Here is a 286,779-nt window from a genome sequence, read left to right as displayed (position 1 = left end):
ACGCTCCTCCTTTGGTTTCTTTTACCAGACAGAACAGAGACAGGCTGAGCGAGGGAGAGAGAGAGATGCCCTAGACACACTAGATCAATGGTGGTGATAGGAAGAGCCTCTCTGAGAGCCAGGAAAGGAAATTACACGGCTGCGCTCACCGCCAGCAGATTTCTTATATCCAAAAGCCTCTCATCTTGATTTTCAGAGCTCTGATAAGTTCCACTGATGCAGACTTAAAAGGACAATATGACGGCATCTCTCACTCTGCCATTCTCTCCTTTGGTTTGTGTGAACAATATCCACTTAATAAAGCTTTTACTCTTGCCCTCCGCTGATGAGAATGACGGATGAATGTAAGCCTATTGTTCTGTAAAGCAGCCATGATAATGCCACAGAACTATGGGACAGTAGTGGAAACCATACCGTCTACCATACTGTCTCCCCTGTGCTCTTGTGTGACCTCTGGACATATCCAGGGTGTGTGTGTCTGTGAGGGGGGCGGGTAGTGCTGGATGAGTGACAGAGGGGAGCATCTGTTAGAGAACACATGAGCAGACAACTCATACATTATTCACTAAATAGAGCATAATACAGGCACGAGGTGTGTGAGTACACGCTGGTGTGTGTCTGTCGGCTCATGCTTGTGTTCTTCGTGACTTGTGGTCAGGGGAAATGTGAGATAGCAACCAATAAAGTGACATACTTGACATAAAAAACAGTTGCAGACCTTAATAGCTACAAAATGAACAGAAAAAATGCTGATAATAAAGCAAATGCTATGTATATATACACAGCATTTGCATTTGTATATATTGCATTGTGTACACACATAGCATTAATTTCTGAGCACAATTTCTGTCTGCTGTTTAATAAGCTAGTCTCACTAACCACAAAAAGAACATTTTATGAAGCTGTTTTGATAATTGTGTAGATGATGTGTGATCTTCAGGTATACTCCCTCCAGCAGAAGCAATATGCTCCACTCTAGTGTGCTCTGATGCTAACAGGTATGGACGGCTAATGCAGCCATGCCATCCTGTGTGCTCCCTTTCTTCTTTTCCCTGGAGACAACGGACGGCCCCCTTTTCCTCAGCATTCCTCAGACATCATGCAGGGGGGTCGTGGTGACATTGTAACACTGACCTTTGACCCCTCTCTGTCACTGAACATATCTTCCCATCTTCCATCACACAGGATCTGCTGGCTTGCTCTCGCTTGATCTGACGCCATCCCCCACTTGTTCTTCCTCTCAACCTCCCTGGAACTGCCTTGGAAGTGTCACATTCTAAATTTGGATTTTTCATGACTGGAAGATTTCCCTCTCCAGGGAAATGAAAATGTTGTTATCCTGAAGGTAGGATTGTTCAAAGCAAAGTTATAGGACTACGGGCATCTTTTCCTCAGTAAACTACAGCTAGCTGCCCTGTTATTCATCACATTTATAGACACTGCATTCATTGTAAACACACCAGTGAAATTGGTATTACATGGCACTATTTCCCTCTACAGCTTATAAAACAGGCCCTGTGAATTATCTGCAGATGTATACTACTATTGATTTCTATTGACAGACAAAAGGGGAGAGGAACGTGTCCACGGCCTGCAGCTTGGAGGATGTATGTACTGTCAACAAAAAAAAACTGATTCATTTGCCTGTTTGATCATGCTGCAGCTCTGATGTACAGAGAGTTCTGCAGTTTTTCTTGAAAGATGTATATTCACACTGATGTCTGGCTTCTCTTGAATATATGTGGCTCATGTTTTTGATTTAAAATTTTAGATTTAGTTACCAATAAGAAGCTGTAAAATCTATAAATCAGTGACATTTCAGTTCTAGTGGAGATGGAAGATTAAAAAAGTAAGAAGGTGATTGGTCAGTGACTCACCATAGGGACACTCCATTGATTTCAGTTTGACTGATGGAATTAAAATCAAATTTTTCAGCTCTAATACAATTTCTAAGTTACTGATTATTAACTGATTGTCTTCATTAAGTTAGCAGGTTGGTGGGGTGCCTCCAATGTGTGAAACAATTGTGTTCTCTGCAGGAGCTCACCATTAGTAATCAAATGATCTGTTCAGACTGAGTTTCATAATCAATTCTTGCCAGTCCATTACAGCACTGATCTGTAAGAGGTGAGTGTCAGGGAGCGGAAGCCTGTGTCACTTTGGGATGAGTGAAAACATTACAGAGGGGAAAAAAAGCTTCCATATTCCCTGATGTCATTTTGGTCAGCCTAAGCCAGCAGTGTCTGTCGGAGGGGGCTAAGCTGTTAATTGAATTTGATGGTGCATCTGCTGCCTTATGAAATGACATAAGACTACAGCACATTGCCTCGTGCCCTCTTATGCTAACTGTGCCCCGTCTTGTTGGTGCTCTTCAACTGGTCCCTCCACATCCATCACTCTGTCAGGACATGCAAACATATGCTGTGATGGATTACAGAACAGGCCATCATACACTCCTATTTGACCCATGTATCCACTGGGTCATTTGCAGTTGGTTATAGAATAGATGTGATGCAAATCATGCACTGACAGCCATATTGGAGGTCCTTGGTTCTTGGCTAACAGTGACAATGAACAGCTGGTTGCATTTTCAGATTTACACAGACATGATCTGTGCCAGAATTCACCCACTCATTCACTATTCAGCACTGTACTCATTGTTTAGTGCACTGTGTAGTGTGTCAAACATGACACAAGCTCTCATTCTTCTGCTTTGACCATAAAAAGTCACTGTCTTCTGTGTGTACAGAGTTTTTTTTAATTTTCAGTAGTTGGTGCATATTGTATCATCACACTTTAAAACCTTTAAATCTTTCCTGGCTGCTCACACAGACAAAAATTAAATTTGCTATGGCTGCTTTGCAGAAATACAACAAAACACCACATACAGAGCTGTGACAGAGGCTATCAATGGCTGTCTATAGAGCTCTGTTGTTGTCACTTTGTACAGTAACTATTATTTGTGGTCACCTATCTTGAATAGAATAGAATAGAATAGAATAGAATAGAATAGAATAGAATAGAATATACTTTATTCATCCCAAGCTGGGGAATGTTGCTATTGCAGCAGCAATATACAGGCAATAAAACCTAAGAATAATCACTGAAGGGGAAATTGAGGTATTTCCTGAATGGTGTTATTGTAGCTACAAAGAAGCAGCTACCTGGAGCTTCAATTTGAATCCTGACTTTGGTATCAGCCTTCAAAAAAAGTACAGAGATGAGGGATAGGAGGCTTTCGGTGTGTTTGGAAGGAACTTTGTAAGGGAGGTCATAGGCACAGACACCGGGGAAAAGATGAAGATAGAGGTGAGAGAGAAGCTGAGATAGAGAGTACGAAGGGGACGAGAGGGAGAAAGAGAGAGATGCAGAGAGATGTGGGTGCTTTGCCCTGGTTCACAGAATATTGATCTGGTGTCAGGTGCCAGAAGATGGATCATGAACTCTCCCCCTGTCTTCTCCCCCTCCTCTTTCCCCTGATGTCTAGTCTTTCCCTTTACTCCTCCTTCATTCATTTTATTGCTCTTTATCTAGGTCCAGCTAAAAAAGCTAAAAAAAAAAAAAAAAAAAAAAAGAAGGTAAATATTTTCATTCTTAGCCATCTTTTGTCTTTTGTTCTCCTAAGTGTCTAAACATCTCTTCATGCCTGCAGGCCTTTTTACTCTCTCTTTTTGGTGAGAAACTAAAAACACATAAATATTATTTCTACCAGTTTAAAGACCGCAAACAAGCTCTGTCCCCTTTGTTGCGTGGGTGTGGTTCCAAGCAGAGCGAGAAACAGAAAGCAATTTATCACTTTACAGTTGTCACGGTAACCATAGGCAACCAGCAGGAGTCTGAAAGTATATTTGTTTCTATTTCTTCTTCTCAACACCGCCTCATCGTGGACGTTTTTCCATCTAACTCTCTCCCTCTTTCATTATCTGCGTCTCTCTCCCCTCCTCATGTTCATCACACTCTGACAGTTAACAGTAAAGGACTAATGACTCGATTATAGCGGCCCGTCGTTTTCCCGTCCCTCTCTCCCTCATCTCATTTTCTCAGGACACGGGCGCAGTGCCTGACCCTGGTCTCACGGCCAGGGCTTGTCCCAATTATCGAGTGTTCACAGGACTGGGAATCTCTTTGGGAGTTGCTGATTGGCTGCAGCTCTGCCAATCCCAGTCAAGGGGAAAGGCTTACTCAATTCATATGCATTCCCATATGCACACACTCATAGACACACATAATCTAGCTATTGTGAGATATGTTTTGTCTGCAAGTGTCCGTGTCCTAAAAGCCAGGGGGGAGTGTGAATAAAAAAAATGGGCTGTTCACAGCATACCTGTAACCTTCAGGACATCTGCAAAGTCAGAGTAAGAGAAAGACAGGGAGGGTGGTGTGTAGATGAAGCAGTCCACATGTGTATGCAGACATACACAAACAAGTAATCAGTGAAAGTGAAAAGTGCAGGCCCACATAAATGTTGTGTCCTGCAGTGGGCTGAGTGGACACCAGCTCCCCCATACACGGGAAGATGAATGGAGAGGACTAAAAAAGGAAAGGGAAAGGTGCGAGCCTCTGCAGTTCTGCCTATACAACAGACAGATCTGCATGGCTGCATGTATAACAGGAGAAACAGGAGGAAGGAGAGGAAAAACTGGAGGGAGGGTGAGGAGATAGAGGTGATGTGCACTGTAATGTTTTTGCAGTACTAGTGTCCTCTGGATGTTAGGACAGAAGGGCAGCAGCTTTGTGTTTGTATTCCTGTCAATAGTTGTCTATTATTATCAGAAATGGTGGCACAGAGATGCTTGGAGGTGACATCAGTGTTATGTATTGCATTTATTTCCTCTGCATCATTTATCAACATGTGTGAAGTTTGGGCTTCACTCCAACCCATGTGCTGAGTTTCCTTAGTTAAGGTTAAGTTGTGCATAAGTAAGGGCGTGACCAATTGGAGTGACAGGCAGTTGCCATCTTAGATTTCTTAAGTCTGATATACTTCATGTCTAAGGACATGGAAGAAGGCTCCTGGTTCGAATCAGGGGCCTCTCTGTGTGTTCTGTCTGCGTCTTTTCTCTGGGTACTCCGGCCCTCTTCCCACATACCACATGATTAACATGTATGTTAATTGTGGACTCAGCATTGGACGTAGCTGGACTGGCAACCTATCCAAAGTCTACACTGCCTGTAGTCCAAAGATCAATATACAGACATCACTGATGAATGATTTCAATGGATAGAATGGGAAATAATGTAAACACATAAACAATATTGTTTACTGACTTTTTGGAAATATACACAGGATTGCAGGACAAAATTAGGCTAATAAGATGAAAGTCAATAAGTCTAATTCACTGAAAGCATTGTTTTTTTTACTTAGTGTAAGCATGTGGAGAGAATTTATTTGAGGCAATTTGACGCACACAGACAATCAAGTGTGCTGTGAACACATGGTGTCACATTGCTCATGTGGTCATATGTGTCACATGTGCAATAATTCTGTTTCAGCTTTCAAATGACAGACCACATAGAAATGTGTATTTTAACTATAGGCTATGGGTTGATAATGCACTTTTGTTTTTGTTGTGCTTGCTATCTTTTCTGCTTATTGATGCGTTTAATGTAGAAAATGACTTTTTATCAGTTGAAGAAGACCAGAGTCCCCACAGTGATCCATCTACTGAAGGCAATTCCACAAAAGAAAACCAAATCCTCAGATATCTGCTTTGCTGCATTTGTCTCTGTAACACCTAATCATCATCATCCATCTTCTTGACGTTTAGACAGGAAATTAATTATGAGACCAACTTCCTGTTTAATGAATTCACAGACACACAAACACACATGCATTATAAACCAGAAAGGGAAAACATGACAGTAGCACACATGCTTCGATCCCAACTCCTCCCTAAGTCATTGTTGTGTGTCCTTGGGCAAGACACTTCACCCGCACTGCCTGTGTGGCACGCCTTGCTAGTCATATGACACTGCTTGGCAGCAGCCTTAAACAGCTTCCCTCTGGGATTACTAAAGTATCTAAAATAAAAAAAAATAAAATAAAATAAACACACAGCAGAATGGATACACATCGCCCTGATTTAAAGTATATTTTAACATATTGTGGCAACATGTGATAATGCTGATAATGATGAAGTTTTTGTGAGGATGTGTTGAATAGGATTTGTTTGTGTTTAGGACACGTGGGCTGTCACATGGAGACATAAGGCTTACCCAGGACAGCATAGACATTCACACAAACAGGAAGCCAGAGGAAAATAAATAGAGAGCCTTACATAACAATACATGAAACTATGAATAATGTAAAATCTCAGTTAAATGTTTTTATGAATAATGCACCGTTCTTTGACTGTCTGTTGTAAGAGAATGTGTGTAGCTGTGTGAGTCGTGTCCCTTTGAGTTGGCGGATATTTGGGCGTGTGTTTAAATGTGTCTGCGAGTGTGTGTCTGTGTGCGTGAATGAGAGAGAGAGAGATCAAACGGACCCAGACAAACATGGGTGAGGTGGGGTTCTTAGGGTTTGCTTTGAACTGGCAAAGTAAAGGAGGCAGAGGGAACACCGAGGAAGAGGAGGAGAGAAAGACAGCGAGACAGAGAAAGATGAATCACACAGCCGGTCTTCGTTTTACATGTTTCATTTTCCCACCCTGTGATCTCTCTCTTCGCTTCTTCAAACTCTTTCACGTCAAGGATGATGAAGGAGGGGCACGCTCCTTCCATCTTCAGGAATACATTGATTTTTTTTTCAATTAGAGCTACTCCTTTATGTTTCACTTAATATGTAATACTCAGTTATTTTGAAATATAGAGTAAGAAAACAACACAGATTTGTATCCAAATAAAATTAGTCTTAATGTTATCTTTGCAATGATATTTGGTAACTTTATGAAAGCTCATCTCATTAGCAAAGCAGAACAAAGCCTAATTGCAGCATCAAGGTCCCATTTAACCCTTTCATTTTCAGTGAATAGCTGTAGTCCAGCCATGCAGTCAAGTAACTGGGTATGCTTACACAGACAAACACACATACAGCATAGAAAATATGTCTTCTGACCTCCTAAGAGCAAGAAGATGAGATGCTTTGTTTGTACCCAAATACAAATCACTGTGAATAACTATGCAACATTTGTTTCATGAGGTAAGCATATTTATGACTGCAGTTTATAGCATGGGTAGACTTTGGTTTGCTTTTTGCATGAGATAAAAGACCTCTTCAGCTCCAAAAAATGAATTACCAGGTTTGATACAATCAGCCCATCCATCCTGGGCCTGGGCTGGCTGAAGCAGCATCCCCTATTAACTGCACAAAACACCTCTCAGTATAGAATAACAGCCTCCTCCAGACTCCAGATGTTAAATACTATTGCACAGAACACAGAATATAATAACATAACATTATTGGTTTCTGTATTCCTGGTACCCACAACTCTTCATGTCAATATTTCACAATTAAAGCATCACAGGAAGTGTCCATGCTGCACATGTAATATGATCAAATTTAAAGGTAAGAAATGAAATGTGAATGCTGTCTTTTTCAAATAAAAGTCTTCTTGTGTCTCCCAAGAGACATAAAAAAATCCAGAACAGCACTATGAATGAAATATGTAACACATCATCCCACTTACAGCTATTTAAATACACACATGTAAACACAAAAGCAGCTCAGTGCACACATGCTCCTCCACCCACACATGGGTGCAACAGACGCACAAACACACACGAGAGATGAGCGCTGCTCGTCCATCTGGCCCGTACACAGTTCCGTGTCATAATAATCACAGGAGGGCGACATGAACACAGAGAGACAAAACTACAGTGAAGAGACAGAGACAGAGGATGACGGAGATCAAGGTGTTTGAGCAGAAATTAGTCTTTGTATGAGCAATCTACTCTCTGTGTCCAGAGCCACATATTAATCCCGCTCTCAGCTAGCTCTGCACAGCAGGTGAATAACGACACTGGTAGTTTTTCCATTGTTTCCCTTACTTTGTTTTGTCTGTCCCTGTTCTATCATGTCTTTTTTCTTTTTTTTTGCTGCTGCCCGCCCTTGATTCCATGCTCTCAGAAGCTTTGACCACACTGAAAGAGGAGAAAATAGACACTTCCAAAGCTTTTTCCCCAGTCTCTCTCGCTCCACTGTGCTGAAAAATAGAAATAGACATCAGAATCACTGTGCGCTGTCATCGTTTGACTTTTACGCTTGCTGAAGGCGGCTTTTGAAGGTCTGGCACTGTGAGGCACTTTTATAGATCTGTAATGATGAGCAAGTGAGTGGTTTAGCTCTGCAACCTGCTCTGTCAGTAGGGGGACAAAGGCAAAGAGAAAATACATGTAACCTTTATTTGCCCCTACAATGTAAGTGTGGATTACAGATGGGGGCATTTTTCATGGTGGATGAGCACACACACACACTAACACACTCAGTTGGCTCTCAGCAGGAGAGCTGCTGGTCAAATACATCCAGCTGAGGAAGTCACCCCACCGCCATATGTCACCCCACACACCCAATCCCCATTAGTCACCCAACCCTTTCTCCTCCTGCCACCAGGCCCAGAACCAAACCTTCCTCTCCCCTCATTAGCCAACCCATCCCTCGCCTCCTCATGAAACTATTCCCAGTCACCACCGTGGTGACATCATCTGTGTGCAACCTGACACTGCACTCCAGCATGACTACTCCATGCATAAGTAACACGAGAGGCCGACTGTCTACAACACTGACACCCAAAATTACGGGCGACCTATGACTCAAATTCCTGTTTACTCATTTTGGGCAAAGAGAGAAAAATGACTCAAGTCTGATTTTTGCCAAATTTATGAAAACTGAAAACATCAAAAGGTCTTTATCCTAAAAAAATGTTTGTTGCTAAACAAGCTTATGTGTTCAATAGTAGCTTAAAGGTCAGTGTTACTGCTGACTTGAACCATTTTCACTGCTTTGCTTCTGATCCAGCTATGACTGTTGCTGTGCACACGAGTTATTACCTTAAAGGTAAACCGTGCAAGATGATGGGATTTTAACCCCTGCAACACTTGTTCACATAGAGTCAGACATTGTCAGTTTGTGAGTCTGAGGATGTTTCCTCCGCTCCCTGTGAAGTTTGTCATTTGACAGCATTTGAATTCAACAGCCGTGGCTCACACTACTGTCTCCATCGGTGAGTAGATAGATGTGGGTGCAGCTTAATGGAGGTAAAGTTAAGCTTCAGTGACAAACTGTTGTACAAGATGAATGGTAGGGATGGTACAGTGATGTCACATTTTTCAGCGGCTGGTTAGACAAAATCAGTGATGACACACAGACCGAACACTCTTCCTGAAAAAGAAGCTGACTAAGTGGACTATCACTGTGAATCATCATCAGGAAAAATCGTCGCATTCTTTGTCCTCACTGTGTTTACCTGTTTAGGTGCTGTTTCTGTCAGCCTGTAGGAGTACACGAGCCTCTGCAGGTGTGCTGTATGTGCTTAGTTGGCTGCTGTGTCAGGCTGTACTTTTGTACTTTCTGGAAGGGTTTTTTTTCCCCTGTGTTTTTTTGCTTGAGTGTGATTTAAGTTTAACAGCGCTACAGTTGCAGATGCAAAAGTGCATTGTTAAACTGTGCCACACTGTTCTTACCGTGCCCTCCATCTGTTGATTGTATTTTCACCTGATGGAGATGCAGATTGTATCTTTAACAGCCGTGTTTTCAGATTTTCTTTGTCTCCACCCACATTTTTTGGCACATCTCATAATACCCAAAACAGCAGGTGTACAATACAACAAGGCAACATAAAACAAGAATGATGGGATTGGTTTATAGTTGCAAATTGGGCCCATATTCTCCTTGAACCATCCAGCTGCTGCGGCAGACCTCCATGATGCGTATGGAAAAGGTTCAGTGGGTTAATACAGTGAAGGGCGGTGGAGTGTGGTGCTGATGGGGCTGGAGTGAGCATTTAGAAGAACAGGGCAGAGTGGGAATAGAGTGCCATAGTTGCTTTCTTCTCTCTTTTGTCCCATTTATGATCATAATTCATTTCAGCGTCACTATGGAAACTGAGAGACCATAATCAGCAAGCTGCGTCCTAAGTGGTGCCTGAACAAAAAGACAATAATGAAAGTAAAGGCTGGAAAAACACTGTTGACTTTAGTGGAAGATGGGGAATGAAGAAAAAACACAAGTGATGATTTTGTATTGTTCCAAGTGAATGATTGGTTAAATTAAGTATTGAGCTTAAGTGCAATTTAGGATCCTTGATAATTTGAGAGTTATTATCCTGAAGACAATAAATAAGAGGCAATCAGTCATCCCTAATGAGGGTGTGATTGGGAGCACTTTAGAAAATAAAGGCTAGAGCAGCTTTGTGACGACTCAAATGTCTTTTCATCGGCTTAGATAATTTCAACAGAGCTGGTGTTGCTTCATGTACAGCTTTTATAGCATGCTGAGTGTCACAAGACAAAAGACTATCAAAACCTATCAAAGACACATTTAAACACATCTTTCACACAGCTCAGCCTCTGTGCACTAACACGTCTCATAAAAGCAATGCTGACTGCACATTATGTGGTGTAAGAGGGTGTTTTAAGAGGTGTAACCCTTTAAATAAGGATAGTTTGAATCATTGAATGCTTGCAAATCTTTACAAAGCAGTTAATGTTCAGGTTTTGTGTGATATTCAGAGGTGTATTTTTTATATATTTGGGGATATGTCTCACCCCAAAACAAGGTCTCAGATCTGAGTGTACCCATTAGAAATAGTTTTACTTTATAAAACACCATGTTTAATAATATTATTTACACAGTAAAGATCACACCAACCCAGGTGCACAAAAGGTCACCAAATAACCACAACTTCACCCTCTCAGATGAGCAGGCAGAGAGATGAAATACGGACAGACGCCCCCTCCCCTTGGTTAGCAGATCGGTACCACAGCAGGACAGACTGATGTCCAACACACCCTGGAGAGGTGTGTGTGTGTGTGTTCAAGAATGTGCATGTGTGACAGACTGGCAGCCCCCCCCCCCCCCCCCCCCCCGATAGAGGAAGGAAGAGGAAGAAAGAGAGAAAAAGTAAGAGTGGGTGAAGGGCTGAAGCAGAGTGCAGTACAGAGAGAAGAAGAAAGGGTGGATGATAGAGGAGGGATAAACCCAGCGATGAAGCAGGAGCTGAGTTAGTAAAGAAGCAGAGGACAAGAGAATATTGAGGCACTGGGTGAGACAAAGAGGGAGACAGAAAGATGAAAGAGACTTTGTACTGTAGGGATAAGAGAATAAAGAAGAAAGCAGGGCAGGGGGAGGGGAGGTGGTGTGGATGGGGGGGGGGGTATAGGCAAGGCCGTGAAAAAAGAAGAAAGTCTGTTTTTGTCTGGGTTAGAACATCATTAGTAAAAATTCCTTGTTGAATTATGAATCCAGACCCCAGCCAGGCAGTGTTATTGCAGAGTGAAGACTGTTTTTTAAACGTTTAATGTGTAACATTTTCTTAAAAATCAATTTATATCACAACTAATTACTGATGACCCATCAGAACAGGCATTTTTTTGTCTGCAGAGCCACTTCTCTTTTCCTTTCCTGTGGCAAATATCTACGCTGCAACATGTGATGGCAGCCATGTGTAACCCCCAGACTATGGCAGCACTCAGGATGTAGGGGAGGGACTATACTAGCTGTAGTGCTGACTTATGATGATTAGAAAGCTGCAGGGCTGAGACACACACACAAAGACACAGGTAGTGCAGAGAATCCACAGTGGGCAGGTTTAAGAAGGGGGAGGAGTTTGAGTTGGAAGTCAAAGTAAGCATCTAATCATACACAGTATGACGTGAAAAAGCCTCGGAGCCTCTGAGAGACAGTGACCTTATGCTGATATCACACACCCCTTAGGTCTAGATAGCCTTTGTGGCCAAATGTCACTTTTCTTGCTTCATGTGTGTGTTTTTGTGCAGCTCTGACCTTCTGTGCCCATGTTTGCTTTATTATCCACATGTCAGTGTTGACTTTGTGATGTAGGATCACAGTAATATTCGTATCATGTCACAACAGTTCCACTCTCAGTGCTTTGCTATCATTGTCAAAGCATTCGTCTTTGATGTCTTTATAAACTCACTGCCTCACTACATCACATATTGTTTTACCCCTGATATGATTAATGAATAATTTGCATGCCCACCCTCTACAGACACCACAGCAGTGTGTATAAATCTGCCAGGACTGCTTACCATAGTAACCAGAGATTGTAGGTTTGCACTGAAAACTGTGCATGTGCTAGCAGCATGTTTGTGTGCTCATGTTTGTATGATTAAGTGAGAGTGTATGTGTGACTAATGTATTTTTGATTGGTGGTGATTAACAAGTAAAGTGAGCAGGGAGTCTGTGATTATATTGTTTTTGCAGCAGCCAGCCTCCTCCTACCACACTAGCAGGAGTCTCTCCAATGTAGCTTGTAATGAGGAAGCATTACAGCAATTAGAAACACACACACACACAGTGATGGTGAGTTCACACTGTGAGCTGTCTGGTTCATGCATTGCTGGACTCTGACCATTTCTGTATAGTGTGAAAGTCTGTGATTGCACGTATGTTATGGCTGCAAGTGCAAAAGTCAGACCAGCCAAATCATATATTTTATCATGCAGGTATCATTTAAGTCAAAGCAGGTAGAAGTAGGTAGTAAAAGTTGTTTGACCTTAGCACTTTTCTCAGCCTTGAGCAGGAGAATTTGGGCAGCTGTCACAGAGTGAGCACATCACCATAACCTGCCACACAGATATTCATTTATTTACTCGTTCTTTGAGATATTCGCCTTGAAATAGAAATTTCTGTCTCCATGTTTATAAACTGGGGGGGTGGAAAAAATATAGGCCTTGACACATTCCTCACAGAAATCTTCACATGATGTGCATACACTTAGAAACTTCTCATCTTGCCAAGTCAAACTGCTGACACAATCTGAAGACAATGATGACTGAAAACCAGGACAAGTTCATAGACAACAGCTGTCTAGTGAAGTTCTCTACTTGTGGTGACAACACTTTTTTCTAGCAGCTATTGGCTGGAAGATCCTTACACTCCAGAGTTAAATAATGCAGCACAGAAGCATCTGATATACAATGTTTATACTTGTTAAGTTCTAATCTAATGTTTTAGTGAAACTGCAGGATTTTCTGGCATTCTTGCAGTGGATTGCCAACTATTATTTAAGAATACATAATGCATGAGTGACCGTACCCAACACTGCGACAGTGAAGTGCTGCTCTCAGGTGCTCTGGAATAAAACACAGTTTCATTTCATTACAGCAAAGAAAAATCAAATAGATTTGAAGCAGACCTGGATGTAATATTGAATTGAATTGTAGTTTCCACGAAAGGCTGCATAATACACCTCTACACACTCACACAAAAAATGGCAGGGTGGTGTTACACTGTGTACAGAGAACCTTTTATATATCCCCCCTCTTTCTTGGCTCGGCTAATGGTCTTATCTAACAGAAATCAAGACTGGTAGGAGGAGACATGAACCCTTCTGTGTGTGTGTGTGTGTGTCTGTTACTGTCACAAGGGTGAGTCTGCTTCGTTTGCTCAGATCAATAATGCAGTGAGAGAGAGGTAGAGCGAGCATCCTCTCTGACTCGGATGACTCACCAAGATGCACGGGAACAACAAAACAAAAGGAGATAAAGAGAACGGGGACAGGAAAAGAAAAGAAACGAAAACAGAGATCAAAGATGAGAGGAGTGAGCACACAGGGGAGCAGAGTGTGATGGAGAATCACTCAAACACACATAACACAGAACATAATTAGTATTCAATTAGTCTAGTTTAAGCTGAATATTAATGACTCTATAATCACTGGGTGAAACTTTCTACAACACCAACACACACACACGCTTCCTAAACATTCTTTGAGTTGTTCTTCTCTAGCACACACAAGTCATAATAATACATTCTGTTGGGACATGTAAAATATAGACGGTCCTGCACAACGTTGAGTTACAAGCAGAATATTGCTCCATGCCCACAAGGAGTCATTAGACTGTAGATTCTGGATCAGAATGAAAGCCTTTATTCTCTTGCTCTGAAGGCTTTCTTGTTATATATATATATATAGGCTAGATAGTGATATAGATATTGGTATTGGATCAAAAATCTAATTTAGTATGTCTATCCTTAATGTTTTGCTTATTTATCTAGATTCAGCCTCCTCATCATCCTCTCTTCTTCCTACAGCTACAGTATCTGGGTCATGGTGATGGACAGAGAGAAGGAGGGTGGTGACTCACAAGTGCTTCGTGTGTTTAAACACTTGTGTTTAAGTTTGTGTATGTGTAGCTGTTGTCTTCTGGCCTGTCAGGCATGCTGGACAGAGCTCAGCACTCCAGTGACACACACTTCTTGTAGAACATCTCTCAGTGAGTGCCGGTCACATGTACAGAAACACATAATAATTCAAGTTTGCCTGGCTAATCCAATAGATTATTTTGCATGTTATTGTTAGATTATTGCTGTAGCAGTGATATAATGATGTGATAAAAACACTTCAGTGTCTAATCACTGTACAATTTAAATAAAGTTGGGCAGAAAATGTAAAATAGTACCAGGCAAGATCAAGAAACAAGAATAACCCCCTTTAGAGAAAAATACCACGCATTGTGCCTTTAAATCCCAAAACATAATCCCTCATACCTGCAGCTGTCAGCTCTTCATGTCCTGTGGAGAGTTCATCAAACAAGAAAAAAATGTCAAAACACAGAGGTGGGTGGCAACATGTTCCATCTCTTCCCATCCAGTTCTAGCTTCTCTGGCCTACCAACCTGCTGGCTCTGGTATTGTTCCCATATACAGTTAAGAAGAATTTAAACAGCCAGGCGTGAGATTAGCTTCAGAGGGATGATTACTGTGCACCCTTGTTTTCCTTGGCCCTAGTGTTCTCACTGGCCCTGGGGGTCAGGGGTCACAGGTAACCCACAGCAGTGTCCTGACACCTCATTACTCATCTCCACGCTGCCCTTGTTGCCACGTTGTGTTGTTATGGCAACAGCTAGACAGGAAGCTTATCTTGATGCAGAGAAAATTGCACCTAAGCACCAAACCCCAGGGTTTTAGCCTTGTGTGCAAATGTGTTTGTGTGTGTGTAAGTGGCATATGGTGTCCGCTGCATGGGGAGGTTGTGGGCTGAGATGAGAAGAGAGGTCCTCTCATGCTGTGTAATGTTCATGCCACCCCACAGTGATAGAGGTTTCCCACATAATGGGGATGGGGCAGAGGAACAAACGGCGACATCCAAGAGTCAACATAATTAATACAGGAGTGAAAAATTTGTAATTTGAAAGGATAATCATTATTTATTATCCAGTTTATCCAATTTATGCATTTATCATAGACAATTTCCCTAAATCAGGAAATCAGCATTTTTGTTGTTTTACAGAACCTGTGCCCAAATTGCAACTATTAAAAACTGAATAAATCAATAAATGACTCTTTGGTTTTAAAACAAAATGCTGTGTTGCTGGCAGTTGTGTGATTTAGAAAAAGAAACACACACATACAGAGATAAAGAAGCAGAGGTGGCCTTTTAATTTGGAGCCACAATGCTGTTTGTCTCTCCCTCTCCGTATTTACTTGACAGTTCCCTTTTTGTGGAAGCTGGTAACTGATTGTTGTGGTAGACAGTTTAAAAGATCAATGTTCATTTGCAAGTCTGTAAACACCTGCCACACACATACACATACTTGGTCTGACGTAGATCTAGATGTGAGTCAGACAGAATGGATTGCTATTCTATCAAGGACTCTTGACTGAGCTAAATGTTCTCTATTGTTAAGGCCTGCCCACCCAGAGTAGTTCAACCTGTGGACAAAATCAGCTGATAGAGCCAATGACCTGTCCATCAAACTGTAATACACAATAAGGCAGAGAGATTGAAACCGAGGTGGCACAAGGTGAGGCACTGAGTCAGCCTTCTACAATTTATTTCTATGATCTCTCCCTCCCCTCCTCCTCTGCCTGTTCATGTTCTTCATTTTCCATTATTCCATCAGATGGAGGCTGATTCAGACTTAGATTTTTTTTTGTCTCAGAGGAACATGAGCAAGAAGGAATCCATAAAAATGATAGTCAAAATAAACACAACAAAGCAGCATTCAAACAGCCAGGCTTGAGGTAATTTAACACAATGTAAAAACCACCACACAACATTGAGAAGTTCGGTGTATTTCTATCTAACTCACAGTGTGATCTGCCACCATAAATAATGGATTTCTGGAGACACAATGGAGGGAAGAGTTGAGCGTGGAGGATACTGTAAAACTGATGTACCGGTAATTCATCTCTCCCCTGGAACACCAACTTTCTGATGAGGGAAGAAAACACAATATCTTCATCCTGTCAAATTAGAATGTGTAATGAAAACGCAATTATATTTAAGTGAGGGGAACAGCAGAGGATTTTTTTTTAAAAAGCATTTAAAATGTTTGTCAGGTTTTAGTGTTGTAGAGGAAGAATAAAATAAAATCCATTTAACACGTTTCTGCTGTGCACAACCTTGATCGGCCTCTCCTAGAGCACACTAGCCATAGTTACCATGGAAGCCAGTACAGAGAGTCATATGTACACACAGAAACCTCATGGTGAGATGTAATTGCACTATGTCGTTGTTGGTAGAGACTTCAACAGTGCTGTGTACTGCAGTTGTGGTTCAGGCTTCATTTAGAATTTAAGTCATGCTCACAATTGGTGAATATTTTTCACCAGTTTGAGGAGCGGCAGTGAAGTCAGGCCTTTAGTGGTAAATAAATCTTTTATCGTCTCCTGTTCTGTCACATCATTTTTTACGCAGCCAGAAACATACCAGCACTGCCCTGGCATTCACAGCCAATATGCTGTATTGCTAAATTGAACCTTTTTCACTTTCATTTCGGCTTCGCCTAAATCACTGCAGACTTATCCCAAAGGTCATCAGGAATGTCAATAGCCTCAGCAGATAGAGATCTTTCATTAACCTTTCATTTCATCCCAACCTCAAAGAATATTCAACAGAATGCAAAACCAATGTGTTCAGTTTGTCCTTCAGCAAGAAGAGGGAATGGACACAAATAAAGTGATGGAACTGTATTACTCTGTGTTATCGTGGCTGTAATAGTGTATGAAAAAAACAATAGAGACAACATAATACACTATTTAAAAGCAGCACAGCCTTGAGAACTTGGGGGTCCTTGAAGTGGGCAAACAGACAATTATCATGCTACAGTTAAAATAACAAACTGGTGCTCTTTGTATATTTTTCTATAGTGATGGCTTTGCTGTACTGTACTGTAGTGTGTTTTAGTGTTTATTACCAGAGTGAGACAAGACACTGAAAAAGATTTTTTTAGCAACAAAATAAGCACAACATCATAAAATTCTAATATAACATATATTTTATTCACAAGCACAGTGAATCCAACACTTCACCCTGGGTACATGAGCTGCTACTCTGCTGTAAAGTTGAGGGCATGAGCGATGTTGTGATGTCATCCCCCAACACAACCACCCGGATAAGATTTACAGTAGCACATAAAAAACACACTGGCAGATGTGATTTGCTGGTTCAGACTCGGCTGATTTCCACTGAGTTTCAACCCAGACTGTGAAATAATCTTGGAGCAGTTTTCTCCACTCAGGTCATGAAATATTCACCTCATATCAGATGAATAATACATCCAGTTACTCACTTTTACTCAAATGCTTTGACTCCCTCTCAGCCTATTGTCACAACAAGACAAGAAATGAAATGCATCTAATAATATACACTGCTGGCATATGACTTATATAACCAATGATGTTGTTCAGGGACTGCTTTTCATGATCAGCGCAGCCTCTCGTAAACCATGTTGACATAGTCTGGTGTGTGCTCACATTTAAATATTTAAATTATTTGAACTCACAGTGCTTTAATATTATACCCTTGATGGAGGACACATGAAGTGTCCGCCCCAAGCCTCCCTATTGACTCCCCTCTGCTTTGCAATCCACCAACATCTGTCCAACAGTCTCTCTCTCTCTCTCTCTCTCTCTCTCTCTCATCTGTCAGTCACCACAGTGAGGACTCCATGCCTTCACTTGCTCATACCCTTACAGTGGTATCCATGCAGGTGCCATTGATTTCAAGGGAGCAGTGGTGGGAGACTTACGCAAGACGATTCAATCATCACCTCAACTGACATAAAGCATCACAACAGATGTGCTGATGAAGAGTACATTTGTTAGCTCCAGGAACAGGAAGCTGCATAATAAGGCATGCATGTTTCAATGCCATGTATTACCGTCAGTGGACTATTATAAAACAGAAAGCTCTAGTCATCATTTTAAGGAGCATTTCTACTGCTTGACATTTCCATGAAATAGGCTAAATCAACAGAAGGGAAGAAAAGCAAGTCATTTACAATGACCATATATTATTATTTCTTTGTTAAACAAATAATATTTTTTTAGGACATTCTGCACCAGTCATTACTATGGTACTGTCAATTAAATATGGAGAAGAACATAATGTGTATATACCCTTACATGATTTTTTTTTATTGTTGTCACATAACATGTTGGTTTTTATTTTTCAACATGCATCATAAGGGGGTTTCCTCTATTTTCTGTGATCATGTATTTCCATGTAAAATACAATTTAGACATACCAGTTTTTGTTTATGTGGGCATCATATCTAAAGGAATCAAACTTGAGTATCACCCCAATATCGAAATAAAAAACTGTTGTAAGCGTATAGCCTAACTGTAGTCCCTTGTCCCTCTTGTTACATCTCATCTCATGTCTCTTTCAGTCCTTTCTTGTCCTATCTCTTTATTGCAGAATTCCTTTCTATATCTTGCTGCTCTCTCCACAACAACCCAGTACAAGACTTGCATCATTTAGTGAAATCAGGGATAAGGACTGGCAGCTCTCCACATGGTCTACTAAGAGTTAAAAGACCTGACAGGTGTTTGCCAGAATGCTCTCTCTTCTAATTAACACTCTCCTCCTCACTCCTCCCCATTTTTTTCCCACTTCTTTGTTACTCTGCTTCTCTCATTTTTTTTTTATTTTTTCCATCATTCCAAAACAATGTCATGACAGCATGGCAGGAGTTAACTATATGACAGCCAATCAAATGTTAATCGCTGTCTCTAAGGAACCGGTCCATCATTTCCTGCCCCTGTCTGTCTTTTTATTAAACCGTTCTTTTCTTCTCCTCCAAGGGTGAGCTTTCAATCTCTCTTTGTTTGTTTGTTAAGGTAGTGCATCACAGAAGGAACCGATGCCACTGCCTTTTCCTGACAGGCTGAGTGCTTTTTGACAGTAAAGGATCATGCAAGCAGGGCCAGTTTAATTTTGGAGCAATTTACAACCAAAGCTGTATTAGCACTTTTAATTCACTATAATAAGATGCCATTTCATTCTCAGATGCAGCTCAATCACAGCTCCCCCAGTTTATTAAAGTTATATGATGCTTAGACTGGGCATCGTGGGTTTTTTTTCCCACATCAATCATCAATTGTTTTTGCACACTGGAGATTTTCCCATTCTTAACTTCTGTTTTTCATAGACCAAAAAGTTTTTTGGGTGCATTTTTCTATGAAAAACAGAAAGCTAAAAATATGACAGTGCAACATTTTACTTTTGTTTTACCCAAAGTGATCTATGCATGTGTTTGTCCTTCAGTTATGTAAGGGAGGGAATCCCCCAAGGTCAGAGTGGTGCACAGGGAAAAAACGGTTCAGAGTTTGTGACATCATGACAACATCACAGATAGCAGCATGTGTTTGTCTCTGCATTAAACAAGTGAGAGCAAAGTCTATAGATGGATGGTTGGAAGTGAGGGCCAGACAGTCTGTCTGGCTAAAACCACATCGACCTCTCCCCTGAGTGCGGTGTAGACTAAATTGACTACACAGCAGCCGAGGAGCAATGCTATGATAATGATATGATAATTGGCAGTTAAACAGGGTTGAGGCTGAACATGCGTCTGGATGCATAATCACTGAGGAGTCTCAGGGTGTTTGATCTGATGTATGCTAATTCAACACATGAGGTATGGTAATTTGATAGCATATATTTCACATTCGGCAGTGGTATACCTCCACCCCCCTCTCCCCATCACAGCCCCACCCCCAGCCCCAATATCATAACCTCTCCTTTCTGCATACCTCAGCACTGTCAAGATGTCAGGACCATTGTTCGCTCAGGACTTCACATAAAAACAAAGGCAATTACTTCAAGAATGGAAATAAATGTAACAGGAGGATTATCTCTTTTTTTATGTATAGTTTAAAGAATGTGGGTCAGCATTCACATGCTTAGCTAGTTTCTTGATCTTTTTGTTTTTGAAGATTTTTGTTACAACCATGTTGGAAATGGAAATGTTGTTTTCCCTGAATGAAGACTAATCATAGATTTTTGCCTGCAGAAAAATAGCTGCTCAACCCTTTATGGTGAAACATAAAATTTCTGTTTCTGATAATTGAAAATGGTCATCAGTCTGTTTGCAGACCTGCTACAACAGTCCCTGAGAGCTCCAGCATGACATGGTAGCAACCCTAGAGGAGAGACCACAACAACTCCAAATAGCTAAGGTGTCTAAGGTCCAAATAATTTCTATTATTAGGCTTGCTGGACTTGCATTGAAAGGTTTTTAAATCAATCATTGCAAAAAAACACTGCGTTGCCATGTCTATCACATCAATACAATGGCCCTGTTTCCTTTCAAGACTAGTGTTTCAAAAAGTAATCTCGCTGATTAACCACCATGAAGCATCCCTTTGTTTTTCTATTCCTTTGCACACTGCTGTGCACTGTTTACACCCTCATGCACTCTCACATACTGTGTTAAAATACACAAACAACACAAAGTCTTTTATTAAACCCTGCTTCAATTTTGAACCTGTTACTCTCTAGGGCCTTCAAGCTAAAACAATTTATTGAGCTGTAATCAGATGAGAAGGCAGACAGGCACTGTCACTGCAAGAAACTTACAGATGCCTCTCCAAGAGCCAAGTGGGAATATAATCTTAAAAATAGCCACACAATGACATGACATGGCAGCCTTTTCTTGCTGTGTCATCCTCTACCGTTTGCCAAATAAGGAGGAGAGTCACCGGCAACTCATCAGGCTGCATAAAATCCATTACATAAGAGCTGCCCTGCAGGACTGTACCAGAGCAGGGACAGGTCACTTTAACATTTCACCGGCTGGCCACAAGCTGCAAAATTATTCATGTGATTGAATTGTGCTTTTTCTATTATGTAAGGAGCAAACCTAATTAACCCTGTTAGAGGGTTTTACTGTTTCCATTTAGGGGAATAAAGTCACAGTACATTGTTGGATGACTACAGGAAAACGAGATTTCTCAGAAAGACTCCATTGATAAATCTCTCTTGGTAAAAAGAAGCTTAGACCCATTCAAAGATCTGGAAACATGTTTGTTTGTTTGTGTGTCTGCATTTAAGCCCCTTATACGGCTATTCTTGTCTGTGTCGACCGTAGCACACAGGTGCTTACACAAGCTTAGCTGCTCTGAGAGACCACAACATGGAGTGTGAGTTGGACTGACCTCACACCGACATTCAAACAGAGCAGAAGGCCAGATGACACTCACATTATGAACCCTTTCTGCGTCATTTATACATGCACTGCACACTCTGACTTCACTGCACTCAATCTGTGCCTCTCTCTCACATAAACAAGCCCATGCATCATCACACAAGCTTACGCACATGCTCATTAAGCTGTAAGGAAGGGTTGCATACATGTGTGTGTATATAGGCCCACTCTGCAGATGGAGTGTGACTGACAAACATGGATTAATTAACACATATAGAAGGCATGTGCACACAAGCCCATCAGTCAGCATGCAAATGATCCCACAAGCACTCTGGTAATGGTGATATAGCACTCAGTTCACATTCACATACACCTAATCATGCAAAAAACGATGGCCAATTAAAGGCTTCCTAATGGGTTTATGTACCATTATGTGTATATATGTATGATGGATGGATTGTAGCATTGTGTTGTTCTTCATCTCCACCCCAGTGGCATTTGTATGGCCTAACTCTGTTAACCTCTATTACAGGCCAAAGTCCCAGTGGTGCTTTCCTCAGGAAAGACTCACTGAAAATGAGATTTGAGCAAACACAATATGCAAATATTGTTAGCAAGATATAGCAAAATGATTCAGGAAGCCATTGTGTCCAATAGCTCACAAAGGTGCTATGTCATCATAATAATAATAACCATAATAATTAATAAATAAATATTTGTCAGAGCTATTCACTGAGGTTAGCATACTAACCAGCTATTGATCACACGCCTCACAAAAAAACACCACATATGGTCGATAATATACATCCTCCAAATACAACACATGATCACGTTTATGCTAAAGTAACATACGGACATGCTGCCCAACAAGTGTAACAAATTATATTACATATACATTAATGGAGCATAAGGTACTGCTCAATGTCATTCCATCATGGGACCAATAATCGGCAAAAGTTGGATTACAGAGGTCCCCCTGACGCTGCCTGCTGTTTTGTTTTCACTCACTAAAGTATATAATTGTAGTGGCTTCTTCTAGTTGCCAAGAGTTAGTGAAAAAGACACTCATCACCTGCTATCTTTGCTATCTTGCTACAGAATATGTGGGTTACAGCTCACAGATGTTATATAGTTTAACATAAAGGAGATTCTTGGAATCCACTCTGATATGATATCAGTTCTGCTCATCATGCATTTTTACATATTTTTTTCAGATTTATATTTCCATGTGATCACGGAGTAAGTGTGGAATTGGCATTGTCTTCTTTGTCCAAACCCTTTGCCAGGGCTGTTAAGAAGATGGCTGCTGTGACAGTAATATAGAGCTGCTAATGTGAGTAGGAATAGCTGTGAATATGAAGTAGGCAGTTAGAATATACAGGCTCATTATTCCTCTCTGACTCTGGAGAGTTGTCTAGCTATAGAAATCTCATTTTCACAACAACAACAAAAACAACACCGTTGAGCTGCTTGTTACTTTAATTAGCACAACTCCCCCACTAAATGCCAGTGCCAACAATGCTAGTAATACTAATGCTGAAATGAGTTAAGGAGGGTTTGGTTTAATTAATAAAGATTAGCCTACTTTTCTAAAGACCAGAGTGAAGCCAGTACACAGACGCACCACTATCCTGCTGGAGTACCTTCACTTTAGATTTGTTATTCTAGAAACCTCTGTAATGTACTTCCAACATGGGATGACATTTTCCTGGAGCATAAATTCATGACATCACCATCTAATCCATCTTGATCCCATCCTATTCCTGTCAGGTGAGGCAGTAAAGGAGCAGAAGTGACCTCTCTTTCTAAATAAAGACACAGAACCTTTGGCAGGTCTGTACAAAAACAGCGATGTCCATCCACGTCATCACGGCCACACATGTTGTTTGTTGGTATTTTAGGTGAGTAACTGACTCATGTCAAAGCTATTTCCATGTGTTGCTCTCAACACCTCGCAGTGTGAAGGTGGTTGCAAGTATAGACTTGCAGCGTATTCTGATATCAAAGTCAGACGTTATGTTAAATATTAAAATGTATTTGTGTGTGCGATGTGAGAAAGGATTTCAGTAGTCAAGAAGGCAGAAAGTCAGATATGAATGAAAATGTTCATGTAAAATCACCTGCATTTAACACAAGGGTTTTAATTCTATCAGAAGCATTAAAACTCTACAAACCAAGGAAGATTAATTGTCTTAAATGAGCTTACGGATATGGATAAGAAAAGCCAAAGATGTTCTTAGCATGGTACTGTTCTGGCTTTTCTTTGTGTGAAGACATGAGGAGGGAGGAAAGTGGGTTAGAGGGGGGAAAAAAGATGAAGGCAAAAGGGCTGAAAAATTAAATGCAAAGCTGTGAGGTCTTTGGGAAGGGATTAGCCCATAGTCCCTGCACACACACACAGATGAGCTGAGATGCACTTTAAGTCAAAGATATTGCATGGAAATGATGAGAAGGATGAATAGACTGAAGGCCTCAGTCTATTATAACTATTAGTGTTAGTTGTGTGAAGCATTTCCTAGATTGTGTTGCTGCTAAGCTCTTCAGAGGTTAATTTCTTATAATGTTTAAAAAATGTGAGGGAATCACAAGACAGACAGATTAAAACTACATTTCCTGCATTTCCATAATGTGAGCAATAGTGTTTGTTTATAGTGTTTGTTTTCTGTACATATTTCTGTAGATGTCCAGTCTCCATGCTGCCCAGTTCATAGATTCAGTGTATGAATCTATAGCTTATGATGCAATGTTGAGTATTTTTCAGACATTAATTTTTCAACATTTAATTTAATTTCAACAGACTGGGCCTTGTGTATAAAATCAGTGAACTGCCCCTTTCATTTTCTGCAGTAATGTGAGATATAGTGAGAGCTTGCTGTTTAATGGGATCAATTTGGTGAGGTTTCTCTTTAAAAACTGCTTTTCCCACATTGACTCTCCTTACTCCGCCTCTTAGTTTCTCTGCACATGTCCACACTGAGTACACAAAGCGCTGACATTGTAGGAAAGTCAGCACTTGGCTGCCAATCTAAATTTGGCCAGCTCACGACTGTGCACTTTAAAATAAACCCCACCTCTCCACCCCCATCATCCACCTACTGTACCTCTGAGAGTCTCTGTGACTGGAGACCAAGCAACAAGGCAATCATAATTTTCATCCCTTGTAATATTGTCACACAGGCAGAGCTGGAATTCACACAAGCATGAGTACAGTTGAATGAACAGACTCGCATATTCTCAGATTTTGTGCGTTGCGGTGTGCAGCTCCACTTTCAGCCACATGTGAAGGATTCTTTCAGGCATGCATCATGACCGTGGGCAGGTGCTGCTTCTCAGCTCCTTTGCTAATTCATAGTCATCGCTTTCTCTAGGCCTTGAGGACACACTTTCTGAGCTATACATTCAAAAACCAGAAAAAAGTAAGTCCATTTAACCCTTCAAAACTACAAACCTGTAAAATGTAAGTTATTTATAAAGCTGACAGAGTGCATTCTCTGTGAAAAGTGTTTGGTTTAAGGCTTGAAAGGCAAAAATACATGAAATATTTAAGAATATTTCATGACTCTGTCTTTGCAGCTTTTTCTCGGGTCTAATTGAGTCCAGCAGTGATTTACCATAAGCTCAGAGAGGTTCCTTGAGGACAACATCATTTTAAATTCCAGATTAACTTGTTCACGGGCTAAAAAACTGGCATAATATTAGAATTATGCCTCATAATGTCCAAGAACATTGGTCTGCCAGCTGTGAGTCAGAGAGAGAAAGTGTTATGCAAGTCTCACCCTGCACTGCCAGTCAGGACAAGCCATTAAGCTGCTCCCCCATGAGCACAAGTTAACTGGGTCTAAAGTCGACAGCTTAGGCTTTGCCAGGCTGCGATACATGACTGATTGAGAGCAGCGTCTCAGGGACTGTGTGCTGGACGTACGTCCCGTACTAGTATGGGGATGGCTTTGGTGAACAGCAGGTTTGAAGGGCAAAGCACACCAGCCGTGAAGGTAACACGCAGCAGGATTTGGATATCTGTTGGCACTGGGGTCCGCTGGACGTTGCCAGTGATAGTATTATGTGACATTCTGACAGCAGCAGTGTTTCCTCCCTAAGCTTCTGACTGGCTTGGTGCGGTTCCCGACTAAGCTCTCTTTGGTTGAGTCCTACCAACTCACAAGAGGCTATTCTTACATTCAACACAGACACTAACAACAACTCAGTCTTAATCTGCTCAAGACTTAAATAACAATTAATGCTCCTGATATTTAACCAGTGGAGGCATCTCCACAACTATTTCATTGATTTACTGTTACATGTTACAGCTGACCGTACAATTTCAAAAAATTCTGAAAAGACTGAACAGATCAGCAGCCTCCAGGGCCAAAAAGTGAAGCCAGAAAGAACATGCCAAGGTTTTTGTATTTGTGGACATTCACACTGGGAAAAAGCATTGTAAATTTAAAGTCTTGTTTCCACCAATACACTTCTCCTAACCCTGGCAATGGTCTATGCAGGGGAACTGGGAAAGAAAGTATAGGTCTTCATAAGCAGCCAACTGCAGAGGAGTTCTAGCACAGCAGTGTTTGCGCAAGTACAACATAAACAGTACTGCACAGCTATGGAAAACTGGACCAGCGCTTTAGCCTCATCAGGATCCTTGAGGGGGTTGGGAGTTCACCCAACCGGTCCACATGTGCTTTGTTGATTTGGAGAGTGCCCCTCTGTGTATCCTGTGCTTGGGGAATATAGGGTACTGGGTTCATTGATAAGGGCCATTCAGTCGGTTTACAGATGGAGCAGGAGCCTGATTTACATTATTGGCAGTAAGACTTTTTCTGGTGGAGGTTGGACTCTATCATGGTTGCCCTTTGCCCTGCCATATTCCTAAGCCAGAAAGGGGGTGGATTGACCTCTTAGGCCCCGTTCACACTGGGGAAAAAATGTGGCTTAAGCAGGATTTGGCCGCATCCAGATCAATCCAGATGGGTTTTTTTCCAAGTGTGAACACCTCCAATCCGGCTGAATCCAGTTTGATTTCAAGCTGGCTAGATCCACCCTCGAGAGGTGGATCTAGCAGGATTGGCTCAAATGTGGCTCAGGTGTGAACGCAAATGTGGCTAGCGAATCCGGCTAGCCACATTATTAGCCATATTACGAGGCGCCACCTAGTGGTTTGGAGAACAGCAAACACGCTGGATGAAGCCGGATTGAGTGCGGACACAACTGTGTGCTAGCCAGATTTGAAAATAGGTCTGAACGCATCCAGCTTAAAGGCTGTCTGGGCTCAATCCTACTCTAGCTGGAATGACTTTCTCCAGTGTGAACGGGGCCTTAGAACTGGAAACAAGCTTGCAGCCTCAAGGCGAAGGGTTCAAGTAAGAGAGCAGGAGATTGGCAGGCGGTGTGGGGCACTGTGTGCCGTAATGAGGGCTCTGCTCAGGTCCACTGTGGTGAAGGAAGAGCTTAGCCAAAAGGCATAGCTCTCAATTTACCAATTGATGAACATTCTTTCCCTCATCTGTGCTTCACTCCTTAGCTGTGATTGGTAAAAAAAACACCCTATACTGCGAAATATAAAGAAAATTGCCTGCCATGACTGCCTGCATGTAACATACATTTAATAGACTGTATGTGAAAGTGCTGCAGGTACACCACAGTAGAAACAAAGAGTGGGAAAGAGAGAAAGAGATGGAGGGGGAGGGTGATGTGCTGTTATCCATTCACCGGAGGAAGTCAACTGTAGGCTGCAGGTGGGTTTAGGCAGTGTGGGTTTGAATCATCCATCCAGAGGTGTGTGTAATATGAGTGTGTGTAGGCAATGAATTCTCTGTCCTGATCAAATAGCTCACATAATTGTAGAGAAAATATAAAGTGTTGATCAGATTACCACAGCCTCTTTTACCTTTCAGAAATGCTGTGTATGCATGTTTCAAAACTGTAGAGATAAATAGCACATCTAGCAGAGATCTAAGTGTGTCAAATACATGTGTGTGGGCAGAATCTTGGTGATAGCTGCTGTGTTATGATGTCAGTGTCACACGGTAGGCCCCCAGCTGGGCTTTGATTTAGACTCCTGTGAAAACCCCACCCAATCCCAAGACACAAGCATATACAGCAGGGAGTCCACACACTGTTTCGCACATATTCATATGCCCACTATGGAATCAAACTGTATGCACAGGAGGCTGTGATTGCACATATGTGCACGTATACACACACACAGAAGCAGCAGAAACATGCATACATGCAAAACAACCTTTAGAAAAAAGAATGCACACACACACACACACACGACATTGATTAATGAGCTTTAGTTGTTTGCTGGGTAACACCACATCTGCTACTGCTGAGACTTCAGCACGAGCCGAAAACAATATAGCCTACTTGGCCCATTACAAAGTGAATATACACACATGCACACACACTTCTGCCCTCATTATGTTGGTGGCAACCTCATTTTGCCCCAACCACCTCCCTTTCCACACACACACACGACCCCTGCCATCACACACATATGCCCATTATACATTTTGTATTCAGCATTCCCACCCCCCTCTATAAGACCAGGGCATCCTGCATCCCAAAGAACTCCCTGAATGCTTCATTCAAGGGTTCCACAGAGACATCCCTATGACCGTATCCTGCAGCCAGACAGCCCTAACACATATTACCACATTATAAAAGCCAAAATCATAACACGATTTACACATCAGTTTTCATTTATAGCACTCAAGAAGATTTTCTTTGAATCTGATTTTTTGCTTCCAGCTATTTTTGACATGTTGCCAGTCAAAACTTTTTTAAAAAATGAACACAAATCCACTCGGTGCAGGTTTCTGGATTTTTAGTACTAGCCTCATCTTCCTGCTTACTTGCACTTTTCTCTACATATAGGCCAGCATTCAAGTTTGTGACTGTGCATGTGGCTGGGTCACCTTGCATGTGCAGGGGTGTGTTTGTGTGTGTAGGAGAGGAGGGCAACCAGCTTGGCATTTATGTGATGACCTCTGCAGGGGTCACATCAGAAGACAGAAGTTGATGCCAAATGGTGAAACAAAGACAGGGCGTGGCTGTGAGTTTTATGGAGCCTGTCGTGTGTGTGTGTGTGTGTGTGTCCATGTGTGTGTGTCCATAGGGATGAAAGAGGAACCCTGAGGACAATAGAGGTTATGTGTAGCAGCTGAGTATAGAGGAAATTATTCAAGAAACAAATTAACATTTCACTCGACCACTTGGGACGTCGCCTATTAATCTCACATAGCCATCGTAAAACGGTCAGAATTTTCCTTTTATTGCATTTTTTTGCTCTCTCACAGGCAGAACCGATAAAATTGTGATTTAACTTTCTAATTCATCGGGGTGGGTACTCCATGGCACTCGATGGGAGCAATTTATCTTGTAAAATGTGTTAAATGTTATGAATTCATGTACCGGTATTTTGAGCTGATCTTTACCCAACCCCTTACCCTGTTTTCAATGCCTAACCTTATTAACCAGTCATTTTTTGCCATATCTAGCTGCGCTTAAAAAAATAAAATTAATCGCAGGAAAAAAACAAAACTTTAAGAATAAGAATGAAAACAAAACAGCTGGTAGAGTCAGGGTAATCGAACCTCGGACTCCACTGTGTTCATGGGCCATTTGCCACTCACCTCCCATATTCAGATGATGAGTCATGATGATGATCAGTTTTAAGCCTCCTGTAGTCTGAACCCAGCTTTGAAACATACAAGTATGTAAGTAGTCTTTGGCATTAGCTACATTAGCTCTAGTAGGTTTACAGCAACAACCACACCACAGCAATCATCTCTACAGTCCTCTTTTCAGCATCTTACGTCAAAGCAGGAACAACAATTATCAACCCTAACCATTAAGATCAGGCAGGCCAGTGATTCTAGCATTGTGCAGGCTGCCTAACTGGTATATTTCCTTTGACTGAGCCCTCAGTGATGTCATTGTAACAACAATTGCACACGTATTCCCAGAAAGACACAAAATTCCTACTGTTTGATAACAGCTCTTGGGTTAGATATATCTATCTGTTAGTTTATGACAAAGCTTGCCTCAACATCCTGAAAAACCATAGCCTCAGGCCAAAACAGCCTCTGGCAACCACCCACATCAAAAAACAAAAAATGTGAGAATCTCCACTGATTGTCTTCCCATGCATTGTTTGCAAAGGGAGGATCATTTCAAAGCTCTGTTCATACATGGAGGAAGTACTGCACAAGTGTACAGTAAATCACAACTATAAATATGATGGCTCGTTGACTTGTGCAATCACACAATGACAACGGATGATTAAAATGATTGATTTCTTCGTTTTCAGGGTGTAATGAGCAAGGTTTAAACACTACAGTGAGATAACACTATTCCCTGCTCAGCACTGCTTCTGTGACCAGCACACTCACATACACACATAACCACAGACAGCTCACATTTTCACCTTTAACATTAAGCAACAAGAGAAAAAGTAGTGTTGTCTACAGACTTAGATAATTAAACCAGGGGGGAATTATAACAACTCCCTCTCTAACCGCCTCCTCCCCCACCCCCTTTTCATTCTTACTATCTTCCTTCTTACTGCTTGTCTTTATCAACCTGACTAGAGATAAAAACATCACATCACAAAACATCTTTATCACACCATCATTGCCACACATTTGCAAATAAACGCCACGAATCCTGACGACATGATGGTCATCCTCCTCTAGCTTTTGTTTTGCGTGTCTCATTACTGTTTGCAACACAATCAGGCCCCTGCTCACCTCCGCAGCAGGGCTCTTTGACTTGACTCACGCTGTGTGCCTGTGAACGTGTGTGTACGTAGTTGTGTGTCTGTGTGGGAGTGTGTGGAGTTAATAGATGTTCAGAGAGCAGCACGTAGGAGTGTTGGTCCCGCTGTGATGCACTTTACAATTCATATCTGAGTACTGTAGAATCACAAACACAAATCAACTGTGATGAGACGGGGCCTGCTATTATCCCATAAACACTTTACACAGTTACCAGCACACACACACACACACAGCAAAGGCCATTGTCCAGAGAGGAGAGAGATGGGGAGGGTGATTGCGAGTAGGAGGAGTGTTTCCATGGTGACCAGGGTGACAGACGGAAGAGGGGGTCCGCCTCCTGACCCTCATTGAGAAGGTGAATGACTGTCACTAAGCAGAGGCAAGACAGGCAGCACTCACAATACTAGAAAGAAGAGCGATCAGCAGCCATGTAAACCCATCAGGGCTATGGGCTGTGCAAGCTTCAGTGGTCAGTCTGAGGCACTTAGCATTAGCATCAGAAAGACATTATGCTAATAGCATCAAAGGCAGCAGCCCCTGTCTTTGTGTTTCCTGCACCAACCCAAGGGCACGGGAGGATTTTACATTTCAACTGCCCTTCCAGTCCTAAACGCACAAAGCATTTGCATGAGGAAAGGGAAAAAATGTGAAGCATTACACAAACGATGCAGCACACCCTCTTAAGGGGCAACGGTTAAAAGGCACCAACAGAAAAAGCTTCAAGGCTAAAACAAGCTGAACTCAGTGGAGAAAGGAAAAACCAGAGGTGGAAAATGAAATTACCAAACAATTCAATGTGCGTTTACTAAACAGCTGTGGTAAAGCACTTTGTCTTTTTCTAAACTAAGATGTCTGTAAATGTTACTGGAAGAGGTTACTGTTTCTGCATAAGCCTTAAGGCGACCAGGCCACCAGACTTTGGCGTTGCCTGATGTCATTAGCCAGGCTTGTTTACTTTAGTGGTTCAGATGTGTTGGAATATATAAAGTCAAAAGTAAAAACTTTAACTTTTCACAGAAGAGAGCAGCTCAAATTAGACAGATACAATCAAGCTTAATGCTGACTTTAAGAACTAAAATTAATCAATTTCTTGATTATTCTGAGGGTGGCCATTTTGTGAGGACGCCTTTGACCTACATTCAGGTTTTCAGGGAATTGTATTAACTATTTAGAGACTGCAAAGGCAACAGATCACCTGATACCCAACTGAACGCTGCCTTACAATGCAATGCCTGCAGGACAAAGTCAGTGTCACGGTGCACTCATAGCCTCTGAAAGGCTGTGCGTCCCATTTGCACCGTGAAATTGGAGAACGAGGGCTCTTCCAGCAGGCAAAATGAAACACCACAGGAACTGACAATTACAGCATTTACTCCACCCAGCTTGCACCCTTGAAGGGTATGAGAATGGCTAGTTTGAAGAGGATCCACCTCCACATGAATCATTTCAATCAGCATTGCTCAATGTTGTCTCATTCTGACGCCACTGCTCCTCTGGGAATCCAGAGAAGAAGAAGGTGTGGGTCATTAGAAAAAAAGAAAAGAAAAGGAAGGCAACCTAGGTGACTGAGGGGGATGTTTCATTAGTGCTGCAGGCCTGGAAATAAAAAGAAGAGAAAGAAAGACTCAAGTAATCTCGATGAGTCATCCAACACACCTCAACCCTTCATACAGAGACATATTTACAATACTCTGCCTTCCCTTTCTGGTTAGTCAAGTATCACGACATGCAGACACACATCGAGTGTCACCCTTTAAAAGAAATGTCACAGCATGCAGAGACAAACACAAACTGGATAAAAACTGCATTTAATATTTTAACGTAATGCTCTCATCTTTTCAAATTTGCTTGTTATTGGATTTAAAGGGTGCCCTTGACTATCGCCATGTGAGAATGTTCGTCGTCTGCAGACACAGAAGGGTAAAAACAGCATAAAATAAAAATAATGAAGACCATTGAAATACAAGCAGCTGATGGATGGACAGTGACGCTCTTGAATAAACAACCTCTTTGCATCACTACTGAAGGACAGTAGACAACAGCGGTGGAGGAAGTACTGAAGCTTGGTCCATCCATCCATCCATCTTCCACCGCTTATCCGGGGCCGGGTCGCGGGGGCAGTAGTCTAAGCAGGGACACCCAGACTTCCCTCTCACCAGACACTTCCTCCAGCTCCTCTGGGGGAATCCCGAGGCGTTCCCAGGCCAGCCGAGAGACATAGTCTCTCCACCGCGTCCTGGGTCTTCCTCGGGGCCTCCTCCCAGTGGGACATGCCCGGAACACCTCCCCAGGGAGGCGTCCAGGAGGCATCCGAACCAGATGCCCGAGCCACCTCAGCTGGCTCCTCTCGATGTGGAGGAGCAGCGGCTCTACTCCGAGCTCCTCTCGGGTGACTGAGCTTCTCACCCTATCTCTAAGGGAGCGCCCAGCCACCCTTCGAAGAAAACTCATTTCGGCCGCCTGTATTCGCGATCTCATTCTTTCGGTCACTACCCAAAGCTCATGACCATAGGTGAGGGTAGGAACGTAGATTGACCGGTAAATCGAGAGTTTCGCCTTACGGCTCAGCTCCTTCTTCACCACAACAGACCGGTACAGCGACCGCATTACTGCAGAAGCTGCACCGATCCGTCTGTCAATCTCCCGCTCCATTTTTCCCTCACTCGTGAACGAGACCCCGAGATACACAAACTCCTCCACTTGGGGCAGGAGCTCTCCTCCCACCCAGAGAGGACAAACTACCTTTTTCCGGTCGAGAACCATGGCCTCAGACTTGGAGGTGCTGATTCTCATCCCAGCCGCTTCACACTTGGTTGCAAACCGTCCCAGTGCACACTGGAGGTCCCGGCTCGATGAAGCCAACAGGACAACATCATCCGCAAAAAGCAGAGACGAAATCCTATGGTTCCCGAACCAGATCCCCTTCGGTCCCTCGCTGCGCCTAGAAATTCTGTCCATAAAAATTATGAACAGAACCGGTGACAAAGGGCAGCCCTGCCGGAGTCCAACATGCACTGGGAACAGGTCTGACTCGGCAATGCGAACCAAACTCCTGCTCCGGTCATACAGGGACCTAACAGCCCTCAGCAGAGGGCCACGGACCCCATACTCCCAGAGCACCCCCCACAAGATGCCGCGAGGGACACGGTCGAACGCCTTCTCCAAGTCCACAAAACACATGTGGACTGGTTGGGCGAACTCCCATGAACCCTCCAGCACCCTGCGGAGGGTATAGAGCTGGTCCAGCGTTCCGCGGCCAGGACGAAAACCACATTGCTCCTCCTTAATCCGAGGTTCGACTATGGGTCTAATTCTCCTCTCCAGTACCCTGGCGTAGACTTTCCCAGGGAGGCTGAGGAGTGTGATCCCCCTGTAGTTGGAGCACACCCTCCGGTCCCCCTTTTTAAAAAGAGGGACCACCACCCCGGTCTGCCAGTCCAGCGGCACTGCCCCCGATTGCCACGCGATGTTGCAGAGGCGTGTCAACCAAGACAGCCCCACAACATCCAGAGACTTAAGGTACCCAGGGCGAATCTCATCCACCCCCGGTGCCTTGCCGCCGGGGAGCTTTTTGACTACCTCGGCAACTTCAGCACAGGTGATGAACGAATCCACCACTGAGTCATCAGCCTCCGCTTCCATAATAGGAGGCGTGTTGGTGGGATTGAGGAGACCCTCAAAGTACTCTTTCCACCGTCCAACCACCCCCTCAGTCGAGGTCAACAGCTCCCCGCCCCCACTGAATACAGTGTTGGTGGAGTACTGCTTCCCCCTCCTGAGGCGCCGGACGGTTTGCCAGAATCTCTTTGAGGCTGACTGATAGTCCTCCTCCATGGCCTCCCCGAACTCCTCCCAGGCCCGAGTTTTTGCCTCTACAACTGCCCTCGCTGCAGCACGCTTGGCCTGCCGATACCTATCAGCTGCTTCAGGAGTCCCACAAGCCAACCAGGCCCGATAGGACTCCTTCTTCAGCTTGACGGCATCCCTGACCTCCGGTGTCCACCACCGGGTCCGGGGATTGCCACCACGACAGGCACCAGAGGCCTTGCGGCCGCAGCTTCGGATGGCTGCATCGACAATGGAGGTGGAAAACATGGTCCACTCCGACTCAATGTCTCCAGCCTCCCTCGGAATCTGGGTGAAGCTCTCCCGGAGGTGGGAGTTGAAAATCTCCTTAGCGGCGGGTTCGGCCAAACGCTCCCAACAGACCCGCACAGTACGTTTGGGCCTGCCGGGCCTGTCCAGCCTCTTCCCCCGCCAACGGATCCAACTCACCACCAGGTAGTGATCAGTTGACAGCTCAGCCCCTCTCTTCACCCGAGTGTCCAAAACACAAGGTCGAAGGTCAGCTGACACGATTACAAAATCTATCATTGACCTCCGGCCTAGGGTGTCCTGGTGCCAGGTGCACCGATGGACAACCCTGTGCTCGAACATGGTGTTCGTTATGGACAAACCGGGTTCAGATCGGGGAGGCCGTTCCTCCCAATCACGCCTCTCCAGGTGTTACTGTCACTGCCCACGTGGGCGTTGAAGTCTCCCAGCAAGATGACAGAGTCCCCGGTTGGGGTGCCATCCAGCACCCCTCCCAGAGACTGTAAGAAGGTCAAGTACTCTACACTGCTGTTCAGCGCATACGCCGAAACCACAGTGAGAGACCTCTCCCCAACCCGAAGGCGCAGGGAGGCGACCCTCTCACATACTGGGGAAAACTCCAACACATGGCAGCTAAGCTGTGGGGCTATAAGCAAGCCCACACCAGCCCGCCGCCTCTCACCATGGGCAACTCCAGAATAGAAGAGAGTCCAACCCCTCTCAAGGAGTTGGGTTCCAGAACCCGAGCTGTGCGTGGAGGCGAGCCCGACTATATCTAGTCGGTACCGCTCAGCCTCCCGCACAAGCTCAGGCTCCTTCCCCCCCAGCGAGGTGACATTCCATGTCCCCAGAGCCGGTTTCTGTGTCCAGTGATCAGGTCGCTGAGGCCCCCGCCTTCGACTGCCACCCAATCCACTCTGCACCGGCCCCTTACGGTTCCTCCCACCGGTGGTGGGCCCATGGGAGGTCGGCCCCACGTCGCTCCTTCGGGCTAAGTCCGGCCGGGCCCCGTGGGGAAAGGCCCGGCCACCAGGCGCTCGCATTCGAGCCCCAACCCCGGGCCTGGCTCCAGGGTGGGGCCAGGGTGGGGCGACGTCACGGTCCTTGTTTTCTTTTTCATCATAAGGGGTATTTGGACCGCTCTTAGTCTGGCCCATCACCCAGGACCTGTTTGCCTTGGGAGACCCTGCTGGGGGCATTAAGCCCCCGACAACATAGCTCCTAGGATCATCTGGGCACTCAAACCCCTCCACCACAGTAAGGTGGCGGTCCACGGAGGGGCTGGTACTTAAGTAAAATTACAATTACCCAGCAATATATATATATACTCAAGTAAAAGTAGAAGTACTACATCAACAATCCTACTTAAGTAAAAGTCTTAGGTACTTACTTTTAAATGTACTTAAAGTATTAAAAGTAAAAGTACTCATTCACTGAATATATATATTTGATTTCCATTGCAAAGGATATATGATCAGGTTAAAATAATCATCTTATAATTAAAATTGACAATGTGTAGTTAATTTACATTTCCAGTACAGACATCTTTGAAATGTACCCAGAACCAGCTCTGGACAGGTCTGTGTGTCATGAGGCAGGCTGTGGGCATCAAGTGGACAGAGAGGCTGGTAATAAAAACAGGCATTCACCATATTTACTGTGTAAGTCTTCCTGCTGTAGATTAATGTTATGATCAAAGTTAATCAGACATTAATGGATGGATTTGTGTTAGCAGACAGGCGCTAACTAGTTACTAACTAACTAAGTTACTGCTAACTGAGCCAGAGCAGCGGCATCATGACTGAGGCTAATTATAGAAACACAGCTGGCAGCATGACACAAGCTCCATGTCTGACCTCACATCAGTCCAGCACTGTATTCATAAAATGTAACAAGTAACTACAAACATTGTATAAATGTAGTGGAGCATAAAGTACATATAATAGCTGCAAAATGTAATGGAGTAAAAGCATAAAGTATGCACTATTATTTTTACCTAAAGGTAGGGTAGGAGATTTTGAAAACTCGGTGAGTCAGCCAGATTTTGAAAGTAAACACACTCCCCGTTGTCTCCGAGTTCACCCCGAAGCCACTCCTCCCAACCAGTCTTCGGCCATCATGCACGTACCTCTCTGATGCGCGCAGAGCAGGAAGAGAGTGACAACCAGCCAACTATACACGCAGGGACACCTCGTAGGATTGGCTGATGTTTTTAGCATTTTATAGCTTCCACAGACGATTAATATTCTTCGTTTTAAAGCGAAACTGCCGAACTAATCGGTTGCTATCGGATTGTAAAGAGAAGTTACACTAATTTAACAAAAAGTGCATCAGAATGAAATCTCCTACCCTACCTTTAAGTAAAGTGTAAGTACATACAAATTTACTTAAATACAGTAACAAAGTACAAATGCTTAGTTACTTTCCACCACTGGTAGACAAGGGGGCATGTTTGGAAATCCTCTGGAAAGGCTGACAGTGAGAAGAGAGGGCTGTCCCTATTACCCTTCAACATACATCACAAACCAATAACAGGGCTCATTTCCCTCCCTCTGTCTCCAGAGAATCTGCCTCCAGTATCAGAGGGGCGTGATGCTGTGGTTAAGCCTTAGTAGGAGGTGGCGTGTTGGGCTCTGACCTCCCTTCCTTTTTCTAGAGCATGTCTCTGTGTTACAGATTGACAGACACGCTGTTTCAAGGTAAGGTATAGTTTCAATTCAAGGCACTCTGCAGGCCACACTTGAGACAAAAGACGTCAGTGAAACGTCATCAAATGTAGGTCACGTTTGCAGGCATCTCACGGACACACTGACTCACGCTTCAATCACTTAATGCATTATTGCAAGTGCACCTTGCATCACTTAACTCACACACTCGGAAAACTTGAAACATGTACTACCAAATAACATTAACATGCAGAAGATAAACAAATACTTATAATTTCCATATTAAGTCAAGATAGAAGAAGAATTTCAATCCAAAAGGATCATTTATTAACAAACATTATAATACAAATAAGTTACAAACAAAGAGTGGACTCATTTCTGACCATGTCAAGGGATCAGGCACAGAATTACTTTTAAATAACATTTGCATTCAGTCATCATGGCCATTAGAAACCTGAGCTTGATACAAAATGTTATTGAATTACTGAATGTGGTATAAATGCATGAGAACAATTTTTTTTATAAAAAAAAAAACATTAAAGAGTTGAAGTATAAACAGTCTGTATGTACACTTGTTGGAGTAAATTGTGGCTATTCCTCTGCTAACTCAGTGTCCATGTCTCAACAAGGACATTAAAGAGCAATGTGTATCCTTGCAACATAAGAACCAAGTGCATAAAATTGTCTTCTTACCTCAACGTCCTAATTCTTCACATGAAGTTTGAATGTAGAGCAAGGATAGAAGCAGGGAATTAACATCCTACCTGATCACACTGATCAGGAATAGCCTCACAACATTTAGGAATATAATAATCATGTTCTGCTGGCAACCACTGAGGATCCTAGTTGGTCAAACTCTATCCAGTCTTTCAATTCAAGAGTCACAATTTGAAGGTCAGGGGCGATGGTACACTCGTCACAAGGAGGGTGCATCTTCTCCATGTATAGCCTTATACTTGGCCATCTCCTCTGGAAAAACTTTGCCAAGTTCGGAAATTAAAAGGCTCTTGAATTTCTGTAAAGAAAAGAACACCTATAATAATAGCCGCTTTTACAGAGAGACTGTGGTCTAAGGGCGTACTGAAGACCCTCTCTTTAATCCACCGCTCCTTTTGCTTGTTCAGACACTTAAAACAAAGATGCACAAATTGAGGTGTGTCTGAAATCACTCGTGCTGGCTGACCTAGTCCTATAACAATCTCTCTGCCAGTCACTGCTGCCTGTGACAGCTCAGAGGAATAGATGAATAGGGCAAATGATTTATAGCTACTTTTATTTTATGCATAAAATAAGTTAATCTATTTTATCCACAGGACATAAGTTTCTACTGAAGCAGAAATAAGACTTTTAATGTTCGTGCCTAGAAAGGTCCTCCACAAGTTCAGTTAATTGTACACTAAAATGATCTATCTTCTTTATCTTCTACAGGAATCCTAAATATGGCTATGATGCATGAGTATTTAATCAGTAAAATATTTTGGCGGCTCTGTCAATTATTATCTCAGTGTCCCTGGTTATATCTCTTACCGTCATGGTGTCTATCTTTCCTTTGACCTGCTCGTTCCTTGCCAGGGCTCTCTCCAGGCATTCCTTTGTGTACAGCTGAGGATTTCGACCTTGGTCAATGTATCTACAAACAAAACAAAAAATGTCATCCTTAAGTTTGTAGTAGGCCTATAATCTTGGTATGCACACATAAGAAAACTACACAGTGAGATTTCTTAAGTCATTGACGGTCACTTTTTTGGTACGTATAATGATCTGACATATTTTATAATTGAATGCTTATTTATTACTCTATGTCTATACTCTTCTATGCAATAAAGTATCTCTACTTGCATGCCAAGTGTTTACATGCTTCTTAACAACAAAGAATAATTATGAAGAAATGTACTGCTGAGAATACTTTAAAAACTTAAGATTTTTGAACGGGAATTGGCGTTTGTAAAACAAAAGAAAACGTATGCTCTCGGTTCTGTGTATTCAGGGTCACATCAACGGTAGATAGCAGCGGAGATGTAAAGAAAACAAAAGCATTGTCACAAATCCGGACATGAAGTGTAATGCAGCCACTAAACTCACTCGAAAACCTCCAGGGGTACGTTGATCTCATGCAGCTGTTGACGGCACTTCTCAATGTCTTGTAAACCAGATATCATGAAATTACTGAAAGAAAATCAACGGAGCAGGTTAAAAACACATTTTAATGCATGTCTGTGTCGTATACACCAGCCTAATAAAACATGACTCACAGTTTTTGGTTGAGTCCTGCCTGGCTGCTAGGCTGGAAGTCACTGACGATGATTCCCAACTGTCGAATATTCTCGATAAATTTTTCCAAATGCTCTTCGAGGTTATCAAATCTTTCAGCCATTGTTTTAAACTGTTACCCAACTACGTATAGCATTAAGATAACTGACTTCGTTTGGAAGAATCTTTCAGTGAAATTATCGGTATTTATTATTAGCCTCCGACACCACCACGGCTACAATGCCGAAGCACTTTACGACCACATGATAGCCAATCGCTGAACTGCTACCTAGGTAACAACCAATGACGGAGTGCCGTTTGTTGACGCTTAATGCGTCGAAATGTCGTGCTGCTGGTTGGGAGAAAGCTTCTTTGTCAGAAGCTCAAAATCACATAGGGGCAAGATCCCAAAGTGGCATTTGGCATCTCGCACTGTATGTAATGCCCGTTTTGGACTTCATCAGTTTGACAGTCTGCTCTAGCGCGTTGTATCACTCAGTGTACGTAGTGTTGTGAGATGTGTCTAGTGTATCTGTAAGCCAGGCAGCTCAGGGTGAATGTGTGTGTGAGAGTGTGTAAGGACCGAGCCCGCGTGTGTTAGACAGGGCAGCGCCTATTGAAGTTAGCTGGCGACCGGAGGGAAGTTTAGTTTACCCCATGTTTTATGTGCAGCACTGGCAAAAATAAAGCTTTCCAGCAACCACGGTCCGTTATTTAGTACACCACCACCTTCATCATTCTTTGCTACCGAGTCAGGGTTAGGGAGTTTGCCCCTGGAGACCGCTCTCTCTCACTGTGTTGCCGACCACAGTCTGGATCAGGACAGGAACGGCTAACAGCAATACTGTAGGAGCCAGTGTTAGTGTAGTTGTTTTGTTATATAAAAAAGGCAGATTTATTTATATAATTTATTAGTTTTATTGCCGTTGCTAGGCAAATTCGGTGTCATTTTTAACATGGGGGTCTATGAGAGAGCCCTTCAACAAGGGTCATCTGCCAAATGTATCTCCTCCTACAAATTTCAAGCTACAGACTCCATTTTAGTCTTAAAACGCTCATTAGATGCTGCTCTATCAAACTTGTATTCAGAATTTTCTAATTCCAAATCGTTTCCGCACGCCAGGCTCTCAAAGTTGGAGTGGTTTTTGAGCTCTCCTCTGCCGTTACCATGGTGACAGGCTGATACACAGAGGCATACAAAGCTCTGAATTGATCTGATTCTCTAGCAATTCAGAGCAATCCTTCACATCAGCATTCAAAGCAATGCTTCAGCTGCAGCAATCAAACTTGCATTTTCTTCAGGAAATGCCCTTTTCTAGTTTAGAAACAGATACTCACTGCATACTATGACGTGGTTATTTAAGAATCCCAGCTGCTTAGCTAGAGCGTCATGTTACCATGGAGAATCTTATTGATATATAGGTGGGATCTGATGGTATTGTTTTGTGCTTGTGTTGATATTTTTTACATTTGATCGAGTAGTTCTTTGACTGTGATTGCCGTGCAGCGTGTGTAGTCCCAAATTTCCCCAAGGGACCTTCCCAAAGGGATTAATAAAGTATATTCTATTCTATTCTAGATACAGATTAGATGTAAATGTGCGAATGTAGAGTTGTTATAACATAACATAACATGTTATAATGATTATGTTATCATGTTATAACATAACATGTTATAACATGATATATTAGACTGTCCAAATGATAAATCCCAAAACGGGCATTAAATGGCACCAAAACAGAGACATGTGAGCCACAGATCGCCACATACCACTAAAACAGTCAGACATGGCACTTGCATGGCACTTTGAGATCAGCACATCTTCAGCAAGCGAAATTGAGATATTTGAGTAGTGTAAATGTGAATGCAATCCGCTATGAGCTAAATATCATCATGCTACTTTAATAAATGACATATCACTAAATCTAATCACCAGAGCTGCTTGTAGTGCCCGTAGTCCCCAAATATTTGCTAAAATATTGCGAACCATGCCTTTACAGTATTGAACAATATTGCTGTGTAAAAATAGATAGGTAACTGAGAAATGGAGACTAAAAGTGAAAGTAACTGACAATTACGTTCCTCTCATTCTCATTTTCAGCCTACACTTTCAGGTAAAGCTGCCAGGAGTTTACCGGAAGTAATAATTTCCCTTCAAAATAAAATCCATGGTATTGAAAACAAATCCGTGTTTGCTACGGCACCTTGTTGCAGTCGTAAATAAGGATTAGGTTGATTGAAACGTAGTTTATGTGGAATATAGCACGTACTTTTTGCGTGTTTTAAAGTAGTTTAGGTGAATTCATATGATTCATATTGTAATTGCCAAGTGGAGGACACAGCACTGTAAAATAATGGTGCGTAAACGGAACCTAACTCAGGCGCTTTTATTTTGACGCTCTTCCGTTGTGAAAGCAGGCGGGCCGGGAAGGATTACCTTCGGCTGTTTGGTCCTCGGCTGCATTAAAGCTGGAGCTGCCGCAGCTGCACATACTCCAAAGGCTGTGCTCCTCCTCCTCCACCTCCACCTCAGCTCTCACCGACGACAGGTCTACTGGATGGTGGAGGCTTTTCGCCTTTTTTTACGCACAGCAGGATCAACATAAACGGAACATTAAACGGATATACTCTGGATTTCAGCAGTCCACGGTAAGAACAGAATAATATCGGATCGCTGCTTGTAGCGATGGGGCTGTCTGTGTGGGCAGTAGAACACACATAAAGAAAAATCAATTATGTTGAAAGGCTTAAAATGTGGAGCACATATGGAAAGATTGAATTGGGTTGTTTGTCGTTTTTTTCTCAGTGATCGACATTTCTGCAATGTTTCTACATTGCAGTCATTTTTAACAGCAGATCGCATGTCCTTATAGCCAATATGATGACAGTAGCAACATTGATATTACACATTTCATCTTCAATGCCTTTTTACTATCCATATCACCTGTAGTGTCTTTAGGTATCCAAAGTGTTCTTATTCTATTTTAACATTTATGCATTATGGTGTTTTCACCCCGTGTATCCAAGGTGTCCGTCTTGTAGCCTGTCCCTCTATCCTGTAGTGCTATGTATTCACATAGCCTGCATTGCTCTGGCTTGGATAAAATAGTCCCACTAGGCTACATCCCTCTCCTAAAATGTAGCTAGTAAGATCACTAAAACGCTCCTGCGTAACGCATCGTCCTATCACAGAACAACTGCAGTCGTGATGTCCTTTGTACTGGTGTGCTAAGCGGCTGGATTCATTTGATGTTTGACAACAAAAATCTTTTATCGTGACATTGTCTTTAATATTCGCGTAAGCTCATATTTCACCCCTTTCTCTTTCAGTCGAGCCGCATCGAGATGATGCACTGAGGAGAAAACAGCACAGGCTCCCCGGTTGTGTTCATCCTGAGGCTGCAGTGAACGGAGGGGGGATTGCGGTATAACAAGGTTAATAATCAGCATCGATAAAGGTCGTCTCTGTGAACGGGAACCGACTTCTAAGGGTGAATTTCGCCCCTGTGTGGGGGGAACGGTGGAGAAGACATAAGTCTATTAAAATTATGGCCACTCTACTGCGGAAGATCGGTCTGATCCGTCTGCACGACCGAGATACCGAGGATCCAAAGCACCATCAGGGCTCGTTAAAAGGGACCAAAGGGAACCAGAAAAATAACGCCAACAAACACTGTCAGACCGCCAACGAAACTAACATCCTGAGCACTCCAGAGATTAAGGCGAGGAAGCTGGACCAGCACGGCAAGGACAAGCCGACCGGCAAGGATAAGCAGGGCAAGGATGCAAAGGAGAAGCAGCAGACTGGAGGAGGCGGGAGTAAAGCGACCAGTGCCTCCTCCATACCACCGCCTCACCGACAACACTGCACCCAGGTCCGGACGAGAAGGTTGATGAAGGAGCTACAGGAGATCAGGAGGTTAGGGGACAACTTCATCACGGTGGAGCTGGTGGAGGACAACCTGTTTGACTGGAACGTCAAACTGCACCAGGTAGACAAGGACTCTGCGCTGTGGCAGGACATGAAGGAGACCAGCACCGAGTTCATACTCCTCAACGTCACCTTTCCCGACAATTTCCCATTCTCTCCGCCATTCATGCGGGTCCTGACGCCCCGCCTGGAGAACGGCTACGTACTGGATGGTGGGGCCATATGCATGGAGCTGTTGACCCCCCGCGGATGGTCCAGCGCCTACACGGTGGAGGCGGTCATGAGGCAGTTCGCTGCCAGCCTCGTAAAAGGACAGGTGAGGGGTGGAAGGGGCTGGTGGGTGCTTGAAATATCATCCATCATCAGACCTGTTAATCATTTAGTTATTTTCAGTTATGACACATTGGACGTAACCAGTTCCACTAGAGATTACATGACTCGTGCGTAATTAACGCATAAAACCACTTTTACGCACACATGTCCTCTATGGCACGGAATTTATTCTTATGTGGAAGTTAAATCCAGTGTTTGCTCATATAAGTGTGTTTATAATAACTTCATCTAGTGCCATTTTGGACACATGGAAATATGTCATAAATACACATACTAAAGTCTAAATTTGGCCGCTTGGGGCATGTTCTGTTGCTCTGTGTTTTGAAAGGGCAACACCATAATATCACAGGTCGCAAGACTCCTCTCTCCCCCTTCTCTCTGCTAGGAGCAAAGCCATGATTGTGAACATTATTAATCTTTATGTGACATTACGGCAGCCATTTCATGCAGTGCAACCCTCAGTATCTCCTTCATGCCAGCTCTTCTCTGCGGTCTCATTTTATCACCTCCATAAATCAGCATCCATTGACAACAAAGACGTCTCTTTGCATGTTCTGATGCAGTGTCACAGTATCAGTTGTGCCGTCAGATTCATTCTCAAGGAGGAATAAAGCAATTATTCATCACATGATGATGGATAGAAAAACAGCAGGTAGCCCACCTAGTAGTCCTCAGTGACTTAGTATGTCTGGATTATGTAATCCTGTCAAATCTGTTTTTCACATCCTCAGTGCACTGCAGCAGCAGGAGCTCTACAATTCCATTGAAAATTGCTGCATCTCTAAATGCACTCCAAGCTATAATCGTTTAAACTCTTGAGCAGATTTTCTCTTCTCCACCCAGATAAGAATCATTGTTTCCTAATGTGTATTCAGATGCTTGCTTTTACATCATATTCCTGTCATTTCATCTCTCCGGTTCTGCCTTTCTCCTCGCTGACTCTTATCTTTTTACGTCAGCAGTATGACGGTGCTGTGCCATCAGACCTTATGTAAACTGTCACTGGATTCTCCCTCCCTACCCCCCACCCTTGGCAGGGTTTTTGAGTTTTTTGATGATATAACTGAACATTATTTCCAAGTCATCTGTGGTCATTAAGCATCTGTCACCAAGAGAGGTCATGCAAAAACAAAAGAGAGAGAGAGAGAGAGCAATGTGTGTGTGTTCATCTTGATTTGCTGCTCGAGGAGATGAGCTAGCAGCGCTGCAGTGTTCCCTAATTATGGTGCAGCGTCCTCCTTGTCCGGTTTGTTAATGGAAACAATATTGATTAATTATTCCTGTGTGTGCCTCTTTTTAGCTCTTTCTTTAGCTCTTTTGTGCACGGGCTTGCATGCGTTCTAATAATCAGGGTGATGTGTATATTTGTCCCTCACACACTATGACAAACAGAGTGCACAGGAATATATATAACTAGATGCACAGAGTGTATATATATTCATCCTTGACTACCGGTTCTCCATCACAATAGTGCTGTGGCTTGTTTAGAAGCCCCCTTCCTATTTTTAGTGTGAGAGGATACATGCAGTGACACAGTGCTGAGCTGAAAGTCAACAGAGCTACACGTGCCTTTGCCTGCAGATGTGAGGACGCAACAGGCGCACAGAGATCGCAAAGGCGATCATCAGTCTGGCCCTGTGATATTTTTTAGGATTAAGGCAATCTCTGTTGGAAAATGGAACTCCCATAGCGCTGTGCAGGTGACAGAAAACAGTGATCTAATATGGCACAATTGTCTTTGTAAAGAGATGCATAGAGTTATTGATCTGCTGTGTTCAGACAGTGCAGTAACTGTCAATTGGAATCATAGTAGATTTACAATCAGCCGTGTCCTGTTCAGCCTTGTCCTGTTCCTGATCACCTTGCAACCTTTGAAATAAATTGAAATAGATTTATAGGTATCAAATTGGCTTAATTTAGGAGGATTATTTACTATAAAGTAAACGATTGTTGAATATAAATTAACAATTTTCACATTCAAGTGTGTCATTTGTTAAGTAAAATAACACAATTTTGCCAATGTGAGCACGTGTTACGTTCCTGAATTGTATCAGTACCAGTATAAATTGCATCTTTGAATTAGTGTTTGGGGTTCAAGGAGCCTGCTGTTACTATGGTCTAACAAATATAGACTGAATACTGTATTAATTTAAAAAATGTAATGTAGCCTGATATGATCATAAAATATAACCTAATAACATAGTTTTGGTAAAATTGCCAGCCTTTTGGTTTGTAAAGTTAAGGCTATCACATTTTTAGACCTCCAACATGTCTGAAAAACTGTTTCATCATCAGCTTTCTGTTGAAAAGCTGATGACATCATAGGGTTATTTTTTCTGTAACAGAGCCACAGAAAACACGCTGTCTTGAGTGTGTAATTTTCCATGTGATGAGGAAACTGAAGTTCATGTGAAACGTCAGTGGAATTCCCCTTTAAGACATCCTTTTTTTTTCTCTTACGGATAAACAGTATTACAGTGTGCAGATTGAGGAACCTGTAGACCAATGAAAGTACACAAAAAAACAGACATTGTTGTTACCCTGTGATGACCCTGCCATCAGTCCCACGGGGCTCTTCTTACTGATCTGATGAGGAGGATGATGACATTGATCCCTGTTTGTTTATCCCAGCCCTTTAAGCATGTCTGCGTTATGCAATCCTCTCCTGGCCCCCAGAGCTGCATCCCAACATGCAATGGGGCCTTCCCTGCTCTGTCCATTGACTGATCTCCATTCACACAATTACCCAGCAGGCACTCTACATGAGTGTGTCCCTCTCAACGAGCGAGTGCTTAGCTGAAAAAGATAAACACTGACATGGCACTGAACAGGCCTGGGGCACTCGCTCAGCTAAACCATAACACATATACATACACACTTGTGTAGACACACTCGCTCTTTTGTTTGCCCATACTTTCTCTCACAAGCAGATATTTTTACCTTCTCCATCTTTAGATGTGTCATACAGAGCCATTCTTGTAGATGACTGCTAGCACAAAGGCGCTAATTAATGCTCAATTTCCTCTTTTCAAGCTGGAGTAAAAATCGGGAATGTGCATCAGCACACACAGCTCCCAGAGTCTTGCAGTTCATTACAGGTCTTTCTCCCTCTCTCTTGTCTCTCTGACACACAGCAACTGTTTCCAGTGGAGGCAAACAAAGTCCATCTATTTTGCACGCAATGTTATCCACATTAGCCACAACCCAATGAGAAATTGCCTGCCGTTGTGTGTAAAAACGCGCACAGAGATTGGTTTAATGACAGCATGATGTTCAGCCAAGGGTACGGCCCTCCCTGCCATTGATCACCGCAGTAATCGCACCTCTTTTACAATGGCCAATTGCCATAAAGATATCCATCCAATACAGCATGCCGCCATTTTGAGGTGGTGACAGCAACCATATGGTGGGATGTGAAGATATGCATGTGATTAGAAAAGGGAATGCAATATTCCAGCTTTTCTCTGTGACTTTTGTCTGTAGCCAACCGGTGCATTATCTGTGTTTGTCATCCAGGGTAATCTGTATTCAGGCCTCCAGCTGCACAGACAGGCAGAGCCAGTTTCAGAGAGGGCTGCTAAGGTGACACCACATCGGTTTGGATGTGTGTATTTGCTGTTTGAGACACAAGGAGGTTGTCGTTGAACAATAACTCCGCCCTCTGTTCTGTTGTGAACTAGTTGTGAAATGCTTAAAACGGCCACTGAGCTGGTGTTGATAATAGTAACTAGTACATAATGTCTTCAAGAACAGACAACCAGCCAACAGAAAAAAGAAATTCAGTGGCAGTGATCGGGTTTCCTTCCTATAGAGGACACTCATTGCACATGTCTATAACACTATACATAAAAATTAATACTTTGTACCGAAGTGCCTCAATTGGGACCTGAATCAGTCAACAACAATACCGATACATGTTAATTTTAAGCTGAACAAAGTGAGAGTTACTCTTTAAATCTGGCATTTTTTTAAAGAGGAACAGAAAGTCTCCGAGCAACACTGCATATAACATCTGAGTGAGTCACAATGTGAGTCATGCACTTCTCAAAACAAGTGAAAAAAATCCAATGGCGGAGGAAAGTTTTTTTTTTCTTACCAGTGCAAATTTGAAATCTTGTAATGTGATCTGACAGATTCTGCCTTGTTTGGTGTCAAACTCAATCTTAGATTAAATTACTTGCTATGATGGACATGGGATTGATTTCAAGACTGATCAAAGCGCAAGGGGAAATAAAAGGGCAAGCTCTTCAGAATTTGTCTGTGTGAGAGACAGGGAGACACACAGAGACATAGAGTGTCTGTGTATGTGTGTGTGAGTGTTGCTAAGCCCTGCAGTGAAATGAGGCCACTGATGCTACAGGAATGGAAACTGTAACCCTAATCTCCAGATCATTCAATGTTATCACCTCATCCCCTTTTTATCCCCTGCTTCACTTTTGACCCAAAATAGCTAAGCAAGAATGTAATGTGACATTCTGATCATCCATCAGATGTCATGTGGAGACGATGACGTCATGATTGATACATCCCAGATCTAAATGATGTGGTATGTTATTGAGCTGATGTAACTGTTATCCTGTTTAATCTCACTGCCTAAATGTTAGATTTAGGTTCATCTATCCTGGTGTTGAGACAAAAATAATAATAATAGACAATAATAATAAAAAAAAAATAATAATAAAAGGAGCTGTTATGTTTTGGACTCGTGATTAAGCTGGTGTTATACGGGGACACAGTGTCCAACGCTCCCTGCCAAAAAGGACTTTTTATGATACTGCTTCACCAGTGGCCACAAGCTCGAATCAAATAATCCACATCCATGGAATAAATAAGCAAGATATTTAAATATTGCAAGAGATGGACTATAACTGTAACATATTCTGTAAGAATGCAGTATTTATTGATAGTTTTATCGGTGCAATTTTTTTTGACAGCCACATTAAGATTCATTTCTGACATTCTGATATCTGATGTTGTCTACTAAGTGATTTGGATATGTTAGCTTTTGAGGTGTGCATGTGCGTCTTGTTTGAAGAAGCCCAGCTAGCTTGCTCCACCTGCTTTCATTGTTATGCTAAACTAAGATTACTAGCTGCTGGCTGCCATGTTGTGTATATTCTACAAACTACCGGTATTCCTATAATCACCAGATAATAGGGACAGAAATTGAGTCACAACATAACAATACAAGCCTCTTAAACAGGGAAATAATCACTCCATGTATTTATTTCTATCTGTAAGGGCAGGATTAAGTTGCAGACTGTGGAAGTGTAATGATATCCGGGGTATTTCTCAGGACTGCACTGCAGCATGCAGGGAACCAGACCATCTAAGGGAATTTCATTAGTATTGGTTTCAGTGGAAAGCCTCAGTGCCACTTTGTACTTGCCAAGAAAACACACTGGGTATAGAAGGAAGTGGTGCAGTGTTACCAAGCATGTACAAACAAATACACAAAAGTAGCAGCACTGTCTGGGGAGTCGGCCGCAGGAAAGTTTCCAGTATAACTGCAGTGTGTTCACTTATTGTACAGTCAGATGAGTGTGTCACGACCTCCCCTTTGTCATGTTCCCATGTTTAAAACATTGATTTGAATCACACCACTGTCACAGCTGTCATGGCCGTGTTGTCCTGGCCGCTGCATAAAGACAGTTGTTTCTTTTTCTAGTCATCCTCCCACACACTCTTCTTCATCTTCACAGAAGTCTTAGCGCTGCTGCCAATAATCCGCTCTCCATTCCCTCCCCTGACTCCCATGTTATTCCACGTATATTATTAAACCAGTGTGTGAAGCAAGGAGGTGCCTGGCTACGTCATAATACTTTTACACAATATGTGCTGCTGCTGCTGTTCTCAACTTACCTCCCCATTGCCCAGTGTACTGAAGGGTATATTCTCACCTCTGATTGACCCTGACATCTTAAAAGCTCTTTCCTTGCCTTTGCACATTGATCTAATGTTGGTCAACCTGCATTCAGACCACTTGTCCTGTCAACAAATCCCCCCCCGTGGCTGTGCATTAGCCATCAACTTCGTTAAAGTGCATGTAGTTCTGTCTTTTTCTTTACGTGGCCTGGGAAGACTTGTAGCAGTGTTACCTGAATGAGCAGGACAAGACTGCTGACAGCCGAGAGCAAGAGAGTCATCTTCCTTTTGATCTGACAAAGAACATCCAGATCAAACGACACCATTTTGACATGCTGGTTTTTGAAGTTTATAAAACGATGTTCTTCTTTTGAAGGGACTGAAAAAACGTAAAAAAAAAATCACATTTCAGCTACAGATTGGAAAATACATAACATTAATAAGGATAGTAGATCTCAGTAGAAAAAATACATATTGGAATCAGCTGCCCCATACATGGACAAAATATTAATCTGCAAAGTTTTGTTAAAGTAAATTATTTTCTGTGTTTTGTTTGGACAAAGTTAGACATCTGAATATGTGGTCCTGTGACAGTTGCCATGAATGGCGCAAAGATCGATAAATGACAATAATTGCTGGTTGCAGCTTTAAATTCTACACATAATGGCTTTAGATTTGCAGTTAAAATCGATTTCTGTGGTCCTGCTACAACAGCTGTAGGACTTGGAAGAAAGCCTCAGCGTCCATTAGTTTTATATGGCTAAACAAAAATACATAAGTCACCTAATGGCAGAGATCCAACAGCTGATCAATAGTTCTTTGGCCCAGGATCTGTTTGTCTATCCAATTTGGTGAAAATCCATGTATAATTTGGAGGTTTTCTTCTTACAGACACCCAGACAAACAAAAATACTGCATGAAAATAGCTTCTTTGGCTGATGTACCCAGGAGTGCTTTTTTAATCAGTATCTAAACTGCCAAATATAAGCAATAATCTCTACAGTCTCTTTTAATTCTGTGTCAGATATCATCATTCAGATCTTTAAAGGAATAAGTCAGCAATGCAAAAAACACACATGCAGCAATAGACTGTGGATAGAAAGCAATTCACAAAGACTTAATTCATGCAACATTTGTACCCTCAGGCTGATGAGAGCATATTGATGCATGTGTGTAGACTGCAGATTTTACAGATCCATCCTAAATATGCATTATTGGACAGATTGACAGCATTTGCACTGATCTAACCTCCCTTCTACTACCTTCTGTGTCTCTCGCAGGGCCGTATCTGTAGGAAACCAGGGAAGTCCAAGAAAGCTTTTAGTCGTAAAGAAGCCGAGGCCACCTTCAAGTCCCTGGTGAAGACCCACGAGAAGTATGGCTGGGTGTCCCCGCCCGTGTCCGACGGCTGAATGCCCAGCTGTGGCCCCTCCGACCCCTGCGCTAGCCGGAAAAACCCAGCTAGCTCTGACACGCAAAATGACACACCACGCTAACTCACCTTTTTTTTTGCTGTTTCACGCAAGATTTTTGTTTTTCTTTTTGGTTTAGTGTGTATTTTTGTTCTTTTGTCATCTCCTCCACCGAAACTGTCGGAGAGCTGACACCCCAGTTCATCATCGTCACTCCTTCACCGTGAAACCTCCCTCTCGTGCAGGGATTCTTTCCCACATTTTTGGAAAGGCCTGAGAGGGAGGTGTGTGTGTGTGTTTGTGTGTTTGTCACTCCATTGGACATCAAGTGGGAGTGTTTGCACGTGCATCAGGGGGTGCAGTGGATCCCTTTTTTCTTTCTTTTTCTTTTTTTTCTTTAAAGCACACCCACGCATGTGCAGTTGGACAAATGGGACAGTGTGGACCTCTCCACTGATGTGAAAGACTACTGAATGAGGGGGACTTGTCTCCCTGTCCATCCCATCCTATATATTTTCATCCCTCCTTCCTTTTCTGCTCTTCAGCACTGAACTGATATTACATCCCACCGTCTCTCTCTCTCTCTCTCTCTCTCTCTCTCTCAGTTTTTCTGTAGCTGTCAGGTCATTTACATATAAATGAAGCTGTTAATGTTTAATAGACGGGCAGCGCACTGGCGTTTATACTCACTCATTCAGTCCATTCCCCCTTTCTTTTTCGACTGTGCTGTTGCTCACAGTTCAATGCAACATGAAGATTGTAATTTACATGGAGCTGTGCTCTCTCTCTCTCTCTCTCTCTCTCTGTCCTCTTTCTTATCTCGCTTTGTTTCTGTCTCTCTCTGCGTCTCTTGTGTCTAAATTTAGAGCTCACTGTTGCTAGATGGATATTGATTTTTAATGGAGAAAAAAAACTCACGTTGCTTTATGCACAGACTATGTAAGATAAATAGAGTGACAGTCAATCATCTATCTTTCTTTATTTCTCTGTTTTTCTCTGCTCTCATGTTTGTGTGTGTGTGTGTGGGAGAAAAAGAAGACTCCTAATTCCCATGATTTAGATACCAGATGGTTCAGCTGAAGGCCAGGCCTCAATGCGTGTGTGTGTGTGTGTGTTTGTGTGAGCAAGGGAGACAGCCCTTTAAACAGAAAAAATATGATTTACTGTGACTAACACTATGGCCTAAAGGGAGTGCTGTTTTTTATTATTTGTTTGTTTTTTGTTTGCTAAGTATCTCACTGTTCGGCTCCATGTCTGTGTCAGCTCCTGATTATTATTACTGTAAACACCAATATCTACATGCACGTGGCCTCCAGAGCCCAGTTAGGAACTAAAACGTCAATAGAAAATACGCTTAACTTCACCCACATGCAGCACACACACACACACACACACTTCTTCGTACGTACACCTGCGGCCTTGACTGCAGCGGTAACACCAAGAAATGGAGACAGACAGGAGCTCGAGCGCCGCCGTGGATGGAGTGGCGCTTTAAATGAGGGTACGCTTCAGAGCGCATCTGATTGATGTCTGCTGAAAGAGAGAGACTGAAGGGAAGAGGAAGGGAGAGCGGGGAATCGTGCGAGCTTTGATCACTGCCGGCTGCTTCTCTGAAATGTCAGGTGGCTCGCAAAATGGCCGCAGACAGATAGTATTTGCTCTACCTGCTGTGATTACTTAATAGTGTAGAGTTCCTGAGTTCCAACCTTTTAAAGGACTTTATAAATATCAAATATTAACTGCAGCAGTGTCGGTCTCAATCAATCAAGAGTCTACGAGGCGTAGACTCTCTGTCCATCCAGTCCAGTCCAGTCCAGTCCAGTCGTGTGTTTGTTTTGCTATCTGCCAGTTAAATGTCAGAGGGAAAGCTGCTAATTGGTCTGACATTTCAGCAGAGCGTCATTAGAGAAGAGCAGGAAAGCAGAAGGATGGCGGATGTCAAACCTCCCGCTCGGTACTGACATTTTGTGTCTTCTATCCTCTCCTGCCCTCTTTTTTGTAGGGAGGGAGGGAGGGGGGTGGCTGGGTTGTAGATGGGTGGGAGTGGTGGAGCAGCTTCTCCACACACCACCCAGCCCAGTCATAATCCTTGAGCAGGAAGTTCAAACCTCTTGAGCCGAATCTACCAGCTCTCCACATTTGAAGCCTCAGAGCTCCCATTGTGCTGCGTTTGTGGGCGATAACAAACACCCGTCTGCATTTGAGTGCATGTGTAAGCAAATATGTGTGTAACACTCCCATTGTGATAACGAAAAAAAGTCAAAGACATAAAAACAACATCTTACCATCTGGTATGTGATCATGTATGACAGCGTGTTAGTCTTCTTTGAATTTGGCTAGTGATTTCAGGGTCGATCGTATAGTGGCTCTCAGCTCGTCAGCAGAGAAAACAGAATTATTATTATTAAGATAAAATATCTCAAAAGCTGAGTGTTTGCTGGTTTCAAGAGAATAATTTTGTGATATAGTTTAGATTGGTAGTTTGCAGACACTAACTGGGTGAACTGATTATGTTGTATTATATCTGCATGTGATATGTGATTGGTAGCTAGCTACTGTATATCTTTTTTTCAAGAAAAGCAAGAAAAAATATGGAGAAAAAAACAAAAATGCAAATGCTTCTCTTTTCTTGGTATTTTTTTTCTTTATTTTGGGTTCTGTACTGTATGTATTTTCTTTCTAAGCGTCCTAAAAATGTCACATTGTGTTATATGAATGTTTGTGTTTTAATTTATTTGTGGTTTGCCAAAATGAAGATTTGAAGCATGTTGCAGGTATCGTCACAAGAAAACGAGAAGAAAAAAAAAACTACAAAGAACGATAGCCTATGTATTTGTGTGATTCGGGAAGGTGTGTTTATATGGGGGGATTTCAGGGAGCAAAGAAGGGCAGAAGGTTGTAAAGCCTCAAGGTTATAAAGGGAGTATTTGGGGAGCACATCAAGCGGAGAAAAATTTCATGCTCCCACAAATACTTCCTTGTCCCCTCCATGATGTCACTGCTGTCCTTCCCCAGTGGTCCTGCTCTATGGTGATTTGGCCTGTGGGTAATGCAGTCAACACAAAGATCTGGACTAAAGTTCCCCTCAGTCACAGATCTGGGATCAGTATGACCCCCCCTTTGCTTCAAATCTTAACTCATTAAGGGATCTGACCTGTGATCGGTTACTCTGGGTAACTTCGTCTCACTCCTGACTTGTGTGTGTTTGGTCGAGACCGAGGTCTTAAAAGTTCAAAAGGTGAAAGGTCATTGCAAGACCAAACAGGAATGTGCAATAAAAGTTACAGCTTATTCAAACTCTGCTGATGGTTTGGTGGTTTTGTTTCATCTCTGAAATTGTAATCTAAAGTCACATCTGGGAGCACCTGAGCAGAACTCGCTACACTTGCATACATTACTTATACCACTTCAGGTGGCTGTGTCCTCTGCCCGGCCCCCTGCATTGTCCCACTTTCATTTACTGCACTCGATGGTTACTATCAACCTCCATAAGGACAGACTGCATTGATTCGCTTTCTTCTTTTCCTCTTTTATTAGCCAGGTTAATGGTAACACAACATTCCCTCTCTATGTGGCAGAGTGTGTGCTGCAGTCACAGTGACAGAGCTGTTTCTTTCCAACATGCCTGTTCTTGCCACAGGGTGCAGCAGGCATCAGGCAGCAGGATATCTGTCCAAAAGATCTGAGGCATACAGTACATTGTCCATCCACACACACACACACACATATATTTTAGCTGATTGCATCTCTTGTCAGGGCTGCTTGGGCACGTGCAAACTGCAGCTGATTTACATCTTCTTCACTCCTCTAGATGTGTTTTATAGGACAAACCTGTTAGCATCCATATTTATACACTGGCAGTGGTGACATAACATAATTTCATGGTCTATTACCTGCAGATTGCAGTAAGAAGTTGCCATTGTTAATGTGCACTCTTCCTCATAATCAAATTATAAAAATCAACCTGTTGCTTAAAGGAACATGGACACAGCTACAGTTACATCTAATTGATATAAAACAGGCTTTTTGCCTATTCTGCAAATTTGTTTTTACGACAGAATGATCTGAGAAATAATGATCAATCATAATGATACTGAATTGACTTCATTGAAGTCTGAGATGCTTTCAATCTGATAGCCATTCTGTGCACCATAGATCAGAGAACTGCAGAGAGAGGCTGGAAAAGAACAGCAAAAAAGTAAACACAAGATGACCTTTTCTGTTTTGCACAACACTGGAAAACATGCTGAACCCATGCAATTGGCTTGTTTACAACTGCTAGGGGGAGTTTATTTGTGTTTTTGAATGTCTCTCATTGACTGTTACATACACAAGGACAGTAGGAAGCTTTCCTCCAATCTCTTCAAAGTAGGAAATGGATGGAATTTATCAATAGTGGCCACAGGGATACACAGGGTCAAAAATGTCTTCCAGTTTATTGATAAAGTTGATCAAGAAATGCAAGCCAGAGCCAAACACTGCCTTCTCAGAGGATGTTGTATAGCTATGGATAGAGCAGAATAAGGCGTTGAAACATGTTGCTCAGTCAGAGATGCTTTTTTTAGCCACAGGTCATACCTCCTCCAAAAAATAACGATAACTTGACCAAAACGTGATCACGGGGAACCAAGAAATGGCAAAAGAAGAAAACACAGGCACCATTTTCGTCCAATACATGAAGGTGTATTCATTAGAATGGGACGTCACATCAAAAATCTTGAAGAAAGAAGTTGTGAAGAAGTGTGTGTGTGTGTGTGTAAAACATGTAACATGTGTTAGCTCATATCTGCTGACTCATTTAAATCTGCAAAAAAAAAAAAACAACTAAAAAAACTAAACGAGCACACAGGCTGTACACCCACCCCTGCTATCATCATTGCTGACATATCACAGTTAATTGATCCCTGAGCACTCTTGTTTTTGTCTAGTTGATATTTCCCCACTGCTCATTAGGTTGATAAAGACCAAGCGGTGTATGGATCAGAGAGAGCGAGCAAGATATTGATGACACCTCGCTGAATACTCAGAGGACATGAGTCAGGCAAAAAGAGTTTAATTATCTGATTAGTTAATGCCATAAGCATACACAAAAAAATCAGTGCGTATTCATGAGTGGAAGCAAGAGACACAAACATTCATTATTCAGTTGTGAGACAACAATCCCCTCAAGGTTACCTTGACACAGAAAACATCCGAAAACAACAGTGAGGCAAAAAGATAGAAGGAAAAAAAAAGCAGGAGGAGAGTGAGTAAGCTAAGAGGAAGGTGACCGTGACTGTGTTTATGTATTCAAGTTGGTTGTTGCCTTTATTCTAAAAAAAATGACAAGCATCCCCTCCTTCTATTGCCCAAATCCCAGGAGGAAACTGTTTATGTGATTTGTAAAAGCAACACACAGCATGATGAAACAGCACCATAACATTAAGAAGGATGCGAGCATATACAGCACCGGATTTCATGCAGTATGCTTTATCAGAATGAGATTTTAATAGTGGTGAGGAAACAGCGATAAGCTGTTTTATATGGGCCGTGTCGTATCCTTTCTCAGGCTTATGAATGTAGTGGAGTCTAAAACCTCCTAAACACAGTCTAGTCTCATTTGTATCTGTGGATTACTTTGCTTTTCAGCAGGAACATAAATCTTTACGATAAAGTCAGAGCATATATCACTGCAAGTAGTAACACAACATGAGGGTGATAAGAAGGCGTTTTTTTTTTTTCTCAACAGTCTGTTTGGATTGTGTATTATATGTGGCATGTTGGATGTGTGTGTGTGTGTGGGGGGGGGGTGATAAGCAAAAAGAGAAGTAAAACATCAGTAACATAAGGGCAAACATGCAGCAGCATAGGGGGCTACCTTCCCCTCTCCTTCTGAATTATATTAGCTTCATTAGAGAAGATGTGATTTGTGACTCTTCCATTTCCTCCTCTGCTCTGTCCTCGCTGACACATACAATGCTGTGGAGATTTCCCAGAATGTCTGTATGAGATGAGATGAGCTGGACAGAGGGCACTTGGACAACCCACAAATATGCCCTATTAGACACGCACACAGCAAATGTTCCCACACCAACATAAACACTTGCAGCTCAAGTGGCGGTGGAGACATCGTCAGGAGGATCAGTAGAAGCAGAAAGGGGGTTGAAAGGGTCAGAGAAGAAGAAAAAACAGAGGGGCAGAAATCTCCGGGGAGGAGCCATCAAAAAACTTGTGCTGAATTATAGATCCCTTCTCCTTCTCTGTGCATAAGATAAGCGGTGATGTGTGTAGCTGTCTCCATGAAATATTGGAGGTGGTTCTACATCAATGATGTATGGAACACACATATCTATATTATCTGTTGATCATGCTATGATGTTGGCTTGCACAATCCTATTTCGGAGTATAGGAGCTGAGCATCTTCCTCATGGCAAGATGAGAAACAAAATCAACTATTGTGTGCATAATGTGTTGCTGTAGCCTGAGCGTAGGATGAGATGAAGCTTCACTGTGCGGAGACACTGGAGATGTGATTTTTATTCTATATGGTATGGGTTGCATGCATTATGCACCCATGCCTGGTGTTTCTCTTGGAAATATGTTGTTAAATATTGAATTTTTCCCTGTTGACACATAGATGTATGGACAAGAGAGGCCGTGTGTGTGTGTGTGTAGGAGGAGGATTTGTGCATATATCACGCATGTATTGTTGTTTTGTGTGTATGTGTATGAATAACTGGGTCCATCAAAAATTGATTTTGTTCCATGAGAAAACATCTGCCACATAAATTGGAGGACACTTAAAGCAAATTGAAGAATGGCAGCTGTTTGCAGCAATTACAGTGAGTGTGGCTCTGTCTAAACTCAGTTAGTGTGAGTTAATTTGATGTGGAGGGAGGTTGGACCCAGACGCAGATGACAAAAAGGTATGTAATAAAAGGGAAGTTTAGATACCAATGATGAATGATGATGAATCCATAAAGTGGAAACAAAAAGGGGGCGGGCTCTGTGGTTTGTTAGCTGCAGGACTCAGACATGATAGTGAGGGATACAAACTGTGACATATTTTCAATAATAGAGACATTTTTTGGACCTCAGTATTTATACAGTCCTGGCTATGACCCCCTGACTGCAGTAAACCAAGACAGAGACAATAAAGAACGCTGGGAAACACAGGAGTGACACACGGCAGGGAGAGCAGATAAAGACAGTGAGAAGGCACATGGATTAAATTCACAAGGTGAGACACAAGAAGACACAATGAGGGCAAGGAAACCAATCACCATGGAGGGAACACACAAGGAAACTAGACTACCCAAAAAAAATTAAACACTAAACAGGAGGTTAACCAAACAAACCAAGAAGACAAGTGTGTCAAAATACAGAAACCATAATAATAATAATAAACAATTACTTACTAAAAACAGACAGCAAACTAAGAGTCATGACAGTTGCCACAACTGCTGCCACTTAGTGTCATTGTGTGTCATTTACCAAGCCAAACACATGGTTTTGAATGTGTGCAGTAAATCATATAAATCAACAATTTGTCTTTAAACACACTGGGATGTGTGTTTAAAGATCACACATTTCACAAGACAAACCTCTTCAATCTGCAACAATCTTCTCTGCCATTTGTTTTTAGTCTGTACAGGCATAATTTGTATATAAACAGTACATTAACTAGTCCTCTTTCAGAAGCCTCTTATCTCTGATTACTAAAAAATTATGATTTGTTTAATGCACCATGTGTGTGTGTGAGATGCACATCACTATCTCAGGTGCACTGATAATACAAGAAGTTAAATGCAATTACAGGTATGTTTTATATGTTATTTATTTTACAGTGAAAGAGAGAGGAAGTGCATTTCTGCACTGTTATGTCAAGTGAACCATGTAGCCTAAATGGATTTCTGATGAGTTCCAGTGATGAGTAATTCTTTTGTCCCCTGGTGGTCCCTATTGTCCAGAGAGTGAGCAGTGTCACATTTAGACGCTGTGCTGCTTATATTGCAGTACAGTAACACAGACTGGATTTGCTCTAGTAATACTGCAGCCCAAATTTTTGGTTCCCCACTTACATGTTTTTCCTCAGTGGCTCGTTTGGCCTCTGATGATGAATTCCACCCACCTAGTGGTGTAAGCGTGGTAAAATCAGGACATGAATAGTAGCGAGTTGTAGCCTATAACAACAAGGCTGATAAATATAGAGTCCTGTAGCGTGGACACACAGAGGGAAGCTGTCCTCTCTGTCTTCCTGTCTCTGTCCCTGTTGCTCTCCTAGTGCGTATGTGAATGTTAAATACAGATTTAAGCCTGTACTCCTCTCGTTCAAACTGCAGTTAGCTCTTATGTAAGCTCTGGCACAGAGATGGAGGCTACAGCAAGCTTTGGCAGCTACTTTCTCCCTTTCTCTCTCTCTCTCTCTCTCTCTCTCTCGTAGCATCTTTGCCATTCTTAGCAGACGAGGGCTATACACTATAAATATTTTATATGGCACAGTGCATGTGGGAAAAATGTATTTTTAGCATCTTTCAGGGCATTCACAAGAAGCAAGCTTTCTGTAAAGCCAGACAGCCTTTTGGTGCAGATTAATTTGAATGTGCATGCTCATCTGGGTCGGCCTTGATTAATTCGATCAATTCTGACTGCTGTTCGCTGGCAGCGAGCTGGAGCATTGATTTTCAGTGGGTTCTTTCAAGGTAGGGTACCCTCTGTGAACTTAGAAGTCGATAAAGTTTGAGCTTTAAGGACCTGCGTCTCAGTTTATTTTTGGATTTACCACAAGGTGATCTTTCTCTCTCCCAATGGACAATTAGAAAAATGGAGATAGAAACAAAAGGGGGGGATGGTGGGGGATAGAATAGGAAGAGAGAGAGAGTAGCAGACTTAAAATGCAGAGCACACCCTTTCCCCGGCCACCAAGACATGCATGCATGAACATGAGCAGCAGTCAGACACTCATAGTTGAAGCAGATGTAGCTGATGTACAGAATAAAGAAAACTCTTGTTTTCATTATTAGTCCAGGCATTAGACCCATAATCGGATCATTAGTCAGATTAGTGAGGCCACTGATGTGTGTGTGTGTTTTAATCATGACATCGTCATCACATTTTCTGTGGATATAAAAGATTTCTCACACTCTCCAGTGTGCTGCATTTGATCTGTTAGCTTCTGTATATTTCTACAAGGCTACAGGTACATTGGTCGATTAAACACACACACACTCCCACCTAGAGCATCTTCAATCTAACCCTGATCGATAACACAAACGGTCACTGGTGGATGAGAAACACAACAGAACATGGAGCCATTTACTGAGCTGCCTTTGTTCTCAAAGCTCATTCCCCTGTAAGAAGCAGGATGTAAATCAGACCCATTAAAAGCCATCTTTGGTTGGACTTGTTGTGACTGTGTCTGTCTGAACTGCAGAATACACACATCAACAGATGATAAGGAAAGTGTAACAAGGCAACAGATGCTATGGCAACAACCTTGGTGAATGTGTGTTTTTTAAGTGAAGGATTTCTCTGAATTTCTCTACTCTGCGTCTACTTTTCCTTCTTAATTCATCCCTCTCCTCCTGCCTCTCCTTGCCCTCCTTTCCTCCTCTTCTTCCTGACAGGAGGACGGCTGCCATCCTGACTGCTAATGAGGGACGGGGGGCCTTTGCTGTGTATGTGTCTGTGACAACGTCTGAGGGAAAAAAAACACACACACAGAGACAGAGAGTGTGTGTCTTTGTGTGCGTGCATGCCTGTGGTAGGTTTTTGGAAGAGGTGAAGGCCAGGAAGAGAAAGAAAAAGAGTGAACAAGATAAAGGGAGATGTGCTCTCCAGCTCTCTTCCCTCGATCTGTTTCCTCTCTGTTACTAGGCAACACCTGCAGGCATGCACTAAATAAAGCCCTGTACCCACTATTCACCCCCCATACCCACCTCCAACTCTCTTTCTGTCTCCCTCCTCATCTGCCTCATCCATCTCTCCTTCTTGTATTCATCCCTTAACTCTCCAGGACCCTTACCCTTCACCCTGTCATCCCAGCGCCCGTTACTTTCCCTTCACACATCCTCTACCTCCTCCATCATCCCCGCACAGAGGATTTGGTTGGCTTCTGGTCTGAGCAGAAATGAGTCCATGGATTGAAAACTAAAAAGGTTAGGTCTGAGTAAATTAGATTATAGATTTTAGTGTTGTGTTCGCGAACTTCATATTTAGCTGCACAATAATAAACAATCAATGATCAATCCTAACCCTAACCCTAAACCTCAAAGACACACTCTACCATTTCTTTAAGAATATGATCAATGATGCCACCTTGACCCAATAGCAGCTGGGATAAATGCAAGGTGAGCTAAGCTGTTTACCTTCATACACTTAGCTATGGGTGTGGCTCTCTCATACACAGCCTATGGGTGCTCCTCTCAGCCCATTCAGCAGTATTTTAGACCCTGTTTTCCATCCACCTCCTTGCATATCGTCCAAACAGCCTCTATGATTCTAATGCTCCTCCACCAAGCTTTTTTGATGCCTTGTGTTTTTGGGTTCATCCTGTTCCTCTTTATCTACGTTAGCTCCACTCAGTCCTGCCTCTTCTTTCTGTGGCAGAAAGAGGAGGAAGGCTAATCTCAAAAAACATCCTACAAGTTGATTTTTTGTATTTAGTGATGTAATGGAGGCTTTTTTGTTTTATTTTAAATGTGCACGTTTGCCTCCAAAGTGCCTCAGAGCACTAACAAACCGCCTCCACCGATATCAACAGAAACCCCCTCCATCCCTCTCTCTGTAGCTATGGAGCATTTCATGCATTCTTAAAGGGTTTAGTGACGGTAAAAGCCTCCAGATTTATTTTATGGTACTGTATATGTCAGAGGTTCTACACAGTTAAGTGCAGGAAGATAAACAGAGGAAGAGAGACTTTGCTGCCAATTTGAGTCATGCGCCTATGTGACCTGGCCTTCACCTGGATTCTGCCATGAACTTTTAATTCCTCTAACTTGAGGAAATTATTATATCTCTTTTGGTGATTCATCAGCAGCGACAGGATGAGGGCTTGAGGGAACAGAGATAGATAAGGTACAGTAGGAAAAAGTGGCACGTTTGGGGGCACTGGCAGGTAAAACTAACCCCAAACTGTCATTCTAACATACTGCCCCATCTTTTATCTCTGTGCTGCTGAGGAGGACAAATCTTTGCACCATATATGAGATCAGTCAACCTGACAGGCAGCAAGGAAGTACAGATTGTAAGGAATGACCCTGGTTTGACGATACAAAAACTCTGCAGATAATAATAAACATTTAAAGGGAAACTACAACAAATCTGACTGACAGCATTAAGGGCCATGTTTTGGCTACTGTTTTTTAGGAATGTGTGAGCACAGATTAATTGTAGTGCAGGTGCTGATTACACTAAGTGTGAAGAGGACTCAAGTGTGCCTCTCAGAGCCCATGCAGGTCTGCTAACCTGTGTGAGTGGATTTTATAACACATTAGCTGAATTCAGGGTTAAATCCCAGGCCCAGGAGACGATACATTCAGGACTAATGGTGCCATATGAGGAGCATGCACGGGCAAAAACACATGCACACACTCATTTTAGCACAAGTCATGGACAGAGGATGAGAGGCAGAAAAAAAAGGATTAAAGCCTGTGAAAGCTGCAGCGTCATAGAGAACAGTGTTTATCCTAGATAGAAATCGCACAGGACGAGCTCTGCCTCGTGTGCATGTGTGGAGTGGGAAGGAAGCTGCCATAAAAAAAATTGATATTTTGAGGGTGCACGTGTACGCATGGATGCAAACACACACCAGGCTTTGCACAATAGCACTATCAGACAGAGCCAACAGACATAACCACAGATTTACCAGCAGATTTTAAAAGGGAGAGCAGTTGTGTGTGTATGTTGCTGAGTGGGATTTGGTTTAATCCAAACATGAAACACTAGATTCCCTCAACACACACACACACAATCACCACCCCTCCTCCTTTCTGTCACTTTCTCTCTCCCTCTAAGTGTGTGTGTGTGTGAATTTGCTTCCCTCAGTCTCTTTTAGCGTTGCGTAACAGCTTGATTATATAATCCCAAACATTTATGCATGTCCACAAGGCTGAGCGCTAGAGGGCATGAAGCATTCAAGTGCATCAAATTGGGGTGGGGGACGATAGCGAGGAGGAGGAGGAGAAGGAGGGAAGGAAAGGAGGATTTAAAAGTAGGGGTTAGAAGAGGGACACCATGGGACTGTGGATCACAGATACTTTCACACCTATAAACTCATTCATGTTACTCAGTTTACAGGTGAGCAGAGGAGACGATTCTACATCATTAATGCCCTGAACTTCACAGCATAGAGAAGGAAGCATGCCAAGCAGAGAAATGTTTAATAAATGGTATCACCTTTACTAGAGATATGAGAATGTGGGGAAATAACCAGAGGAATTACAATTTTGGTTGTAAAAAGACTAATATCTCAGTGTATGATTAATCTTGGGGAGTAAAAAAAACAATGCACCAATAAAATTAGTGTATTGAGGGAGAACTAAAAGCACCAGCTTAAATTGAGATGACAGTTTGAGAACATTTTTAGTGCCTGAGCTTTTCCAGGACGTAAGATAATCAAAATGGAAAGAGAAAGTGAGTGGCATGAATACAGTTAGAGACAAGGACTCGGATGAAGATCCAACTGACTAGAGAATAAGGCTGGAGGAGGGGAGAGGGGAAGGGATGAGGGGCAGCAAAGGAGAAAGAAGACATAAAGTTAATGCATGTCTATCTGTGCAGTTAATGTTATTACTAGCATTAGTAGGATGGTAGTAAACGTTGAAGCTAAAAGGCTGAGGGTATCACTCACTGTCAAATCTACACACATCAACACAGGCTTAGCTGATGATTTTTTTATCCTGTTTACTGGTTTTCACTCTAACTTGGAAAAATAAAGATGAATGAAAAAGTCAATCTTTTGCAATAACTTAATGTTGAAGTAATCCAAAGTAAATAAATGACTGACTTTGATACTTGAACATTTAAGGACATATATTCCATTTAGTGAACCACATTTTAAAAGTTAGCCTCTAACATTTTTCACACACTCCCACACAGACAGCCCAGTGACTCAGTCACAACTTTTTGCCTTTCCCTATCTGTTCAATTTAATTTATTCATAGCCACCCTTTCTCCAAACCTCCTATCCAGTCCTCATCCTCGCAGTGCTTTATCATTTCCATTTCCATGCACTGTCCTCTACTGTGTTAGAAAAAGATGGAGCATTTTGCTCCACTTGTTCATCCTTGACTGACTCCATATACAGTGCTCCCACCCGCCTTGCCGACCTTGCCTTCACTATAAAGTATCTGTTACATGCTAGCCCTCCCTACGCCAAGGAGTTTCACGCCCCCACTGAATCATAGCATGTAACCCAACCACTGATTCTTCTAGTACCAGACTTGTCCCCGTCTACCTCTGCAAACAGCTCTGTCATTGAATACCCAAAGCTAAGGGAATTGACATGACAGCCGCTCTCCTGAATGCTTACATTCACTGCCTGTGCACTTCAGAGGTCTCAGATCAAATAAAACAGGGAAAGAGGAGGAATAATGGGAGACACAGGCAAAGAAAACAGGGGAGAAACAGGAGTTTAGGATGCTCTCTGTGGTCCCTCTGTCCTCTGTTCCCTCCGTCACCAGAGAGAGGTGAGGGGGCTGGTTGTCATGACGGTTGTTGTCATGGCAGCTAGACTGGGTAATAAACAGGAGGAAGACATTTCTGTCAATCCAGTGCAGTGATGCTGCCGTGCCAACAGCTGACAAGATGCTGCAAATATGTACAGTATACATCGTCATAAGAACTTTGATTAATAGTGAAGCATTTCCGTCTGATAACAAGATGGGCATTAAAACTGTGTGAGATGTAGCCCAATCCTGTGCAGTTAAGATCAAAATAAAGGTCTACACACCAAGCACTCATGTTGTGAGTTGAATATTTATAGTTTTACATTTGAAGACAAAAAAAATGTTCGAAGTGAAATCATCTGACTGCTGACACTGAACCTTTCACGACTCATATTTATGCTTTATTACATGGGTACAAAAATGAGACCATAATTATGTAAATGTAAACTTCTGAAAACACAAGCAACTGAAAAAAAACTGAAGCCACCTGGTAAAAGTGGAATATATTTGTTAAAACAGCCAAAAAAACACATCTCTATAAAATAGGATAAGCCATTTAACTAAAAATCTGACGCAAAACTGAAAGATCCCAACAGAGTCCATCATTCGGTGGGATGGAATCCCTCTGTACTGGCAGTGTGGTAAAAAGAAACTGGTAGAGGACCACAAAACAGCATTGTTTTGGACCTGGTTAACAGCTCTTAGAGCTCCACTAAGTCATCAGTCAATCCTTTACTCGACTGTCTCCTCTGCACTCTCAGTTACTCATGTCTTTAGTTCAGATGATCTGTCTTCGTTGCCGTTTTCCAAGTCCATCTCCGGCTCATTCTCTGCTGCTCCATTCTCCTCCTCTACATTCTTTCCTACCTCATCCTCTACCCCCTCTTTCTCTTCCTTTTCTCCATCTCTTCTATTCTGCCCCAGGCCCTGTTTGTCTCTGAAGACCTCCACGCCTAACATTCGGAGGTAATGAAACCTCTCGTTGCGGGGAACGAAGGCTCGGATGGACGTCTTTCCCCTCCAGCCACACAGCTGGATGGGACACTGTGGCTCTGCTGTGTTACTGAAAAACAAGAGGGAGATGGTGAGTGTCACAACAAACTACATACCAGGCCATCCCTTATCAAAAATTAATAAGAGACACAAACAATATTTTATCAGATTACCTTGGGTTCGGAATGTACTTCAGCACAATGCTACCCATTCCTGTGGAGAGAATAATATTACATGTGATGATTAATAAAGGGATTCTTCCAAAGCTCATTTCAAAAGCTTTGTGATACAAAATGAAATATACTGTGTACCTATTTTCTTAGCCTGAGCGTGAGCGTCGTCCTCTAGTTTACTGAGGAAGGGGTTCTCCTGAGTCAGCAGCACTTTGATGTCTTCCACACTCACAGTGATGATCCTGGAGCGAATGTATGGCTGAAGAGTATAGATACCCTAAGAAGAAATAGTGATTGAAAAAAAAAATAATAGAAGAATAAATTTGAATTATTTACAGTTACATTGTGTATTTAAAATGAATTAATTATCATCAGTGTGAATTCTGCCGTCTGGCTCCTGTTACTCAGTGCTCAGTGGTGGCTACAGTAATGATGCCAACTTGCATGTTTGATCATAAAATTAAATGTATTACACATTCAAAGAACATGGAGGGCATAGGATCCTAGAAATACAGCCTTTGTACTTTACTGCGCATCATTTTACATCATGAGGTTAATTTACATATAAAAAGAATATTCATGTGCAGCCAAGCATTTCAATCATTTAACTTCCAATTAATAAGTGGCTTTATGATTAAATACATTTAAAAAATGCATATCATGTGTGTGCGTGTTACCTCTTGAGCCAGCCTGAAGGCACAGCCAAACTCCTCTCCATCACTGTTGCGAGACCACACCTTCACCCCTGTGTTAATGACCTGAGGAAAAAAAATAATAGCATATGGCTCTGTGCAAAAACAAAATAAAAATGCCAGATAATAAAAAGCTCTCAAAGTATAATAACAGGGGGGAATGTAAATTAGACTCAGTGACTAATTGTGTAACTTGTACTCTTGTAGTATTGCTGTTAATGTTTTTGTAATTACATCAAACCCTCTTGCTCAAGGCAGCGACTGTGGAAGATACTGCAGCGGGTCTCTGGTGTCCCAGCAGGAACTGAAACAACCGTCAGTGATTTGCATAGTAAAACCCAAACACACATTGGGTATAAATATGCATGTATTGTTATACCTTACACAGTTTAGATTTACACTGTTAAAGCAAAGATACTCAAGCTTAAAGACTCTAAATAAGCCCAGCTGACTAGTTGATTTGGTGACACTATGTATAGACAGCTGAATAAAGGATACTTTCAAAGGGCCTAGGTTTTCTTTGTTGACTAGCCCTATATTAGTATCAGCAAAAAACACTGTTTCACTGTTTTTACTTTTTGTGATACCTGTTATTAAAACATAAGTAAACTACTTAAAAAGACCAGAAACAGCTTGTTTTCCATTCATTATGTCAAGAAGCTGCAATAATATGCAAACGTGCAATTCACTGTGCTTCAACCCAAGAGTGACTACAAACACCGAGGAGAACAAAGACGGTGAGCCACACACACACACAGTGCCACCTGTGCAGGTGTTCAGGGTGGAGGACCAGAGGGATCTGAGCTAGGAGAGGGTCCCATCTGTTTGCTGCTTCTCCCACAGATGCACACAGGCAAAAACACACACACACAAACTGATGTATCAATGAAAAGCCAATAAACCTGCGCTTGGATAAGCACTTTCACGCAGATCAATACAAATAGATCGTCTGTAGGAAAGAATTGATTATAGATTTCCTACGTCTATTTTTAACAGACGGAAATGCTTCATCAATAATCAGCCTAGCTTTTGGTGAGTACAATAATTTAAACTGCTGTCCCTAAAGAAACCCACACACCTTCATGCGCTCACTGTTATTGAGCAGCATATTGCGCAGCTCTTTGGACACCATGTACAAATGCCTCTTCTTGCCCTCGTGGGTCCTGGTCAGAACATTGAGCTTAGGAAAGTCGGGTGAAATATCGTAGAAAGATCTGGAGAAAGCATGGGAGAGAATAAAAACATGATTTTTACACATAAATATTTATAAAAAGCACACTGAATAAACAGGCATTTACTGTATAGTGGTGAAAACAGGATCATCCTCCGTTAGGAACACAAAGGGGTCTTCTTTATACCCAAACAGCTTCATCTTCTTAGTGGGGGGAGGCCTGGAAGAAGAAAGAGACATTTAAGACTCAAATGATATGTTTGTGTTTATTAAATGCTAAATTTCATCGGATTATCCAACACTTTATTCTGTATGAGTTTAAAATAATAATTTCTTATTCAAAGCTCTGTTATTCTTAAAGAGCCAACAGTTTTTTCCTTTGTTTATTATCTCACCAGACTGGCATGACTTACCCACACACCCTATCTTGTTTATCCCCGGTCTCCTGAGCCAAAGAAGGTCCTTTGGGTACCTGCTCCTCTACCTCCCTATTGACATTTCCCTCTGGGCCGTCCCCCTCCACCTCCTTCTTGGACTCCTCAGGGTGAAGGCAGGGAGTGTCAGCAGGGGTAGAGGCTGCTGGAGAGATTCCAGTCTGGGCCCCTGACCTGGACGAGACGTCCTTCCTCACCTGGAGATGTAGGTTAGAAGAACAAAAACAGAGAAGGTCCCAGCTGTTGTTAGTGAGACTGGGCAGATAAGTGATGTGTAAAAAGGTGGGGGTCAACAGAAACTCATACCCACGTAAAAGAATTCTGCTCTATTTCCCACATTTATTAAGCTGCATAAACATCTCTCATCCATTAAATGTGTTTATGAGGAAGTACCTTGGGATATCTTTTGTTCCAAGGCATCGGGGCTTTCTTCACCAGCACAGCCACAAAGAAACCTCCAGTGTTTTGGTGATGTGGCAGAATCCTCATACTGACATTAAAATAGAAACATAAATCATCGCTTGAACTGTATGCTGCCACCTGATGTGAAGACACACAACTCTTTCAAGCATTTAATAAAGAGTGCATCGAACACATGTGGCAATAGCTCCCTCTGCTGGCTAACACAAGAAGTCAAGGCGGAAGCTGAAGAAATGACATCATCCACCATTACATGAGAGTGCAGGTGTATTCATCCGTGCAGACTCGGTGCACATGTGTGAAAAGCTCTGCCAAAAAAGACATTACTCAACTAATGAATTTGGCACCAGTGAAAAGGGAAAGGCTACACCTGTGTGTGTGGCTTTAATTTTCTGCCGTCAAAACTCTTTGAGGAAAATAAAACAATGAGAAAAATTAAAGAAAAATAAATACAGAATACAGAGCAGCCCAAGGAGATAAACAAGTTTTCCATTCAATATTTTTGTGTATGTGTGTAAACATACCATCTCTCCAGATGCATGCCGGCCAGTTTCTCTGGGTCTTTTGGTGGGAACATGGTGGGGCGGATCTGTGTGTGACGACTGCTTGGAACCTCTGACCAGTCCGAGTACCACTGGCCCTCTTTGGTCATCAGCTACAGAAAGAATTGTGTGATCACATAATGAGGAGACAGACCTACAGATCTCACTACTAATATGTGTTAAAGCTTCTGTACCTTCCAGGATGTGACCCCAGGCATCCACTTCAACCCTGGCAGATCAGCTGAGCTTTCGGCCAGCTCCAATGCTCCTGGAAAGGTGGATGGAGGAATATGGAGACTTGGCGATTGTAAATGCCAACACCTTGAAAACTACATCCTTGTATACTGTGCACACAGTTATACTGATATGATTTTCCAGAGAATAGTTTTTACCCCAAATATTTAATCTATGGTTCCTTTCACTAAACACAGTAACTGCAGAGAAGAGGGGCCATTCAGGATCAATGCACTAAACAATTTAAGAAGCAGGCAACTAAGAAAAAAACTAAACTAAAAACGAAAAATGGTTAAAACCCATAATATATAACCCTGTGAACATTTGTTACCTTCACTTTTCTCCAGCAGTGCTGCGATGACAGCTTCGTCCTCTATAGGGTTGAGTGAACAGGTGGAGTACACCATTCTCCCTCCCACAGCCAGCTGTTCAACGCCACGCACAGCAATACGCAGCTGGAGCCTGGTGAACACACACACACAATTTAATTAGCACCAAAAGAACACACTCCATTCCCTTGTTGTTTAGTCAATTTGGTCTACCACTCAAGTGCCTGAATTCTTGTGTTGTTGCTCAAGTGTGAGCACATGCTCTCCCCCACTCACCCATGGAGGTGCAGGCTGTTGCTTGTTGTCCATTTCTTCCACACATCTATGTTCTTCCTCATGGTGCCGTCACCACTGCAGAAGACAGAAAACCAGCACCAGTCAGACACTTTTTGGATTTGGTCCAAACTACCAGAGATTCCCGATACTCAACACAGGGCAAAAAAAACGTCTGCAAAGCACTAACTGTCTAAACGCCGGGCTTTAGCTGACTGCTCACATCACTGCTGCCTCCCTCCCTCGGTCTTCATTACCGCTTCCCCTCCCCTCCCTCTCCCCATGTTATGTTTGGCAGGGCCCTCTTGGCTTCAGCACTTAAGCTGGCCAAACTCAGGCAGCATTTGCAAACTAATGCAGTTCTGTTTTGGCCACAACATGTTGCTAGATTTCAGGAGAAGGATGTGGATGTGGATGCATGTTTGCACTGAAACCAGGAGTAAACTAAGACACTTGACAGACAGCTGTAGACAGGCACTCTACATTTGACAGACAGGGTGAAGCCTCATCTCCATCTGTCACACAAAATCTCCAGCCCAACACCCACACAGAGCTTATCAACCACATTTTCACATTCCAAAACACAGTCCATCAGTGATAGACACAAGCCAGATAGTTCTGCTGACCTGCAGGGCACATCACACAAGATGCGATCATAGAAGAGGATGTCCTTCTTGCCATCTTTGTCGACCTGTAGCAGAGGGATGCAGGAGGCATCGTGGTTGACCACCATGATGCAGGGGCTGTTCAGGCGCTTGGCCTGATGCACAAGCAAATAGCAGCGCTTGTTGTCTACATCATTGGCAATGACAAATCCCTCTGATGTGGATTGAAAAGAATGATTTTTAAAAAAAGATGCATACAACCGTGAACTGGAAATGTGTATAAATGTGTTTTTTCTTACCTGGAAATGGCACATCCATATCAGCATGGAGCATCTCAATCAGCTGTGCTGTCTTTGATCCAGGGGCAGCACACATGTCCAGGATCTGGACAAAAAACACATGCATCATCATTTTCATCATGTTAACAAATGTTTCAAAAATCTATTTAAGTCTCAAGAACAGTGTTTCACAAAAGGGAAAAACACAGAATGCATTAAGCACTGACAGGTCTACTTTTTTTAACTATTATAAAGGTCAGTGTTTTTACCTTGTGATGGGGCTCAATCTTCAGGAGCAGAGGGGGGATCATGCTGACAGCCTCCTGGCGGCTGATGTTTCCCTGCAAGAACAAAAAAACAAAAATAATGCTAATCTCTTTACTTTTCTGAAGGCTTCTGACATCTTTTTCCAACTCTCTTTCATGGGTACATTTGGTAAACACAACTTATATTCAAACATGCAAAGCTCCTGTTACACGATCAGCTCTATAAACAGGCATGTATAGTGAATATTCAGTTTCTTTTTATTTGTGACTCACCGACTCTGTCTCGCTGACCAGAAATTGGTGGAACTTCTCCAGCAGGGGAGACTTCCTAATGATCTTCCTGCTCATGTTGGTGTGCCAGGCCTGCTCATCAGGATACCTGGAGAGAACAGGCACAAACTGTATTGAGATTCTAGTTTAAAACCATGAGTCCTTTTTATTTCAATAAAACCATGACACATAATACCAGCTGAGAGGCTGAGGGGCTTCGATCTTCTGGCCATCAATTTCCAGCTCCTGGATATCCTTAAAGTACTTTTCCTTCAGACAGTGGAGGATCTCCTTAGCATGGCTAAAAAAATAACATTTTATAATTTAATCATTCTAAATAACATTTTAGTATGTGTGAATACATAAAGTACACAGTCTATACTAATTTTTACAAGTTTTAGAAACAAAAAACCCAAGAAAAGCTATCAAATATTATGAGGAGGGACCATCCAGCTTGTTATCAGCATTATAATACCAAAGCACAACAGCCCAGTTCTTACTGTTAAGCAGCCGAAATAACAGAACTATCAAGGATGGGAAATTTTGATTTCAACCTAAACCAACAGATCTCCTGAGTAACAAATACAATGCCCAGAGTATAATGTATAGTGTTGCACTTGCCAGTGCCAGGAGAACATTAATTTGATGACCTCTAGCATCTGGTGTTGATCATGAACAAGACAACTTCACCTCTTGTATCCAGTGATGCGGATGGTTGCTGGCAGTGGTTCCCTCATTGCCTCCATAAACTGCTCAAACTCTCCCTCTGGTACCAGGCCCTGTTCCTTGTAGTAGTGTTCAAACAGTTTGTTCTCCTTAACAATGTCAGCATAGCCAGCTCCCCAGCCCTGGAATAAATGTGCAGTTGTAAGTAGGGGTCATATCTCTAAACCTTTTTATGGCTGCCTTTGTTTACAGTTAAAGCTGAAGACGCAAACACGCCTCATAGAATGTCATTCAAACAAGTGACAACAGCAACCTTTTTGGCATGTTATAAAGTATTAGAATTAGAGTTTTGTTTGTCATTTCAGCCTATAGTAATCCACAAGCAGCACTTTTACAGCCCTTTTTTTTGCAAAAGTGCCGGGTTCTTGGTTCCACAGTATTTTGGTAACACTGCTACAGACAGCATGACTTGAATCCTGCCAGTCTGCTAGGGCACATTGGACAATCTGAGTGAAAGGCAATCCAACAAAGAATACATCCTGCATCTAGATAATTGGTAAACATGGTTAAATGGGACAAATGGTGGTCACACATGGCTTTAAAATAGCCAGTAGCTAACAGCAAAGCTGTCCTAGCTATGTCCCAGCAGCATGACTGCATAGGTTTAGAGATGCTAAGCGACGTCACTATGGTCGACACTTTTCTAAACATCTAGGTAACATGTGACGTAGCGGAGTATAAAACATTAGCAAAACTTGCTAGTACAGCAGCAGAAGTATGAATCTTACAGCGTTGTCTCTGTCGTCCCGGCCAGCATTCTGGTTTTTCTGCCTCTGTCTGCTTCTTTTCCCCATTTTGGAAACGCAGACAACTCTTGTGAAAAGTCTGCGGAACAACGTGGTGGATATATATACCTAGAAAAGACACCTACAACCCGGATAAACTGTAAAATAATGTACTCAGCGTTTTAAGATGAAGTGCTGGGCTGCTGTGTATCCTCAGAACGTGCTGCTCTGACGCACGTGAATCAGGACCTTTCGGGGTGGCCGCAAAATACGCCTGAAATAAAGTGAAATGTTTTCGCACTTGATATTTTAAAAATAATATAATCGCTGTAGGTGTAATTTAAAATTATTGCACAATGAACGAAACAAAAACGTTAATTATTCTGTTTATCCGATCGTTTTGATAATATTTTTAATCTAACTGCGTTAGACTCCATTTGAAGCTTTAAAAATTAAACAAGCGCCCATTTTCTTTTTCCTTAAATGTTAGTGACATAATTATAGTCGACTTTGTTTACAGCTGGTAATTTGATGACAGTTTGTCAGCATTCATGAATATTCATTGGAGGTTGTCCGAGCCGGACAGAGCGATAGAGCCGGAGTAAAACCGAGCATTTTGATTCGTTGACAGGATACGTTGTGATATCTGTTCAAGAGATGTGATTGGTCAATTCTTAGCCTCGCGTGGCTACTGAAAATTGACATCGGGAAGTAGGAAAATTAGTTGTACACTATTTACATTTTTTGGTAATAATTATTCTTAATATTAAATCGTATGTCGTGATGGATGCTCTCCTGTCAAAGCTTTTTTCATCGGAGGAAGAGGAGCTGTACATTTTGAACTGCATGGCTTACTTCATGGTCTTCATGGCAGCTTGCACTTTTGTTACTTTGCTTTTTGAAAATGTCCCATACGGACGATATGCAACGAGTAAATATGGATTTCCAGTTAATGTGAGGTTTGCGTGGTTCGTGCAGGAGCTGCCGGCGTTCTTGTTGCCTTTGTGCCTGGTTATTTGGACATCCTGCGCTAAAACCTCACTGCTACCAAATCAGCTGCTTATTGCCATGTATTTCTGCCACTATGTCCAGAGGTAGGTCAGTAAAACTATGATACTGGAAGTGTGCAGTTAATGATCAACTAGTATTACAAGCAGATCTACGAAAAGAGTAAGCATAATGGTATCTGGTAATTATTTAATCAGCTGTTATATATATTTTATATAGAAAAAATGCATTACACGATGTACATCACATCACTGGTACTAACCATCAAATAATTAAAAACAAAGTTTCATTAATAACATTTTTCCTCTCTTGCAGGTCCCTTATATATCCATTTTTAATCCGAGGAGGGAAACCAACACCCTTCGCCTCATTCGCCCTGGCTTTTGTTTTCTGCATTTATAATGGCTACATGCAGATCAGATACCTGAGCCATTATGCTGATTATCCTGCAGACTGGGTTACACATCCATGCTTCATTATTGGTAGGTATTCTGTGTGTGCCTTTCCACATTTACAGTTTGTTGCAGTTTATTTAGTTAGTTCAGCATGTGCTGATCAGTATGAAATAATTTTGAGAAATTCTCTGTGGTTTTAATGAGAGGATCATCTCCCACTATGCCCCAGTTGCACCACTTTTATTCTCATACTCCTTTCATCCTCTTAAAGTAAAGGAAAAACATTTCTTGAGACAGAAAAGAAGAAAAGCCCCTGGAGAGTAACCACACATGACTGAATGAGTCTTCCAGTTGCTTTAAAGCCATGTATTTCCTGCCATTTGAGATCATTTAAGAAGCAAGCATAACAATTGTATTAAAAAAATGAAATTCCAGTTTACCAAACAGTAAATGAAAATCAGATGAAGGTCATTTATGTTTATATTTGGTTCATCAATTGAGTTATAAATTGCTGTTAAATCAAATTGTTATTTTTTATTCTCAGTCCTTATCATTTTGGCAATGATTTTCCTTTGGATTCCATTCTGACACCTCTTTGAGGATGCCAGCAATCCCTGCCAAATATGTGTCGTGTATGTGCATCAGTGATATTATGGATCACATCCATTGTTTGTATGTAAATTATACTGTGTAGTTAAAGCCTGATAATCAGACTAAACTGCCATTTAGTCTTAACTAATAGAAGAACAAGAGTAAACAAGAGTATTCATCAAAAATTTTAACCACAGCTTCGCAGTCTGACTTTTGTCAGTAAATTCTCTTGCTAAAGCATCTTTTGGTTTTGCCTCCAGGGTCTGTACTGTGGTTGGCTGGCTGGCTGGTGAATGTGCACTCTGACCACATCCTGAGGAACCTGAGGAAGCCTGGAGAGACTGGTTACAAGATTCCCACAGGTAAATGTTTTAGTCACTCCAGTACATTTACACTCCAAATTTTAAATATGTACATTTTGTAAATAGTTAACTGAAAGTGCAAAACTGTACCGGTAACTATATGCACATGCTTGTTTTAATGGACTTTAATCTACTTACTGGAAATTCAATTAAATGGTATACAATAACATATATAAAGTGTGTTTATTTATGGAGTCTACAAAGTATATTAGACTGTATTTACAGGCTTGTTTTGTTAACGGTGCATTTTTACAAGAGGGTGCTACTATTTTTTTTCCAGAGTCTAAATGTCTTTTTCCGCTGTTGGATGACATTGAAGTCGAAAAACTGTAATCACACCATGGCACTGAACACCACTGCCTCTATTCCCTAGATGCTAATTTTCCAGTGTGGTCGCATGATTATACAGGATCACACTGTACTGGATGTACAGGATATAATATTGTTCCTCTGTGTAGCTCTTCTCAAAGGGAGGAAGAAGTCGCCCAAGTTAGATGCATCTCTGTTCTCTTAGACTCTGAGGAGTTGAGGAGGTGGAGTCACAGACAGCAGCATTCCTTAGGCATGTCCCAATAATAATTGATCTAACACACAGTAGTTGTAGTGTGTATAATTTTGTTTTCACTGACACAGAAATGTTCTAAACTATGCAGTGTTTATAGAAATCATTAGGGAAAGTGCACCAAGCACTAAAACAACACATGCACAATATTTTGGTCTATTACAGATATATCAGTTGCGGCATATATGCTGAAAGTGCATAATTCATGACTCTTGAGTTATTTGGGAAATGGTGTTGTTGGGCAGATTCTGCTCAGACCCGATTATATGTAAGACCCTCAGCTCTGTCTGCAGCACATATAGCAGAGCATACATTACCCCTGGTGGTGGAATTGAGCATCATCTTCGTGGTTTAATACGTATATGAAATGCATTGCTGAAATCACTCAATTATTTTCACTCTTCAGTATAACTAAGTTCAAGTACTATTTGGTCTGAACTGTCGCTTCCTATTTTCGGTCTTTATATGCTAACTTGGCTGTTTGCAGCTTCATACTGATGAGAAATCCCAGGACTTTATTTCTCAAAGTCATAGTCGTTCCTGTAAAACAAAGAATGTCAAACCGCATTAGCACGTTTGACAAATAGGTAAAACTGTTGTGTGTTTTTTTAGCCAACACTGGATCCTGAAAGCATTAGTGTGATGTGAATGTGCTTAAGGGCTGATTTACAGCCACAGGCCCAATACGGCTAAAAACAGGCTAAACAGATGAGAGCAGTGTGGATGGGTTTTTTAGCGCGTGACCTTTACTGTGTGAAAATGAATGAACGGTCTATGAGATGTGACATGAAAGGGGTGGGGGGAGGTCTCATTTTGGAGTTCTTTTGACAAAAAAACCTCAAGGACAGTGGCGTGTATAGTTAAAACTATATATATATTGCGAATTCAAACCACAAGTTGGCTTTGTTTTATTTGTTAAATAATTCAGTCATTATAACAGGCACACAAAGAGAGCGGCTCCCCTGATACACATACAGACATACAGTCACAACAATAGCACCTTGCGCCTGAACTTGCAGTGAACCTGTTGAAACAATCCGTCCCGCACCCCTTAAAGAAAATAAAGTGGAGAAGGCGAGGCGGGAGGAAGCTGTGAGCTTAGTTGCTCCACATCAACTTCCCAGCACGTCTGGAATCCCCTCAGCCAAGAATCTGCCATTTTCACATAGAGGGTAGCAGAGTTGCTGAGCACATGGCCTGCAGCCATCTGTGGTCGGTGTAGACCTACGGTACATGTGTGAATGCCCTTGGGTTTTTTTACCAGCGTTTTGCCTCCAAATTACTACTCCAAAAAGTTAAGTGTCTTTCCCCCACAGGTGGAATGTTTCAGTATGTGTCCGGGGCCAACTTCCTAGGAGAGATAACAGAGTGGGCTGGTTTTGCTCTGGCTGGCCACTCTGTCCAAAGTGCATCTTTCGCCCTTTTTACCACAGTGGTCCTCACTAGCAGGGCTGTGGCTCACCACAAGTAAGAATAATAATGCACACACTCACTGTGAATGTATTGTACACTTAACAAAACATTCTTTAAGAAAATGCTTCTCCCCTTTGTCTTGCTCCGCAGATGGTATCTGGCTAAGTTTGATGACTACCCTAAAAGCAGGAAGGCACTGATTCCCTTGCTGTTCTAGAACATGCTTGAAATGGTTACAGGACCTCGTCGAGAAAATCATCTCATCATTTTTTGCTGTTTTAAAAACTCTGGTTTTAAAATTAGCCTTAATGAAATCAAACTGTTTTCAGTGAAAAGATACACAGGTTGCATACCCGTAAATGATCTCATCAAAGCCTGCTCGCAAGCAATACTTTAAGCCGTCCTCTTTAAACTAAAAGATTTTTATTGTTGCCATTACTTTGGTAATACTATTCATAAAGCACTGAGTAACTTCGACAAGTGTGGACTGAATGTGCTGATAGTGTTGCATTTGCGGAAGAAGGCACATTCCAGGAGGATATAAGATGGTGAATGAAGTGTACCTACGGTAATACATTGGATTTATCACACTCTGCACCAGCAGTAAACAGCTTTAAGACTCTCCTCGGATCTGCATGTTCTCCCAGACGGAACAGGAACTTTGAAATGCAAAGCAGGCATTAAAGTTTTCATCCATCTGTTGCAAAACTATCTTTTTAACATCCAAGCAAGTTAAATATGAGTGTTTTCAAATAAGTTCAGCCTGTCTTTCATTGTACATTTTTCTCTTGGGGTCAACAGATTTTTTTTTCTCCTGACCTCAGTATTGTTTGGAAGAGAAGTCACTATGGAACAAAAGGTAGCACCACCAGCAGAGGCTTATAGCAGGCTCATCCCCAGCTACTGAGCTGCAGGGAAATCAAACAGAGACGAAGATGCATGAGCATACCCTTTAACAACTTTTTAGGAAATTGGATTGTACACTCACTGCTAGGAACAGTGTACTGTTGCATACACTGAGGTTTTCCACAGTGTGCCTGTCCTGAAAGCTGCCAGCTGCAGCCTCAGCCTACAATACTTCACTTCTGTCTTTCTCAGTTGTGGCCATTTTCCAAGTCACAACCAAGGTCAATTTTAAAGACATGTTGCATTTAATGGGAATTTATATTGTCATCGTTTGTACAGCATTGTCAATAAATAGAAGACCTGCTGCTGTGTGAGTGTGGTGAAAAATGATGGTCACTGAAGGCTATGCAGAGTGACATCCTTCATGTTCCAGGGCCCCTCTCTCTCTCTCTCTCTCTCTCTCTTCCAGGCTATTTCCTCTGTGTATTCTCTTTAGCCATGCTCCTTGTAATTGCATCACTATATTACACAGCCTGTGTTTATTGAGCCTGCCATTTGAGATAGAACCAATTATCTTCAGGCCTGATGCCAATGGACATTCGTTTTATATACAAAGCATATGTATACATACATATGTAACACACCCTAACACCCAGAGTCAAATATTTAGTCTCAGAGGCCGCTGATAATCAACAAGGAACACTTTAGCAGTAGCAGTGAAAAGCAAGAGCAACAGCACAACATAGCAGTTTTTTAGAGTATTGTAAGGGGGTTTATTTTACTCCTGTTTAAAGATGTACAACACGTTAATTATTAAATAATTTAAACCTAATCCTTTACATGGTGGTTTTAAGACTTTAAAAATGCCCACAATCACAAAAAGACCAATGAATGCAGGTAATGCATCTCTTTATTACAGGTATTTTTGCATGCAGTTGCCACACAATGGCATGTCTAAACTGCAATTATTTAGCTTGAACTGCAAGGGCAGTTCATTGGCCTAGATCTGCATGTGCTGGAGCTGCTGCTCTGCAGTTAGATGCTACTCACTGTGTCCATTGCAATGGTGTCCTTGTTACAGTGCACCTAACCGCACAGCGGGGGCAACACTCCTCAGGCAAAATGTCCACGCAAAGAAAGAGCTGCTAACATTGTGAATGCAGCTTTCCGCTAATGTGGGTTAAATATCTGGAACATGCTGCAGCCTCATTACTATTCAAACCACATGCAGCCTCAGACAACTGCCTGCTTCCTTAATATTATCAGCTATTACTCTTATGCCTGTAAGCATATTGTTGACTTCTCCAGCCTTGTGTATGTGTGTGTGTGCAGGCTGTGGTCCACTTGTCACCAATGTGGTAATCCCATAAAAGCTGACAATGAAGCAAACCAGCCTTGAAATCAAACACACGCACACTGGCACACAGTCAGTGTGGGCTTTTGGCTTGAGCTGAGACTGACATTAAAAATGATAGAATAACCTATTCAATCCTGTGTGTCAGTCAAACCTCTGTGTCTCATACAGTGTTAGATAGAGGGAGATATAAAGAAGAGCCTGGATTTCTACAGGCGTACAGTGGGAGTGAGCAGCTGTGTATATGCCCAAGTGTGTTACACAGAGAGCTACATATCCTAGCCGACAGATAGATTGCTCTGGGGGGTTTTCCTTGACTCTGTCACATGCTGCACGTGAGAGTGAGAGGTTGGGGGCGGGCATTATGCAAGACTCCCTCACTCTGTCTTTTACATGCACACACCCCCCAGAAGGTGCTGCTCATGCCTTTATGCAGCCTGCCGCCCCTCCATCACACAGCTTAATGGGTTGGGAGACGGCTGCTACCGAGGCTGGGCAGCAAACAACAGTCTGAAATGATCAACACCACCTGCTGAGCATTACCTCTTGAAAATGAGTATTTGGATTTGTGGGCTGCAGCGTGCATTAGAAATGACAAACAGAAGAGAAGGAGCTCTATTAATGCTTAGTGGAAAAGAAAAAAAAACAGCATTTCAATGCCTCCATACCCCATTTATGTAATGCATTATTAAATGTTGGACAAATAAAGCTGTGTATGAGAAAAAGGAGAAACTGATACAAAAGGGGCACTGATTATTAAAAGCCCCACACTTAATAATGTAATTATATAACATCCTTCTAATTTCCATTTTAATATATGCCTACTCTTTACACCTTCTTTTTCACCCCCTGCTTTTAGTGGAGGGGTATCCCTTGTGAACCCACCCACCACTCCTCCCCCACTCTGTCGGTTGCCGGGAAGTTAAAATCGAGTGTACTGAACCTCTCGTTTGGATTACCTGGTCTCTTTTTTTATCACTGATGTTTTACCGTGTTGTTGTTGTTAGTCGATTAAACATTTACCAAATAAAAATCGTGTTATTTATTCTGTGCAATTTATCCACGAGTGATGGAGGAGTGGGTGGATGGGGGGCGCAGTCATATAAGAAATCCCTGGAACAGCGCATGCGCATAGATTTGAAGAGAATACGCCATATTGAATTCCCGTAGGGATCAGCTAGCATTTTTTGCAGCTAGCGGTGTAAAGGGCCACTTTATCAATGGTCCTAATTCGGTTTGATGTTTAAATACGTCTCTTTTCATAATCCCGGACGGTGAAGCGACCCTTGAAAGGTCCAGGGTGCGGCGCAGATTTAAGACGGGCTCGCTGGTGTTTGTTAGATACTTGTAGGGGGGTTACCAGAGAAAGAAGTTGAATGGATCCGAGGGTAGCCTGGATTCAGCCCGAACAGAAAGGACCTGCGAACGCCTTATGGATGCACGTCTGGGAGACCTCTCAGGGAGTACGGACGCTCTCCGCTCAGCAGCAGCAACTCCACAATCAAAACCACAACCAGTGTGTGAAATACGCTGCGCTGGATGTTTTAAAAAATGTGGCGACCGCGGTGGCATCGAGCAAGAGCATTTGCAGCAGCCATCACGGCATCATGAACGGCACTACACACAGTAGTAGTATCAACGGCACTGCGATTTCCTCGATGGGGATAACGCTTTCTAATGGGAACACACAGAACTCTTTCAGCACGGCGGAACCAGGTGAGGGAAAAATCCTGACCCAGAAGACGGGATCCGTCTCCTCCTCGTCTTCGCAGGAATCCGGAACGGACAGTCCCCCTTCCAGCTGCTCACTGGAGAGGACTATGGGTGGGAATGACACGGGCAACATTAACAAAAACGTCGGGGGTGCCAACCTGCTCTTCAACTTGAGCGACAGCATGGATAATAATGTCAACCTGTACCAACACCACCACCGTCACCTACAGGAACACCCGGCTTTCAATTTACAGCAGATCTGCGTGAAGCTTCACCAGGTTCACCCCTCTGTACCTGTAAATCACACACACAGTCACCACCCGGGCCGAAGGAAAAGTGACAACAAGGCGAGCACTTATGGGACGAATTACTTGCTTTCAAACTGCACTAATAGCAATTATGCGAGCACTTGGACGCCCTGGAAGACGAGGAAGTACAACCCAGGGGTCCTCGGGTGAGTGCCTGTCAACGCTTCAGGGTTACACACCTAACGTCTGACTACTACTGCCTCAGTTTTGCATAATTGATTGCTACCATAGTATGGTGGGACAACCAAGGGCGTATGTTTGGTTTGGTAGAGAGGTTGTACTGAAACTTTTTTTGGGGCTTATTTATGTAAATAAACAAATTTTAGTCAGCAAAATTATATCTATCTCTATATTTAATCTGGATAATTGAGTTCTGAGTATTGTGTTATTTAGTCATTCTATATGGAACTCTCCATGCAAAGTTGTATCTAAACTCACCTGAGCCATATTGATCAAACTGACCTCAAAACCCTCCAACAGATATCATTTTATACATTAACCACACTTTTCTGCTGTTTGGTGTATGGATGCTCTGTAGGCGTTGTGCCGCCTACACTGATGGTGCTATAAGAACTGTGAAACTGAATATTGAGCTTTCTGCTTATAACAGTGATCATTTTGGCTCTGACAGATGCCTTCTCACAAAACAAATGACCAAAGAAGTTCCAAATGTGTTGCAAGAACTTGTGATATTTGGAATGGGTGCCTGCACCCATCTGGGAATTTTCTGTAAGAAGGAATCAGTGTTTGTCATGAAAGCAGTTCCACATGCTTGATGCTTAGTTCCCCAACACCCATACCTCTGGAAAGGATACTCATTATTGTTTTTTTCCAACAAAGAGTTAATTCATAACATATTTAATTTTCTCTAAGTCTTTGTGGTTTCACAATGCAAGTTTTGCCTTGACTTGTCATGCATTAGTTTGCCTACAGGGATCCCCCTTTGAAGTAGGACATGTGCCTGGAGTTACTCTTCAAATTGAAAATATAATACAAATAACTGTGTAGTTACACGGAACTGATGGTGTGATGGTCGGAGAATGATTTTTGGATTAATGCAAAACTATGTCCATGGCTCTTATGGCAGACTCTGAGTACAATTGATTGCATTAATGCTGGCCCCTAAAGCTGTGGAAGAATGTTTTGATGTCGTAAGCGTGAAGAATGTATGACTTGAAGCTAGTTTTCCAGAGACAGCTGTGAAAGTAGTTCTTATTTTGACTCTGGAGTTCTCAACAATAACTATACCCCATGTACATGGGCACGGATACATCCTGGCCCGACTGGTTTTCTGGCCAAGGAGTGGGCACATGGGCCGACTGCATATCCTCTAGGGGTCTGGTAATTGATTTTGACAGTTCCCCTGTTCTGTATTTCACACTGACATCATGGCATGCATTCCTAGAAAATGAATGGCCATAGGGTTGAACAGGCTCCCACTGTTCGAAAGCATGTGACTGGTCAGAATTTTTTATATTATCTGTGCTGTCAAACAGCACCAGAGACACAACACAAAAATCATATCAACAGGAGGCCTTTTACTGAACCCTCTTTTCACATTCCACTGGAAACCTCAGTTTTGTGTTGTTGTGTTGTGTTGTGTTGTATTGGTCTCAGCATGGCCAAATGTTTTTACTGAAGATAATAAGAATTCTGCAAAATCTTCATTCTCACTATGACCGCTTGATTTCTGGCTTGCTTTTGTGGTAGTGGTTACATTAGGTGCTAGAAGTGCAGCTATGCATTGGGCTAAATCTAGATTAGGAAATGAGGTTTGGATTAAAATTAATTGTGTAATTGAGGGTTGCTTGTGTCATACTTTTATTGTCATTTTGTCATCATCTGAGATGATTTACAATCCTTGATTTTTTTTCCCCCCCTAGGTGTCTGTCTGTAGTTGAAGTATCATGGTGGTGAGAATAACCTTTGTTTATCATCCACCTTTCTGTGTAGACTCCACGAAGAGGTGATGGATTTTTACAACTTCATGTCTCCTCGGCCGGAAGAGGCAGCTATGAGGAAGGAGGTGGTGAACCGGATAGAGACGATCATCAAGGAGCAGTGGCCCACTGCAGATGTAAGAAACAAACATATTTGCCTATTTGAAACAGCCCTCTCCATATCTTAGAGTAGCCTCTTAAATCATGCAGTTCATTCTTGGACAAATTATTGGCTCAAACACAATCTGTGATGTCAGATTGCTCATAAATCTCACTGTTTCACTTTTGCATGAGTTCACATGAATTGGTGGTTTTGCTTTAAGTTACATTGGTTAATTAAGATTCACAGATATCCAAGCCTGGCAAAACTCATTGATTTGATCTTAGCACAAACCTAATTAAAACGTAAACACAACTTTTTTTAAAAATATTGGTATTCATTTGTATTTATAGTACTTGGACTATGTGTGGAATTAGCTTTGGAAGGCCTTGCATCTGGTTGAGAAAAGTGCACCGAGCTAGGGTTGATGTAATGCGCTCCTCATTACTTAATCATGTAAAACACAGTGCAGCGGTGATTTGTTGGCTGCCAGTCTTCCCCACTTCCACTGTTAGCCACATTGTCAGGTAAATGGATCAAGTCTCTGATTTGTACCAGCCTCTCTTTTCATTTCAACCTATTAATCCTGGCCTGTCCTTGTGCTATTGCCTCATCGTATTTACTAGAGGAAAAGAGGAAAGAACTCCACTCTGCTTCCTTTGGAGAGCTTTCACTTGCAGCCCCCCAAGCGCTGATTTTTTTCAAAACCATTGTATACTTAATTTGGCAGCTTAGTCAACTTGGCAGTGTTTAACGTCTCTGAAATGGAACCCGGAAATACCTCGGTCCTGGTAGTTTGCAAACATTTGAACTGGATATATACACAATCACTACGACACAGGATCTATAATTGGTCAAAAGCTTCTCGCCAAGCCCATTATGGTTAGCATGTGATATGACAAGCAATAAAATGCCAACACGCATGCTGTGATTATGGTTAAACTACTGTGATTTTTGCTCATCATTTCCCTGTTTCCTCAACGCTTTTTTTTCCAGGTCCAAATATTTGGCAGCTTCAGCACAGGGTTGTACCTTCCGACAAGGTAAAGTCTGGTATTTGTACCATTTTCCTTCCTGGTGTGTTTTTCTGGGCAGTAATTTAATGTTTACTATTTTTTCACCCCTCAGTGACATTGACTTGGTGGTGTTTGGGAAGTGGGAGCGTCCGCCGCTACAAGAGCTAGAACAAGCTCTTCGCAAACATAATGTGGCTGAACCATTCTCCATTAAAGTGCTGGACAAGGCTACAGTGAGTACAAGTAACCCACCTTTCTAACCATGTTGATGTACTGTGTCCTTAAGTAGAGTCAAAACCATTAAAATAAACCTCCAACATAATACAGATTGTAATGAAGTCATGGCTGATTAATGATTTCTGTGATATGCAATTTCCCCATTGCAGGATGAATAAAGTTTTTTTTTAATTCTTAATTGAATTCTTTATATCTTCAACATAGTTGATAGTAGCAGAACTTTTCACTCTGTTACGTCAGTGTGATGCGGAGGGAAAAAAATAGAGCCTCATTTACAGTCTGCCAGGTGCCACATTTGCCCATTTTCCTACAGCTTGCTGTTTGTTGGATACCAGTATAATGTGCACACAACTCAAACTCACCAAAAATGAGAACCTGTCATCATGTATTCAGCTGTGGTCAGTGATACTTCACTATTTGGCCCAGCTCCATGCCAACTTCCCTTCATTGTGTCAAAGCCATCATCCTACAGCTCAGCGTAATGTGTGCACCTACTTCTGCAGGAGTGTTTATAGCTGTAAACCCACAGTGGTAGTTTTGAAAATGGTACCCCGCACAATCATCCTGTGGGGTGTGCACACAGCCCGGGCAAACCACTGCAAGCTTCAGTCGCTCCTCGTCTGACATTATAATAAGCAGTTAAAGGCTGAGTTTTAATTTTGGGATTAGCTATTCCTACTAAAAGCTTGTCAGATGGGACTCATGCTCCCTTTTTTCCCTCTGATTACGGCACACATTGAGAAATATTGTAGATAATGACTTGTTTGCTAACATATTCTGCCTGAACTTCGTTAAGGTGCCAATCATCAAACTGACAGACCAGGAGACTGAGGTTAAGGTGGACATTAGTTTTAATGTAGAGACCGGAGTCAAGGCTGCAAGCTTCATTAAAGACTACGTAAAGGTAAGAAGTGCCCTCTGCAATGGAGATGTTTCTGGGTCATGTATTATTCTTTTAAAATCAGGGCAGGAGGTGACAAATAACACAAAGGTAAAGGAGTAACTAAGAGTACATGCAGATGGAGGAAGAGTACAGGAAGAGGTCATGTAGACATATTTAAATGAAAAAAGACACCAGAGGAGTCGCATAATTACCATTTTACAGAGGGGTCTAAATACAGAACTTTGGAAATTCCCTCTGTGAATGAGGCAAGCCAGCAGTTTAAAGCATTACACTTTACTTCACCCCATCTCATTTCCAAAGTGCAGCTGGAACAGACCCCACTTACTGTGCTCAGTATAAGCTCCACTTAACTCAACCTGAGTTTGTGTTAGTGAAGCTGCTGTTGCCAAATCTACTCAGCAGAGGTGAATTTCACCCTGTGAATCTTCTGCCTGCTTTAGTCACGGTTTTAGTAGCTAATGCAGGGAAGGAATTCCAGGTGCTGGTGTTCCAGCAAGCTGTCAGGTTTTGGCTTTTGTCTGTTGTTGTACTTGCATGTTTGTATTCTAATTCTCTGAGAGCGCATGTTGCAGCTTGAAAGCCTGGCGTTGACAACTGCACTCTACATCAATGCAGAGATAGTTGATGTTGTTAAAGCATGGGTGTGACAGACTTCAGTGCAGTCTTGTCATTGGGAGGTCACCTCAAAGTTAATGCTCATTTGTCAAATTCCCTTGCAGCCAGTTCAGAGCACTGTACATCTCAATATACTTACTCAGAAGTCCAAGTACTGCTGCTCCACTGTCACAGATACACACTGCCAGGAGGCTATTCTGCCTTTTCAATTGGAAAATGGAGATATTTGCAATTCCCACATTCAGGCCCCTCTGGAGTTACACGGAAAACCTTTTTTAGAAGGTTTGACCCAGTTGGCAGCTAGATAAGAGTATTCATGAATATGTGTAATTTGCATTGACTAAAAAAAATGACAAAAAACCACAATTACCTCGATCACAACTTTAACAGGAAACTTAACTCGTTATAGAAGCATTATAGCTTCCTAAAAGAAAAGCAAATCCGACAGGTTGATCAAGTAGATTGGCAAATGCAACACAGCTTTTCTACTGATTGGTCAACTGAGGCCACAGGTAATTCTGGTAAATCCTACATGAAAACAAGCCAGAAGAAATATCCACAATATGTGTTTAATTTTTACAGTCCTTTAAATGAGTCTGAGTTGACTTAAGGGAAAAACGGGTGCTCATTAATCAAATTAAGAACCAAGCTGTTATTTAGCCAAAGATTCACACCCATAATGATATTGTAATTATTGACATAGTCATTTGGATCCTTTCTTCAGACTTAACACAACCATTTCTGTCTTACTGAATTCAATAGCTTTTAGTCCTTTTTATGATTCCCTCCCTTTCATTTAACTTGCCGCCATTCTTATTTCACACCTGACTCTGCCGTCTACTTTCAGAAGTATCCGGTGCTGCCTTACCTGATCTTTGTACTGAAGCAATTTTTGCTGCAAAGAGACCTTAATGAAGTCTTTACTGGCGGCATCAGCTCTTACAGCCTCATCCTCATGGTCATCAGTTTCCTACAGGTATTACCACAGTAGTTTGAACTGTGTATTATGGACTTGTTTATTTATAAAATTCATGAGGGAAATTGTCATGAATAGTCATCAAGCCTCTCTGTCCTCAGCTCCATCCTCGTATCGACGCCAGAAACCCCAGTGAGAATTTGGGGGTGTTGCTGATCGAGTTCTTTGAGTTGTACGGCCGCTATTTCAACTACTTGAAAACAGGAATCCGCATCAAAAATGGAGGTGCATACATAGCTAAAGAGGAAATAATGAAGTCCATGACCAATGGATACAGGCCTTCCATGCTCTGCATAGAGGACCCACTGCTTCCAGGTCTGTGGTTTATGCATTTACATTTTGAATATTTATCTGTAACCTTGTCCTGTGTCTGTATTTTATTATGTTGCCGGCCCCTGAGCTGCGCATTTTCAATATTTTATTATCTGCAATCTCATCCACGTAACGTTTTAATGAAGATAATGTTAAATAATTGTTTGAAATGTTTTTGCTCTGGCACCATCTGGTGGTGGTCTCAAGTATAACAAGTTTAGAAACCTTTTTTTGTCTTTTTCCTGCAGGCAATGATGTGGGCAGGGGTTCCTATGGAGCCATGCACGTCAAGCAAGTGTTTGACTATGCCTACACTGTTCTGAGCCATGCAGTGTCACCACTTGCACGGTCGTATCCCAACAAAGACTGTGAAAGGTTTGACTGCAGTCCATTTCATTACAGATTCTATGAAGACAAGCGGTGCGCCTTTTTAAACATGTCTGTTCTCGTCCCTGCAGCACTTTGGGGAGGATAATCAGGTTGACGCAGGAAGTGATTGAGTACAGGGAATGGATCATTAAGAAGTGGGGGGGCAGAGACTCAGCACGGACAGACAACAGAGGTACTTGATTTTAATATACAGTTTAAGTTTCTGACGTAAACATAAGAAGTATAATGTGTGTAGCTATTGGTCCCACATGTCCCTACCGCGTGTCTCCAGGGTTGCCTCCCAAGGAGCCAGTGTCAGAGCAGGAGCCCTGTGTGCTGGGTGGGGGTGTTGGATCAGAGGAGCAGCAAAGGGACTCTGTGTCACCCCACAGTGCAGACTCTCCCATGTCCATCTCCAGCCCTCAGCAACACTCGTCGGCCTCATCTGTTTCCTCACTGTCCGGATCTGACAACGTAAGCAGGCAACGGCAGAATGGTTCTACGCAAAATATCTTATGTAGTCAGATGTGTTCATAATATGTAACTATGACATAAGTGGTTTAACTCCTGCTGCAGGACATTGCCAGTCTTGTGATCTCCCCATGCTTATTTCTTTTAGTCTATATGGTGGTTAACACAATCTGGTATTAAACATCCATGAAAAGCTAGTAAACATTTGCTGACTTAGGTGTTACCTATGTAAATTAGTATTTCATGCTATGTCATATTTTATATAACAGATTTTAGTGATACACCTAATTTACTATTTGCTATATAGACATTTCACTCTCTCTGCCTGGAAGGAGTGCAACCTGTTGTATCCAGGTGCATAACAATGGAATCGTACAGTAGCTACAGGTGACAACATCAGCATTGTTCACACATTCTTTGTCTCTGATTTGTCAGGACTCTGATTCAGCATTGCCGTGCCCCCTCCCACCACCACCCCTGCCAGCATACCCGTCTTTCCCGCACCTCCGCCTAGCTTTACCTCCAGGCCTCAACATGGGCACCGGTAAACCCCCCATAGGAGGACATCTGCTGTTGCCTCCAGGATCACAGGTAGGCATGCAGCAATGGCAACAGGTAAAGTGATTTCTATTAATGAGTTGAAAAATGGGTGCATGTGTCATATTTAGATATAATATATTACATTTCTAGCCAATGATTTGCTGCCTTTGATTGTAATGAATTGTCGCCGTTCTTTCTCCCAGGCTCGCGTCTCACTGCCCAGTGGTCTAGCAATGCACTCCATGCCTGGCAGACAGGTGTGTATAGACACTGGGCTCCCCCCCTTCTTCCACATGCACCCCCCAGCCCATGCTCATGCCCCTGCCCCTTCCAGCCCCCAGCCTCCGCCCAGCCCCCACTCCAGCCACACTCATAAGGTAGGCGCCGGATGTCAAAATCACACTCAAATTGCACTTTTTCAAGACAACCTTGTCTCAGACATGGATTTACACACATGATCCATGAGAGATTTATCCTATTTTAGCTCTTACTGCCTGCTGGTTTGTTAGAATTTAATGAGTGATTAAAGACTGCCAGCTTGTTGTTTTTGTACAGGATACAACATGTTAGCTTTTTCTCCATTTCAACAGAGCCAGACTGGCTTTGTCTCTTCTCCCTGCCTTTATGCTAAGCTACTTGTTGCCTAACTTTAGCATCATTTATTCAGGAGCCATGAGAGTGGTGTCAGTCTTTTCATCTTAGTCTCAGTTTAAAGGAAATGAGCTTGATGTTCTAGAATTTGTTGTCCAGCTGTAGCTGTGAGACACTGAAGAGATTTTCATGAGGATGCGCTGTGCTATAATCTACAAATATTTATTGGCTGATTATTAAAAAAAATGTAGAAGAGTAAGGAACATTTGCATGAGCCTTATGGCTGTGTCCAGAAGTCTGCCTGAGTCTGGTCTCAGTGAAAATAGCCTGCTGTTGTGTAGCCTAATTCATTCCATGGAAGAAACAGACAGGATGGGCAGAGTGTCTGGGGTTTGTTTTTAGCTGTAAGCCTAGCACAGTCATGCAGGTAACAATTCAATTCCATGCCAGCTTGCTCTCTCAGACATGCAGACGTGCATTCACTCAGTGGTTAAAAACATGTTAATATGTGATCCCCACACACTGTTGCTTGATAAAATTGCTTGTATGCTGGGGACATGGAGAAAACAGGCTCCACATGTGCTGCCTCTGTCATTATACTCCTCGGTGCCCTGGCCCTCACAGTGAGAACAGGTCATGTAGCTCATCCAGCACATCTTCAAACAGGTTGTTGTTGGATCATTAGGTTACATCACATGAACACCCGAACCTCTCATGCTACGTTTGTCACAAAGGTCTATCACACAAAGCTAGCGGCTAGCTGGTTAGATCACACATTTCAATGGAAATCACTGCAACACAATACATAGAGGTTTGATGCACAAGAGCACAGTGAGATTGATTACTAAATACACCTTTAGCAAAGTTATAGTTCAGTATAAATTTATCAGTATTTCTTAACCTCCTTACAGTACATGGTATTTACTTACGGATTCACATTGTCAGGTTTAGCCTACCTGATTACCTTGTCAGTTCAATGCCACAAAAAGTTAAATATGATATGATATGATTATGATATGATATGATATGGATATGATTATGATAATGTGACATCATCAGTGAAAGATCATTTATCAGTGTTCCTTTTTCTGTTTTATCTCTCTCTGTCATTTAGAATGGAGCCAAGTTCAATGTGAAGGGCTTCCACAACCCGCCGCTAGTCAACAACGCTGTCCTGGCTAACCGCGGACATACTCACACACACACACAGTATCACCGCAACACTTGGCGACGCAGAAAGAGGGACAGCCTTCCGGTTAGCCTCAGCAGATAGAAGCCACTCCTCTTCCCACCCTTAACTTTTCCTCCCTCTCCGCTCTGGCTGCAAACCCTGGCTCTTCGTTCGTCTTGAAGGAGGATGGACAGGCAGACAGAGGACCAGAGACCAGCAGTTTTCACACTGGGGCTGCCGTGACATGGAACAACAGCCCTCATCTCTGCATCTTCTTCCTACTATCTGTACCTTTCCATTTCTGCATGACTTTTGGTAAATTTTTTTGTTTCAGTATTATGTTACTTTCAGTATTGTTTCCTCACCCGTTTTTCAGGTCTCTTGCTGTTTTTGTTGGATTCGGCGGTGATGGCATTGCCAATTTCACTTGACCTCGTTTTGACCTGTGCAGCCAAGCTGCCTGTGGGTCAGTGTTACTATTTTCTTTCTTTTTTTTTTTTTTCTTTTTTTTTTACAGTTACTTAAGAACAAAAATTTTTTGTGCAATAATGTTGTTTTTTCTTTTTGAAACTAAAGTAAGAGCTTATTTAATATGTTGTGTGTATATGTAAAGGCATTTTATACTGTTATTTTATTTTTGTAGAGTTTTAATTTTTGTTTACGAAACCTTTCCCCAGGCAGCATCTCTGGAGTGTGCGAGTGTTTATCACTTGGCGTTTTGTGTGTGTTTGTGTGTGTGTGTTCGAGAGAGAGAGAGAGAGAGAGAGAGAGAGTGTAAGCCTGTGTATCATCAGGTTGAGCTGGACCCCAGTTGAAAGGCCCCCTCCTCATCCTCTCTACCCTCTTTAAAACAGCAGTTGCAAAAAGGGATTAGAATTTTCCCTCCATTTTTTTTTCTTAACTTGTCTTGGGAAAATGGACGAGATAAACAATAAATCCCCTGTGAGAGTTTTGTTCCTCAGTCCAGTTAGTCAAAGGCATGCTGGAGGGAAGTGGAGGGATGAAAATTGCACCCTGGGATGTCCTCTAAAAATGAGGGGAGAAGATGCACTCCTGTTTTGGCAGAGAAGGCATAGACTTTAGCAGTGCCCACCTGGTGATAGTGTGTGTATTTGGTTATCTCTGTATATGTGTGTTCTTACTGGGGCTGTGTTGTTGCCATGTTTTGCCAGTCAGGAGGAGGCTGGCAGTGGCCTGCTGCTTTTGTCTTGGCCTCCACTGGAGGTAATTTTAAAAGAAAGGCTTCCAGGTGGTGCATTAGTGGTTCATTTTTTGTGCTTGTCTCTTTTTATTACATGTTGTAGAAGGGTTGGATCCAAGTAGGCAGCAGCTTATCTGACTTGAATTTGAAGATCAAGATTAGGGTAAGAGGGCATAAAGCCACTGATAGCAGGTCAGAGAACTCCCTGTGTGCTAACTGTCTAGATGAGGGGCATGATTGTGGATATCTGATCTCAGAGCTGTGGTAAGCTCATGCCCACAGCTGGAAATCAGTGCAGACCAACACTATGATGCTCAGCGAAAAGGTTTTCTCCTTTTCTGGTCTTGGACAAAGGAGAAAGAGGAATGGGGTGGGAGGGGGGGGGGGTCTTCCTGAACCAAGGACCCTAGTGAAAGGGAATTATATTTTGATTCCATTCAGGAATCTTGTGTATATTTAATTGCCAGGTACTTCCGCTAATTGTTTGCAATGCCTTTCTTTGTGTTTACTTGGAGTGCGTGTGTGTGTGTGTGTACAACGTTCGCGAGCATACCGTGTCACACAAATACACACAGCAACATACAAGACTGTGGAAGGCTGTGACTCGCCCTTAACACTACACACACTGGTGTTATTACTATGCAAGTGGATTACTCTTAATTATTGTGGCAACTCTTGTATTTTCTGTTTGGGATTTATTTTTCTTCCAATGACGACACAGTGCTTGTTGGACTAGATTAATGTCACTGACCATCAGACTCTCAAGCCAACTCATGTGAACAACAGCCCTGTTCCCTCACTCCCTTGTATTTGTATGAAGGCCCTGATATGTTTTAAAGTCTAGTTTTCTACATCTTATCAGTCAAATGTAAGGAATGGGGGATATTATTGTCAGTGGTTTGGGTCTGTGTAATGTGTGACGTAGTGAAACGTGAGAGAGACTTGCTATCACAGGTTTTCAATCAAAACAGCCAACTGCTCATGAGCAAGTGCACACAGGGGAGCGACTTGCACCCTGCAGGTGCACCAAAGTGTCCACCAACAATTCTTGACTTTTTACTGATGATCGTTCAGTACTTTTAATACTTAATTGTTTTTGTTTCTTCACACAACGGCAACTCTGATCTGTCAGAACTGCAGCTGACTGCATCAGTCGCAGATGAAGGGTTTCTGTTTGGATGTTTTGAGGGTCACAGGAAAAGCAGATTATGAGCTAATCATCTCCTCCATCATAGAAGTTTTTTTCCACGTTTCATGATTTTTGACAAATGATAATAGTTATTGACACTACAGACTGATTGGACAGGAGCAGACTTTCAGAGATGTGTCTAGTGGCACCCTGTAATTCTGTCTGGATTATTTTCCAACAATCACATGCAATCCTAGCCCACTATAAATTGGATATCAAGATTGATCTATTTGGTGAAGCCTGTGTAACCTTTCTAAGCAGCAACCCCAGCAGCCATATCTGCTTTTAGAGATTAGAACCAGCATTGATGAGAGAATGAAATCAGAAATGGAAAGCCTTTGGATGGGTTACAGCAACATGCAGAATCTTAAGAAAGTCTGTATGGATTATAATGCCTGTGCATCTCATGATGGTGGAAACGGTTACAAAGAACGTTTTTGATAGTGTTCTGCCACATTGTCTTCAGATGGGTGTAACATGAGCCGTTAAAAACAAGGAAGGAGAGTGGCTGCGACAGCTGAGATCTCGGCGTGCACATGTACATGTAGATGCAATGTAATATTAACCCCATTGCAATACAATGATTGGATTTTAAACTGGTGGCTGTTGTTTTGAGAAAGATGGCAGCCCTTCTATGTCCTGGCTGATCCATGTGAGCAGTGGCCCTCAAAATGGACACCTAGTTACCAGTGGCCAGAGGGAACCACTGTCCAGCTTTTTCTTTTGTTTTGTTTTTTTTTTGGCATTTTTATGTAAATATATTTTTTTCTATTTTATTTTTTAATAAACATTTTAAAACTGCCAGTCAGTGTGTATGTGTGTGTGTGTTTGATCAGATTTTATACATACTTAAAGTTGCAAGCTGTAAACCTTTTCCAGAGTTACTAGGGTTCATATGTGCAGGTCATGAATTAGAAAACATGAGCAAGATGCTAAATAACACTTTAGAACCTCACAGATTTTCATCAGTATTATATGGTGCACCTTTATGCCTTTTTTGATGCCTGATGTTTGTGGTTGGTACCACTTCGGTTTCTGCATGCAACACCTCTCACCTACACTGGGTGGTGCACTGGTGCTGCTCTTTGTCGGTACTGAGTTAGGAGCTCTTCTTAAACACAATGCTTCCCCCCATTGCTGGGCTCCCCTGTGTTTTCAGTACGCTTAAACCCTGAAACCAAATATAGAGGCGTTAACTCCATGTTGCCAGACTTTGTCCACAAGCTTTACATTCAGTCTTACCAGGCTCTGAGAGGATGTCTGGTGTTTGTATGAGAGTTTTTTTTCTGTTCTGTCTGTGCCGGCTGGTGATGCTTCTACAGATAAAAAAAGAATCAGTGCAGCCTGCCTGGAAATCCTTATTACAACTCCTGTTCCATTTTTCTCCACCTAACTGATGTGACCTCTGAACAGTAATACCGAGGAGATGAGAATCCAAAGTAAATCCTTATACTCCAATGACAACAAACTAAAAACACAGACAAGCTAATTGCTCATCTTTGTAATTGGGTTGACATATTGAACTTCTCTTTAGCTTTGAAAGTGGAGTGTTTTCACAGTAAACAAACTTTTCATAATAACTAAGCTGGACAGGCAAACAAATTACCTGGCAGTGCCAATCGAACAACCCGAAGACCTGGGCCAGCGGGACTAAATAAAAAATGGAAAAGCTTCACTTTTGGTTTAACAGAGGAGTGTATGAAAATTGAATCCAGGCACAGACACACCAAACAGATATTAAACTGAACTGAGGGTTACTAACTGTCCTACAGTCGTTGCACTGTGCCACTATAGAATCAATAAAAGGGACCAATTTGATTCAGATGCATGCAAATTATTATGGTTTCCAAACTATAAAACAGTTCATTGCAGGAAGCTCACTGTGTGTGGTGTTTAGTGATGTGAGATGTGTATCCAGGGAGTCTTCAAACTCAATGATCACCCTCTTCTCAAGATTTTCTGCCTCAGGAATCGAAGCCAAGCAGCATTTTAACAAGCCTTTTTAAGAATCCCCCGAACAATAGCAATCAAACGCAATTAAAACCCTGATTAGTTAGCATTTTGTCAATTCCCAGATACTGTGTGTATCTGTAAAGATGGGCATTTTTGTCAAGGGATCTCACACAAATCAGGCTGACTGTGCAGTGTGCTTAAAATCACTACGTTTGATTGAGAAAAACATGGCACAGCGTACTTAATGAATCCCACAGTGTTCGTCATAATAAGGCCTGAGAAGTGTGGGCGGTCTCTCTCTCTCTCTCTCTCTCTCTCTCTCCCACCTTCCCACCTTGATTGCTACTTATCTAGGTCATCTGTGTATGTTTTAATCACCACTGGCTTTAGAGAGACCTAGTTAGGTGATGAAGCCCACTTTGCTCTCATCAAGGTGGGAAATTTGATCTATTTCTAGCACAGCATCAATCCTGCTGTAATTATCATTGTTGGTGCTCTGCTGCTGGTGCTCAGGGATTACATCCAAGTCTATCAATATTTAAATATTCACAAGATGCTGTTTAACCTGCTAGCACTCAGTACCATCAGTGCATCCTTTTTGACCTTTTTTCCACGCATGCATGCTTCGTGTGTAAATCCATAAGGGGGGATTGATCTCGATCACTGTTGATTTCCCATATGAGTGACATGTAGAACAAAGCCCACAGCAAGTGCAAATAACGTTGATCCTGGATTTCGCTGTGATTAAAACTGCAGTTCAGATACGTAATTCTGTTCTTCCTTGAGTCACGCTGGGATCTGTTTTTTAAAAAAGTGACAAGCTACATATTGCTCTCAGCAGGCCTCCCAGCTCCGTGTATACTTTTCATTTCATTACTCAAGATGAGTTAAATAGACAGAGGAAGTGTCTTGGAACCTCACATTAAAACCACACAATAACATGTGTAATATACTCCAACACACAAAGGCCCTTTATCTCCTCCACAGTCAGATGTCACTGTCACATTGCACCTCAGGCTGTAGCGTCTTTCTTCTTCCAGTTCACCATCTGTAAATACCCTATAACTTGTCACAGTAATCAACAGTTCAACCATGACCAGCAGGGTACATTAGTCAAAAATAGATCCTGTGACACTCATTGATTTTAGAGGTTTTTATTTAGCATTGAGCTGACAGAATATTATTCGTATCATCCATCAGCCACATGTTTTAAAGCTGCAGTGATATGAATCACATCTTGACTGAATATACTGTATCATAGCTGCACAAGCACAGTGCTGTGTACTGTTAGCATGTAGCTTGTAAACAAAATAGGAAAAAAACATGAATTCAACCTGAAGTTTCTATTTATGTTCTCTTATATTAACCCTTATAGACCTGGAGAATAAAGGCTCCTACATCAGGATGCTCTCTACAGATCAGCATTCAACACGGTCATCCCCCACAAGCTCACCCACAAACTGTTCTTCCTCGGACTACACCCCATGCTCTGGGACTGGCTCCTGACTCTTCTGGGGATTGGTAGCGGAGAGTGTGAGCACCCCCCACAATGTCTGTTCACTTTCCTCCCCATGGGCCCGAGGTACAGGAGTGTGAAGTGCAGACTCCTCAACAGCTGACAAGAGTCTGTAACAATGCACTAATATTCAATATTGCACATGTACCATGCTGTTTACCTCCTGACAGTTTTTGCACAATTATTCATTCCCTGCTGAGTTTGGACAACAGCTGATGTAGCACACATGCACATTGATGTATATAGCTCTATGTGACTTATTCATGGTTTATGTTTACTTTTTTACATGCTCTTCTTCATTTCTTATTTTGTTAACTTATTCTATTTTTATTATACCTTTCATTGTACAGGGAAACCTGTTTCCTTACTGTGTACGTGACAGTAAACGCTTTGAATCTTGAATCCTAAACAATTAGCCTTGACCTTCATGCACGTCTGTGTCATAGTGGCAATATCTCCCACAGCACATGAAAGCACCATGGCTCTCTGGTCCTCTCTCCATCTGCTCGTGTTGCCCGCTCTCCTATCCTGACACTGTGCCTCTGTCTGTATGTGGGAGGGTGTTGATGCAGAATTAGTGTGTTAAGGCCGCTCTTCCTCAGTGTGCTCTCATTCTGTCACCGCCTTTAGCGCTGGATTTGTATGTGTGTGTGGAGTGGGTAGCAGGTGGTCAGCGAAGCCACACCTGTTGTTAATGTGATGTAGAATACTCCATTTATAGCACAAATGGATTCAAAGACGGAGGATGAACGATGTTAAAAATAAGCATAATTGTATGGCTTGACATGTCAGATTCATTCACACACACACTTCGTCTTATCCCTAATGTCTGAGATTATTTCACCTATTCCACTGATCACTGTCTCTGCCACACTTCACACTTTGTGTGTGTCTCTGTGTGTGTGTCTGTTGTGGTGGTAAAGAACTGGAATCCCCTAATTTGAGGAATATTGCTCAAGAGCCACAAGAGACAAGAGACACAATAACATGCACGCACACATACCCGTGTGCTCCTACACTGACAACACACTGGTGTGTTTGCGTGCAAAACTCAGCTCAATTAATTAATCTTGTCTTTGTTGTGTCAAGGCAGATCTAATTAGATTACATTACACATGCTTATTTAAGGCATCCAAGCAGGAAGCATACAGTATGTTGCAATAGGGTATGAGTGCACACACACACACTCACTCACAGACTGGGCTAAAACACTGCACATTAAGACTTCATCACACTTTTGTCAAATGCCTCTGTTACCACCAGAAGGGAGATTTGATGTGACAATGAAACACACATTCACACCAATTTCTCCAGAGTCAAAAGGCCGTCGGGACAGGCTCACAGTCGCAAGGACGCAGAATGAGCAGCTCTGAGTGGCTGTAAATGCATCGCACGTCATGTCATACAGCTATCATCTTGTCAGGGAGGATCTGGGTTATTACGATGCGTGACTCCCCATGTCAGTCATCCCTTTTTTATCTCTCTGCCGTGCTTCCTGTTGCCAAAATAAATATTTGGTTTTCTGCTGCTGCAGAAGTCCTGATCTTTTACAACAGTGGCCTGTTTTATATTCAGGAGGTTACTGACACTGAGAGCTTGATCTGCTTCTGCAGCAGCTGGCCTTAATACACTCAACCTACTCAAATCTGTGCCGTTGTTATTGTTGAACTGGAGTTTACTTTGCTATTAAATGACACTATTGTTTTAGTATTTATGTAATTAAACTATTATGTGTTACACTTATGTAGTGTAATTATCATTTCTACCCACTGTCTTTGTGGTTGTAAGTGTAAGAAGGAGTGCGATGTTGATCCCAAGAGACAAAAGTAATGTGTGTTTTACTGTGGCACTGACTGGAGAATATCATCAACTATCATCAACAAAACCTAACATGCTCTAGCTACAGCTCAGAGTCATTATGATTCATGAACATCAATATTACAGCACTGTATTGATGTTTCTGCATATCTATGCTATCTATAATCCCTGCACATTGTAATAGGTGCTCATTTACAGTCATGTCTGCATTAAAATGAATGGGTTTATTTCCATTAATAAATGCAGATCTCCATATGCTCTTACATCTGACGTGGGGCTGAAACTGTTGGATGTTTTAGGGTTATGTGCAGCAGGCCATGGTAGAGTGGGTATCATTATCATTGTCACTGTCATTATGACCATTTAGCCAACTGGATAGAAATTCTCTATACATTTCTGCCAATGCTGCTTTCTCCACAGTGATTGATTTCCCTGCTCTGTGCTCAGCGCCTGAAAATTGCTGTAAACGTCTGTTTTTTTTTTCTCCCCCAGCTTCTTTTCTTTTCTTTCTGCAGTCACATGAACGCCGAACACGCCTGCATTGTCCCTAATGCTCCTGGCTTTGTTTGTGCTGATGTTGATCTAAGAAGCTCAATATACCCACAGAATAGGAAGCTATGGAGACTGAGTGAATCCATTCATGTGTTTGTTCGTCCGTCCCACACGTGTGACTTCACACATATTGCTAATCATGTTTTTTTTTTTTTTTTTACAACACGTCTCGCTGTTTCACTCCAGGATTTCCAGATTTATACTAAATGTATCAAGTGGGCGGAACTGACAGTTGGAATAAAAATAATTCACATGAACTCGATTATTTTTGGTATTATTGTTAATAATATGGCTTCAGGGGCCACTCATGATGGCACTTTTTCTTTTATGTAGCTTATTGACTGTGTGTGCAATCAGCCAAAACACCTACTAATAAATAGACTGCCAGAATACATTTGTGTTGCTGTGTTGGCAGCAGGGCTTGAGTAATGGAATTGCCCAAGTAAATGACAGCACATACCTGAAAAGTAATGGCACCCCTTAGATGTGATTTGTGTTTATTTTAATGAGTATAATACAATGCAAAATGTGACCATCTTTGTTGTTATGGTTTACTGTCATTTTTTGGCACCTTCACTTTCACTCAGTATAAGAACAACAGTCACACTTCTTTCTGCTCTTTTGCTAAAAAAAAGTATGTTTTCTATTTTTTATAATCAGATAAGCTGTATGCTTGAAATCTGCTTAGACTCTTTTTTTCTCTCACTCTCGTCAGTGCTAAAAGGAAACTATGTGGATTTGACACATTGAAGTGGCATTTTCACACTTCTCAGAGCATCGCATACAGCATGGCAAGGGGGGGGGGGGGGGGGGCAGGAGAGGAGAGGAAATGAAAGAGAGAGAGAGAAGGGAATGAAAGCTGGGAGGAGGAGAGGAATATTGGGATTTTGGTTCGTCAGATCTTATTTTTACTCCCACCACCGGCACTCACAGGCATTGACGCTCTCAAACTTTCACTCATTACCAGCTCCCTCTTCCCTCTCCTTCCCTCTCCTCCCCCTCCGCCCTATTTGAAACACTGCTCTCTCTTCCTCCCACACTCTCTCTGTCTCCGGAGGTTTTTCCTTCCTGACTTTGTTTCTTCTTCCTCTTCCTCTCCACTCTTTTCCCCTTCTGTGTGTTTTTCTTGCCCGTCTTTTTATCTCGTCACTGGCTGCTAGATGGCTTTTTATGCTTGTTCCCTCCCCTATCTGCTGCTCTTCTTGGTTTAGCACAGCTGTTATAAAACCCTGCTCCCTCTCTCTCTCTTCCTCACACGCATGCTGACACACACACTTCTTCTCTTCTGCCAACTTCACACTGTCTTCTTTTTCTCTGTTATGTAAATATTTTTAAAGTTTCTTCCCTTTTTGTACCTTTGTAAACACACATACACACACAGTCTCACAGTCTTGAGTCATATAGCAGTTCTCTCCACATTAGCTAATCTCACACATCACTATTCTCACATTTCTACTTGCTCCAATAGGTACAGCACACACACATTTACCCACTAGCTTTCTCCACCACACACATTGCAACAGCCTCTCTCTCCCTCCCAGTTACATACACATTCTCTCTCTCTCACTCAGCCCTCTCTCACGCTCTCTCTCTGTTCCTCTCAGTCCTCATCTGCACCTCAGCAGAGTAACATGTTGCCTTGTCACAGCTACAGTGCTGAGCAGTAAGCAGAGGCTGCCGGCTCCCTATTAGACTAACCACACAGAAAGAGCAAACAACAAGGAGAAGCAAGAGGAGTCACATCTTCCCTTTTCAGAGTGCAACCACCTTGGAGGAGAAGAAGGAGGAGAAGGGGGAGGAGGAAGAGAAAGAGGGGAACCAGGAAGATCAGTCTCCACACTGTCCTGACTCAGTTTATCATCTCAAGCAGAAGCAGCAGCAGAGGATGCAAGGGAAACTGCAGAAGCTGGAAAGTTGGGTCTCTTTCCCACGGCTATCCATCCATCACAACTGAGCAAACTTTTTTAAAAGAAGAAGAAGAAGGAGAAGAGGGGACAGTGGACCTTTGAGGGTGAGGAGGAAGAGAGAGCAGGACAGCATCCCTCACCCTCCTCTCTTCCCTCTGCACGTGTTGTTTTGTGACAGTGTGAAAGCAGCACCATACATCCAGAGGCGGCTACCCATGTGGCAGGAGGCTCTGTGGACCCGAGGACGCTACCTGCTGGAGAAGAACGATGGAGGCGAGGGTACAGAGGGACCCGAGAGCCTGGCAGACGGCTACCCGGGGTTCCAGGCTGAGGTGTGCGTGGAGGTTGAAAAGCCTCAGGACTGGCTGTACGAGTCGTACTACAGAATGAGCCAACAGCATCCGCTGATCGTGTTCCTGCTGCTGATTGTCATGGGAACCTGCCTCGCACTGCTGGCGGTGTTCTTTGCTTCAGGACTGGTGAGTGTGTGTGTGTGTGTGTTAACAGTCAACAGTGTTGAGACAGGATTTAAGAGGTGTGGGTAGTTAATCCACCCTGACAGAAGAGGATAGTGAGTTTAAATATAAATGCAGTTCCATGCAGTGACCTCTATTTTTGGCATTTTTTATTTTTCTTTTAGAAAGAAATGGAAAATAAATAGCCTTTAAACAATAACATTTAACATTTTGGAAGGTAATTCCCTTGGCAAGAAAGTACATTTTTAATCAGCTTTATCTCACCTTAAAAAATACAAATTATCACCTGTTTATTTATTTATTTTGACTTTCCATCTAAACCAACATTGTTTTTGCTTTGCATGCTGTTTATGACTCTTTCTCGTAAAAGGGATACCAGGACTTGCACATCTCTAATGCTGTGCAAATCTACACATTTTATCACAAAGCCACAAACTACTTGATCACATTATCAAGTAGCAGAGGTGTGTTAGAATAAAACAAGAGTTTTGGTGTCAGCACGGGACTGAATGAAATGCTATGGGAGAGGGGAGGTGTGTGTGACTGTGTATGATTATGTGTGACAGCACAAGAGGCTGTGAAGCGGCACTTTAAACTGCAACGCTGGCTTAGAGTGGATCAAGAGCGGGATGAGAGTTGAGTTTGCGGCCGTGTGGGTGTTGGTGCTTTTGTCAAGTGAAAAGTGTTGTTTTGGCTACAAACACTCAACTGCAAACGCAAGCTATTGTTTCTCGAGTGCTGCTTTTGTGCTTTATGGAATTGGCATACAAAAGGAAACCCACTCATTGCTGCTGCTGCTGTTGTTGTTGTTGTTGTTCCACAATAATTGTTTTGCTTCTGTATGTTCTGTGGACTTATGTTTTGCGTCATGCTGTCAGTGAACTCCTGCTACATTCATTTCAACTCAATGAGAGCATCATTCTGCTGAGCACCTCTACCTGAATCGATCCCTTTACTTCTATTTAAGGCAAATCAATAGAGCTTATTGCCCCTCACTCATCGATTTAATTCTCCTCCCCCTCTGTGGCTCTAATGTTTCTATGGTTAAATTACAACCTCCCCCTAATAATTTACCATCCTTCACAATATACATCAAGATCATTCATTTCTTCCCAGTTTGTTCCTATTAAATAACAGACAAGCCTGTCCGCGGTGATGAAGTGGCTGCTCAGTGAGGCGTGTGTATTTATTACTACTGGATGAAGAAGAATGGCAGGAATAAATAGAGGGCAGGTTTGGAGCTGGGGGCCGGGCGGCAGAGGGAGAGGAGGATGTTGTTGTAAGTGTTCTGGCTTTATCAGTGAGCCAGCAGAAACCCAACCAAAGCAGCACTAATGCTCCCAAAATTACTGCACTCTTTTATCTTTCCCCACAGATTAGGGCTGGAGAGGGTGAATGTAAGTTTTTCTAAGAGCTAGATGCCTCCACCCATTGTGTGTACTGTAAGCACTTATTAGTAAGCGTCTGTGGTTATGTGTGTTGTTTGGGTGTGTTTGTCTGAGGAAGTCTCTCATTTCCTTTACAGGCTTATCTGTGTTTTTTAGAGAAAATAATCATGCTGGACTTGTGTGTAGGTATGCATGTGGTGTGTGTGTGTGTAGAAATGCATGAGGTGTGTGTGTGTGTGTGTGTGTGTGTGTGTATACAGCTCCAACAATCACACCACTGCCTTGATCTATTGACAATTTGACAGTTTAAGTGAGATCAATACTACATCTCATGATTGAACATTAGAAATAGCTTATTGATCACAGCATTGTGTATTTCATGCTTTTGTGACATGTTGAAATTTCATGTAAAGCAAACACGGACGGGTTTGGCTGCATCTTGCTGAAAGTTTGAAAAATAGAGGGCAATGACAGAGGAGTGTTTTTTTGTAATGATGAATTACTTGCTCTCACAGAGGGGAAGGCGGGGTGAGTGATTGGATGAAATAGAGGCAGTGACATCACTGACTGAGGTGTGGTCAGAGCTGCGACGCCACAGAGATCTGCTGCTACGTGACAGAAAATGGAAACAATGGCATTTTGTTCATTAGCAAACTTTAAATTTTTTTAAAATTTTTATCCTACATAGTGTTCCTTCCACTTTACTGGCCTGTATGGATGAGTCTGTATGTCAATGTGCCCAAAAGTTAATAGACATCATGTGAGAGGAAAGTGTCCTGAAAAAGTTCCTGTTCACAGGCAAACAGCTCTAGACGTTTATTTGCTGGCTTATTGTTAGAATAGAATAGAATATACTTTATTAATCCCTTTGGGAGGGTCCCTCGGACAAATTTGGGTAGTAGTAAAATTGTTGCAGCTTTAGAGTTTCTTTCGATGATTGTGTTTGTCAGCTTGTTTCAACATGCCACGAAAACCTCAAAGAACCAAGGATGACCTCATCACCCTTTCTCAGACTTTACTGAGCCAGACATATGTTGGCTGGGTGACCACATATTTTTGTTCACATAGTGTATCTGTATTCTACAGAAACAGAAAGTGATGAATCTCTCTTATTTAGGTTGTTTACTTTCCGGGTTTATAATTGCCTGTCTCCAGGCCAAAGGATTTATTGACGTCTCATTATGTCTCTAAACATGTGTCCTAATACTGATAACACCTACTTGACAATCCACGATAAAGTCCTTACTTGCTATTGCAAGTAGTAGTCCGGATGTTATATGGTCTCTCCTGTCCTCCTGCACACCTAACCATGAGCATGTTCCTATGTATGAAGCTGTTATTAGTCTACCTCAGATTGCATTCTTCAAAACATTGTGGAATGTTATTGTTTTCATTTCCATATTTCTGCTACCTGCGTACTTGCTCAGCTGCAAAAGCCTATATTCTTATTTCCCAATGGTGTATCTGCATGTTCATGTGTATATTCACATAGCATAATTTCAGACTGGTTTGATCTTCTGAGCAGCACCATCCCACCGCTGTGCCCTCTGGCATCATTTTTTTGTCTGATGGTGAAATGACCATTTCTTCACCCCGCACTGATGAAATCCTCGCCTGGAGCTGTGACGCGCGATCACACAGCTGAAAATCTCTCAAGATGAAATAAAAATAATACCACTGTCCAATAAACCCAGCAGAGGGTTATGGGAAACCACGATGGGTAGTCTTCAAGATGGATTTTAAACTGCATTAAAGGTGTTTGTTCATCTATAATAAAGCTTGTTTTAAGTCAGTAAATACAGGTATAACTTTTCCTTTATGACAGCATTAGTTAAAGTGACTTCACACTATCCTTCTTGCAGTTGCATGTTGTGCAAACTTTGACCTGTTTTAGCAGTGTCCCTCACAGAGAGCAGAGCGCGCTCTCAAGAAAAGGTTGATTGTTGATTATTAATGAATTTCATAAGCAACCTGAGAGCAGATTAATGAAAAAGGTGAATTCATCAGACAGGATGAATAGTCAACAGGCACATGGAAAGTGCACACGCTCACCCCAGTTGAATGTATTTGGTGTGTTTCTGTCATTTTGCAGCAGAGTAATTAGATTACTGCATCTCCATGTGTCTCTCTCCGATGCTGTTATGTCGCCCCTTTTCCTCCCAGCATAATAGCTGGATGAGCCAGACTGGGTTAAAAAAGGAAATAATTGTTCGGGGTGACAATGTAGTGCAAAATGGCAGGCAGGCACAACCCCCCTCCCTCTATGCTATGTCAAGGGAAATGGCTTTAAACGGTTTCAAAAGGGCTTTAACGGGATTAGATGGCCTACAATCAGAAATGTGCAAAGTGCAGATGCTTCCCTTTTTTCCTACTGCAAATAAATGAGAAGCTGCTCCAGTGGATTGCACGTGTTAAAACAGCAGCTCCCTGACCCGCATGTATGTGTGCCAAAAAATGTGCCAAAGGAATGTCTTTGTTGCTGAGGTGTCTCTCTCTCTTTCTCTCTCTCTGGTGTTTGTGTGAGTTTGCAGTCTTGCTTACATTCTCATTAAGATTCAATGTGTGCTTTAGGCTGACTGTATAGCTGCTTTGGCGTCAGCAGCCAAGTCCCATGGGATCCCTTCTCCAGACCCTGACTCATAGTACCTCTGCTACATTAATACACAGCAAAAACACTCTTATCCTACATTTGCTCTGCCCAAACAAGCTACTGCCTATTTTCAACAAGCTGCTCGGCTCAATAAACTGTCAAATCGTCCACAAATTCAAGGTTGAGCCGGTGACATCTTTTCATTCTGTTACATAAAAGCTGTTTCTGTGAATTGCATGTGGAGAGAATTAAACGCATTTCAATGCCCACTCTGATGTTCATTTTACTGTAAAATCGGGGACATGTAATCACACAGCGGCTTGCTAATTTTACATTTTCAGATGCTGGATGTGTCTGTGTAATCATGACTTGACTGGAATAACTTAAAATGGTTGGTGTGGGCGTTGGTTATAGGATATGTGAAAGTGCTCAGTGTGTGCGGAAGCTGCTGTGTGTGCTCACAGTCTGCTCTTGGGGAAAATGATGGGGATTTTGCTTCTGTTTCATAATTTACACATTCTCAAGTACTTTATTTGGCTCCTGCCCTGAATCATAAAAGCAGTGTAATGCATTGTAATTATATATAGCATATATTTTAGGTTTTATACACCTGGCTACTACATCTAGGCACAGGGGCTTGGATATTTTTTGCTACTTTTTTATTAATATAGTTAAGTAAGTACTTTTCTTCCACCTCTGTGGGTGCATGTCAAATTAGCTAATGAGTCATACTATGAATTATTGTTACAGCTACAGGGATGTTTTCACAAACTTGTAATAAATGGTTTCATTTGTTAAACCCTTAGCCGAATGTTTCTGCAATATTCTCCTGTAACAAGAACCTAATTACAGCGATCTTGAACCAGATAACTGCACAAACTTTGGTTCCTAATTGTCTCCATACTTAAATCATAATAGAAATTTATTTTAAAATTCAAAGGAGTCATTTTTCTCCATATGAAAGCATTTCTCATGAGCCTGACACTTATATGAGCACTTTTATTTTGCGGGGACAACAGTGGCGCAATGAGAATGAGAATGAAATGAGGGAGTACAAATATAAAATGGATATTCAACACATTTATGTTGGCAGTGATGTCTTAAGCTGTATACATGTCAAAGTGAGAATGTGGGTGAGTGGAGGTTAAGAGGGGAAGTGTGTGTGTGTGTTTGTGTGTTGCCAGTTTCTAAATGCTGATTTCGACAGAGTGTGGAAGTGATGCTGTAGCACATTCTCTGGGCTCAGACTGTCTGTCTGCCGATCTGTACGCCGTCTGTTCATCTGTCTGTCTGTCTGTGTGTAGTGTGGTGCATATCCCTTAGAGGACTGAATGTCCTCACTGGGAATCAGAATGACTTCTTTTTTAATGTAAGCAAATCTTCTTTGTTATTTTGACCCTGTGTGTTTGAGTTTGAGGCTAAAGGATTGTGCAGTAATTTAGGAAATGTGAGAATAAAGTAACACATTCAGAGGTTGTCCATTTGTCTCTGATAGAGACTTACCAGAGACACTGGGGCTCTGACATGAGTCAGAGAACTAAAGAATTTTGTGGTTGTTATACGTCAATGGAAGGTCTCACTAGTATATTAATGCAACCTGGTTGTATGTACTGTATGTGTGGCCTGTTGAAGCAGGGGTCTGTTGCAATCAGTGTGAACAAACTCACCTCATTTTAAAATCTCTCCCTCTCTCCATCCAGAACACAGAGGACCACTTGACGTTCCTGATCACAGTGCCCACTGCTCTCTTCCTCTTCCTGTCTATCTTCATCCTCGTCTGCATTGAGAACGTCTTTAAGCGGATGCTCCGCCTCTTTTCTCTCCTCATATGGGCCTGTCTGGTCACCATGGGCTACCTGTTCATGTTCTCTGGAGGCATACTCAGCCCCTGGGACCAGGTACGTGAAACTGTATGTGTATTATTTGCACTAAGAATTAGGATGGCAGCTTAGATGAGGATGAGGCTTATATTTATGTATAATCGCCACAAATATATATAGTAATACTGATTTTGAGCTGGAGCTTTTTACAGGAGAACATGACAGTGTGTGTGTGAGTGCAGAATTAATTCTAAGTATGGTATTAATGACGCCTGATAAGAGCTGGAGGTGAGCAGATCAGCAGTCAGACACATTAGTTTTCAGTGCCAGGCTCCTTTTCTCTTTGTCTCAGGAATCCTATTTTCTCATGCTAGCGCCCTGTCTCCCTCTATTCATCAAATCCTATTTGTCTCTCCTCAGCCTCTCCACCTGCCTCCTTTTCTCTTCTTAAGATCCCCGCCACCACCACACCTCACTGCGATGTGCCCAAATTTCCGCTCCTCTCTCCCCTTTTACCTTCCCTTCCCATCGCTCCTTCCCACCTCTGGGGTGGAGATATTTTTATCATCAGCCACCTGTGAGAGCATAATCATTCTGCATTATTAATCTCTCTATTCTGTTCCCATGACTCTGCCACTTACATCTATCTATCTATCTATCTATCTATCTATCTATCTATCTATCTATCTGTCTATCTGTCTATCTGTCTGTCTGTCTGTCTGTCTGTCTGTCTGATCTGCTACTAGGTGTGTGTGTGTGTATATAAGGGTTTTCTCTTGTATATATTGTATTTATTGTTCTTTGATATGCTGCTACTACAACTTAATTTCCCCACAGGGATTAATAAAGTAATTCTTAATCTTAATCTTAATCTTAGTCTATCTAGTGTTTCTGCCACTTAAACTAAACCCCACAGTTTTAGTTTATAGAATAGAAAAACAGAAAAGAGAAAATCAAGACCGGATGAAAGAAAGTTGCAGAAATTCAGTGAATAGAGAACATTTGGAACTGCAGCCCGCTCACAGTGGGTTGGATTGATTGTGATTACTGAGAGAACAGCATGTCTGATGGAGCACACAGAGGTAATAACAGCGAAGGCCTGAAAAAAAGAGAGAGAAAGGTGAGGGGAGGCCAGACACAGAGAGGTTGAGAGAAACTGCTTGTCTCTTTAGCCATTGACTTTTAACCCTACCACCTAACCCTGATCCTGCTTAGCCTCACACACTCACTTACACACACACTGTCTGGGCTTTATCTGATTTTTCACAGAAAGCAGATTGAACATGGCTGTCACACCTTGAGCCCCAGAGTCGAGCCAAAGCCTCTGTGTGAGCACATGTGCACAAAATAATACTAAAGAGCATCCAAAATGTTTCTGAGCTGCTCAGTCTCATAAATGCTAGAGTGAGGGGAGAGCAAACTGTTTCTGATGTGGGTATTCAAGCATGCACATCTCTGAGTCTGCGTATGTTTGGAGGCAAGTGAGCGTGTGCTGCTTTTGTCTGAAACACAGAGGGGGCGCCCCGCTCAGATCGAGAGAGAGACGGAGGAAAAGTAATCGAAGAGGGTGAAGTGAGATGATGGTGCAGCTCCCATCTGAAAGTGTTGGAGGTTGTATTAGAATTCAGGCTGTGGAGATGGAGTGTGTCTGGCTGCCTGTGAGGAGGCAGAAGCAGGTGACGCACCTGAAATTGGACTGCCATTCTCAATTCCACACAGTCATCCAAATACACTCACACACACTCACTCCAACTGGACTCTCTTTTTCAGTGGTGGGGGATCAGGGTTAGAAGTTGAAGGTTATGGTGAAAATATACAGGACCTTCAAAACACCACATCTGCTCCGACGTCAGCATCCTTCCCTTTGTTGGTTCCCCTAGCAACGGAAGGTTTAAGCCTACACACTACACCTCTCTTTCTCTCTGCTCTCTGCGTTCAGGTCTTCTTTTGGAGGAACTCGGCCAACCAAACAATTACTTATATCCAATGTTCTAGTCATGTTTGTGCTTGATAAAGCGCTGCATGTGAGTGATAGACGTAATAATATCTTTGTAGTGCATCAAGTAAGTAAGCAAGTAATGCGTCACTGCAAATAAATATCAATGTGCAGAGCTCTCCCAGCTTGCTCAAAGGGAGCAAAACCATGAGAAATGCACCACTGTTAAATTGCTATTTAAGTTATACATGTATAATGGCAGAAGAGACACTCTACAGTCTAAGAATTGTCACAGCTGACTCCTGTCGGTAGACCAACTCTCTGAACCTAAACACACAGGAAACAAACAGACAGGCAGGAAAGTCAGAGTTCATCTGGTGTCCCAGTTGAAACTTTAACTTCAACACCATAACAGGAAGGGGTGGACAGGCAGCAAGGGGGAAATAGTGGACAGGGACGAAGCAGGAGGTTAAGGCAAAAGGGTTAAATGGGAAACATATACACCTATATGTATGCACAGCACGCAGGAGCGTGCACACACACGCACACTTTCGCAGTGGAAGCAGATGGGAGGTCAGAGTAAAGATGGAAAAGTGAACAGTAAACAAGCAGTAAGCTGCTGCATCTCATTCCCACATGAGATAGTTGAGCAGTCATTTCGTTGTACCTAATTATCTGTGCCGCTCTGATGTGCTCTATTTTGGGATTTTAAAGCACAAGATTTTTATAAAACTAAGTGAGCGGCCCACTCATGTCTAATAGTTTACCACCAGATCAGCAGTTTATCGTTGGATCTTTTTGTGAAAAGCTGCCAACCCACTCAGCTGTGTTCTGTATTTAGACAAACAGAGGGAAGATGCAGAACATTAATCTCCGCTGGGATTCAAAAAATTCAGTACTGCTACACACATGCTTGAGAAATATCTGAAAAAGTAACCTGATCTTATTTTAGATCTTATTTAACTTCGCCTTTATCTGCTCTCTTTTCCTGTTTCCAGGTGTCCTTCTTCCTCTTTATCGTGTTTGTTGTGTACACCATGCTGCCCTTCTCCATGAGAGGGGCCATTATCGCCAGCGGCATCACCTGTTTCTCACACACCATCACCCTCAGCATCTGCCTGACCTCCACTGTCACAGAGCTGGAACCTCTAGTGTGGCAGGTGAGAAAAATATGTATACAGTTGCTCCATACAGGCCAAGCAAACTGTTGAAATGTACATTGTACATAACATTTTCCCGCTTTAGCAACCGATGATGACCCATTTAAATGATTGTTGTACCATGAGGTGCAGCACAGGGGTTGGTTAACTTCTCAGAACAGAATCGGTGAGGCGGTTCCACGCATGATTAAAAATGACGAGGTACAACATTTTAATAAGGTCTGGGTCATAAAACTGCCCACCTGTTCTGTAATATTGTGACACTGCACATTCAGCAGGGCCTCCAGAGTCAAATGAACTGCTCTCTAATAGACGCAAGGAGCAGCTCTTAAAAACTGCCTCTAACTGAAGAGAGTCATAATTTAATGTAGTCTCAGCACAGACCAGTGAAAATAAAAGTTCAATAAAAGTACAAAAACATGAAGGAAAGATTGATTTTTTGTGGGTCATACACAGACACACATGCACAGTGGAAAAGTACCCCAACAATAAAATGTACTCAAAGACACTCAGTGCCCTCAGATACAGCACCAAGGGCAACCTATTGATATGCAGGTCCACCTTTTAAAAGCCTGACGTTGACACAGAGGTGGAAAGCAGAGTGGAAATGCGTGCTCCTGCCTACTTTTATGAGGTAATGATATAGCCTTTAGTGGAGGGTCTTATAGTGGGAAAATTACAGGTGAAAACAGGTACATACACCAAGAACACATGTCATCTGATAACACATTTTTATTGACCTTTTCTTTGCATATGTGTGTGTGCGTGTGTGTGTGTGCGCGCGCATGTGGCAGATCTTAGCCAATGTGATCATCTTCACCTGTGGTAACCTGGCTGGGGCATATCACAAGCATCTGATGGACCTTGCGCTCAAACAGACCTATCAGGACACCTGTAACTGCATCAAGTCACCCATCAAACTAGAGTTTGAGAAGCACCAGCAGGTACAGAGAATGAGAATGTGTATAAACTTGTGTTTCAGGGCTTTTTCTGACATCATTCAAAAATTTGCTAATAGCGGTCTCTGTACAGGGCTTATAGATACTCTTAGTAATTAGCTCAGTAATGTGCAGCCTCTCAGGGCTGCTCATTTCACTGCAGCCCTTCTTGGTATTCATGTCTCTCTTAGAGTCACATAACAAACCTGTTCAGTTTTAATGGCAAAATATTCCACTTCTCGGCCTTGTCAGGGATGAGAAGTTGGTAAGTCAGTCATGTCTAAAGTGGCATTATGCTGTGACATTTGCCTGACATTAGCGTCTTTGCCCTGACATTAGCCACTCATTCCAACCAGGGGAAAATGACACCATTACACATTAATAGCTTGTGGTCTAACTCTAATAATTTTGTTAGTATATTACGTTCTTACTAATAATAAAATATATGCTTCAGTGTAATATTTATAAATGCATGCTTTTGTACAAATACCCCATTGATTTCATTGATTGTATTGATTATTCAGCTATTTATAATGAATGAATGTTCCTGATGCTACAGGTGGGTAACAGCCTCTTGTGTAAATGTATGACCAATTGTTTCTCTGCAGCACAGCTGTGTGTGTATGTGTGTTTCTAAATGTGTGACGGTGCATGCAAATGCCAGTGCTCAACTAAACTATGCCAAATCTCATTCAGCAGCTCAATACAGATCACTTTAGTTCATTAATCAAAAACATGATTAATGGCACTACATCTCTTCGGGCTATTATAACCCCCGCTGCATGCTAACAGTCGACAGTTCATTGCTTCAGTGCTGAATAAATAAATAAGTGCGGGTGGTGTGGGTTTCTATTTTTAGTGACACCCCACCCCCCACCCCCCCTCCTAGCCCATCTCTCAACTTAATTTGCTGCTGTGTTTTAGGAAATGAGCCCGTGGTGTGTGAACAATGTAATGACCCTCTCTGCTGTGAGCTGCATTTATGAGTCACACCCCCTCAGGCAGCTATTCACTCTCTCTAACATGCACATACACCCACACGCACACACCCACGCTCTCGCACACACACCAAAATCACCCTGAAACAAGCCTCCGTCCGATGTGGACGGTGTTAAATTACAGCAAAAACTTGCTTGGTTACACAACAGCTCTGAGTGACGGATCAGACTAAACTTCTCAGACTTCTCAAACTTATAATCGAACTTAGTGTCAGTATCTCGCATGAAACTGCAGGGCCTTCTTCATATTGTCACTTGTGCCTATACTAAACAGAGAAACGAACTGCTTATCATACAACAATCAGCCACAGCTTTAAACCTCTGACAGGGAAAGTTAATGACTTTGATTATGTCGTTACAGTTCCATCTCCTAAATAATGGGACAGCAAGTCAATAGTCAGCTCTTTAAGCCATGTCAAAAACATCTCCGGGCAGCAGCCCCTTTCACCCCTTCCTCCCTGTCTGCAGGAGCGTTTACTCTTATCCTTACTGCCCGCTCACATAGCCAGAGTGATGAAAGCTGAAATCATCCAGAGGCTGCAGGGACCGAACTTCGGTCGCACAGAGAGCACCAACAACTTCCACAACCTCTATGTGCAGCGGCACACCAATGTCAGGTAAGGCTTCTTTATCTGTGCCCCCACATAATAAAGGTTATTATTTTCTGCTCTCATTTGATTGCTCCTACGCCGTCCTGTCCTCCTCTTCATCACCACTCACCTCTTGTCTTCCTTTCTTCCCCTCTCTACCTGCTCTTACATTTGGACTTCTTCTAATACCATGTACTCTTCTCTCCCTCTAGCATGTTCCTTTATTTCATCGCCTCCCCTTCCTTCCTCTCTTGCCATCTTCTCCATGCCCCATCTTCTTATTCCTTTCCATTGCAATGACCAAATTCAATTAAAAGTAAATCCACCTGCATTGTTATGTGGGGTCACTCTGTTCTCGATGACATCCTCCTCTGTAGTGTGGGGGTTCATAAACAGATTGGAATACAGAAATCTGGGCTTACCATGAGAGTCTCTTCATCGAATGTCCTCTATAACCTGGTTGTCATCATGCTGGAGCTTCACAAGAAAAACAGCATCACCGTATCTCATTTAAGCAGCCCTAAGGTGTATGTGTGGGTGAATGTGTGTGTGTGTGCCCTCGTGTTGATCTGCCTATTATCCCTCCAATAATAACAAATTCTCACATGGTCTAGCTCTCAATGAGGAGAGGAGAAGAGGGTAAACTTTTCAGACAAAGAACAGAAACCCAAGGACAGGTTGCAATGTTGTTTTGCTGGGGTCCTACCACACTCAAATGGAGAACCATACAACCCCTGCCTCCATTATCAAGTTTCCAGCAGTAATAATTGGTGTCTCTGCAGACCATGCCATTAGTTCTCTTTGGAAAAATGTTTTGCATTCTGACTTTATTACAGGGTAGCATATGCTGGAAAGATGTGACCACCTCCCTGACAGTACAGTGTGATAAATATCAGTCTAAACACCCAAGGTGGGAGTGACCAGATGGCTGATTGGTCACCGCATGCCTGCCCTGCAGCAGCAGAATCCCAGCCAGCCAGACCTTTGCTACTTGTTATTCTGGCATTTCCCTAAGGTGTTATATTAGAGTCTTGTGTAGCGTAAGGTGTCATTAATGAACTCCCAACTGAGAGTAAATAGAAGAGGAAGTGATGGAAAATATTAGCCGAATCATCCAGGTAATTAAGCTGCACTCTGGGCATAGAAACCAGCACTGTAATGCATTAGTGTGATTTGTAGGAATCTGAATAGAAGACCATGGAGTAACTGTGCACCTCATTTTGTAACATTATTTAGTAGCTTGATAGCAGCTTTTCAGTAACACAAATACTAACAGTTTCCTCTTATTTTCTGCAGCATTCTCTATGCTGACATTGTGGGCTTCACCAGGCTGGCCAGCGACTGCTCTCCAGGTGAACTGGTGCACATGCTGAATGAACTTTTTGGCAAGTTTGACCAAATTGCAAAGGTAACTGACTTATGTTATGACCAAACATAACACACTGCTATTCATACTATCCATATCCGTAAAGACTCTTTAACTCTTACTGAGAATGTGCTGTATGGTATTGTAAATAAAAAGAATTCATTTGGATTAATCAATTAATCCAGTTTTCAATTGATTAATTATAAAATGACCAGCATTGTCTAGAAGACAGAATGCAGACACAGAAATAACATCTTTCCTGAGGCATCTGTCGGCCTTCCTGCTGTACCTTCCTTGAGCGCTTTGTGTGTGTGGGCTGGTCAGAGTGTATCTCACTGTCTCATGAGTGCGCAGCTATCTGTTGAGTCAGGCTCTCTCAGCTTTGTGTCCAGCAGCTCCATCCTACCATCTGACAAAGCTGCTGTTACATAAACCCAGTCCAACGATGAGCTGTTACGCATCCCACATGTGGAATAAGAGCATTTTATGTGTGGGCCGTTGATTTTAGCCTTGATGGATTTGACTTTGTGTGTGTCAGGTTTAGGTTTAGTGAGGTAGGAATAAAACGATAAAGATATTGATCATTTTGGACCAAAGACCATGATGGTAAATGCATGTTTCTGCGTGTCTCTCTTTAAGGAAAACGAATGCATGAGGATCAAGATCCTTGGAGACTGCTATTATTGTGTGTCTGGTCTGCCTGAATCGCTGCCTAACCACGCCAAGAACTGTGTGAAGATGGGCCTGGATATGTGTGAGGCCATCAAGTAAAATACCAGATCTCTCCCTCTCTCGCACCCCCTTCTTTTTCTCTCTGTCACCCACACAGACACACAAACACACACACACACACACACAACAAACACGCCCATCAAACAGATTGAGCAGAAGGAATGCCAGACTTGATTCCAGCTTTGTTTGAACTCTAGAGTAAACACGCTGTGAGTGCAATATGATAAGCCTCCTGACTGAACAAATACAAAATTCAAACAAATGAAAAAATATATTCTGTTTTAGCCTGGCCCCCTCCCTGTTTTGTCCTGTGTTGGTTAACCAGGCATGACCACACACATAAACAAACACATTTGTTTTATAGACCAATGCATTGGCCTGCCATGAATGATCTTTAGTCACGATCAGATTACAGTTGCCCCCTGTGACACGATGAAGATGAATCTGAGGATTTTACAAGCAACCACAACCAAGCTGAATCATGTAAACTTAAAATATAATGTGAACCAGTTGTGCAGTTTCCAGTCTTTACGTAAAGCCTCTCAACATTTCCAGCTCTCTGCTCAACGCTGTGATTGATATTAACTTTCTCAGCTCACTTTGTTGAATAAAGCAAGCAACCTTCCCTCACACAGCCCTTCCTCTGCTCCCACAGGAAGGTAAGGGATGCCACTGGAGTTGACATCAACATGCGGGTTGGCGTTCATTCTGGAAATGTCCTCTGTGGTGTGATTGGCCTCCGAAAGTGGCAGTACGACGTCTGGTCACATGATGTAACGCTTGCCAATCACATGGAGGCAGGAGGTGTTCCAGGGTAAGATAGGAAAGCTTTAAGGAAAATGTGTCATTTCAACTTTTTAACTCCTTGTCATTAGTGTGTGGCTGGCACATCCCACTTTACTAAGATGTTTTACATCAGGAGATGTCACACGTGGAGCATGAAAAACATCTGTTCTAATTCACCCTGCTTTTTAGTCAATTACTGCCAGCTCATTTGACCAAGCAGCTCTACATTTGTTATGTGTCCATTATGCCTACTATCCTCGTAGTGTAACAAGCTGGGGGGAAATTGGCTGGTGGTTATGTGTATGCTGCTCTGAAAATAAGCTCTCCAGTGCCACAGCGTTGTCTCCCTGGGCTGCTAATGGTTCATCTCCTGTTGTGCCTGCTAAAATGTATCTGGAAAAATATGCCAGCTGAAAAAACATATTTCCATTGCTGTTTGCAAGGGTAACAAACACAGCTGAAAGGAGGAGAGCTGCAGGTTAGTGTAGGTATAAAGCCTGAAATATGCTTGATAGAGCTGTCAAAGGCACAATGGCGTAAGCCCTTCACCTCTCATTCTCTGTCCACTTACTCATCTCCAGGAGGGTGCACATCTCTTCAGTGACGTTGGAGCATTTGAAAGGCTCATACAAAGTGGAGCCTGGAGATGGACAGAGCAGAGACTCCTATCTGAAAGAACATGGAGTGGTCACCTACCTGGTCATCAACCCCAAGGTCAGATTCATGAGGGCAGCTGACGCTGATGGGAATGGCATTAGGTCTGCAATTATTCTATTGATTATCCAAAGAAGAAAGTTTTGGAGAAGCAAATCAAAGGCAGCAAATACATTCTTTTCACTCCAAACTACCCTGTGCACCACATTAACCATGTTTGAATACAGTAGATTTTTATTACCATGAATATATTTACCTTAATGTGTCCTAATGGAAAAACCTGAGGATCTGTTTCAGCACCATGGACAACTCCACAAACATTTCAAACATGCTGGTCACGTTTATATAGAAAAAAACTATGTATCATCTCACCAGGGGCACAGTGGACAGCTAATCAATACTGTACAAGAAATAATGTGGCATGCCACCGACAATATGTCATCACAAAAGCAACATTTCGGCAGGTGTTCTGTCAGTCTGCCTCTCAGGGGAGATAATCTTTGGAGGTCCTTTTCTCTACTTGAGACATTGTCCAGTTCCTTCTGTCAAGCAAGGACATAAAGAGCTGATTAAGGACATTTAAGAGATCTGCTGTGAACCGTCTACCCAGAACTTCTCTATATAGAAAACGCTCTTGGCATTCAGAAATGCGCTCACTGCAAATGAAAATCCATGCTTAGCAGTTCCCTGCTTTTCTAATCCCTCCACAGCTTGGATAAGATGCACCCACTCCCCTACATATCAGCAGGAAGACCTTCCTTCTTCCTCTCTCAGGCTTTCTTTGTTCACTATCTGCTTGCTTCAGGGTTGTCTCAGGATTTTTTTTTCACTGGAGTTGTTTTTGGAAATACCATTAATCACCCAAAAAGTCACTGTGACTTTTTAACATTTGGAGTTCCAATTAGGTCGTTTGGCTCTTTTTTTCCTTCACATTTTTATTTTTTAGGATCAGTAGTCCCCTCATAAAGCTATACAAGACAGTGTATTCAAAGGGTAACCAACTCAGTAGCAATGTAATGTTTGGGGATTTGTACAAAAACACATTTCCCTCACTGGAGAAGTGATGACATGATCTGTTTCTTAGCATGCTTCTAACTTTTAGGCCTAGTCTGACTTGTGCTAATCTTTTGACCTTATGATGACAGTAGTAGTGTTTTCTGCAGAATACAGCAACATGTAGCATCTGTAACCTTTAATAATTCATAGCTTTTCAATATCCTATCAGATATTGGGAAAAAAAAGAGGCTGCGGGTGCTCTGTGACATTTTCAAGAAGCCCTGAATGGATCAAGGCCAAATATGGAGCATGGATCACAGGAGGTGTCGTCCCCACTGTCATGCTCATTGATTGTCACTGTCAGAGCAGCTCAGTGCACCCAGGGGAAATAAACACAACCATCGAGGACTGTGTCTGTTGCATTTCTTATAGGCATGTGTGCCATGCACTTGGCCAGTCATGATACCTGCTTCATGTGAGCAATTAAAATGAATCATCGGTGGTTACAGTGCTTGTCATCCACCCAGATTCCCAGTGTTTCTGTTAGACAAAAGCACTCGTGCCAGTACAGAGGGAGAGCTACATCATTCTTGACTAGAAGTGTTTTAAGTAGCTTAAAGCATTGACAGGGAGGTCACAGATGTCAAGAGCTGTCAAATAACCATTGTTCCCAGAGCACCCAGGCATTTTTACTTTCCACCCACTGAGTCTGAGCCCACTGGATGCGTTGATGGATCCCAGTCAGCTGTCCAATAATGGTTGTTAGAGAAGTTTTTCTCACTTTTTGAAGCCCATCATAGCTTAGTGAAGTGTCAGTTGCATTATTTAGAGTTATAAGCAGCTCCTCTAAACTTTCCATGGCCTCTGCAGGTGCCCTGGGATGTTTGGCACCAGGATGTTAGCAGCAGATCTCTTTAAGTCCTCCAAGTTTGGAGTTAGAGTCACATTGCATCAGACCTCATCTAACAAAATCTGTGCATAATGTCAAGGATCACCTGTCTATTTGCACTGTTTCTCTTGGTTATTTCTCAGACCGAGCGGCACAGCCCGTTATTAGGTGTGCGCTCTCGTCCCTCTCTGGATGGTGGGAAGATGAGGGCATCTGTTAGGATGACCCGATACCTGGAGTCCTGGGGAGCTGCCAAACCATTTGCCAATCTCCACCATCGAGACAGCATGACCACAGACAATGGCACGATCAACACTACAGTGAGTGCTCTTTGTCTCCCTGTATCTCTTTCTTAAAAACACATTAATGTATCAGAATTATTTAGCCTCTAAATCCTGTTTCAGGATGTTCCAATGGGGCACTATCACTTTCAGAGACGAGAAAGGTGAATCATAGTGCATTTAATGACTTTAAAACATGTACAATATCCATTTTAAAGTATTTTCTTTTCCTACAATCCCAGGTCTAAATCTCAGAGGAGGAGGTTTGAGGAAGAACTTAATGAGCGAATGATTCGCACCATCGATGGTATCAACTCACAAAAGTAAGCATCACATCTAGTGCACATCCTGCACAGCCACAGGTCACCGTCAGTCACTTCTGATAAAGACAAGAAAAGCAGAGCAACCAAATCAGCACAGGCATTCAGAAGTAGCCTCTGCAGCCGTTTTTAACTAACTTTATTATAGGTATTACATGAATTAAATATTAACCCACATTAGGTAAAGAACCCTGCAGTTAATGATGATTAGAATGTAAGTCACTCAAACAATGCTTGAGGTTCAAAGTGTGTGTTTAGGGAGGAAGTGACACAGATAAATGTAGCCCAAAGCTCATTTGTTTAGTCATGTTTTATAGATGAGCTGTTGAATTTTTAATGTACTTGTTTGTTTTTATTCTGTTTTGTTTTTAGTAATAATGAAGGAAAATGGAGCTCTGAGCAATTAATTTTTAAATTAAAACACGCCAGCCCACAACAAAATCAAATGATGATCATCATGACACCCTCATGAAAAACAGATGCACTTGTACACACACAAACTGGCATATTGTCCATGGAGTCAGCTGTTATAAGATACATTTATAAACAGAATAAAATGCTGTAAACTATAAATATTCTGCAACAATTCTGATTTGATCACATTTGTTTCAAGTGCAGCAGATTTCTACTGCAATTTTCCTCAAAGCAGTGAAAATTAACACATTATTATTATCTGCTCGGCACATTCATGAAACAAGAAAAAGCATCTCCGCCTGTATTCACAGAATGTTATGCAGTCAATTTATGGAAAGTGTGGAACATTCAATGGAATTTAATAAGAATGAATAATACAGATAAGCTGTACTGTTTACATTCAATTCACATACTATTATTTGGTTCATTAGTGCACAATGAAAAGCATCTATTGTGTATTTTATAGTGCTATGGGTGGTTTGTGTTTGTGTGTTTAAGTCGTGGTGTGTGTCTGTCTCACCTGCAGACAGTGGCTGAAGTCTGAGGACATCCAGAGGATCTCATTGTTCTTTCACAACAAAGCTCTGGAGAAGGAGGTAGGTGAATGCATACAAAACACTAGAGAACAAGTCAATTGTATTATAAAGGGAACTGAAGCCACACATGCTTGTAGGACACAGAGCCTCACTATGTTACACAATATATTTTAGTCTGGTATTGTTTAATATTGCAACATTGGTTCTTTTAATTTTTTTAATGCTTCTGTATTACTCAGTCCTATAATCCTGCATCCAATTTCTGATCTCTCCACAGTACAGATCCACTACATTACCTGCCTTCAAGTACTATGTCACCTGCGCCTGCCTCATATTCTGCTGTATATTCGTAGTGCAGGTCCTCGTTTTGCCCAAGTAAGTCTGCACCCCTTTTAAAGGATTTCCATTGCACGCTCCTCATAGCATCACCGAACTCCAGCTGTGGCAGCGGGCTGATGTGAAAAAGTCATTTGACACCAGCTGTCTCATCAACAGGACCACACTGAAATGAAAGAGGCAGGGGAGCAAGAGGCAGAATGTTAAAAAGCCAATGGAGATGAAAGAGCACCATGTCTGCTAGTGATTATAGATCAGGTGAATCAAAGTGTGGCATCTCTTTAATGGCGAGGAGAGAAATTCACGGTCATGCTAATTTACTGCTTCTGGGAGCCAAAGGTGTAATTCAGCATCTGAGAGGCCATTGATTTTCTAATTCACCTTTCTCTCTCTTTGGCGCTCTCACTCTCTTTATCTTTGCTCTGTTTGGTGCAGCATCGCTTCACACATTTAGACGTGACATTATCTGTTTTATGGCAGGCATCCTTAAATCAGCCATGTTGTGTTTTTCTTTAGAAAAACTGATACGTGAGCAAACGCGTATCATCCACTGTTATGCTACCTCAGTGTAAATGGATAGGAGGTCTGAGGTAGAATACATTACAGCCTTCATTACATTGATTGCCCTGGATGGCACTGCAGAGGCCCGAGAGGTGCCAAGAAAGTTAAAGTAATGTGTGTGTGTGTGTGTATTGCAGAACTGCTGTACTGGGGATCTCCTTTGGCCTGACGTTCCTGTTGTTGGCATTGATCCTGCTCCTTTGCTTTGCTGGTCACATTCTGGTAGGTTTGCTATAATATGTTTTTTTTTTAGTAACTGGGCTGCAATGTTACAAAGCCCAGTCCAAACAGAGTCTTTTCCACAGAGAAAATGCTGCCCTGAGCTGCCTGATGTGTTGCTGTTACATACCCTCAAGCAAAGCCAGCGCTCTGGGAGGGTGGATTATCTGATTCTTGTTGGGACACAGTTATCAGCTGCAGTCAATATATATGAGGAGTGTGTGAGCTAATCTGCCTTTAATTCTCCTCCATACATATAGATCATCCACTGATCCACTGCTAGTGCTTGTTATCCAACACAAGTGGAGGGCTGGGGATTATTGGGTACCTGGCACAGGTGTTTGATGGACAATCAATAGATGATTTCTCCCTCAAGAACCCATTTCCTTCTCCCTCTGCCTCTCAAGAGAGTAATATCACCCAGTAAGTGGGTTCCTTCTAATTAATGGAGGTTATCAATAACCTTGGGTTTGTCCTGACCCAGATATCAGCTTTATACACACACACACAAACACAGCAGGTTTAATGAGTTCCTACTCACTGTCAATTAGTATTCAAAATGTTCCAGCTGTGGTCAGCAGAGAAAAAGCATGCAGACAATACCAGGCCATTTCTTACATGCTCTGCCTGTGTGTGCTTTAGCTCCACGCGCCTACAGCTAAAGGAAATTCATCTCCATTCATCTGTGAAAGTCACACGGTTATTGTGATCAAACACATTTCATGGAAAATATCTTTGAGCTAAGAAAAAGCACAGACACAACCTCCAAGGAGAAAAAAAATTGGCTGACTTTATGACAGGAGTAAAATGCACAGTGCTGCTATTCAACATATCTGCAAACGAGAGTTAAATGTTCATTTTTGTTCATGTCACAAAAGCCAAGGAAACACTCAAAGCCTTGAGAGCTCGGCTCTGTCAGACCTCATACTGCAGCATGAACACACTCTCCTGGAGGTGAGAAATGCGAGAAAACTGTCAAACTAATATACACTTGAAAATAATTTGAAACTGGAACAGAAATACACACAATATCCAGGATAACACTCTGATAACAGGACAAGGTTTTGGATAAGGAAAGTTTATGGCTGACAGCCGTTTCAAAAGGAGGATCCACAAGCAGGCTCTCAGAGGAACGTGGGTTTATTACAGGGAACAGTTCAAAGGATAAACACAGGAAAAATAACTAACACAGTCCAACAAGGTAAGGGCACGCCAGGGAAACAGCAGCTACGGGGAGGGAATCCAGAGTGGGAGTCTGGGAGAAAAGAACGGTGTGTACAAGGCAAAAACTACGAAGAATTGAAGTGCTGGTTCAATACTACCAAGGGAGGATTGTAGAAGAACTGGCAAAGAGCGAGAGCAGGAAGGAATTTTAAATTAGGTGATTCCAAACTATCCTCTTGATCTGAGTCAAAGGAAAGATTGGAGTCCCCAGAGGACAACAGTTTCCTACTGGTATAAACAGGAGAAATGAAAGATTTCACTATGACTTGTTTAGCAGGGTGTATTCACTCAGACTTCTTTGCCTCCATAGCAGGGCCGCAAAGGCTCTTTCTGCACTCTTACCTGGTTTCCAACATCTTCCCGCATCATCGTCACCAATAACCCCTGGCTTCGGCTGGTCCTCACCATGACAACCACCGCTCTCATACTGGTGATGGCTGTCTTCAACATGGTAAGAAGCCAGTTAACACGTTGTGAACATGGTTTGTCTGATGGCTGCAGTCCATGTCCTGATTGCAGCTGCAGCAGCAAAGATTTCTTCTGATTATTTAATTTCATTTTTTATTAGACTGCAAATACACATTTCAAAGGGTCAAAAGGGTCAAAGGTTATTAGGTTTGACAACTATACATACATATACACACCAGTGCATAATGGATCAGAGAAGTTGATGTAAACCTTCATAATATCTCCTGTTGTGTTATAAAAAGCATTTAAAATGTGTGATGGTCATACTTTGCTGTTCACTATCATATTAGCTTTGCCAATTTGACATGAAACATAATCTCATGATGGTCATGAAGCATTCTGTTTCCATCACGTCTTCAGGGACACACTCAGAGGATTAGTTTGTGGTTATGCTTTACAGTAATTGCCCTGTTGATCTCACAAGCATTGATTCATCTCATAGATGTAATGCAGCAGTTCAAAACTAAAGATTTTCCAAGAATAGTGAGTGAAAAACACTTCCTCAGTGCACATCTTGATATTTTAAGAGCTCTTAGGGCATGTTAGCTACACTGTAATTGCAGACTCGCTCATTAAGATCAGTAAGTGCATATTGTAAATGAGCTGACCTCTTACCCTCCATCCTTTCTGTTTTCAGTTCTTTGTCGAGGATCTTGGAGGATCTATTGAGGGCGTCCTGACAACCGCTGCACCTTTGAATCTGACCAATGACAGTCTCTTGGAAAACATGAAACAAAACACAAGAAAGTTTTATCTGCCTGTAAGTACAACAGAAAGAGATCAAAAACAAAAGCTGGAGAGAAGTAAAATCAAGACATTTTTACATTTTTTACCCCTTCTCTCACACTACATACAGCATTTACATAAAACCCACAACGTAGATGTTGTTGTTGTCTTTAGCTGAGGTTACACAATGTCTGTCAACGGTCATGTTTTGATTCTCTGTCTGTCTTTAGTACTTCATCTACTGCTGCATTCTGGGCCTGGTGTCATGCTCCGTCTTCCTAAGGATCAACTACGAACTGAAGATGATTGTGATGCTGGTTGCCGTGGTGATATACAACATCATCATTCTACAGACGCACGCGTCCCAGCTGGACGATTTTAGCAAAGCGTTGTACCCCACTGATAAACTAGATAGGTACCCACCACACACCATTCCTCTATTTTTACACACTTCACAATGTAGAAAGTAGTGAAACAATTACCAGGCTAACTTAAAGTCAGTATTACCTGAAGCCCTTCACCCCCTCTGACCCTGCAGCCTGCCCACATCAGTAGAGCACAGCCTACTAAAATGGCTGATGAGCCTGGATTGTTGTCTTGCGGGAAAGGTTGATGCTGAGGTAGCAATATCCCACATGACTGTCGATCAAGTGTAACCCCTGGAGAGAAGGATGACGTGTGACACAGGGAGATACGGCAGTTTGTGTTGATGGAGCTGAAATTCATTTTTCACACTTGACTGACAGCTGGAGTCTTACAACTGAAGAAACACCATTATGCAAAAAGTTTTTAGGGCAGAGACTTTACTTCCACTCTCATATTCCTCCTATTGCTTCTCTTTCTCACTGTGGTTTTATTAGCATTAAGAGTATGCTTCTGCTTTTGCCAAACAGTGAGGCAAGTTATGAAGGGCTAAATAAAAAGGAAATAGACCAGGAAAGCCTAATGAATGAGTTTCATTTCTTGACAAGTAGTCTTTACATTTGCTCAAAGTATATTTTTAGCTGCCCGTCTAGAGTTTAATAAGTATATTTAGGCAATTAAGGTGACATAGCACAACATGCTGTCGGTATAGAAATAAATAGGTCAAATTGTCAAGTTAAAAGAACTGATTTCCTGTTCCTGTAACAGTGTCCTAGCTCAATGCAGCAGAAACAAGATGTTGTTAGCCATGATCAGATTCATCCTAACCCCATGCTCCTTCAGTCTCATAGTCATCCTGGTTGCAGAAAACCCAGGGTCATCATACAGCCTTGACTCAGTGTCCCTTTTTATATGAGCAGTTATAACTGGTCGCATCATGGTGCTTCACTTTTCTTTTTATAACATTTTTACATATTTTAAATGGTTTAATGGTGAAGTAGCTTTAATCACTGTGAGCAGGTGGGGGGGGGGTTACATTTTGTGCCCATCAGTGATAAAAATATTTCAACAGTGACATATAGACCAAAGGGATCGTAAATTCACACTATGCTAGCAGGTATTTCAAGCCACATGCTGGTGTTATGTGGGACTGACCCAAAATTAACTACACCCTGTGGGTGTAGTTAATTGTGTGTGTGTTTATGTAGCCACCCAGTGTCACCCAGTGTAATAAATCAGGCTTTGGATAAACAAACAGCACGTCTTTGCTGCTGTTCTATATTTAACCTACTGTGAAAAACAGACGATCCTAAAGGTTGTAAATTCTTTATGATGTGTGCGACGAATGAAATCATGAACAATGCAGTTACTGTGATATATATTCTCTGTCTGTTCAGACCAGGAGTCCTGAAGGATCTGAAGACCATGGGATCCGTGTCTTTGTTCATCTTCTTCATCACACTCCTGGTGTTAGCCAGACAGGTGAGTATCCTGAGTCAGTCAGCATTGTAGAGAGCTGATTGCAGTAAAGGCTTTAACTCCTCAGAATATATAATTGAAACTGTGCTGCAGGATTTGTCTCAGTATGCTCAAAGATCCAAATGTTTGTTCAGATGTGTTTTTGTAGCACTGGCCTACTGCCTCCATGTCCTCTGTACCTACCATCCTCACTTCACACAAGACCTAAACTCAGCTGACACAGATTTAGTGCGGGTGTTTCATCTTTGTTGAGGGGGGGGGGTACCATCCATCATCTGTGACCTCGCAGCAGATGTTCTGGACAGAAAGACAGCCCCCCAGAGCTTCAGTACCCAAAACTGGGTCTCCCCTAAGAGCGCTGGTTGGCCCAAACAGCTCCAAGTGTTGTTCCCATTCTGGGTCACTGTCAGCAGAAGGGAGGGGAGCATTTGTTTTGGAAACACAACTTTGTCATGGAAAACTCTTTGTTGTGGACTCATCAAAGGGTAATTGGGTTCACTCTCCCGGATGCTGTTTGGCTATAATCTAGTATGGTCATCAATTATCATCCAAATATTTCTGGAAGCAGGTCAAAAAGTTTTCAGAGTGGTGTCCCCTTTGGCCTTTGATGCAGAAATACGTAAATCAGTGCCAGATATTTGCTTTTAGCCCGCCGTTAACACATTTGCCTTGCAAAATTTTCAACATCATCAGCCCTAATGAGGCCTTTCCCAGCCGTTTAGTCAGAGGGAGGAGAAAGCAGGTTATGAGACACAAGGCATCTGTAATTCATCCCTCAAGAACAGATGTGCAAAGGAGCAAAACTCATTTACAGGCTCGTTAGCTGGTTTCCAAACAGCATCTGGAATTAGCTCCATTTCTTCTGGCCTACTTTCTATAGTAGAGGAGTTCTTCTCTCCATAAGAAGTGAGTGCTTAGACTGCATATATCCTTATAAGCAGTGCAGACTAACTTTCTTCAGAGGGATGGAATGTAGTCTATATATCTCAGCCCCAGGCTATCAGTAGTGCAACATGTCAGTGGAGAGCTTGTATGGATCTATACTGTTGGAGTCTACTAAATTGGCACCACACTGTAATCCCAAGGGGCACATGTTCAGCGCTCACATATATCATCCAGACTGCTAACCACACATATGAATATAGAGTATCTCACTAGAGACTCACCCACACTCATCCATACACTCACTGCCCACAAGTAGCCTGGAGCCTTCAGATATTTGAGCCTTATAACGGTGCATTCGGGGGACCCTGTCTGAAGCGCGCATATACACACACCTCTGGGAAGTTCTGACCTTGATATGTGAGTCTTCCTGACATATTTGGATGTGTTCAAAACTCCCTCAAGCATGAATAACCAAAAAGGAAAAAACAAAAAAGAAACGGTGACTATCTTTTATGCAAAACAGTCCTGTGCGCTTAACATTTCCTTGAGCAATAACAGCAGAGCGTATCTCATTGTTTCACTGGCGTCTTATTGGAACATTAATTTCCTATGAATACCAAGCATGCCCTTTAGTTTCACATGCTTACCTTTTCCTAGAAAGCATCCATTTGGTGGAAATGTTTACAGAAGGATGCAATCTGAGGACCGCTGATATCATGGAGAAATTGCTGTTTATCATATGTGCGTGGTTTTTTTTTTCCCAGTCTGCATTTGAAGTCACATCTGCACTTTTTCTGCCTGCTTTTTGGTGCCAGTTACTACAGAGAGACTGTTGTGTGTGAATGACGCAGGTGTCTCTTTACTCTGTGTCCTCCTGTAACAGAATGAATATTACTGTAGGTTGGACTTTCTGTGGAGGGACAAGTTCAAGAGGGAGTGTGAGGAGATCGAGACCATGGAGAATCTTAACCGGGTTCTGCTGGAGAACGTCTTACCGGCTCACGTTGCTGAACACTTCCTGGGACGCAACTGGAAAAATGAGGTATGTGAAAAAAGATTGTAGTTTTACCACATTATGGCACCTATAAAAATGTTTTTGTTTTGAGGTATGATTCTATGATTGAAGGAGCTGAGTTATACTCTCATTCAAGAACTTAAAGGTCACTTAGAGGTACAATTTAATGTAACTAAACCAACTATTGAAGCAGGCATGATGGCAACTTCCTGGCTTACCAAAGGCTGCATAATGAGGAAGTTAGCTCCAACCTGACTCAAGTCTTCTGCCCTTCTTCAAGCTAAACTGATGTCATATTTATCTCAGAGTAATAGTGATCCTCTCATTTAACTCCCTGTAATGGTGGATTTGTCCTAAAATGTTAAACTCCTCCTTTAATTCTTCAGCAAGTGTGTGCATCAGCTTATTTCCTGGTGTTATTTAATAAACATATTTTTACTCTTCATGCTCTGCTACAGCTGCACTGATGCTGCAATACAATTGGCCCACATGCCTAACATAATTCCCACTCCTACATTTCACCTCGTTGCTGTGTTCTTACTTCCATGTGATGAATGCTGATGCTATTTTGCTACTGCGGTGACCCAGTGTGCCGGCAGAGATGATTAAAGTTTCTTCTTATTTATTTAAAGAGTCAGTGTCATTGTTCACAGTGTGAGGTATCCAGCTCATAGATTTTTGAGAGCACAGACTATTCCTCTTTCTCTCCACCAGCTCTCGATCAATACAGCACATACAGCTGTTATCTTCCTTTTGCTCGTTATCAGGATCTTTATCATCAGTCATACGAGTCGGTGTGTGTGATGTTCGCCTCCATCCCAGACTTCAAAGAGTTTTACACAGAGTCTGATGTCAATAAGGAAGGACTGGAGTGCCTCCGTCTTCTCAACGAGATCATAGCAGACTTTGATGAGGTAAACTCCTCTCATATTGATAACCCTGGCTCTCTCACAATGTGGCAAAAAACATTTCCTACTGCTTTTTCAGACGCAATCACACTTGGTGATTGTGTTACACAGTAGAAGAAGAAAAATGTCGAAGCATTTTTATGGTGTTATTTTCAGCTGGTGGTCATGTTACAGTATGCTGTTTCCCTCATGCACAGCTGCTGTCCAAGCCCAAGTTCAGTGGAGTGGAGAAGATAAAGACCATTGGTAGCACCTACATGGCCGCAACTGGACTCAATGTGACACCAGGACCTGAGTGTGCACAAGTAAGCTTTTATTACACATGCAAACATCTTATTGTGTCAAGAGTATGAAGCATGGCAACTGGACTTTGGCTGTTTCATTATCTCTGTAGTGATGAAGTGGAAAAATGACCTGAATGACTGAGAATCCTAATCAACACTGTGTGTCAATGTGTCACACAATGAAGGGGACATATATGCGATCAGCAATTCTATAGAATCATCCGGGATTATATGGAATCTTCAGCGGTTCTATAGAATCACAACAGATTCTATAGAATCTGATGTGATTCTATGGAATCTTCTGTGTACTTCTAGTACTACTACATTACTACTCTTACAACAACACACACATTCTCTCTCACACACACACACACATTTTGAAGTAAGACTGTCAAGTGACTCATTTAAAATTCATAACATTTTTATATTAACATTAATTTCACAGAGGTAGGCGCTTGCAGCTGTCATTTTTTGAAGTGACAGCTGTTATAGGCAGATTGTATTGTATTAGATTGTATTAATTGTTGCTGGCTGGCAAATTAATTAACACTGACTGTCTGTCTCCAGATTTTGGAATGTTTTCATTGGACTCATTATAAAACAAGGAGACTGCACAACAATTACAACATACACTTGAGGACTGTATAATGGACCTGAAACCATGCTAACTGAAGCCACATGTGCAGCTGATGGTCTGTTAATGTATTCCAGGATACAGCATTTTCATGTATAGAGTGGAGGGGAAATGGTTTACAGCCATATTCATTAATCACATGTAATACCAGAAACTAAATAACAAGAACAGTGGAATTGTTTAGTCTTTTGTCTTAAGATTTAGATGAACATAATAACCCCACTGCATGCAGTTGAGAATGACATGTATGGTGCTCTTTATTTGCAATTGACAAGTTATTACTGTTGACATTGATGCATTGATACATGGCTCTCCTCCCTGTGCGTCTCCCTCAGGAACATGACAGACAGAACATGCACATCGGCACCATGGTCGAGTTCGCCTTTGCTCTTGTCGGGAAGCTAGATGTCATCAACAAGCACTCTTTTAACGACTTCAGACTCCGAATTGGTGAGAGCATACAGCACTCGTTTGACATGTCAATGAATTAGTTAGGATGACTGATGTCTTATGTGGTCTTTGTAGGGATAAACCACGGTCCAGTGATTGCAGGGGTAATTGGGGCCCAGAAGCCACAGTATGACATTTGGGGAAACAGTGTAAATGTGGCCAGTAGGATGGAGACCACGGGGGTGCTGGGCAAAATACAGGTTGGAGGTCTTATAAAATGCATATCCATGGTGTAAAACATGTTAGTAAATGTTTTATTCTTGTCACGTTTCTTTGTCTTTCTGCAGGTAACAGAGGAGACGAGTCATATCTTATCCACATTAGGTTACATGTGTTCATGTCGCGGCATCATTAACGTGAAAGGCAAAGGAGAGCTAAAGACCTACTTTGTTCACACAGAGATGACCCGATCTCTGTCACAAGGGACTGTGATGCCTTAAGTGTGGCACACTAAGTGAACAAATAGACTCGAGAACACAACTGCACAATGATTTGTCATGCTCTCTAAGTAAAACCCATTACCAGAAGCCAGCGGTACAATGGATAGGCAATTGTTGAGAACCACTTTTGTCCTTAGCAACACAATGTAGATCAGGGCCAAGGTGCACCGCAGCAGTCCTTCAAGGCTGCACTTCGGATGGGTTTTCACATCTCAAGTGTAACAAGGACCTCGCTCCAAGGAGTCTCTTCACAGTTTAAAAGGAGTGCCTGACTAAAGAGAGGTTTGCTAAATTAGTGCAACTCACAAGGACCACAGTCATCCATCTGTACAATAGTAGCTGGTGTGGAGCTAATTACCCATGCCAGTGTTGCAGTGCTTCAGAGCCTTATACTTGAGCAAACTGGGCTGCTGCCTGCCGAGCTGGGTTTTTTTTTTGTTTGTTTGTTTTTTTAATTTAAATCTCTGCCTGGTTGGCAGCATCAGCCGGTTTGTTCCATTTTATTCCAAATGGATGTTACAATAGTTTATAGTCATATAAAGCTGTTGATGCCAACAAATTGCCAGTGAGATGGGTAGTTTGCCAGAATCTGTGATATGTATTTATAGTTTTAGAGCTGCGTTTGTGTCCCACTCGAGCAGGTGGACTCAGGCACAGAGGAAAAGTAGTTTTCTTTTCTTTATGGTCCATCTAAAACCAAACCAACAGCCTGTGTGTACATGTTCACTGCCATCCTTTTGTTATTCATTAAACATTTGTATATAAATGGATGTCCTCTCTTTGTGTGTCTTTCGCTTTAGTACCCCAAACACAAGTGCCCCATGAAAGGCTTCGGACACTATAAACATTCACAGTACTATATATATATATATATATATATATATATATATAAAACTACAGACTACTGCCACCCGCTGGTATGGAGGGATATTACCTTATAATAAATAATACAAAAACTGCAGTTCCTCAAACGACCACTTGAGGTTGGCTCTAAAAGAGTGTTTATCCCCACAGAAACAGTAAACTATAACTCTGTTTCCTCTTGCAAAACAGTTCCTTCAAAAACACATTATTTTCTTTCATTTATTTTGTGGAACATGATATTTGTTGGAGTTATGGACTGACTGAAGTACAGCAACAAGCTACACTCACTTCAGCAGCTCTGACTAGATGTAAAACCATTTTAAAGGCTTCACTGACCAAATACCAGCCTGTATGAAATCATTTTTATTTCTCATGCGTGTGTGTGTTCCCAATCCTCTTAAATAAACACTACAGTTTTAACACCAAACAGAGTGGCATACTGTACTGTTTCTAAGAATAAAAAAACCCTATTTCTGCCAAGACACAAAGGCAGAAGCAAATGAGAGATGTCTGCTCTCAACAAAATGCCTTTATGCAGGAGGCTTGGTCTTAGCTGCGTGGGTTCACAATTTATACTGTAAGCATCCAAGAAGTAGGGTTAATGAGGTACAAAATGTATTTACGTAAGACCAGGGTAACAAAAAGTCAATCAAATGTAGGGAAGAATAGGTCTAACACTGATTAGTCTTTTTTATGAGACCTGTTCATTCAAGGTTTCAAAAGATGTTCAATCGATATACCAAAGTAGTATAAAAATTGGTCAGCTGTTCCCACAGTAACATTCAGTGATTCAAATGTTCATGCAGTGAGGAGTATGCTTATGAATTCGCATCACTTCTGACATTCAGCTTTATAAAAGAGCCTATTATATTAAAGACAGAATCTGAAGAATCCAAGACTCTCATCTCTGCTATCATGTGAAAGATTTAGCTGTAATAACTGAAAGACATTTTGTGATTCTGTCTGTCTTCACCACCTGAACCCTCAAATTATATTTATGCTGATGGGGTGATTTTAAATGAGAAAAGCTTTGTGGTAAATGTCGCCGTGTTCATACTTTCTCCTGTGTTTCTGCATCTTTTGACAAACCCAGTGTTTCTTTACAAACTTGTGCAGTAACCAGTGCATGTTACAGTGATATGTTCAAATGTCATCTGATTAAATCCAAACTAAACTGAAATTTACTTACTAGGGGCCACTGAACCATAACCTTCGTCCACATTTCTGATGATCCCATTTTTCATGTAAAACTCAGCTTTAATGCAAGCCACACGCGCGTGCTCCCGGCTTCTTTGGTACAGCGCAGGTGTAGAAAGATGGCCGTACCATGAAGAGGACAGCACCGGCACACCTCTGGACTTCTCCTGGAAGAGAGCAGGACAGCAAGGCATGGAGAGATGGGATGAAGCTGTGCTGTAAATAATGGGTTATATTACAGAGCACAAAAAAACATAATAAATGTATTTTTGCCAAAAACAACATTTGTGTGTGGGGTCTGTACCAAGGAGCTCTGTGTGGCTGTGTTTTGACACAGCGGTGCTTTGAGGTAAAACCTGTTCATATAGTACCAATGACATTAGTTCTGCAGGTAAATGATGGAGCTAGTCATAATGAAACACCATAATAATGACATTTAATGACCATATTTTCTTCAGCTTATTATGCAGTTGCATTTTTAGCTCAGCATTAACTGAAAGTTGTGCTGTGCTGCTGCTCCAGTTAGATGCCTTGCTAAGGCATTAAAGCAAAGGTGCTTGCACTTAATGAAAAGATCATAGTTCTTTCCAATTAGGCATCATTTTGCCTCTGCTGCTCTGCTACATGTAAAAGCGTACATCACAGCCAGGGGAGAAAATTGGCCCTGAAATGAAACTATTAGCTACACCATGATGTTATACTGACAGAAACTGAAGTGCGTGTCTTGCTCATTATCATCCTCAGTAGCTGTGTGTCTGAGCTTATTATTTAACAGACTTTGGAACCTTTGACTTCAGGGAGGCCAGACTGAAGGCGGTATCTCTTGGCTCTGAAAGATCCACTGGTGGTTTAGGGAGAATCACATGCAAATAAATAAACTAATTAATAGATAAATGAATACATTTTTTGAACATATTCCTACTCAGATGTGAATTCTGGGCTAGAAACATCCTAATTCGGCAGGAACTGTCACTGAGCCTGACAGCTAACCACTCAACTCGATGTAATTACAAGCTCAGCTGTGTGTGTGGCTGCTTTGTTCACCGCCCTCTCTGCTTTCAATGACCCAGAAACTCAATGTGAGCTAGTTTTCTTGACATGAATAATAACTCTATGGAGATGAAATGGCTTCAATAGGAGCTATAAACAAATGCCACCTTGTGGGAAAAAAATCAAAGAGGCTTATAAATATGAATTATTATTTTTTAAAAACATATTCTGTGATAATGACATTTACTTCCAGGGCACTAAAGAGCCATATGTGTGTAGGTAGCAGTACAATACACTTTATACACATTATTTGAAAAAGTTTAAAGAACATAAATCCATATAATGAATATAATGAGCCTGGACCATAGCCACTAAAATGTGTGCAGTACCTCCTGGTTTATTTGAAGTCCTCTTCCTTTAAAGTGTGTCCTGTCATCCCGGTGCAGTCTCATATCATAACCTTCAGCCTGGTGGAACATTCTGTCATAGTTGGAGACATCTGAGACCTGCCCATGGAGAAATGTGTTTGAAATGATACAGCACTATAGTGTTAGTTAACTAGCACAGCAGCTGTGTTCCAGTTCCGGCTTGATTACCTTTGACTCTCTGTTGAAGTAGGACGTTTCTTCCGGCACATTTCGTCGTGGTGGGATATAACTGAAGACAGATATGGTGGACAGTGGTTTGGTTTGTGCCTCCAGTTCAACGTCCATGGCGCTAGTAAAATATAACCCTCAGTGTAAAAACTGGTGGACTCTCGGCTTAAGGACGCAGTGCGCTGGCGTCTGTGGTTGCTTAGATGCCGAGTTACTGCTGACGTACAGCATTTAGTCCTATCCCGAGGGCGCACGATGGGTCAGTCTCTGTACGTCCACAGAAGACGTCTTCGGGACGTCCGGGAAAGACGTCTTTTGGACGTGTGGAGAAGACGTCCAAAGGACTTCAGAAAAAAATAGGACATCATTATTTTAGTATTATTTTTAGTCATCTCCCAGTGTGAACCCCGCTGACTATTTGAGGACAGTAGCATTCACTCGGATGGTTTCCGCTCAAACATAAATGATGAATCTGGTAAAGATATAATGAATGAGGGGAATCAGTCAGCCTCTCGGCTCTGTAAAGGGGAGGAGACGGAGAAACTCAAGGTTTATTGAAGGAAATCTGTTATGTTCACAGGCTGAGTCACCATGGTAACAGACTCCGAGTATGTTTCCCCTCATCAGGCTGAACAGAGTTCCCATTAAACCTGCTTTATCAATCGAGCCCTGAACACTCCTGTATGCGTTCACTCAAACTATTTCAATACTTTAAACCAGAGCCGAAGACTTAGGCTGTTATTTGGTATTACCTATAGGCTTATCAATATGCATCTTACTTTGACAAAAGATGATGACATGACAAAATGAACTGGTTTTATGAAGAATCGTATTAACATGCTGCAGCTGATTTAATTACAAAAGAAGGAGAGAGATGGCTGTGCGCAATTACGCACATGGCATTGGAGATCAGTCATTTCACCTCACTACAGTGTATTCTACTGAGTACCGATCCAATAGACTACAGCTGTTCATTTTTAAAATCCGAAGCTATAGGGAATATTAGCACTGGAACCACCTGCAGGCCCCACACACACCTCATTCAACAGTCCAGTCTCTTTGCGTACCTATCAAAATCCTGTTTTTCAGCAGCTGGATAACATAAATAGCCTGCTGCTCCTGCCCTATGAGAGTTTCTGCTCATTTTGAACTTCTATAAAGTCTTCAAAAGTCTATGAAGAAAAGAAAAACAAATGGTCTGTCAGTCGTAGCACGTCCTCCTTTATGCTAATAACACTTGACCCTTAAAGGCCCTTCAAAGGTCTCACACTGCATCTGCTGTGTAACTCTCTGCCAGCAGATCAGTTTATAACACCGGGCAGACTATGCCTCCAGCACCATGTGGAATAGCTACGTGCTTCAGTTATGGGTGAGTCCAACGGCTTCAGATAAAGTATAAATAACCTCTCAGTCTGTCAGCACTGGAAATACAGATGGTGCACCTCCAGCTAATCATGCCAAATTGAATTCAATGGTATCCGTATGACCAGTTGGGTATACATACTTCTATAAATCAATCGCTTTGCTAATAAAAGACACAAACATGGTCAGAGACATGCACAGAAATGACAGTAACACATTGTGTGAGTGTGTATCTCTTAGAAAATGATAGTGACCTGAAAGAAAGCTTATTGTTGACATGGCCGTCCAGTTAACCTCTTAGCCTTTTCCATTTAGCAGGCTTCAGGTGTGATATACTTTTGTCCCATATTTTTTGGTGCGTGGATGTGTGTTTGTCTGTTCCCCTTCACCAGCTGAGCTGCAGACGTTGCTTTGTTTTACCTTTAAAAATTTAAACCCATGTTTCAAAAGAAATTTAACAACTTGCATGCTTTTATTATTATGTAATTCATATTAGGCTGTGTGTGTTCCCTCTATGTGTGTGCGTGTGTGTGTGTGTGTGTGTGTGTACTAGTCCTACCTACTGTTATTTTTCTCTCCTTCCATGTAATTATGACAGAGCAGCAGGCGGTGGCCAATAAGAGTTTGCTATGAGTTGGCTATTACTGACTGAAGATGAAGATTCAACTGCAGTTCAACAACAGTGATGATGAGGACAGCTGGGATGTGCAGACAGAGACAGAGACAGACAGAGAGGGGGAGACGGAGCATGATCACCACCTGCTTTCTTTCATTTTAGAGGTTGTCTCAGAGCACAGGAGTAATTACGGCTGACATTTCAGAGGGATATATTGCTATTTGGCAGGGGTTACTGTGGGAATGAAACAACCTGAAGGCAGGGGTCAGCCATTCAATGGTCCTGAGTTATTAAAAGGAGACCGTCCTGTCACTGAGCCTTGTTCTCATCTGCTTTTTTTCTGCTGTCTTCTTTGCACATACACATGTTTCATACAAATTAAGTCGGTGTCAAGCCAAACACACAACCTCAGCTGATAATGAGGTTTGCCAGCAAAATCTGTAAATGTTATTATCAAAATTAATTAAACAACCCAGAACAACAAATGACTCATAACGCTAATTGGAAATGATACTGAGAAACTACAGGGACTGAAACTATTGTTCTTAGCAGTTGGACAATGTTCTGATGAATTTGAGGGATTGGAGAGGTATCTCTCCTCCATTACTGCCAGTTGATCTTTAGTATCAGCTTTCCCCCTGCTGGCCATCATAAGAAACACATCAGCATCTAAGTAGTGAAATTAATTTGCCTACAAACCAGTATTTTTCCCCTCATTTTTCTAAAAAAATAAATATATCAATTGCACACTCCAATTTAAATACCATACTCCTCCACACTGAACATATTTTCAGCTGCTGGAGAAGTTGCATTGTAGAAGATGATCTCCAGTCTTCCACTAATTGCAATGAACATGTTACAGCAAAAGGTAATTTTCCCGTTGAGCTCCAGTTATAAAAGGACAATATAATGTCATCTCATCGATAAATCATTTTACAGTCTGTTGCTACATTTTCCCGGCAGTTGATCAATATATTTTTGCTCCCTGGAAAACACTGGGTGTGTGTAGTGTGAGTACATTGTAATAAAGGGTTAATTTTAAACTTTCTGTATACACACATCAAACTTTTCAAATCAATTGTAAAGGCACATTTTTTACTTAACCGGCCGGTTTGACTCTGTTGTCTGTAACTATGTATTTCTTCTTGTTTTATTATTATTGGTGGTAATTAATATCTGACTAAAGATACATGGCTATAAATATCTTACCAGACCTGTGTGGACAATGTTCTGCATTACAAATTGCACGTTTTTGCTTCTGCACCTATGTTTAATTTTTCTATTTTGCTGTAAATAATGTTTATACTGTTTAATTTCTACCGTTTTGCTTTAGTGCCTGTATTTTGCTGCTGCAATAGCGAAATTTCCCAGCTTGGGATAAATAAAGTATTTTCCATTCTATTCTATTCTATTCTATTCTATTCTATTCTATTCTATTCTATTCTTCTACTTTGGGGCGTCGGTTCCGGCCTCAGCCAGTAGATGGCAACAGTGATGTAAATATGATATAGTCGAGTTTCAGCAGCTGACCTCCTCTGTGTACCTGTATCCGGGAGACATACCTCCCTTGTACTAAAAATTTATTGTAATTTTATACACATATCAATGAAACTAATGAGAGCTGAAGTTACATATAAACCCTAAATCCACCATTTTCATAATTATCATAATTGACAGGCTTGTTATTGCCTGTGTTGAATGAAATTTGAAATGCACTATTAGTTGAAAGCTTTAGAAGCACGGTTGAGTTGTGTTTCCCTTTTTAAACTTATGAAAGCACAGTAAAACATTTAAACTTAAATTTTAAATTTTTAAATTTGTATTTTTTATTGCAATTAATTGCATACATACAGGATTTTATAGATATCTTGTTGAAGCTCACAAAGGGAACACAATGAAAACGTTTGCTGATATTATGACAGTCATTAAGCTGTACTGTCCTATTGTTTCATCCCACATCACAGTCATCCTTCCACTAATGGTGACAGAAAACAGACATTCTGAAAACAGGTGAAGGAGACTCAGTAAATGAAGTAGGGGGCACTGCCCCCTCGTGGCACCGTCGCGCCGACCGCCGTCATTCCTTGATGACCCACCGTCTGCTCATTTCCGAAAGCTTACGGAGATTCACCGAGCAGCGACCCAGCCCCTCCCGCCCCCCACATCCCCGCTCCAGCGACTCTCCCCTCGGCTCCACTCCGAGGAGGAACCCGGTGCCCCCGGCTGATCGTTTCCAATTACTTTACCCCAAGATGGAGGTTTGCAGATGGCACTGTTAGCGTCTACGAGTCGCTGTAACCCTCCGTGTGGCTTTAATGACGCTTTTGTCAGGACAGGAGTGATTGTGTGCCACCCTTTTGTCGATTTTTTGGGAGGTCTACTCGGGCGATACTGAGCTCCAGGTACGGGTTGTGGCAACCATGAGCTCTGGGGAAGGAGCCGAGGAAACGACGAAGGACGCCAGCGACATAGAAGCGTTTTTCAAAACCGGTAAGCCCAGAAAGAGTGGGAGAGGTCGGACTGAGCTCCACTGGGAGCTGATCCCGTTGCTCCAACTACGTGAGGGACATTGTTCCTATCCGTGTTGTCATGTTTGGAGATAAGGTCTTTAGCCTAAGAATTTTACAAGCATTGCGATAAATGAGTTACCGGGCTAATTGCAGGGGATAACACAGCTGTGAACATTTCTCATATCGTTTCTCGCCCATATTTCTCTAATTAGCTACATCTGTTCGCTCACCCAGACTGAGCAGCTAAGGAACGTTAGCTAGAGTGCTAATTGTCTGAGATCCATCCCCGGACACCTCACCTAGATTTTACAGTGCATGGCATGGCTAGTCTTCGTTGGTTTTCATAATACACTAATCAATGTATTTCTCCTTCTATCCACACAAATTAAGCCCACTAACAGTATGGCTGTGAAAATAAGAACGTTTTATATAGATATGAGTTAGGATGAAGAAATAAACGATGTGGGTTCTCTGTCCAACTCCAGACTGAGATATTTAGGTCAAACCCTCTCTTTGTTATTGTGTTTACAAGCATGTTCAAGGGTCATTTTTGTAATAAGATTTAATTAAAGTCCAAGAGAATTAGAGTTACTTTCTATGAGAAAATGAGCTGACCAAGACTGTCCGATAATGGACTGGTGGCTTATTTTATTTGTCTCAATATTAGCTTCGAGTGCTAGCTGTGAATCCCGAATCAGATTTAGTGAATCCTGTCTGCTAGCTAGTTTAGCATTGCTAGCTTTTCAGTGGGTTGACAACGCTGCCGTATATCTTTACAGTTTAGTGGCGTGTTTGGTAGGAATCCGTAAAGTGTGTGTCTGTTTAAACCGTGTACACTGCTGGGTCTTTGTTTGTTGTCTTTCATGCTGTCAAAATTTAGCACAACCGTCCAAGCTATGTAAACAATACATGGCGTGGCACATACAGCTTGGGTGTGCACTGTGCAGGATAAGCTAGCTTCGTATCACAACTTGCCAGGCCAAAATGCCGCCTTTCTTAATCTATATCTTGTTCTTGTGGTTGTGGTAAAACATCTAACTAGCAGAGACACTGATTTATTCATGTGCAACAAAACGCTTCCGTTTTCTGTAAAATTCTGCCCAGCTGCATGTACTTAATTGCTAGCATTAGCTAAGACGGCTAATATATCAGCAGGGACTGTGTTGAAGTCTCACCACGGGCCTACAATGATTTCATTGCTTTAACAATGGCTCATAAACTGTGAAATCCAGGGGTCCTTGTGGAGATTTAAGCGGTCACATAAATATGAGGTTAAGTTTTACTTTGCATGGAGATATTTGTGATTCATTTATGCTCCTTGTACAGTGCAGTATAACCTTAAATCAGGTATAAACAATGTATTTTATTATGGATACAGCTGAATGAAATTGTGTTCCTTACGAAAAAAATCTGCCTGTTTGTGGGTCTTTGACAGGGGGAAAAACAACTGGTGAGCCCTGGGCTGTGCTTGCATTTGCCAGATAACCCTCTAGCTCTGTTCAGTGGCTGCAGGCAGTGAATTAGATCCAGTGCTTAATGTCATGTCTGCTAGTGGACTCATCTAAAGATTATGGCTATACTTACTCTGTTGTTTTCAAGTTAATTTACCCTGGTGATTTGATATTGTGACTTATGGTACAAAATGGAACACAACGTGTACACACATATCCGTTCTGTTCATAAGCCAAAGCACTGGGGGTTGTTGTAATGCTTATATTTTTGGGTTTCAGTCTGATGGGTGTAAACAAAGAGGAGAATGTAGAGTATTGACATTCAGCCTCTGGCCCCTGTGGTTTTGTGTCTAGTGAGATAATAAGCCACAGAGGGAAGTTGGGTATCCATATTGAGCTGATCTGATGGCTTGAGGAGAGAGGCGAGAGGCAGCCTGTAACACACTTGCATCCACACTTTGTATGCTGATGGTGCACAGCTGCAACCATTGTACTTTGTTGTTAATCAGATCCGTTGTTAATTTGTTGAATATTTAAAAAAAAATAGATATTGATATAAATAGATATAGCTTATTGCTGCAAGCCTATCTGCTGTGGTTTATGTTGGCAGGTCAGCTCTTTATTTACCAATGGAGCGCTAAAACTTTGTAATAACTTTATTTGTTTAAGAGAAGCAGGGACACAGTAAGATTTTGTTGCACAAGTGTTTTGGGGTTGCAGGTGCTAAATAAAACAAATACAAATTGTTGGTACAAATACATTGAATACATGTAAAAGAACATTAATATACACATTATTCTCCTATCACAGGAATAGTTTAACACCAGTTTGACTCATATCTGTCTGTAATGCATTCTCTTAATCATAACTAGTGACTAGTAAAAATGGGCAGCTTTAAAGAACATTATGGCATAATGCTCTCCATTTTTCTACTTCTTAGGCTACATCAGGAGGATGTGGTACTGATGTGCTGTTGCCCCCTGCCCCCACTGTGAGGTTCTGTCATTTACAGGGTTTGTGCTGACGTCAACAGGACAATGATTGACGAGACCACATAGTGTATGAGATAATTATATGATGACGATTACTAGAGACTGAATAACTGCTATCCAATATTTTTTAGATGCAATCAGTGTGTAATTATTACGCTCAGTTGTGCCTATAGACCATATTGTGCACAATCTGTTGTTCTGTGACTTTTCTCAATGGTGAAACCAATATACGCCTAAGTATAGATGGCCCACTACTGTCTTTGTACAACAGGCAGTAGTTGGTAGGCTTCAGTGTCACGTTTGGGCTCCCCTCTTTTTGTTTTGCTTATGAACTTCCTCCTCATGGGTCTGGGAATCTTGTTCTGACATGCACAGGTTTGAATGTCTTGCCATAGGCTACACTTTTTTTCTTACAGCTCCATCCTCATCTCTTTTTCCATCCTTTGGCATTTGGGCTCTTTGTCTGTCCCATGTCTTCTCTCCCCACTGTCTGTCTGCCTGCCTGCAGCATTCACTCGCCAATGTCTGTTTCATGCCCCCCCTTTCCTCCTGTTCTTGTTTCATGGTGTTGGGCCCCTGTGTCCTGATGCAAAATGACAACTATTAAAAAAAAAAAGCTCCCCCTCTGTCTCTCCCCTGTCTTCCAGACTGGAATTAATACCTAAGCCTCAGAGCTCTGAAATGGGGAGTTTTGTTGTGGCATGTTGTCAATCATCAACTTCACCACTCCAAACATGTCTTTGTGTAGCCACTGATTTAGTGTTGGTTTTATACAGTTGTTGTACACTCGTTGGTCGTGTAGGCTGTTATCCACCAGGAAAAATGTACCGTCTGTACTACTGGGCCTTGTGAATGAATTTTCAGAGGCTGCAGCATGCCGTTCATAAGGTCGGTCAGTATGTTTGAATGAGCGTTGGTGTGTCCGTGTGTTTGTGCAAGACGAACCAGTGAAACAGACAAGCAGGAGTGAAGGGAGGGAGAAATTTGATCCAGAGCTTGCATTTATGACTCAGGCTCATTCACCCAGTCTGTTCACACACACACACACGCACACACACACACACGCATGCATGCATACATGCACTCCGATACTAATGGATATTGATCCAGAAGATGGAGACTGATTGAGGTCCCTCAGTAAAGGCTTCCTCCAGGCTTAAAGCTGCCAAGTCAGATGCAGAGCAGAGGCTACAGCCTATTGCTGTACAAAGCAGATTTCTTTAATCGTCCTATGTTACGGGCTGGATGTAAACAGATCGGTATATCATAGATCAATACAAATCACTGTTTGTTATCACTTTGTATTGCATTTCTTTTGATATACATTTTGTGTTTCTTTTATTTAGAATCTGTAATAGAGATAGAGAAACCAAAGTTAAAATGCTGTTTAATTCTCTACTTACATTCCAAACAAGTTTGTAAAGCACCCTCATAATGCAGGTCATCTGGGTAATCTTGATTTAAAAACAATAACAACTTTGTGATGTTGATTTAAACATATAAAGGACAGAATTTGGCTGCAACAAGCACATTAATCAGTGCATTGGAAAGACAAATCGTGAGATTTTCCGACTGAGTACCGTAATCAAGAAGAATTCTTCTGTGCTGAGGCATTGTGTAGTTCGCAGTGCAAGATGCTTTGCGAAAACCAAAAGTCACTGTCAATACTCGCATACACTCACAGGAGCAGTTTCTCCTATTTGCTGTCCTCACTGACCTCCTGTTTGGTACTATAAAGTATTTAGTTCCCTCAGTCAGTAGCTGTTTTACTCATGCACACATAAATATTAGCTATTTCATACACGTCAGTGACTACTATTATGCACAAGAAAGTGGTGCAGGCTTAATAAATGGAAGCCAGCTGAAGGGAAAGATGATGGTTATGAGACTTTAGATTTTTATTTAGTGAGACGGCTTCACTCAAAGCAAATGGGTGGCTGGGTAAAAAGCTTTTTTTTACATAAAAGTACTGGAGATTAAGTTAAAACGAGGATTAAAAAAAACTCCTTCTGCTTGAACTGTTGCCTTTATTGTGGCATTAAAAATGCAATGTTTCAGTCAAAAAGGCATTCATCCCCTTAAAAGAAGCACAAATACAATGCAGGGCAAATGGTTACAAGACCAGCAGCTTAGGCACTTGGAAACCATTAGTGGCACACACAAACACATCCCATTTATGTGTGTGGATAAAGATGGAAATTTAGGGGATTTTGTCAACATATAAAATGCTTTTTGGGTTAAAGTATTATAGATGGCCATCTGTTAAATCTATTCAAGCATCATTACCATAAGGTCTCTCGAAAACGATTTTTTTCTGATTTTTTGGTGGAAAAGCTAGAAGAATTTTAGTGTTAATTTAAATTGCATGAGTCCCATGAGTAATTACACATAATCAATGCCATCCCTTATGACAGGTGCTGGTGCATTAAACGTTAAAAGCAGATTACAGCAGAGCAAGCTGGACCCTCTCAGTCTGTTTTAAGGTCAGTTTGAGTTGGAGGATGTCTTCTTTATCTTGTTTGAATTGTCATCTGGTTAGAGCTGCGGAAGGCTGTGGGTGTTAAAGCGGTAAATAATTAGCATTCAACACAGGTTTTCCGGTATCATAATTCAATGACAGGAAAGACACTATTGATAAAGTTCAGCTGGTGCTCCTATTGGTGTAAAAGTGTACAGTCTTTGCAGAGTGGAAGTATTCAAGTTATATTTGAGAAATGTAAATCACTTGCTGTTATTACTCTGCATCATGTGACAGAAACCTTGGTAAGTGTGAAAGTGGGAGTGGATCCAAAAGTCTATCAACAAACAGCCATAGCAATCACAACACAGACTGTAAAAGGATACTCCGTGCTAGGTAAGTTCACGTCTCAGAAAGTACCAAAAAGATGAGCAATTGGTGACTGCAGACTCATCATGCTTCTTTAAAACACCACTAACTTACTGCTTTTAACTAACAAATGCTCCACTATGTTCACCAGCTTGTGTGGTTAAAATTATGCCAACCTGGCACAAAACCTAATCTTGCTTGAGGAATTTGCTGCTAATGTATGTATCATATGACAGATTTGTAGAGACTGCTCACCTGGATCAGGTTCACTTTGACATTGCAGAGATGTATTCTTTTGTGCACAGTCTATGTGTGTCTGCCTAGCTGCATGTGCTGTTGAAGTATGTAATGAGGTGAGTCAAGAGGTGGATTTCTCATGGTGGCAGTAAGAGTTTCCTTGGTGTGGTCTGAAGCACATAAGTTATGTGGTTCAAAACAAACGGATGAAGGTTGAGGACTTTATGAGGGTTTTAAAAAAAATGAAAACAAAAAAAAACTTTAAATACAGGAAGCTAAATATTTTTGTAAATACAGCAGTGTAGTATTGATGCAAATGGAAAAAAATATGTATGCAAATTTAGGATTAAGGGGGCCGTAGTAACAGAGAAAGAGGGAAAATATTTGACCTCGTAGATTGGGGTCCACAGCAGAAAATGGTCGGAAAACCTAGCTCACAGATGCCTGACTAGACTAAACACTGTAATTTTTCAATCAGAACACAGTGAGTGAAGCCATCAAAAACCATGAAGTGAAATGAATGGCAGTGCTGTTCTTTTGTGTAGCCCAGAGCACATATGATGTCAGTGTGAACTTTTAGTTGTGCCACAGTAATATAATCCTGAAACTAGAACAAAATGCACCAGATTAAGTTTCAGAGGGAACAACGTTCACTTCCTTAATAGTCAGATTCCTGTAAACAAGTTTTGTCTTTCACTGTATGTGCTTTACATGGAAATGTGAAAACTGGCCTGTAACAGTTTACTGGTGACATAGGACAAGTTTGCGTAGCATCTAAAAGGGGATGTGGACAACGGTGACCCTGTGTGTCTGCTTAGGCTGCAGTGCAGTCACTACAGAAGTGCTTGTTGTAAGAATTCCACTACGTTATTTTAATGTTAAGAATTCAGCTTGTTATAAATGATATTGTGAGCAGATTGTAGATAATCTCAGATGGAATGGGATGTGCATTTTAATAACACATTGGCTTAGTCACAGAGAAGATGATGATGTGATAGGAGAGGTGTTGGCAGCATTGCAAGTGTGTGTATGGTGTGATGTTGTCGGCTCTAACGACATTAGGTATGTTGGAGGGTAGAGTTCATTGGATTACACACAGTGGCCTTTCTAATCTGATCTGGTTTTGATTTTCTGGGATTACCCTGTGTGTTTTTTGTACACAGGGCTGCAGTAACAGAGGCAGGATAAGGATCTGTTGGGCATCTCTACAAAAAGTTACACTCAAAGAGTCGAAAAGTTTTGTGTTCAGTCACCTTTTAACTCTCATATTGTCAGATTAGTTTTTTATAAATAAGAGACTTACTATGACATTTATTCAAATCCGAAAAATGTGTTTACATGAGTTCCCCTGGTTTCTCTCAAACCCAGACAGACCTACCAGGTGTCTGAAGCCAGAATAAGATGTTTATGCAGCAAAGAACGAGAATATATATATAAAAAATCAAATGATATCCAGGAAATGCCACACAAGTGTGCACCAGTTAATATTTTATTATATATATATATAATATTTATAAATATATAATATATAATATTTATTTTTTGTGTCCAGACTGGGTTTTCAGTGTGTCACCATGGCAACAACAGGTACCATGTCATTCTGTCTGACCGATGCTTTTTTCCCTTTTTTAGATGAACAGGCCTATGTTAACCTGGCCTGTGCTGTCGCTGAGCCCTTACAGCTCACACAGACACACAAGTTTCTGACTAGATTAGACCAATGGCCAGCTGATAAGAGGAAATAATGCGGTCACTATCTGTGGCCTTGATATAGACCATTGAGTTTAAAGATGGATTACACACTACATGTGGATGCATTATAAAAAATTTTACTTGCAGTACTAACAAAAACAGAGATTGCACATGTTGTAACAAAGCTCTTAGAATGCTCTCGAACCAGGCCAAACAAAACAAGGTACAGTTAGTTTATAAGAAGGCAGTCAACTACAGTCTGCTATTTAGTGGCAGTTGTCCTTCAAAAGTATAATATAAAGTCAAGCATGGTCTGTTAGCACATTAGCCAGGAAATTGAACTATTAAGAGTGTTTGTCAGATCTGTAAATGAAAGAGTTTTTTGGCTTTTTAAAATTCCCTCCTAGGACCAACTGAAACACATATGCACACACATACAGTATGCAAACCTCTTGCCTCCCTGTGTGTTTATAAAAAGGAGCTTGTCCCACTTTTCCCTCCTATCCACCGTGCGCTCATTCTGTAATTTCTCCGGCGTGATAGCTAATTGGTGAGAGCCGGGGGAAAATTTGCCGCCCTGCTACTGTCTTCTTTAAAACAAACTGGAACGGGAGAGGGAAAAGAGTCAAGGGGGCAAAGAGAAAAATGGAGAGAAGATGGAAAAGAAGGAGAAAACAGGAGGTACGTTGAACGTGGGAGTGGGCGGGTATGCTGGTTGCAAGTTGCTGTGAAATCCTGGTTGCAGATAAGCTTTTTCTTTATGCATACTTGTAACAGGAGCATAAACAATAAGTCCTGGAGTGAGTGAATGATTATATTGTTCTGTTAGAAAGAAAAATGTATTCAGTGCAGGTGTAAATGAAAAGTGAGAAAGAGCTATGAAATTTAAAGACTCAAAGACAGCTAGTGCTTGAAAAACTAATGAAATCAAACCATATCTGCACCAGTCTGCATTAACAGAGTTTCAGCTGCTTAATGAAAGAATTGAATTACCTTACAGTTGATTAGAATCAGCTTGAAAGATTTGCCGAATTCTGTCTCCGCTCCTATTTTTGTGAGTAGAAAGAGCCGGAGAGTGTGAACCAAACTAGGACAAGTCCTGAAAGACCATTGTACTCCTTTTTCTGTGGGTCTCCAGTGCATTCAAAACTGCTATCTCACTGTTGCCCTCCCCATTTCACTCACTTTCTCTTTTCTGTCTCGGCCTCTTCCTCCGACTACCTTTCGACCCATTTCATCCTATCCCACTAAGGGCCAGTAACCAAGAGAAATTGATCCACTGCAAACATCACAGTCAGTGGCCTTTTGTGTCTTAAAGCAAAGGTTGTGGGCCACTTGGGGCCTTGAGATGGTCCCAGAGGTCCCCAGGCAAAATGAGGAACCGTTTAAAGCAGTGGCCTTTGGGCCTTATCTTCAGGCCAGAGCTGGGCTTTTTCATCTTACGTATCCAAAGAGGCTACTTTACACCTAGCATACCAGGTGAGGACAGATAACAGCATGTTTGGAAAGAAAAAAATGTCAGTTTAGACCTTCAGATATAATAATTATTAGTGTACACATACCTGGTGTTTTAGCTTTGCTTGGAATGAAAGAAAAGTTGTTCTGCATTTCTAAGTTGTAGTATCAGTCATTCAGGGCAGAGGAATTTACAGCATATGTTGGCGAAAGAAGCTGCCACAGCCAAGAGCCATGCACTGCCAGCAGTGAGGATAGCAGTGCAGAGGACAGGGACAGCTGGTAAAGATTGCAGTGGCCCAGTTTCATTTGGGTGAAGACACACAAGCGTTTGTAAATTACCCAAAATCTTTGGGCCACACATGGATAGAAGAGCAGTCACTGCAAACTTGTGTATATGTGCATTTGTGATGCTTCTGTTTTTGCAATACATACATATACTTTGGGGAAAGTATGCCAGGATTTAAAGCAACATTAGAGATAATTAGATTGGATTTTGCAGCCATTTTACACCAGAAACAATAGCTCTGTTGATACAGTTGACATTCCAATACCATTGCTCTCTGTTTCCCAAGTATCTTGTGGCTATAAGTGTAGTGTAACCTGCCAAGCAACAAACATCCACTCAGATGAATGATCCCTTAGGTAATATGTTGTTTAAAAAGCAGTGTGTGGCCCTTGACATTCAAACGTTTGCTATCCCCCTACAGCTATATTATGTACTCTTTAGACAGCTTTGACAGCAGGGTATTACTCATTGTTTTTGTGCCTCACACCTCAGTTCAGTCAGTGTGAGCCAGACAATAGGTATTTTTAAATGAAAGGGGGTCTTTCCTATTTGTGTGTGAGTCAAATGATGAGTGTGCCTGCCGAGAAAGAGAAGGCAGGGGCCCACAGAAAGGGTGGTCTTGTGTCAATGCGGGCTCACAGACTGAAACGCTGTGTGTCGGGACAAGAGAGAGCTGTCTGAGAAAGGCAGCTCAGTTTTGGATACAGTATAACTAGTGTTGAACAGAACTGAAGTCTCGGTGAGTTCACTGCATCTAAGTGTTGGGAGAGGAGACTTTGGGTGTTTTATGGGATCAGAGCCGTTGGAGTTTTTGCTTTGTCATTTCCTCAACAGCCGTTTGATGTGTGTGATCTGTTTAGCTTTATCCAAACAGCTTGGCTGATGTTTCGGCAGTGGGGTTTATCCTACTATGGTCTGAAACTAAGTTGGCTCAGTGTGCGCGCATTTCTGTATGTGTGTGTGGTTGGACTAACCCACTGTTCTCAGAGGAAAAGCCTCTGTTCATGTGTATCTGTGTCTTTCTGCACACATACATTGTGTTTTATCTTGGCTTGTTGTTTAGATTGTGATAAATTGTGGCCAACCACTACTGTAGTCTGGTATTACATTGTTGCATACTGTGGCTTAAGTGGACATCTTTGGCATGGCAAATATGTGAAGTATGTGGGTGTTTGGTTCTTCTCTCGCTTCCCTTTTACTCTCCTTTTCTCCCTTATCCCATTTATTCTCTGAAGGTTTCCCAGGTACATGGCTTTAGAGAAAATTCCCTAGAGATCATTGTGCTTCTCTTGACTGCTCGAGTCTGCTTTCCAATGCTGTGTTTGTGTATGTGAGAGAGCTTTTTGTTATGTTCAAGAGGCCTGTGGCATTGGCTTTTGTTGCCAGCAAGTTTGCTCTTGTGTAGTTTTACGTGTACTGCTGCTATATGAACATTAATGGAAACTGCCGTGAGCAAAATGCTGCTAACTCATACCTTGCCGACTCTAGGAGACAGATGGGAATCTGATGTCAGGTACGGAGTTATTGGATGAACAAGACTGAATTAACCAATACATGGAAAGAAGTTTCCTCTTAGGGAAAGTCCTTTCTCATCTTTATTGCTTGTTTTTTCTCAGTAGCCCCTTGCTGGAAGTCTCAGTATCATTGTCTGTAATACAAAGTCCAAAAAAAGCTTTTAGTATCCTTGTACACCTTGTTAAATCCTTGGTAATATCCTATATTGAGTACAGCCTACCTCCTTCTGTCTGCCTCAGTGCAGCACTCTGTAAGGTTAAACAGGAAGGAGTAAACCTGAGTCAGAACAGAGAGAGCATGTGTCACTGAGTCAGCCAGTTGAGCGTCCAGCCTGTTTACATATTGACAGCACATGACGCTGACCATATCTTCCCCTCAGTCACAGCAGCAGCCTCTCTCCCACAACCAAGATATATGCTGGATCAATGGGCTGATTGTTGCATTAGCTGGAGAAACCAGTGGGCCTTGGTCATGAGTTATAGGGTGATGAGAAGTTGACTGCTGCATGCACTAGTCCAGAGTAGGCAGAACATGCGGTTTAGGAACATAGGAATTGTCTAATTGCTGGTACCTTGGTATAATATTTACCTAGTAAATGAAGGAGAAGATGATTTAAAGGATCAGTAACTTTTGCTTTCACTATAGGCTTGTATTTCCCTAAATTAAGACTGTGTTTTTTTTTTTTGCTTTACTGCACAAGTCAATGTTATGTTTCTATTATGTTTCCATTGGCTATTTAGCATATGTTTGCACTTAAATAAGTTAGGGTTTCCTTTCCTCCATTTGTTGCTAAAACAACTTTTTGTGTGTTTGCTTGCAGATGGATCCCTTCCTAAAGAGACAAAAGGAGATGTATCGAGCCAGATAGCAGGTAACCATTCATATATACACACCAACCCCAAGCGCTTTTTTCCATCAGTTTTTCTTCACCAGTGTTGTTATTCGTGTGTGTTTGATATTTCTGGGAAGGGGGAGGGTTTATTTATTGATAATGGAAATAAGACTAATATATACTAAATACTACAAGCACACACTTGATTAATATGACAATGACAGGTCATTGTCTTTATATTTTCTCATGCCTCCTTTATTTCCCTCATTGGATACCATATTTCTTAGGATGTGTTTGGCTGCCTGCATCTAATGCTTGTCACCGTAGCAACGACATGGTTCTCACGATCAGTTGGGATGGACGCTTGTGCTGTCTTTCCTATTATGATTTATTTCTTTAATACATCGTTCCACATATATCGAGGCACTTATACCCCAGGCCTAACAACAGTTTATGATGGTTGATTCACTCAAATCAGGGTTAATATGTGCCTGACAGTGTTGCTTGTCCCTTGTGCCATTTTAATTTTGAGATATATGACCAGTGTAATATTTAAAGTTATTACCTGTCAGATGTTTTAATTTCTCATAGACATGAGGCAGAGGCTTGCATAAATGATTGACTTTAGTTGTAAGTGTATTAGCAGCATTGGCCTTGAAAAGTCAAAAAAGCCTCAAACCCTAGTTCTAAATGAGGACAGTGAGTTGGCAGGTTGCTCCAATGCCCCAGGGCCACGATGGAAACAGCTTCAGTGCCTGCAGAAATGGGCAATAAAAACATGAATTAAATTATATCTAGAAAAATGTAGCATTGGAAATACTGTTTGGACTGTTGGGGAGATGTTTTTGTGCTGGTGCGTGCCAGTTATCACTTCCTGTTTTTTTTTGTTAATGGGGGTGTGGCTTAGGTCTGTCCATTTATCAGTCTCCACAGCCACTGGTCTGACTGGGTGGCTGATGAGTGGATTGCAAGGAGAGAGTGGGGAGAGCTGTTATGTAATAATGTTAATGGCTTTGGACCTTGACAGATGTTCTGTTTAGTGCTTTGCTGGGAGGTTGTGGGTTTGTGCAGTTCCATCACTGTCTCACATAACCTCCCTTTTCTTCCTTTGTGCCTGTTTAGAGTCTAGACCAAATGTAGATCTGCTTGAGTATTAAATGATTTTGTGTAAATCCTCAGCAATCAGCTGTCGCCTCCAGATGGCGTGTTTGAGCAGATTAGAATAATAGAAAAAGGGTTGCAGCCGGCAACTGCAGGTGGTTGTTGACAGTGGAACTAAAAACATGACTATATTGTGTTTTTTCTAATGTTTTAAACCTTTGTCATTGACAGGAACGTTGTTGTAGTTATTTTGTCTATCAGCTGTTTACCGAAGGAACTTGGGGCTGCAAACGGTGCTCTGTGTCTCGTCACGGTTTGTCAGAATAGGATCAGGTGTCATTAAAAGACCAAGACAAATGAACTCTTGGCACAAAAAACAAGCCATCTTTTCTTTCTCTTCCCTCTGTATCTCTGTGTTTCTGTTCTGCCTGCTTCCTCCTCCCTATGCCTCTCCTCTTCTGCTGTGTATGGGTCGCTGGGGTAACCCTGGCCTGTTTCTCACTCGGTTAGCCTACCCTGCTATTAGAGGTCTGGACGGATGGAGAGAACAGAAAAAGACGGAGGTAAAAGAAAGCTGATTGGCTCGCTCTACCACTCTCAGTTTCTCTATCTCCTAGGCCAAACACAGATTTCAGGACAAAAAGTGAGAATGTGGGTGACAGAATCTAAAGGGATAAGAAACAAACACTCAGACTGTGCTGTATAGTCGCTGGTGTTTGGCTGTTTTCTTGCCCTGTTCTAGCATGGCACAACATGTCCTGTAATGGCCTTTATGCCTATCAATGTGAATACTTAATATTTGTTTATAATATATGTTTTTTTTTGCTCAAATGCAGCTCATTGTATAGGTACACATTGCTCAGTCACCAGATAAAACAATAGTTGTAATTGCATGATCTGTCTTGTAAGTAGTTACCCACTTATCTGTGTACATTGGCACAGCCAGTGCCAGCTGTTTCCACAATAGGGTCATTGTTTTCATGGCACGCAGCTGTGTCTGATCGCAACAACCAACCAGAATAGCTCTTTTTGCCTCTTTGCTATCCCATAAGGCTATTTTGTGCAGCAGCCAATCAGATTAGCTTTACTAGGAGGGAGAAGATTTAGTAAAGTATGAATAAAACAGCAGTTTTTTTAATAAAAGCATAAATCCTGCATAGGCCAGCCTGCCTTCACAGTTTATATTGGCCACACCTTTTTAGACGGAAGCTTGAAGAAAGCTGTCTGTCTGTTCTTTAAACAAAGTGAACTGTGAAACAATGTTGGAGCCTTGGGTAGGAAAGCTTGAAAGGTAGAGTAGAAAATGAAATGTCTCCAAATCAAAATTTAGATTGTAGAAAACATGTCCATGCATGCTTGAGTGAAATCAATTATATGTGTAAAGATTAAATTAATTCCTTTCAGAGGTTTCCCACAGTAAAACAGTGTAGTATTCATAATTCAAATAAGCATGCACTGAAATAAATCTAAGCTGGCCAGTATCATGATCACAGATGCTCTGAAGAGTGTCTGTGATCATGATGTAGGTCAGGGGTCTATGTCATGGATACACTATTCTTGTCCACTCCCTCAGCCGTAAGGAATTCCTGCCATTCCCACACATCCCTCAGCAAGGAATCTCTGGCATGTTGTGAATGTGGGAAGCCCACAGCCATGCAGGGATGCACACACATATATGTGTGGTTCTGGTTTCCTCTGACCCATAACAGCTGGCTTGGAACTAATGTGTCCAACTCATCAGTTTGGGAGCCATTATGGGATTGAGCCTCTGTGTAACGGCTTTATAATCAATTGAAGAAGATGCTGTGTATGTGTGTGTGCACATGTGCTGTGTGTGTGCACATGTGCTGTGTGTGTGCACATGTGCTGTGTGTGTGCACATGTGCTGTGTGTGTGTGTGTTTTGGCAACTTTTCCCTTCCTTTCCTCAGCTGACTGCACCACCCGTCCCATCTGTCCTTCTCCAAGCAGCTGCTGCGTTCTCTGCCTCACAGTCAAAAACACACACATTGAGACCCCTCCCTGAGGTGTTGGTCACAATCTCTGTGGAAGCATGCTTGTAGTGCTGTTGTTGAGTAAACTGCTTTGTTGTATCAGTGAGTCTAATGCCCAATTGACCTCTGAGGCCCCTACAAGTCTCAGATCTCTGAAGTGTGTGCCAAGTGTTAACATATTCTGACACACACAGCCATGACCTGAAACAATGAACTGACCATCTCTTGGTAGTTTCAGCAAAGAATGACAGACATTTCTGGCATCTCTCTCTCATCACTTGCCCGATCTTATTTGGGGGCGTAACCGTATGATAATGGTATTTCACCCAGTGTTGGGACTTGGTTGCGCAGAGGAAACATTAATCTTGGTGAAATTGGAAAAATAGAACTTCTCCTTGGAACTTGCCAATGGATGCTGGTTTCTCAGAATGCCTGAATTTACATATCATCAACAAGGTAATGATAACCTTCTCTGGTAGCTAATGAATTTATTGGTTATAAATAAATTTAAGAATGTGGTTGTTTTCCACAGTTTGATTGTTTCCATTTGTGTGGGCAGTTTAATCTTGGAGTTGCTAAAAATCTATTACTGAGGGTTGGAATAAATTATAAAAAGCTGAGTAAGTTGTCACCTGTAGACAATGGGCCTAAAATTACAGGAAAACTATCACAGCTACTGGCTTTCATAACAGTTATATTGCACAGTGCACTTTTGAGCCTTTTATGAAGTATTCTGGGCCAGTTTATGAGACACAGACACTTAAAACACACAGATGTGTCACTTCTGAGTGGTTCCACAGGGATTGTAAGGCTGTGATGTACATTTGATGTTATATTTAAGCCTTGTGTTGTAAGGGTTTTCCCAGCAGCCACAGGTCTCCTTCCTTGTGCTAAGCAGCTTCTGAGGGCTCATAAATGCAGTGCAGGCATATTATAATTATTGCCCCTCCTACCCATCACACACAGGATTACGTCCAGGAACCTGCCTTTCCAAGAGGCAGATTAGCAGCTCACCTAATGCCACATGAGGTGCATGCTGTGTATGCTAGTAACACTAACAGAGTGCACTGGTAGCCTGGCGTCTGCTTGGAAATGTTTGCTCCAGCTTTTCCATCTGGATGTGTAGACAACACCAAAGTGTGTGGTTTTGGTTGTCTGCAGGATTGGAATATCTTCCCACAGGAATCTCAGGATTAGCCTCAGCTGCTGCAGTGCTGACCGCAGTGGACTGGGATCCCTTCAGCCCATCGGCCCCTTACTCTATCATTAGCTAATGGTGGCAACGGCAGAGGTTTCTCCATCAGCAAACAAAGCCAAATCTGCAGCAATTTATGGATTTTTTTTTTTACAATTTATGGAAGAATTGTCAACCATGGCTTGCTGGACAACCAATCACAAGTGGCAATATGCCTGTACTGGCTCCACCCTCATCCAGCTGACAGGTACAGTGCTGCCTGTGGGTATTTTGTTGGCTATGAGGTCATCACTTTCTACTATTTTTTACTACTCATTCCTACTCAGTCATCCTGAAAGAGGAAAAGAGAACTATAAGAAGAAAATCATTACCTCTCTCACACTTTGGTCTGACCCACCTACTACTGTCCCCTACCCTTCCCTCTTTTCTTCTTCACACAGTTTTCCCTTAGCCCAGTTACAACACAGTGATGTGTCTCATTAGTTCACATTTTTTCCAAGTTCCTCTTCTTTTGCTCATTGGTTATCCAGAAACCCACCACCTCCAGCATATGGTTCTTTGTGTGGGTGTGACCTGGCCACTCTATATTTAGCTGCTGTGCCACTTTCTCCAGTCCCAGAGCACTGCAGAACACTGGAAAGGGATGGTTCTGTGTCTTTAAACTTACTTTTTTTGTGTTTATGGGAGAGAAAAAACACCCAAAAATACTTTAATGCAGTTAAATAATTCTAATAGAGCTTGTGCATTCATCACCATGGGTGTGGTTATTTCTGTGTCCAACAAGAACATAAGTCAGGCTATTGAAATAAAAGAGTTGGTGCTTAGATGGATGGAGATTTGTGCATGTGTTTACAGCTGATGATGTGTTTCTGAGCAGAACTTAATCCGGTAACCATTAAATATTACTGTACAGTAGCAAATTCAAAGTTACAAACCCCTTACTGTGTGCTCTCTTTCTACATCCCCCTCACACACACAAACAGCAGCAGTAGTCTTTTGCTTGTCATCTTGTCACCATTAGGTTTTTCATTGACCTTTGATTATCCTCCTGCTCAGTGGCAGCCAGCCAATCAGATAGCAGTTTTACAACATCAAAGATTGTCTTTGCTTTAGAAGATGAATCACTACATAGTGAAAACATGCAGACTTATCTTTTTGCGTGCATATGCTGGCCTTCTCCTCGATATGCATATGACTTTTTTAGCAGTCATACAGCAATGGCAGAAGCATAATGCTGCTGTAAGTAATTGCCACTGATAAACACCATGCTGGTGCTAATGTATAATGTAAGGTTCTGTAGGCGGTGTGTGTATATAGCTGCTGTAAAAGTAGCTTTCATATACTGTAATGAGCAGATATTAATTACTATATGTCTAACTTCCCCAAACCTGTATAACATCAATTTTAACATTTTCTCAAATGATGTGTGTGGAGTCCAGAAATAGAGGCACCATAGGAGCTACAGACAGCAGCAGCCTCTTCTCATGCTTCATCCATAAAGAACTACAAGCTCACTCTCTACAGGAGCACAGTGGGAAATGTAGTTGATCACACTAATTTGTTTTTGTGGTACCCTGAGGGAGGGCAAGAGACAAATGAGTGGAGGAAAGAAGAGTAAAAATAGAGACAAGCCCTGATTCTCATCTATCTCCTCTGGTGGTTGAAGAGAATTAGCATCTCATTAGAACACATTCGTAAATACAACGACATGCTGAGAGCAGAGACTGGAGTACAAATCACTGCCGGAGAGGAGCGAGTGTGTGCGGGTTGGCATGATAACAATAGTAGAGGGATGACAGAGAGGTTACTCCTCCCCTTACAGTACTAGTTATGCAATACACAGTAACAAATTCTATGCATGTCTTCAGTTACCACTGAAGGAACATCGCTCCACTCCAACTGTCTGAATAGTTCTAAGCACACAGGTTAGATGATGGCGTACACTGTATTGCCAGGTTGTATCTCAGTTATATAATGAGGGTGTCCAGTTGCTCTCTTACCATCACTCCCAAGTTAAAGATAAAAAAAGAAGAGAAAGTCAGTGGAACACAGAATGTCAAATAAAAAAGAGACACATGGGTAATATAACTTGTCTGGGTCATTAGTCACACAAGCTAGACCTCTGCTCTGTCTGAAGGACAAAATCTGGGCCCATTCTGTCTACCTATGTGTGTGTTTGGGTTTAATCACTTGAGGGAATTCTGCAGCTGTGAACTGGAGTTCTTTGTGCAGCTTTATTGAATAACTCTTGACAGCCCTTCATTCATTTCAGGCTGCACATTAGCAGCACATCAGGGAGATCTTTGACACCATCTTAGCCATGAGATGCTGCTTGACATTTAAAGGGTGACAGTTTATACTTTAAGGTTTTGCTGTGGGGCTTTTTGCATTTATTCTCATTATTTATTCCAGATAAACCAGTATGTAAAGTACATTAGTTCTTGTGTGCTCTGCCAAAGGGTTTTTTTCCCAAGGAAGAGTTGTGGTATTTGAGAGCCAATGCTGAGAAAGGTTACTTTTATAAGGCTCAGTCACTATTGTGATTCATCCATGAATGCTAGCAGGTACTTGTATTTAAAGGAAGATGTCTTAGATTAGTAGTCTAAGAGGAGGCAAACGGAGTGTAAGTGGATAACATTATTTATATTCATGTTTCTCAACTAAGCTTGTTGGCCTTCACTATTAGTGCCATTCAGAAAATTTACAGACTGAAGTTTGCACAGGAATCAGAGGAATGTCTCTGTTTCTAAATTAGTAGTAAAAGTGTTTACTACTGTGAAGATGTCCAGGATGGCTCAAAGTTAAATGAAAGGTGAGTTGGGTAATAATTTGTAGCTGTGTTTGCAGTATGATTCAGTGATGGCATTGGCGACTTGCTTTTTCAGTCATCTTGACATCTCCTCTCACTGCCATGAGGCTAGAAGTAGTTGATCTCTGATGGATGCTAATTTAGTGAAGACACATATGGTGGCTGTTCTGTAGCATTGGCATCAGGGTGACATCAGTTCACTTTCAGATAAGGGTTTAAAACCTCTACAGCTGCTTTTTTCCAAAGTATTTGCTTGACAAACATGTTAGCTTGTTCAGGCGTTTTGTCTCCTTTTCTCTCCACATGCATTGCTTACCTGCACACTACCAAACCCTGCTCAAACATGGTTGGTCAAACCTAGACAGACTACAAACGAAAACCAGAAAGCTTCTGGCACCAGAATCTTATCTCTTCCTTACATTGTTTGTAGGAACCCACACACTAAACTAGGATGGGTAACACGCAGCACAGCTGTATTTGCTGTGTGCCTGAGTGCAGCTTCTCAGAGCTGCGAGCATGGCTGTAGACATTTGTCTCACTTTTTATTAATCCCCATAAAAAATACTTTTTTGGCCTCTCTACTCAGCAGCACTTACTGGTTTGCATGAAAATATACCAGCCACTCAGTGTTTGGAAATTCTCCTAATCTCTGCTGTATTTGAGGGTTTTATGTTTTAACTCCAGCTGATGGGAACTGATGGGATGTGCAGGGTTTAATGTTTCTTCACCCTATTTCACCTCTGTTACAGCATGAGTTGTAACAGCTCTGTTTCCCCTGAACTTACGCTGTCTCTAGCCTTGTCTCATCATTACTATTTGTCCCACTACCATCTCTCTCTACATCCTCTTGGAGTATATGTGTGTGGAAGACGAAAACACGGGTGAATTCTACTGACTTTTATCTCATGATGCAATCAATCCAAAAGGAGACTTCAATGCTGCAGATCTCCAGATTACAGCTTAAATCTTCTCTGTCCTTAATAATCTGCCGTGTCGTCAAGAATAAAAAATGTTTTATTGACTGGGAAATTTGAACCATTTAAACTTCACTGTCTATTTTTCTTTTTACTTTATTTAGGTTTTAGAAGAAACGAGGAGATGAGAGCAATGGAGGTGCTCCCCATCCTCAAAGAGAAAGTTGCCTTTCTGTCAGGTAAGATTATATATATGTGTGTGTTTGTCTCACCCCACAGATCTACCAAACCCAACTGTCTGATCATAGGAAATAAGGCTAATGGAACATGAAGTAAAGAGTTTCTAGTTGGCACAGACATAATTTCCAGGAATTAAGCTGTGCACATTCTTGCATATTTTTGCTCTAGCACTTTCAATGTCTCTTACAGACACACACACTGTGGGCATAATAACAAGCCTTGCACTCCACCTGTAACAAAAAAAACCCTAGGGCCAGGCTGAGGCCCAGATATTTAGCTCTTAATCCATCACATGCACACACACGACGACTAGAAATTAGAAATACACAAAAATACATTACATATAGTAACACACATCTATATCTTTTTGTACAACTAGTATCAGCAGGACTGTTGAATAGAGTTCTATAGCTTGTGTTGTTGCCCCTCCAAGCTCAGCCATGTCTGACACACACACATACTGACACTCACACACAGTTGAGTCGTGCCAGAGAAAACTCACAAGAGGCCAAGCTGGAGATAGGGACTGCCAAGAACATCCAACAGGATTATTTGTACAACACACAAAAACATTATTCATCCTGAGGATGAAGGAAAAAAAATGTGTGTAATATCATCACACATATGTATATGTGGGGTTAAAAATGCTTTCAGAAAGACACTCGTGGAACAAAATTGAGAGTTGTGTATGTGTGCTAGCTCCTCTTTTGTCACCATTGTGTATGCAGTGAAGGTCACAGGTAGAAACACAATGATGAGGACAGTGACTCAGACAAACACTGAAATTGAAAGAGGGAGAGACAGGACAGTGTTGCCATGGCGATGACTTACTGTACGCTACAGCATCCCATAGTGTTTGCTGGTGGGGTAATTGGCTTTGAAACGAGGGAGAGTAAAGATGTATTAGAGAGGTACCGCTGGTGAAAGGAGGGTAAATGAGCAAAGCCTATTATCCCCAATACAGCCCCTTAAAAAATTGGCCATGTCCACCCTCTCATGTTTGTCTGTTGCCACGTGAGCGTTTGATTTTCTGCTCTGAGCAGCCGGGTCGAGCCTACAGGCACTCAGTAACTCAACTGAACTCACTAATTTGTGGGCTGAGCACAGTCAGGCTGTGTTTATGAGTTCCCACGTGAGGCAAGCAGCTCTCTGTTTCTGCAAGTGCACAGAAGCTGAGAGCGAAATATTGATAAAGTAGGATGTGTTCATAAATTATCACATGAATATGTAATGTAAATGTTACCCAGCTACCATATAAATTACATACATATACATAGTAAGAAACATCCTTTAACATTAGCATGAATGCCAATTAATGGTGACATCAATCATCCCAAAGAGCATTGTTGTTACCCGTAGATACGTTTCTCAAACATACAGAACAGGTGTATACAACATACCGCACACTCTTCCTGTGTATTTGGAAATCTGACTGAATTGTCTGTCTATTCTGTCTATCCCAAGAATTTAAAAAAAACTGTTTTGTGTTTTGGTTTCTCCATTTGCCCTGTTTTGTGAGCATGTTCCCTTTAGTTTGGTCTTTCTCGCAGAGCAAACATATTTGGATCAGTTTTAAATCTTTTACCAAGGGCATTTTAATTTAGTCAGCTCAGCATTTCATATTTGTTGAGTCTTTTTCTCATTTATTGAATTAGCTAACTTATTACTATGATGTCTGTTATACTCCAGTAAGATTTGTGCAGATTTAGTAGCAGAAATAAATCCTTCAGGTAATTTGGAATAGGTTTTCTGTCATCCACTGCTTTCTAGAATTGTTCAACTGAATAGCATCACATTATGAATACACACATGTTCTCGTCTGCGTGTGTCACCTCAGGTGGGAGAGACAGACGCGGCGGTCCAGTGTTAACATTTCCATCACGCAGCAATCACGACAGAATACGAACAGACGACCTGAGGAGATTGATTGCTTACCTTGCCGGCATCCCCAGGTTACACATTTACTACCTTTGTCTGTTTATGCGTGTGTGTTTGTAAAGCAATGCCTTAATTAATGTGCATAATTGGAGCAACTCGATGGGGCTCTATAAGCCTGGAGAAGGCTGGGATATGCATGTAAGGAGCAAGGATGGGAATGGAGAGTATAATAATTCAAGATCGCAGCAGCTTTTTTTCCGTGCCAGAAATCAGTGCTTGAGACACAGTGAGATGCTGATACAGAGAGGGAAAGCCTGAGCTAAGAGGGGGTATAACAGAGCTGAACGAAGGAAAGATGTACGAACACAGAGAAAGCGGTTGAGAGAGGGGGAGGGAGGGGGGGGGGTTAAAACTGACAGCGATGGAGAGCGCATGCGTGAGGAGGTGTGTGAGAGAGAGGGAGGGAGCAAATGGGGGAGCAAGTGTGTGTGTGTATGAAAGCAAAACAAAGTGTCGCAGTAGCTGAAGCAGTGCAGCAGCAGCAGTTACTGTGGGCGAGTAGCTTCTCACCTCCAGGTAAAACAGGTCTCACCTTCTTTCATTTTAACCCACAACTCCACTCCTTCACTTCTTCATCCTCTGTGTTCTCTCATCTCCATTTACTTCACCACATTTTGTATGCGATTTAAAATTGTAGTGTGAATGTCTGATATGTGGATGCATAAATCTAACATCATGTGATGTTTTTGCATATCTGTATAATCTCTGGGCTGTGTGGTTTTTAGTGACCAAAGGTGTTCTATTTTTGGAAAGGCAACATCTGCACACCACTGCACACTGGTCATCCTACTGACAGGCTGTTACAGAGAAAGAGAGTGGTTTGGAAAGGGATGGAGGTATTTAGAGATGCAGATTTAATATGTGTAATGGCAGTCAGAAAAGAGGAAGGGATATTTTTCATTCTGTACGCGGTATAAAAATACTAAGAGAGAAGCAAGCCTGGTTCGAGAATTAAATGCTGTTCGTACCGTACGTAAGTTTATGGAAATTATATGAATTTAAAACTCACAGACAAACAGATTTTATCATCAGGTGTGTATTTATAGTGTGTGTGGTTCTCTGATAATAATGCTGGCCAGATCAGAGCCCCACAGAGAAAAGAGGTTGCTGATGCACAAATGTGCAACGTTTGTATTTTTTTTTTTATTTGTGACTCATTCGTCACAGGTTTCTGTGTGGGGGTGTATGTGTGTCAGGGTATTTAGGTGGGTGTGTGGTATGTGCATTTGCTGCGTAGGCTTCTCGCAGTATATAAAATGCGTCATTTCACTGTTTGTTTTGATTCTCTTTTCTTTTTGCCTGTCTTCTCTTTTCCTTTTTCATCCTCATTTTTCTGTCTTTGCTCTCCATCATCCCTCTCTCATCCTTTCCCACGCCTGTCATCTATCTCCTCTCTCTGGATTACACTCTTTCCAATCTCTCTCTCTCTCTCTCTCTGCCCCTCCCTCCCCCACTTCTCTTTTAATTCCTCCCACTCCCACCGACCTCTATCCCTATCCATCGCAGTGAGGAGGTGTGTAAACATGGCTTCACGGTCATTGTTGATATGCGTGGCTCCAAGTGGGACAGCATCAAGCCTCTGCTGAAGATCCTGCAGGAGTCGTTCCCATCCTGCATCCACGTCGCACTCATCATCAAACCAGACAACTTCTGGCAGAAGCAGAGGACCAACTTCGGCAGCTCGAAGTTTGAATTTGAGGTAGGATGGAGAAACCTTTTGCATCTCATCATGGAGTCTACGTTTTCTTGTGTTGTTACATACCCTTTGGCTTTTTGTTAAATGATGCAGATGCAAGCTTTTGGTTTGGTTTTTCTTTCTATTTCCAAATGGAATATGGATAAACATGGATGGAGTTGAGAACATTCATGAGAATGTCATTTTCGAGGACAAATCATTAGTCATTTAGGTTTACTGTAGAGGAGGGTGAGGCGTTACTCAAAGCCTACCAATCAGAAGCTGGATTGAGGAGCTGCAAACAGACAGTCTGAGATGAATAAGATTTTTTTTAACTGTGATTCATGCAACGCTGCTAGAGTAGACACCCAGAATAAAAATAAAGAGCTAAAAATGAGCATTGTCCTCTAATTAACATAATCTTGAATAGACAGATGCAACTGATTTAGAGGAATATAAGTAAATTGGCCATACTGGTTGGTTTGAGTATGTCATAATATTACCAAACCAAAGTAATACACATATATGTATAAATAACTGCTAAAAATTTATGTAATTCACTAAACTTTGGAAAGCACATAGATCTCAATTTGTATTTATAGAATTCTATAGAAATAATAAAAAAAGGTTAATTTTCCTGCAGCTTGCTGTCAGCTGAGCTGTGATAACTGCTGTAGCTGCCTCCCCTACTGAGCTGCTCATTGTCAGCACATTTCATTATTTTCCTCTCCCTGCTGCTTTGGATGCGTACATCACCAGCCAGCTGTCTACCACAGCGAAAATATCATCACATTAAACCCTGCAGCACACAGTAAATCACGAATGTTTGTTATGCTGTCAGTCAAGCATTAGAATGCATCCTTACAGTTAATTTAATCATATATTCAAAGGGCTTATATTTACGCCGACCAATTTCGAGCTGGGTGCTCTCTGAAGTACACATGCCTGCAAAAGTAGGCCTCCGTATAGATGCCTCTGTCTAAATTGCAGCCAGTTTAAAGGCCCTACAATGAGTCGTCACCATGATAATGATAAGCTTCTTGTCTATAGTATAACACACTGTATGTGTTTGGATTCCTGTGTATTTAAATCTGACAAGAGCTGTGCAAGTGAACACAGCGTTGTGGAAATGCTCACATGCCTGTACACATATTTGTCCACTGTAGTCTGATGACATCCTATTGATTAATTGATAGGAAGAATAGCTATAGGGCACACTACAGTTATCCACTAGCTGCTCTGCCAAACTACATCGGTATGGAACAGATCCACTACATGTATATTTATATATATCTTCATGTGACATTAGATGTATGTTTTGGGTTCAGTAGGTGTATATTGTCATGTATTAAAAATTTGAAACAGCAGTGGTGTTGCTAGCACTACATTTGCAGCAAATGTGTGTGTCCTGCATGTCTTTCTGTAGCAGGTGGGTGTGTTTGCTTCTCTGTGTATCAAAGATTTTCTCCTGGCTCGTCTGGTTCGTATTGCTTAGTTCTAATGCAAAGAAAGGACGCAGCAAGCCGAAGCTCAAAGAGCTGACCGCAATCTTTATTTTTGATAGTTGTTAAATTGCATTCCGGGACAGCCCTGACGGCCTCTCTCTCCCTTTCTCTAGTACAAATCAATTAACTTGAACAATAATAGTGAACATAGCAGTATCAATATTTTCCCCCGGCAGGAGCTGCTGTTCTTTTTCACCCAAGGACAACAGTGCGTCTCTGCATTGTTTGGCCTACACAAAGCCTATCAAGCTATCATTCTGTCTCCATCCATCTTTGGCCATGTGTGTGGGGGTGTTGTGCGGAGGTGGCTTAGCAGAAACACAGAGGCGCTGAAACCAAACAGGGAGACATTTCCTCAGTGGATTTCTGAAATTGATGTTGTAAAATGCAATTGTTGTGTGTAGCAGGAGAAGAAGAGGGGATCAAGAAGAACCCACGTTGCACAGCTGTTTTACATGTTAAATTTAGAGAGGAAAGTAGAGGAAACAGTAACTCCTCAGTCAGTGATGAAATGGTGAAATCATGAAAGCTGAATTAGCAGGATAAAGAGGATAAATGGGCTTAAGTCCTGTTATTGATCTATTAAGTTATTAATTGGGGGGCTTCTACTCAGTCACACCCTAAGCAGCTCTGCTGCAATTAAAAATCCAGTCTTCTGTTTTTTTTGTCTACTCACCTAACTGTCATCAACTTAAACCTACCTAAACCCCCTTCAATCCTTTCATTCCCCTGACTGTCTTTCCTCCAACCTTTTGCTTCACCAGACGACCATGGTGTCACTAGAGGGTTTGACGAAAGTGGTGGACCCCTCCCAGTTGACGGCAGACTTTGACGGAAGCCTGGATTACAACCATGAAGAGTGGATAGAAGTAAGACTAGCCAGTCTAACACATCAGTCAGGGCTTTCTGCCTGATCTTAAATCAATCTGGAAATCCCTGAAATACTCTGTGAGCTTTAAATGCAGAGGAGAAAGTAGTTTTTTTTTTCATTCTAAGGGAATTGCTTGGCACTGGGGCTGTCAATTCATCCAAATACATCCAAACTAATTAGTAACACAATATTTTTTGACTAATAGCTTTTTCTTTGTAAGAGTAAGCGTAGTGGAAGTAAGAGTGGATGAATGCAAAATTGGTTTAATATGAAAGCAGCGCATTACTTTAGAAACACCACAAAGGATGTACGTTTCAAATAACCATCATACTATATAGAATCATTTAATTGCATTAATTTGCTGTTTTATTAGGCAGGATGGATTTTGTTACCTTATCACTCCCTCACTGTCTAGGTGCGTGTGGCGTTTGAGGAGTTTTCTGGTCATGCCACCCAGATGTTGGCCCGATTGGAGGAGATGCAGGAAACTGTGTCAAGGAAAGACTTTCCCCAAGACCTAGAAGGAGCCAGGCGGATGATTGAAGAACATGCCACACTGAAAAAGAAAGTCATTAAAGCTCCTATAGAGGAGCTGGACACTGAAGGACAGAGGTATTTCTATCTATTTTTATCTTAGGGGTAGGGTAGAGGTCCTTATTTATGATTTGAATTTTTTGTGGTATTGTTTTTAAGCAAGGCACATGCTGATTATTGCCTATGTGTATGAGAATAGCAACTTCAACATATGCATTAATTCCATTACCAGGTTGCTACAGCGCATTCAAAGCAGTGAGTCCTTCTCCAATCGTAATGGCAGCACCGGTGGCAGCGGTGGCAGCAGCAGTAGCAGCAGTGGTGTTTGCAATGCTGACACCCAGGGCCTGGTGCCGCGGATAACTCAGCTGCTGGATAAGCTGCACTCCACCCGACAACATCTCCACCAGGCCTGGCACACCCGCAAGCTTCAGCTGGATCAGTGCTTCCAGCTCCGCCTGTTCGAACAGGACGCAGAGAAGGTCGGTGGATGGTGGGAGCCAGGGTGTTGCTCAGTGTGAGCAGGGGTGTAGTAGTAATCTATAACTACAGATGGTGATCACTGTAGGGCAGGCAGCTGCCAATATAAACAAAAACCTAATTAGATCCACAGAGAAGCATTGATTGATGCTGTTTGTAGATCTTTCATGAACTTTTTTAGCCATTAAATGAGAAGTAAAACTAAATGGCTTTACACACAATGATAGGAAGGAAGATGGAGGAAAGCTTTTGCAGGTACAGCAACTCTGGCTGCCACCCAGACAGCTCGGGCAATGACAGCTGCGGCACAAAATAGAAAGAGACAGGAAGAAATTCAGAGATCCATGTTTGAGTGAGTAGAATAAAATAGCAGGTTGCAGCAATGGAGAGCTGCAGTCTTGAATACACTGCAGTAGTAGGAGCTTGTTGCTAGGACACCATAGGCCACGAGTTGTTCTCTGGGAGAGCCTGAGAGGATACTCTTAATAGAGGCAGTCCATTTCTCTGTATTCTGGCCTGGAAAGATGACAACTGCGGCAGCACACAAACACACTCAGGTTTACCTACACAGCTGTTTGTTTGTACCTGCTCTTGCCATGATCTGTGAAAGATACCGATGAACTTGTTCCTTGTGTGTATGTATGTATATGTTTTAATTTACTGTAATGTGTGTCTTTCTGTGTCTCTTCGGACATCGTCATGTCTCAGATGTTTGACTGGATCATGCACAACAAGGGTCTGTTCCTGGCAAGCTATACAGAGATTGGCAACAACCACCCCCATGCCATGGAGCTGCAAACACAACACAACCACTTCGCTATGAACTGCATGGTAAGATGCACACAAACACACACTGATTCGCAACAGGCGGTAATGCTTTCCCGCCCACTTGGACTCCAGTCGATGCCCTACACTGTACAATCATACAGTTATTGCACTTAGCGTCAACCTCTAGTACTGTGTTTGAGTGTTTGTTTAGAGCAGTTTCTGCTCCTGTGCACTTGCACATTTCTGTGTTTAGCAGCAACACAACTAGGTATTAAGTAATCCTGTTTTCTATCCACAGCCTTACATAACCATTATAAAACTGTTGAGACCAGGAATCAATCTAGCCACTAAACAATGCCAGCAGCTCAGCAGTCCCATGTCACTCTCCCCATTTCATTTTGAAATAATACATTTTCCACAACTATCTCTCCCTTTATTTTATGTCATACCATATAGAATGTATACGTGAACATAAACCGGATTATGTCAGTGGGCAACCGGCTCCTGGAGTCGGGTCACTACGCCTCCCAGCAGATCAAGCAGATCTCAAGCCAGTTGGAGCAGGAGTGGAAGGCCTTCGCTGCTGCACTGGATGAACGCAGCACACTGTTGGAGATGTCAGCCAGCTTCCACCAGAAATGTGACCAGGTAAGACAAATGTTCTAGTTATTTAATCACCTTGATACTCTGAGTAACAGTAGTGTGTATTTGATTACCTACCCAATTCAGCAAACAGCACAAGAGATGCATATTTCCCTAAGCAAGTTCATTTCTAGTAATGAGCTAAAACCCAAACCAACAACAAGGATATGGGCCTGTTTACTAAAATGAAACCAATGGATGACTATTCCTTTAAGTTTAATGACAGCTGGATTCAGGAAAACTGGTTGCTGAGGTACTGACCTTCACTTTCCTAATGGCTACACAGAAACATATACGCAGACTCTCTGGGTCGCAAATACCCGTTTGGCTTCATTAAATCAATAAAGCCAATAAATTAACATATATTTGCATAAACATATGCAGGATTTAAGTAAAGCATTTGTTATATGCTGTTATTTCTGTCTGTGCTCATTAGTCGAGCTGCTATGGAAAGATGTATGGCCTTAAAAGGCACACATGCAGAATCCCAACTGGGGAACATGGGTGGTACGACTTTTCCGACCTGGAACACTGCTGTCATCAGACCAGCCTTTCATGTTTGTAAGCTGAAATAGAACAGCCTTTTACCAGAAGTTTCACCCCAACCCTTTTTCCGCTGTTTTGGGGCTTTGTCCTAGTCATATATGTTATACAATTATTATGAAAGAAATGTTTTTAAGACAATAATTAGATGGTGCTCACTTCAACCTTCTGATCTTTCTTCCTTCCAAGGAGGTCAGCCACCTTGTTTTTTACGCTGTTTTCTATCCCTTTTATAGGGGGGTACAGAAAATACTAAGAAGTCGCCACAGGCCAGTGAGCAAAACATTCAGGCGTAGATAACTCTTGTGAAAAAGTCTTAAGAGTACAACCATAAGCAAATATATTTCTGCATGTTTAAGCTCAGTAATGATAATGCAAATACTCCCTAGGCAATTTTTTGCACGCTCTGGTATGTGTGACTAAAATGTGACTCCTGGCAAAGAGCACAAATCACTGCTGTCTCACGCCACATCTTACATGAGATGCTTCATGTGTGCAATTCCTTCTCTGCAGTACATGAGTAATGTGGACTCGTGGTGCAAGGCGTGTGGTGAGGTGGATTTGCCCTCTGAGCTACAGGACCTTGAAGATGCCATCCACCATCACCAAGGCCTGTACGAACACATTACTGCTGCTTACTCTGAGGTAACATCACATTGAATACATGCCCAGAAATCTTTTTAAAATCTTAAAATTGTTAAATAAGCTGTTTTCAATACTGTAGACAGCAGTGCCTTAAAATTCATATTCATATCACAACAGAAATTAAACAAAACTGTTTGCAGCTTTATCAGGGTTATGTAACTTAAGGTATTGTGTGCTAAAAGATATTTGTGGAAGGAAACTCCTTTTAAAAATGTTTTTTTTTTTCTTACAGACTACCACAATTCCAAAAAATACATTTTAATTTCTGCATGCCATAGCTTGCATGCAGGAATGGAAATGTATTTTTTGCTTGCAGACTATCACATTTCCTGCATGCAAGCTATGGCATGCAGGAAATGTGGTTGTCTGTAAGCAGAAAATACGTTCTTAAAATAAATTTCCCTTTCACAAGTAGCTTCAAAATTGTAAATACCGGTTAATGCTTACGAGAGATGTAATTTGACAATAAATGTATACATTTTTACAGTATTTAAGCAATTACCACAGTGTAGTGAAAGACTTCTCATTGTCTTTACGCATTCCTCTTTTGCTGCACTTTTATTTCAGATTTCTAAACTCATCATCAGAAGCATGTGCTTTCCTAAGCGGTTGTCCACTTAGCCTGCCAGCTGTTGATAATTCAATGATGTTTTTATTCGAAGCAATATGAAACACATCTGTGTTTCAATACACCTTGCCTATGTATTGTTGTTATAAGAAAAAGACAAATATTGATGGCTGACTTTCTAACCTTAGGTGAGCCAAGATGGCAAAGCCTTGTTAGACAAGCTGCAGCGACCTTTGACCCCAGGCAGTGCCGATTCTCTGACAGCATCAGCAAACTACTCCAAGGCAGTGCACCACGTCCTGGATATCATCCACGAGGTGCTGCATCATCAGAGACAGCTGGAAAACATCTGGCAGCACCGCAAAGTGAGGCTGCACCAACGTCTGCAGCTCTGTGTCTTTCAACAGGACGTCCAACAGGTACACACATTTATTGTATACTGTGTATATGTTTTTGTTTATATGAATGTGTATGGTCATAATTTCAGGAACAAACTTAACTGTCAGGTTATCTCAGTACAACATGACAGTAATGTGAAAATAGCAGCTTAGCCTACTGGGTTGAAGGATTCTAGACTTAATAAGGGGTTTTGTCTGGGCCGCAGTCATGTTTCCTATAGAGATGTCCTTGAGCAAGTTGCTGGTGCTTTGAGTCTTCAGTCATCACGTTACTCTGGAAAAATAAATTGGTGTAAATGCCTGATATGTTCTCTGCAGCACTAAAGCTTAAAACAAGTACAGTGAGTGCACTAAAATCAAATAGCCCGATATGATAATGCAGTTGGTTGCTGTCCAAAAAAACCATGGGCATTCCAAAGTGTGTTGACATGGCAACTGTTGCTATGGCAACTAAATTGGGTCATATGTCCATGCAGATGCTGTTCATGCGTTAATGCCGTGAAGGACACAGTGCAGGGAGAGGACCATTTACAAAAAGGCTTAGTGCACTGTCTCATATTATGATCAACCTGCATTTCTTTCATTCATTTGCTGTCATACACACTATTGATCATTATCAGCAGTTGTGGCACAACCACCTCAGAGCGCCCCCTTGTGATTGCCCATTTCTCACTGTTTATGTTACTTTGTGGGTCCTCCTGCACAGGTTTTGGACTGGATAGAAAACCATGGTGAGGCCTTCCTAAGCAAACACACAGGTGTGGGCAAGTCCCTCCACCGAGCCCGAGCTCTGCAAAAACGACATGAAGACTTCGAGGAAGTGGCACAGGTACCATAGTTCCTGTCAATCTCTGCCAATGTTAAAACAATATATGACTGATGCAAAGGGTTTAAAGGCATTCTGTTTTAATCCCAGCATCAACAGTTTTTTTAAGTGAAACTAACTTGTGAAAGAAAAATAACACACTCACACACACACAATAGATAAGAGGACTCCACTGTTTCACTCTTGTGTAGATTACTGTACCAGTGGTTTAACCAGAAAACATAAATATTGCTTTGACATTCTAGCTTGTTATAGATATTAGTTATTTTTATTTCTGTTTTTTCTTTCTCTTCCTCTTTACCTCACCTTCACCCACTGTCTATTTCCTCTTAGTGTTTATCTCTGTGCCGCTCAGCTATCACTTCATCAGTGTACACGTCTTCTGCATATCCTGTTTTTCATTTTGTCTCTGTCTCTACAGGTTTCTCTCTCTGCTCATCTTTAAAATACTGGTTTTACTTTGTCTTCTTTAGCTAATCCACCTCTCTCTGTGTGCCTCTGTGTAGAATACATACACCAATGCGGACAAGCTGCTGGAAGCGGCCGAGCAGCTGGCTCAGACAGGAGAGTGCGACCCAGAGGAGATCTACCAGGCCGCCCACCAGCTAGAAGACAGGATCCAAGACTTTGTTCGCCGCGTGGAGCAGCGCAAAGTCCTACTGGACATGTCTGTCGCCTTTCACACACACGTCAAAGAGGTGGGCAGGGGGAGCGGTGACGTCATGCTGAAGTGGATGGTGGGCTGAGTGCTTGTGTGAATAAGAGCTTTCACAGTGCTCTTTGAGCAAGAGGGAAATAATCACCACATGAAATGAAGTATGTGTGAATGTTGTATTTTATGACATTAGTCAGTGAAAGATGGACATTATTCAAAGTGAGGATGTTCTCTATGTAGAGAGAATAACTGAGGGTTGCATGGTGACTGTTTGTGTTTTTTTTGTGTCTTCTGTGTTTAGAGCTTTTAAACAACAAATATCTATAAGTGTTGTGATATTATTACAGTGTGATTTCACACAATGTACAGTATTTTGCAATAGCCAGAAAGCATAGCATTTGAACACTCTCTGACGTAACTTCAACACCTCTCCTCCACATCTCCTCTCTAGCTATGGACATGGCTGGAGGAGCTTCAGAAGGAGCTACTGGACGATGTCTATGCCGAGTCTGTGGAGGCCGTCCAGGATCTGATCAAACGCTTCGGCCAACAGCAGCAGACCACACTGCAAGTCACCGTCAACGTCATCAAGGAGGGAGAGGACCTCATCCAACAGCTCAGGTAGAGAATAAAGCACTTAAAGTGAAAACCTGAGACCAGAGTGTCCAAAGAAACAAGCCAAATAGTGACATCAAAATGTGGAGGGCTAAAGCATGATGTTCTTCCTTCTAGTCTTTCTCCCAGTAAAGGTTTGTCAGGGTAATTTTACCCATGGATATATTTGGAATTTCAATTTGTAATTGTATAGTGGGACTAAATATATGTAGTAGAAGAGTATGTGTGTAATTTTATGGACATTTAATGAGGTGCATGAAAACCAAAAGGAAAGCTGCGAGGTTGGGAGTACCGTAGGTGTTAGAGAGGTGGAAGCAGTTGACCCTCATTCTGCAGCATTATTTTTATGCAGATGATGTTCAGTCCCTTTTCTTCTTTCCACTTCATCCACCTTTTTCTCCTCTCAAGTTTTTCTCGCCATCGCTCTCTCTCTGGAGTATTGGCTCCACAATGAATTCTTACATAAGACTGTTTTTATAAACGCATGTCTTAATTGTGTGGCAGTGTTCCCGGGAGGCAACCATAACTCCACACACCTTCTGCTTATGTGTGCAAGAGTGAGTGTGTGTGCAAACATGCGGTTGTGAATGCACATTTCAGTGTGGCACTCTTATCTGTCACAATGTTTAATTGACCTTTAATTGACATACATCTCAGCAATGTTGTACCTTACTTTAGGATGAAAGTCTTAGTATATTTTTATAGTAGTAGTAGTAGTATAGTAGTATATTTTTATACTAATTTGTTTTGTGCCTCTTCAGATGTGGCTGTTGGGAACAAGCTTGCAGGAAAGATTGCAGCTTTTGCAGATCTTTCTGGTTAAATTAACATTAGCCTGATTTTTAATCTACTGATTTGCCACTGCATGCTGTACTATTCAGCAGTTAAATCTGCCTGGCATACACCCAATACTATCTTTATAGCTGTTTTTTTTCTTTAAAGTGCACAGCACTGCATCTTGCTGCTTATTACTTAATTGTGAATTTCTATTCCAGGGACTCTGCCATCTCCAGCAACAAGACGCCCCACAACAGCTCCATTAACCACATTGAGAGCGTCCTCCAGCAGCTGGACGAGGCTCAGGCACAGATGGAGGAGCTCTTCCAGGAGAGGAAGATCAAACTGGAGCTCTTTCTGCAGCTCCGCATCTTCGAGAGGGATGCCATAGATGTGAGTCTGCTTAAATGGAGGGTCATGTGTCTGTTTTATGCTCTCTGTGTGTTGTGTGTGTGTGTTTACATAAAAATGTATGTATGGCCAACACTTTGCCAAATATTAACCACATCATATACCGTATTTCTGCTCAAGCATGAGCCTAAAACTCACTAGTGATGATATTGTATTGATTATAAATCATATTATCCTTCCTCAGATCATCTCTGACCTGGAGTCTTGGAATGAGGAACTGACAGGCCAGATGAATGAATTTGATACAGAGGACCTGACGCTGGCTGAGCAGAGGCTGCAGCACCATGCTGACAAGGCCCTGACCATGAACAACCTCACCTACGATGTAATCCACCAGGGGCAGGAGCTGCTGCAGTATGTCAACGAAGTCCAGGCCTCTGGTAAATCAACTCCTCAGACCCCATTTACAGTGTAGTTATATTCAGAGTTTATAAAACTTGAAATAAGCAGGTTGTTCCAGATTTCTTCTTGACTTTGCTCTGCATCTGCCTTGAAGGCTGAAGAGCAGAATGACATTAGATTGTCACTTTGCTTCCACATCAGACATCAGTCATCGAACAGCTGAGGGTTAAAACAGAATTCAGCTCATGTTACTGTTGCTGCACAGGTTTCAGTGTTGGCTATATTAGTTAAATATTGATACTGTGTAGGTGTTGCAGGTCAGATTCAGTCAGCGTTTGTGATGAGAGGCTCCCACTCACTAACCACAATATCTCACCTGTGATCTCGCATGCTAATAGGTGCTCTTTAGAACAGCACAAGGAATGGTTACATCATCCATCATGTTTTGAACAAAAAGTTATTAACAAGATAAATGGAATTCATAAAAAGCAAATATAAGTAGTAATTAAGACTCGAAGGAATACATTTATTTGCTGTTACTCTCAACTTAATGCAGGCAGAGAGTGTTACCACAGATAAGTACATTTGTGCAGAAATATGACTGATTGTTTCCCCCCAGGTGTGGAGCTGCTGTGTGATAGGGACGTTGACATGGCCACACGGGTTCAGGATTTACTGGAGTTCCTCCACGAAAAGCAGCAAGAACTAGATTTGGCTGCTGAGCAGCACCGCAGGCACTTGGAGCAGTGTGTCCAGCTGAGACACCTGCAGGCTGAAGTCAAGCAGGTACATCACTGCAACAAGGCGCCATCTGCAGGCAAAATATTTGCAACTGCAGTGTACCAGGACATGGATTAACAGATAAATCCAGTTTGATAGTATTTAATTAGAACTTTTCTCTGTTCTTTTTCAGGTTCTTGGTTGGATTCGTAATGGGGAGTCGATGCTAAATGCTGGTCTAATAACAGCCAGCTCCCTACAGGAAGCTGAACAACTGCAGAGAGAACATGAGCAATTTCAGCATGCCATTGAGGTAACACAGTGTTTAATTACCTTACGTTTTCTGAATCAAGATTTTGTTTTCATTATGCATTATTTTGTTAATTTTAACCTGATTCTTTTTACGTCTCTCCACAGAAAACACACCAGAGTGCCCTGCAGGTTCAGCAGAAGGCAGAAGCTCTGCTCCAGGCCAACCACTATGATATGGACCTGATCAGAGACTGTGCAGAGAGCGTGGCTTCCCACTGGCAGCAGCTGATGCTAAAAATGGAGGACCGACTCAAGCTGGTCAATGCTTCTGTGGCCTTCTACAAGACCTCGGAACAGGTAGGAGATGATTCGATCTGGATTTCAAACTAAGATCCCAACACAAGGGGACTGACAGTATATGATCCTCTGCACAGGTGTGCAGTGTTTTGGAAAGCCTGGAGCAAGAGTATAAGAGAGAGGAGGACTGGTGTGGGGGAGCAGACAAACTTGGACCCAACTGTGAAACAGACCATGTCACCCCTATGATCAGTAAACACTTGGAGCAGAAGGAGGCCTTCCTCAAGGTAGTCTTACTCAAAGAGCGTTATTATCAAACTGAAACAAACTTTTAAGCCACACGTCTGATCTGAGTTTGTGGTATCTCCTCAATCAGGCTTGCACTCTAGCCAGAAGAAACGCAGATGTCTTCCTCAAGTACATGCACAGGAACAGCGTCAACATGCCAGGGATGCTGAGCCACGTCAAAGCACCAGAACAGCAGGTCAAAAGTAAGTATCAGTCTATATATTGTCTGAAGGAACCCTAAAACTAGAACTATTAGTAAAATGGGTATTGTTGGTGTGTATGTTTCAAAACAAGAGCATGTAGTTTGGTAAAAACATTGATTGGTGAAATCAATGTTTTTACCAAACTACATGCTCTTGTTTTGAATTTTTTGTGTTGTTTACGGTGAGAATCTTTCTCACATGTTAAAATTTATACTGTGTTTAATGTATATTGTGTTTCTTGTTCAGACATCCTCAATGAGCTTTTGCAGAGAGAGAACAGAGTTCTCCACTTCTGGACCATGAGGAAACGACGACTGGACCAGTGTCAGCAGTATGTGGTCTTTGAACGCAGCGCCAAACAGGTACATGAAACACACAAAAAAGCTTCAGTTCACGGACAAGTCCAAAAAAAAAACATGTGGATGAAAGCACACTCATACGTTTCATCTGATCTGATAATGAAGCATTTCCTGTGTTTGTGTGTTGTGTATTAAGGCTCTGGAGTGGATTCATGACACCGGGGAGTTTTATTTGTCCACGCACACATCCACTGGCTCGAGTATCCATCACACGCAAGAACTGCTCAAAGAGCATGAGGACTTCCACATCACAGCCAAGGTTGGGTTCACAAACACAGACAAAAATGTGTTGATGTTTGCGTGTGTGCATTAATACCTGACTCACTGTGTTCCTCTCCCTTAGCAAACCAAGGAGCGTGTCAAGCTGCTGATCCAGCTGGCTGATGGCTTCTGCGAGAAAGGTCACAGTCATGCTGCAGAGATCAAAAAGTGGGTGACGGCTGTGGACAAGCGTTACAGAGACTTCTCCCTCCGCATGGACAAATACCGCTGCAGTCTGGAGAAAGCCCTTGGCATCTCCCCAGACTCAAACAAGGCAGTAAGTGCTCATAGAAAAGTAGGAAATGTTAATATTCTTGGTCCTTAAACCCCTAATTTTGGTGTGGCCTCTTCCTGTGTCAGAGTAAAGATCTGCAGCTGGACAACATCCCAGCCAGTGCTCCAGGGTCTGAGGTCAAGCTGAGGGATGCTGCCGCCCATGAGCTAAATGAGGAGAAACGGAAGTCGGCACGCAGGAAGGAGTATGTCACCACTTCAAAACACACCGAAAAATAGAACAATTATTTCAGGGTGACCTGGCAGACTAAACAGCTGCCCCCCATTGTGCCTGATGAAATTTTTAACAAATAAACAGTTAATGCTTTGCCTACAAACTTAAGGAAAATTTAACAAGTCACCATTTTACTGACTTTCTCCTTCTCTTGGAAAGATGTTTTATTGCCCCAAAGCATAAGTATAATTAAATTAGTGCTTAAATCCACAGCAAAGAAATGTAGTGTTTACAGAGGGGGTCACGAGAAATGTCAACATTGTGATGTCAAGTATATGTCACACTTTGTGTTTTCATACTGGGTGAGTCCAAATCGGAGAGTTGAATGTAAATGTACATAATTTAAACTTCCTCATCCTCTTCTCTTGAACTTGCTGAGCCAGCACAAGAACTGCAGACACAACAGACACACTACATCAGTGAACAAATGACTCTGTGTGGTGCACAAGAAAAAGGAGACTGCGCCATTTTATATGAGTAGCACAAATCATGAGCATGATTTCCGTCATTTATGGCAACTTTATGATCAAGTTTTATGGCCTGCAACTTTCATTATTCATTAGCATAAATGGATAAGGTTGACAGGCTGAAAGAGAGCTACTGGCATGCTGATATATTATGTGAGTGAGGTCAGTATTAGAATTGATAATTTGTGTATGTGTCTAGATTCATCATGGCAGAGCTGATTCAGACAGAAAAAGCCTACGTGCGGGACCTGCGTGAGTGCATGGATGTAAGTGCACCATGAGAGCCTACCACTGTTAATCTGGCTCCTTCCAGAGTTGTGCAACATCTTTCACACCAAAGCTGTAAAGGAATCAGAATAAAAAATGTTTTGCTTTTTTCCATACAGACATACCTGTGGGAGATGACTAGTGGAGTTGAAGAGATTCCTCCAGGAATAATTAACAAGGAACACATCATCTTTGGAAACATGCAGGACCTCTATGAATTCCACCATAAGTAAGAAACACTTCATTCTGGAAGATCTAATTTAAAAATAGGTTTTAAATAACAGCCTTAAAACAACTATCATTCCCTGTTTTGTCAGCATTTTCCTCAAAGAGTTAGAGAAATATGAGCAGCTACCAGAGGATGTTGGACATTGCTTTGTCACATGGGTATGTTTCATTTGTTCATTGCCATTTGCTGTTCATCCATCACTTTTAAAAAATCCTTATTATGTCTTTAAACCAAGCCTAGAAATAGTAGTTAGTAGCGTTTCACTCTTAACTGGTTTCTTTTATCTTCAAGGCTGACAAGTTCCAGATGTATGTGAACTACTGTAAGAACAAACCAGACTCCACTCAGCTCATATTAGAACATGCTGGGAACTATTTTGATGTAAGTAACAGTATTAAAGTGAGACCAAATGGTTCTGATCTGCAGCATACAGCCACTTCACTGTCCTTCTCTGTTTTAATGATAGGAAATTCAACAACGGCACAGACTGGCCAACTCCATCTCCTCCTACCTGATCAAGCCAGTCCAGAGAATCACCAAGTACCAACTCTTATTGAAGGTATGCTGTCATGATAAATCTCACTGATGTGGTGACCATCTCCGCGGTTCCTGTTGTCATGGTTCCTGTTCTCTGTGTCTGTTTAGGAGCTGCTGACATGCTGTGAAGAAGGTAAAGGAGAGATCAAGGACGGGCTTGAAGTGATGCTCAGTGTTCCCAAGAAAGCCAACGATGCCATGCACCTCTCTATGCTGGAAGGTGATCAGCAGTCACTGCTTATTAATACAAACAACTAGGCTGATTTATTTTAAACAACATGTCTTACATTTTGCAATTTCCCCATTGTCGCATTTCAGGTTTTGATGAAAACATCGAGTCACAGGGCGAGCTCATTCTCCAGGACTCCTTCCAGGTCTGGGATCCAAAGACTCTAATCCGAAAGGGTCGAGAGCGCCACCTCTTTCTCTTTGAGATGTCTCTCGTCTTCAGTAAGGAAGTCAAGGACTCAAATGGCAGGAGCAAATACATCTACAAAAGCAAGCTCTTTGTAAGTGGAAATGGTGAAATTTGATGATCTCTTTATGTAATTACATTATGTTATTATGGAAACGTGTATTTATTAGCCATCTTTTTAATAACTTCCCGACTCACCCTGTAACATTTTAATGGCAACCTCACATTTATTATTCACATTTAATTCTTTCTTCCTAGACATCAGAGTTGGGGGTCACGGAGCATGTTGAGGGAGACCCCTGTAAGTTTGCTTTATGGGTGGGACGCACTCCAACCTCAGACAACAAGATTGTGCTTAAGGTAAAACATGCTTCCTCATCTTCTGATATCTTCATCAGGGTTGGACCAATATTGATTTTCAAAGGCAAAACCCTAAAATTACCAGGGGGATAAATGTACTGAAACCCATCACTTTGTGATTATGCACGCTTCTACATTAGAACATTAATGATACCTCACAGGAAAAAAAGGCTAGTGTTGGCCTGCTCATTCTGAAAACATCAGTATTGGTCTAACCCAGTTACCACTGTTCATTTTCCAAGGCTCTACTACCCTTTTTATTCTACCCTCTCTGGGGTTGTTTGTTTGCATGAGCAGCTTCAGGGTGGCTGAGAAGCTTCCTGTCATCCCATCTCCTTGATATCTTTTTCCTCTGTCCTCTGTCTCTCTCTGCGAGCTTTAACCCTCTGGTCAGATTCTGCTGTGTTCCATCTGTTAAACACAGGCACATGTGTATATCTAGGGCTGTGTTTTCTGTGGATGTTTGTATCTCTAATTCTCTATGTGGGCTGACATGCTTCCACCAACGCTAGTGACACTAATTCAGCTCCCCCAATCCTTCACCCGGGCTCTCTGCCACTTTGTAATAGCAAAGTCTTTTTTTGTGTAAAAAAAAAAAAAAAGTTAAAGCACCATTTTAATTAGTCCTGATTAAATTTGAATCCCTCATCAATTTTCAAATGTCAGGCAGGTGTTCCTGTTGTATATCACCACAGATGGATTAAATGTTTGTCAGCCGTTGGAACAGCATGAAGCCAAAATCCTAACACTTTCAGTTCTGAGCATTACAACTCTGATACATGTTGACTACCAAACTAACCCCTGAGAAGTAGTTGTGTGGTGTGTGCATTGTAAATGAAGTGTCTCATTTTTAACTACTCATGTTCTCACACACACACCATCCATTACAATGTGCTACACATTTAATTGGTATTCATTACAATGTCAAGGGAAATTATCAATGTTGTGCTTTTCTCTCATGTCAAACCATTTTGTCAGCATTAAAAAAGAATGTCCTGTACATCTGCTAAAACCAAACCAGTGAAATTCTCTATTTTATATTTTAAATTCAAAGCTAAGTCAGGGATCCAAACATGGAGCCATGGTGAGTACAAACTATCCCACAACACAGCCCTCAACCCTTTTGTACACGACTGAATAGAACAGAAGTATTAAACATAGTGAAATTGATATAAAGGAACAATAGGTGAAAGTAACATAAAATGTGGCAAATTTCTTATCAAGTTTTAAACAATTTAAAACAAGAATTCTATAATAAGTCATTTTGTTTTCCTCAAAGCTCTGTTTTTTCCCAACTCCCTCTACTAACAGGCATCCAGCATTGAGAACAAGCAAGACTGGATCAAGCACATCAGGGAGGTGATCCAGGAGCGCACCATTCACCTGAGAGGAGCCCTTAAAGAGCCTATTCATATTCCCAAAGCAACTACAACCAAGCATCACAAGGGACGAAGGTAAACGGAACACCTCAAACTCAAAACATGCATACAGAATACGTTTGCTTTAAAAGAATACTTTAATACAGCGGTCCCCAACCTTTTTTGCACCACGGACCGGTATCATGTAAAACAATACTTTCACGGACCGGCACAGAAAAAAAAGTGCATAAAGAGACAACTTACTCTTATGCTTAATTAGTGGGAGCCTTTGAGCTTTCTCAGCAATGAGGCGGTCCCATCTAGGGATAATGGGAGACATGACACCCGAAGTGTGTTTCTTATGTCCAGTCCACTCCGTCATTTTGTTTTGGCCGTCATTAACTGCTTCAGTCGTTCTTGTTCATGTTTTCTTCCATGGCTTGTCTTTTAATGCAGGGTGCTCGGTCTCGCAGTTTTGAAGGCTTCGTTGCCTCATTTGCGAGTCTGTCGCCATATCACTCAGAGCGGACTTGGTGTGTGAGAATCACCTGTTGCAATAAATCCGTATTTTAAATAGGACTCCTGATATAGTCTTTTAAATGCAGGTTTCTTTTTCTTTGAAGGGGTAGGCTCCTCTTCTTCTGTCTCCTCATTAGGCCTTTTCCCCTTTCCGAAGAAGCTCTTCAAAGATGTTTGTTTTTTATTCATTTTTGCTGCTTGTGGGCTTAATTTTGGGGCCGTATCCCGTGACCGAGACAAGCGTCTGGGCAGGTGCTTAAAGGCACAGGCGGATGAATCTGATCGATTTATAAATGAAACAGCTTTCAGACTCAGATAATGAATAATATGTTTTGCTCAGTCTTTCTGTGCGGCCCGGTACCAAATGACCCACGGACCGGTACCGGTCCCCGGCCCGGTGGTTGGGGACCACTGCTTTAATACATTCTTAAAGAAGAAAAAAGGTACACCTAAACATTTATTGTTCGGTTCATCTGTTAGGGATGGAGAGGATCTGGACAGTCAGGGTGAAGGCAGCAGCCAACCAGACACCATCTCTCTGGCATCCCGCACCTCGCAAAATACACTGGACAGCGACAAGGTAAGAACACACACACAAACACACTTTGTTGACTAAAGATTATGCTCCACCTGCAGTTCTAAGAGTACTGTAAGCTCAGCTTATTTCACATTTGATATTATTGCATCTTGCGCATTAGTGCATCTGTTACCTTTCTCAGCTCTCTGGTGGGTGTGAGCTGACCGTGGTGATACATGACTTCATGGCCAGTAACAGCAATGAGCTGACGGTGCGGCGCGGCCAGACGGTTGAGGTTTTAGAACGTTGTCATGACAAGCCAGACTGGTGCCTGGTCAGGACCACAGACCGCTCTCCTGCCCTGGAGGGCCTGGTGCCCTGTTCCATGCTCTGCATTGCCCATTCCAGGTCCTCCATGGAGATGGAGGGCATCTTCAACCACAAAGGTGCAGTGTGTTGGACTGTGTCTCCATTCAGAGAGTGTTGTATTTACTGTGAGGCTCTGTTGAAGACTGCATCATGATTTAAACCATCTGTCTGTCTTTCACAGACACTTTGTCAGTGTGCAGCAATGACTCCATCATGCCAGGATCATCTGCTACGCTCCAGCCTGGGCACGGCATTGGATCCCATACCTCACCAGGGCCAAAACGACCAGGTAGTTGTTGAGGCTGAAGTCAGATTAAAATCATACTTTGTAATTTCACAGAACCAAATAATGGTGAACTGAGCAAGCTAAGTTTAACGTATTTGGTTTTTCCAAGGTAACACACTACGGAAGTGGCTCACCAGCCCAGTGCGTCGGTTAAGCAGCGGCAAGGCTGACGGGCATGTGAAGAAATTGGCCCACAAGCACAAGAAGAGCCGCGATGTAAGAAAGAGCGGAGAGATGACAATGGGCTCTCAGAAGGACTCGGATGACAGCGCAGCCACGCCTCAGGATGAAACTCTAGAGGAGGTGGGTGGACACAGAAATACCTTGCACTCTATGTAAAGGAGTTCTGTGAAGTCACTGTGATTTTCGTCTGTTGCAGCGGGTTCGCAATGAGGGCCTGTCAAGCGGTACTTTGTCCAAGTCCAGTTCTTCGGGCATGCAGAGCTGTGGGGAGGAGGAGGGCGAGGAGGGTGCTGACTCAGTACCTCTGCCTCCACCTATGGCCATCCAGCAACACAGTTTGCTGCAGCCAGACTCACAGGATGACAAGGTGAGGAGAGCTGGGATGTTACAATGGGAGCAGAAGAGAGAAGGCCAGTAGACTGGGAGAAATAATGAAGAAGAGTCAGAAGGGGATGTCAGACTAGATTTCATCAGGGATTATAGCTCTGACTACAGCAGAAAGTTAAAGTTTTGTGTGCTTAATGCTACAAGCTATGCTATGGAGCTGCTAAATATTTTAAGTTTTTAGATTTATGGCAATATCTATGAGCCTACCTTTAGGTTAGGGTCTGATCTTTATGGCATCTGCATCTTTTCTTTGCTGATTTCTTACTTTACAAGTCACGTACAACTTTGAATTCTGCTGAATAGAGGTGAGGTTTTACAGCATTTATATCTAATATTCAGGTCCAAGTAGAAGTAAAGGCAAAACCATATTTGGTCCATTACCTGTTAAAGTTAAGCACATCTCTAAAACCCTGCACTTCTTGTTCAGTTTATGGTTTCTAGATTACACTTTTGCTCATTTCAGTCTTATTCGCCCACTTTTTTCCAAAGAGAACATTTCCTGACACAGTTTATGTGACTCCTTACTTTCAGTTATGCATAACATTTTTATCTTGGCATGTTACATCATATATTCTCCCCTCTCTTCTAAAGCAGAAAGCAACAAAAGTTTCAGGCAGCCTAGGTTTCCTCCGTGACTAAAGTGGAGACTCCTCTGACACTAATTTCTGTTTCTCTTTTGTTTTTGTTTCCTGGTTGTATCGTTTGCTGTTTGCCATGCTGTAGCATTACCTTGATTTATGTCCTGTCTTTGCTTTGTCTCAGTTTCCATACCTGTCCATCTGAAATGCCCTGCTCTTCCCCCTGTCTCTTCCCTCAGCCTATTCTTCAATTCTCTCTTTTTTTTCCGCCCAGCTCTTCAGCTAAAACCTTTCTTTGGTTTCTACAACAGTCTCTATAGTGAAATATAGCAGCTTTTTTAGACTAACTTCCTTCTTTTTGAAATAGATCTTTTTTTCCCTAAAGTCGCTCTTCCTAACTTTTATATTTTTATGAACTCTTGAACATTCCTAAATTTCTTTAGAGCAGATTATTTTCTTCTTATTTACTTGTTTTTACCTTAGCTCTGTGTCTTTAACAAACTACCAGTGTGTCGCCTGGCAGATGAAGAAAATGTTGGTAAAGAGAGGATGCATGTGACTCTTAATCTAAAAGAAGAGCATGTTGAGCTTTCTTGGTCAGTGTTAATGTATCAGAAGGCTGTAATGATGAACTTGTGGCAACATCTGCATATTATAGCTTGGTAATGCTTTGGGCCTGCAGCATTTTTTGCATGTTTATCAGTCATTGGTTTGATGAGGATACACCTAGTCGAAAAAAATCAAAAAGGAAAGTGGTAATATTTGGTCAGTGCATCTGGATTATAATCTAAATCTGATCCCACATAGAGGTGAGAAAGTCCCCGTCCCCATCATACCCCAACCCCTGGTCATCCCCTCCTTCACCTGCCCTTGCCCGCTCGTCCTCATCTCCTTTTACCCTCTGTGCGTTAACCTCATTACCCATGCGAGTAATTGGCATCTTTAAATGCTGGCGAGGCCAGAAGGGCACACAGCCTCACCCAGAAAACCTAATTGGGGAAAGTCTTGAAGCACAGCACAGCAAGGGTGAGAGTCTCCTGAACTATATATATATATATATGCATACCTACATATTCCTCTGTCATCCTCACTCTTTTATCTATTTATTTATTTATTTTTTACTTTTAAGGCCGGTCATCTGAAAAGCCTGAAAAACATCATCATTCAATCATTCTTCTCAAAACCTTTTTCCATCACTATTTGAAAGACATTTCAGTTATTTCCTATATTCATTTCCTCATTCTACTCTCAGCCTCATGTTTTTACCTTCTCATTTACAATTTCAATTTCATATACTTTTCATTTTCTTTTGAAGTTGAGTTGTAAACCTTCAGGTGGGGTTCACAAGTGGAAACATATGTTGGAATGAATCTCTTTAGACAAAAGCATTAAACACTTAAACACAACAAGCATTTTGACAGTAATTCCCCACACTTAATTAATCACTAACTAGAAATATAACTTATTAAAAATACTCATCTGAACTCCAGCATGACCTTTAGCCTTAAAATACTGGACTATTCACTCTCTAGAAAAGTTCAGCCAGCAGAATCAGCAGGGCTGTTGATTGTATACACAATATCTTTCTCATGCTTTCTCCGTGTCATCTCTCAATTTTCGCCAGACCTCTTCTCGTCTCTCAGTCCGTCCATCCAGTTCGGAGACTCCGAGTGCTGCTGAGTTGGTGAGCGCCATCGAGGAGCTGGTCAAAAGCAAGATGGTAGGACACAGACACTGCTGAAAGAATCCTTTTAGCAGTTGCTAAAGGGAAACATTTATATTCATGCTCATGTTTTTCCCCTGGTACAGGCTCTGGAGGACAGACCCAGCTCTCTGTCAGTGGAACAGGGAGACAGCAGCTCTCCCTCCTTCAACCCCTCTGACAACTCCCTCCTCTCTTCCTCCTCCCCCATCGAAGAGATGGATGAACGCAGAAACAGCATCCTCAAGAAAAGACAGTATGTGCAGTACCATCACACAAAGGATAGATTGACTTAAATTAGTTAACTGCATACCTATCCGCACTGTTTTTTTATTTATATCATAGGGACTTGCATTTGTCCTGTGACCTAATGTAGTCCTACATTACTGTAGTAATGTGTCCTACAAAATAAGCAGTGCCTAGCTCACACTCACACAAATGTTTTGGGGAGTTATACGTGTGTTAAGTAGACCTAATTTAAGTTTGCCATCTGTGTTCTTCTTTGCTCTAGTTACATTTTGCTGGAGATGGTGGAGACGGAGCGAGATTATGTCAGAGATCTCGGCCTGGTGGTGGAGGTGAGTTAGCACTTCATCAGCAGTGGACCTGGTTAATTGACTGTGCATTGCTGTGTTTTTAAATCTCCTTGTTATCTGTGTCCGCCTTAAGGGCTACATGAGCAGAATGAAGGAGGAAGGTGTCCCAGATGACATGAAGGGCAAAGACAAAATTATGTTTGGCAACATCCATCAAATCTACGACTGGCACAAAGAGTATGTGCACACACATATGAAGGATCTACATTTTCTATGTTGAGTCTCTTATTGTCATCCCTGCCTGTTTGTGTTTTGCTCAGTTATTTCCTCAGGGAGTTGGAGAAATGTTTGGAGGACCCTGACAGACTGGGGCCACTTTTTCTCAAACAGGTTGGTCCACAGTGTTGTCTTCATTTGTACTTGCTTGTCCACACTGGATACATTGGTAATTGTATGTGTTTGTTGCATCCAGGAACGGAGACTAAACATGTATGTAGTGTACTGTCAAAACAAGCCTAAGTCAGAGAACATTGTCTCGGAGTACATCGACACCTACTTTGAGGTATGAGCCTGTTTGCACTATTTTGTGCTCTGAAATGCATCACTGGCAGCCTCTAAAGAAAGCTCTGATTTTGTAGGACCTGAAGCAGCGGCTTGGGCACAGACTGCAGATCACTGACCTGCTCATCAAGCCAGTTCAAAGGATCATGAAGTACCAGCTGCTGCTCAAGGTTAGTCGATTACAACTCAACAGAGGGCGCCAGAGCTTCGTATTTTTTTTTTCCACACCTGATCTAAAAAAAAAAAGAATAAACAGACATTTGATTCTTCTAACCCAACTTTTTGTCTTGTTTTAGGATTTCCTGAAGCACTCTAAAAAGGCCGGGCTTGAGTCTATGGACCTGGAGGTAACAATGGTTCCTCTTAGATCGTGAAAAAAAAAAGACAGACATCTTTAAAAGTCTCAGACTTTTTTATTTCTGACTCTTACAGAAAGCAGTGGAGGTCATGTGCATTGTGCCAAAAAGATGTAACGACATGATGAATGTCGGCCGACTTCAAGGATTTGATGTAAGGAATGACTTTAAGAATAATGATATAGACTCATGCATCATACACTTCAAAGCACATACAGACATCTCCCTCTCCTCATTTCTCCATCTCCAGGGTAAGATTGTGGCTCAGGGCCGCCTCTTGCTGCAGGACACGTTCATGGTGTCTGACCCAGAGGGCGGGCTACTCGGCCGGATGAAGGAGAGAAGAGTCTTCCTGTTTGAGCAGCTTGTCATCTTTAGTGAGCCCCTGGACAAGAAGAAAGGCTTCTCTCTGCCAGGCTTCCTCTACAAGAACAGCATCAAAGTAAGGACATGAGTGGGTAGTGACAGCCACTTTCAGCTGCAGGACTAGATGCTTAAAACAGGGCTGATAAATTGAAACTGTTAGTTATTATCACAAAAATGCAGTTTGGATTGTGTTGAACTTTTATCTGAATTGCCCGACTTATCTTCACTGTAGGTAAGCTGTTTGGGTCTAGAGGAGAATGTGGAAGGTGATCCCTGCAAATTCATCCTCACTTCTCGGTCGACCAATGGCACTGTGGAGTCCTTTGTGCTTCACTCTTCCCACCCTGGGGTGCGTGAGGTCTGGACACTTCAGATCGCCCAGATACTCGAGAGCCAACGCAACTTCCTCAATGGTAAATGAGCAAAGGCAGACACACAGGACATACAGAAGGTTTCACAGAGAAACTCTTTTTTAACATGCTCATCCTCGTCTCTTCTGCAGCTCTGACCTCACCAATAGAGTATCAGAGGAACCATGTAGGGGCAAGCAGCGGGCCATGTCCACCCAGCATGGGAGCTCCAGTCGGAGGCAACAGTGGTTCAAGTCCAGCCCCTGGAGGAGGTGGAATCTCCCAGGGTAGCTCTATACCTGCAGGACCACAGGGTGGCTCTCGTCGGCCTTCCAGGATCCCGCAACCCTCTCGTCTGCCCCAGCCTCTACGCCACCACCCTGGGGCTGACCCAGACGGCCCCAACAAGATGTCAGGTATGGAACACGTATCTGTGTGTGTGTGTGTGTATTTTGTTTTCTAATCTAACACAATCAAAGATGTGACTGAGGTGTGAGTTTTACTCGGTTGTGATCCAGGTTCGTCCCCTCGTCCTGTCCCTCCTCCCTTGGTCCCTCCGGGTGGTAGCCCACAGGGCAAGCGCCCTGTCCACACCCCAGAAGACCATTCACAGACCCCAACTCTCTCCAGTGCTGTAACCCCTATCCCTCGCGCCACAGTTGGCCCTCTTCCCTCCACACCCAATTCCAAACCACGGCCGGGAGCCATGTCCCCTTTGGGCTCCCCCATGGCCACTCCAGCTTTTGGCAAAGACACTCTTCCTCCTCCCCCTCCCAGCCCTGGGCAAAAGTCTGGATCTGGATTCTGGAGCTCTATGCCGGGCTCTCCAGCCAGCCGGCCTGGCTCATTCACCTTCCCTGGGGAGGCAGGAGAGACCCCTATCCGCCAGAGCTCAAACCAGAGCCAAACACACAGACACTCCACGCACAGCAAGGAGGCCGACCGCATGAGTACGTGCTCATCGGCCAGTGAGCAGTCCATCCAGTCCACCCAGAGTAATGGGGTAAGACTACTACTGATCCGACTAACACAGAGCAGAGGGAGGCCTGGTCTGTCCTGTCTGCCTGTTGTCTCCTTCCTGCTGCAGCCAGCACTACTAATCTGTCCCTTACTACGCATCTCTGGCAAACTTCACTGCCCTTCAACATCATCTCTCTTGCAAAAGTTTCAACTGTCAACATTTTCAGGCTCAAAATCTCTCTAGTGGACCTCCACAGTGATTATTTTTTTTTTTTTTTAGATACTGTTTTAGACTGTCTCTAGATTTCTAACAAAGCTTATACTAACACCTGACTTCTCTTGGCCGTCCTTCACCACCTGCTGTCTTCATGGTGTGTTGCACAAATGTACTTCTCCTGCAACTAACCTCTGACGTTTGTGGTTCACAAATGTACTCAACAAACGATTCTCTCCTCGTCTTTGCCTGGAGCTGCTGCGCAAAGACGAGTCAAATGGAAAACTTCATCTTACTTCTTCCTTTCTTTGCACAGTTCTTGTTTAAGAAATTAATCCCTGTTTGTTGACTTTCTTCAACGTGAATCTGATCCTATAACAAAGCCTATTTCTAGTGGACTGTACTATAAACTGTCTCCAGTCTGTTTTCTGCATCTTTTTTGCCTATTTTCTCTCAATCTAACAATACGACACACTTGGATTTAGGTTTATTCCAAAGATAAAATGGAATAATAGCACTAAATTGCACTTACCATTCTCTTATTGCAGAGTGAAAGTAGCAGCAGCAGTAGCGTATCCACCATGTTGGTGACCCAGGACTACATGGCTGTGAAGGAGGATGAGATCAGCGTCATTCAGGGAGAGGTGGTCCAGATCTTGGCCAGCAACCAGCAAAACATGTTCCTCGTTTTCAGGGCAGCCACTGAACAAGGCCCAGCAGCCGAGGGCTGGATCCCCGGATTTGTGCTGGGACACACCTCGGCCATTGTCCCCGACTGCCCCGAGGGATCCATCAAGTAAGACGCCTGGAAAAATGTTGTAGCTGTTATGTGCTGTTTGACAGCAAGCATCTCATTAGAAAACGTTTCAGTCAAATTGCTAAACCTTGTAATTATGTGTCATTTCTGCATTTAGATCCTGTTCATTTATGACAACGCAGGCCTTACTGTTGACATTTTGTTTGTTCAGTAGAAAGTCTTCATCCTGGCACACGTCCCTGCGCATCCGTAAGAAGTCTGAGAAAAAGGAGAAGGAGGCAAAGAAGGAGCCCAAGCTGGAAAACGGTTACAGGAAGTCCAGAGATGGCCTGGCTAATAAAGTTTCTGTAAAGGTGTGTTACAGTTCACTTTAGCAATTTGCCATCATATCAGTTTCCATCTAACATGTCTTCATCTTACCTTGCAGCTTCTAAACCCAAACTACATCTATGATGGTAAGTTTGAGCTCACAATCCCTAGATTAAGTTTTCCACAGAAAATTAAGTTGTTGGTGATTTATAGTTTTTTCCTTTTCAGTCCCCCCAGAGTTTCTTGTACCTTTGAGCGACGTTACATGTGACAATGGAGAGAGCGTCACCCTCAGGTGTAAGGTCTGCGGTCGTCCCCGGGCTGCTGTCACCTGGAAGGGACCTAACCAGAGCAACCTCGCCAACAATGGACACTTCAGCATCGCTTACAGGTGAGAGAACAGACTAAAAATCACTGCTGGCCCTTTTGTGAGCCATGCTGAACACACTATTGTAGCATAAAGCATGCTGTGTTTTTGCGGCAGATGTAAATAATCAGATGTATGGTGTGTTTCAGTGATACCGGTGAAGCGACACTGCGTATAATCGGCGTAGCCTCTGAGGATGATGGAGTTTATACTTGTATTGCAACCAACGAACTGGGCAGTGTAAGCTCATCAGCCAGCCTCAGAGTGTTATGTAAGAGCATCCCATGAAAATATACTGCATTAGTGTCTCTACAGAGGTTATTTAACAGGTGCTAAGTTTGGACTTGCTTGTTTCAGCTGTATCCAGTGATGGAGTCAGAGTGAGCTGGAAAGACAACTTTGAGTCTCACTACACTGAGGTGGTTGAACTGGGAAGGTAACAGACTCACGTTTACTGTCTGACTTTTGAAATATAATAAAAACTGTTTTTTGACTGACTGACTAACCCATTACTTATCATCAGGGGCCGTTTCTCTGTTGTCAAACGCTGCGATCACCGCAGCACCAAACGCACAGTGGCAGTTAAACACATAAACAAGAAACTGATGAGGAGAGACCGGGTGACTCAGGAGCTCATTCTGCTCCAAAGACTGCAACACCTGCACATAGGCAGCCTGATAGACACATATGAAACTCCCAGCAGCTACGCCCTAGTCCTGGAAATGTATGTACACTCCAACCATTACATAGAATTAAACTTTACAGACGCTTCTCATAACTGATGCATGCTTTGTGCTTCAGGGCCGACCAAGGTCGCCTGCTGGACTACATTGTAAGCTGGGGGAATCTGACGGAGGAGAAAGTGGCCTGCTACCTGCGGCATGTTTTAGAAGCTTTACACTACTTGCACAACTGCAGAATAGTACATTTGGACGTAAAAGTGTGTACTCTGACTTGTGTATGAATTCCCAACTCTAATCTGTGAGGCAGCAGTATTGTGATGTAGATAATAAAGTTGACACTGTATTCTTTTTTGCTTGTGTTCCAGCCTGAGAACCTGCTGGTTGCTCACACAGCCAGCAGCCAGCCAGTGGTCAAACTCATAGATTTTGGTGATGCTATCCAGCTCAACAGTGCCCATTACATTCACCCTCTGCTGGGCAGCCCTGAGTTTGCCTCCCCAGAGTTGGTCCTTGGAGATCCTGTGTCGCTGACCTCTGACCTGTGGAGTCTGGGTGTGGTGACCTATGTGCTACTGAGTGGGGCCTCCCCCTTCCTGGACGAGAGCACAGAGGAAACCTGCCTTAACATCTGCAGGCTGGACTTCAGCTTCCCCAGGGATTACTTCCAGGGCGTCAGCCAGGCGGCCCGGGACTTTGTCTGCCTACTTCTGAGGGCCGACCCCAACAGAAGGCCTCCAGCCGGGCTCTGCCTCCAGGAGCCCTGGCTGCAGGCTGGTCAGGGTGATGGCCGAGCCAGAGCAGAGGGCTGCCTGGACACCTCTCGCCTCATTTCTTTCATAGACAGAAGAAAACATCAGACTGATGCTCGGCCAATCGGAGGGGTGAGGAGCTTCATTCAAAGTCGCCTTCAGCCTCGAGTATGAACACCTCTCTGCCCCTGCCGCCTCACCATAGTGGAAAAAGGCAGGACTTTCCTCCGTTTGCTGTCCAGTGCTGAGTCTGCAGGGGCTGCTATGTTTAAAAAAAAAAAAAAAAAAGGAGTAAATGAAAGCTGATCTTATCCTCATTCACAAAGTGTAAAAATCCTTTTCAGTTTAGACCTGCTGAGGTCTTCAGCCAATCAGCCCCAGAGAACAGAGTTCTCACCAATCACACACATTAATGGATGCCCTTGTCTACTGCTGCTTGCTGGTTTCAACTCAAAACCGTTTTTCTAGTTAAGGCAAAAAAAAAATCTTAAAAAAAAAAAATAAGTTATTTTCCTTCTTGAGAGTTGAAGCTAATCAGAAGAGCCAATTGATTGAGCCTTGAAGCCACTGCACAGATGCAGAGCTTTGAGAGAGCAAACAAGCCTCCCTCTTGTTGCTATGGAAGAGCACAGATGGTGCGTGTTTCTGCTCTTTTACACTAAAGCTGTAACTCAGACACTTTTGAGAAGCAGCATTTTCTTATAGAAACCATGTATAGAAAGGAAAAGTACTGTCTACGTTTCCATGGGAAAGAAAAACTAATTGTAGAATATGTTCATCAGTTGAACGTTGCTGTGGAGACAGTGACTGAACTTTTGACATTTATACATGAGCTTTTTGATGGCTGCGCTTACATTAATAATCTAAGATACCATGATGACCATGTCGCGATGCTGCACTGTCCGATCTGAGGAGGAACAATAGACACCCATTGTTTGCTTTTCCCAGAACTAAACTTGTGTTGTGCAGATATGACATGTTTAAGCCTTACATTGTGTATATATATATATGTATATATATACACATATATAGACTTCTGCCTTCTTTGGCCTCACATTCACAGTGGACTCCTGCCGGTGGACAGCAGGACAAGAGACTGTAGGGACAAGTGACAGACGTGAATGTGGAGGCAGAGGAAGACAAAATTACTGTAAATGCACTCATTGTATGTTATGTTTGATTTATCATGTGCAATGTTGCGGCTTTAACATTTTATGCAACTATTTATGAAGACATCTGTTGTATCTGTAATAAATCTAGAGAAAAGCATGTACTTGGTACTGCAAGCACTGCTGGTAGTTTGTGTTTATTTGATGGTTGAGTGTTACGACTGCCAGGCCAGGCCATGTTAGAGGTCACAATCTACAATCATTATGTTTTGATCAAAAATAATTTAACACTTCTTTTTTGTACTGTATGCCTCTGTAGTATTGGTACACCAAAGTTGCTCTAGCTTTATAGTACTTAATAAAAATGTTTTATTGCGATTATGTTTCACTTGAGTTAGGTAATCTATGACTACGTGAAATGATTGTTTACACTATGTCGGAGGATTCTTCTCATATGAACCTTTACTAAAAACAAGACTGAAAGACTGAAACTTTACTGTCTCGTCAGTCACAGAATGAATCAAGAGCTGAATGCCAGCTTATTTTTGTCATTCTAACTTTATGTACAGGTTTTTGTTGCCAAAATATTTCTTCCATGAATCACAAAAACAAAACACCATGAGAACAATATTTAATTTTTAATCTTAGTTCAAATATTCCCTGGAAGTTAAAAAAAGAGAAAACATTAATCCAATATAGGGTTAGGATGTGTCATGTTTTAATCAGGCCTCTGTTTTCCTTTTTATTTATTTTAAAAAGGTGTGCGCAGGCCGTTAAAAAACAAGGAAACTTGGACTGCATACCTCAGTTTAGGTTTTTTTTTGTTTGTTTTTTCATTGTTCTGTCTTTTTTTGTTGCGTTTCTAGTTTTGTTTCATAAACATGTTTGCTACATTTTATGTTTTTTATCTTTGCATGTATATTTCTTTGTACAGATCATGCATATTCTCCCCTGTAAATAGTCCTCATTTTGCCATCAGTTATTTGAAAATTAAACATATTGAACACATACTGTTTGACTTTTTCTTTCCTTTCTTTTTTTTTTAATTCTTTTTTGTTTTACCACCTGGACATAGTAATTATAATTTTATTACATCTTGATACATGCAGTCATACTAATGGGTGCTACATTATGTGTTAAAACAGGACCCAAGGCTCATATACGTAAGTATACTGATATTATTTGACATCACTGATATTTATGTATTGGTGTTTATTCAGTGTTAGTGGAAGGATGCTACCGCATCGTCATCGTTTGAGCTGCTTCGTTGTTTCTAACACTCTGCACTGTCTGCAGCACATGTGGTGCTACAGTGAGTCAGATGATGTCTTCCAGGTAAGCTGCTTGTAGTTTGTGCAGGAACAACACATGCAATACATTGCATAACACTGTCATAAATCTGTCTAGCATCGTAGCTGGCCTGCTATACTGTTTCAGTATACTGTATGTACAAATATTGACAGATAAATCCGGATGTTTTACTAAAACCTGGGTTCTATTAAAAAGAAAATTGAGCGCACTGCCCTCTAGTGGCTGTTTGCGCGCAGTAAAATAATGGGTTTCTTTATAGTTCACGATGATTGCTTTAAATATATAAAAGTTTTATATAAACTTGTCATTATTAGATTGTCTTTTGTCTACTCTGTCCTTTATGACATTGTTGCTTCTACATAACAGGTACCCATCCCCATCAGTAGGATGCCATCACAGCGCGCCACAGGTGGGCTTTGTTCCTACTTGGTGTATTTTGACTCGTATTCCACTGCCCTTTGTTGTTGTCAGGATGGACTACGTGTTTCTTGGCTTTCACGTATCTGATTGGGAAAAACAGAAAAGATGCGTAAACGTAAGTTGTTGTAAGCAGATGGAAAATATCTGCTGTGGCCACACAGAGCAGTAAAATCATACAGTCATTGCTCCTTGTCTAAACGCTTTTTTGACCATCACATTTTCCACAAGCTTAAAGTTGTGGCCAAAAACTCCTGTTACTTTTATTTTAACAGTAATCGTGTATTTGTATTTTTATTTTTATTTTTACCACTATATTTTTTTTAATTCACAAAAAAAGATTTACCTTAGTGACTACATTTGGTTCCCACGAGCCACAGCGTGGCCGTGGATTGTGTTTGCGGCTGCAACCTGCCGCTGAAAACACCGGCAGACAACACGACATCTTACAGCTATTTACGGTTCTGCTTGTTTATGATATTCCATGATCACCAGCAGCAGCAGCGGCGGATGAGGCGGTGGCGGTAGTTGTGGGCGTTTGCATTGATTACAACTGGACGCAGCTGCGCAGCTTCTACCCACGGAAACCTGCGTCCCCGTGGCGGGAACGCGCACAGGTAAAGCGGATATTTATGGTCAGTCATGACTTCAGCGCTACGGCTTATTATTAGGATCCTGATCCTGTCACCATATCGTTGGTAATTAACGAGGTTATTTCTGTGCCATGTGCGTAAATACGCACAACTCTCCCTCTTTGGAAAGGCTGTAAACAACATACAATTTACGCCTAATTTATTATCATCCTGCAAAGGTTAGAATGCAATTTCAATTGGCACACAATAATTTGGAAGTGATTTATTTTGACTTAAATTATCCTGTCACTCCTGTAATTAAGTCAAAAACACAACGTTTAGTCAAAATTAAGGACACTGACAGATCACAGCCTGCCTGTGCATGTGAGAACAAAACAGCCGTTCAGCCATGTTTGGTTTATAGCAATGTTGTCTTTTATTCTAATTTCCAATAAACAGAGAATATAAGTCCCTTATTTGTACAAAAATACCTGAACAGGATACAATGTAGATCCAGGAGCCGCACACACAGAATGAAGCAAAGCGCAGAGGGGTTATGTTGGGAAAAAAGAATGATTATGGTTCATTTGTTCTTTTTTTTTCTTTCCCTGAAATGTTTTTTTGACTTCAGCTTATGATGACTTCAACCTAATGATAAAAACACAACCAACACTGAGTCAGTTATCAAACCCAATGAGATGGGATGTAGGATTTAGTTCCAGTACAACTTCACAGTCACAGCTAGTGAGTGGATGGATGGCTACTAAAGACTTGTTACTGTTTAGAAAGAGGCACCTGCTGCAAGACTTGGTTATGACAAAAAAAAAGAATTAAAAAAAAGCTTTGTTATGCACCTCTTTAGCTACAGCATATACTTGCACTACTTGATAAAAAGTGTACAAAGCTACTAAGAATATCCCCACGAGTTAAGCGTTAGAATGTGTGTGTTAAAACACTGCCGTGTGTGTGTGCATCCAAACATTTTCTAGAGTGTTTTCTAGAAAAGTAAAGCGAGTGGAATCAGAGAGAGAGGGGGGATATTCAAAAGATGTGGTAACAAACAAACAAAACCGGGTTGGATGCTGGCAGAGGTGAAGGCTCCGACAGCCGGTCAGCTTATACACACAACTGATGTTCAGAAATTTGACACGTGCCAAATATCCAGTTTGACCTCTTAAAATAATAAAAAAAATTAATTTAATACTGTATATACTGTGGTATAATATTATATATATTTATATATAAGGTCATTTTGTGGCAAACCAAAGAAAATAGAGAATAATGTCAACATAAACACAATCAAATAATGAAAAAAAGGACAAAATAAATCATTCTTCATTTTACATGGAGTCATGAGCAAAAGCATAACGCCCCATACATAGTGATCTGTGACCTAGGTACAGTGTTAGATCTACATCCTCTCCAAAGCTTCACATACTTTATACTGGTATATTCATATAATTGGACTTGTGTAAAGGATTGCATTGTAACACAGTGATTAAAAATGGAGGGAGGAGAAGAGAACGATGATCCGTCCCCTGTTGACCCACAGCGGCGTGGCTTCACTTCCCCCCTTTGACAGACAGAAAAAGAACCTCGACGTGCTTTGACAACCGAGAATGCTGGGATACCTCCAGCCAAAATCCGGGTCTCCTTTAACAGATCCACTTGACTTTTACCCAACTGACAAAACAAACTTCCTCTTACCGTCTCTTAAAAAAGGCAAGTATGATAACCAGCAGAGTTAGCAATCCTGAAGAGTGAATATAACAGTCTGGCCACACACACACACACACACACACACACACATTCACCACGGGGTCATAGCTTAGAGGCTGGACACAGGTGGGAGAGGGGGGCTGGGGATTCAAGCATTATCCAATCCCTGGAGAGAGTCTGCCCTGACTGACTAGAAAGGCCTGATTGGTGGAGCACAGAGCTGGTGAGAAGGTGATTAGTTCACTTGTGGCGGGCGGCAGTGTGTCAATGATAGTAATTAGAGAGAGAGTTTAGCTAGCCTGGCAGGGAGTCTGGTGGCCTCGAGCTAACCCTGTGAATCTGCCCGAGGATGGATGGAACGTGCAAGGGATAGAGGGCAAAGCCAAACAGGTGTCACAAGCTTCCAGTAAAAATGGGAAAAATGTCCGCTATGTAGAAGCCACTTTAAGTGGAGCATGTTAAAAAAACTTTTATTATGCTTGCATGTAAAAAAAAAAAGAAAAAAAAGCCAATCCTGGTGAAAACTGTGGTCCACAGTATGTGCTGTTTTTAATCCCATTCATTCTTTATCTTTTCCACAAACTTGGAACAATGTGCAAGCATGCACAGTGAAGTGCATCTGCATCTACTGTATCAGTGGGCAAATGATCATTAACTCCAGTACAGGAGAGACTGGATGTGTTCTGTAACTAAGTGGGAAGTATTTGCATTATTTGCATATTTCTTGGTCGGCCATCATTCGAAATAAGTCGGACGATAACAGTACAACTCCAGCATCCCTATGTGCTGACTCAACAGGCCAATTAATTAACCCCTTACTTCATTTTACCTATGACATGCAGGTTTACTTTGGATCCAAAAGGTGTACTCATTTTCTATTTCTTGCTGGGAGTTAGATGAGAATGTTGATACCACTTGTCAAGTCACACGGCACACAAATGTCAAGGAATGTCGAACGCTGAGGTGTGTAAGCCAAGTATGAAGCTGTATCCATCCTTAATCCAATTGTTTTTTTTGGACAGAGCCAGGTTCATATTTAACGTACAGTGGTATCAATGTTCTCAGCATGTTACTGTATGTGCATTTTAACATCAATTCATACACAAGGCTCACAATTTTCAACTTAAGGCGAGTGAAGCCCAATTCGACTGTGTGGCTGCACAGTCAACTGAGTTAATGTTTCAAGTCATTTGTTCAAATTCCATATTTAAAACAAGACAAATAAAAAGTTATGCGAGTGCTTTTGTTGCTCTGTGTGAGGGAACAGTGGTCAGAATCCGAACATGACAGCTCCAACCCATCAAATCAGAATGATTCAAAAAAATGTGCAAGCAGTGAGCTCAGAACAGACTTAGGAAAAGACATTCAATGACAAATTCACTGACAGATAATAACCCTTTTGATTTAACAAAAAAAATGACTGAAATGGTAGAAGCTTGGGGGTGGACACGCTTTTTAAGGAGTCTATTTAACAGTCATACTCCTCTTCCTCGCAGTCTTGAGACGCTGCAGCTGGTTCGAGAGCACATTCGTTATTTATGGTAGTGTGGTGGTGTTGGTACGAGCCACACGGAAACCTTTCTCAAAGGCACTGCATAATCAACTGACTCTTTGCTCCCACGCCACTGTAATCCAATCAGAGCTGGTGGAAATTCACATGCATGCTTTCCAGAATGGGAGTGGAGGAGGAAGAGGAGGCAGCTTCATTTAGCTAGAGAGCTGTCGTCTGTCCGCCCAGGAGTGCAAAACTAGTTCTGCATTGAATCAACAGTAATAAAACAGCATTAAAATGACATCAAGTAATCAACTCTACAAGAGAGGCTTCTTACAGCCTTTCTGATAAACATTCCTCTGTCCTTTCAGCAAACCCTCGCCACTGCTCTGCTTATTGTGCCTCTAGCTTTTTCTTTTTTCTCTCCAGACTTTTCTCTGAGCTTGTGTGGAGGCGGGACTGGGGTTGCACCGGGGGATTGTGGGTAAAGACACAGCAGAAGACGCCGCATCAAGCCCTATATGGGGTGGAGGGAGGAGAGGGCAGGGTGTCAGCTTATCCAGACTGGACTGCACAGGTTGAGAAAACTCCTGGATCGAGTTTGATAAGACCCAGAGAGGTTTCCCATCCATCCCTGATGATCAATGAGGAAGTCAGAGGGGTGGTGCTCCCCGTCCGCCTCAAGAGTGAGGAGGAGCGAGGGTAGGGTGGGCACCACAGCTTATCAGGCCTGGAGGATGGGGGGAGAGGGGGAGTTAGTTGAGTGGGTTTAAGGGTGAGGGATCCATCCAAGAGACCCGAAGCACTCCTGCTGGCAAGATGTTACTGTATCTGTCTTGTGTTACCACAACGTGCTTCATGGTCTTTCTCAAAAACGAAAAAAAAAAAAAAAAAAAAAAATCAGCTTCTGTGACAACAATGCAGGAGGATCAACTGCAACACTCGGACTGTCCAAACAATAAGGCAGAGAAAAGTGCAGCACACTAGGGGGCATCAAACATCCAACAATGGCTCCAGCTGAGTTGGTCACATCTCCAAAAAAACATGATGGAACTTTTCTCAAGCTCCTCGCCCCCATTGAGTGTTGATTAGGTAGGGGGAGAGGGAGGAGGAGGAGGAGGATGCGGTGTGATCTCAGGGTGAGAGGTGTGCAAAAAAAGGGGAGAGGGGGTTGCTTGGTGGTCGGAGGGTGGGGTGTCACAAGGCCACAGCGGTGCAGGGGTGTTTGAGCTTGCAGGGCAGCACTCCTCTGTTCAGCTGGTAAAACTCTACCAGGTGGATCAGGTCGGTAAACTTGGTGGCGCCGTCGTCAAGGCTGAAGAACACCTGACCGTCTTCCTCACACTAGAGAGGAGAGACCACAGTTAGTTGTTTTGTTCTTTTGTACTATGTAAGCTGTATGCTACTGTCAGGCTGACCGGAAGGATCTGGAAATGTTTGATCTTCTGGTGGTGACACAAGGTGAGCACAAATGCCTTGGGATTACTCTGACTGTCCCTCAACAGGAATAACCTGTTGACACAAACAAAACATGAAAGATGACCTCATAGATTTAAGCTTTTCATAACAGCACAGTGACAAAACAGTCTTCCCACAGTTGCTTTTTCCTTGACCTTTTTGACTACATTTCACATACGTTCTTCCACTCACCCGTCTACTTGGCCTTGTTGTATGATCATTTTGTGGGCCTCCTCTCTCATGATGCGACCATGAAACCACACCTGGGTCCTGTGTATCACTGTAAAACAGACAGGAGTCTTTTTTTTAGACTTTTACTGGTGGTTGTTGTGAGCCTGGAAAAGTGCTGTAATGATCTAAGTGAGGGTACCTGTGCTCAGAGAGGATGGATGCAGGGGGCTGGGGCTGCCCAGGACATTCATACGCTGGCTCCTTTTCTATGAGAAACACATTCATCATCAGGCACTGTCCTACATAACACAATCCCTCAAGACCCCCCATCTGAATCATTAAGCCCTCACGACCTACTAAAATACACCGAATAATCAGTCTAATGTGAAGACTCTCAGTCATCCAGGTCATAGACAGGATAATTAAATCCATAAAATTTAATTAACCCCTTAAAGTAACTTGATTAAAAAGGGACAATGTTATATTACTCTTACTCTACACTTCCTTTATACCACCCTATCCAGTGTTCACGCCCCACCCTGCTTACCCTCCAGGTCTGTCCCTCCTCCAAGGCGGCGCTCTGGGCCTCAACGGGGTTGTCGATGACGCGTCCGGTCCGTCCAGAAAAGTCCATAGCAACCAGGGAGTTTTCAGACACGCTCCGCTGTTAGGAGGGTTGCAGTAGGGTGGGGGCACACATTAAATGGGGTGGAGGGTGGTAGACAAGGGTCAGAGGTCAAACAAGCCAGACACACTCACTGGAGCATGACAAATCCTGTCTGCACACAGACCCACTTTAGTCAATCCACAAAATGCTCCTCTGAGGAAAAGTACAAGCCTCTTCTGGCTCTGGAGCTCCAAAGATTCTGACTGCCTTTAAATAGTTTTGTTAGAAATGTGTTTTTCCAATATCATATATCCAGGTAATTGAAATGCATATTTCATATATAATAATGTTTTTCACTGAGCTTGATTGGGGGATGGGGTTTTACTGACTAATCAAAAAAAACTTGATATTTTAGTTTCTTCCAAGATGCTTCAGATGTACATGTCTGGAAGGTTTAAGCAAAAACTCCATATGTGATCATGTAGAGAATTGTGACTTAATTGAATTCGGGATCTTTCCAAAGGAGCTTATGACACCTATTCAAACAGCTCATGGTGTGAGGGGATTAGACTTGATGCAACACAGCACGTGTGTACCGGGCTACAAATAAACTCAGTTGTGTTATGTTTCATACAATGCAAGTGTGTCAGAGTCTTACACGAATGCTTTTATTTTCCAATTAGTCTGGGATAAAATGTGTTGGATGTACTTTTGTTTAAATGAACAGCCTGACCTGAATCTGGACTATAAGCCTTTCACTACACAAACTGATTAACAAAAGGTCAACAGCAGCAATGATCATTTGAATGGAAACTCATTTCATCATGTGACAAATCCTTCCTACAGCCTGCGAGTGCAAAAAGAGCGAGTCACAAAGCAGCCGCGAACAAACTGCTTTTCAATTTACCATCTGCTAATTAATGGATCAATCTGGATTGGTCTGGGCTGAGGGGGAGCATTAGAGCGAGGTTATAATAAGGTGATGTCAGAAAGCAGATCCTCACCACGGGTGCGGAGAAAGGTGAGAGGTTAGACTTCCTCTGCTGTGGTACGTTGTAGCTCTGATACAGCACCATCCCATACTGCGGAGAGAGGAGAGAGGAGGGCGCTGTTTATTCAAAGCATCAAACCTCAGTGATCTTACAGCTATAGATTCAGTTCCAGCTTACTTTGAGCAGTCTGAAGGCAGTCATCCAGCAGGTCCTGCTCTGTTCATCCTCTGCACACAGCATCTTCAGTTCCTTACAGTCGCTCCTCACTTTACTGGGCTGTCGACCAAGCAGACGAGCGGGACATTCAATTGATGAGACACATACATGAACTATCGAGTCTTAGTGTAACCACAGCTTCATGCTCATTGCGTGTTAGCAGCATCAGCACTGTTATTGCTCTAAATCTCCCCAGAGACTGCCTCCAATCACACCACACAAACATATCCATGTCATTAACATCATATTGGCTACATTAGAGGAAAAGTTGAGATTTAAGTTGTAATTGGTTACCTTGCAAATGTTTTACCATCACAGCCTACTTTCTCCCTTTCCTTCCTCCAGTAACAGGGATACACTGCTTCTCAAATGCAACCCCTACTGATAAATTCATTCATGTCACCATAGCAACAATTTAGCCACCCCTAGCCGCCAGAGTAAAATCCTTTACCCAATCCTGCACTGTCACCCGCTGACAGCATCTGACACGCCAGCCGCCTAGTGTGTGTGTGTGTGTGTATAAAAGAGAGGTGAGGAGGTTAGGCAGACCAGATTCCATGTACCATCCCAGCTTATCCCACTGGGCTTATCCCAGATCAGCAGGTGACCCACCACAGATAACTCCTGTAGTGGGACACACAGTGCTGACTGTGTTTTTAAACCCCCACTGGGCAGTTTTAACCCTTGTATCCTCTGTCACTCGCACACACACACACACACACACACACCCAGAATACAAAGTAAAGAATGGCGTCTACTATGTCGGGGTTTAAATAAAGGTCACATAACAGATGTAAAATCTGTATATTTGGGCCAAATTATTTAGTTATATTCCAGATCCATTTAGTTTTCCATATTTAGATGTAACCATGATTTAAACTCATTTGCAGTTTACATTTTTGGCTATGATAAAGCTTGCGGTCGCATCGCCCCTTCCCCTGCACTTGGCACACACACACACACACACACACACACACACACACACAATGTCTTGGTCTTGACTCAGCCTGGCCTGTCATGGTGTTGACTCGGTCTTAAACCCTCAAAGTCTTGTCTTGGTCTCTGTACACTCTGTTCTTGGTCATGTCTTGGTCATTAAGTGTGGTCTCGACTACAACACTACTGCCTGTGTGTTACCTTGATGCAGAACTGGTAGTCTGCGGGAGCATTGTGAAGTTTTCTGCCTGTGAAAATGGTGAAGATATTACTGTCCTCCAGATCTGAAAGCAGCTGCAGGTGCCGGGGCTCCTGTTGAAAGAGGGGATGCAGACACAAAGTGTGAAGGAAGAGACCGCAGACTGCTTTAAACCACTGGACATGGAACTTTTTTCAGGAGAGAGGGGACACAGCTATTTCAAACATGAGAAATGAACAGCAAATTAAGCTAAGAAATAGAAGGTCAGTGAGACATTTCAGATTCAGCACAGCAGTAATTGATCACCTTGGATGTTCCTTTAGTTGAGTAATAGAGGCCAGAACGTCGCAGGAACATGTACAGCTTCTTCCAGGACTTGCGCCCAGGCTCCTTTACATACAGGTAGCCCTGGATCTCTGGACAGCTGCTCGAGTTCAGAAAGTTCTAAGGAAAAAAGAAACATCTGCACATGTAAATACCAAATGTTTACAACATACACAGAGCTACAAATCCAGACATTGAAGAATCCAGTTAAAAATGATTATGGCTGCATGTTACAGTGACATACTGAGGCAGGGTTTTGCCTCGTTCTCTATAAATTTAATGCAATAAGCATGCATGTTCTTGCATATTTGTGGATTTTAAAAACATTCATACTGTGAATATTTTCAGGCATTAAAGTCAACGTGAAGGATGTTCATGGATCATTACACTGCATTTTTTACTGAGAGATGTACAGCATGTGTCCCTTCACTACTTTACCTGTAAGAGCTGTGACTGTGGGATTGAGCCATCAGACTCCTGACACCAAGCCACCATCTGCTCTGGAAAAAAGTTCTGGATGGAAAAACACACAGAGATCGACAATGAGTGAGAGAGAAAGGGACAAAGAAAGAGAGAGGCACTCGAAACCACTTAGTACATGTACAAGCTCAGAGTGGGGTTGTGTTTCTCTGTGCAGAATACATCACCTTTTTGTATGTGTGTGATGAGCACAAGGACTCAGAGACAAAGTGGTGGGGGGAGAGAGAGAGAGGGCACTCCAGCCTAGGAGTAGATGCAGTATGATCTCACCCGCTGATGTAATCCCCTTTAGCCAGCAGTGCTACTCTTAGCATGATTGACAGGCCGCGGCCAGCACTCTGGTGTTTTACTGTGCTCATTACCACAGAGCTGAGGTCACCTGCTGGCACTGACACAGACCTAAATCACCACGATAATAATGTCACCATATACCAGGGCCAGTCCACATCGCCAAAAGATGCCACACAAAGCCAGCAAATGCTGAGTCGCCAGCTGTCAGAAGTAGGTGTGCGTCCTTAAAAATGATGAACAGCTTCGCAATTTTAGCTGAAGAATGAATGCAAGCGCAAATCACCAGGGAGAAGGATGAATTAAGAACCGTGTGACACAAAATACCCAGAGAGACAACACAAAGAGAGCACTGTGTATGAGTTTAGAGTGGTAGGAGGCTTTTCACTCAGACATGATGGTGCAGAAAAAAATATAGAATAAATACAACCAGAAAAGTGCAGAATCATCTGACTGAGTTGATTGATTGTATGTATAAGTTTCATTTTATACTTGGATATATGGCTTGCAGGGCTAGTGTGATGATCACAACTTTTCTGCAGATGTTTCCTTTGTTTTGTGTAAACTGTATAGAGGAGGTGAAAACACTCTGTGTTTTAAGCTTTCTAACAACCAGCAGGAGGCAACTCTGTTTCCGAAGAAGAACGAGAGAATGGATTTTTGAACTCTTGGGAATTCTGTTGAAAACCTTACATGCCAGTTATTTTTGTGCTAAAAATGTGAAGGTATCGGTACCTAGTAAGGAATATTAACTTCCTGGAGCTCTATTCCAAAAATATCAATAATGAAAACTCATCTGAAGCCCAGCTGTGTGTACGTGGGTGTGTGTTGGGGCTGCGTGCTAAACCAGGGCAGTCACAGAAAGGTCATTTCAGGGATGCGAAGAGACTCACCAGGGGGTTCCTGAAGAATTCATATTTGGCATAGTTCTTCCTGAAGAGGAATTTACTGTCGCTGCTCATGGAGGCTTGAACCTGAACCACCAGCTCATGGTCCTCCAGACATCTCTCTGTGCGAGGACACAGAGACACACAGTGTTAGTCACCTCAGCTGTGTTATCTTTGGAGGGATGGTCTGAGGCAGTTTGTTATGTTAAGTTATGTTTTCGGCAGCAGGAAGAAAAAAAAAGTCTGAGGCATGGTGTATCCTGAGTTGCGTTTTTTTTTTTTAAATCAGCGTGCACAGCCTTAGGTTTATTTGTATGCAAAAAAAGCACATGCATTTGGTTTTGAATGCATAAAAACAGGTGAAAATACCATTTAGAGCATAACAAAGATTTGTTTATGGATTCAGACTGTGTGCAGCATAACAAGCAGCTCTCCTGCATTTCCTCTCTCTCTCTATCCTTTTTTCACAGCATATTTAGAAAACGTCCTTGTCACCAGAGGTAAGCAACAGTTGTGGATAAACTTGACCGCTGAAAATGTTTTAAAAACATAAGAGTCACAGTATGAAATTAAAAATCAAAACACGCCTTGCCCAGAACCGAATCCACTTGCAGTCTGAGCATCTGTATTCAAGCTATCACCAAGGGGGAGTTTACTGTTATATTTACCACAGCATCCCCAGCTGAACTATTGCATACAATGACACAGCAAGAAAAATTGCCTGTTACTAAGAGACGAGCAAGGGAGTAAGAGGTTAAATGAGGAGGGGCTGTGAAAAAGAAGAAGCACTGAGGCAGGGAGGGAGGAGGTGAAGGTGGAGTGGAGAAGTGGTATGAGATGGAGAAGGGGGGGGGCATTGCAGGAAGATGATGTCATGTATTTAGGCTGATTGCTGAGAGCAGCGAAGCCATAAGCAAAGTACAAGCCACAGACAAACACACAACCACACAATTAGAGCTCACATAGGCCTGACCTGATCGCTATGCTCTGCAGAGGGCCAATTACTTTCGCCATATGTGTGTGTGTGTGTGTGTGTGTGTGTGTTCACTCACTATTTGAATTCAAATTCAGGACAAATGATCAGAAGCAGATTAGGAATTTAAAGTCGGAGGATGTTTCACCTCTGTGTGGATGAAGTGAGCACAGGCAGGAATAGTCTTTCTAGTGTTATTAAACAGGAATCGTCTTTCTAGTAATAGGACAAAATGCACATATTTTAGTGACACTATGACTACTGTTTTGCTGAAAAAAGTGTTCTGGCTGCAGTTTAGAGGTGGAAATGTTGCAGTTCTCTTTGTGTATTTTTTGTGTGCGTGTGTGTGTGTACAAGCGCTGGCTGCAAGCAGGGGAATTTCCTGTGGAAGGTTAAAGAAAGATTGATTGGCTAAGAAGGCTAGGGGCTCGTCCGAGAGGGACTCATGATTGGTTCCTTGTAGCTCTGGTATGACGCTTTAGTCCAGGCCTCTACGCCCCCCCCCCTCCCCCCCTCTCGCTTGTGTCTCTTTTTTCTTTCTTTCCCTTCATCTCTCCCTCTTTTTCCTTCCCTCCCTCTCCTCACCTCACATTCCATCTCTTCAGTGCACTTTTTTCCAGAAACGCAGATCAAGCAGCAAAGCACAAAGCGATCCTTTGACTCTAAAAATACGACTCAGGCGTAGGAAAGCCTCACTGAGGACAAAGACAGACCCAGAGAAGAAAAAAAAATAAAGAAATAAATAAAGCTTCAAAGGGAGACGTGGCAAAAGTCCTATGCCCCCCCGAGCAAATTATTTGGGAGGGAGCAGGCATGTGAGCAGAACATGGAAAATGCTTAATCCTACAAGCACCACACCTCCCTCCCCAGTTGGCACACTAGCACTCGCTCAAGTGAACATACACTCTGAGGGCGCACACCAGAATGTATCCCCACCCATGCAGGGGACGCATAAATGGACTATAGATACATAGACACAATAATGCAAGCCACATAAACACCTGCAAAAAAAAAACTCGAAATATGCAAGGGATTATAGCATCATATAGCTTTTATGCATTTTCTAAGGGCTGGTATAAAGCGTCATGACAGATTTTCAAGGAATGTGTTGACCACAAAACGTTGAGTTTTTTTAAAGAAACTGCTAAAGAATTAAAGGGGTTTTTTTCTGAAACCGAAATTTTCATGCACTGCTACACATATTGTAAAAGCAGAGGTGTGCAAAAGTAGATGTGACGATGTAAAATCTAGACACTGAATCCGCAAACACAAAGATCCTCACCAAGGCCGAGGATGGGGTGGTGCTCCACCAGCGTCCAGGCGTTGTCGTCCAGACAGTGGCTCTTGTAGACCAGCAGCTGGCATACATCTCTAGCAGTCATGTCCGCTGGAATCTCCACCACTTTACCGGCCCCATCCTCGCTCCACACCTTCACTATCTGAAAACACACACAGCAATGATGATGATGATGATGATGGGAATATGTACACAAGAGCAATGAAAGTTATGTTTTCGGCAGCAGGAAGAAAAAAAAAGTCTGAGGCATGGTGTATCCTGAGTTGCGTTCAAGAATTTAAATTTGCAGAGAAAATGGCAGAATGCAGCAAATCAGCAGCTCCATTTACCTCCATAACCAGGTGCTTTGTCAAGTTCAAACCTTAAAATGAGTCGTGTTCACATTATTCTGTCACTCGAACATAAGAAGACCTGAAAAAATATGAAGGATGACGTCCAGGAAAGGTTGGCCAGCCCCTGCACTTTCAGTTCAACCCTTTTGTCCAAACCAAACTCACTTAAACGCACAGCCACGATCATGAACCCACAATGACACGTTTTCTGTCACATGGGAGAATATCCACAAAAAGTCAGGAAAAAAATAACACAATGCATTTCTATGTGTTGCATTTTGTCATTAAAAATGTCACCACTGGGAGCAGCAGGCGGTTAGAGTTCAAAGACGGAGTACCTCCCATTGTTGCGCCATTTTGAACCATTGCAGCCAAGTGCCCAAAGCGACATTAAAACCCGTTGTAATTTTGCCTTCTTCAAGTGTGTTGCTGCACAGATAACCACAGACCAGCACGCTTCATACACATGCACACACACACATCAGAGAGCTTCATATGCAGCCAAATACTAATATAAACACATGAATTGTCACGAAGTGCCACGAAACCACAAATACAACATTTTTTAAATATCCCACAGAAATCTGTGCATGTGTTTGTATTCTCTCACACCCATGTACTAACGTGTTCTGTACACAGCAGGGGTTCTGCTGCCCCACACTTCACAGAAAACCACTGAAGAACAACTGTTACATTACACGAAACAAGGCTAAAAGCAGGAGATGGGGAGGGGAGGGGAGGGCGGAATCAAGTCGGACAATTGCACCGCAAAGTGGAAATACAGTCGACACCAAAACAAACAAAAAAAGACAGCAATCGTAGCTTAGAGAAGGACACAAAACATCTGAAGCAGCAGCACACCTCAGAGACTCAGAGAAAGACTTCAGATGCAAGCAGAAACAACGTCACAGCACTCTGAGGTGGACTGACTCCCCTCGTCTCACACACCAGAAAGAAACTAAATGCATGACACATGAGTTTTGTTTAAGAAAAGTTTAAGAAGCGTTTGGTTGATGGGGAGAGGGGCTGTGCAAAAGGTCTCATCACTGCGCACTGACAACTACACATGCAGCATTAGACAGACACACACACACACACACAAAAACTAAACAAAACACATACATGTCTCTTACCTCCACAGCCTGTAAGAGGCAACAGTCTGGAGAGCAGGATGGCATTTTCACACTGAGTCGCTCTCCAGTGACACAGAGGGACGGGGAGAGAGCGAGAGAGAGAGCGAGAGAGAGAGAGGGAGAGGAAGCGAGGGAGGGGGAAGGAGGGAGGGAAACAGGAGAAGAGGGAGGAGTGGAAGTCAGGAAGAGAGAGAGAGGGAGGGATAGATTGGCAAGGAGAATGCAGGAGAGGTAAGAGGGGGGAGGAAGTGACAGAGGAAGGACGAGAGAGAAAGACAGACAGAGCAAAGAAGAGACAGCCTGTCCCTTCTTCTGGTGCTGGGCAGCATAAAGGCTGAGCTGCAAGGAGTGGTATGAGCAGTCGCTCCTCTCCTCCCTCCTTTTCCCTCCCTCCTTCTCCTCACACTGGATTAACCCAGTGTGGGATTTTTAAACGGTGAGCTGCTACCTGTCACGTACTCTACACTCTTATCTTCAGGGTTGTGTTTTATTCCACTATATATGCATATATATATACTGATGGCACCACACCAACTGTAAGTCTTTCTCGTAGTAAGACTCTCTCACACACAGCTCAAACTACTAAGCCAATCGCTGAGCACACACATCCCTTATTCTTATGCATCCACTGACATTTTCTTTGAGCTGCCTGACGGTTTCAATTTCTACCCCCTCCCTCCCTCCCATCCTCCTCCTCCTCCTCTTCCTCTTCCTCCTCTTCAGCTGTATGTGAAATACTATGCAAGAGTGTTAGGACCAGAGCAACATGTGTAAGGCACACTGACGGCTTGGAGGTTCAGAGAGAAGGCAGTTAAAAAGTCTTAAAAAAATGAAATGGCGGGGTGATTTGATCTGTAGCTGTATGAATCACGTGCTAAGGGGGGTCCAGGGAGGGGTAGAGAGAAAAAAAGAGAAACAGGGGTGGAAGGAGGGAGGGATGGGGGAAGGTGGTTGCTCAGCAAATCTGCCCAGCCTCAGGAGAGGTAGACTTGAGAGAGGGAGAGAGATAAAGAAAAAGAAGGGAGGGAGGCAAAGAGGAATAGAGAAAATAGGGAGAGCTATGGAGGAATGTCAGTAATGCAATACTGAGTCATAATCAGGCTCATGTGTAGAGCACAGGCCAACCCAGCTGGCCCCTAATACAGTGTGCATGAGAACTATGAGGTGTGCATACACACACACACACACACTTTTAGAAGACAAAATGTAAACTATAGCAGCTCCAGGAGTTTTTTTTTTACTTTTCCTTCAGCCTTATGCTGCCAGTAACAACAGTAACAATGGGCTCCTACCTGATAATTGTATGTGTGTACGAACACTGCAAGCTCACTTATTGTGTGTATCTCCATTTGTGTTGCCTCTATTGTTTTCTACATTTACCAATCTGTAATGTACTTGCCCTTTTACTTCCTACAGAAGTGAGTCCATGGAAACATGGAAATCATTTCCAGTTTTTGGCTTACTTGTCTTTACATTATGAAATTTAACTTACCTTGGCTTGTTCCTCCCCTCCTCTGTTGTCCCCCTCCCCCAACTTTTCTCTCTCTCTCTCTCTCTCTCTCTCTCTCTCTCTCTACCAGGGGAGGGTGAGGGGTGGAAATGTTCAGGGTTATAGATGTCTTCTACACTAAATACACACACATTGTAAAGAGAGCTTTGGGGTCGCAATATATTAAACCAAAGGGGTCATGGACAGACACCTGCACATGCATAAACAAACAAACACACACAACCAGAGTATGTACAGGGTCAGAGGTCAAACTCAATAATCTGCACCAGGGGTCAGGCTCACTTGACCAAGAGGTTTATGGGGCGTGAAACCTATCAGGCGCACATACACACACACACACACACACAAGTGAGCCAGTTGTTTTAAGCCAGAGCTAATCTCTTCAGCAGCAACACGACCCACACATCCAGAGTCTGTTCAGGGTCTGTTTACTGAAGTCCAACCAGTAGTGTAAAATCCAAAGATATTCAGGTTGTTAAGAAGTAGAGAAAATTTAAATATGAATACTGACAGAAATAAACCACCAAAATGATATTCAGCTGTGAAGCGGTGTCAGCAACATTACACCCACTCTCAATGTCAGCCTTTGAATGCAGGACGGTGGTGACGCCCACCCTGGTCCCTTACAGCATCCTCAGTCTTTCATGTCTGTGAGTGGTCGGGTTTCAAGCCAGACAGAGCTGATTAGTTCTGCAGACAGGCCAAACTCAATTTCACCTCACCGGAGCGCCATTGCAAAGCCTCGCTGAGTGGCTTGCCTTCCCACAACCTGATGCTGACAGGGCAATTCCTTCTTATGTAAAAAACAAACACAACATAAAGCCAACTTTGACCCAGCAGATATTAAAATATAAAAAGAAAAAAAATGTGGATTTGGCAGGTTTCCAATTCACACATCATTTTTCATCTAATCCGTCTGAGCAGGAAACACAAACTTCTCTATCTTCCATTCCACACCAAAATGAATATCTACTGCATAGTTGGGCCATGTGCAAATTATCGTAGATCTTGTTTGTTAAAATCAATCTGCCTCCCTCTTTAAGAATTATATAGCGCTGTGTTGCAATCAGAATTTCTCAAGCTCAAAGTGTAATAAAATGAGTTTAAACAGGAGTTTATCTCTATAGTGCCACCAAAGGGTTACAGTTAGCAGACGAAGCATTACAATGATGTCAGGGTCAGTGTGAATGAGCAAAGGCAGCACGATGAGCAGCATTTTAGGGCCATCTCTGTGTACGAAGGGTGTATAATGCTATGAACAAGCAGTAGCTGAAGTGTGAAGCTGAATTTACAACAGAGCAAAATATTCCCCACTGCAACCCTTCCAAGGTGCCATAAATATCAGGACTTAACATTTTCTGGATGTACTGTAATAGTCTCTATGGGGAAAATCATGTCTGGTAAGACAGTAATGAGCCATGTAATCCTCAAAAATCCATTCAGTGTGAGCAAGAATAAGCAGCTGAAAAGTTCAGAGAAAGTTTACAGTTGTGTCGTCACATTGGCACTGCAACAGTTGCTTGTTAGGAGACCATCAAAAGACCTGTAATATACAGATACACACAAAACTAAACAACATCTAAACATACAGCAATATAGTGTCCATGATGTCACAATGGGGCTTATGTATCCAGCTGTCATTATAAGCTTACTCTGTAAAGCACGCTCTCCTTTCCACACACTGACACACACGTACATGCACCTCATCCAATTGCAGTGGGTCAGCAGACCATTGCGTGCAGAAGTGCATCAGCTGACCCCAGACAAAGGGGGAGGCAGAAGTCCTAAATAGGGAGTGTGTGACTCACAGTATTAGTGTTAAATTAGTTTTCATGACACAGCTACATATAGCAACAGATCATCAAATAAAGCAGCTAAATATGTGACAAAGTTTGTATCACTCACACTTTTAAAAAAATATATGGTACAAAAAGAAACACCTATAGATTAAAATGCTGATGTTGAAGGCAAAATAGCAAGTGCAGTTCTTCAACAGCCACACTGGGGCTGACGCTTTTGTAGAAAAACAGAAAATCAATTGCACTATAAAGTATTTCACAAACACCAAGTATCTCAATAATCAGACCACACACTGAATAACAAACCATGAGAAACTAACTTTTTCACATCCTTTTTCATCATCTTCTGCCTGTCCAGAGGGAGGTCAAAGTTCAGGGTCGGTTAAAGAGAGGCAGACCCAAAGCTGGAAGGGGTTCAGTGTCTTGTTTAAACCTACTTCAGCTGAGTGGAGGCTTGCCAGCACATGGGGCCTGAGGACTTTGCTTGAGACTGAGAGCCGGTCTTTAACCACTGGGGCTCCCCGCTGGCCCTTATGTTCGTAATACTGTCTCTAGCCACAAATGAAAGCAGGAGTTGCGTTACAGCCACAATGCTTGTGCCAAATTAAACCCGTTTGTGCAGTGATGACAGACAAAGCCTGATCAAACCCTTGTGAAAGTCAGGGGAACACAACTGAACTGTGTGGAGTAAGACTTGCGTGGGAAATGACCATTATCTCAGTCTCTAGTCAAACTACTAAAACAGCTTTGACATTAGCATCTACAGGAGCTGATTTAACCTGTTATCTATTAATGGCAGCTGTCTCATGATACCCCGAGGAAAAAACCTTTTTATGCAATGAAAGGCCATGAATAAACTGGTTATGTGTGCTGTACTGTTATTTTGTGCATGTTCCCTGTTAAATACTAATGAACTAAACTAAGCTATGTCACGTATACACAGATGGTAACATCTCATAATGTAAGCCGTTTCCCTCTGAGAAAGATTGGAGCTTAGAGAAGAATGTCCAGATTCCAACTCTACAGCTGGAGGGAGAGAGATCCTATGATAAGGCCATGCCAATGCAAATACAATGCAACTATGTCTGTAGACCAACGCACAGCACATCTGACGGTCCTGTCTGCATTGTTGCGTAAGCCATTCTAAAAGCTCCTCGGACTACATAATTAAACTGACCTGCACACATGTATGCCAACACACGCTCCACTAAACTTTCTGTTAGCTTACACATGATATTACACAACATGGCGTGTCTGGAGCAAAAGGCCATGTTGTTGCCAGTCTGCCGCTGATCTTGCCGAACATAAGTGATTTGATCAGTGATGGTTTCATTCAATCAGCTGAAGACACAGCCCACAGACTAAACTAGTACGTGACTTTTTCAAGACATCCAACAAAGAAACTCAGTTAACACTGGTGCAGTTAGTAAGATATTACACATTAAAAATATGCTCTACAGTTACAGATCTATGAGTAAAAAGTAGCTTTGTGCTAAATGCTAACACCAGCCCTGCTCCATCTACCTTAGAGCACCAAATAACATAAAACACAAGGACAAGACAGGAAACTGCAGGTGAACCGTGGTTGTCAAGGCGCCAACCGGCTGACAAACTTTACTCAGCAGCAATATGGAGGTGGCTGCAGCCTCCTGCAACCAACTGTAATGACACTTCAATAGAAACCTTCCCTCTTGCTACCTGCAAGACCAGTGCATTGCCTGAAACTGTAAAGGCTTTTAGTATTGCCCCATGTGAAGCATCAGCTGATCTGTTTTTTTTTATTGGTAATATCACAGTAATACTGATAATTGATGACAACCAATGATCAAAGTCACTAAAATTACTGTTGCTGTTGTGTTAATCGCTGTGATTATAGTGGGAATGCAACTTTACATGCCTGCTTTTCAGTTCCCATGATCCCTTCCACCATGTACAGTCACACATTTATTGGGCAGCTACATCCTTTTTCTTCATTAGAAAAAAATGTTTTCTCCTTTGCTGATAAGCATGATGGAATGTTGGAGGTGATTTTTTCATGCTCCTTCTAGCTGTAGGTTTATTTCTGCTTACTCTGGTTAAAATACTACCATCTTCCCATTTTTGTGCCATTAAGCAATCTGAAGAATGTCCTGCCTGCCTCGACCTGGTGACATGCCATGAGAAATGGACCTAAGAAGAAGCTACATGCAGCCTTTAACTGCAGTTAAAAGATAACAAGAAAATACACAATAGTTAAATGAACATACTGAAGACAAAATGAGGAGGATTTAGGAAAGAGACATGAGGCTTCACACAAACAAAAGGCCCTTTGTACAAACTGCAAACTGGCTTTCTGACTCCAGAGAGTTGTGAGATGATGTCAACATAATGCAAAAATAACACCGTGCTTTATCACATGCCTATGTGTGCGGGTGAACTGAATAATGCCACCTGTGTGTGTTGGTGTGGAGAGAGGAGAACTGAGCATCTAAAATGACTTTTATTGTTCAGGGTGGGCATCCTGAAAACCTCTTTGAGAGGGATGGAACATTCCTGGGACAGGAGGCTTAACAGGGGAAGGAAGGGTAAGGCTGTGACACACACACACACACACAGAATAACGTTAAGAGCCAAGGTTGAAGCGTGTGAACCGGAAATGGGTGCCTGTCTTGCTGGAGCCAGCAGACGGATTGAGAAGGTTCAGAGAGATCCGACCTGCAGACGTTCCCAGCCGTATTCCCAGCTGTGCCGCGGAAGTCTGCACTCTGTCTGCTGCATCCTGGAGACGCTGCTTACCTCCTTCCACAGCAAAACATGTCTATCACATGGCTGATGAGTCCACAATAACACATGCACACATATGGGCAGATAACCCAGGGTGAGCGGTTGTGTAATGGAAGAAAAGGCTGTATGCAGCCAAAGTCAACACATGCTGCTCTGACCTAAACATAACAGGCGAGTCAGCTGGTTTTTAAAGCGCACACACACATATGCAGTATAAACACACACTTTCTCTCTTGTGATTGTGTTCATCTAATGAACTACAAAAAATAATACATAAGTCCAAAACGTTTGATCAACAATAATCCAGACACTTCCCCTATGTATAAATGCAGGGAGTGTGTATGAGTGTAATTGACATCACACAGGTGTACTTACATGGTTGTTGGAGCTCTGTATGGGGCTGAGGACGGGAGATCCTGCAGGGCTGCAGAGCTCAGGGAAAGGGTTGGGGATGGCAGGCAGTGAGGCAGGACGTAGATGTTGCTCTTCCTGCAGGCACCTGCAGAGGGAGACATTCAGCTGACTAGGGAAGGAGACATGAACGTGCATGCATATTTTGTGCATATTTGATTAGGAACTCTGGCCTTTGCTGAAAATGTATTTGTGAAGCACATATTTGTGATTAAATTAAAAACATAAATCTTTATTGGGGGAGTAAGGAATAAACCTCATGGTGAATCATGTCATGACTGGCAAGCTCAAGTAGAAGTGTGAAGAAATGTCTTTCCCCAGCAATACTATATCTTTCAGATACTTTCACACAGTACTTTTAGCTGTCTTTATCTTCAGTATTACCAATAAGATCACTATAATATATACTGTATACCTGACGGCCTGGATGTGCATGGGCTGGGAGTGTCTCAGCCTTTCCCTGGAGGGAGAAGAAGGGGGCAGGGGCGGGGTGTGACGACGGTTAGCTTGACTGTGCCCCAGACAGGTGGCATGCACTGGATGGTGGTGGTGGTGGTGGTGAGAAGTGTGCGCATGGCCATTGTTTAAGAGAAGTGCCGTGTCTGCCTGTGTGGAGTACACACTCTCCATAGAGGAGTTCATGTCGTTCACCAGCTGCTCCAGGTCCACGTCATCATCTGTGGGAGGAGGAAAAAGATACTAAGTGGATATTTACTTTCACTTAAACAGACCCAATAAAACCTTTTTTTTTTTACAAGGAGCCATATTACTTTGCAAATTAGATTAATCTTGCAAAATCTGTTGTTCTTCCAGGAACTGATATGTTCACTCCAAGCTGTTTCTCTGTGAGTGCAGAAGATGCAATGATACTTAGTCATTAGAATACACACCTGAAGGAGTTTAGACTGAGGCTGAAGCTGTATTAATGAGGATGATCCAGAAACTGAGCTGCTGACAGCAAACAGCAACTGCTGTCTAGACTGAGAAGGCATTCTCTGTGTTACTTTTAAGTAGTTAGTATTAAAAAAAACACACACAATGAACCATCAAGCATGAGAGCAGACAGAGAAATTCGTCTTTGGCTTGTATTTCTTCCAGTGCCTGTGTAATGCACAACCTCACTCATTTCCCATTTTGGAACCTGTCAGTGAAAGAGGGCATTAGATATTAAGTCAGCTACAGTTTGGACACTGCCACAGACCAAACAATCAACCTCACCCACCTGACCAGAGTGATACAGCCCCCCTAGCGTTGCTCTTACAGGTCAGTTGTTAATACTTATCTTTTAACTTGATCTGTTATTAATTAACTAATGCCACGATTCAAAGCACCCAGAGTGAGCTGCTTTGATGACCTGCTGTTCATTTGCTCCTTTTTGATGTTGAATCCATAGACTTCTTGCATGGCTTTATATTACAAAATCCATTGCTCCTCACAGAGACATGGACATGGACTTCCTCCAACAAGCTAGCATGTACTGTCAGCTTATACAGAAACGTGTGACAGAAATCTCTTAAATGAAGCTACTTTGAGGGTAGATGAACGTATTTGAAAGTCCTCACATGTGAGATCTCAGTGTGTGTGTGTGTGTGTGTTTGTGTGTGTCTGAAGGCCTTTGGTCCTCTGTAAATCCCACCCCAACACCACACACAGAATTCCTGACATTCCTGTAGGAAGAAATTATAGCACTCTGGGAACGTTAACCAGCCTGTTCATGGCACATGGTGGCCAAATGATCAGGACAAAGTAGGACACCAAAACACACACACATGTATACACCCAAATGGATGAGGATGGGACACCATGTGCATGTAATTATACAGGAGAATTAGAAGAGAGAGCTCTGCACTGCACTGTATACACACACACACACACACAAGGAACATGCACACAGAGTGGAAAAGAAGCCGCTGTACCAGAAACAGTGGGAGTCGTTCATCTCAGATCACAAAGAGGTATGCATGACATACAGAAAAGGACAGTCTGGGACATAGGGTCATGTGATGTTGGGGTTCATGATTGGGACAAGGGCTTGACGAGCAGGGGCGTACAGAGGAAGGGGGCACAGTTTGAAAAGAACAAGAGAGCACATTAGGACACTCAAATGTGGCCATTATATAAATCTGCAATATACTGTAGGACAACTTTTCCACCATTGCAGACATCTGAAAAGCAATGACAGAAATATATGTTATTGTGGGCTTCTAACACTTTGATAGTCCTAGATGGATAATAACTACTTTTCAGAACTTAGAAATGTTTGAGCTTTTTTCAACTTTGATAACAATGTCATTCATTCATTTTTTACTTTAAAAATTACTCAAAGATTTCAGATATTAAGATGGGATTAGTTCTGAAAGGTAACAAGCACATCTCTGAACATAAACAAATATACATGTCTCCCTGTACATCTTCAAATGTGTAAAAAAAACTGCACTTAACACAAGGTTTCATGCACTCTAATAGGCTGTTTCTTCATTACATTAATGTTTTGAAACCTTGAAGGTTTCCAGTCTTGCTCTTCCTTATTCCAGCAACATTCAGGCTACATCAGTTTTACATAAAAATGTGCAGCTTTAAGAGGATAATGACGGTATCATTGGCATTCCTCTCCCTCCTCCTGTGGCTGGCTTGGCCCACACTGCACTGCTGGCTTCAGGCAGGGAAGCCAGAGGACATATAGAATGAAAAAGCACCCCCCCCCTTCTTTTACACCAAGGACGACTTAGAATGTAGATGACTCGCAGCAAGACTCTGACTAGCATCTGACAACAAAACCTACCATACAACCATGGCCAGTTCATTCCTGTAAGATCCCAGAATACACTGAATGAGCGCTCTCTGTCCTTGGCCACAGCAACCTGCAATCATCGATCTCTGACAGCAGTCTAGAGGTCAGTGAAGAGAGCTGGATGTTAGGTTTTCAAGGGCAAAATGCAACGGAGGTCTTTTGTATGCAATAAAATCACAGTGGTTGTATTTAGCATAAATGCACGCTGTTCGTATTCTATCAATGCTTTTCTCACATAACAATCATAACAGGGACACTAAACTTTTCTCCTTGTCACTCTATTGCAGTGAAGCCAGGTAACCCCGGTGAAGAGCTTACATATCAAAAAACAAAACAGTGCATTGGCTAGCACCTAACACCATCATGACATCAGATTATCTCAAAGACAGGCCTGATATAAATGAAGGGCATGTAACCTGAGCCAGCAATGATCTAAATATACAACACATCCATCAGTGAGGCTGAAGCCAGAATGAAACTGTAGCTGAGTGACTTTGACTCCTGCCTTTTCACTGAAGTCATCCTTTTTCATTCAAAACATTTTATCAGGGAAACTGCAGCAGGTTGTCAGTGACTGGCGGCCGCTCTAAAAGCTGCGAGTCATCATGTATTGTACAGACTACTGCAAAGGAAATCTTATCATTCTTTTGTAGAGCTCCATCTTATTTTTTTCACATGACTCTGATCACAGGGTCAATGTTTGGACACTAAGCCTGACATCTACTGACACGAGCATAAAAGAACATTTTAAATCCGAGTATCACCAGTTTGTGGTTTTATTCAGTAAAGTCTGTCAGTTAAGGGTTTCTAATTTCCTGACTCATCAATTTGTGCATCATTTTGTGCTTTTACATTTTCCACAGTTCTGTGTAAAACTACCACAAAGTGGATATGAAATTGCTGCAATCATATTTTATGACTGTTTTAGGTTGGCCTGCACCTTTCCCACCAGGCACTTGAAAGAAAAAAGGTATTTACTATGGGGTAGGCACTTCTGGGGCTTGACACTAATGAACTCCTGTAGAAACTGTATTTCTTTAAAGTGCTTTGTGTTTGCAGAAAGCTACTTTTGCCCCACAGACCTATGGCCTACTTACTATAAACTCCTGTCTGCCCCACTCTGGTTGACCTACAGGCCTATATAAACACTTCATCCACCATGCCCATTCATGTGAAGCCATATTTACAATAGCATGAACCCCACACATCCAAACAATCCAACAGACTACCAACCAAAAGGAGAAGAAAAAAAAGATTTCTCCTCAGATGACAAAAAAAGGATTTCCAAGATTTTCCATGATTACATATATATATATATTGGGAGCAGTAGGAGGATTCTGAAAAGTGCTGAGCAGTGCTAAAAACAAGGGGAACAGTTAAACACTTGTCAATAACCTCTCCAAGTGGAGAGCAGAGTATGCGAGGGTTTTTCTAGGAATACAGGAAGAGTGTTAGGTAGGCCGACTAACAGGTTTTGGCTTCATGGAGAGATTCCATGAAGAGAGCTGTGAAAAAGGGCAGTGACCTGTAAAATAAGGATGGAACCATTACATTAATCTTTCGTACATCAAAATCCAGCGCTGATAAAACATTTTCCACATAATTTCATTTCAACTCCTTAATAGGTCAAACACAGAAAGGACAAAAAAAGAGGAGAGTTACCATGGTGATGTGGCAAATTTTGATTGGCAGAACGTTGGAATCCTGGAACCATCAGCTCCTCAGGCCTGCGAGAGGAAGTGCGGTCCATCCTTTCCTGTCAAAAAAAGGCAAAGAAAACCATGCAGTGTGTTTAAATTGTCAGATATTTTGGTGAAGGGTAGAACAACGTGTTATTTTCACAGAGTTCAGACAGTCAGACAAAGGGTGGATTCATGCTTTTGCTCTCGAGTAACATCAAGTCATATGTGCATAGGCCAGTGACGCTTTGGCTGTCAGGCACTGTGACTTTTTGACCTTTGTCTTTTACTTTATGTAACTTTCTCAGTCTCAAACACACACTTTGTATTAAACTCTCTCATGTAAAACTTTCATCCAGTAATGATTTGTGTACCTAGAAAAAACGGCGTATCAATCATTTTGAGAACAAAAACACACCATCCCCGGCACACTTATACAATCTCACACGTCTCAAGATACACGCACACGCTGCCAAGTTCCTCACACATTGTTAATTTGAAGCAGCCTCGAGGCAAGAAGGCTGCTGAGGAGAAAGGGAGGGAAAAAAGCCAAACAAATTTTCAATCTTCCCTTTTCCAGGAAAAAGAAGAACGCGGAAGCATTGCTTCCAGGAACTGCTAGTGGCCAGAGGTCCTGTTGTGCGTGCATGCACATACGCACACACTCGCAGCTCCCTTCGGTGCTTCGAAAACATCCATAAATGCCCAGAGTAAGATTTATAGCTCTGAGAAGCAGCGGCCAAAAGCTTTCCAAGGAAGGCAAGTTGGCTGCAGAGCCTGTGGGCTGACAGAGAAAGTCTGCAGGCTTTAGCTACGACTGAGGTACAGCAACACAGCTACTAAAAGACCCTCTAGTATATACGGGGTATATAGCGCTAATCATGTGAGAAACAAATCAATCAGGAAACAACAGCAGAAATTACCTTGCATACAAAGGTTTACAGTGCTAAGTGCATAAAGTGTTGTTAGCCTTCTTGTGCAAGGCTTACTGACATATGGACAATTTTCTCAATGCTTAAAAACAAATAAAACACTTTTTACATGGAAATGATCAAATTAAAGAACCATGAAGCGATTATATTGATTGGATTGATTTGGCACAACCCGAGAAGTTTGAGTGCTTCACTCATAACATCATGACCCTCATGATACTGTTAACACTGTTCATTCTTCTCTCAGCAGTGCTCTGGGTTTGCCTTTTCCCCCTGCACAGGATTATACTGTGTATGCTGTGTGTGCAGCTGGAGGCAGGGCACCGTCCTAGGTCTAGTAACAGTTATCAGTAGCAGCAGTGTTAATATATAGCTACAAGTAAACGCAGGAAAATGACCCTCCCCTCCACAGCACTCTTGCAGTAAAAGAGTCACTATTAATGGCTACATTCCCCATAAAAACCTCACCGTCAACTCTAATGTGCTTTCTCTGTCTGAAGAGATAGTGTACTGATGCTATCACTGCAACCAAGGCAGACATGTGTCCTAAAAGAAGACACTGTTTTCTTAGGGAAATCATTTTCCAGATGTGGATTGTTTTGCACAATAGTTATAGCCTGTAGCTCTAAACAGCATTCTTGATGTTACTAGTCTTAAGGGTATTAGTGGTACAGTACATGAAGGCTGGCTTTCTTCTTGTAGTTTTATGACCTTGTGAGTCAGTTTTCCAGTCTTCTGTTTTCAGTTTCATCATTCAACAAGTCCTGTGAACACTTTATTTCTCTGACATCAACAGTTGACTAGTAGTCACAAAGCAGTCTATTAAATGTTTTTATCAGTGGGCAGAAAAGTCTGGATTAATATAAAATATGCAGCATAGTAAACAATAAAAATCCTTTTTTTAATTAGTTATAATTGACTGTGCAGCTTACAGGTATAATGTAATGAAGAATAAAGCCTCTGTGTGTGGCAGGTGCCTGCTGATAAAATGCTAAATACTTTAAAATTAATGCTGTAGATGGAACAATTCTAACATCAGATTCCTAACCTAATTATAAGAAAAAAAATTAACCTGCTGATGTAAAGCAGGTCTATTCTTCTCAGAATAGGGGCTCAGTCTTATTGAACAGTTGGAACAGAACCTTTTGGTAGATTAACAACAGCCAGTCAGCCTGACTGATTGTTCTTTTCCTCCACAGAACTCTCTGTCCTATTTTAATGATTTGCATCATGCATCTGTTCCTGAAAACAAGTGTGAATACTCTCGCAGTATTCTTGGATTTGCATTTGTTATTCCTTCCTGGATTTTGGAGTCTAATGGTTACACTGGATTCATGATTCTTGGGAGTCAGCATGGAGCCGTAGAGGAAATCTTCTGCCTGGAGTTTCAATCAGCTTGACATATTGGGGTTGCTCTTGGATAAATAGCCTGTAACTGCTCTTGACATCTCTTTTATTATTAGCAAACGTCTCTCCTTTCACTCTAAAGCCCACAGCATTAACATCTAGGCATTTGAAAATACTTTCTCTCAAAGAAGAGAGGCGACAATTCCTCGAAAGCACAAACAGGACTGAGCGTGCCCGCTGCCACCACTGTGTGCAGCCACTAACCCCTGACCTCTGAGAACATGAAGACAGAAGGAGCTGCAGTCCATAATCTCAGACAGGACAGAGATGTTAAGTAACAAATGGAATGAACACTGATGGTGGGAGGAGAGGCGCTCTTTTTTTCTGCTCTGCTGATGGGTTGAAGTCATAACTCAGCTGAGCCTCGAGTCTGTGGTGTCTTAGTCCTCTGCAGTGCGTGTGCAAGCACATTCACAAACGCATGCTCATGTATAAGTAGATGGACGGGTAAAGAGAGAAGGAAAGTGAGAGTTGTTAGCTGCTTCATCTGAGACATCTCTGGCACCGATCCAAGGTTTTCACTAAGATAGACAGAGTGTGTGTGCATGCACGCACACACACACACAGGGCCTGACGGGCCTGGAACAGTGCCCAGATTCCCAAACATGCCTAGTGTTATGTATGGCGTTATGTAAGTACACACAAAAAAGCCTCATTTGCTGCTTATCTACACACTAAACATACAGTCACTGCCTGCAGAGAGAGTCATAGGTGTGTGTGTGTGTGCTATGCTGTGTCATGTCAACTGGCAAGCTTTACATAAGTAGCACACACATGTAGAGAGGGCGATGTTAAAACCCACTTCCCTCCGTCTAACTATCGAACTCTGTTTTTTCTCTGCTAGATGCAGGGTGGAGGAATGTTGTTTTCTATGGGGATTCAATTCACTATTCACTGCAGTCTTACTGGTGCAAAACCCTTTCCTGGAAGCTAACGTGAACCAATCCAACTTAATGTCAGCTCAACAGGGGCTCAGCAGTCCCACGGCTTGGGATAGCAGGGAGCTGCATTTTTCTACCTCCGCTAAGAGGAATAAGGCAGCTGAGGCTACGTCACCTTCATCGTCCCACTGGTCCTAGAGAGACGTCATACCATCAATCCCATGCTTTCAGGCCTGTCACACAACAAAGTCCACAGCTTGTTATTGGTGTTTGTTTAAGGTTCTATTTATAGACCTCCACTACGCTGTTTAGCCAAATTCTTTAGGTTACTGGAGAGTTGGAGAGGAGAAAATCCAAGGTGAGAAACAAAGGGTTCATTCTGGAGGAGCTGGACAGTGGATGTGGGTCCATTGTGTTGCAGGGATGTTATATTTCATCTAACTATGCCATTCATTATGAAGCAAGTGGACTAAAGGAGCCACTGTGCACATGGTGGCACACAAGAGAGACCAGTATAAAGTGAATGTTGCAATAAATGGCAAAGAAATGATATTTAGCTTTATATGCTTATAACAATAATAATAAAAAAGTCTTATGCTGTTCCTAAAAATAAGTTCCACTATAATCATCAATCATTTTTCTCTGACTAAAATTTGGTATGTGACTAATGACACGTGGAATTCTCATCTGGAGTTGGTCTACTTCTGTGAACACATATTGTATGAATTTGTGATCAATGTGCAGACACACACACACACACACACACACACACACACACACTACAGACAAGAAGCACATATAATATTTACCTGGTAGTTTGAGTGACGTAAGAAGTAGTCAGGACATCCCGCTAAGGCCATGATGTTTCCTCAGTGTCCCCTTTGCAGGGAATGACACACTGGTCTCACCAGCACCCTGTACATGAAAGGAAGTACACAGCTGAACAAAACAGTCCAAACTTGCTGTGCTAAATATTATTAAAAAACTGGAAATTAAAAAAAACCCAGCGCCCTGCTCTCACCTAAAGAGAAAAGAAAGCCTGCATGTGCAGAGAATGTGCACGCATGGATGGACATGTGCACACTGAATCCAGTGTAAACACAGCCATTGTGTACAATGCACACACACACACACACACACAAGTCAGTTCCCAAACAAAGCCTTGGGCTTAAGACTAAATAAGAACCCCTCTGTGAGCTAGCAACACATGACCACTTGAAATAGGAGTCGGCTATTTTGACTGCATTATCTGCTGTGAGTAAGCAGCAGGAAGTTGTGAGTCTGTGCGCGTTTGGAAAGAGGACTCGCACTGCAATAAAAATCCATCGCAAGCTGTTCAGCATTGAGTCTTGTGTGTATTTAACTGTGTTAAAAAAACATTTTTCTACTTGCCATTACACCCCAAAACTCATTCCAAACCCATAAATATGAAGATAAATGGACTCCTTGGCCCCGCATAATGTCATTTTGGAATCCGATTTCTATCTCCAGTTGTTTCATTGTTTTGGCTATAGAATCCTATCCCTCAGCCTCCTGGTGGAAATCCTAGATGGCCATCAACATTTTATCCTATCTGCTGGTCCAATTTCTTGGAAAGCTGCAAGTAATATTTTGGAGATGTCCAGCTCAACTGGATTTTCTCTCCAGAGAAAAATAATAAATGAAGAAATGACATGATGCAGCCTACGTACAAATTTGTGCTGCAACTGATACTGCTTCCAACACACCGAATGTATGCTGAACCCTCACTAAATAGCTCCTCTCATCTCTGTGACTCTGCTGATTCCACTACACTTTCTCTGCCAGCATGTCTCCATTGTACAGGTCATTATATAACAGATATCAGATGGTTGAAACAATATCTTCTCCTCCTCCTCCTCCTCCTCCACCTCCTCCTCCTCCTCACCCTCTTCTCTCCCTCTCTTTTCACCCCACTAATTACTGTTTCCACTCAGGCTCTGCTATCTTTAGGTTGCTCTGCTGACAGAGAATGCATGTCTAAATATGTGTGTGTGCACAGTTGAACACACACTGAAGAGATACCTTCTACACTACTGATAATTGAATGCTTTTTTCCCTTCACTTTCTAACTACACCCAGTTTCGTATCCTTCATGTCCTCATGTTGGCTGTTCACACCAATCAAAATGCTGGCCAAAAGGGCAAGCGCTGCTGATTGTACGTGCAGCTAATAAGACTGAAAGCAAAGCCAGAGCTCCAAGTGCTTGACATTTGCTGACATTTGTGGTTCCTCCTGCAGAGAAAGAGAATAATTCAGCTTTACTGGTCATATGGGGAGGTCTAGAGAATGAAATGGGGTCAGGGAGCAACTTAATAATGCTGTGTGTGTGTGTGTGTGTGTGTGTGTCTGTATACAGTGTGTGTGTGTGTCTGTATACAGTGTGTGTGTGTGTGTGTCTGTATACAGTGTGTGTGTGTGTGTGTCTGTATACAGCATGCCCACTCCTGCCTCTTTGTGAGTACAAGTGGACTTTTTTTATTTATTTTAGAGAGTATAACCCTAATGTTCTCATCAGGAGCTGTAGAAGTTGGCCTTCAATGTTACCTGATCCTGAAGTCTTCTTTATGCACCAGGAAGGAATGAAGGAAGGAAGGAAGAAAGGAAGGAAGGAGATTAGCTTACATTAAGTCACAACTAACGGAGCTTTATGACAGACCATCAACACACATACATACACACACTCAGCCAGCTTATCCTCCTAGGTGCAGTAGCTTCACAAATCTGAATTCAGAGGTGGAATTGGTGGAGCAGCTTTCTGACAGTGATGGAGCATTTAAACTGACTGGCGTGTTCAGGGGTTATGTCAACTTTTAGCTTCAAGCACAACTTCACTACCCTTTTCCACCATCACCAGTGCAGTTTTAGAAAACAGCCTCTATAAACAAACAATATAGCATTGTCTCCCACATATGCATGTTCTGAATGCTTCACTTGAGATTAGTTTGGCACAGATTACAAATATCAAGTCTTGTTTCTACCATTAAATGGAGTTTAAATGGACCTCTGCATCCCCGTGCATGACCAATACGCAAAATGTATCCAATAGTATGGGCGACAGTACTTCCCAAACAAATATATAAAGTGCTTACGGTAATGAAAGGGCGGGACGGCAGCTCAGAATCGCGTCCAGGACGCACGACGGAGCAGAAGCCTGAGCAGCGGCAGCCGGCGCGTTTCGACTATCCTTGTCTGGATCTCCACGCAAACTGCTTCCCCCCTCCAAAAAAACTCTCCGTCCACTGCTACGTTGTCTTCACCTTGTACCCCCCCGAAGTGCTTTCCCTCACTCAGACACGCACACATACAACACAAACGCGCACTCACGCCCGCACACATCCAACCACACGCACGCATACAGCGGCTCTCACCCTGCACTTTTCCACCAGCTGACTCCTCTCGATCTCTCTCTACACACACGTTCACGCACGAACACACGCACACGTATGCGCGCGCTCCCCCTCTCTGAAGGAAACCTCCTTTCTCACCGCCCCGCCCTGTTCATGCAACACTGCAAAAAACGGAACTTTTTTTATTTAACCGGCTGTGTGTCAGTATCCTAATCTTACATGTTTTCGTTTGTACGCTCTCATCAGATGTTAACTGAGTTTTGCACTAACGTTTAGAAGTTGTTCTTTTTATTTCAAGTTTTTGCACATAGAGTCTCAAAAACCTGAATGCTGACACTTTTTGCAGCGTGTTCAAGACCTGACTTTAACCCTCCCAGCAGAAGGAGAGGCTTCGACTCTCAGAGCTAAAAAAGTGACACGGTCATTAGTGTCAAACCATCCATCTGGTGTTACTACTGCAGGTTTACAGTGTGTACCTGCTGCACAGCCTTCAGCATGTGTCATTAAATGTCAAATCTAATCACGTTTAACACCAGCAGACCAAAAACACAGCAAAACCTAGCCCTGAAGGCATACTGTAAGAGTTAAAAATAACTTGATAAGGTCACCACCTCACTCTTCAGCACCATATACCTACAGACTGTAGGTTGTAATGGGACAAATACAAACATTCATATATAAACTAGCACACAATGTTGATTATGCAGAAATATTGAATTGTGTTCAGTAATGATTTGTATCCATTCATCCATTTTCTGAACCTGTTTTGTCCTGTTAAGGGTCACAGGCAGGCTGGAGCCTATTTCAGCTGTCAATGGGTGAGAAAGGTACACCCTAGACAGACCTTCAGTCTATCGCAGGGCCAACATAGAGAGACAAGCAACCAGTCACAAGCACATGCTCACAGAAAAGCCCCAGCCATACTTGAACCAGGAATCTTCTTTACTGTGAGGCAGCAGTGCTCACTACTTCACTACTGAGTGTGAATGTCAACCCATCCCAAACTTGTAGCTTCCTCACACTGTGCAGATGCTTCTTTTCGATAATCTTTGACACCACCTCTCTGTTCACGCATCCATCATTTACAAACTCAGGTTCAACTCAACCCTTTCTGCCTTCAGACCTCAGACACATGATGGGGTTGACAGCAGATAAAAAAAGAAGGCTCGGGAAAGTAGATACAGATACTTCATAGCTCAATGTTCACTCAATTCAAGGACACCAAAGTGACAGCCCAGATGGAGCAGTAAGAACCTTCAAGCAGGCATTTTCCTGTGCAGGATGTTGGGCCAAAAAATCTGACATGCATGTACAGCAACATAAGCCCAAGGCCACATGTATGAGAGGCTTCATATGTTTTTCAGAGAAAATTCAGTTCTCCAAATAGGTCAAAGGTAGAGGCTATTTACAGAATCAGGGCTCCATGTAGTCCTTTGTTTACAAAACCAACACCAGGAAGAACGCTGGAAAAACACATTGAGAATCAAACAACCTCACCTTCACATGGTAGTGCTTACGCTCTTGGCAGATCGGCTCTGACATCTGTAGCTATTCTGTAGCATTTTAAGGCACGGACTGCAATTACTTATCAGATAGAACATTTCAAGCAGTGTGCTGTGGTCGCTTTTGATTAAATTGTACTTGCAGTAGTCTGCTGTTTACAGCAGCTGGAGCGGAGGTTGAGAAGAAAGCACAATCAACAACAACCTCAATCCAGGGCTGACAGTACAGTATGTTTCCTATCTTAAAAGAGTGGAAGATGCATGAAAGACAATGGCACTATTAGGGAATATAATTGCCACGATGATAAAGCATGCATGTACACTTCACATTTTATTTACACTTCTTCAGGCCTGTTCAATCATGGACCTGAACCGGTTCACCTCTTCTAATCAACAGATTTGAAATATGTTGCAACTTTTTGGAAGAGGTCAGGCAGTCAACTACAATCTTAAAATATGATTGAAAGACAAAGTGCAAATTGCAAAATATCTCTTAAAGGAGCAAATTGTAAAAAAGTCATACCTTTCTCAAGAAGAAGCCACTGATGTTCAAATGAAAAACTATGCATGATCAAAACAGTTGAAAAGATCTTCTTCGGTGGCTTTTTGGAATTTTTAAGGTCTCTGTGTCCCCACTAGTGGATTCCAACATTAAACAGTGTATGTTGGTAAAACATACACTGCACCAGCCTGTAAGAGCCCCTTGACCACTTCAAAGTAGGTAGTTGCCTTCTAGGAAAGCCAACAAACTTTAAAGGCTAAGGCCTAGCCTGGTCGGATGACCGCTTTATTCCCACTGCTCTGTTTGTTTGCATTCATAGTTCTACCGTAACAGAGTTACGCAATCGACAACAGAAACAGCTTGACGCTTCCCACTGAAATGGGTCAGGCGCACAAACACATGGTCGTGCACAGTGTTTTGGAAACACAGGAGAAGCGTGGCTGTTATATAAAAATTCCACTGACCCATGTTGGGAAATAGTTAGGCATCCCAGATGTGGGGGTATCTGAGTCTCTGAAGACCTCAGGAGGTCAACTCAGACACGCACACACCACTACCCACAGCACCACCACGGGCTAAATCATCTCCAGTTGTAAGCACAGGCGACAGTATGCTGACATTTGATGCCTAAAGTAACAACAAAGCATTACTGTCCCCGAGGGTGTGTATTGATATGTGAGACAGTCCGGATGTCATAAATGGTTGTGTCACAAACACATTATGTTGTGACAGCTTTTGAAACACCAGCACGGAACCAGGTCATCCTGACAGTGTAAATCTGCATGTGAGTTTTTCCAGAAATGTGTGCTGGCGGCATGGTTATGTAGGTGATTCATTGCACGAGCGCGCGTTTGTGGGTGTGTCCGCGTGTAGACGACGGGTCCACGGTTGGGTGGTCTGAAAGCTCTTGTTGACAACCTGCTGGTTTTTATTGATGTTCACCTCTGAGCTGGAATGCCGCAACTTCTCCAAGCATAATATGATACAGAGGTGGGGTTTGGTTCAGAGAGGAGGAAAATGTGGCTGACTGGGCATAAAGCGGGGCAGGAGGGATGATTAATTCTTTCTAAGGATGGAAGTGTGGTCTCTTAGTCCATCCGTTTGGTCCTAAGTGACATATCTCAACAACTGATTGATGGATTGATTTATGTTATTAAGAAAAATAGAAGTTAAATGGGATTTAAACCACAATTTGTCAGATATTCATTGGTACACTGCTTTCTAAACCATATCTATACAGGGTCTACCCTTACTTCAGGTTATGATTTCAAGCCTCATTAAACCCTTGCACTTTGGCTATTATTAAATCTAAATTAGTCACAAAATATTTTTTCTTTTCTTTTTCCTTCACATGGGATCGGGATATAATCAGGCATCTACATTACAAACTTAAATCTTATTAAGAGCTTGGAACACTGTGTTGAGTTTAAGAGATTTTGGTTCCTCTTGGTGTCGATAAGCCCTCAACACACACAGGCGGCCACACGCACATATGCCAGCAAGTACATTTTAATTGTTTTGTTAACAATAAATCCATATCCACTCTGGCCTGTAAAAAAAAGAAAAACTTGATCCTAAATCCTGGATTTAACAAAGGAACGTTTGTACTAATTGGGTGGTGGATGTAGGCCTATTAGTTTCATTATTTTGAAGCAATTTAGTGGGAGAGGTGGTTTGTTTTGTTATGTTTTTTTACACTGTATACTGTCCCAGATGTTAATTTGTTAGTGTACACTTCTTCAAATTTGTTATGTTAAGGGAACTTTCAACTGGTCTTTCAAGTAAAAATTGTTTAAATTATGTATTTTTTTATTAGTTACATTATAATATTAAATTAAACATTTTCCATCTCTTCGGTTGGCTCAGCATATCTTCAGAATGCATGGGCCAATTCAAACCATTCAAACATCAAAAGATTCAGCTCATTCAGGACATGTCAATAATAATTGCAATTCAAATGGCCGGGGACTTTTGAGGTCTCCTCTTCTGTTACCATGGTGACAGACTGATGCTACTTGATGTTACATGATGTTGCCATGCATCCAAAAAGATTCAGCTCATTCAGGACATTTGGGGAAACCATCAATATTAATTGCAAATATTATAATATTAAAGATATTAAACATTTTCCATGTCTTCTGCAAAATGCTACTCCTCCTACAAATTACAAGATAGAGAAACCATTTCTGCTGTTACCATGGTGACAGCAGAGTTTGTTTTTTGGTAAAAACAAACTTGCTGTGGCAACCAAACTTGCATTTTCTTCAGGAAATGCAAGTAATTCTTTATGCATTTGACAAGGTTGGTTTACAGTCTGCAATCTCACCACTAGTTTTATCTGATATTTTATTGCCACATTTTTAGTTTGCTTTTTATTTTTGTCAATCTTATGGCATTTGAGCCTTCTCAGTATCCGTAGCTAGTTTGTCTTTATTCTTCCACTCTTGTCCACTCTGAATTTGACTGTTATACTGTTTATCATCAGCACTTCCTTGATGTATGCCATCATTATGCTATATGCACAGAAACATGTCTATCAATTAAAAGCGATATATATATATATATATATATAATATATTTATTTCTAAGATGCTAAAATGAGAGTTTTTTTACAGTATGCATATAAGTATGTTTCTGTTGATGAACTAAATGCTGAGAAGTTAGAGTAACTATTTTGACTCGTTTCAAAAGAATTAACAATGTTTTCAACCTAGATTATGTGACTCATGATGGACATTATTCACAGCATGTACACTCTGAGTCTCTGTGTGTGTTAGTGAAATGTGTGCTGGCCCCCATTCCACTCCAAAGTCGCTTAGAGTGAGTCAGGAGATCAAAGTCGAAGCTGTAGATTAATCCACATAACAGGAGCTTTTCCACTAATAACAGAACATTCTTTTCATTCTGGTCAGTGCCACAGAGTCTCAGCAGTCACACCAGTGCAGTTTGGATCTCCAATTAGACCTGCGGACATTCATTTTAAATGCGAAACGCAGTGTAACTGCTGTACACAGTGGAGACTCTTCTCTCGCACTGAGACTGGCTGCCATCAGAGTGGCTGATGCACATTTTTACAGCTTTGGCAGCCTATAAACCCCAAGTCATATGGCCAAAGTCTGAGTAAAATAACTTGATTAAAACCAAGTTGTGTGCATTTTTGTTTTGTTTTTTCCTAATCCAATGACTCCAGAACATAAAGCTGGACAGTGTTGACTCAACTTCAACTTCAGCTTCAACGCATCTCTGCTTCCACGTCTTTCCACACATGGATGAAGGCTTTGGGTTGAGGCGAAGCATCAAGAGACTGCCGGAATGAGCACACAGCAGCTATTCCCCATCAAACAGAGAAATCATTTGTAATGCTATCGCACAGAGTGGGGCTGTGTTTTGTGTCAGTGAGAAGTCCTCAGCCGTTGCCAGGCAGATGTTTGGGTTGGATCTCCGTTGAGTGGAACGCCACCCTTGCATCTGGCCCATGCTCTTTAAGCTACAGGAATAGAGTACTAAGAAAGCAGGGAACACAACTCCCATTTCAGTAGTGATACCCTGATAGAGGAATGTTCTTCCTACATTTTCTTTCATGAGAGTTCCAAAAGTGGGAAAAAAGACAAGCAACAATAATTTGAGGAATTTAATTTTGCCTTGGCTAAATTACTTGGAATGTTTGCATTGCACCTCAGAAGCAGAGCAAATGAATTCTGAGAATGAGGCATGGAAAAGCTGTCATGTCAAGACAAAGATAAATACAACAACAAACACTCTGTGAGTAGCATAAATGAGATCTTTGGTGTAATAAACAAAAGGTATTTTTCTGTATTAATCTTCCAGCTTGTCAGTAAGGACTCGCATTCTTAGACAGTGAACATCTGGATTAAAACCCATCATTCCTGAAATGTCTGGAATACAATCATAACTGCTAAATAATGTTGATAATGGATGAAAATCAACATTGTTTCTTAGATATACAATTATCTAAAACTGTCTTTGCAGAACCATAACCAGTGTTACTGTGTAAAGTACGTAGAACCCACTCTGTTCCAGTTCACATACAAAAAGGATGTAGTTCTTAAATGGTTATAGGTTCTTTGACAGGTATAACTGGCTGATATCGCACAGACAAATTCAGCCATGCATCTTGCTTTATAGGCATGCCTAGAAAGCAAGCTACAATGCTAGCAAACATGCAGCAAACAGGCTGGGTTAGCTAGCAATTCGGCTTAGTAGGTTGCATATAAACAGGTAGCAATTACTGCCACCTTATAAACATAATCCCTTTATGTAATCTTTTGGTTTTTGGAACATGAACATATTTTCCATACCTACACCTGTAGAGAAACTGCTAAAACAGTCCATACATACATGGAACTGCAGCTCTTTGATATTTCAAGCTACTGACTGTGAAACAGATTAAAACTTAAGTTTATGCAAGGATTTTCTTCTGTGCACCAGGCAGTCAGGCAGGCAGTTCACTCCCATCATGCCCTGTCTCCCTCTTTAAGTATCAGCTATCTGCTGCCAAAAGACTGGCTGGATATTAATAGCAACACTCTCTGAATCTAAACCACATTTGTTTAGGTCAAGGCTGAGCTCAGGGTCCATTAAACAATACAGAGAAACTCAAACGACTCTGGCAGAATCAAGGATAAACCAAACAGATATCTGATGTTGTAACTGCTTTGAGAGGAAAAGTAGATTGAGGAGGTTAATCATTTAGGCTCTACATGTTTGTGGAATGAGGGTAATTTGTGAGCCCTGCTGCACAAAGTTCAACCATAAGTCTAAGAAGCCAGGAGCTCTTTGAGCCACTTAACCTTGGAACATTACTTTAAATCAGACACTGACCACCAGATTCCAGTTAAAGTGTTTCATAATGTGTGAGGATAACTGTTAATGGTGAAAGTGGTTTGCATCGAAAAGGGTCTGTAAAACAGTGACATCTAGTTCAGAAAAACGTTTTTTGTGCACATCATCTAAACTGTGAAATACTAGAGAAAGCATTGTTTGTCCACACTGATTGTATTTGGCTCTGGAGTGAACTGACAGATGTGTGGGGGTTTTTGAACAGCATCTCACCAAGAGTGGAACACACTGTGACCATGATGATTGCAAAGTAACACAAGTCAGATTCCAGCCCTCACAACAGTCACCTCTCTGGAGAACAAAAGTCAGATTATTACTTTGTCTGAGCCCAGTGGGACTTTCCGTTAAAGTTGGCAGGCAGAGAAAGGTCGAACAGGAGCAAACCTGGAGGGTGTGATGCAACATGTAAGTCTGTCCCGGCCTTCTGTGGCTGAACGTCCGGTACCGAACCCTGCTGACAAGGTCTAGAACATTCCCTTTTAACAGTCAAGTTACATTTTTTCTCAGAACAGCAGGAAATAAATCCAACAGAAAAACAGGGGAGAGCAAGAGAGGAGAGCTGTATGTCTTTTTGTGTGAGTGTGTTCATGCGTGTGCATGATGGAGAGTCTGTTCTGCAGGGCAGTGTCTGAACTTCTAATATCTCAGGAACTGGCATTCCCCCAAAGCCTGACACATCTGTCCAGAATCTGAAGGCACAAAGAGAGGGAGGAGGGGAAACGTGTGCAAAAGAAAAACACTCTGTGTGTGAGTGTGTGTGTGTCTGTGTGTGCTGACGTGTCCATAGGAATACGTTCGGGACATCCTATAATACCTATGCTTCTGTGACAGTTCATTACATATAATAACAATGACACAATGTACTGTACAGAGTCCACAAACCATGCTGGAACTGAAACATGCACACACTCATATCCGCACGTGCTGACTATCTGTGGTGAATGGGGTTAGGTAAACAGTAGCACTGATAACCCCGAGGCTAACCTGGCCATTCTGATTGGCTTATCTATTCATGATGGCTTCAGGAACCCTGGTTACCAGCCAATAAAAACAGAGGAGGGAACACTCTGCCCCAGTCAATGGCAAGAAAACATGTTGTGCTGAGACACAGGAAAGACATGCAGAGGCTCTGGTTACTGCCATTTACCTTCTTTAATCGACTTCTATTTTAGCTATATGTCTGGAGATAATTCAACAGTTCTGTTTGGCATAACATTGATATAAAATCATCAAATCTATCTGGTGACATATGTAAATATTTAAAATGCACTGAAGCCTTTTTGCACTTAAATTTACTTTTTGTAACAGCTCCAAGTATCAGTTACAGCCACTTTTGGCTGAAGTGTACATATAGAGAAACACAGCAGCAGAAGCCCCACGGTGTACCATGAGAGTCGGTCCATTAAGTATGATTGCTCCTCTGTTGTTTTTACCTAGTTATGTCAAGTGACCTTTTTTGTTGCAGGCATTTTTTACTTGTCATAGCAGGATATCAGGCATAACTAATAACATTAAAATTAACTGTCCCTGTAAGCCAAGACAGTGAGCCAACACACACAATGACAGGGTCTTTCTGAAAGGATTTTAATCCTCGTTAATGTTATTGATTACACATTGGCTCTCCCTGCTATCACATAATTATGTGTTCCTCCTTGTTGCACAATACCAGGGTGATTGATAATTGTGTGTCCTTAATGCAGTTCAAGAAAAAGTCTGTGGGAATGCTGCTAAAAATGAATTGTTGCTGAATTGAATTGAATAAGTTTATTCATTAGTTTGATTTTGTTTTCCTTTTTTTTATTTCTATGTGCGACTGAAAAAAAAAACATATTGAAGAGAGTGAAGTCCTGAAAATGCATCAGCTGGCCTCAACCCTGAATAAAAACCCAGTGAAAAGTCATTATTCAGCTGCCCAGGCCGGAGCTGTTTTTATTGGATAAGAGGTCTTGGTAGCGAGCTCTGGTTCTGGTTTAATGAGTGCTGTGCTTTGGCCTGAGAATGTAGGGGAAAGGCCACAATGTCCCTTTACGAAAAGGTCAAATTTAAAACTGGTTTTAAAGGGAACAAACATACAAATGAAATCTAAAACGAACACACCTATCTTTTTATTTGACAACATACATCTCTGTTGCAGAAGGAGGTGAGTTGCATTGTGATGTCTCATTGCTTAGAGCTGTGTGCAGCTCATAAACACACAGAGTCCTGTTTCGAACACTTCAGAGGACAGTACATTGAATTACCATAACCTTAACTAATACTTACCTTAAAACAAATCTTGAACCTTACACAAACATAGGTCCTCACAGAGTGAGTAATACAAGTTAACACACACAACGAGCAATTTCGTCAAAGCGAGTACCTAAATATAGCCATCGCACAGTGTTATTATCACAGCAGGGGTGGCGCTCTGTTATCTCTCACCCTTCACTCCCATTGTTTTACTACTTCAACAGATGACAGCTTCACTAAGGCCGGGCCCGGTTTGCCCTGTGTAAATGGCCTGTTATATAAGACCTCCACTGACGCTGGTTGGTTTGCTGTATTTTCCAGCATCATAGCAACACTTTATAAATGATTTCATGTCAGGTTCCATGTGCCATAGAAGAGAGAGAGAGAGACTACAGTTACTGTTATGCTATTCTTTTGTATGTCTGGAAGGACATGACAAGGCAGACCAATCATGAGGAATAAAAACTAGGCTTTAGAATAGGACGTCCATCAGTGTGCCTGTGTTGCCAGAGTACAGTACAACTAACAGGCTACGACTGGTAAAAAGGTGACTTTTTATTAGGCTAATTTGTTACATAGGCTTACATTTAGTGATATAGTGAGGGATCATAAGAATTCAACCAATGCAGAGGCCACACATGTATATAGTCCTTAGACACACTGCAATGCACAAGGCTATTCACGGTTTATTTCTGCTCTACAGCATTTTAACGTAGGGTGTATGTGGATTAATTTACTTTCAGAGCTAGCCTCAAGTGGCCACTCAAAGGAGTGCAGCCTGTTGCAACTCATTAATGAGCATTTGAGGTTGTCACTTGCATTACACACATACTCTCACCCCAAATGAAGCCGGTTGTTGTTGTTGTTTTTTTTTTCGTCTTTGTTGCAGAGCAGTGACATGAAAATGTCCATCACAGCCTTGCTGAGTCACACATTTAGAACTAACTGAATGGCCTAACAGGAAGGGGGGGGGGGTTGTGGCCCGGTGGTCCCTCAGACCCCCTGCTGCACTGTCTGGCAGTCTGGATCAGTCTACACAAATGGACTCAGCAACACAAAACCCACACAAATATTAATTCATTAAAGCTATTGTTAACCACACTGGATGTGTGTGGCAAGCAGTGGCCTGTTTCATCATGTCCCAACAACAACAACAACAGAATAACTTACTATGCTACTGTTTTTCTCATCTTTCTCTTACACACACACACAAAGAGAGAGGGGGGGGGAGAGAGAGCGAGAAATGTTCTCAGCTTCTCTGCAGTGTTTGTACCCAAACAAACACACTGCTGACTGGGTTGCGAGCTGGTACATACCAAGAGGTGCTTAGCATTAGTGCTACAAAAGATGTGTACGTGTACACAGAACAGCACGCTGCTGAACCACATACAGTACAGGACAGGATATTATGTCTGTCACTGCAGAGGAAGAGGGACTTCCACGTCTAAAAACTGTGTAAAAGCACCCTCATGAGTACAGTGGTGATGATGTGTGTTGATTATCCGCACTTTGTTTCACTTGCAAACATGCTTTAATGCATTACAGGGTGATTAAACAAAGCCAACATTAGATCAGAGATGATTTGTCAAATAAGCGTTACTCAGATTTTCCACACATGAGGGCAAACTCAGTGAAAATATTACAGTCTAACTGCAACCATCTGTGCGCGCTTGTGTGTGCACAAGTGTGATGCATCATCTGTCTGTGAGTTTGTGTGTGTGTTTCACATAGTAAAGAGTCGTACCAGGGTTTCCACTTCCAGGTCCTTATATTTCTCTAAAGCACAGAGGGTTGTCTGTTCAAACAAAGATTATTACATAAGATTTCTCCTGAACGTCACCAAGTGCCAGTGTTTTTCATCAGAGCGGGCTGAGAGGTCAGACAGGATTTCCCTCACCGGTAGCAGTTGTCTACACAAATATAGACCTGAAGACAAACATGTTATTGAAGAGAAGGCCACAGGAAAAGCCAGACAAAGCATCTGTGACGTAGCAGCTGAAAATAAATCGCATTTCCCATCACTCACAAGTTGTTAAAGCTTTCCTGAAGAATGGCATGCTGTTTGTTCTCAAGGCTTCTGATTCAGAAACGACCTCTTTGACACAAAAATCAAAACACAAGTCCCACAAATCCACTCCTAATGATTAAGTTTGTTCTGAGTTCCTTTCCTGTCCACTGGTGGCAAAACAATGTAATGCAGTGCATTTATACATCTGTATTTTGAGTAAATTGGTTTATTTGAAGGTTTATTTCCTCTTTATTCACAGGAGATAACATCTAATGACCTGCAAATTATTATTTTTTGATTTTTGACTTTCCTTTTAAATAAGATGTTAAATGTCCCTGTAAGCCAAAGAGGAGCAGCAAGACCACAACAAAAGAGAGTCAAAGGTGTATTCAGTGCTTATATTTTATTGAGTCCTGCCAAATTCATTCTGAGGAAAAGTGATTTAAAAAAAATGGGAAAGAAGTATGAACAAAAATGACTTCATTTTTAACTGAACATGGCTGTGCTGCCATCTAGTGGTACTAGAGGAAGAAATTGTACATTTTTTTCTTCAGTAGTCCACTTCTAAATGTATGCACTTCCTGTTGTCACAATGACACACATCCCTTCTCTGGCTTCTTGGCCATAGTGTAACCTTTGTGATTAAAGGTTTGCGCTGTGGTAGGTATCGTGCCATGTGAATTGTTTGTCTTTAAGTTCATTCTTCAGAGTCTTCATAACACTATCTTTACCTCTCTTCAAATTTGCATCTGTAAATGGTTGTACTTCTGTTTGTGATTTTCTTTTGCCTCATTTTTTAGCAAGTTGCTCACACTCTCAGCTTCAGCACAGTTGCCATAGGCCCACTCTGTTTCATCAGATGTTCTCAAACCAAACAAATTTGCACATGGTCTGCAAGGCATCATTTCCTCATTCCTCTCCATCCTGATACTGAATGCTTCACACCTGACTGTCTTAGGTAATGTAATGGTAGCATCAAAGTAGGTCCTCTTGTCCTTGTTTGGATAGTAGGTCATCACTGCTCTGGCTACATCATCATCCCAGGCACTAAAACAGGAAGCAGCAACCACAATACGTCCAGCCTGAGCACCAGTGGTTGATATGGAGACACCATAGTACTTGTTACATGAATTAGACTCCTGAGAGGACTCCTGGTGGAGGACACCAGAACATTTGTTTTCAGAGGTTGGACGAGACCCTTCAGTCTTATTTATTTTCTCTTCATTCTCTGGCTTTTCTTGCTCGACAGTCTGGAAGCAATCAGAAATAGTATGCCATTTATATTTGCTTCTCAAAAATTTTAAATGAATAAGTTTAAATTTAAATTTGATGTAATATGATCTGATATATATAATTATACAAATAATAAATGTCAGTACTATCTTACCATGTCTAGCACATAGAAGATTGGAGTCCTCTTTGGACGTTGTGACGTGCAGAATTCAAAAGGCCTGGGATATTCGTTCTTCAAGGCATTATGTATCTTAACATCAGGGATAATCTCCTCTAGTGGAGGGTTAGTGGATTTGTCCCAGAAGAAGATGCTATGAAGCATCTATGGCGGAAACACAACATTATTTGTACTGTACATTTACAAATAGCTTCATCTAAACTGTTTCACTGACCTCATCCACCAACTTTTTCCTTCTTTTCTTCTCTTCCTGTTCGCTTCCTGTATTCTTTTTCTGCTTCTCAACGAATCCAAGCATGTATTTGATAAGAACGGCGGCATTTGTTCTGAAAGGATCTTCTTGTTTCAGAAATGCTTAGCGAAAGCCAAGTAAGATTGTAAATCACTGTGTATCTTGGTCAGTAAAATAATTGTAGTATCATGGGGATACAGTGACACCTTGTGGCCAAGTTCGCAGTATAAATAGCTTTTGTTTCCCTTCCCCCATGGCGTTTCTGTGGTTCCTCCTGCACGGCAAGACACACGTAGACCCTTTTACATATTTACATACGGTCAAGAGAAAATAAGTGATTCGCCTTGTTTGCTTCTGTTTCTTAAACCTTGCTCTGTGTAAGGAAAGCTTTGAGCAGAGGAAGGAAGAGCAATTTGAATTCTGACGCAGAGTTCTTGTTTAAGCTAGCGCCCTTTGGATGCAGGATGAGGTAACTTTATACGTTTATGTTTATGTACAACGAGAGTTTGGCGTACTTGTGTGCATTGTGCTGTTTATTTTGTATTTGTGTGAAACTGTAGCATGGTTTGTTTTATTTCTGCAGTTTTCACGGTGCTAATGGCGTCTGTAGTGCTTTCACGGAGCCACGTCAATAAACTCCATACACCCGTCGAGGCTGCGTCTCGTTCTTCAAGTCCAAGGGGACCGCTACAGTGAAAACTGTCCGGTGAATCCCCATGAAGGCTCTTCGCTTTGAATATTCAGAAACCATCCGCGAGGGACTGCTATCACCGTCCGGCGCCACGCACGTCAGCTCCGGTCGTCTTCCTCCGGGTCTCCTAACTACTACTGCACTGACGTGGGTTAAGTGAAGTCACATGGTCGGAGAGATCCTATAAAGTGCTGAGAAACGGAAAACAAAATAATAATAATAGTAAATGTATGTAAATACAATTGTGGTTCCATAAGTGATATAATTCGAGGTTTCTGTTAATAGATTAAGGTGTGAGGTGATGCAACAATTGATGTACAGCACCAACTTCTGATACTGTTTTTTTAATTAACCCTTTGATTGCATAACTCGTAAGGTCTGATAAATAGCATTTTTCAGAGTTAAAGATAACCACAACTGAAAGCTTAAATTCAGACATAACGCCATCATAGGTGACTTAAAACAGTTACTCGAAAATGTCACACCCAGTTACAGAAACAAATAACCCAGTTAGACAGAACAGTTAGATCCAGTTCTCGAGAGAGAACCCTAACAGGGCCACGAAGTGCACAATCAAAACATCAAAAAACATAAGAAGACCTTCAGCCAGAGCTATGACTCATGGAAAGAACCTGCAAAACCCTCTGCTCAAGTGATGATCTGAATAAGCTTCAAAATGACATCAAAACAAAACACGAGTCAGTAAGTCTGCAGTATGAAGAAATTTTACGCAACTGTGCTACCACACCAGAGATTGTGAAGAAAATGGATGCTTGTGTTACACTCACTGAAGAGATGGCTCTGGCTGGAGACAGTTTGTGAAGATTACAATGACCAGCTTGAAAAGGAAAGAGTGAGAGCAATATTAAACAAAGATGAATACGGCTCTGTCTTTGGTCACACAAAGACTGAAACTGTAATCTCAGAAGCATCACAAAAATCAAGTAACCCCCTCAGGCATCTCCAGTAAACGGGCTGATGCTGAAGCAGAGCTTGCAGCTAAGTTAAAGCAATCAAAGGCCTTAAAAGAAATTCAAGCTCAACAAGCACATGTCCATCAATTGGAAGCTGAATGGAAACTTACACAGGCAAAAATGGAAGCAGAAATGAGTCTCCAGCTGGAGCAAGAGAAAACAAAACTGCAGCAGTTACAAGTGAAAGGAGAAGTTGACGTAGCAGCAGCTCACGTCAGAGCATATGAAAGCTTTGGAAGCTCTGAGAGCTCAGAAGAAGAGCTTGAAAATGACAACAACTTTCCCTTCCAAGCTGCTATGCCTAAAGTCCAGCTTAATCCAGATACTGCATCCTTCCAGCCTCAGAGGGCAACCTCTGAAATAATTTCAACTCAAGAATCCTCCAGTCTGGCTCAAGCAATTGCCAGCTCATTAACAATGAGCCGCTTACCTGTCCCGGAACCAACTATCTTTAGTGGTGACCCTTTAAAATTCTTGGATTGGAAAATGTCCTTCATGACTCATTGACAACAAACCTGTTCCGGTAATCTAAAAAAATGACCTTGCTGGGGAGACTCGAAAAGCTGTTGAAGGTTTCTTCTACAGAGACTCTGAAAATGCATATCAAGGAGCATGGAAGCTTCTACAAGAGAGATATGAAACTCCATGTATTATTCAGAAAGCCTTCTGTGATAAGCTCATGAGATGGCCTAAAATCAGCACAAACGAACCTTTAGCACTTAGGAGAGTTTGTAGATTTCCTCCAAGGCTGTGCTAAAGCAATCCCACATGTTAAAGGACTAGCCATCCTCAATGATTGTGAAGAAAATCATAAGCTGCTCAAAAAATTACCAGAGTGGATTGTGCGTAAGTGAAGTCGTATTGTTGTAGAGGAACTCGACACATCAGGAAACTCATTTTAAACTCAAAGAACCCAGATGCCAAGACGAGCTAGTGCCTTTAACACAAATATAAACATGAAAAGTCACATTCAAGAGAGACAAGAAACATTAAGTAACAAGCCAGAGCTACCATGTTGTGTCTGCAAAGATGAAAATCATGGCATTGCAAAATGCCCCACATTTGCAACAAAGTCAATTGAGGACAAAAGAACTTTCGTCCGTGAAAATCACCTGTGCTTTGGATGTTTAAAGAAAGGACATACAAGTAAAGACTGCAAAAGGAGAAACACATGTAGTACGTGCAGCTGTCGACATCCAACCTGTCTGCATGAAGAAGGAAAACATAGGTCTGCAGAAGCAACACACGATTCTGCTTCCACAGAACAACATGCAAACCAGGAAACGCACAAGGTCACATCCCATACATCAACACAACATATCTTTGCTACGTATTGTTCCAGTCTTTGTTTCTTCAGTCAAGGAGCCAGGCAGAGAAGTACTCACCTATGCAATACTTGACACACAGAGTGATACAACATTTGTCCTAGATGATGTAGTCAGCAAACTGAGTGTAGATGCGCGATCAGTAAAGCTAAAGCTTAGCACTATGACAGCAATGGACACAATTATAACCAGCAAAAATGTTCATGGCTTACAAGTTAGAGGACTAAAAGTACATTTAGCTACAACACATCTACACTTGTGATTTCATCCCTGTTGACAGGTGATATATTCCCACTAAGCAAACAGCATCACAATGGCCTCACCTGAGACACTTGGCAGACAAATTGCCCCCCCTTCAAGACTGTGATGTGATGGGCTCTTAATTGGATATGATTGTCCATCGGAGCTCGCTCCTCTTGAAGTTGTTTTAGGTGGAACAAATGAACCATTTGCACAGCGGTCAGAGCTTGGATGGAGTATAATCCTCCAATCCCCACCTAGACAGGCAGGGAAACCAGAGTTTTGTGCATCGCATCACAGCCAAAGAAGTGTCACAACCCACAGCTTCTGATGTCCGAGGCCTTCAGTCAGATATCATTTAAAAAAACGTATGAAAATAAACACGTGTCCCAAGAAGACGTTCACTTCATACAGTTTCTTAGTGACAACATCACACAGAAAGACAGTGGCCACTTTGAGATGCTCCTTCCTTTTAAGAGCAATAAGCCACCTAAACTACCAAACAACAAGAGGCTAGCCTTCAGTGCCTTAAATGGAAATTAAAGGCCAACAAACAATATCATGATCAGTACAGAACCTTTATGGAAGAAATAATCAGTAAAGGTGATGCAGAGTTAGCACCTGCAACACTAGAAGATGAGACTGAGTGGTATCTACCCCACCATGGTGTTTACCACCCTAGAAAGCCAGATAAGTTGAGTGTTATTCGACTGCTCAGCCAGGTTTCATGGGGTTTCCCTCAACGACACTCTACTAACTGGACCTGACTTAATTAACCCTTTAGTAGGAGTGCTTTGTTGGTTCAGAAAGGAGGCTGTAGCCATCACATGTAACATTGAAAGGATGCTTCACCAGTTCTTTGTCTCCTCTGAGTCCAGGAACTATCTGAAATTCCTCTGGTGGGAATGAGGAGAGTTGGAAAGGGAACCACAAGAATACAGAATGGCTGAAATGACTTTTTTTGTCTTTCCTTTTAAATAAGATGTTAAATGTCCCTGTAAGCCAAAGAGGAGCAGCAAGACCACAACAAACAAGAGGTTATATGTGTATTCAGTGCTTATATTTTATTGAGTCCTTCCAAATGTATTCTGAGAAAAAGTGATTTTAATGAAAATTGGAAAGAAGTGTGAACAAAAATGACTTGGTTTCATTTTTAACTGAACATGGCTGTGCTGCTATCTAGTGGTACTAGAGGAAGAATTTGTACATTTATTCATCAGTAGTCCACTTCTACATTTATGCACTTCCTGTTGTCACGGCAACACACATTCTTCAGAGTCTTCATAACACTATCTTTACCTCTCTTCAAATTGGCATCTGTAAATGGTTGTACTTCTGTTTGTGATTTATCTTCTGCTTCATTTTTTTAGCAAGTTGCTCACACTCAGCTTCAGCACAGTTGCCATAGGCCCACTCTGTTTCATCAGATGTTCTCAAACCAAACAAATTTGCACATGGTCCTGCAAGGCATCATTTCCTCATTCCTTTCCTTTCCGATACTGAATGCTTCACACCTGACTGTCTTAGGTAATGTAATGGTAGCATCAAAGTAGGTCCTCTTGTCCTTGTTTGGATAGTAGGTCATCACTGCTCTGGCTACATAATCATCCCAGGCACTAAAACAGGAAGCAGCAACCACAATACGTCCAGCCTGAGCACCATTGGTGGAGACACCATAGTACTTGGTACATGAATTAGACTCCTGAGAGATGCAGATGGTGGGGGACACTAGACCTTCGGTCTCTAATTTATTTTCTCTTCATTCTCTGGCTTTACTTGCTCGACAGTCTGGAAGCAATCACAAATAGTACACTATTTATATTTGCTTTTCAAAAATTGTAAATAAATAAGTTTAAATTTAAATTTGATATAATATGATTTGATATAAGATAAGATAAGATAAGATAAGATAAGATAAGATAAGATAAGATAAGATAAAACTTTATTAATCCCGAAGGAAATTCTTGTGCCAGGGGTATCAAGTCACAATAAATGCAGTTAAGTACAGAGTATAAGTATAAGTGTCACTATAATCCAAAAAAGAGTACAGTACGCAGTATGAGCACAATATATGATACATGGATACAAATATGGAGATGTAAGGTGCTAAGTAAACATAATATAGACAAGTGGAGGGAATGACAGTGATGCCTGACATGATTATCTAGCGCTTCTCCCTACAGAAAGGGGAGGAGTTATACAGTGTGATGGCCACTGGCAGGAAGGACCTCCTGTGGCGTTCTGTGCTGCTCCTCGGTAGTCTCAGTCTACCGCTGAATGTGCTCCTGTAGGACAGCAGTGTGTCGTGCAGGGGGTGAGACGTGTTGTTACGAATACTGAGGAGTTTCCTCAGTATCCTCCTCTCCGTCACCTCCACCACAGACTCCAGCTCCACTCCCAGCACCGAGCCAGCCTTCCTAATGAGCTTGTTGAGTCTGTTGGTGTCGGCCGTCTTCATCCTGCTGCCCCAGCACACTACAGCGTAGAAGATGACGCTGGAGACCACCGAGTGGTAAAACATCTGCAGCATGGTCTGGCAGACGTTAAAGGACCTGAGTCTCCTCAGTAGATACCAAGCGGCAACCTTCAGGGCTCAAAGTGGAAGCCCATGCGGAAGTGTCAAAACTTGTAATTCACGCTGCAACAGCTGTTGTTTGTTTCGTCCTCCTTCCCTCCTTTGGATTATTCAGGGTTAGGTTTGTTTGTTTCTTTGTTTTATTTTTTGTTTATTAAGTCCAAGTCTTTGTCTTAGTTTAATCTTAGTTCCTAGTCTTCAGACGAGGATTGTTTGAGTTTACCTTGGCTTTTGAATAAAGCTCGCCTTCCGTTGCCTGAACTTCGCCTGCATTTGGGTCCTCCTTTACACCGCACACAACAGAATGATCCGACCAGTTATGGACCCAGCAGCCTACATTAGCACCTGGGAGGGTTTTGAGAACATCAGGCAGCAGGTACTGTCTCACCTGGTCTTTTTGGACACTGTACCTGCCCCCCTCCCAGGTGGCAAATCTCGTCAAGTTAGACGGGAACTGTTAAAGATCCTAGATGGGTTAGAGGATCGCAAACGGTGGATTATAACCCTCGTAGTGGAATATCTGGGGGCTAAGCCATGGCAATGGCCAGAATTCAAGTCTGTCCTGTTTGGACCTGTAGAAGAACCTACATGGCCGGCTGGTTTCACTGCCTCAGTCCTCAGACCTCCTGGCAGATCTTCAGGGGAGTGGGTGCTACGCCGGAATCTACGACGTCCGGTCCAGCTCTCCTCGTCTCCTCTGGCTCCAACCTCTGGTTCTGTCCTGCCTGTGGAGCCGGCTGTCCTTCCCTCACCTGCTCAAGAGCTTATTCTCACTTGGGAGGGATTGAAAGAGGACATGGTTAAACTCCAGGCTGTAGTGGATTGGGTGGACAACATGCCTTCTTCCCCCTCGGATGAAAGGGTAGTCAGGCAGTGGTGCGCTCTTCGGATGACCAAGCTCCAGAGTCTGGGGGCTCTCCACAGGGAGATGCAGGTACTGCGGGCTAAAATGGAGGCGAGTCAGGACACGCAGCCGGGCATGCTCTCGGCCTACCGCTCTATGTTCCGGGAGATGGACGATTTCCCCCCTCCGGTGGCTCCGGCACTTCCTGCCTGGGCCGTTCGCCCTGCTTCTGCTCCAGCCAGCGAATCCTCAGCGGAGCAAGCATCACACCGGCGTCGACGACGCCAACGACCAGCCGAAGATTCCTCTCCAGCCGCTCACAAAGCTCTTGCTGGTGGATCGACGCCATCACCTCCATCAGCCAACCTCCCCCTGGGCATGCCTGCCAGGGAGGTGGTCCCCCCTTCATCCCCCGTGGAGGGTCTTCGGATGGCGTCGCTCCTCCCGTCTCGGCCAGAGGGCGGGCTCCAGACGGCGTCGCTCCTCCCGTCTCGGCCAGAGGGCGGGCTCCAGACGGCGTCGCTCCTCCCGTCTCGGCCAGAGGGCGGGCCCCAGACATCGCAGCCTGCCCCAGAGACCTCCAGTGCCCCCCGCAGAGGACTTCCTGCCAAGACAGGGGTGGCAGAGACACTGGAGGCCACCTGTCTGGATGCTGGGGAAGCATCCAGCCTTGACCCAGGAGGGTCCTCAGCTCTGGGTCCTCGGCCTGACCCAGAGGGACCCTCAGCGCCAGTGACTGGACCAGTCACTGGGGAATCCCTCGTTCTGGTCTCCTGTCCGGACCCCGGAGGGTCCTCGGCTCTGGTCTCCTGTCTGGACCCCGGAGGGCCCTCGGCTCTGGTCTCCTGTCCGGACCCCGGAGGGCCCTCGGCTCTGGTCTCCTGTCCGGACCCCGGAGGGTCCTCGGCTCTGGTCTCCTGTCTGGTCTCCTGTCCGGACCCCGGAGGGTCCTCGGCTCTGGTTTCCTGCCCGGACCCCGGAGGGCCAGCCTCTTCTCTGCCGGCCTTCTGCCCTGACCCTGGAGGGCCAGCCTACTCGTCTCTGCCGGTCTTCTGCCCGGACCCCGGAGGGCCCGCATCCTCGTCCTCGCTGGTCTTCTGCCCGGACCCCGGAGGGTCCGAATCCTCGTCCTCGCTGGTTTCCTGTCCGGACCCCGGAGGGTCCTCGTCTCTGGTTTCCTGTCCGGACCCCGGAGGGTCTTCGGCTCTGGCTTCCTGTCTGGACCCTGGAGGGTCTTCTGCCTCGTCTTCAGCTCTGGCTTCCTGTCGGGACCCTGGAGGGTCCCCTGCCTCGTCTTCAGCTCTGGCTTCCTGTCTGGACCCTGGAGGGTCCCTTGCCTCGTCTTCGGCTCTGGCTTCCTGTCTGGACCCTGGAGGGTCCCCTGCCTCGTCTTCGGCTCTGGCTTCCTGTCTGGACCCTGGAGGGTCCCCTGCCTCGTCTTCGGCTCTGGCTTCCTGCCCGGACCCTGGAGGGTCTTCTGCTTCGTCTTCGGCGCTGGTGTCCTGCCCGGACCCCGGAGGGTCCTCAGCCTTGTCCATGCTGGGCTTTCGACCGGACCCTGGAGGGTTCGGCTCCCTGTCCCTACTGAGCTTCCGACCGGACCCTGGAGGGTTCGGCTCCCTGTCCCTGCTGGTCTTCCAACCGGACCCTGGAGGGCCCATGACTCTGTTTTGGCCCCCTGGCCATTTCGACTCTGTTTTGGCCCCCTGGCCATTTCGACTCTGTTTTGGCCCCCTGGCCATTTCGACTCTGTTTTGGCCCCCTGGCCATTTCGACTCTGTTTTGGCCCCCTGGCCATTTTTGACTCTGTGGTCTCTGGCCATTTATGAACTTCGTCTTCCCCTTGAACTATTGCCCATTGGGTCTCCCTAGTTTGAACTTTGGTGGCCATTATATTCTGTTTTGGTCCCTGTCATGAGCCAGGGTTCTGGCTCCTTGTCATGTTGTTTTACTGTTTATCTTGTTATTTAGTGTTGTGTGTTTTTCCTCTCTCCTCCCTCCTCTTTCTCTGTTCCTCCTCAGTCCTTCCCTCTCTCCTCCCTGATTACTAGCTCCTCCCTGATTGTGTTCACCTGTGTCTCACCCTCCTTATTTAAGCCTTGTGTTTCCCTTTGTCTTTGTCGGATCATTGTTTGCTGTTCCTGCGTTGTGGCTGTCTTGTCTTTGCATCCTCCCTGTTGTTTCGTCCTCCTTCCCTCCTTTGGATTATTCAGGGTTAGGTTTGTTTGTTTCTTTGTTTTATTTTTTGTTTATTAAGTCCAAGTCTTTGTCTTAGTTTAATCTTAGTTCCTAGTCTTCAGACGAGGATTGTTTGAGTTTACCTTGGCTTTTGAATAAAGCTCGCCTTCCGTTGCCTGAACTTCGCCTGCATTTGGGTCCTCCTTTACACCGCACACAACAAATACGGGGCTGGTAAGCAAACTGCAGGGGGTCCAGCGATGGTTCCACAACAGCACGCAAGTGTTTCAGGACCAGCCTCTCCAGAGAGTGTGCTTGGATGTTTGGTCTTGGGCACAGGAACAAGGCATGTTGTCTTCCACAGGGCAGGGACAGTCATCAGGCTCAGACTCAGGGAGAAGATGTGCTGGAAGACCCCACACAGCTGTGTGGCGCAGTCCCTGAGTACTCTGGGGCTGAGTCCGTCCGGTCCTGCAGCTTTTCCCGGTCGTAGGCGACTGAACTCCCTCCTCACATCTTCTGTGGTGATGGTAACTGTGGACACAGAAGAGCAGAGAGAGAGATCTGATGGGGGAGGGTGGGGGGTTGTTAATGGAAGGTGGGGTAAGGGGGGCAGGGTGATGTTATTGATGGGGAGGTGAAACTGGTTAGTATGGTTAGGGGGAGGGGGAGGAGGAGGAGGTACATTGTTGTTATCGACAGGTGTTAATGGTGCATCACAGGGAGGGGGAGGGGGAGGGTGGTCAGGGAGTGGACTATCAAACCTGTTGAAAAACAGGTTCAGCTGGTTGGCCTCCTGCAGATCTCCATCCATCAGCTGGTCGGAGATCCTATTGTGGCCGGTGATGATTCGCATGCCACTCCATACCTCCCTCAAGTTGTTCCGGGCAAGTTGGCTCTCCAGCTTCCTCCTGTAGCTCTCCTTGCCCTCTCCAATCTTCTCCTTCACCTCTGCCTGGGCCCTCCTCATCTCCTCTCTGTCTCCACTCAAGAAGGCTGTCTTCTTTCTGTTGAGTGATGCCTTGATGTCCTTTGTCACCCATGGTTTATTGTTTGGAAAGCAGCGTATTGACCTGGTGGGGATTAGAGAATGTTGATGAAGATTCTCAGTCATCCAGGTCATCATACGTAGAGAAGATTGAAGCAAGGCGTCTGGACTTGTAGAGTTTTCTAGAAGACGTTTCGCTGCTCATCCAAGCAGCTTCATCAGTTCTAACTGTTGGTGGGGAAACATGGTTTATATGTGGTTACAGACCTATGTGGGTGGGTCTGGGTAAAACTTAAAAAACTTAAAAAAACAATAGCACTAAATGTTTCCATACTTACCTGTGATGTTCTGGCTGACTGGGCCAGGTGTGTCTAACGACTGGCTAACGACTATGAAACTGCCGGAGGGGGACTGGTTGACAGCCCTTTGTTCTTACTGTGAGTATGTGCAAACTTCCTGGGAATGGATGGAATCACTGCATTGTATGTGGTAGAAAGATGATGTCTGAGGCCACCGCCTCTGTTAAGGGAAGGTTTTTCCAGCTTAACATAGATGGCTTCCTTGACTCCTCTTTCATACCACCTGTCCTCCCTGTCTAAAATGTGAACATTGTTGTCCTCAAAGGAGTGTCCTTTGTCTTTGAGGTGGAGGTGAACAGCTGAGTCTTGTCCTGAGGAGGTGGCTCTCCTGTGCTGAGCCATTCTTCTGTGGAGTGGTTGTTTAGTTTCTCCAATGTACAGATCAGAGCATTCCTCACTGCACTGGACTGCATATATCACATTGCTGTGTTTCTCCCTGGGAATCTTATCCTTCGGGTGAACCAGTCTCTGTCTCAGTGTTGTCATAGGTTTGAAATGGACCGGGATGTCATGGTTGTTGAAGATCCTGCGGAGTTTCTCTGATACTCCTGACACATATGGAATGGAGATGTTCTTTCTCCGCCTGGTGTTGTCCTTCTTCTTGTTGTTAGGGGGTCTTGTTTTTGTGGCTTTGATGAGTGCCCACTTTGGGTAGCCACAGGTTTGCAGGGCCTTCCTGATGTGGTGTTGCTCCTTCTTCTTCCCTTCTGAGCTCGTTGGTACAGTTTGTGCTCTGTGCTGCAGGGTCCTGATGACTCCCAGTTTGTGTTCCAGTGGGTGGTGTGAATCAAACAACAGGTACTGGTCCGTGTGTGTGGCTTTCCTGTACACTTCCACATTGAGGCTCCTGTCCTCTTCAATATGTACTGTGCAGTCCAAGAAGGCCAGATTGTTGTCCTTGGTGTCCTCGCGAGTGAACTTGATGTTGTTATCCACTGCGTTGATGTGTTCTGTGAACCGTTCCACTTCGTTGGTCTTGATTTTGACCCAGGTGTCATCCACATATCTAAACCAGTGGGTGGGGGTGGTTCCAGGATAGGACCTCAGGGCTCTTCTCTCCACTTCTTCCATGTAGAGGTTGGCCACAATAGGAGACACAGGTGATCCCATCGCACAGCCGTGCTTCTGTCTGTAAAAGTTCCCATTGTACTGGAAATAAGTGGTGGTCAGGCAGAGGTCCAGCAGGTCACAGATGTGGTCTGGCGTTAGGTTGGTTCTCTCCTTGAGTGTGCTGTCTTGTGTGAGGCACGTCCTTACCATCTCTGTGGCTTCTGATGTAGGGATGCAGGTGAACAAGGAGGTGACATCAAATGAGACCATGGTGTCATCTGGGTCCATTTGGATCTTCTCCACCTTGTTCACAAAGTCCTGAGAGTTGTGGATATGATGTGGTGTGGCACCTACCAGTGGTGTCAGGAGTTCAGCCAAATGCTTAGCCACGTTGTATGTGACTGAGTTTGTGCTGTTGACGATGGGTCTGAGGGGGACTCCTTCCTTGTGTATCTTGGGGAGTCCATACTGGCGTGGAGTGGCTTCCCCAGGATACAGTCGAAAGTAGAGCTTGCGGTTGATGATTTGGTCCTTCTCCAGTTTTTGTAGGTAGCTGACTAATTTCTTCTTGTAGTTTCCGGTGGGGTCCCTCTTCAGTGTCTCATATGTGGCTGTGTCACTGAGGAGATCTGTCACTTTGGAGTGGTAGTCCTGTGTGTTGAGCACCACTGTGCATCTTCCTTTGTCTGCTGATAAGATGGTGATGTCCCGGTCCTTTTGTAGTGCAATCAGGGCCTTCCTTTCATCACTGGAGAGGTTGGATGGCGGTGCTTTAGCAGCGGAGAGTGTGGCTGTGACCTTCAAGCGGAGTTGCTCAGCTTCTGTGTCTGTCAGGTTGTTGTTCTTGATGGCTGACTCTGTGGCTGTGATGAGGTCCACCACTGGAATCTGCTCTGGCGAGATGGCAAAGTTGAGTCCTTTGGCCAACACGTCTTTTTCCGGCTGGCTCAGTTGTCTGTCTGAAAGGTTCTTAACCCATTTGTCCTGGGTGTCCTGCTGTGGCAGTGAGTGGTCTTCCCTCCTCCATGTGTGAAGGTTAGCTGCATTTTTAACAGAGAAAACAGTTTTCAATTTATGGAATTTGCGTTTTTGTCGCTCCTTACCCCTGGTGTGCTGTGCCGTCTGGACTTTTTCAGTCAGTTTGATGACTTCATCCATGACTTTGCTGGGTAGGAGGGTGGCAAGCTGTGCTCTTGTCTGCTCCGTGGTGACCATGAGAGCATCTATGGTGAAGTTGATCTGTCTGATCCTTTTGTTGAGGAGTTGGTTCTGGGCTTTCTGCAGGATGGTGTCTGCTCTGTGGCCCTTGACAGTGGATCCGAGACGTAGGCTGTTCGGGGTTAACTTTTCCTGTCTGCATCTCAGGCTGAAGCGTAGGTGGTTCCTGTAGTCTGCCAATTTCCTAGAGGTCTTTTCATGTTCCCTCACCAATCGTAGGGTGTCCTTCCCAAAGTGATTGGCAACATGTTGATGAAGATTCTCAGTCATCCAGGTCATCATACGTAGAGAAGATTGAAGCAAGGCGTCTGGACTTGTAGAGTTTTCTAGAAGACGTTTCGCTGCTCATCCAAGCAGCTTCATCAGTTCTGTTGGTGGGGAAACATGGTTTATATGTGGTTACGGACCTATATACATACATATAAACCATGTTTCCCCACCAACAGCGAGGGCACCAAGGACAACAATCTGGCCTTCTTGGACTGCACAGTACATATTGAGGAGGACAGGAGCCTCAATGTGGAAGTGTACAGGAAAGCCACACACACGGACCAGTACCTGTTGTTTGATTCACACCACCCACTGGAACACAAACTGGGAGTCATCAGGACCCTGCAGCACAGAGCACAAACTGTACCAACCAGCTCAGAAGGGAAGAAGAAGGAGCACCACGACATCAGGAAGGCCCTGCAAACCTGTGGCTACCCAAAGTGGGCACTCATCAAAGCCACAAAAACAAGACCCCCTAACAACAAGAAGAAGGACAACACCAGGCGGAGAAAGAACATCTCCATTCCATATGTGTCAGGAGTATCAGAGAAACCTTCAGAGAAATCTTCAACAACCATGACATCCCGGTCCATTTCAAACCTATGACAACACTGAGACAGAGACTGGTTCACCCGAAGGATAAGATTCCCAGGGAGAAACACAGCAATGTGATATATGCAGTCCAGTGCAGTGAGGAATGCTCTGATCTGTACATTGGAGAAACTTAACAACCACTCCACAGAAGAATGGCTCAGCACAGGAGAGCCACCTCAAGACTCAGCTGTTCACCTCCACCTCAAAGACAAAGGATACTCCTTTGAGGACAACAATGTTCACATTTTAGACAGGGAGGAAAGGTGGTATGAAAGAGGAGTCAAGGAAGCCATCTATGTTAAGCTGGAAAAACCTTCCCTTAACAGAGGTGGTGGCCTCAGACATCATCTTTCTACCACATACAATGCAGTGATTCCATCCATTCCCAGGAAGTTTGCACATACTCACAGCAAGAACAAAGGGCTGTCAACCAGTCCCCCTCCAGCAGTCTCATGGTCATTAGCCAGTTGTTAGACACACCTGGCCCAGTCAACCAGACCATCACAGGTAATTATGGAAACATTTAGTGCTATTGTTTTTAAGTTTTACCCAGACCCACCCACTGATGTCTGCAACCACATATAAACCATGTTTCCCCACCAAACAGTTAGAACTCATGAAGCTGCTTGGATGAGCAGCGAAACGTCTTCAAGAAAACTCTACAAGTCCTTGCTTCAATCTTCTCTTTTCTGCTCTTCCATGTTTTTCAGTTGCCTCCCACAGTGAATAACAAACCAGCCTGTATGTGTCACTGTTTTGATATAATGACTTCCTGCCCACAGTGCAATGCCAGGTGCATGCTGGGATAAATTCTACCAAAATAAAATGGCACTTTTGGGAACATAAATAGGTGAGAAATCCAGTGTGATCATCAAGCAATACTTCATGCAGATTATGATTCAGTTTTTTGGAAATCATCACTCTCTGTGAAAAAAACAGAGAAAAATAATTAGCAGTGTCATAACAACTGTTACATTTTGAAACAATAATAATGTTTTACTTTAGTCTGATGTTAATGTTTACATCACCCACCTATTATGTCTAAGAATAGGGACCTCACAAACTGTAGATGCTTTTCTGCAACCCTCCTCCCCACAGGTCCGTTCTTCACTTTTGCCCAGTCCTCTGCAGTCTACACACAACAGACAGACATAATTTAAAACATCTGAGGTCATCAGGAATCTTGAAGCCCTGCTTATTCTTACCATGTCTTTGAAAGCCTCCCCACTGTAATAGCTCTTGGAAGCTGGATACTCTATTTCCTTGTCCTCTAGTGCCTTGAAGAAACTTGAAGCCACCACGTGCAGGTCCTCTTCATCATAGGCATAAAGCTTCTTATCCTCACAGGTCATCAGAACAAGCTGGTCACATAGAAAGTAGGGGGACTCCACCACACCTACAACCTGCATGTTTACTATCTCTGGGAGATAGAATTGTCCCCACCCTTTCACCTCATCATGTTTGTCCCTGTAGATGGTGTCCTCAAGCCCTCCTATCTTCAATATGCTGCCTGCTGGTTTCTTTAAGGGGAAACTCTCGCCTTTGTGTGTGGATACATAGTTTGATAACTCCAGGTTTGTTGCATCTGCAATACAGTCAGACAAGATGAGGAACAGTGAATTAACATGTTAAAATATATAAAACCAAAGGTTATTATGGTGTGTAATGGAAATATGTACCTGCTGGGAATCTGTGTGCACACACTCCCACATCTCTGATAGAATCAGAAAGACTTTATTAGTTCATTGACAGCTCTATCAATATAGCAATTAGCCCCAAAAGAGGAAACAAAAAGGTTCTTATAGATACCCTCTAACTGCCATCTTGGTCTTCTGTCACCTGGAAAAAATACCTCGATGTTAGAGCAGCCTGGTGTTTATTTGAAATACAAAATTGTAATTGTTTATCTAAAATGTGACAACTCAGAAGTATGAAATTTCATTAAATGGAGAAACCATTAGGCATTTTAATGTGTATTTTAACGATGATTAGATGGTTTATAAATGGCTTCAAATGATATACATTTGATCTAAAAAGGAGTATGAGGGGTAGGCCTACTTGCTCCTCAGTTTCACATTTAAAAACGAAACTAACATGTTTTTTTTAACTAAACTAACATAGCACAGCAGGACAGCGTTTTAACGTATGCCTACATTATTCTCAACAACTCACAAGCAATAAATATTCTGTCGACATATTTTCGAGTGACTGCGAGATCCCAAAGTGGCATTTGGCATGCCTCGCTTGCTGAAGTGGTATGTGCCGATCTCAAATCGCTATGGTATGTTACGTTATGATATGCTGCGTTATATTACGATACGCTGCGGTCAACAAAAACTGTGGCCACCCAGCTTCCTTCTCTCCTAACACCCGTGCCGGTGAGTGAGTGCCCGTTTTATAGATTCCAGTTATCAGCACCTACACCCACGTCACGCAAATATTCCCCATCACCATGACAACCAGACTAACAAAACGACAAACTACTCACTACTACTGTGCCGTCCTCGATGTATATATATATATATATATATATATATATATATATATATATATATATATATATATATATATATATATATATATAAAACGTATATACGTTGTATGTCTAACAAATCTAAACCTACAATATTAACAGAATAATATATCATCTTATAAACAACTCTACATTCGCACATTTACATCTAATCTGTATCTACACACGCTGCACGGCAATCACAGTCAAAGAACTACTCGATCAAATGTAAAAAATATCAACACAAGCACAAAACAATACCATCAGTATCCATCTAAAGATCAATAAAATAAGATAAGATAAAGTAAAAACAAAGTTACATACTCGATGCTGCGTTAGGCGTGAGACAAACTATTTGCACTGTAACCAAAGCTGAGTGCTCTCTGTCTCCATGGTAACATGATGCTGTAGCTAAGCAGCTGGGAGGCTGTGTGTGGCAGGCTTTGTCTGACGCGTGTCCACAGTTATTGCTGCAAGAATTCAACAGGCGGCTTTATTCATCTTTATTCATCATGCAAGTCCATTTCGGAAGTCTTTATAACGAAAAACACACTGTTGAAACACACGGTCAAAAACTTTTTGGCGTGACGACCACACAGCCTTCCAAAACCATCTAATCAAAAGTGCACCTGTGTACTTTACCTACCTTCGGCTCCACCCAAGGACAGAGCGGGCGGCCGCCCACTGGTATTTTAAGATAATGCCAATTTGCATCTAACTTAGGAAATACACTTGTTCAAATTTATAAACCAAATTAAAGAGAAATACAAAAAATAAATTTTTCTCATTATGGCATCTACACATCCGGCCCCTAATTATGGGGCTATAAGACACATAATTATTTAACCTAAATGTTTTAACCATTTTAACAATAACTAAAGAGTTCATGCCATCAAATACAAATAGAGTACAATATACAAAGTATAATATGAACATTATTATTGAGTCCACAGTGCCTGCTTATGGGGCAGCGATCCACCTACACCCCTTAACTGGCATCACAGAGCAGGCAGAGCCTGCTCACAGGCCTTTCCAGAACACCGGATTTTGTCTTTACAGATACACTTCGCACCAGGCCCTTTGCATCCAGCCTAGTTTGAACCACTCTTCCTAAAAGCCAAGAAATGCATGGGGCCTTTTCATCAAGGATCAGCACGACATCACCAGGCTTGAGATTTTGCTTTATCTGGTTCCATTTCTGGCACTCTTGCAAACTAGGTAGGTACTCCCGCACCCACCTTTTCCAGAATAAATCGAAGAGATACTGAGTCTTGTTGTGACCTCCCCTGGTCACCCCGGATTGTCAGACTCCGTCTTCTGTAATCAGAACATTGAGTGAAAGACAATACACTTGGTTTATAGTTTCGCCTTTTGCAAAAGGGAGAACACTCAGTGAACACAGGCCTTTCAGTCTGCTTCACTCCCCTCCATAAGTGTTCTGCCCCTCCCTGGAAACAGGCTTGTTTTATTTAAAAGTGGAAGTACATTTGCATAATAGATAAACAGTTTTACCATATTGGGAAATGTTACCCTTTTATTCCCACCTACCAATGATTATAATTGGTCTAACACATTTCTGTGGCACACTCTGTATCACTCCTATGTTTGACGATTTATCTTACATCCGATGCCTTCCAGTGCTTCGGTCTTCACCGCATCAAAAGGGCTCCCGGAATGTCAATATCCTCCCTAACTCTCTGTAAGGGAGTATGTGTGTGTGTGCAGAGAGTCTCCCTTTTTCTCTGAGTGAAAGCATACATAAGAGTACAACAAAAGTAAAAGATCTCTGTATCATGTCAGTGTGTAGTTATCCTTATATAATCCCACAGTCTGTTTCCATCTCCTACGTGCAACGGTCTTCTTTATTGAACAATCCAGGCGGCAGTAACGGCTTCTTTTTCAGTAGCAGCAGATGATTTGGGGTTAGAGCTTCAAGGTCATTTGGGTCGTCTGAAGATGCAGTGATAGGCCTGTCATTGATTATTGCTTCCACTTCACAGTGCCAAACAATTTCTTCTTCTGCTGCAGCAAGCTCTTTTACTGACAAAGGACCTTGGCATAAAGGTTTGACCTTTTGACTCTGATTTCTGATGTTGATGTCATCATGTGTCATTGTAGGATCAGAACCTCTTCTTCTTTTGGATATAAACATCAGTTGACCTTTGACCCTGAGCATCCATGCTATGGCTCTTTTTAGGCGCCACCAGCTTGAGTATTGATTTATTAACTTGTCTATTGCACATGGGCCTTTAGTTATCTTTGCATGACACACTGTAACTGCTTTTCTCACTTCATCATCATCTTCAGATAGTTTAAAATCTTTGCAGCCATTTGTTTTCATTCTGCATGGGCCTTTTAGGAACAAGGGTCCTTTTATCCAAGTTTTGTAGACCAGAAACTCTGCAGAAAGTCCACGTGAAGCACAATCTGGGTTTTGCTGGGTTTTCACAGCTTTCCACATAATTCCACTGGTTGACACTTGTAGCTTCCCTGATAACCGCAACTCTGTTAGCAACAAATGTCTTCAGCCTCAGTGCATCATTTGCAATATATTTTAGCACAGCTCTACTATCCGTCCAAAAAGCTGAGAGCTAAAGATCCATCTGAAGTTCCTTTCTCAACACTTTATCCATGTTTACGGCTACCACAGCAGCTGCAAGCTCCAATCTAGGGGTGGTAGTTTGTTTTAGGGGAGCTACTCGTGCCTTTCCCATCATAAAGGCACAGTGCACCTGGTTCTTATTGTTTGTAGGAAACCGTTCCATATCCATGTTCACTGGCATCAGAAAAATGATTCAACTGAGCTGCTGCAGCTTGTCCAAACACTTCAGGTTTAATGCATCTGTTCATTTTAAAAGAAGACAACAGGGGGAGCTGGTTCTCCCAAGTAGACCAAGCTTTTACATATCCTTGATGGATTTGTTCATCCCATGACAACTTTGCTTTTGACAATCTTTGCAGAAGGATTTTTGCAGGAAGAACAACAGGAGCTTCTTCACTTCCTTAGCTCTGTTATTTTTAGGCACAGCTTTCAACAGTGCATGGCTATTGCTAGTCCACTTTGTGAGATAGAATCCACCTGAGATCTTTACTCAAAGCAATAGCATCCTTTTCACTACTGACTGCTTTAAAGCAGTCGTCCACCATCCATTCATTCCCACTGACTTTTAAGATGTCTGTGGAAAAATCCAAATATTGTGTGTATGTTGTGTTTGATAACAAAAAAGTGAAATGTGATGGGTTCAAAATATAGTGCTGGAAAGGGTTAAAGAGTTTTTAGGTATGTATTTTGGTGAAAAACTTACCTGGAAAAAACAGATCGAAAAATTATGGAAAAGTTATTAATGTTATGTGGTCCCTGTCAGGCTGTGCGTGGGGAGCTAGCAGAGACCCAAATTATGATTTACAGAGCAATGATTAAAACAAGACTTGGCTATGGCTGTTTAGGTTTTGGAACTGCAGCTAAATCTGTGTTGAAAAAACTTGATGTCGTCCAGGCAAAAGCCCTGAGAGTGTGCTGTGGGGCCCTCCGTACTACTCCAATCCCAGCCTTACTTGTTGAGATGGGTGAAACACCTTTATTTATTAGGAGGGACAGACTTGTAATGCAATATATAGTTAAAGGTAGGGTAGGAGATTTTGAAAAGTGAGAGTCAGCCAGATTTTGAAAGTAAACACACACCCCTTTCTCTCGGAGTTCCCCCCGAAGCCAAGCCTCCCAACCAGTCTGTTGGTGGCCGAAGACATCATCATGTCTTTCGGCCATCATGCAAGTACCCCTCTGATGCGCGCCGAGCAGGAAGAGAGTGACAACCACACAACTACATGCGCAGGTGCGCCTCGTAGGATTGGTTGATGTTTTTAGCATTTTATAGCTTCCACAGATGATTAATATTCTTCGTTTTAAAGCGAAACTGCCGAACTAATCAGTTGCTATCAGATTGTAAAGAGAAGTTACACTAATTTAACAAAAAGTGCATCAGAATGAAATCCCCTACCCTAGCTTTAAATTGAAAGGTTATGAAGGAAAACACCCAACAAAATCAGTGATGGATGATAAATGGTAGTGGGGAGTGGGGCGAATAAGAAAAGAGAGCTTTGTTTTTAGGAAAAGTCAAGAAAGGGAGAGGCTGGGATTGGAGAGGGGGGTGGCTCCTCGGATCCTCTGGCCAGTTATATCCTATATATATAATATAATGAGGCAGTGGATAAAGCAGCCAAAATAGCCTTAAGAATGGAGCCTAATTTATCAGTGAGTATGGGTGTGAGTAAGGGGGTGTGTCATAAAAGAATATTCCACAACGCTGTGGCAGAAGAAGTGGGAGACTGAGGAGAAGGGGCAGCATTATTTCTCTATTCAGAACAAAGTACACAAAACCGTTATCTTGGTCAAGGACTCAGATTAGGTCATTGTGGTTTGGCATGGGATCTTCCAAAGATTGGGAAACATGAAGACGGTCTTTGCAGAGTCTGCAATAAATTCCAAACAGTTGATGGACTGCTGGATATATAAAGAACAGAGAGAGCAATTATTTTCTGATCTTCTGGACACTGGAATTAACAGAATATCACTGTGAAGCATGTTAAACCCATCTGAAATCCAGCCACAGATTGTGAAAGCAGTTTTGAATTTTATTACAGCAACATCAGTTCTCTTCCTCTGAAATGAATGGGAATACGTTGAACCATTACAAAACTTGACCTGTGAGAGGCAGCAATGTGCCAATTGGCATCAAGTCTGCCGTAAATAAAGAAGAAGAAGTTACACTGCGCATGTGCATGCTGTAAACGGAAGTCGTATGTGCGCCAGGCGGAAGCTCTAACGTCCTTTCTGCTCCCGGACTGCCATCATGGTGAGTTCGCCATGAGTGTTTTAGGACTTTTTAGTCGATTTTATCTGTGTATATATCATTATGTTGGATTAAAAAAACAACCATGTGTGTTGCTCACGCTCAAACACACCACTATATTGAGTCTTTGATAGGCTATAAATGAAAATTTTAGTTTTTAACGTTATATGTAAAATGTCGGCTACTGGCCGCACTACAACGTGGTCTGTTAGGCTGAAAGGGCCTGGAAGTGTTCTATGAAGGAAACGCTGTTAACGTTTTTTGCAACAATAACAGTGATTTTAAATCATGTAATTATGATGTTAGAATATTCAAATTGGTATATATATATAGTAACATTATGTGTACAACGCAGAGTTTAGTAAAAGCTTTGGATAGTTGACGTTAGCTAGTTGGTTCTGTCCACTGCAGTGCTACAATCGCCCGTTGCTCAGCCTCAGCTTGCTCTATATATTTACTAATTGTAATGTGCAATTAGTAATGTGCGGCTTTCTGCTCTGTTACAGGTGTTCAAGCGCTTTGTTGAGATCGGCCGCGTTGCCTACGTCTCTTTCGGACCCCATGCCGGCAAGCTGGTGGCCATCGTAGATGTCATTGACCAAAATAGAGTGAGTTTTTTGAAATTCATTGGACTGATAAGCTTATCTTTATTTTTGGTGACTTATTTATATCTTCTTGCGTTTTCCAGGCTCTTGTTGATGGTCCCTGCACAGGAGTCAAGAGGCAGTCTATGCCCTTTAAGTGCATGCATCTCACAGACTATGTCATCAAAGTACCTCACAGGTGAGTGTGGACCAGACAAGCTTTGCTCTGCAAGAACTGCTCTAATAGAAAAGTTATATGTAGGACTGGGCTATTATGGACCAACATGCATGTCTTTTTTTGAACTAACAGCGATTTACTTTACATGTATATGTGGCTGCTAATCTTTCATGAAATGCTCTCAGTTGGGATGTTTTTTTGATTCAGTGAACATCCACTTTCCAAAAGAGGTTTTAGATATATGTTAGGGGTGGGCGATATGGCAAACAACAACTCTGATAAAGTGCACTCGGTATTAGTTTTCAACAAACATGAAAATACAATTACAGAGCAAAATAAAGTTTGATTTCAAATAGGTTAAAAAAGAAGTAAAGAAGTTATGTAATTCTGTAAAGTATTATTCAACAGTCAGTTAAAAAGACCAAAGTGTGCCTCCTAAGGTTAAACAATGAATAATGGGAATCATATCTAAGTAAAAATGGACCTGCTGCTGTCACCTCTTTCCACCGTTTCTTAGAGTCCTCATATAGAGCATCTTCATCAAATGCCTGCGTTATCATTGTTTTGGCATAACGTCATTATCTGTTGCTCTGTCTGCCCCAAATTTTCCTGAGGGACCTTCCCAAAGGGAATTAAGTATATTCTATTCTATTCTATGTACGCATGCATGCACAGAACTCCTCATACAGCCCTCCCACTACACACACACGTGTGTTTCGCTGCTGACACAATTGCTGGTAAATGTTCAGAGAGGTGGGCGCGTATGTGCCCATAGCATGATAATGCATACATATACACGTGGTCCTTCCACTGCAGCACACGTTGCGTGCAGACACGGGTATTGAAGACGCGTCGCTACGGCAAACACAGCAGCCAACATATACGTAGAGTTTGTTTTAAATCCTTCATCATTTATCGTCATAACACACACCCCTAATATCTCCTTTTTCATTTTGTTTTCTAAATGTCTGTTATTTGCAGTATTTACAATTACTTATACTGATAAAATAGCTATAGTATAATAAATTCAAAGGAGAGCATCTGAGGGCTGCAGCCATATATGGCAGGGTGTCGTGTAGGACACACGCACACACTTGTACACATCGGCTGCAAATTTCTATAGATCACATAAACCAGGTGTTCTTTTGTTGTTCCATGTATATTATTTTTACACAACACAGCCCTTTATCAGTGCTTACTGTATGCAATGTTTCACAGTGCCCGCCAGAAGTTTGTGAGGAAAGCCTGGGAGAAGGCCCAAGTCAACGAGAAGTGGTCACAGAGCAGCTGGGCCAAGAAGATTGAGGCCAGACAGAAGGTAGTGGCTGAGTTTTGTTTTTTGGTCATCAAATAAAAATATCATTGATTAACTGTGGGGGTCTGTAACTATTTACATTTTTGTTTTGACTGGAGGGGGTATACATGTTGTAGACTGTTGGCAAAAACATTTTTATATGAAGGAAAGAGTTTTAACGTCCCAGCAGTAAGGTAGTTTGTCATAAAGTATATAGTTACAGTGGCAGTTAAGACTCCTGTCTCATCTGAGTGAGCAAACTGATCATAGTGGTATTAGGAGTAGGAAAGTTGCTTGTTTCCAAAAACTTTCTGGTGCAGTGGTGGGTTTTTTTTGTTGTACTAATACTTGATGTGCTGAGCTGATCAATCCATCATTGTCAGTTGCGGGGCTGAGACATCTGTTGTGATTAATTAGGCATTAGAACTTAATGATGATAAAGTTACTAGACATGATTCATGTTTGGAGTGCAGCCTCTGCTGTTTGTAGATTATGGTTTAAGTTGTCTTAAATGAGCATTTGTCTAGATGTTTGCAGAAGTGTCTTTCAACAAAACATTGCTCACATTAAAAAAAAAAAAAAAAAAAAAAAAAAAACACGACTATTACCTATTCCCAATGGCTTGCTCATTAGACAGTGGCTGTGTAGCTCTGCTATTTTTAATCGGAGTGACAGTGTTATTACCTGCTCTCCATTTCTTTTTGTCTCTCCTTTATTTGGATGGAGTAATAGTTGCACAAACAAATTTGTCACTATTCAACCCTTCCATGAAAGCACATATCCAGAATTTGACATAAGTTGAAGAAGCAAATCACTCAGACTACGTGGCTGACCAGTTCTTAATTGTCTTCGCAGAGGGCCAAGATGTCGGACTTTGACCGCTACAAGGTGATGAAGGCCAAGAGGATGGTAAGTGCAGCACAAACCCACCACCTCATTCAGGCAGACAAGTAACTTCAGCTCAGGTCTGGCGGTCATTGAATATTTTCTGATGAATGCACCATTTTGTTTTTGTGCAGAGGAACAAGATCATCAAGCATGAGGTGAAGAAGCTCCAGAAAGAGGCGGCAAAGAAGTGAACAGTTTCCACAAAATAAATCTCCTGTTCAATTGTTCTTCTGTGTCTTCTCCTCATTTTGATATAATATAAAATACAAACTCAAGTAATGTCGATGTAACTTTAAATCGGTTTCCATTGTTTTTCAAATAAGCATATTAAATTGATGGGTGCCGTTGACATTGTTTTATGCACATTTTTATGGGTGTTTCCTTTCTAATTTGTTCTTGTCTATTACTTAAATTTGATCATCTGGCATAAGAGGGTATAATTTACGATTAGGAAAAATATCCCTTGTGAAGAATATTGCACTAATCCGTGTATAATATATTTTCTTGTGACTTACACTAGATGGCAGTCCTGCCTAACAGTGTAGCAGGATGCTTTTGTCTCTTGCTACTTTATGGCTACAAAAATAAAGGGGCTCAGACTCATATTGGTACATTAGAGGCCCTCTAATGCAGGGGTGCATCTACTAAATAATGGAAGAGAAGCATGTTGTCTGTCAGGCTGTTAAAAGTAAATTAACATTAAATTACACTGGTGCCACTAAACAAACCACCACCAGACAGAGCTGCTTGCCACCAGTTCATCTGAAACAGATTATCATTAAATAAAATCTTTGAATAGGCTGCAAGCCAGTGCTGGCTGAGATAAGCCTTCATGGTGGGAGATCCACCATGCAGCCAAACAGGTTCTACTTCAAGTCTCACAGAGAGGAGCTTGTAAATATTATATAACAACATTTGAACATTGCCCAGCTTGTTCACTGAAGAGAACAGGGACATACAGCCAATGCCAACACACCTCCCTATCTCACCACCACCACCCACCAGGCTCTGCATTCCTCTCATTTGTAGATGTGACAGAGGATGGCTGAAAAGTAAAGAAGGACTGCAGACTCGGTACTCTGTCAGCTTACCAGGTTTAAACATAGGAAGATCAAACCCTAATGACCCTTTGTTCTTCTGCAGCCTGACTCCCTCAGTAAAGACCTGTTTATGTGTCAGCCTCACCTTAATTTTACGTATAAAGCTTTATAATGTGACTGTAATGTATGAACTCTGATCGGACAGAGAAAATAAAGTATATTATTCAGTGTGTATCATCATGGGCCTGATAAACACGCTTTTCTCTCAGCGTAGCTCTGACGTCAGAGATGAATGGTACCGATGCGCAGTGATCACTGAGCTGTCATTCAGCTCTAACACTACCGGAAACCAAAGACAGCCTTCCTTCAAAATAAAAACACACTAGTTTTATATTTATAGGCTGATGATTTTTTTTTTAAATCCTCTTGTCTGTTTATGCAGTAATGAGGTGTAGAACTTGTTCTGTAAATATTACTGGTTTTAGAAAACATGCTTACAGAACTGAATTGATTGAATTTTCATATGTTGAATCCTACTATTAAGACTGTGTTAAATCATAATCTTATGTTTTGTTCACTCATTCTGTTAGACATCACATTATGATGCATGACTATGACAATTAATAGTATTTAATATTTTCCAGATGTTGTACTATGTTTTTCCGGCCCAGTTTACAGTTTATGAATTATTCAATGCTTTTATTTTGAAAGCCAATCGTCCCGCTTTATCCTGCTACCCTCGTTCACTTGACACAGCTGAAAGCGCAAGAGCGAGAGGGAAAGAGAGAGGTAGAGTTGACAGTGTGACAGATTAACACGGGGACTCACTGGAATAATCTGTGACCGGGGTTTGCTGTCAATCTTTACCGACTGTTTAACTGACTGGCGGCCGGATTTCCTGCCTCAGCTTCACCGCCCGGTGCCGCGCAAGCACCCGCACCTTTGAAGGGAACAGACAAGACGCCTGGCGCTGCTTCAGATTCCTCTGTGGTAAGTAGGACTAGGGGTAGTGCATGCATGCAGGCGGACGGTGCGGGCCCGTGTAGTAATGTGTGTCAAGTTGGCATGGAGCTCCGTTTGGATCTGAGTGGGGGACTTTTCTTTAATGCGCATCATGTCTGCACGGCTCTCACACGGTGTATGTGAGGCTGTTGGCGCAGGCTGGTCAGCTCTGCACTGTCATGTTATTGTGGATGCAGCCAGCAGGCATGTTGACAATGGAGAAGGGGGAGGAGGAGGAGGAGGGGGGGGGGGTCGGTCGTCCCATATGGGCAATAGCACCTATGCAGGGAAGATGAAACGGTGCATGATGGATGTCCTTTTAAGTCTATGCATGTTAGTGCAAATGTAGTAGTGTTGTATGTATACAGACATCTAGTGAGACTTTATTTTGAGTAAATATAGTTTAATATTATAATAATATTTAGTACATACCATGTGCAATAAAAAAGATTTGAGTCCTACAGAAAAGTCACGGTTAACAGCAGTTGCTATCACCATGACAGTACATTTTTAGTGATGTACAGCAAGTAAACAAACTACAAATAAAAAAAGAATAAAATCTTTAATGTCTGTGTGTAATAATCTAGTGATCCCACTCATGAGTGGGACCTACCATCCTTATTTATCACACATCCAGCAGCTAAAATTTAAGCAGCCACAGTCATAGTGTAATGTCATTTACATGTGAGCCAATTTGTGTCTTTGACATAGTGATATCATAATAAAATGTACCAGGAAACTGATTTAACAGTTAACCAGAGATTTGATAACCTCTCACTGGTCCATATTCTTATCTCCAATCTTACCGGCTATCAGAACGGAGCAGCTACTATAACAGGTCCTTGACCTCATCTGTGTGTTTGTGTACTTTGTGCACACACATACACACACACAATAAATCAACAGACCAACAGCACCTGGGAACAGTTACACAACCAGCCTGAAAGCAAGCATGACTAGTACATGACATGTTAGAAAGCCTTTATTTAAATGGCAAGCTGTATTTCAGCAGCTTTAAACTGATCAAGTGATTACGCACACTCTCTTTTGAGGTAAATAAGAAGCTTGCATTTAGACAAGCAGATCAGCCATTCACAGATGAGCTAATGTTAATACCCAGGTTTGACTGAGGCCAGCTCTGCAGTTCATCACCACACATTGATCCCGCCTAACCTGCCCACACCACAGCCATAGCTGTGTGTGTGTGTGTGTGAAAAGCAGGTACATGTGTGCTGTCTCTCATGGCTTCAGATTCTGGGAACATCAACACCTACATGTTGTCATTGTCAAGAACGCGAAGAGTTCAGTACAGTTGATATTACTTTTGCGTCTGTGTGATTGTGTGTGTGTGTGTGAGAGAGAGAGAGGCAAAGCATAGACAGATAGAGATGTCAGCCTCCTATAATAAGAAAAATGACTCACTCTTTTCTCACAGGTACAATCCTGTAACTGAGGATCACACAAGAAACTCCAAAAAGCTTTTTAGGCTTTTGTAGTTTCATTAAAGCAACCACAGACTGCTCGTGGGTTGGTGATGCTTCTATCTCACAGTATCTTTGTATGTATCTGTAGGCGTGTCCCCTGGCAACAGTTATGTGGTTTTGTGTTGTCTTTGTGAATTCAGGTGAGCGAAACACACCTAGGTGAGGATCACCTCCCTGGAATGTTCTGTGCCTGTACATTGTGTGTTTTCTCAACCGTTGCCGTGCTCTCGGCACGCAGGTAGATTCCTGGAATTGGTATGGCTTGCGTCCCTTGCAGGCGTTGTTTCATAACCAGGGGCTGTTAGGCAACACAATGTGTGACGAGAGCAGTTCCGGGTGAAGGTAACGGAGGGTCAGACGTGAGCATGACAGCATTTGAAATGGATTTCTTTCAGTTTGGTCAGGCTTGTTGGGAATTCTGCCATTTTTTGACTGGTTCTAAAATATTTTGGTCTGACATTTGAAGATTTAGCTTGGGTTATGAGAATATTTTTTACCAATTAAAATGAATGAATGGACACAAAATCAACATATAAACAAACAAAACAAAACAAACACCATGATCACTTAAACCTCACCTCTAAGTTAGGACGTTTTTGTTTTACCCTTAGACCATGACAGGATGGGATTGAACTAACTGGCAGCACCTCAGAAGCTACCTCAAAAACAGCTTGCAGAGGATCAGCCTCCTCAGCACCGCAAACCCTGTCTAAGTTCAATCCACTAAGAGATGGAGAACTGACATCTGAAGACCAGCAGGTGACACCAAAAGCAGCTCCCCCTCCTCCCCTGTCCACCGGCAGCCATGGCAGGGCTCAAACGTCATCACGATGGGAAGGTTGCTGGGCTGTACGACCTGGATAAGACGCTGGGCAGAGGACACTTTGCTGTGGTCAAACTGGCCCGCCATGTTTTCACTGGGGAAAAGGTAAGTCTGTGTGTGAAAGTGCAATGCTTTAATGTGTAGGGTTTTATTTCCTCATATTTAAATAAACCCTCAACCTCGCCCTTAGAAGCAAACATACCAAAGCCAGGTGACTAGAAACTGAGTAATGCCTGAGTGGGTTGATGTGACAACACATTGTGTTGACTTATAGTCTTATGTTGGTTCTAGAGGCATTTTTCATCATAAGAAAACTGATCACTAAATGTTTGTTAGAGTTTTGCTTGATAAACATTACAATTCATGTTTCTCTCTCCTAGGTTGCAGTAAAGGTGATCGATAAGACTAAGCTGGACCCGGTGGCACGGGGTCACCTGTTCCAGGAAGTCCGATGCATGAAGATGGTGCAGCACCCCAATGTGGTGCGCCTCTACGAGGTCATCGACACAGCCACTAAGCTCTACCTCATCCTGGAGCTGGGCGATGGAGGTGACATGTACGACTGCATCATGAAACACGACGGAGGCCTCAGTGAAGAGGTGAGCCGAGATGCGTGCTGCTGATGAACGTACGCTTCGAAGTATTTCTGCCGCAGGATGCATGGTTCTAGCTGCAGTTGACCTTCAAGATAAGGCAATAATACGATCAATGGGAGTATTTCATTATATTATATTAATGTAAATTATAACAGTGACTCTTTATGAAACAGAGTTTTGATACTTCTATGTAGTGAAGGACAGTTCAAAGGTAGTTAGAAGCTCACCAATGCATTGCGCATACAGATTCTTTGAAGTTAATAAATTCCAGACTGTGGGAGGCAGCGGTGTGACATTGAGAGTATAACACCAAGTTCCACTGCAGGGGTGATACCCTTTTTATTGATTTATTATATCTGCTAACTGATGCACAACATTAAAATACCTTTTTTCCATTGCTAACAATGCTTCCACCTTTGTCCCGTCTCTCTGAAGGTGGCCAAGTGTTACTTTGCCCAAATCGTCCATGCCATCTCCTACTGTCACCGGCTGCACGTGGTGCACAGGGACCTGAAGCCTGAAAATGTGGTGTTCTTTGAGAAGCAGGGTGTCGTCAAGCTCACCGACTTCGGCTTCAGTAATCGGTTTCAGCCTGGGAAGAAACTTAACACCTCCTGCGGCTCGCTGGCCTACTCAGCTCCTGAAATCCTGCTGGGGGACGAGTATGATGCACCTGCTGTGGGTAAGTCTGAAGAATCTGTGCTGATTTGGGTAGTTGTTACAGCTTTTAGCTTTACTAGAAAGGGGACACCATCTCAGTCTGTAGTCTGGTGTGGTCCTAACAGTAAAACATGTTATCATCTATCAGCCTGGCTAGCTGATGCTTTCACAGGCATGCCCTTGGCCTCTGCTTACACTGTGACTGTACTACATGACCTACAGTACTTTGGATGGACCCGGCAGACAATTTGGCACACTGGCAGCGTTATCAGACTGCTGATAGAGGGAGAGGAGCTGTTCAAAGTCCAGAAAATGTTAGCGCACCATGCATCTTAGAAATGAGATGATCCTCTGTGCTGACAGTGCTTTCTGTGTATGGTAAAATCTGCTATCAGATCAGACTGAAACTGGCTTCCTCTGCTGTCTTTGTGTTCTACTGTGATTTGAGAGCACACACACACACACCTACACACCTGAAGCAGCCTCACCACCCCTCTCATCGATACTGATCCCAGTCCTTGCTGAGCTGCAGCTTAGATATTAAATTAAATTGTAATGGAAAAAGAAATCAAACAGAAGAGAAGCGAGGAAGAAAACAGACTGAGGGAGAAAAGGCATCAACAGTCCCTGTGTCTACCCAGAAGCCTCTGCGTTAGTGCCAAAGTGGGAGAAAAAATACAGGAGAGAAGCATTTTCTGTTTTTCTGACTGAGTGGATTTGCACTGGCTATTTTCTTCTGCCTGCCTTCACTCCCTGCTGCTCTCTTTTGTGCCAAGCAGCTCCCATATTTTAAAAGGAGTAATGACAGTCTTAGTGTTTGACTGCAAGTGTGTAATTGTGAGTAGCTGGATATGTGAGGTCTGTATGTGTGTGCACCCTGTTCTCGGCTGCCTGTGTCCTATTGTTCATTCAGTTGAGATGATGATGTTTTGATTGCTGGGATTATCCATCCAGCCGGGATGGTAATATTGTGTGATTGTATCAGTCTGTATATGGAACAGGCTAAATAGAGGGCAGCAGGACTGGCATTTGGGACTTTGAGGTAACCTGGCCTGGGATTACACCTCTGCCAAAGGTACCTGCTGACAGTCTGTAGGGTGCTGAGTTTTTCTGGTGAGGTGCCAGGTGGCGGCCAGCCCAGTTTGGAGCAGAAAAAAAGAAGCTGTCCTCACTCGGCTCTCTGATGTTGGGCCTTTTTGTTGCTCTTTTGAGGAAGCATTAAAAGTAACTTCAGCCTAAATGTGAGTTAGTCCCATTGATTGTGCTTAAGTAGACAAACTGCTGAATAGCAAATCTGCAAAACTGCATTCATGTATTAGGTTCATAGTATCCGTCACCCTCCCTGGATCCACCTCTTTGCCCATTGTTGGCTTGTTTGAAGACAAACAAAAGCATGTACGACGTCTTTTTTGACAACTTATGATTATGATGATAGACCAATAAGTGCTTTGTTTTCCTATTGATGATCGTAAGTGTGTGGGCTCTCTCTCTCTGCTTTTTGTCTTCAGTTAATAGAAAGTTAAATATAGATTTCTGTTTCCTCCCAAGAAGCACAAGCTGGTCTTAAAAATAATAACTAGCCTAATAGCAATTGCACGGAGCATGCATCATTCAGAGCATATCTGTGCATAATTGAATAGAAAGATTTTTTTTAGCAGCACAGGATAGTGAACTTGACCCTCCCAGCCTCAGGGTTAATGGTGTTAAGGCACATGGGGCTGGTTATTGGTTATCAGGAGGAGGCAGTCCTGTTGGGATGCAGTGCATGGCAGCAATAAGGGATGTTTACACTCGCAGCTGTCATCACTAAATTGCCGGCGTTGTTAGCACAAATGATGCTAATGTGCAGTGACGTGAACAGTGTTATCCAGAGATGTGTCAGCCATCTGGTTTATAAATAAAGTTATTGAGGAAGGAAGTTTGGTGGACCGCTGACGCAAGTAATGAGGGAGCAGGGTCGCGGTTGCTAGGATACATTGGCTAGGGGTAAGGTGGTGATGGGGACTGCAGCAGCATTTGCTCCCTCCATCAGCAGTATGAAATGCTCCTTCACAGCCTCAGTGCAATAAATACTCTCCACCCACAGTAAACTGGCACATTTTACTTTGCCAGATTGAAATCTCCAGTGTATCCTGGCAATAAGAAGTGATATGGAGACATATCACCAGGGGTGCTGAGGACAGTTTACCCCCTTTATTCTGTGCAGAATCTCAAAGCACACAGCACTCTTTTAAGGTCTAATTTTGACATGAACTGTTGTGTCTGAAGAGAAAACACAGGAATCCACAATGAATGTTATGAATTCTGTTATTTATACATACAGCTGGGTATTTGGATTTTGCAGCCGTGGGCGCAGAGCAAACTTCATTATTTGTAAATGTAAAAGGAAAGAGGGACACAGTTACTTTGTTTGATCAAACGCTGATCTGTCCGCAGAGCATAGTGAAAAAGAGCAGCAGACAAAGGGAGCGTCCAAGGATATCACATCATTGTTATTGTCTTTTAGCTCATTGTTTTTATTTTAAGGCTCACAATCTAACTGTTGTAATTCATTTATTTCAGTCCAATACATGATTAGCCACAGTAATTGAACCACTATGAATAACTTTATCTGTATTCAATGGCACCTCTCCAGTGGTGGGATGTAAGGCAGGAAGAGAACAGAAGCAAAATTACAACATGACATTTTTTTTCACCTTATCTTAATAATAACAGACTTTTTCTGAAAAGGGGTCATAGTACTGACTAAGACCCTGATTGTGTTACTGTCTCTGCAGAATGTGTGTCAGTGGACCATCTTGCTGACCCGAGCAGCAGTTAAAGCCCCGAGCAAAGAAGTTGCTCTTTTAAAATGGCTAATCGGACCGAGGAGAACTGTTCCATAAATTTAGCATTCGCATGAAGCTTTGAAGGATGAACACGTTAACCCACTTTCCTGAGACTGTGTGTATGTGTGGGAGCTCGTGTGACGCTGGCAGCCGGCAGCAACGCAGAGCCTCATCCTTGGTTAGACAGATGTGTCCTAAGCTTGTTCATATTTATGGAAATGACTCTAATAGAATATGAATCATGCTTCATTTGAACTTTGGGGGGGAGACAGCTCTTGTTTTTTTTCTTTATCTAGGTCACTAAGCAGTGAGGACATACATGCTTCACTTTTTTTCACCTCTGTGTGTGGCAGTTTTTTTTTTCTTTTTTTTTTGCACACAAGCATTTTTGATATACAGCCATTCTCTCTGTGTCACTGCAGATATCTGGAGTCTGGGGGTGATCCTCTTCATGCTGGTCTGCGGTCAGCCGCCCTTTCAGGAGGCCAACGACAGCGAGACGCTCACTATGATAATGGACTGCAAATACACGGTGCCTCCACACATCACCAATGCATGCAGAGAGTGAGTAAGACACACACAGACCCACACAGATGGACAGAGTACTCTGCAGGTGCTGCATATTTCATGTTTGTAGATGTGTGAAGAAAAGAGACCAAAGAGAGCGTTCTTCTCTCGTCTGCCGCTGTCCTGCTTTCACTCAGTGCTGCAGTCAGCTGCTCCACCAGAGATGCAGTGCTGCGTTAAGTGTATCTAATGCACCCTTTAAAATCAGCCCTCTATTTTTAACATTGTGAGGGTTTAACGATGCGGCAAAGAAGAGAGAGGGCAAAATACTTGCTGAATAATTTTTACTGGCTTTGAGGGTGCACATTGTTTTTTGGAGATCATTTCTTTATGTTGACTTTTACACAGTACTTTAAGTATTGGCACATATCCTAGTTCATGTGTTGTTTTTATTTGAACACCTACACAGATCTGTTGCTCATGACGTCTTTAGGAAAGAGCACTTTTTCTGCCTTTGCTTGGCTTCACTGTTTTGGTTATTTTAGGGTCTATTAGGTCACTATGGGCTCAGCCTAACATGTGATTTTCATTACTACTAGTCCTAAAGGAATTGTTTGAATAATCCTGCAGATTTTTCTTACTATTTACTAATCCCCAATGTGACTCTCTCCAGTCTCATAGGCCACATGCTGCAAAGAGACCCCAAGAAACGGGCGACCCTGGAGCAGATTGAGGCTCACGAGTGGCTTCGAGGCGTCGACCCCTCCCCGGCCACCAAGCTGTCCACTCCTCTGGTGTCCTACCGCAGCTTGTCGGAGGAGGAGCACGGCTCCATCATCCAGCGCATGGTGTTGGGAGGCATTGCAGACAGAGATGCCATAACTGAGTATGTGTCCTTCTCTTTTCCACACCCCTAAATTCACTTGCAGCTTTTCTTTCCTGTGTAATCTCCAAAAATTTGCCACGGCTCGCTCAACCTACTTAGGTCTAATTGAGTGTCGTCAACAGTTTAATTGCCATTAACAACCAGCTGGCAGTCAATCCTGAGCTGTTGCCATGTCAAATTAAATCTCCACCCCCATCACTTCCTTTTGACTCACGGTCAGGATTTGGCACTGATCTATGTGTTGATTGTGTGTGTGTGTGTGAATAAACTGTTGTGCGCTCTGGAATTTAAAGTGTTTTCCCTCTCAGGGCTCTGGAGTCAAACCAGTACAACCACATCACAGCTACCTACTTCCTGCTGGCCGAGAGGATGCTTAGGGATCGACAAGAGAAAGAGCAACACAGCCAGACACGATCGCCCAGCCCCAGCAAAGCTCAGTTCAGGTACACACACAACAAACACACACACACACAACACAATGAAAAAACATTTCTATAGAGAGACAGAATGCTGCCTCTGCGGTGTTGTGTACTGTCAATCTGACAGCAAATGGACAGACAGCGCCTATTTTACAGCTGGAAATGATGGACAGACTGAGAACAAAAAAGAGGCTACGGATCAGCAGCAGTCAGGGATGCTCTAACAAAAATACACAGAATTAAAGGACAAACTAACAGACCAAATTTAGTCAGTTTCACTGAGCATACCGAAGAACAGACCCAGTCCATTTCAGGCAGATGGGGTGCAGGAAGGGCAATTCTACCTCCTAACAGTTGAAACAACAATGACAACAATAACCCTAACCTTGGTCCAGTGTGACTGTTTTTAGCTGATCTGATCTGACAACGCAGCTTAAATTTAAGAAAAAATGTAAATAATACAGATCTTGCATGCCCCTGTGTTTAAATTTGTTTGCTAGAAAATGTGTATAATAAATCAAATAAATAACTTGCATATACTACACCCAGTTTTGCTAATTCAAGTCAACCCCATGTTTAATGCTTAATAGGCAGTCTTGGCCCACCAGAGTGGATGTTCACCAAGATGTCAGTGATGGTTTGGGGGGTCCACCTATCTCCCACCCGGGCGGGCCTCAGTCCCCTGCCCGTAGTGCTGAGAGTCTCCACAAAGGCCCAAGGCCCAAAACAGCTCTTCTGGATGTCAGCCAGCGGCAAGACAACCCCACTACTGCACCCAGCCAGCAGCAACCCGTGCGACAGAACCAGGAGAGGGGGCTCAGGCCTCTGGCAAAGCCTCACTCCAACTCACTCAGGCTATGTTCGTTGGCCTCAGTGGGCCCTTGCAAACCTCGTAGTCCAAGTCTTTTCAGTGTGGAAGAGGATGAGGAAGAAGATGGAGCTGAAGACAAATGTTTGCCCCCATCTATGCTGCCTACTCAGGTGGTGCTACGTTGTAAAACCTCCTCATCATCATCTGTGTCTTCTGGTAACCGACTGACATCACGTATGAGTGCTCCGGTCCTCAACCAGATCCACGAGGAGGACAAAGAGGAGGAGGAAGAGGAGGACAGGGAGTTGCATGGATTTGGTCCACCCAAACCCAGCCTCAGCCTCAATCTGAACACAAGAATACCATCACCGTCAACGCTCATGTCATCACCTAAAACTGCTAGTGTAACAGCACCAGTTGCCACTTTCACTCCCAGCTCAGAGACAAGTGACGATGACACAGAAAGCCACGATAAACCAGATACAGCAGCTGCAATGGGACAAGGGAATGAGAGAGAAGGGAGGAAAGAGGATAGAGTGAAAAGGGGGGCAGGGCAGGGCAGTCCTTCTCAGTGTGCCAGTCCAGGATCAGGGTCGGGCCAAGGTAAGGGCACAGCCAAAGCTGCCAGTGGCCTGGTGGAAAGCCTAAAGCTTATGAGCCTGTGCCTGAGCTCTCAGTTCCACAACCTGACGGGAGGAGGAGGTGGAAGTGGTGGTGCTGGCAGTGGTGGTGTTGGAGGAGAGCCCCAGGACCGTCCCATGTGGAGGATGTGCATGGGTGGCTCCACCGGCAGCCTGGATAAGGTCTCACTCCTTGGTGGCCCTTCACCAAGGGGTAACCTTTACCACCAGCCCCCTCTGGGGGACACGTTGGCAGACCCACTGCTGGAGGGGCCCTGTTCAGGCACCCTGAGGCTGGGAGAGCTGGACCTGGCCAGGGAAAACCACAGGAACATGAAGAACCGTGTGTTACAGATGCCTCTGAGCGACAAGACTCTGTCCGTCAACATTCACCGCAGCCCCAAGGAGGGTCTGCTCTGCACTCCCACCCCACACAGCTGCTGCCAGGTCATTTAGGGTGCAGACAGCCCCACCATCAGCTGCTGCACCTCCACACTCCTCCACTCACATTCATACACACCTTATTGTCCTGCTATCATTTCACTTTTGTCACCATGGGCTCAGATCAGTTAGCTTTTTTTCTTTCTTTTGTTTAACACTTAATGGTGGATACCTGGGAGAAAGTCCAAATGCCAAAAATGCACATTCAGAGACACAAAAGAGTCTCCATAGAGGAGACTGGGTGCAATGCCAAGTATGTGAAGCACTTTCAGCAGATGAAATAACACACCGAGGAGACATTTTAACCTGCAGGTGTGTTTAAATAAGAGACATTAAGGAATGGAAAGAGACACGGGAGGTGCTCACTACACAGTTGTATACACTGTTTGTACACATTTTCACACCTACATCACTCTGATAAGCTGACAAAAGCGAACGTTTTAGTATCATGTTACATATTGTCTTCTGTTGTACTTTAATGCTGCGTTTTTAATATAATTTTTTAAATTATTTTTTGAGACAATCATTTTATCTTTTTTTTAAATTCTGACTGAAAGTGTTAAGTGTGTTATCATTCAAATGAGGACTAATACAGGGTGAAAATAGACAGCAGCACTTATGTTAAGATGGTGGCACACAGTATTGTGTAGTTTATCACTTTTATTTTTCTATCTTGAACATGCTGTGCAGAAAAGAAGACGCACACTCACAAGTCTCTGCAGTTGGACAGCAGAGTTTGTACATATGTGAATATCTTAGCAGTACTCTGTACCTGTAGTATTAACGGTAACGTTGTATTGCAGTAGAAACCTGAATACTAGATCCTTATACATTGTTATTCTTTATTCTCACGGGATATTCAAGGTTTTGGTGGAACCGAGAGGTAATTGGTGGAAAAAAAATGGAGGCCGGATAGAGAGGCCGACGCCCTCTTAAATAGCACAGGCTGCTCTGATTGGTTAGTTCCAAAGGCCTGAACAGGTGGGAGGGATATAAAACTTGTGAAAGCATTTCATTGGATGCAAAATGAGTGTATGCTTCTATGTGCAGGATGAATCAATAACCATTTTGCCTTGTTTTCCTGGAAAAAAACGTTCAGGAATATCTACAGAAGAACCCAAATTATTTCCCATGAAATGGCAGCTCTTCAAATTCAAACCCAAACCATGAACATCCCGTAACTTTCCAGGATCACAGTAGCCACTGTTGTAGCATATTCCAAGACAACAATAACAACGACTGAGGGGGTTTTAACAGAACATAACAACACACGCTCCTCCCAGTGTCGGTCTGTGTAAATGGATGTGTGACCCACCCCTAGTGGAATATATAACTTGACAGTGCATGTGCTTTTTGCTGTAGCAACCTTATTCCTAATCCACCGAGGTCAAGCCACCTGTCGTATAAGTAACAGATTCAAATGGTCACTTTACTGTAACCTCACAGCAATACCAGCGACTGCAAAATGTACAACAATAATGGATGTGCCATATCTGTCTTGAGCATATTGTACTGTATGTATATGATAGAGATCTATTAAATAAAATAATGTGAATGAATCTGGTGTTTACCTTTATTTTCTGTGAAATGGAAGATTGAAATTTTAGAACTGTAGATATCACTAACTGATTAAGAAGTAATACTTTAAAATACAGCTCTAATAATATTCTCCACCTGTGCATACAAAGGTGTGAAAATATCTGTTGGAGAGGGGAGGGGAGGGTGGGTCACTCGACACCCACGGATCAGGTCAAATTTGCATGTGGAGTTTGAAGACTGTTTCGCAGTGTCAGCGCCACACAAATCCACACATGCTGCATTTATGGGCTGATGGGAAACTGGGTAATTGGGGCATTTGGTGGATTAATGTGATAATTTTATTCAGACAATCACACTTTGATTAGAAAATGCATTTAGTAACAATCGGCTGCTATAAGTTAACATTTAAAGAACATTTATATGTGGGATGTAAGTTTAAAGTTAAATTTATTTAATTCATTATTCAGTATTGTTTCCTATGTGTTTAAGGTGTATATTTTTTTGTGTGTGGATTAGATAAACAAGAATTATGGAATACAAATTTTAAGATTTGTTTTATCCAATCTCTTATGTACATACATATTTGTCACAGGTGAAGACGGGCATCATTTTAATGCCCAGGTTCTTTTTAGCAGTAAAGTGATATGCCATCCGAGCAAAAACATGAGTCTTTGTTATCTGTAAACAGAAAAGCAGGGATTATCTCTGTGGAGGAGATGTGATTGAGCAGAGTGAGCCAGTGTGCATGGCAAATTCTTCCATTGTGTTTATTTTCCTGAATGGTCTTGATGCTTCCCCCCTACAAACACTGCAGGGAGTTGTAATCTCTGCAACATCTGGGCCACTGTTCCACATCAGCCAGCTGGGAGGAAATCAGATCAGACCAGATGAGCTCTCGGGTCGAGGCGTGAACCCGTGTGACCCGCTGCCTCACACACACACAGACACACAGACACACAGTCTTTCACAGACACAGCACACTGTCGGCTTCGCACAAGTGGGCAGAGGCACAGAAGCCTTGTAGCATTACACAAATGAGCAGGTGACAGAGTTGTCATTCAGGTCTCAAACAGAGAATGGATCACAGAGGATAGTGTGTCAGAGAGAGAGGATGTCATGTGTGCACTGCCGCACGTGGTGGAATCAGATACTGTCATTTGCCCACAATCTTCTCACAGCAGCAGGAGGCATTGCTGCTGCTGCCTGATCTTTTTTGTGTGTGCACAGGCTCCACTGTATATTACAAACAGTAACATACATTTTTATAGTGTTTACAGCAGTAACTTGTGGTTTACGCCATCCTGCCAGAGCTGCATCTCTTGACCGTTTTGGGTCTGTCAGACATTGCAGAGCTATTAATTCAAACAGATAACAATAGATTGCACGTCCAGCCATATATTTGCAATGTATGATCTGTGTGTGCTTAAAGCTGCAGACTGTGTGATGAATCTGTCAGCAAAACATTTACTGTCAGTGGAGCTGAATGTCGAGGCTGAACTCCTGCCATCAGGCTGTCAGCAGAGCTGCTGATAAAACTGCTGCAAAGAACAAAACACACACACACACACACAATGTCTGCAAGCCATACGGACACCTCTTAGACTATATACAGCCTGCCGTGACACTGCACTCTTCTGTTATTTGAAAACTTCATTTCAATGTGACTGTGGCCAACCAACCAAAACACACACACACTCTCACACACAAACACGGAGTATATCTCTGGGTACACAGACAGTGTTTGGGCATCTGATGGAGCTTTATTTATATGACATTGAAAAGTGTGCATGTGCAGTGATAACGTGTGTGTATTCATTTGATTTCACTATTACGCAGAAACATTGTGTTTGCTCGTGTTGTGTAATGTGAAATCAAGGACTACCAGTAACAAGTGACACAGAGGGGACCATTCAATTACTGACATTACAAAGAAGACACTTATAAACATGTGAAACCTGAATTATACTGTATGACCAAAAATAGAAGAGTAAACAGGCAAATATAAAAGGCTGAGGCCATCCACACTTACACTTAAAGGGACATCATATGAAGGTAACAGATGTATTACTGTTTGCAAGGACATCAGTGGCAGACTTCCTCCTGAGCCTCATCCTGTTGTTTCTGAAGGCTGTTTTTATTGATCTTAAATATATAATATGAGGACGGCCCTTCAGACATTACTTAAATTTGTGTCATTAAGAAACAGCAGAGGCTTCTCAACCTTGAGGCAGAAAACCTGGCAAGAAAACCTTTTGTTTTGGAAATAATTAGCAGTTGTAGCCCGTGGTGTTTTTTTTCCCCCTCACATATGGTTAGAAGAGCAGCAGACAATAAATGTTCATTGTTCAGTCTGAAGGGGGAACTCCATTGATTTTTTTTACATACTCAGAGTAATGAGTTGCATCTGAAAACAGTTGCGTAATGTCTTTTATTGTAGAGGAGGAGCATCATTGAGTAGGATTAGTTCAGCAATATAAAGACGAAATCTAAGAATTGGGACTTCTGCTATAACCATGTAGGCCTACACAATAGTGGCAAATAATCACAGTTTATACATGCAAGATCTGTAGATATGTGGATGAGGGTGGCCTAGCTGCAAAATTGATGTAAACAAACTGGTAATCTGCTTGGTGACAGGAAGCAGCTCAGAGACCATATTTATTTCTGCAGGGTCGATAGTTTCAGTGAAGAGAGAAAAATTAACAGCTTTACAGGATTTTATGAATCAGTAGCACTTCAGTATCCGTCACTGCTGAGATGCTTTCCCACAAGCTTCAATGTAAAAGTCTCAATGGCTCTTCAGATTCCTTTAATTTCGTCGGCGAGATGAAGAGAAGTCATCACACCGACAGCTTTTCCTGTGCCGTGCCTGTGGAGAATAAACCAACCAGCTGGCAAACCCGGGCCCTGGTTTCAGTTTGTTCTTTTCCTGATGCACTCAGTCAGAATTTAAATGCTGTGATCATTAATTTGTGGCTTTCGGTGTAATGTGAGAGCTTGGAGGTGCTGTGAGGTGCTCTCGCTGCATAAATACTGAGAAAATGTTGAGGTTCTGCACCTTTCAGCTATTTGGTGTGACTGTTATTTAAATCAATAGACATGAAGAAAGAAAGATTGTTCATTTAACACTGATTCTTCTTCTTTTTTTTTATTGTGTAAATGTCAGTCTGGCTGCTCTTCTTTGTGGGTAAAAATAAATCTCCTGACTGTAAATATCATCAGTCACTCATAGGTGAACTATAATTGCTCAGATCAGACAAGAGGGGAGTGGAGCTGCCCGTGCATGATGCATGCATCTCATTACACTGGTTTGATTGTCACATGAAAAATTAGCTTCATTGTCAGAAGGATTAGCACAGTGATGATGGATAGCTTATCTACTGAACATTTTACTTGCAATAATATGGATTATGAGAAATTATTACGAGAATTGTCTAGTCAGCCATGCAAATCAGGAAATATCAGTTATTTTTAAAACTGAGCTTTAGCTGCACGTCTTTGTTGTTTTGCTGATTAAAGCTTCACTAAGCACTGTCGACTGTCGAGTAGTGTGTGTTTCTGTGTCCACACACCTTTTATGTGCAGTTATTTCAGGCCCTTGGGCTCTCAATTATATCCAAACCCAGTATGAAAGATCCTGTCACTTCCCTCACTTGTTTCTTTTTTCGTTATGAAATGATTTCATGACCATGTGACTGAATGGGTGACAGAGAGAGGGAGAGAGAGAGAGAGAGAGAGAGAGTGAATAAGTCTTTTTAATTGAGCACATTGTGCGTGCACGTTTCCATGCCCGTGCACACGGAGCTCCTGCTGAATGTTCCTCAACGTCTTTAAGAAAACAAACAACCCATAATTACCCCGTCCAACCACAGCATCACTTCCTGCAGGTCTGCAATCCAAAAGACTCTGTCTCCGTGGCTACCCTGTTGCCAGGAGACAGTTCGGGTGGGCCGGGCTGATGTCTCAGAAATGACATAGATGGGCAGAAGTAACAGTAAAAGGCCACTGGATGTATCTCCTGCTATGTTTACCTTGATTTGTTTACTGAGCTGCAACTTTTAATGGCAATGATTGCAGACAGAGTGGAAATGAGTCATCTTTAAAGGTACTCCCCTAGGTTGACATTCAGCAGCAACCAATTGCCAAAAACAACACTGGTCCTTATAACACGTTTACATGGATAACGTGTCCCACTCAGGACAGTCACCATGGCAACAAAGAAAATGGAAGAGTAACTTGTTGCATATGGGAAAAGTTTATATAATATGCACCACTTCTGCTTCACTTGCAGTGAAAGTCTAACTGCTCTTTTGTTTTTGTATGAGGATGTGTTGTCTAAATGTGTTAAATGCCTTCTAACACAGATCTTTTTTTTTGTATGTTTTAAATTGTGCTGTCTTCCCGTCAGCTTGAATTCTTTGCCTTTGTGCATAGCACTCCAACAAAGCGCCTTTATAAAATGTTCAAGTTTTTGAATAATATGATAAAAATGGTTTTAGTGCATGTAGAGAGCAGCTAGAGATTCCACAACACTTGTTATTAAAATATTGCTCCTGTTGTTAAATCATACATTCACTTAATTAATGCCTCCTCATAAGCTGTTTTAACTTATGGCAATGCCTCTTCAGACAGAAGGCCTATTTTAGGCCCAACACACGTCTCTGACCCTATTCTGTCACTGCAGTTGTGACTTAGCAGTGAGCCGAGTGTCGTACTGCTCTTAAAGCGTCACTGTCCAGGTCTCCTGAGTAGGTCACTCAACTCAATATGCATGTGAGGGAGCTCTGTATGGCATTCACAGCAGAATAGAGTGGAGGTGAAGTGCTGTTACTCTGCTGCCATCTGCTGGCCACTTTCTGTCTCTGTGTGTTTCAGAAGAAGCAAAGATGTTTCCTGAATACACACAGCAGCCCTTTGCCCTACATACTTCTCCCTCATATCATCTCCCAGAGTGGGTGATGGTTCACTAAAGGAACATTCTGTGTGCTTTGTCTAATACTCTGTCCAAAACAACATTTTTCCATTCTCTTTCTCAGTCGCCCAGGAGTTTCTAAGAAAATAAACAAAGTGACACAGACTGCATGGCACATTTATTTACAAATGTATTTACATGAGGCTGGAAGAAGAAACCCTTGATACAACCTGACCTTAGACCTCAAGCCTCAGGGAGTATTAGACTGTGGAATGATGAGTCAAGTGTCGTCAGTCAGTGTTGGGTCTCTCTTAAAGAGTAAAGTGCATGATAAAGAGGGTTACAGTTAAACTGTTGGGGTTGTGTAATGGTTATGGATTGGCTAATGCTTGTGCTCTCCTGCGTAGGACCTCTCACTGCTCTCTTCTCTCATCTCTACTTTCCCCTGCTGCCTTTGGCGAGAATCTGAAGGACCGTCTGGTTGAAGTCCTCTGGCTGGTCAGCGAAAACGTAATGACCCGCTCCTCTGATCACCTGATTACAAGCACAAACAGTTCACAGAAATGGTCAGAGGTTTTGAGGTTAAGCTGCTGTGGTTCTAAAAGGCAGGTAAACATCTGAAAGAGAACCTACTGTGATTTCCACATCTGGCCTGGATTTCTTGAATGCATATCCAGAGTCGCTGTCGATGCTGGAGCGTGATCCATAAATAAAGGAAATAGGAATGTCAGATTGGACCTGACCGATCCTCTCCAACATGGGTCTCTTAGCCCAGCCGTAGGGAATGGTCATATTCTTAAAAGCTGTTTCTCCGCTGAAACAGACAGAGAACACAATTATCTACAAGCGTATGTGATGTGTGTGGAAATAATTGCTCTGTGTGAAAAGATCCTCACCTTGGCGTCTGTGCGTTCAGGTGGTAGATGTAGTCAGACACGGTGTTGTCGTCAAACACAGAGGAGTATTTCTGCTTGAAGTCTGACCTGATGGTCTGAACCAGAATTGGGCCTGAAAAAGATAACACAAAAAACATTTACTCCACCCCGTAGGGAGCCTACAACTGTGCAACTATGTGTTTGTGTGTGTGCTGACCTAGAGGCCCAGCCAGTCTGAGTCCAGCCAGAGGGTTAAAAGGGCTCATGACGGCCCCCATGGCTCTGATCCACACCGGGATGGAGGTGTGGTTGGGGTTCTCTGGACGTTCTGGAAATCCCCACGGCTCCACCAGCAGCAGATGTTTCACCCTGCACACACACAAAAAAGTGATTAGAAATATATACATGTATATTTACAGACCTGAAGATAATCCGCATCTTCTCACACACCTGTGTGGATATTTGAGTGTGTAGGCTGTAGACAGGTATCCTCCTAGGTTGTGCCCCAGCAGCACCATCTCCTCCAGTCCCACTTTCTCTCTCCACTCCTCCAGGGCTGCCACAAACTGCTCCTCTGCTTCCTCTGAGTCTGTGCTGAACAGGGGACGGCTGCTTCGGCCAAAGCCTAGCAAGTCCAGAGCGTAGACTGGTCCACTGCTGGAGAGGGAGTCCAGGTTCTGGGCCCACAGGGCAACGCCACCTCCAAAGCCATGAAGTAGAACCAAAGGAGTTCTAAATGGTACAGGGGGCTGTGGGAGAGATGGGGAGCTGGGCTGCAGCTGAGTGGAGAAAGCTAGGGTCCACAGATAGTTACTGTCGGATATGCGGACGTGCTGTCTGGAGAAAGGTCGCTTCACAGCTGCAGCAGAGGACAGTGGTGGAGGGAAAGAGATGGTGAAAGTAAGAAATGTAGGAAATGTGCTACTTCAGATTTGTGTCAATTTAACACTCTCTTACTCTTGAGCATTTTTTCTTCTGCATCTTTCAGCTGGGAAGGAGAAGTGGGGCACCAGGAGGGAAGCCAGCTCAATATCCAGGAGCTGCATTGGGATTCATGCAGCAGACAGGCAGAAAAGACACATGAAGCAAATGCTAGCACAAACAAACTATAAACTGAACTTTGACCACATGACATGTTTGTTATCAGGGCTCCCGGTATGCAATCTTTCTTCTAGAAAAACGTAACATGCAAACAATAGAGACACTGTGTTCTATGTATTCTGTAGTTTAATGTTGACTCCAACATACATGTTTAAAAGACAAAGGTTCAAAACAAATACAGTGTTTGCACTACAACGAGATTTACAAAAGCAGAATATCTCCTAAAAATTAATTTTATCACTACCCAACATAAAAAGATGACCTATTTCCACAGAACCAAGTATGTTTCTCCATGACACCAAGTAGTTTTGGTTAAGCGTGTTCTGTTCTTGAGGTTTTCAGTTTTCAGAGTTAGTTGAAGAAAACTCCGCTGCTCGGTAATGTAAGCGTATAAAAGCTCAGCTCACCTCTGCTCTTTGGTAGCAGGCTGCACCTCCGCCATCCTTCGCATGGTGTGAATGGTCTCGCGACTTGAAACCTTGTGCACAAAGTAGTTAGATTTTCATATGGTGCGTTCATGAACATACCGGAAAGAAAACATCAACTACATCTGTGAAGTCATAGTACATGTATTACAAAACACATTTTTTTACAAACAAGTGTATTAAATTATGTGAATGTTTTAGGATGACATTTTTTCCTTAAGGGCATTGTGAAGCTGGAAGATCGTCAGTGCGTGATCTTAGTCTGAAGAAACTGTGGAACGGTCCTTGAAGGCAGCGGCGCGCTGTGGCCCTCCCACACAGGTGAGCTGTGAGCAGAGGCTGCAGGACTTTTTGAGGGTTTTGCAGATATCTGCAGGGAAACTGTGAGGCATTCAGAGACACCGCCATCAAACTGAAGAGGTAATATGTGTTACTAGTATATAATGTGCTGATAAGAATTAAATTATTTGTGAAATATTTTGACACACACGTGCAAACTGTTTTATGGATGCGTTGCGCTCCAGTTCCAGAATTCCGGCTGCATTTAGTTTAGTCACTACTACTACTACTACTACTACTTTTTTAAAATTTGACATGATTTTGGCCTTTTGTGGGTATGTTCTTATCACATTGTGAAGCATCGTCTTAAAATTTTCATGGCTACGTTGAACGGCAAGTCCCGCCCCTTCCGGTGGGCCCATACAAAAATAACCATGTCAATTTTTAACCATCAATACTGTTTTTATGCGTATGCGTTTTTACAATATTTGAAAAACATCGCTTAAAAGAGATATTTTATTTATTAATATTTATGTTTTATAAAGATTTTTGCACAAAGAAGAGAAATAATTTTGTATAGCCTAGGCTATTTGTGGTCACAATAGCTACATTTTGTTTTCAGGAGAGCCAATTATCTTTTTTTTAACTTTAGATTAAAATATAATAGGTAGCAAAATACAATTACTCACATGAAGATCAATCCCGTGCTTATCTTTTCTCTGCCTATAATTTAAGATAAAGTAGAGATTAAATTATAAAGGTAATTTAGTTCATTATCCTCAGGGATTAGAGTGTACAGCATAATAATGCTGCTATAGGAATTGCATCTTTTTCTTTTTTTAAATTTCTACTCTGGCTGTGAATCTCATTAAATCCTGAAAAGGGGTTTATCTTATAGATTTATAGACGTGTTATCCTTGAAGAGCTCAGGAGTATCCTTCAATAAACTCTGTGTGCTGAGTTGACATTTCTGAGTTATCTTGAAGACCCTGTGAAGGATTTAAATACAAAACGCATCACATGCTGTGTAAATATATTATGTTAGAACAGAAGAAAGGAACTCCATTATATCAGTGTATGTGCCACAATCAAATTATTCACAGTTTCTCATAAATTATTTGTGATTTTTCTCTTACAGATGGACAATCTGAGGGGGGGCGTGCAGTTCTGCTCCACAAGGTGGTGTAGTTGTGCTCTGGTAGTATATAGCCTACATACATACTGTGGACACATGCTCTCTGGCCTCTTCGTCCTTCATTCCTCAAACACAATTTTCCTCTCATACCACCCACTTCTGATGGCTCTCAGACTCTGGGTTGACTGAGTGCTTCCTGAGTGCTTCATTTCCTTTCCTCCCATATATGCACACACTCATTCTGTCTCTGTGTTAGTGTCCGTTCACTCTGCCGAGTACTCAGAATTTTATAAGCCGGTAGACAATGAGGCTGTAGCCAAGCAGAGGTAGCATAAAACTCTAGATGTCTAGAGACTAGTTACCAGGTGAAGCTCTTAGTGAGAACACAGCACAGCGATGCAGCGGACAGCCGGCCTGCTTATTGCATCTCACGGCTTAATGCTAGTCGTGCTAGCTAGAGGTTATACATATCTGCTTCCTCTTGTTTTATCTGTGAATTAAAATCAGTAATCCGCTGTCTGGCAGCAAATTGATTTAAACAAGGAGTCTGTTCAGTCTCATCTGTCCTGGGACAATCAGAACAAAAATCCACAAAACAGGCAAAGTTTTCCCAAATTTCCCTGAGGGACCTTCCCAAAGGGATTAATAAAGTATATTCTATTCTATTCTATTCTATTCTATTCTATTCTATTCTGTCATTACAATTCAGTCTAGATTGTGCGTGTGATCGCACTGATTTTGCTCAGAAAGACTGTAGAAACATGCCACAAATCACAGATTACTACAATACAGATTATCCACGGATCATCGTACCTATCAGTATGTTGTTTTGCTGGTTGGTGTCATTTGCCATATTTAGCTATTGTGAATTATGTCCCTGTGGCTCAGTAGCCTAGTGAAGTAGTGAATAAACCAGGTTGTGTGTGTGATAGAGGGTCAGTTTTCCGGTTACCCTGCACTGATCTGATGTCAGCACCTTCTGGTTGTGTTTCAAATTAGTACAAACCCTCCATGAATCCCTCATCTTTAGCTACAAGCCTTATCAAAACTCTGTTGCGAATTTTTGGGGCATAGCCCGGTGCAGTATGGGTAATAGGAGTGACCAAGCTTTTAGCAGAAGATAGAAACGAGGATGCAGGAGAGGCGGAGGGTCTGTCTGGTTGCTAGGATACGTGGCCGGCGCCAACAGCGGATATGATTTATAATGGCCAGTCTCACTGTCTCGCTTTCTCCACTAGTTTCCTCCTTCCTCTCCTCCCTCTCACTTTTCCACAGACTCTCTCCATCCTATACCCTCATTTCTATCCTCAGCATCGCTACAGGTCTATTAACTGGCCCAGTCTGACTGATCCGAGTACTTACTGCTTACATTAGCAAAGGCTATTGTCTTTGTCTCCTGATATTGTCTTTGGCATGAGTGATAAACCAAGTTACTGTAATTTATTTGGTAATAATGACAAATCTTTTTTTTTTTGCGGGTCGTTCAGTATAACTATATAGGTGAAGGAACTTCTGCATCTGCTAGTGTGCATGTTCACATGATCATGCGTGAGCTGCAAGAGCATGAATGGATGATATTGATTTGCAGAGACTTGATCCACCTCGGGATGCGAAACTCCTCAGGGACAAATACAGTGTGAGCAGGAGGGGGGCACGAGGCCATGTGAGAGAGGGAGACAAAAGCGAAGTGGATGTAAGATGAAAGGCTGTTTCACAAGGATGCAGAGATGTACTCCACTGTTTAAAAGGAGTAGGTTAATACCATCTCTTGGAATATGTATAGATGTTTTGCAGTACGACATTAAGTATATTTCTTAGAGAATGGGTTTGGGTGGGGATCTGTCTCTGAACTGTATTCAGGCCATCATGAGACACTGAAACGTTCCACTGGAAGACAGACTAATACAATTACTTTTAGCTTATTAGCTCCTTTAAGCAGAGTGACAAAGGTTAGAATGTGGATTTTACAAACAGACTCTGCTGTTGTATAAATCAGCTCTGATTTAACCACTAAGCTCACTAAACATGTTTCAACAGAACTACTTTCTTCGGAACATATAGTCCCTCAGAAAACCGTTTACAGTGTCCATCTGTGGGTAATAGGAACACTTTTTATATTCCAAAACACAACAATCAAGAACTTAATGGCCTTAGAAAAATGTTCAAAACTGTTTTCACAGCACAGTAGAGCTGAGAGGAAACATTATTTCAGCCCTTAAAATGATGCCAGTGAGAGTCCTCGATATCTGCTGTTGTATGAGCCAAACAACTTAAACTAAACTAGATTTATATTAGAAACCAAGGTGTAAAGGGAGGCCTGCCAACTACTGTGTAGGTTTATATGTAGATTTATTGTTCAGCATAAAAAAGCGACAGATCTGTTGTGCTTATTCAGGGGATATCATGTTTTAATTAAACTCCCACAATAGTAGTGTTTATATTCAGGTATTTACTGAATTCATTTTGTTGTGAATCATTGCAGTACACACATAACTGGAGCTCTTAGTTCATTAGTGAATATATGATTGCTGTACAAAAACTGAATTCTGTAGAACGACATCTGCCAAAAGTGGTGTCATATTTATATGCAATCAAATAAGACATGTGACAAATAAGAATCACAAGCCACTGATCTCGCTTACCCCTGCATGGTGCACTGTAGCCAGCACCCTGGCTACCCCTGGTGCTAATCAGAGCTAATAATGAGCATTCCTGTGGATTTGAGTTGTCCTACAACGCTAAAACATCTAAAACGTTAGCTGATGTATCGTCACCCTTTCCATCTGTCTGACCTCTTAACTTATCTGCACTTTTTAAATTAGATTATTTGCAGAAGAGAGAAGTGTGTTTGTCTCCGTGTTCTGCACCCATAAGTGATCCAGGAAGACATTCAAACTAGAGCGTCCATATTTCTCTTTCCCTCTGAGTCCGTCCAATGTCTTCCAGTAAATGGAGGATAATTTTAGAGCAATAAAGAGCCCAGAGGATATCGAGGTTAGGGAACGTGCACACACACACACACACATTCACAATAAGATGGCCCCTCATTCCCCGTTGCACCTGCTGACCCCACAGGATCCACTGAGATCGGCTACTGCTGAGTGTGCGGCTTCTACACACATTCAGACACACACTCTTTCACACACTCACACACACACACATACAGGAATGTGTACGCTCTTTGACTAATAGGCCTAATGCTTCCTGAAGAGGGCCCAGCACAGCATTAGCTACGGATGTGGGATTGATTTAGAAACTGAAAGCCTTCTAGTGTGTGTGTGTGTGTGTGTGTGTGTGTGTGTGTGTGTGTGTGGTGGGGGGTGTGAATATGTTGTGCACTCACTGGTGTGTGTTTTTTCCCAATTTCACTTCTCTGGTATTATCTGTTTACTGACAAATGATGGAGGCTCACAGAGAGAGACACGTGAAGAATTTTAATGACTGGTATTTAACATACGGTTACATGTTCTCATTTTCAGATCAATAAGTATTTACAATTACATGCTCCAATTTGTATTATTTTCAGTGTACAGTAAAAACCTTTGAAAGGTTTAAACTTTAAACTCATCAGGCACTTTAACACTGCTAACTTTAGAGTTAGCAGAGTTAAAGTGAGGAGCTAATTAAGGCAGTTTGACCCATCGCGCCTAATAAATGTCAGTGCAACTGTGGAAAACTTTAGACGGATCAATTGCTGACATTTGTATAAAACAATTAATTTTTAAATGTGATGAATAAGTCTTTATTTTATTTAATTTCACACAGTGTCACGGTGTGAAGCAGAATTTCAACCATCATTTGGATAACATCCAATGCTGGACCTTAGCTTGGTGAACTGTTGCCGTCCTCTCTACTTAAAAAAGGAATTGTAGCATTCATGTGTGACAAATTAGACCAACCAAAAATACAGGTTACAATTAATATGAGACTTTTAGTACGTAGTTTTGTGGATGCACAATTATACTAACACGCCATTAGCACCGACACACCACATAATTGTTGCCTTTAAAAAAAGGACGAATGTCCTCAGTGTGAAAGAGTTTTTATATTGAACTGATACTAAAGTTGATCACATGAGGAGGTGCCAATTCACTTCCTGTAAACAAAACATTCTGTTAATCTCTTTGTCTCTGCAGTTATGTGGACATATTGGTACCTGCGATCGTCCAAAATGCGCTGGATAGTATCAGCATATCGGATATCAAAAACCTAATTTCATGCACTGCTCATGATTGTCCTCCAAGGAGAATGCATTCCCCTTTTTGTGCTTTCAGTTTTGTCAGGACCTGCAGGTTACAAAGCCTTATATTGGCTCCTGCTGCACTTATTGATGTTATCTGCCATTTTCCTTGCAGCTACATCTCACAGTCCACCCAGTATACATGTGGAATATTCTGTAATACTCTTTTGAAAGGCGTAATGCCATCCTGTGTGAAATACTTTATTGTACTGCGTCACCTCCTGCATGTGGTTGTCAAATGCTTTCTGAGAAACATTGGCAAAGTGAGATATAACCTTAGCGTGAAGCCGTGTAGAGCTTATCGGAGAAACAAAGAGGCCGTGATGTGTGCAGGTGGAGGGGAATGGGGGTGGGGGGGATATTGGTAGAGAACCAGGTGACTGGCAGTAGATTGCTGGTAGAAAGACCGAGAACAAGGTCTGAGGAGGAACGGGTTAAAGCGTGCTGAGAGCAGAGGAGGAGAGGGTGAGGTGGCCTGGGGGGAGGAGAAGAGAAAGAGCAGGGAAACAGAAAAGCAGACGTGGAGGAGGTAGGGAATTGATGAAGCAGAAAGCTGGGTTATTCCTGCTGTGAATCTATGTGTCTTTGCTTTGTATGTATTTGTGAGAGAGAGAGACAGAGAGAGAGAGTATGAATGGCAGACTTTGGCAGTAAATGAAACTGTTTATCAGATCAATATGGCCATCATCTCCCAGATGACTGTGGCCTCTAGTGAAGAGCAATCATAAATCACAACCAAATATGGAG

General features: G+C 42.5%; 13 protein-coding genes across 26 annotated transcripts; 7 read left to right on the top strand and 6 right to left on the bottom strand.

The window, feature by feature from the left end:
- Positions 1 to 37,392: 37,392 nt before the first annotated feature.
- Positions 37,393 to 39,626, bottom strand: med10 (mediator complex subunit 10). The gene is made up of 4 exons (XM_028399141.1): positions 39,352 to 39,626; positions 39,182 to 39,265; positions 38,627 to 38,729; positions 37,393 to 38,114 (listed from the first exon to the last, which is right to left on the bottom strand). The coding sequence occupies exons 1-4, from the start codon at positions 39,471 to 39,473 to the stop codon at positions 38,016 to 38,018; spliced, it is 408 nt and encodes a 135-aa protein (XP_028254942.1). The 5' UTR covers positions 39,474 to 39,626; the 3' UTR covers positions 37,393 to 38,015.
- A 2,173-nt stretch (positions 39,627 to 41,799) lies between these two features.
- ube2ql1 (ubiquitin conjugating enzyme E2 QL1) lies at positions 41,800 to 54,187 on the top strand. The gene is made up of 3 exons (XM_028400225.1): positions 41,800 to 41,998; positions 42,680 to 43,596; positions 50,759 to 54,187. The coding sequence occupies exons 2-3, from the start codon at positions 42,898 to 42,900 to the stop codon at positions 50,888 to 50,890; spliced, it is 831 nt and encodes a 276-aa protein (XP_028256026.1). The 5' UTR covers positions 41,800 to 41,998; positions 42,680 to 42,897; the 3' UTR covers positions 50,891 to 54,187.
- A 10,728-nt stretch (positions 54,188 to 64,915) lies between these two features.
- nsun2 (NOP2/Sun RNA methyltransferase 2) lies at positions 64,916 to 72,931 on the bottom strand. Its single transcript, XM_028399436.1, has 19 exons — positions 72,671 to 72,931; positions 71,907 to 72,064; positions 71,413 to 71,517; positions 71,220 to 71,325; positions 70,950 to 71,021; positions 70,702 to 70,786; positions 70,424 to 70,616; positions 69,801 to 69,875; positions 69,527 to 69,657; positions 69,156 to 69,229; positions 68,944 to 69,074; positions 68,393 to 68,489; positions 67,979 to 68,196; positions 67,693 to 67,785; positions 67,473 to 67,608; positions 66,380 to 66,460; positions 65,841 to 65,979; positions 65,703 to 65,742; positions 64,916 to 65,599 (listed from the first exon to the last, which is right to left on the bottom strand). Exons 1-19 carry the CDS (start codon positions 72,734 to 72,736, stop codon positions 65,302 to 65,304), a joined length of 2,298 nt encoding a protein of 765 aa, XP_028255237.1. The 5' UTR covers positions 72,737 to 72,931; the 3' UTR covers positions 64,916 to 65,301.
- A 425-nt stretch (positions 72,932 to 73,356) lies between these two features.
- srd5a1 (steroid-5-alpha-reductase, alpha polypeptide 1 (3-oxo-5 alpha-steroid delta 4-dehydrogenase alpha 1)) lies at positions 73,357 to 78,128 on the top strand. The gene is made up of 5 exons (XM_028399437.1): positions 73,357 to 73,761; positions 73,991 to 74,157; positions 74,922 to 75,023; positions 76,902 to 77,052; positions 77,149 to 78,128. Exons 1-5 carry the CDS (start codon positions 73,451 to 73,453, stop codon positions 77,213 to 77,215), a joined length of 798 nt encoding a protein of 265 aa, XP_028255238.1. The 5' UTR covers positions 73,357 to 73,450; the 3' UTR covers positions 77,216 to 78,128.
- A 2,211-nt stretch (positions 78,129 to 80,339) lies between these two features.
- On the top strand, positions 80,340 to 90,900 carry tent4a (terminal nucleotidyltransferase 4A). 4 transcript variants are annotated; one of them, XM_028399985.1, is made up of 13 exons: positions 80,340 to 81,365; positions 83,173 to 83,296; positions 84,256 to 84,302; positions 84,388 to 84,508; positions 85,309 to 85,416; positions 86,879 to 87,007; positions 87,109 to 87,322; positions 87,568 to 87,694; positions 87,778 to 87,881; positions 87,981 to 88,162; positions 88,595 to 88,750; positions 88,903 to 88,956; positions 90,405 to 90,900. In XM_028399985.1, the coding sequence occupies exons 1-13, from the start codon at positions 80,575 to 80,577 to the stop codon at positions 90,561 to 90,563; spliced, it is 2,316 nt and encodes a 771-aa protein (XP_028255786.1). In that variant the 5' UTR covers positions 80,340 to 80,574; the 3' UTR covers positions 90,564 to 90,900. The 4 variants fall into 4 exon arrangements, with proteins under 4 accessions (XP_028255786.1, XP_028255784.1, XP_028255785.1 ...); XM_028399983.1 differs by having other exon boundaries at positions 88,903 to 89,076; XM_028399984.1 differs by having other exon boundaries at positions 88,595 to 88,774.
- Positions 90,901 to 100,278: 9,378 nt separating this feature from the next.
- On the top strand, positions 100,279 to 129,473 carry adcy2b (adenylate cyclase 2b (brain)). 2 transcript variants are annotated; one of them, XM_028399331.1, is made up of 25 exons: positions 100,279 to 101,076; positions 106,752 to 106,949; positions 109,806 to 109,967; positions 110,762 to 110,911; positions 112,372 to 112,520; positions 113,790 to 113,901; positions 114,499 to 114,626; positions 115,247 to 115,405; positions 115,959 to 116,091; positions 118,060 to 118,236; positions 118,321 to 118,361; positions 118,440 to 118,520; positions 119,458 to 119,527; positions 119,745 to 119,842; positions 120,502 to 120,586; positions 122,121 to 122,258; positions 122,913 to 123,035; positions 123,232 to 123,416; positions 124,762 to 124,846; positions 126,612 to 126,770; positions 127,511 to 127,657; positions 127,849 to 127,956; positions 128,905 to 129,019; positions 129,095 to 129,219; positions 129,307 to 129,459. In XM_028399331.1, exons 1-25 carry the CDS (start codon positions 100,813 to 100,815, stop codon positions 129,457 to 129,459), a joined length of 3,345 nt encoding a protein of 1,114 aa, XP_028255132.1. In that variant the 5' UTR covers positions 100,279 to 100,812. The 2 variants fall into 2 exon arrangements, with proteins under 2 accessions (XP_028255132.1, XP_028255130.1); XM_028399329.1 differs by having other exon boundaries at positions 100,813 to 101,076; positions 122,118 to 122,258; positions 129,307 to 129,473.
- A 148-nt stretch (positions 129,474 to 129,621) lies between these two features.
- On the bottom strand, positions 129,622 to 133,292 carry cfap90 (cilia and flagella associated protein 90). The gene is made up of 4 exons (XM_028399332.1): positions 133,107 to 133,292; positions 132,900 to 133,016; positions 131,513 to 131,687; positions 129,622 to 129,731 (listed from the first exon to the last, which is right to left on the bottom strand). The coding sequence occupies exons 1-4, from the start codon at positions 133,221 to 133,223 to the stop codon at positions 129,715 to 129,717; spliced, it is 426 nt and encodes a 141-aa protein (XP_028255133.1). The 5' UTR covers positions 133,224 to 133,292; the 3' UTR covers positions 129,622 to 129,714.
- A 3,907-nt stretch (positions 133,293 to 137,199) lies between these two features.
- Positions 137,200 to 190,086, top strand: LOC114432639 (triple functional domain protein). 5 transcript variants are annotated; one of them, XM_028400785.1, is made up of 63 exons: positions 137,200 to 137,574; positions 148,873 to 148,923; positions 157,061 to 157,135; positions 158,974 to 159,088; positions 160,581 to 160,773; positions 163,019 to 163,123; positions 163,541 to 163,737; positions 163,892 to 164,141; positions 164,848 to 164,970; positions 165,364 to 165,555; positions 166,606 to 166,737; positions 167,494 to 167,724; positions 168,410 to 168,532; positions 169,036 to 169,227; positions 169,636 to 169,805; positions 170,795 to 170,969; positions 171,172 to 171,367; positions 171,949 to 172,115; positions 172,243 to 172,362; positions 172,467 to 172,658; positions 172,736 to 172,885; positions 172,975 to 173,089; positions 173,336 to 173,451; positions 173,585 to 173,707; positions 173,792 to 173,986; positions 174,070 to 174,188; positions 174,884 to 174,950; positions 175,071 to 175,180; positions 175,269 to 175,338; positions 175,472 to 175,561; positions 175,647 to 175,739; positions 175,826 to 175,937; positions 176,036 to 176,226; positions 176,391 to 176,492; positions 177,547 to 177,576; positions 177,804 to 177,946; positions 178,850 to 178,949; positions 179,089 to 179,332; positions 179,437 to 179,544; positions 179,651 to 179,844; positions 179,921 to 180,091; positions 182,314 to 182,409; positions 182,499 to 182,647; positions 182,903 to 182,969; positions 183,061 to 183,164; positions 183,248 to 183,317; positions 183,400 to 183,489; positions 183,566 to 183,658; positions 183,785 to 183,835; positions 183,921 to 183,998; positions 184,095 to 184,286; positions 184,443 to 184,623; positions 184,713 to 184,976; positions 185,079 to 185,563; positions 186,283 to 186,530; positions 186,706 to 186,844; positions 186,919 to 186,946; positions 187,029 to 187,191; positions 187,317 to 187,438; positions 187,525 to 187,603; positions 187,691 to 187,891; positions 187,969 to 188,107; positions 188,216 to 190,086. In XM_028400785.1, the coding sequence occupies exons 1-63, from the start codon at positions 137,505 to 137,507 to the stop codon at positions 188,771 to 188,773; spliced, it is 9,309 nt and encodes a 3,102-aa protein (XP_028256586.1). In that variant the 5' UTR covers positions 137,200 to 137,504; the 3' UTR covers positions 188,774 to 190,086. The 5 variants fall into 5 exon arrangements, with proteins under 5 accessions (XP_028256586.1, XP_028256585.1, XP_028256589.1 ...); XM_028400784.1 differs by having other exon boundaries at positions 137,201 to 137,574; positions 186,703 to 186,844; XM_028400787.1 differs by lacking the exon at positions 137,200 to 137,574 and adding an exon at positions 147,152 to 147,276 and having other exon boundaries at positions 186,703 to 186,844; positions 188,216 to 188,773.
- A 2,334-nt stretch (positions 190,087 to 192,420) lies between these two features.
- LOC114453731 (growth factor receptor-bound protein 10-like) lies at positions 192,421 to 225,317 on the bottom strand. 6 transcript variants are annotated; one of them, XM_028433633.1, is made up of 18 exons: positions 222,796 to 223,104; positions 222,251 to 222,266; positions 220,495 to 220,600; positions 216,449 to 216,542; positions 212,411 to 212,672; positions 211,960 to 212,083; positions 204,033 to 204,189; positions 201,784 to 201,899; positions 200,561 to 200,635; positions 200,105 to 200,242; positions 199,801 to 199,911; positions 198,625 to 198,723; positions 198,460 to 198,537; positions 197,396 to 197,512; positions 197,048 to 197,114; positions 196,870 to 196,957; positions 196,638 to 196,731; positions 192,421 to 196,563 (listed from the first exon to the last, which is right to left on the bottom strand). In XM_028433633.1, exons 3-18 carry the CDS (start codon positions 220,543 to 220,545, stop codon positions 196,417 to 196,419), a joined length of 1,818 nt encoding a protein of 605 aa, XP_028289434.1. In that variant the 5' UTR covers positions 220,546 to 220,600; positions 222,251 to 222,266; positions 222,796 to 223,104; the 3' UTR covers positions 192,421 to 196,416. The 6 variants fall into 6 exon arrangements, 5 of the variants coding, with proteins under 5 accessions (XP_028289434.1, XP_028289442.1, XP_028289426.1 ...); XM_028433641.1 differs by lacking the exons at positions 222,251 to 222,266; positions 222,796 to 223,104 and adding an exon at positions 225,079 to 225,317; XM_028433625.1 differs by lacking the exon at positions 222,251 to 222,266.
- Positions 225,318 to 234,695: 9,378 nt separating this feature from the next.
- LOC114431644 (uncharacterized) lies at positions 234,696 to 235,916 on the bottom strand. Its single transcript, XM_028399216.1, has 3 exons — positions 235,780 to 235,916; positions 235,542 to 235,709; positions 234,696 to 235,404 (listed from the first exon to the last, which is right to left on the bottom strand). The coding sequence occupies exons 1-3, from the start codon at positions 235,861 to 235,863 to the stop codon at positions 234,892 to 234,894; spliced, it is 765 nt and encodes a 254-aa protein (XP_028255017.1). The 5' UTR covers positions 235,864 to 235,916; the 3' UTR covers positions 234,696 to 234,891.
- A 20,451-nt stretch (positions 235,917 to 256,367) lies between these two features.
- rpl14 (ribosomal protein L14) lies at positions 256,368 to 259,636 on the top strand. Its single transcript, XM_028396197.1, has 6 exons — positions 256,368 to 256,468; positions 256,972 to 257,073; positions 257,154 to 257,248; positions 258,446 to 258,545; positions 259,377 to 259,430; positions 259,541 to 259,636. Exons 1-6 carry the CDS (start codon positions 256,466 to 256,468, stop codon positions 259,598 to 259,600), a joined length of 414 nt encoding a protein of 137 aa, XP_028251998.1. The 5' UTR covers positions 256,368 to 256,465; the 3' UTR covers positions 259,601 to 259,636.
- Positions 259,637 to 261,211: 1,575 nt separating this feature from the next.
- On the top strand, positions 261,212 to 273,085 carry LOC114431737 (SNF-related serine/threonine-protein kinase-like). Its single transcript, XM_028399344.1, has 8 exons — positions 261,212 to 261,439; positions 263,547 to 263,863; positions 264,139 to 264,357; positions 264,790 to 265,036; positions 268,265 to 268,406; positions 269,023 to 269,235; positions 269,544 to 269,678; positions 270,245 to 273,085. The coding sequence occupies exons 2-8, from the start codon at positions 263,741 to 263,743 to the stop codon at positions 271,539 to 271,541; spliced, it is 2,376 nt and encodes a 791-aa protein (XP_028255145.1). The 5' UTR covers positions 261,212 to 261,439; positions 263,547 to 263,740; the 3' UTR covers positions 271,542 to 273,085.
- Positions 273,086 to 278,138: 5,053 nt separating this feature from the next.
- On the bottom strand, positions 278,139 to 280,452 carry LOC114428357 (1-acylglycerol-3-phosphate O-acyltransferase ABHD5-like). The gene is made up of 7 exons (XM_028396706.1): positions 280,361 to 280,452; positions 279,810 to 279,892; positions 279,303 to 279,711; positions 279,070 to 279,221; positions 278,874 to 278,985; positions 278,611 to 278,791; positions 278,139 to 278,511 (listed from the first exon to the last, which is right to left on the bottom strand). The coding sequence occupies exons 1-7, from the start codon at positions 280,402 to 280,404 to the stop codon at positions 278,413 to 278,415; spliced, it is 1,080 nt and encodes a 359-aa protein (XP_028252507.1). The 5' UTR covers positions 280,405 to 280,452; the 3' UTR covers positions 278,139 to 278,412.
- Positions 280,453 to 286,779: the final 6,327 nt, after the last annotated feature.

This window comes from Parambassis ranga, chromosome 2, assembly GCF_900634625.1.
Source record: "Parambassis ranga chromosome 2, fParRan2.1, whole genome shotgun sequence".
NCBI classification, from domain to species: Eukaryota; Metazoa; Chordata; class Actinopteri; family Ambassidae; genus Parambassis; species Parambassis ranga.
This window is presented reverse-complemented; position numbering and strand designations above follow the sequence as displayed.

Excerpts from the sequence above, each read along its gene's own strand:
- med10 (XM_028399141.1), bottom strand. The coding sequence starts at position 39,473 with ATGGCTGAAAGATTTGATAACCTCGAAGAGCATTTGGAAAAATTTATC. Across the intron at positions 38,730-39,181 it reads GTACCCCTGGAGGTTTTCGA|ATACATTGACCAAGGTCGAA; the intron begins GTGAGTTTAGTG and ends TTTTGTTTGTAG. Across the intron at positions 38,115-38,626 it reads GAAAGATAGACACCATGACG|AAATTCAAGAGCCTTTTAAT; the intron begins GTAAGAGATATA and ends TTTTCTTTACAG.
- ube2ql1 (XM_028400225.1), top strand. The coding sequence starts at position 42,898 with ATGGCCACTCTACTGCGGAAGATCGGTCTGATCCGTCTGCACGACCGA. Across the intron at positions 43,597-50,758 it reads CCAGCCTCGTAAAAGGACAG|GGCCGTATCTGTAGGAAACC; the intron begins GTGAGGGGTGGA and ends TGTCTCTCGCAG.
- nsun2 (XM_028399436.1), bottom strand. The coding sequence starts at position 72,736 with ATGGGGAAAAGAAGCAGACAGAGGCAGAAAAACCAGAATGCTGGCCGG. Across the intron at positions 67,786-67,978 it reads AAACAAGATAGGGTGTGTGG|GCCTCCCCCCACTAAGAAGA; the intron begins GTAAGTCATGCC and ends TTCTTCTTCCAG. Across the intron at positions 67,609-67,692 it reads CCTGTTTTCACCACTATACA|ATCTTTCTACGATATTTCAC; the intron begins GTAAATGCCTGT and ends TGCTTTCTCCAG.
- srd5a1 (XM_028399437.1), top strand. The coding sequence starts at position 73,451 with ATGGATGCTCTCCTGTCAAAGCTTTTTTCATCGGAGGAAGAGGAGCTG. Across the intron at positions 73,762-73,990 it reads TTCTGCCACTATGTCCAGAG|GTCCCTTATATATCCATTTT; the intron begins GTAGGTCAGTAA and ends CCTCTCTTGCAG. Across the intron at positions 74,158-74,921 it reads ACATCCATGCTTCATTATTG|GGTCTGTACTGTGGTTGGCT; the intron begins GTAGGTATTCTG and ends TTTTGCCTCCAG.
- tent4a (XM_028399982.1), top strand. The coding sequence starts at position 80,575 with ATGGATCCGAGGGTAGCCTGGATTCAGCCCGAACAGAAAGGACCTGCG. Across the intron at positions 87,008-87,108 it reads TGGTCATCAGTTTCCTACAG|CTCCATCCTCGTATCGACGC; the intron begins GTATTACCACAG and ends CTCTGTCCTCAG. Across the intron at positions 87,695-87,777 it reads CCCAACAAAGACTGTGAAAG|CACTTTGGGGAGGATAATCA; the intron begins GTTTGACTGCAG and ends TCGTCCCTGCAG.
- adcy2b (XM_028399329.1), top strand. The coding sequence starts at position 100,813 with ATGTGGCAGGAGGCTCTGTGGACCCGAGGACGCTACCTGCTGGAGAAG. Across the intron at positions 120,587-122,117 it reads GCTTTGCTGGTCACATTCTG|CAGGGCCGCAAAGGCTCTTT; the intron begins GTAGGTTTGCTA and ends TTGCCTCCATAG. Across the intron at positions 127,658-127,848 it reads TCATAGCAGACTTTGATGAG|CTGCTGTCCAAGCCCAAGTT; the intron begins GTAAACTCCTCT and ends CCTCATGCACAG.
- cfap90 (XM_028399332.1), bottom strand. The coding sequence starts at position 133,223 with ATGGACGTTGAACTGGAGGCACAAACCAAACCACTGTCCACCATATCT. Across the intron at positions 133,017-133,106 it reads ACTTCAACAGAGAGTCAAAG|GTCTCAGATGTCTCCAACTA; the intron begins GTAATCAAGCCG and ends CTCCATGGGCAG. Across the intron at positions 131,688-132,899 it reads GACTTCAAATAAACCAGGAG|GAGAAGTCCAGAGGTGTGCC; the intron begins GTACTGCACACA and ends GCTCTCTTCCAG.
- LOC114432639 (XM_028400784.1), top strand. The coding sequence starts at position 137,505 with ATGAGCTCTGGGGAAGGAGCCGAGGAAACGACGAAGGACGCCAGCGAC. Across the intron at positions 173,452-173,584 it reads TTGAACGCAGCGCCAAACAG|GCTCTGGAGTGGATTCATGA; the intron begins GTACATGAAACA and ends TTGTGTATTAAG. Across the intron at positions 184,624-184,712 it reads CCAACGCAACTTCCTCAATG|CTCTGACCTCACCAATAGAG; the intron begins GTAAATGAGCAA and ends TCTCTTCTGCAG.
- LOC114453731 (XM_028433641.1), bottom strand. The coding sequence starts at position 220,545 with ATGGCCTTAGCGGGATGTCCTGACTACTTCTTACGTCACTCAAACTAC. Across the intron at positions 200,636-201,783 it reads AATTCTTCAGGAACCCCCTG|AACTTTTTTCCAGAGCAGAT; the intron begins GTGAGTCTCTTC and ends TTTTCCATCCAG. Across the intron at positions 196,958-197,047 it reads TCCATCCTCTCTGAGCACAG|TGATACACAGGACCCAGGTG; the intron begins GTACCCTCACTT and ends TCTGTTTTACAG.
- LOC114431644 (XM_028399216.1), bottom strand. The coding sequence starts at position 235,863 with ATGCTTGGATTCGTTGAGAAGCAGAAAAAGAATACAGGAAGCGAACAG. Across the intron at positions 235,710-235,779 it reads GGAAAAAGTTGGTGGATGAG|ATGCTTCATAGCATCTTCTT; the intron begins GTCAGTGAAACA and ends TTTCCGCCATAG. Across the intron at positions 235,405-235,541 it reads TCTTCTATGTGCTAGACATG|ACTGTCGAGCAAGAAAAGCC; the intron begins GTAAGATAGTAC and ends GATTGCTTCCAG.
- rpl14 (XM_028396197.1), top strand. Across the intron at positions 258,546-259,376 it reads AGATTGAGGCCAGACAGAAG|AGGGCCAAGATGTCGGACTT; the intron begins GTAGTGGCTGAG and ends TTGTCTTCGCAG. Across the intron at positions 259,431-259,540 it reads TGATGAAGGCCAAGAGGATG|AGGAACAAGATCATCAAGCA; the intron begins GTAAGTGCAGCA and ends GTTTTTGTGCAG.
- LOC114431737 (XM_028399344.1), top strand. The coding sequence starts at position 263,741 with ATGGCAGGGCTCAAACGTCATCACGATGGGAAGGTTGCTGGGCTGTAC. Across the intron at positions 264,358-264,789 it reads ACGGAGGCCTCAGTGAAGAG|GTGGCCAAGTGTTACTTTGC; the intron begins GTGAGCCGAGAT and ends GTCTCTCTGAAG. Across the intron at positions 265,037-268,264 it reads GTATGATGCACCTGCTGTGG|ATATCTGGAGTCTGGGGGTG; the intron begins GTAAGTCTGAAG and ends GTGTCACTGCAG.
- LOC114428357 (XM_028396706.1), bottom strand. The coding sequence starts at position 280,404 with ATGCGAAGGATGGCGGAGGTGCAGCCTGCTACCAAAGAGCAGAG. Across the intron at positions 278,792-278,873 it reads CTGAACGCACAGACGCCAAG|CGGAGAAACAGCTTTTAAGA; the intron begins GTGAGGATCTTT and ends TGTCTGTTTCAG. Across the intron at positions 278,512-278,610 it reads GGCCAGATGTGGAAATCACA|GTGATCAGAGGAGCGGGTCA; the intron begins GTAGGTTCTCTT and ends GCTTGTAATCAG.